The sequence below is a fragment of the Lingula anatina genome, chromosome 7 (genome assembly GCF_051362555.1).
Source record: "Lingula anatina isolate TDL-2025a chromosome 7, LinAna3.0, whole genome shotgun sequence".
Classification (NCBI taxonomy): domain Eukaryota; kingdom Metazoa; phylum Brachiopoda; class Lingulata; order Lingulida; family Lingulidae; genus Lingula; species Lingula anatina.
In genome coordinates this window covers 10,451,805-10,740,162 of record NC_141773.1, presented here as the reverse complement: position 1 = coordinate 10,740,162, position 288,358 = coordinate 10,451,805, and the positions used below count along the sequence as shown (strand labels likewise).

General features: G+C 34.3%; 13 protein-coding genes and 1 long non-coding RNA gene across 50 annotated transcripts; 10 read left to right on the top strand and 4 right to left on the bottom strand.

Moving 5' to 3' along the window:
* Positions 1–90,910: 90,910 nt before the first annotated feature.
* LOC147760729 (uncharacterized) lies at positions 90,911–93,984 on the bottom strand. Its single transcript, XR_015335406.1, has 4 exons — positions 93,145–93,984; positions 92,140–92,226; positions 91,669–91,750; positions 90,911–91,416 (listed from the first exon to the last, which is right to left on the bottom strand). It is a non-coding gene; the product is annotated as an uncharacterized LOC147760729 (long non-coding RNA).
* Positions 93,985–94,153: 169 nt separating this feature from the next.
* Positions 94,154–101,985, bottom strand: LOC106154391 (uncharacterized). 4 transcript variants are annotated; one of them, XM_013528725.2, is made up of 11 exons: positions 101,795–101,985; positions 100,671–100,810; positions 100,073–100,193; positions 99,527–99,737; positions 99,108–99,290; positions 98,383–98,487; positions 97,334–97,471; positions 96,372–96,719; positions 95,649–95,795; positions 95,191–95,326; positions 94,154–94,816 (listed from the first exon to the last, which is right to left on the bottom strand). In XM_013528725.2, the coding sequence occupies exons 1-10, from the start codon at positions 101,801–101,803 to the stop codon at positions 95,232–95,234; spliced, it is 1,497 nt and encodes a 498-aa protein (XP_013384179.1). In that variant the 5' UTR covers positions 101,804–101,985; the 3' UTR covers positions 94,154–94,816; positions 95,191–95,231. The 4 variants fall into 4 exon arrangements, with proteins under 4 accessions (XP_013384179.1, XP_013384178.1, XP_013384180.1 ...); XM_013528724.2 differs by having other exon boundaries at positions 100,671–100,813; positions 101,795–101,984; XM_013528726.2 differs by having other exon boundaries at positions 96,438–96,719; positions 100,671–100,813; positions 101,795–101,984.
* A 17-nt stretch (positions 101,986–102,002) lies between these two features.
* LOC106154492 (chromobox protein homolog 1-like) lies at positions 102,003–107,360 on the top strand. 2 transcript variants are annotated; one of them, XM_013528848.2, is made up of 7 exons: positions 102,003–102,134; positions 102,411–102,559; positions 103,661–103,696; positions 104,257–104,406; positions 105,120–105,297; positions 105,959–106,059; positions 106,441–107,360. In XM_013528848.2, exons 3-7 carry the CDS (start codon positions 103,665–103,667, stop codon positions 106,568–106,570), a joined length of 591 nt encoding a protein of 196 aa, XP_013384302.1. In that variant the 5' UTR covers positions 102,003–102,134; positions 102,411–102,559; positions 103,661–103,664; the 3' UTR covers positions 106,571–107,360. The 2 variants fall into 2 exon arrangements, with proteins under 2 accessions (XP_013384302.1, XP_013384303.1); XM_013528849.2 differs by lacking the exon at positions 103,661–103,696 and having other exon boundaries at positions 102,005–102,134.
* Positions 107,361–112,132: 4,772 nt separating this feature from the next.
* On the bottom strand, positions 112,133–138,792 carry LOC106154484 (nuclear factor erythroid 2-related factor 2). 3 transcript variants are annotated; one of them, XM_013528838.3, is made up of 9 exons: positions 138,545–138,792; positions 131,298–131,429; positions 130,602–130,695; positions 130,281–130,372; positions 129,985–130,113; positions 128,285–128,501; positions 127,895–128,098; positions 114,822–114,898; positions 112,133–114,540 (listed from the first exon to the last, which is right to left on the bottom strand). In XM_013528838.3, the coding sequence occupies exons 1-9, from the start codon at positions 138,596–138,598 to the stop codon at positions 113,725–113,727; spliced, it is 1,815 nt and encodes a 604-aa protein (XP_013384292.2). In that variant the 5' UTR covers positions 138,599–138,792; the 3' UTR covers positions 112,133–113,724. The 3 variants fall into 3 exon arrangements, with proteins under 3 accessions (XP_013384292.2, XP_013384290.2, XP_013384291.2); XM_013528836.3 differs by lacking the exon at positions 138,545–138,792 and adding an exon at positions 137,078–138,148; XM_013528837.2 differs by lacking the exon at positions 138,545–138,792 and adding an exon at positions 131,884–133,025.
* A 90-nt stretch (positions 138,793–138,882) lies between these two features.
* On the top strand, positions 138,883–151,142 carry LOC106160213 (methionine--tRNA ligase, cytoplasmic). Its single transcript, XM_024074705.2, has 24 exons — positions 138,883–139,109; positions 139,821–139,911; positions 140,341–140,422; positions 140,659–140,787; positions 141,016–141,091; positions 141,426–141,541; positions 141,714–141,812; positions 142,344–142,453; positions 143,251–143,367; positions 143,867–144,070; positions 144,298–144,387; positions 144,635–144,821; positions 145,132–145,302; positions 145,503–145,598; positions 145,774–145,891; positions 146,045–146,178; positions 146,603–146,682; positions 147,160–147,291; positions 147,682–147,786; positions 148,119–148,302; positions 148,555–148,641; positions 149,369–149,461; positions 149,797–149,979; positions 150,496–151,142. Exons 1-24 carry the CDS (start codon positions 139,007–139,009, stop codon positions 150,655–150,657), a joined length of 2,949 nt encoding a protein of 982 aa, XP_023930473.2. The 5' UTR covers positions 138,883–139,006; the 3' UTR covers positions 150,658–151,142.
* A 9,987-nt stretch (positions 151,143–161,129) lies between these two features.
* LOC106154487 (uncharacterized) lies at positions 161,130–165,587 on the top strand. The gene is made up of 7 exons (XM_013528840.2): positions 161,130–161,320; positions 161,800–161,968; positions 162,168–162,348; positions 162,779–162,932; positions 163,247–163,399; positions 163,821–163,921; positions 165,011–165,587. The coding sequence occupies exons 1-7, from the start codon at positions 161,230–161,232 to the stop codon at positions 165,200–165,202; spliced, it is 1,041 nt and encodes a 346-aa protein (XP_013384294.2). The 5' UTR covers positions 161,130–161,229; the 3' UTR covers positions 165,203–165,587.
* Positions 165,588–172,024: 6,437 nt separating this feature from the next.
* LOC106154486 (uncharacterized) lies at positions 172,025–176,713 on the top strand. The gene is made up of 7 exons (XM_013528839.2): positions 172,025–172,316; positions 172,834–173,002; positions 173,219–173,399; positions 173,634–173,787; positions 174,106–174,258; positions 174,626–174,726; positions 176,140–176,713. The coding sequence occupies exons 1-7, from the start codon at positions 172,226–172,228 to the stop codon at positions 176,329–176,331; spliced, it is 1,041 nt and encodes a 346-aa protein (XP_013384293.2). The 5' UTR covers positions 172,025–172,225; the 3' UTR covers positions 176,332–176,713.
* Positions 176,714–178,376: 1,663 nt separating this feature from the next.
* On the top strand, positions 178,377–183,797 carry LOC106160233 (uncharacterized). The gene is made up of 3 exons (XM_013536770.3): positions 178,377–178,542; positions 179,747–179,982; positions 181,947–183,797. The coding sequence occupies exons 1-3, from the start codon at positions 178,537–178,539 to the stop codon at positions 182,662–182,664; spliced, it is 960 nt and encodes a 319-aa protein (XP_013392224.2). The 5' UTR covers positions 178,377–178,536; the 3' UTR covers positions 182,665–183,797.
* A 280-nt stretch (positions 183,798–184,077) lies between these two features.
* On the bottom strand, positions 184,078–198,809 carry LOC106154490 (nascent polypeptide-associated complex subunit alpha). Its single transcript, XM_087018639.1, has 7 exons — positions 198,643–198,809; positions 186,750–186,882; positions 186,348–186,441; positions 185,691–185,821; positions 185,331–185,465; positions 184,947–185,069; positions 184,078–184,548 (listed from the first exon to the last, which is right to left on the bottom strand). Exons 2-7 carry the CDS (start codon positions 186,879–186,881, stop codon positions 184,534–184,536), a joined length of 630 nt encoding a protein of 209 aa, XP_086874765.1. The 5' UTR covers position 186,882; positions 198,643–198,809; the 3' UTR covers positions 184,078–184,533.
* On the top strand, positions 187,415–198,316 carry LOC147760728 (uncharacterized). Its single transcript, XM_087018638.1, has 2 exons — positions 187,415–187,674; positions 194,959–198,316. Exon 2 carries the CDS (start codon positions 194,961–194,963, stop codon positions 197,250–197,252), a length of 2,292 nt encoding a protein of 763 aa, XP_086874764.1. The 5' UTR covers positions 187,415–187,674; positions 194,959–194,960; the 3' UTR covers positions 197,253–198,316.
* On the top strand, positions 198,692–210,167 carry LOC106154488 (uncharacterized). The gene is made up of 17 exons (XM_087018637.1): positions 198,692–198,778; positions 200,387–200,539; positions 200,836–200,986; positions 201,905–202,076; positions 202,478–202,577; positions 202,704–202,903; positions 203,243–203,420; positions 203,728–203,831; positions 204,268–204,597; positions 205,024–205,105; positions 205,555–205,649; positions 205,989–206,102; positions 206,374–206,464; positions 206,937–207,073; positions 207,233–207,422; positions 208,107–208,288; positions 208,563–210,167. The coding sequence occupies exons 2-17, from the start codon at positions 200,428–200,430 to the stop codon at positions 208,632–208,634; spliced, it is 2,310 nt and encodes a 769-aa protein (XP_086874763.1). The 5' UTR covers positions 198,692–198,778; positions 200,387–200,427; the 3' UTR covers positions 208,635–210,167.
* A 486-nt stretch (positions 210,168–210,653) lies between these two features.
* Positions 210,654–219,434, top strand: LOC106154480 (speckle targeted PIP5K1A-regulated poly(A) polymerase). The gene is made up of 10 exons (XM_013528832.2): positions 210,654–210,794; positions 211,560–211,756; positions 212,718–212,963; positions 213,512–213,626; positions 215,087–215,217; positions 215,427–215,653; positions 216,052–216,281; positions 216,516–216,608; positions 216,820–216,962; positions 217,140–219,434. Exons 1-10 carry the CDS (start codon positions 210,737–210,739, stop codon positions 218,691–218,693), a joined length of 2,994 nt encoding a protein of 997 aa, XP_013384286.2. The 5' UTR covers positions 210,654–210,736; the 3' UTR covers positions 218,694–219,434.
* A 4,478-nt stretch (positions 219,435–223,912) lies between these two features.
* On the top strand, positions 223,913–275,363 carry LOC106160217 (poly(A) RNA polymerase, mitochondrial-like). 4 transcript variants are annotated; one of them, XM_087016689.1, is made up of 13 exons: positions 223,923–224,115; positions 228,173–228,354; positions 231,231–231,325; positions 243,067–243,196; positions 243,688–243,909; positions 248,810–248,911; positions 253,288–253,385; positions 253,957–254,186; positions 270,355–270,809; positions 271,598–271,774; positions 272,525–272,613; positions 273,118–273,233; positions 273,562–275,363. In XM_087016689.1, exons 1-13 carry the CDS (start codon positions 223,965–223,967, stop codon positions 273,624–273,626), a joined length of 2,112 nt encoding a protein of 703 aa, XP_086872815.1. In that variant the 5' UTR covers positions 223,923–223,964; the 3' UTR covers positions 273,627–275,363. The 4 variants fall into 4 exon arrangements, 3 of the variants coding, with proteins under 3 accessions (XP_086872817.1, XP_086872816.1, XP_086872815.1); XR_015335365.1 differs by lacking the exon at positions 272,525–272,613 and having other exon boundaries at positions 223,921–224,115; positions 273,562–273,625; XM_087016690.1 differs by lacking the exon at positions 248,810–248,911 and having other exon boundaries at positions 223,922–224,115.
* Positions 275,364–277,349: 1,986 nt separating this feature from the next.
* On the top strand, positions 277,350–285,086 carry LOC147760727 (uncharacterized). Of its 28 annotated transcripts, none has more exons than XM_087017652.1 (10): positions 277,350–278,358; positions 278,439–278,490; positions 278,571–278,619; positions 278,832–278,883; positions 278,964–280,374; positions 280,785–280,967; positions 281,195–281,340; positions 281,642–282,105; positions 282,718–282,817; positions 283,288–285,086. In XM_087017652.1, exon 5 carries the CDS (start codon positions 279,795–279,797, stop codon positions 280,308–280,310), a length of 516 nt encoding a protein of 171 aa, XP_086873778.1. In that variant the 5' UTR covers positions 277,350–278,358; positions 278,439–278,490; positions 278,571–278,619; positions 278,832–278,883; positions 278,964–279,794; the 3' UTR covers positions 280,311–280,374; positions 280,785–280,967; positions 281,195–281,340; positions 281,642–282,105; positions 282,718–282,817; positions 283,288–285,086. The 28 variants fall into 27 exon arrangements, with proteins under 28 accessions (XP_086873778.1, XP_086873777.1, XP_086873779.1 ...); XM_087017651.1 differs by having other exon boundaries at positions 278,439–278,619; positions 278,964–279,015; positions 279,096–280,374; XM_087017653.1 differs by adding an exon at positions 278,700–278,751 and having other exon boundaries at positions 278,439–278,619; positions 279,096–280,374.
* The last annotated feature ends 3,272 nt before the right edge of the window (positions 285,087–288,358 follow it).

The window sequence follows — 288,358 nt, the reverse complement described above, 5'->3', positions numbered from 1 at the left end:
CTTCTTTGGAAAATATATTTAGAAAAACTCAAAATTACAACGAAAAGACAGGCAAATTCCATGGCTTAAAATAGTTAAATGTTAATAATTTTGACAAATCTTGTCCAATAATTCTGATATTCGTACAAATCATGCTTAACAACAATAAAAATCTGTGATAAGCTGATCAGTTGACTGTGTCTAATGAGAAGTATTTTCTTTGGACAATATATTTAGGAAAATTTAAAGTTACATTGAAAAGACTGGCAAATCCCAGGACAAAATAGTTAAACGTTAATAATTTTGTCAAATCTTGTCCAATATTTCTGAAATTTGTACAAAAGATGCTTAACAACAACAAAAATCTGTGATAAGTTGATCAGTTGACTGTGTCTAATGAAAAGTATTTTCTTTGGACAATATATTTGGGAAAACTGAAAATGACATTAAAAAGACTGTCAAATCCCTAGACTTAAAATAGTTAAACGTTAATAATTTTGTCAAATCTTGTCCAATATTTCTGAAATTGGTATAAAAGATGCTTAACAACAATAAAAATCTGTGATAAGCTGATCAGTTGACTGTGTCTAATAGAAAGTGTCTTCTTTGGAAAATATATTTAGGAAAACTCAAAATAACAACAAAAAGACAGGTAAATTCCATGGCTTAAAATAGTTAAACGTTAATAATTTTGTCAAATCTTGTCCAATATTTCTGAAATTTGTACAAATGATGCTTAACAACAATAAAAATCTGTGATAAGCTGATCAGTTGACTGTGTCTAATGAAAAGTATTTTCTTTGGAAAATATATTTGAAAAATCTCAAAATTAAAACGAAAAGACAGGCAAATCCCAAGACTTAAAATAGTTAAACAATAATAATTTTGTCAAATCTTGTCCAGCGTTTCTGAAATTTTCACAAATGATGCTTAACAGCAATAAAAATCAGTAATAAGCTGATCAGTTATCTGTGTTTTTTTTAATGTCAAGTTTATTGAAAATTGATAATCAGAAAAGTGAGAATTAACCAAAAAATATTTCAATATTATAATGTATTGTTTACCAATAAAGAAAACAGCAAATTTGGTGATTTGAGTTTGTTTGTGTACGAGGTTGCAAATTACCTAGAACTGTCATCTGGAAAACAATATATACCCATACAAGACTTCTCCTTACTATCAATGCCAGATGCAGATTCCTCCTTACAATGGGTTTCTGGAATGGGTTGCTGTTAGCACAATAGTACTTTACAATGCCCTAAATCTTGCTTCATATCATGTATTGTACACATGGACAAGACATGGTGCTGCTCTTGATCCCTTCTTTCACTGTCTGTTTTTTCATGGTAAGGGAACTCTGAAAAAGAACAATATAACTGAAAAAAGAATGAAAATCACATTGAAAAGACTGGAAAATCCCAAAACTTAAAAAAGTTAAACGTTAATAATTTTGTCAAATCTTTTTCCAACATTTTTGAAATTGGTACAAAAGATGCTTAACAACAATAAAAATCTGTGATAAGTTGATCAGTTGACTGTGTCTAATGAAAAGTATTTTCTTTGGACAATATATTTGGGAAAACTGAAAATGACATTAAAAAGACTGTCAAATCCCTAGACTTAAAATAGTTAAACGTTAATAATTTTGTCAAATCTTGTCCAGTAATTCTGATATTCGTACAATTCAAATTAACATGCTTAACAACAATAAAAATCTGTGATGAGCTGATCAGTTGACTGTGTCTAATGAAAAGTATTTTCTTTGGACAATATATTTGGGATAACTGAAAATTACATTAAAAAGACTGGCAAATCCCTAGACTTAAAATAGTTAAACGTTAATAATTTTGTCAAATCTTGTCCAATACTTCTGAAATTGGTACAAAAGATGCTTAATAACAATAAAAATCTGTGATAGGCTGATCAGTTGACTGTGTCTAATAGAAAGTGTCTTCTTTGGAAAATATATTTGAAAAATCTCAAAATTAAAACGAAAAGACAGGCAAATCCCAAGACTTAAAATAGTTAAACGTTAATAATTTTGTCAAATCTTGTCCAATATTTCTGAAATTTGTACAAATCATGCTTAACAACAATAAAAATCTGTGATAAGCTGATCAGTTGACTGTGTCTAATAGAAAGTTTCTTCTTCGGACAATATATTGAGAAAAACTGAAAATTACATTAAAAAGTCTGACAAGTACCATGACTTAAAATAGTTAAACGTTAATAATTTTGTCAAATCTTGTCCAGCATTTCTGAAATTTTCACAAATGATGCTTAACAGCAATAAAAATCAGTGATAAGCTGATCAGTTATCTGTGTTTTTTTTAATGTCAAATTTATTGAAATTTGATAATCAGAAGAGTGAGAATTAACCAAAAAATATTTCAATATTGCAATGTATTGTTTACCAATAAAGAAAACAGCAAATGTGGTGATTTGAGTTTGTTTGTGTACGAGGTTGCAAATTACCTAGAACTGTCATCTGGAAAACAATATATACCCATACAGGACTTCTCCTTACTATCAATGCCAGATGCAGATTCCTCCTTACAATGGGTTTCTGGAATGGGTTGCTGCTACCACAATACTTGACAATGCACTAAATCTTGCTTCATATCATGTATTGTACACATGGACAAGACATGGTGCTGCTCTTGATCCCGTCTTTCACTGTCTGCTTTTTCATGATAAGGGTACTCTGGAAAAAGAACAATATAACTGAAAAAAGAATGAAAATCACATTGAAAAGACTGGCAAATCCCAAAACTTAAAAAAGTTAAACGTTAATAATTTTGTCAAATCTTGTCCAATACTTCTGAAATTGGTACAAAAGATGCTTAACAACAATAAAAATCTGTGATAAGCTGATCAGTTGACTGTGTCTAATAGAAAGTGTCTTCTTTGGAAAATATATTTGAAAAATCTCAAAATTAAAACGAAAAGACAGGCAAATCCCAAGACTTAAAATAGTTAAACGTTAATACTTTTGTCAAATCTTGTCCAATATTTCTGAAATTTGTACAAATGATGCTTAACAACAATAAAAATCTGTGATAAGTTGATCAGTTGACTGTGTCTAATGAAAAGTATTTTCTTTGGACAATATATTTGGGAAAACTGAAAATCACATTGAAAAGACTGGCAAATCCCAAAACTTAAAAAAGTTAAACGTTAATAATTTTGTCAAATCTTGTCCAACATTTTTGAAATTGGTACAAAAAATGCTTAACAACAATAAAAATCTGTGATAAGCTGATCAGTTGACTGTGTCTAATGAGAAGTATTTTCTTTGGAAAATATATTTGGGAAAACTGAAAATTATATTAAAAAGACTGGCAAATCCCTAGACTTAAAATAGTTAAATGTTAATAAATTTGTCAAATCTTGTCCAATATTTCTGAAATTGGTAGAAAAGATGCTGAACAATAATAAAAATCTGTGATAAGCTGATCAGTTGACTGTGCCAAAAAAAAAGTGTCTTCTTTGGAAAATATATTTGAAAAAAACTGAAAATGACATTAAAAAGACTGGCAAATCCCTAGACTTAAAATAGTTAAACGTTAATAATTTTGTCAAATCTTGTCCAACATTTTTGAAATTGGTACAAAAAATGCTTAACAACAATAAAAATCTGTGATAAGCTGATCAGTTGACTGTGTCTAATGAAAAGTATTTTCTTTGGACAATATATTTGGGAAAACTGAAAATCACATTGAAAAGACTGGCAAATCCCAAAACTTAAAAAAGTTAAACGTTAATAATTTTGTCAAATCTTGTCCAACATTTTTGAAATTGGTACAAAAAATGCTTAACAACAATAAAAATCTGTGATAAGCTGATCAGTTGACTGTGTATAATAAAAAGTGTCTTCTTTGGAAAATATATTTAGAAAAACTCAAAATTACAACGAAAAGACAGGCAAATTCCATGGCTTAAAATAGTTAAATGTTAATAATTTTGACAAATCTTGTCCAATAATTCTGATATTCGTACAAATCATGCTTAACAACAATAAAAATCTGTGATAAGCTGATCAGTTGACTGTGTCTAATGAGAAGTATTTTCTTTGGACAATATATTTAGGAAAATTTAAAGTTACATTGAAAAGAGTGGCAAATTCCATGGCTTAAAATAGTTAAATGTTAATAATTTTGACAAATCTTGTCCAATAATTCTGATATTCGTACAAATCATGCTTAACAACAATAAAAATCTGTGATAAGCTGATCAGTTGACTGTGTCTAATGAGAAGTATTTTCTTTGGACAATATATTTAAGAAAATTTAAAGTTACATTGAAAAGACTGGCAAATCCCAGGACAAAATAGTTAAACGTTAATAATTTTGTCAAATCTTGTCCAATATTTCTGAAATTTGTACAAAAGATGCTTAACAACAACAAAAATCTGTGATAAGTTGATCAGTTGACTGTGTCTAATGAAAAGTATTTTCTTTGGACAATATATTTGGGAAAACTGAAAATGACATTAAAAAGACTGTCAAATCCCTAGACTTAAAATAGTTAAACGTTAATAATTTTGTCAAATCTTGTCCAATATTTCTGAAATTGGTATAAAAGATGCTTAACAACAATAAAAATCTGTGATAAGCTGATCAGTTGACTGTGTCTAATAGAAAGTGTCTTCTTTGGAAAATATATTTAGGAAAACTCAAAATAACAACAAAAAGACAGGTAAATTCCATGGCTTAAAATAGTTAAACGTTAATAATTTTGTCAAATCTTGTCCAATATTTCTGAAATTTGTACAAATGATGCTTAACAACAATAAAAATCTGTGATAAGCTGATCAGTTGACTGTGTCTAATGAAAAGTATTTTCTTTGGAAAATATATTTGAAAAATCTCAAAATTAAAACGAAAAGACAGGCAAATCCCAAGACTTAAAATAGTTAAACAATAATAATTTTGTCAAATCTTGTCCAGCGTTTCTGAAATTTTCACAAATGATGCTTAACAGCAATAAAAATCAGTAATAAGCTGATCAGTTATCTGTGTTTTTTTTAATGTCAAGTTTATTGAAAATTGATAATCAGAAAAGTGAGAATTAACCAAAAAATATTTCAATATTATAATGTATTGTTTACCAATAAAGAAAACAGCAAATTTGGTGATTTGAGTTTGTTTGTGTACGAGGTTGCAAATTACCTAGAACTGTCATCTGGAAAACAATATATACCCATACAAAACTTCTCCTTACTATCAATGCCAGATGCAGATTCCTCCTTAAAATGGGTTTCTGGAATGGGTTGCTGTTAGCACAATAGTACTTGACAATGCCCTAAATCTTGCTTCATATCATGTATTGTACACATGGAAAAGACATGGTGCTGCTCTTGATCTCATCTTTCACTGTCTGCTTTTTCATGGTAAGGGTAGTCTAGAAAAAGAACAATATAACTGAAAAAAGAATGAAAATCACATTGAAAAGACTGGAAAATCCCAAAACTAAAAATAGTTAAACATTAATAATTTTGTCAAATCTTATCCAACATTTTTGAAATTGGTACAAAAGATGCTTAACAACAATAAAAATCTGTGATAAGCTGATCAGTTGACTGTGTCTAATGAAAAGTATTTTCTTTGGACAATATATTTGGGAAAACTGAAAATCACATTGAAAAGACTGGCAAATCCCAAAACTTAAAAAAGTTAAACGTTAATAATTTTGTCAAATCTTGTCCAACATTTTTGAAATTGGTACAAAAAATGCTTAACAACAATAAAAATCTGTGATAAGCTGATCAGTTGACTGTGTATAATAAAAAGTGTCTTCTTTGGAAAATATATTTAGAAAAACTCAAAATTACAACGAAAAGACAGGCAAATTCCATGGCTTAAAATAGTTAAATGTTAATAATTTTGACAAATCTTGTCCAATAATTCTGATATTTGTACAAATCATGCTTAACAACAATAAAAATCTGTGATAAGCTGATCAGTTGACTGTGTCTAATGAGAAGTATTTTCTTTGGACAATATATTTAGGAAAATTTAAAGTTACATTGAAAAGACTGGCAAATACCATGACTTAAAATAGTTAAACAATAATAATTTTGTCAAATCTTGTCCAGCGTTTCTGAAATTTTCACAAATGATGCTTAACAGCAATAAAAATCAGTAATAAGCTGATCAGTTATCTGTGTTTTTTTTAATGTCAAGTTTATTGCAAATTGATAATCAAAAAAGTGAGAATTAACCAAAAAATATTTCAATATTGCAATGTATTGTTTACCAATAAAGAAAACAGCAAATTTGGTGATTTGAGTTTGTTTGTGTACGAGGTTGCAAATTACCTAGAACTGTCATCTGGAAAACAATATATACCCATACAAAACTTCTCCTTACTATCAATGCCAGATGCAGATTCCTCCTTACAATGGGTTTCTGGAATGGGTTGCTGTTAGCACAATAGTACTTGACAATGCCCTAAATCTTGCTTCATATCATGTATTGTACACATGGAAAAGACATGGTGCTGCTCTTGATCTCATCTTTCACTGTCTGCTTTTTCATGGTAAGGGTAGTCTAGAAAAAGAACAATATAACTGAAAAAAGAATGAAAATCACATTGAAAAGACTGGAAAATCCCAAAACTAAAAATAGTTAAACATTAATAATTTTGTCAAATCTTATCCAACATTTTTGAAATTGGTACAAAAGATGCTTAACAACAATAAAAATCTGTGATAAGCTGATCAGTTGACTGTGTCTAATGAAAAGTATTTTCTTTGGACAATATATTTGGGAAAACTGAAAATCACATTGAAAAGACTGGCAAATCCCAAAACTTAAAAAAGTTAAACGTTAATAATTTTGTCAAATCTTGTCCAACATTTTTGAAATTGGTACAAAAAATGCTTAACAACAATAAAAATCTGTGATAAGCTGATCAGTTGACTGTGTATAATAAAAAGTGTCTTCTTTGGAAAATATATTTAGAAAAACTCAAAATTACAACGAAAAGATAGGCAAATTCCATGGCTTAAAATAGTTAAATGTTAATAATTTTGACAAATCTTGTCCAATAATTCTGATATTCGTACAAATCATGCTTAACAACAATAAAAATCTGTGATAAGCTGATCAGTTGACTGTGTCTAATGAGAAGTATTTTCTTTGGACAATATATTTGGGAAAACTCAAAATTACAACGAAAAGATAGGCAAATCCCAGGACAAAATAGTTAAACGTTAATAATTTTGTCAAATCTTCTCCAATATTTCTGAAATCGGTACAAAAGATGCTTAACAACAATAAAAATCTGTGATAAGCTGATCAGTTGACTGTGCCAAAAAAAAAGTGTCTTCTTTGGAAAATATATTTGAAAAAAACTGAAAATGACATTAAAAAGACTGGCAAATCCCTAGACTTAAAATAGTTAAACGTTAATAATTTTGTCAAATCTTGTCCAACATTTTTGAAATTGGTACAAAAAACGCTTAACAACAATAAAAATCTGTGATAAGCTGATCAGTTGACTGTGTCTAATGAAAAGTATTTTCTTTGGACAATATATTTGGGAAAACTGAAAATCACATTGAAAAGACTGGCAAATCCCAAAACTTAAAAAAGTTAAACGTTAATAATTTTGTCAAATCTTGTCCAACATTTTTGAAATTGGTACAAAAAATGCTTAACAACAATAAAAATCTGTGATAAGCTGATCAGTTGACTGTGTATAATAAAAAGTGTCTTCTTTGGAAAATATATTTAGAAAAACTCAAAATTACAACGAAAAGACAGGCAAATTCCATGGCTTAAAATAGTTAAATGTTAATAATTTTGACAAATCTTGTCCAATAATTCTGATATTTGTACAAATCATGCTTAACAACAATAAAAATCTGTGATAAGCTGATCAGTTGACTGTGTCTAATGAGAAGTATTTTCTTTGGACAATATATTTAGGAAAATTTAAAGTTACATTGAAAAGACTGGCAAATACCATGACTTAAAATAGTTAAACAATAATAATTTTGTCAAATCTTGTCCAGCGTTTCTGAAATTTTCACAAATGATGCTTAACAGCAATAAAAATCAGTAATAAGCTGATCAGTTATCTGTGTTTTTTTTAATGTCAAGTTTATTGAAAATTGATAATCAAAAAAGTGAGAATTAACCAAAAAATATTTCAATATTGCAATGTATTGTTTACCAATAAAGAAAACAGCAAATTTGGTGATTTGAGTTTGTTTGTGTACGAGGTTGCAAATTACCTAGAACTGTCATCTGGAAAACAATATATACCCATACAAAACTTCTCCTTACTATCAATGCCAGATGCAGATTCCTCCTTAAAATGGGTTTCTGGAATGGGTTGCTGTTAGCACAATAGTACTTGACAATGCCCTAAATCTTGCTTCATATCATGTATTGTACACATGGAAAAGACATGGTGCTGCTCTTGATCTCATCTTTCACTGTCTGCTTTTTCATGGTAAGGGTAGTCTAGAAAAAGAACAATATAACTGAAAAAAGAATGAAAATCACATTGAAAAGACTGGAAAATCCCAAAACTAAAAATAGTTAAACATTAATAATTTTGTCAAATCTTATCCAACATTTTTGAAATTGGTACAAAAGATGCTTAACAACAATAAAAATCTGTGATAAGCTGATCAGTTGACTGTGTCTAATGAAAAGTATTTTCTTTGGACAATATATTTGGGAAAACTGAAAATCACATTGAAAAGACTGGCAAATCCCAAAACTTAAAAAAGTTAAACGTTAATAATTTTGTCAAATCTTGTCCAACATTTTTGAAATTGGTACAAAAAATGCTTAACAACAATAAAAATCTGTGATAAGCTGATCAGTTGACTGTGTATAATAAAAAGTGTCTTCTTTGGAAAATATATTTAGAAAAACTCAAAATTACAACGAAAAGACAGGCAAATTCCATGGCTTAAAATAGTTAAATGTTAATAATTTTGACAAATCTTGTCCAATAATTCTGATATTTGTACAAATCATGCTTAACAACAATAAAAATCTGTGATAAGCTGATCAGTTGACTGTGTCTAATGAGAAGTATTTTCTTTGGACAATATATTTAGGAAAATTTAAAGTTACATTGAAAAGACTGGCAAATACCATGACTTAAAATAGTTAAACAATAATAATTTTGTCAAATCTTGTCCAGCGTTTCTGAAATTTTCACAAATGATGCTTAACAGCAATAAAAATCAGTAATAAGCTGATCAGTTATCTGTGTTTTTTTTAATGTCAAGTTTATTGAAAATTGATAATCAAAAAAGTGAGAATTAACCAAAAAATATTTCAATATTGCAATGTATTGTTTACCAATAAAGAAAACAGCAAATTTGGTGATTTGAGTTTGTTTGTGTACGAGGTTGCAAATTACCTAGAACTGTCATCTGGAAAACAATATATACCCATACAAAACTTCTCCTTACTATCAATGCCAGATGCAGATTCCTCCTTACAATGGGTTTCTGGAATGGGTTGCTGTTAGCACAATAGTACTTGACAATGCCCTAAATCTTGCTTCATATCATGTATTGTACACATGGAAAAGACATGGTGCTGCTCTTGATCTCATCTTTCACTGTCTGCTTTTTCATGGTAAGGGTAGTCTAGAAAAAGAACAATATAACTGAAAAAAGAATGAAAATCACATTGAAAAGACTGGAAAATCCCAAAACTAAAAATAGTTAAACATTAATAATTTTGTCAAATCTTATCCAACATTTTTGAAATTGGTACAAAAGATGCTTAACAACAATAAAAATCTGTGATAAGCTGATCAGTTGACTGTGTCTAATGAAAAGTATTTTCTTTGGACAATATATTTGGGAAAACTGAAAATCACATTGAAAAGACTGGCAAATCCCAAAACTTAAAAAAGTTAAACGTTAATAATTTTGTCAAATCTTGTCCAACATTTTTGAAATTGGTACAAAAAATGCTTAACAACAATAAAAATCTGTGATAAGCTGATCAGTTGACTGTGTATAATAAAAAGTGTCTTCTTTGGAAAATATATTTAGAAAAACTCAAAATTACAACGAAAAGACAGGCAAATTCCATGGCTTAAAATAGTTAAATGTTAATAATTTTGACAAATCTTGTCCAATAATTCTGATATTTGTACAAATCATGCTTAACAACAATAAAAATCTGTGATAAGCTGATCAGTTGACTGTGTCTAATGAGAAGTATTTTCTTTGGACAATATATTTAGGAAAATTTAAAATTACATTGAAAAGACTGGCAAATACCATGACTTAAAATAGTTAAACAATAATAATTTTGTCAAATCTTGTCCAGCGTTTCTGAAATTTTCACAAATGATGCTTAACAGCAATAAAAATCAGTAATAAGCTGATCAGTTATCTGTGTTTTTTTTAATGTCAAGTTTATTGAAAATTGATAATCAAAAAAGTGAGAATTAACCAAAAAATATTTCAATATTGCAATGTATTGTTTACCAATAAAGAAAACAGCAAATTTGGTGATTTGAGTTTGTTTGTGTACGAGGTTGCAAATTACCTAGAACTGTCATCTGGAAAACAATATATACCCATACAAAACTTCTCCTTACTATCAATGCCAGATGCAGATTCCTCCTTACAATGGGTTTCTGGAATGGGTTGCTGTTAGCACAATAGTACTTGACAATGCCCTAAATCTTGCTTCATATCATGCATTGTACACATGGAAAAGACATGGTGCTGCTCTTGATCTCATCTTTCACTGTCTGCTTTTTCATGGTAAGGGTAGTCTAGAAAAAGAACAATATAACTGAAAAAAGAATGAAAATCACATTGAAAAGACTGGAAAATCCCAAAACTAAAAATAGTTAAACATTAATAATTTTGTCAAATCTTATCCAACATTTTTGAAATTGGTACAAAAGATGCTTAACAACAATAAAAATCTGTGATAAGCTGATCAGTTGACTGTGTCTAATGAAAAGTATTTTCTTTGGACAATATATTTGGGAAAACTGAAAATCACATTGAAAAGACTGGCAAATCCCAAAACTTAAAAAAGTTAAACGTTAATAATTTTGTCAAATCTTGTCCAACATTTTTGAAATTGGTACAAAAAATGCTTAACAACAATAAAAATCTGTGATAAGCTGATCAGTTGACTGTGTATAATAAAAAGTGTCTTCTTTGGAAAATATATTTAGAAAAACTCAAAATTACAACGAAAAGACAGGCAAATTCCATGGCTTAAAATAGTTAAATGTTAATAATTTTGACAAATCTTGTCCAATAATTCTGATATTCGTACAAATCATGCTTAACAACAATAAAAATCTGTGATAAGCTGATCAGTTGACTGTGTCTAATGAGAAGTATTTTCTTTGGACAATATATTTGGGAAAACTCAAAATTACAACGAAAAGATAGGCAAATCCCTAGACTTAAAATAGTTAAACGTTAATAATTTTGTCAAATCTTGTCCAATATTTCTGAAATTGGTAGAAAAGATGCTTAACAACAATAAAAATCTGTGATAAGCTGATCAGTTGACTGTGCCAAAAAAAAAGTGTCTTCTTTGGAAAATATATTTGGGAAAACTCAAAATGACATTAAAAAGACTGGCAAATCCCTAGACTTAAAATAGTTAAACATTAATAATTTTGTCTAATCTTGTCCAATATTTCTGAAATTGGAACAAAAGATGCTTAACAACAATAAAAATCTGTGATAAGCTGATCGGTTGACTTTGTCTAACAGAAAGTTTCTTCTTTGGAAAATATATTTGGGAAAACTCAAAATTACAACGAAAAGATAGGCAAATCCCAGGACAAAATAGTTAAACGCTAATAATTTTGTCAAATCTTGTCCAATATTTCTGAAATTGGTACAAAAGATGCTTAACAACAATAAAAATCTGTGATAAGCTGATCAGTTGACTGTGTCTAATGAGAAGTATTTTCTTTGGACAATATATTTGGGAAAACTAAAATTATATTAAAAAGACTGGCAAATCCCTAGACTTAAAATAGTTAAACGTTAATAATTTTGTCAAATCTTGTCCAATATTTCTGAAATTGGTAGAAAAGATGCTTAACAACAATAAAAATCTGTGATAAGCTGATCAGTTGACTATGCCAAAAAAAAAGTGTCTTCTTTGGAAAATATATTTGGGAAAACTGAAAATGACATTAAAAAGACTGGCAAATCCCTAGACTTAAAATAGTTAAACGTTAATAATTTTGTCAAATCTTGTCCAATATTTCTGAAATTGGTACAAAAGATGCTTAACAACAATAAAAATCTGTGATAAGCTGATCAGTTGACTGTGTCTAATAGAAAGTTTCTTCTTTGGAAAATATATTTGGGAAAACTCAAAATGACATTAAAAAGACTGGCAAATCCCTAGACTTAAAATAGTTAAACATTAATAATTTTGTCAAATCTTGTCCAATATTTCTGAAATTTGTACAAATGATGCTTAACAACAATAAAAATCTGTGATAAGCTGATCACTTGACTGTGCCAAAAAAAAAGTGTCTTCTTTGGAAAATATATTTGGGAAAACTCAAAATGACATTAAAAAGACTGGCAAATGCCTAGACTTAAAATAGTTAAACGTTAATAATTTTGTCAAATCTTGTCCAATATTTCTGAAATTTGTACAAATGATGCTTAACAACAATAAAAATCTGTGATAAGCTGATCAGTTGACTGTGTCTAATGAAAAGTATTTTCTTCGGATAATATATTGAGAAAACTGAAAATTACATTAAAAAGAATGGCAAATTCCATGACTTAAAAAAGTTAAACGTTAATAATTTTTTTAAATCTTGTCCAGCGTTTGTGAAATTTTCACAAATGATGCTTAACAACAACAAAAATCTGTGATAAGCTGATCAGTTATCTGTGTTTTTTTTTAGTGTCAAGTTTATTGAAAATTGATAATCATAAGAGTGAGAATTAACCAAAAAATATTTCAATATTGCAATGTATTGTTTACCAATAAAGAAAACAGCAAATGTGGTGATTTGAGATTGTTTGTGTACGAGGTTGCAAATTACCTAGAACTGTCATCTGGAAAACAATATATACCCATACAGGACTTCTCCTTACTATCAATGCCAGATGCAGATTCCTCCTTACAATGGGTTTCTGGAATGGGTTGCTGCTACCACAATACTTGACAATGCACTAAATCTTGCTTCATATCATGTATTGTACACATGGACAAGACATGGTGCTGCTCTTGATCCCGTCTTTCACTGTCTGCTTTTTCATGATAAGGGTACTCTGGAAAAAGAACAATATAACTGAAAAAAGAATGAAAATCACATTGAAAAGACTGGCAAATCCCAAAACTTAAAAAAGTTAAATGTTAATAATTTTGTCAAATCTTGTCCAACATTTTTGAAATTGGTACAAAAAATGCTTAACAACAATAAAAATCTGTGATAAGCTGATCAGTTGACTGTGTATAATAAAAAGTGTCTTCTTTGGAAAATATATTTAGAAAAACTCAAAATTACAACGAAAAAACAGGCAAATTCCATAGCTTAAAATAGTTAAATGTTAATAATTTTGACAAATCTTGTCCAATAATTCTGATATTCGTACAAATCATGCTTAACAACAATAAAAATCTGTGATGAGCTGATCAGTTGACTGTGTCTAATGAAAAGTATTTTCTTAGGACAATATATTTGGGAAAACTGAAAATTACATTAAAAAGACTGGCAAATCCCTAGACTTAAAATAGTTAAACGTTAATAATTTTGTCAAATCTTGTCCAATACTTCTGAAATTGGTACAAAAGATGCTTAACAACAATAAAAATCTGTGATAAGCTGATCAGTTGACTGTGTCTAATAGAAAGTGTCTTCTTTGGAAAATATATTTGAAAAATCTCAAAATTAAAACGAAAAGACAGGCAAATCCCAAGACTTAAAATAGTTAAACGTTAATAATTTTGTCAAATCTTGTACAATATTTCTGAAATTTGTACAAATGATGCTTAACAACAATAAAAATCTGTGATAAGCTGATCAGTTGACTGTGTCCAATGAAAAGTATTTTCTTCGGACAATATATTGAGAAAAACTGAAAATTACATTAAAAAGTCTGACAAGTACCATGACTTAAAATAGTTAAACGTTAATAATTTTGTCAAATCTTGTCCAGCATTTCTGAAATTTTCACAAATGATGCTTAACAGCAATAAAAATCAGTGATAAGCTGATCAGTTATCTGTGTTTTTTTTAATGTCAAGTTTATTGAAATTTGATAATCAGAAGGGTGAGAATTAACCAAAAAATATTTCAATATTGCAATGTATTGTTTACCAATAAAGAAAACAGCAAATGTGGTGATTTGAGTTTGTTTGTGTACGAGGTTGCAAATTACCTAGAACTGTCATCTGGAAAACAATATATACCCATACAGGACTTCTCCTTACTATCAATGCCAGATGCAGATTCCTCCTTACAATGGGTTTCTGGAATGGGTTGCTGCTACCACAATACTTGACAATGCACTAAATCTTGCTTCATATCATGTATTGTACACATGGACAAGACATGGTGCTGCTCTTGATCCCGTCTTTCACTGTCTGCTTTTTCATGATAAGGGTACTCTGGAAAAAGAACAATATAACTGAAAAAAGAATGAAAATCACATTGAAAAGACTGGCAAATCCCAAAACTTAAAAAAGTTAAATGTTAATAATTTTGTCAAATCTTGTCCAACATTTTTGAAATTGGTACAAAAAATGCTAAACAACAATAAAAATCTGTGATAAGCTGATCAGTTGACTGTGTATAATAAAAAGTGTCTTCTTTGGAAAATATATTTAGAAAAACTCAAAATTACAACGAAAAGACAGGCAAATTCCATGGCTTAAAATAGTTAAATGTTAATAATTTTGACAAATCTTGTCCAATAATTCTGATATTCGTACAAATCATGCTTAACAACAATAAAAATCTGTGATAAGCTGATCAGTTGACTGTGTCTAATGAGAAGTATTTTCTTTGGACAATATATTTAGGAAAATTTAAAGTTACATTGAAAAGACTGGCAAATCCCAGGACAAAATAGTTAAACGTTAATAATTTTGTCAAATCTTGTCCAATATTTCTGAAATTTGTACAAAAGATGCTTAACAACAACAAAAATCTGTGATAAGCTGATCAGTTGACTGTGTCTAATGAGAAGTATTTTCTTTGGAAAATATATTTGGGAAAACTGAAAATTATATTAAAAAGACTGGCAAATCCCTAGACTTAAAATAGTTAAACGTTAATAAATTTGTCAAATCTTGTCCAATATTTCTGAAATTGGTACAAAAGATGCTTAACAGCAATAAAAATCTGTGATAAGCTGATCAGTTGACTGTGTTTAATAGAAAGTTTCTTCTTTGGAAAATATATTTGGGAAAACTCAAAATGACATTAAAAAGACTGGCAAATCCCTAGACTTAAAATAGTTAAACATTAATAATTTTGTCAAATCTTGTCCAATATTTCTGAAATTTGTACAAATGATGCTTAACAACAATAAAAATCTGTGATAAGCTGATCAGTTGACTGTGTATAATAAAAAGTGTCTTCTTTGGAAAATATATTTAGAAAAACTCAAAATTACAACGAAAAGACAGGCAAATTCCATGGCTTAAAATAGTTAAATGTTAATAATTTTGACAAATCTTGTCCAATAATTCTGATATTCGTACAAATCATGCTTAACAACAATAAAAATCTGTGATAAGCTGATCAGTTGACTGTGTCCAATGAAAAGTATTTTCTTCGGACAATATATTGAGAAAAACTGAAAATTACATTAAAAAGTCTGACAAGTACCATGACTTAAAATAGTTAAACGTTAATAATTTTGTCAAATCTTGTCCAGCATTTCTGAAATTTTCACAAATGATGCTTAACAGCAATAAAAATCAGTGATAAGCTGATCAGTTATCTGTGTTTTTTTTAATGTCAAGTTTATTGAAATTTGATAATCAGAAGGGTGAGAATTAACCAAAAAATATTTCAATATTGCAATGTATTGTTTACCAATAAAGAAAACAGCAAATGTGGTGATTTGAGTTTGTTTGTGTACGAGGTTGCAAATTACCTAGAACTGTCATCTGGAAAACAATATATACCCATACAGGACTTCTCCTTACTATCAATGCCAGATGCAGATTCCTCCTTACAATGGGTTTCTGGAATGGGTTGCTGCTACCACAATACTTGACAATGCACTAAATCTTGCTTCATATCATGTATTGTACACATGGACAAGACATGGTGCTGCTCTTGATCCCGTCTTTCACTGTCTGCTTTTTCATGATAAGGGTACTCTGGAAAAAGAACAATATAACTGAAAAAAGAATGAAAATCACATTGAAAAGACTGGCAAATCCCAAAACTTAAAAAAGTTAAATGTTAATAATTTTGTCAAATCTTGTCCAACATTTTTGAAATTGGTACAAAAAATGCTAAACAACAATAAAAATCTGTGATAAGCTGATCAGTTGACTGTGTATAATAAAAAGTGTCTTCTTTGGAAAATATATTTAGAAAAACTCAAAATTACAACGAAAAGACAGGCAAATTCCATGGCTTAAAATAGTTAAATGTTAATAATTTTGACAAATCTTGTCCAATAATTCTGATATTCGTACAAATCATGCTTAACAACAATAAAAATCTGTGATAAGCTGATCAGTTGACTGTGTCTAATGAGAAGTATTTTCTTTGGACAATATATTTAGGAAAATTTAAAGTTACATTGAAAAGACTGGCAAATCCCAGGACAAAATAGTTAAACGTTAATAATTTTGTCAAATCTTGTCCAATATTTCTGAAATTTGTACAAAAGATGCTTAACAACAACAAAAATCTGTGATAAGCTGATCAGTTGACTGTGTCTAATGAGAAGTATTTTCTTTGGAAAATATATTTGGGAAAACTGAAAATTATATTAAAAAGACTGGCAAATCCCTAGACTTAAAATAGTTAAACGTTAATAAATTTGTCAAATCTTGTCCAATATTTCTGAAATTGGTACAAAAGATGCTTAACAGCAATAAAAATCTGTGATAAGCTGATCAGTTGACTGTGTCTAATAGAAAGTTTCTTCTTTGGAAAATATATTTGGGAAAACTCAAAATGACATTAAAAAGACTGGCAAATCCCTAGACTTAAAATAGTTAAACATTAATAATTTTGTCAAATCTTGTCCAATATTTCTGAAATTTGTACAAATGATGCTTAACAACAATAAAAATCTGTGATAAGCTGATCAGTTGACTGTGTATAATAAAAAGTGTCTTCTTTGGAAAATATATTTAGAAAAACTCAAAATTACAACGAAAAGACAGGCAAATTCCATGGCTTAAAATAGTTAAATGTTAATAATTTTGACAAATCTTGTCCAATAATTCTGATATTCGTACAAATCATGCTTAACAACAATAAAAATCTGTGATAAGCTGATCAGTTGACTGTGTCCAATGAAAAGTATTTTCTTCGGACAATATATTGAGAAAAACTGAAAATTACATTAAAAAGTCTGACAAGTACCATGACTTAAAATAGTTAAACGTTAATAATTTTGTCAAATCTTGTCCAGCATTTCTGAGATTTTCACAAATGATGCTTAACAGCAATAAAAATCAGTGATAAGCTGATCAGTTATCTGTGTTTTTTTTAATGTCAAGTTTATTGAAATTTGATAATCAGAAGGGTGAGAATTAACCAAAAAATATTTCAATATTGCAATGTATTGTTTACCAATAAAGAAAACAGCAAATGTGGTGATTTGAGTTTGTTTGTGTACGAGGTTGCAAATTACCTAGAACTGTCATCTGGAAAACAATATATACCCATACAGGACTTCTCCTTACTATCAATGCCAGATGCAGATTCCTCCTTACAATGGGTTTCTGGAATGGGTTGCTGCTACCACAATACTTGACAATGCACTAAATCTTGCTTCATATCATGTATTGTACACATGGACAAGACATGGTGCTGCTCTTGATCCCGTCTTTCACTGTCTGCTTTTTCATGATAAGGGTACTCTGGAAAAAGAACAATATAACTGAAAAAAGAATGAAAATCACATTGAAAAGACTGGCAAATCCCAAAACTTAAAAAAGTTAAATGTTAATAATTTTGTCAAATCTTGTCCAACATTTTTGAAATTGGTACAAAAAATGCTAAACAACAATAAAAATCTGTGATAAGCTGATCAGTTGACTGTGTATAATAAAAAGTGTCTTCTTTGGAAAATATATTTAGAAAAACTCAAAATTACAACGAAAAGACAGGCAAATTCCATGGCTTAAAATAGTTAAATGTTAATAATTTTGACAAATCTTGTCCAATAATTCTGATATTCGTACAAATCATGCTTAACAACAATAAAAATCTGTGATAAGCTGATCAGTTGACTGTGTCTAATGAGAAGTATTTTCTTTGGACAATATATTTAGGAAAATTTAAAGTTACATTGAAAAGACTGGCAAATCCCAGGACAAAATAGTTAAACGTTAATAATTTTGTCAAATCTTGTCCAATATTTCTGAAATTTGTACAAAAGATGCTTAACAACAATAAAAATCTGTGATAAGCTGATCAGTTGACTGTGTCTAATGAGAAGTATTTTCTTTGGAAAATATATTTGGGAAAACTGAAAATTATATTAAAAAGACTGGCAAATCCCTAGACTTAAAATAGTTAAACGTTAATAAATTTGTCAAATCTTGTCCAATATTTCTGAAATTGGTACAAAAGATGCTTAACAGCAATAAAAATCTGTGATAAGCTGATCAGTTGACTGTGTTTAATAGAAAGTTTCTTCTTTGGAAAATATATTTGGGAAAACTCAAAATGACATTAAAAAGACTGGCAAATCCCTAGACTTAAAATAGTTAAACATTAATAATTTTGTCAAATCTTGTCCAATATTTCTGAAATTTGTACAAATGATGCTTAACAACAATAAAAATCTGTGATAAGCTGATCAGTTGACTGTGTATAATAAAAAGTGTCTTCTTTGGAAAATATATTTAGAAAAACTCAAAATTACAACGAAAAGACAGGCAAATTCCATGGCTTAAAATAGTTAAATGTTAATAATTTTGACAAATCTTGTCCAATAATTCTGATATTCGTACAAATCATGCTTAACAACAATAAAAATCTGTGATAAGCTGATCAGTTGACTGTGTCTAATGAGAAGTATTTTCTTTGGACAATATATTTAGGAAAATTTAAAGTTACATTGAAAAGACTGGCAAATCCCAGGACAAAATAGTTAAACGTTAATAATTTTGTCAAATCTTGTCCAATATTTCTGAAATTTGTACAAAAGATGCTTAACAACAACAAAAATCTGTGATAAGCTGATCAGTTGACTGTGTCTAATGAGAAGTATTTTCTTTGGAAAATATATTTGGGAAAACTGAAAATTATATTAAAAAGACTGGCAAATCCCTAGACTTAAAATAGTTAAACGTTAATAAATTTGTCAAATCTTGTCCAATATTTCTGAAATTGGTACAAAAGATGCTTAACAACAATAAAAATCTGTGATAAGCTGATCAGTTGACTGTGCCAAAAAAAAGTGTCTTCTTTGGAAAATATATTTGGGAAAACTCAAAATGACATTAAAAAGACTGGCAAATGCCTAGACTTAAAATAGTTAAACGTTAATAATTTTGTCAAATCTTGTCCAATATTTCTGAAATTTGTACAAATGATGCTTAACAACAATAAAAATCTGTGATAAGCTGATCAGTTGACTGTGTCTAATGAAAAGTATTTTCTTCGGACAATATATTGAGAAAACTGAAAATTACATTAAAAAGACTGACAAATACCATGACTTAAAATAGTTAAACAATAATAATTTTGTCAAATCTTGTCCAGCGTTTCTGAAATTTTCACAAATGATGCTTAACAGCAATAAAAATCAGTAATAAGCTGATCAGTTATCTGTGTTTTTTTTAATGTCAAGTTTATTGAAAATTGATAATCAAAAAAGTGAGAATTAACCAAAAAATATTTCAATATTGCAATGTATTGTTTACCAATAAAGAAAACAGCAAATTTGGTGATTTGAGTTTGTTTGTGTACGAGGTTGCAAATTACCTAGAACTGTCATCTGGAAAACAATATATACCCATACAAGACTTCTCCTTACTATCAATGCCAGATGCAGATTCCTCCTTACAATGGGTTTCTGGAATGGGTTGCTGTTAGCACAATAGTACTTGACAATGCCCTAAATCTTGCTTCATATCATGTATTGTATACATGGAAAAGACATGGTGCTGCTCTTGATCTCATCTTTCACTGTCTGCTTTTTCATGGTAAGGGTAGTCTGGAAAAAGAACAATATAACTGAAAAAAGAATGAAAATCACATTGAAAAGACTGGAAAATCCCAAAACTAAAAATAGTTAAACATTAATAATTTTGTCAAATCTTATCCAACATTTTTGAAATTGGTACAAAAGATGCTTAACAACAATAAAAATCTGTGATAAGTTGATCAGTTGACTGTGTCTAATGAAAAGTATTTTCTTTGGACAATATATTTGGGAAAACTGAAAATCACATTGAAAAGACTGGCAAATCCCAAAACTTAAAAAAGTTAAACGTTAATAATTTTGTCAAATCTTGTCCAACATTTTTGAAATTGGTACAAAAAATGCTTAACAACAATAAAAATCTGTGATAAGCTGATCAGTTGACTGTGTATAATAAAAAGTGTCTTCTTTGGAAAATATATTTAGAAAAACTCAAAATTACAACGAAAAGACAGGCAAATTCCATGGCTTAAAATAGTTAAATGTTAATAATTTTGACAAATCTTGTCCAATAATTCTGATATTTGTACAAATCATGCTTAACAACAATAAAAATCTGTGATAAGCTGATCAGTTGACTGTGTCTAATGAGAAGTATTTTCTTTGGACAATATATTTAGGAAAATTTAAAGTTACATTGAAAAGACTGGCAAATACCATGACTTAAAATAGTTAAACAATAATAATTTTGTCAAATCTTGTCCAGTGTTTCTGAAATTTTCACAAATGATGCTTAACAGCAATAAAAATCAGTAATAAGCTGATCAGTTATCTGTGTTTTTTTTTAATGTCAAGTTTATTGAAAATTGATAATCAAAAAAGTGAGAATTAACCAAAAAATATTTCAATATTGCAATGTATTGTTTACCAATAAAGAAAACAGCAAATTTGGTGATTTGAGTTTGTTTGTGTACGAGGTTGCAAATTACCTAGAACTGTCATCTGGAAAACAATATATACCCATACAAAACTTCTCCTTACTATCAATGCCAGATGCAGATTCCTCCTTACAATGGGTTTCTGGAATGGGTTGCTGTTAGCACAATAGTACTTGACAATGCCCTAAATCTTGCTTCATATCATGTATTGTACACATGGAAAAGACATGGTGCTGCTCTTGATCTCATCTTTCACTGTCTGCTTTTTCATGGTAAGGGTAGTCTAGAAAAAGAACAATATAACTGAAAAAAGAATGAAAATCACATTGAAAAGACTGGAAAATCCCAAAACTAAAAATAGTTAAACATTAATAATTTTGTCAAATCTTATCCAACATTTTTGAAATTGGTACAAAAGATGCTTAACAACAATAAAAATCTGTGATAAGCTGATCAGTTGACTGTGTCTAATGAAAAGTATTTTCTTTGGACAATATATTTGGGAAAACTGAAAATCACATTGAAAAGACTGGCAAATCCCAAAACTTAAAAAAGTTAAACGTTAATAATTTTGTCAAATCTTGTCCAACATTTTTGAAATTGGTACAAAAATGCTTAACAACAATAAAAATCTGTGATAAGCTGATCAGTTGACTGTGTATAATAAAAAGTGTCTTCTTTGGAAAATATATTTAGAAAAACTCAAAATTACAACGAAAAGACAGGCAAATTCCATGGCTTAAAATAGTTAAATGTTAATAATTTTGACAAATCTTGTCCAATAATTCTGATATTCGTACAAATCATGCTTAACAACAATAAAAATCTGTGATAAGCTGATCAGTTGACTGTGTCTAATGAGAAGTATTTTCTTTGGACAATATATTTGGGAAAATTGAAAGTTACATTGAAAAGACTGGCAAATCCCAGGACAAAATAGTTAAACGTTAATAATTTTGTCAAATCTTGTCCAATATTTCTGAAATTTGTACAAATGATGCTTAACAACAATAAAAATCTGTGATAAGCTGATCAGTTGACTGTGCCAAAAAAAGTGTCTTATTTGGAAAATATATTTGGGAAAACTCAAAATGACATTAAAAAGACTGGCAAATGCCTAGACTTAAAATAGTTAAACGTTAATAATTTTGTCAAATCTTGTCCAATATTTCTGAAATTTGTACAAATGATGCTTAACAACAATAAAAATCTGTGATAAGCTGATCAGTTATCTGTGTTTTTTTTAATGTCAAGTTTATTGAAAATTGATAATCAGAAAAGTGAGAATTAACCAAAAAATATTTCAATATTGCAATGTATTGTTTACCAATACAATACAGCAAATTTGGTGATTGGAGTTTGTTTGTGTACGAGGTTGCAAATTACCTAGAACTGTCATCTGGAAAACAATATATACCCATACAAGACTTCTCCTTACTATCAATGCCAGATGCAGATTCCTCCTTACAATGGGTTTCTGGAATGGGTTGCTGTTAGCACAATAGTACTTGACAATGCCCTAAATCTTGCTTCATATCATGTATTGTACACATGGACAAGACATGGTGCTGCTCTTCATCTCATCTTTCACTGTCTGCTTTTTCATGGTAAGGGTACTCTGGAAAAAGAACAATATAACTGAAAAAAGAATGAAAATCACATTGAAAAGACTGGAAAATCCCAAAACTAAAAATAGTTAAACGTTAATAATTTTGTCAAATCTTGTCCAACATTTTTGAAATTGGTACAAAAGATGCTTAACAACAACAAAAATCTGTGATAAGCTGATCAGTTGACTGTGTCTAATGAAAAGTATTTTCTTTGGACAATATATTTGAGAAAACTGAAAATTACATTAAAAAGACTGTCAAATCCCTAGACTTAAAAAAGTTAAACGTTAATAATTTTGTCAAATCTTGTCCAATATTTCCGAAATTGGTATAAAAGATGCTTAACAACAATTAAAATCTGTGATAAGCTGATCAGTTGACTGTGTATAATAAAAAGTGTCTTCTTTGGAAAATATATTTAGGAAAACTCAAAATTACAACAAAAAGACAGGCAAATTCCATGGCTTAAAATAGTTAAATGTTAATAATTTTGACAAATCTTGTCCAATAATTCTGATATTCGTATAAATCATGCTTAACAACAATAAAAATCTGTGATAAGCTGATCAGTTGACTGTGTCTAATGAGAAGTATTTTCTTTGGACAATATATTTGGGAAAATTGAAAGTTACATTGAAAAGACTGGCAAATCCCAGGACAAAATAGTTAAACGTTAATAATTTTGTCAAATCTTGTCCAATATTTCTGAAATTCGTACAAATCATGCTTAACAACAATAAAAATCTGTGATAAGCTGATCAGTTGACTGTGTCCAATGAAAAGTATTTTCTTCGGACAATATATTGAGAAAAACTGAAAATTACATTAAAAAGTCTGACAAGTACCATGACTTAAAATAGTTAAACGTTAATAATTTTGTCAAATCTTGTCCAGCATTTCTGAAATTTTCACAAATGATGCTTAACAGCAATAAAAATCAGTGATAAGCTGATCAGTTATCTGTGTTTTTTTTAATGTCAAGTTTATTGAAATTTGATAATCAGAAGGGTGAGAATTAACCAAAAAATATTTCAATATTGCAATGTATTGTTTACCAATAAAGAAAACAGCAAATGTGGTGATTTGAGTTTGTTTGTGTACGAGGTTGCAAATTACCTAGAACTGTCATCTGGAAAACAATATATACCCATACAGGACTTCTCCTTACTATCAATGCCAGATGCAGATTCCTCCTTACAATGGGTTTCTGGAATGGGTTGCTGCTACCACAATACTTGACAATGCACTAAATCTTGCTTCATATCATGTATTGTACACATGGACAAGACATGGTGCTGCTCTTGATCCCGTCTTTCACTGTCTGCTTTTTCATGATAAGGGTACTCTGGAAAAAGAACAATATAACTGAAAAAAGAATGAAAATCACATTGAAAAGACTGGCAAATCCCAAAACTTAAAAAAGTTAAATGTTAATAATTTTGTCAAATCTTGTCCAACATTTTTGAAATTGGTACAAAAAATGCTAAACAACAATAAAAATCTGTGATAAGCTGATCAGTTGACTGTGTATAATAAAAAGTGTCTTCTTTGGAAAATATATTTAGAAAAACTCAAAATTACAACGAAAAGACAGGCAAATTCCATGGCTTAAAATAGTTAAATGTTAATAATTTTGACAAATCTTGTCCAATAATTCTGATATTCGTACAAATCATGCTTAACAACAATAAAAATCTGTGATAAGCTGATCAGTTGACTGTGTCTAATGAGAAGTATTTTCTTTGGACAATATATTTAGGAAAATTTAAAGTTACATTGAAAAGACTGGCAAATCCCAGGACAAAATAGTTAAACGTTAATAATTTTGTCAAATCTTGTCCAATATTTCTGAAATTTGTACAAAAGATGCTTAACAACAACAAAAATCTGTGATAAGCTGATCAGTTGACTGTGTCTAATGAGAAGTATTTTCTTTGGAAAATATATTTGGGAAAACTGAAAATTATATTAAAAAGACTGGCAAATCCCTAGACTTAAAATAGTTAAACGTTAATAAATTTGTCAAATCTTGTCCAATATTTCTGAAATTGGTACAAAAGATGCTTAACAGCAATAAAAATCTGTGATAAGCTGATCAGTTGACTGTGTCTAATAGAAAGTTTCTTCTTTGGAAAATATATTTGGGAAAACTCAAAATGACATTAAAAAGACTGGCAAATCCCTAGACTTAAAATAGTTAAACATTAATAATTTTGTCAAATCTTGTCCAATATTTCTGAAATTTGTACAAATGATGCTTAACAACAATAAAAATCTGTGATAAGCTGATCAGTTGACTGTGTATAATAAAAAGTGTCTTCTTTGGAAAATATATTTAGAAAAACTCAAAATTACAACGAAAAGACAGGCAAATTCCATGGCTTAAAATAGTTAAATGTTAATAATTTTGACAAATCTTGTCCAATAATTCTGATATTCGTACAAATCATGCTTAACAACAATAAAAATCTGTGATAAGCTGATCAGTTGACTGTGTCCAATGAAAAGTATTTTCTTCGGACAATATATTGAGAAAAACTGAAAATTACATTAAAAAGTCTGACAAGTACCATGACTTAAAATAGTTAAACGTTAATAATTTTGTCAAATCTTGTCCAGCATTTCTGAAATTTTCACAAATGATGCTTAACAGCAATAAAAATCAGTGATAAGCTGATCAGTTATCTGTGTTTTTTTTAATGTCAAGTTTATTGAAATTTGATAATCAGAAGGGTGAGAATTAACCAAAAAATATTTCAATATTGCAATGTATTGTTTACCAATAAAGAAAACAGCAAATGTGGTGATTTGAGTTTGTTTGTGTACGAGGTTGCAAATTACCTAGAACTGTCATCTGGAAAACAATATATACCCATACAGGACTTCTCCTTACTATCAATGCCAGATGCAGATTCCTCCTTACAATGGGTTTCTGGAATGGGTTGCTGCTACCACAATACTTGACAATGCACTAAATCTTGCTTCATATCATGTATTGTACACATGGACAAGACATGGTGCTGCTCTTGATCCCGTCTTTCACTGTCTGCTTTTTCATGATAAGGGTACTCTGGAAAAAGAACAATATAACTGAAAAAAGAATGAAAATCACATTGAAAAGACTGGCAAATCCCAAAACTTAAAAAAGTTAAATGTTAATAATTTTGTCAAATCTTGTCCAACATTTTTGAAATTGGTACAAAAAATGCTAAACAACAATAAAAATCTGTGATAAGCTGATCAGTTGACTGTGTATAATAAAAAGTGTCTTCTTTGGAAAATATATTTAGAAAAACTCAAAATTACAACGAAAAGACAGGCAAATTCCATGGCTTAAAATAGTTAAATGTTAATAATTTTGACAAATCTTGTCCAGTAATTCTGATATTCGTACAAATCATGCTTAACAACAATAAAAATCTGTGATAAGCTGATCAGTTGACTGTGTCTAATGAGAAGTATTTTCTTTGGACAATATATTTAGGAAAATTTAAAGTTACATTGAAAAGACTGGCAAATCCCAGGACAAAATAGTTAAACGTTAATAATTTTGTCAAATCTTGTCCAATATTTCTGAAATTTGTACAAAAGATGCTTAACAACAACAAAAATCTGTGATAAGCTGATCAGTTGACTGTGTCTAATGAGAAGTATTTTCTTTGGAAAATATATTTGGGAAAACTGAAAATTATATTAAAAAGACTGGCAAATCCCTAGACTTAAAATAGTTAAACGTTAATAAATTTGTCAAATCTTGTCCAATATTTCTGAAATTGGTACAAAAGATGCTTAACAGCAATAAAAATCTGTGATAAGCTGATCAGTTGACTGTGTCTAATAGAAAGTTTCTTCTTTGGAAAATATATTTGGGAAAACTCAAAATGACATTAAAAAGACTGGCAAATCCCTAGACTTAAAATAGTTAAACATTAATAATTTTGTCAAATCTTGTCCAATATTTCTGAAATTTGTACAAATGATGCTTAACAACAATAAAAATCTGTGATAAGCTGATCAGTTGACTGTGTATAATAAAAAGTGTCTTCTTTGGAAAATATATTTAGAAAAACTCAAAATTACAACGAAAAGACAGGCAAATTCCATGGCTTAAAATAGTTAAATGTTAATAATTTTGACAAATCTTGTCCAATAATTCTGATATTCGTACAAATCATGCTTAACAACAATAAAAATCTGTGATAAGCTGATCAGTTGACTGTGTCTAATGAGAAGTATTTTCTTTGGACAATATATTTAGGAAAATTTAAAGTTACATTGAAAAGACTGGCAAATCCCAGGACAAAATAGTTAAACGTTAATAATTTTGTCAAATCTTGTCCAATATTTCTGAAATTTGTACAAAAGATGCTTAACAACAACAAAAATCTGTGATAAGCTGATCAGTTGACTGTGTCTAATGAGAAGTATTTTCTTTGGAAAATATATTTGGGAAAACTGAAAATTATATTAAAAAGACTGGCAAATCCCTAGACTTAAAATAGTTAAACGTTAATAAATTTGTCAAATCTTGTCCAATATTTCTGAAATTGGTACAAAAGATGCTTAACAACAACAAAAATCTGTGATAAGCTGATCAGTTGACTGTGTCTAATGAAAAGTATTTTCTTCGGACAATATATTGAGAAAACTGAAAATTACATTAAAAAGACTGACAAATACCATGACTTAAAATAGTTAAACAATAATAATTTTGTCAAATCTTGTCCAGCGTTTCTGAAATTTTCACAAATGATGCTTAACAGCAATAAAAATCAGTAATAAGCTGATCAGTTATCTGTGTTTTTTTTAATGTCAAGTTTATTGAAAATTGATAATCAAAAAAGTGAGAATTAACCAAAAAATATTTCAATATTGCAATGTATTGTTTACCAATAAAGAAAACAGCAAATTTGGTGATTTGAGTTTGTTTGTGTACGAGGTTGCAAATTACCTAGAACTGTCATCTGGAAAACAATATATACCCATACAAGACTTCTCCTTACTATCAATGCCAGATGCAGATTCCTCCTTACAATGGGTTTCTGGAATGGGTTGCTGTTAGCACAATAGTACTTGACAATGCCCTAAATCTTGCTTCATATCATGTATTGTATACATGGAAAAGACATGGTGCTGCTCTTGATCTCATCTTTCACTGTCTGCTTTTTCATGGTAAGGGTAGTCTGGAAAAAGAACAAAATAACATTGAGAAAGAATGAAAATCACATTGAAAAGACTGGAAAATCCCAAAACTAAAAATAGTTAAACATTAATAATTTTGTCAAATCTTATCCAACATTTTTGAAATTGGTACAAAAGATGCTTAACAACAATAAAAATCTGTGATAAGTTGATCAGTTGACTGTGTCTAATGAAAAGTATTTTCTTTGGACAATATATTTGGGAAAACTGAAAATCACATTGAAAAGACTGGCAAATCCCAAAACTTAAAAAAGTTAAACGTTAATAATTTTGTCAAATCTTGTCCAACATTTTTGAAATTGGTACAAAAAATGCTTAACAACAATAAAAATCTGTGATAAGCTGATCAGTTGACTGTGTATAATAAAAAGTGTCTTCTTTGGAAAATATATTTAGAAAAACTCAAAATTACAACGAAAAGACAGGCAAATTCCATGGCTTAAAATAGTTAAATGTTAATAATTTTGACAAATCTTGTCCAATAATTCTGATATTTGTACAAATCATGCTTAACAACAATAAAAATCTGTGATAAGCTGATCAGTTGACTGTGTCTAATGAGAAGTATTTTCTTTGGACAATATATTTAGGAAAATTTAAAGTTACATTGAAAAGACTGGCAAATACCATGACTTAAAATAGTTAAACAATAATAATTTTGTCAAATCTTGTCCAGCGTTTCTGAAATTTTCACAAATGATGCTTAACAGCAATAAAAATCAGTAATAAGCTGATCAGTTATCTGTGTTTTTTTTAATGTCAAGTTTATTGAAAATTGATAATCAAAAAAGTGAGAATTAACCAAAAAATATTTCAATATTGCAATGTATTGTTTACCAATAAAGAAAACAGCAAATTTGGTGATTTGAGTTTGTTTGTGTACGAGGTTGCAAATTACCTAGAACTGTCATCTGGAAAACAATATATACCCATACAAAACTTCTCCTTACTATCAATGCCAGATGCAGATTCCTCCTTACAATGGGTTTCTGGAATGGGTTGCTGTTAGCACAATAGTACTTGACAATGCCCTAAATCTTGCTTCATATCATGTATTGTACACATGGAAAAGACATGGTGCTGCTCTTGATCTCATCTTTCACTGTCTGCTTTTTCATGGTAAGGGTAGTCTAGAAAAAGAACAATATAACTGAAAAAAGAATGAAAATCACATTGAAAAGACTGGAAAATCCCAAAACTAAAAATAGTTAAACATTAATAATTTTGTCAAATCTTATCCAACATTTTTGAAATTGGTACAAAAGATGCTTAACAACAATAAAAATCTGTGATAAGCTGATCAGTTGACTGTGTCTAATGAAAAGTATTTTCTTTGGACAATATATTTGGGAAAACTGAAAATCACATTGAAAAGACTGGCAAATCCCAAAACTTAAAAAAGTTAAACGTTAATAATTTTGTCAAATCTTGTCCAACATTTTTGAAATTGGTACAAAAATGCTTAACAACAATAAAAATCTGTGATAAGCTGATCAGTTGACTGTGTATAATAAAAAGTGTCTTCTTTGGAAAATATATTTAGAAAAACTCAAAATTACAACGAAAAGACAGGCAAATTCCATGGCTTAAAATAGTTAAATGTTAATAATTTTGACAAATCTTGTCCAATAATTCTGATATTCGTACAAATCATGCTTAACAACAATAAAAATCTGTGATAAGCTGATCAGTTGACTGTGTCTAATGAGAAGTATTTTCTTTGGACAATATATTTGGGAAAATTGAAAGTTACATTGAAAAGACTGGCAAATCCCAGGACAAAATAGTTAAACGTTAATAATTTTGTCAAATCTTGTCCAATATTTCTGAAATTTGTACAAATGATGCTTAACAACAATAAAAATCTGTGATAAGCTGATCAGTTGACTGTGCCAAAAAAAGTGTCTTATTTGGAAAATATATTTGGGAAAACTCAAAATGACATTAAAAAGACTGGCAAATGCCTAGACTTAAAATAGTTAAACGTTAATAATTTTGTCAAATCTTGTCCAATATTTCTGAAATTTGTACAAATGATGCTTAACAACAATAAAAATCTGTGATAAGCTGATCAGTTATCTGTGTTTTTTTTAATGTCAAGTTTATTGAAAATTGATAATCAGAAAAGTGAGAATTAACCAAAAAATATTTCAATATTGCAATGTATTGTTTACCAATACAATACAGCAAATTTGGTGATTGGAGTTTGTTTGTGTACGAGGTTGCAAATTACCTAGAACTGTCATCTGGAAAACAATATATACCCATACAAGACTTCTCCTTACTATCAATGCCAGATGCAGATTCCTCCTTACAATGGGTTTCTGGAATGGGTTGCTGTTAGCACAATAGTACTTGACAATGCCCTAAATCTTGCTTCATATCATGTATTGTACACATGGACAAGACATGGTGCTGCTCTTCATCTCATCTTTCACTGTCTGCTTTTTCATGGTAAGGGTAGTCTGGAAAAAGAACAATATAACTGAAAAAAGAATGAAAATCACATTGAAAAGACTGGAAAATCCCAAAACTAAAAATAGTTAAACATTAATAATTTTGTCAAATCTTGTCCAACATTTTTGAAATTGGTACAAAAGATGCTTAACAACAACAAAAATCTGTGATAAGCTGATCAGTTGACTGTGTCTAATGAAAAGTATTTTCTTTGGACAATATATTTGAGAAAACTGAAAATTACATTAAAAAGACTGTCAAATCCCTAGACTTAAAAAAGTTAAACGTTAATAATTTTGTCAAATCTTGTCCAATATTTCCGAAATTGGTATAAAAGATGCTTAACAACAATTAAAATCTGTGATAAGCTGATCAGTTGACTGTGTATAATAAAAAGTGTCTTCTTTGGAAAATATATTTAGGAAAACTCAAAATTACAACAAAAAGACAGGCAAATTCCATGGCTTAAAATAGTTAAATGTTAATAATTTTGACAAATCTTGTCCAATAATTCTGATATTCGTACAAATCATGCTTAACAACAATAAAAATCTGTGATAAGCTGATCAGTTGACTGTGTCTAATGAGAAGTATTTTCTTTGGACAATATATTTGGGAAAATTGAAAGTTACATTGAAAAGACTGGCAAATCCCAGGACAAAATAGTTAAACGTTAATAATTTTGTCAAATCTTGTCCAATATTTCTGAAATTTGTACAAATGATGCTTAACAACAATAAAAATCTGTGATAAGCTGATCAGTTGACTGTGCCAAAAAAAGTGTCTTATTTGGAAAATATATTTGGGAAAACTCAAAATGACATTAAAAAGACTGGCAAATGCCTAGACTTAAAATAGTTAAACGTTAATAATTTTGTCAAATCTTGTCCAATATTTCTGAAATTTGTACAAATGATGCTTAACAACAATAAAAATCTGTGATAAGCTGATCAGTTATCTGTGTTTTTTTTAATGTCAAGTTTATTGAAAATTGATAATCAGAAAAGTGAGAATTAACCAAAAAATATTTCAATATTGCAATGTATTGTTTACCAATACAATACAGCAAATTTGGTGATTGGAGTTTGTTTGTGTACGAGGTTGCAAATTACCTAGAACTGTCATCTGGAAAACAATATATACCCATACAAGACTTCTCCTTACTATCAATGCCAGATGCAGATTCCTCCTTACAATGGGTTTCTGGAATGGGTTGCTGCTACCACAATACTTGACAATGCACTAAATCTTGCTTCATATCATGTATTGTACACATGGACAAGACATGGTGCTGCTCTTCATCTCATCTTTCACTGTCTGCTTTTTCATGGTAAGGGTACTCTGGAAAAAGAACAATATAACTGAAAAAAGAATGAAAATCACATTGAAAAGACTGGAAAATCCCAAAACTAAAAATAGTTAAACGTTAATAATTTTGTCAAATCTTGTCCAACATTTTTGAAATTGGTACAAAAGATGCTTAACAACAACAAAAATCTGTGATAAGCTGATCAGTTGACTGTGTCTAATGAAAAGTATTTTCTTTGGACAATATATTTGAGAAAACTGAAAATTACATTAAAAAAACTGTCAAATCCCTAGACTTAAAAAAGTTAAACGTTAATAATTTTGTCAAATCTTGTCCAATATTTCCGAAATTGGTATAAAAGATGCTTAACAACAATTAAAATCTGTGATAAGCTGATCAGTTGACTGTGTATAATAGAAAGTGTCTTCTTTGGAAAATATATTTAGGAAAACTCAAAATTACAACAAAAAGACAGGCAAATTCCATGGCTTAAAATAGTTAAATGTTAATAATTTTGACAAATCTTGTCCAATAATTCTGATATTCGTACAAATCATGCTTAACAACAATAAAAATCTGTGATAAGCTGATCAGTTGACTGTGTCTAATGAGAAGTATTTTCTTTGGACAATATATTTGGGAAAATTGAAAGTTACATTGAAAAGACTGGCAAATCCCAGGACAAAATAGTTAAACGTTAATAATTTTGTCAAATCTTGTCCAATAATTCTGATATTCGTACAAATCATGCTTAACAACAATAAAAATCTGTGATAAGCTGATCAGTTGACTGTGTCCAATGAAAAGTATTTTCTTCGGACAATATATTGAGAAAAACTGAAAATTACATTAAAAAGTCTGACAAGTACCATGACTTAAAATAGTTAAACGTTAATAATTTTGTCAAATCTTGTCCAGCATTTCTGAAATTTTCACAAATGATGCTTAACAGCAATAAAAATCAGTGATAAGCTGATCAGTTATCTGTGTTTTTTTTAATGTCAAGTTTATTGAAATTTGATAATCAGAAGGGTGAGAATTAACCAAAAAATATTTCAATATTGCAATGTATTGTTTACCAATAAAGAAAACAGCAAATGTGGTGATTTGAGTTTGTTTGTGTACGAGGTTGCAAATTACCTAGAACTGTCATCTGGAAAACAATATATACCCATACAGGACTTCTCCTTACTATCAATGCCAGATGCAGATTCCTCCTTACAATGGGTTTCTGGAATGGGTTGCTGCTACCACAATACTTGACAATGCACTAAATCTTGCTTCATATCATGTATTGTACACATGGACAAGACATGGTGCTGCTCTTGATCCCGTCTTTCACTGTCTGCTTTTTCATGATAAGGGTACTCTGGAAAAAGAACAATATAACTGAAAAAAGAATGAAAATCACATTGAAAAGACTGGCAAATCCCAAAACTTAAAAAAGTTAAATGTTAATAATTTTGTCAAATCTTGTCCAACATTTTTGAAATTGGTACAAAAAATGCTAAACAACAATAAAAATCTGTGATAAGCTGATCAGTTGACTGTGTATAATAAAAAGTGTCTTCTTTGGAAAATATATTTAGAAAAACTCAAAATTACAACGAAAAGACAGGCAAATTCCATGGCTTAAAATAGTTAAATGTTAATAATTTTGACAAATCTTGTCCAGTAATTCTGATATTCGTACAAATCATGCTTAACAACAATAAAAATCTGTGATAAGCTGATCAGTTGACTGTGTCTAATGAGAAGTATTTTCTTTGGACAATATGTTTAGGAAAATTTAAAGTTACATTGAAAAGACTGGCAAATCCCAGGACAAAATAGTTAAACGTTAATAATTTTGTCAAATCTTGTCCAATATTTCTGAAATTTGTACAAAAGATGCTTAACAACAACAAAAATCTGTGATAAGCTGATCAGTTGACTGTGTCTAATGAGAAGTATTTTCTTTGGAAAATATATTTGGGAAAACTGAAAATTATATTAAAAAGACTGGCAAATCCCTAGACTTAAAATAGTTAAACGTTAATAAATTTGTCAAATCTTGTCCAATATTTCTGAAATTGGTACAAAAGATGCTTAACAGCAATAAAAATCTGTGATAAGCTGATCAGTTGACTGTGTCTAATAGAAAGTTTCTTCTTTGGAAAATATATTTGGGAAAACTCAAAATGACATTAAAAAGACTGGCAAATCCCTAGACTTAAAATAGTTAAACATTAATAATTTTGTCAAATCTTGTCCAATATTTCTGAAATTTGTACAAATGATGCTTAACAACAATAAAAATCTGTGATAAGCTGATCAGTTGACTGTGTATAATAAAAAGTGTCTTCTTTGGAAAATATATTTAGAAAAACTCAAAATTACAACGAAAAGACAGGCAAATTCCATGGCTTAAAATAGTTAAATGTTAATAATTTTGACAAATCTTGTCCAATAATTCTGATATTCGTACAAATCATGCTTAACAACAATAAAAATCTGTGATAAGCTGATCAGTTGACTGTGTCTAATGAGAAGTATTTTCTTTGGACAATATATTTAGGAAAATTTAAAGTTACATTGAAAAGACTGGCAAATCCCAGGACAAAATAGTTAAACGTTAATAATTTTGTCAAATCTTGTCCAATATTTCTGAAATTTGTACAAAAGATGCTTAACAACAACAAAAATCTGTGATAAGCTGATCAGTTGACTGTGTCTAATGAGAAGTATTTTCTTTGGAAAATATATTTGGGAAAACTGAAAATTATATTAAAAAGACTGGCAAATCCCTAGACTTAAAATAGTTAAACGTTAATAAATTTGTCAAATCTTGTCCAATATTTCTGAAATTGGTACAAAAGATGCTTAACAACAATAAAAATCTGTGATAAGCTGATCAGTTGAGTGCCAAAAAAAAGTGTCTTCTTTGGAAAATATATTTGGGAAAACTCAAAATGACATTAAAAAGACTGGCAAATGCCTAGACTTAAAATAGTTAAACGTTAATAATTTTGTCAAATCTTGTCCAATATTTCTGAAATTTGTACAAATGATGCTTAACAACAATAAAAATCTGTGATAAGCTGATCAGTTGACTGTGTCTAATGAAAAGTATTTTCTTCAGACAATATATTGAGAAAACTGAAAATTACATTAAAAAGACTGACAAATACCATGACTTAAAATAGTTAAACAATAATAATTTTGTCAAATCTTGTCCAGCGTTTCTGAAATTTTCACAAATGATGCTTAACAGCAATAAAAATCAGTAATAAGCTGATCAGTTATCTGTGTTTTTTTTAATGTCAAGTTTATTGAAAATTGATAATCAAAAAAGTGAGAATTAACCAAAAAATATTTCAATATTGCAATGTATTGTTTACCAATAAAGAAAACAGCAAATTTGGTGATTTGAGTTTGTTTGTGTACGAGGTTGCAAATTACCTAGAACTGTCATCTGGAAAACAATATATACCCATACAAGACTTCTCCTTACTATCAATGCCAGATGCAGATTCCTCCTTACAATGGGTTTCTGGAATGGGTTGCTGTTAGCACAATAGTACTTGACAATGCCCTAAATCTTGCTTCATATCATGTATTGTATACATGGAAAAGACATGGTGCTGCTCTTGATCTCATCTTTCACTGTCTGCTTTTTCATGGTAAGGGTAGTCTGGAAAAAGAACAATATAACTGAAAAAAGAATGAAAATCACATTGAAAAGACTGGAAAATCCCAAAACTAAAAATAGTTAAACATTAATAATTTTGTCAAATCTTATCCAACATTTTTGAAATTGGTACAAAAGATGCTTAACAACAATAAAAATCTGTGATAAGTTGATCAGTTGACTGTGTCTAATGAAAAGTATTTTCTTTGGACAATATATTTGGGAAAACTGAAAATCACATTGAAAAGACTGGCAAATCCCAAAACTTAAAAAAGTTAAACGTTAATAATTTTGTCAAATCTTGTCCAACATTTTTGAAATTGGTACAAAAAATGCTTAACAACAATAAAAATCTGTGATAAGCTGATCAGTTGACTGTGTATAATAAAAAGTGTCTTCTTTGGAAAATATATTTAGAAAAACTCAAAATTACAACGAAAAGACAAGCAAATTCCATGGCTTAAAATAGTTAAATGTTAATAATTTTGACAAATCTTGTCCAATAATTCTGATATTTGTACAAATCATGCTTAACAACAATAAAAATCTGTGATAAGCTGATCAGTTGACTGTGTCTAATGAGAAGTATTTTCTTTGGACAATATATTTAGGAAAATTTAAAGTTACATTGAAAAGACTGGCAAATACCATGACTTAAAATAGTTAAACAATAATAATTTTGTCAAATCTTGTCCAGCGTTTCTGAAATTTTCACAAATGATGCTTAACAGCAATAAAAATCAGTAATAAGCTGATCAGTTATCTGTGTTTTTTTTAATGTCAAGTTTATTGAAAATTGATAATCAAAAAAGTGAGAATTAACCAAAAAATATTTCAATATTGCAATGTATTGTTTACCAATAAAGAAAACAGCAAATTTGGTGATTTGAGTTTGTTTGTGTACGAGGTTGCAAATTACCTAGAACTGTCATCTGGAAAACAATATATACCCATACAAAACTTCTCCTTACTATCAATGCCAGATGCAGATTCCTCCTTACAATGGGTTTCTGGAATGGGTTGCTGTTAGCACAATAGTACTTGACAATGCCCTAAATCTTGCTTCATATCATGTATTGTACACATGGAAAAGACATGGTGCTGCTCTTGATCTCATCTTTCACTGTCTGCTTTTTCATGGTAAGGGTAGTCTAGAAAAAGAACAATATAACTGAAAAAAGAATGAAAATCACATTGAAAAGACTGGAAAATCCCAAAACTAAAAATAGTTAAACATTAATAATTTTGTCAAATCTTATCCAACATTTTTGAAATTGGTACAAAAGATGCTTAACAACAATAAAAATCTGTGATAAGCTGATCAGTTGACTGTGTCTAATGAAAAGTATTTTCTTTGGACAATATATTTGGGAAAACTGAAAATCACATTGAAAAGACTGGCAAATCCCAAAACTTAAAAAAGTTAAACGTTAATAATTTTGTCAAATCTTGTCCAACATTTTTGAAATTGGTACAAAAATGCTTAACAACAATAAAAATCTGTGATAAGCTGATCAGTTGACTGTGTATAATAAAAAGTGTCTTCTTTGGAAAATATATTTAGAAAAACTCAAAATTACAACGAAAAGACAGGCAAATTCCATGGCTTAAAATAGTTAAATGTTAATAATTTTGACAAATCTTGTCCAATAATTCTGATATTCGTACAAATCATGCTTAACAACAATAAAAATCTGTGATAAGCTGATCAGTTGACTGTGTCTAATGAGAAGTATTTTCTTTGGACAATATATTTGGGAAAATTGAAAGTTACATTGAAAAGACTGGCAAATCCCAGGACAAAATAGTTAAACGTTAATAATTTTGTCAAATCTTGTCCAATATTTCTGAAATTTGTACAAATGATGCTTAACAACAATAAAAATCTGTGATAAGCTGATCAGTTGACTGTGCCAAAAAAAGTGTCTTATTTGGAAAATATATTTGGGAAAACTCAAAATGACATTAAAAAGACTGGCAAATGCCTAGACTTAAAATAGTTAAACGTTAATAATTTTGTCAAATCTTGTCCAATATTTCTGAAATTTGTACAAATGATGCTTAACAACAATAAAAATCTGTGATAAGCTGATCAGTTGACTGTGTCTAATGAAAAGTATTTTCTTCGGACAATATATTGAGAAAACTGAAAATTACATTAAAAAGACTGACAAATACCATGACTTAAAATAGTTAAACAATAATAATTTTGTCAAATCTTGTCCAGCGTTTCTGAAATTTTCACAAATGATGCTTAACAGCAATAAAAATCAGTAATAAGCTGATCAGTTATCTGTGTTTTTTTTAATGTCAAGTTTATTGAAAATTGATAATCAGAAAAGTGAGAATTAACCAAAAAATATTTCAATATTGCAATGTATTGTTTACCAATACAATACAGCAAATTTGGTGATTGGAGTTTGTTTGTGTACGAGGTTGCAAATTACCTAGAACTGTCATCTGGAAAACAATATATACCCATACAAGACTTCTCCTTACTATCAATGCCAGATGCAGATTCCTCCTTACAATGGGTTTCTAGAATGGGTTGCTGTTAGCACAATAGTACTTGACAATGCCCTAAATCTTGCTTCATATCATGTATTGTACACATGGACAAGACATGGTGCTGCTCTTCATCTCATCTTTCACTGTCTGCTTTTTCATGGTAAGGGTACTCTGGAAAAAGAACAATATAACTGAAAAAAGAATGAAAATCACATTGAAAAGACTGGAAAATCCCAAAACTAAAAATAGTTAAACGTTAATAATTTTGTCAAATCTTGTCCAACATTTTTGAAATTGGTACAAAAGATGCTTAACAACAACAAAAATCTGTGATAAGCTGATCAGTTGACTGTGTCTAATGAAAAGTATTTTCTTTGGACAATATATTTGAGAAAACTGAAAATTACATTAAAAAGACTGTCAAATCCCTAGACTTAAAAAAGTTAAACGTTAATAATTTTGTCAAATCTTGTCCAATATTTCCGAAATTGGTATAAAAGATGCTTAACAACAATTAAAATCTGTGATAAGCTGATCAGTTGACTGTGTATAATAGAAAGTGTCTTCTTTGGAAAATATATTTAGGAAAACTCAAAATTACAACAAAAAGACAGGCAAATTCCATGGCTTAAAATAGTTAAACGTTAATAATTTTGACAAATCTTGTCCAATAATTCTGATATTCGTACAAATCATGCTTAACAACAATAAAAATCTGTGATAAGCTGATCAGTTGACTGTGTCTAATGAGAAGTATTTTCTTTGGACAATATATTTGGGAAAACTGAAAATTACATTAAAAAGACTGGCAAATTCCATGACTTAAAATAGTTAAACGTTAATAATTTTGTCAAATCTTGTCCAATATTTCTGAAATTTGTACAAATGATGCTTAACAACAATAAAAATCTGTGATAAGCTGATCGGTTGACTTTGTCTAATAGAAAGTTTCTTCTTTGGAAAATATATTTGGGAAAACTCAAAATTACAACGAAAAGATAGGCAAATCCCAGGACAAAATAGTTAAACGCTAATAATTTTGTCAAATCTTGTCCAATATTTCTGAAATTGGTACAAAAGATGCTTAACAACAATAATAATCTGTGATAAGCTGATCAGTTGACTGTGTCTAATGAGAAGTATTTTCTTTGGACAATATATTTGGGAAAACTAAAATTATATTAAAAAGACTGGCAAATCCCTAGACTTAAAATAGTTAAACGTTAATAATTTTGTCAAATCTTGTCCAATATTTCTGAAATTGGTAGAAAAGATGCTTAACAACAATAAAAATCTGTGATAAGCTGATCAGTTGACTGTGTCAAAAAAAAAAAGTGTCTTCTTTGGAAAATATATTTGGGAAAACTGAAAATGACATTAAAAAGACTGGCAAATCCCTAGACTTAAAATAGTTAAACGTTAATAATTTTGTCAAATCTTGTCCAATATTTCTGAAATTGGTACAAAAGATGCTTAACAACAATAAAAATCTGTGATAAGCTGATCAGTTGACTGTGCCAAAAAAAAGTGTCTTCTTTGGAAAATATATTTGGGAAAACTCAAAATGACATTAAAAAGACTGGCAAATCCCTAGACTTAAAATAGTTAAACATTAGGCCACACTTTTTTATTTTTATGGATGACATCCTCTGGGTACCCCAAAATCGGTGCGAGAGGGCGAAAAAAAAAAAAAAATGGTCCAAAAAAAAAAAAAAATACTGCTTAAGTAAAGGAATGCTGTCAGTACACAGCTGGAAACACAAATTTTACCACAGAAACACGTATCAAACTAACAATATGTCTTTATCCATGCTCTCAAAATATTAAAGCATTGTGAATACTTCGTAGAAATGTAAAAAAAAGTCATGAATAGATATACTTTTTATTACAAAATCTATTAAGGTTATTTCATGCATTTTGTTGGTGTAGCAATCAATAAAACAAATATCAAACAAACAGTGTGTCTTTATTCGTATTCTCAAAATATTAAAGCATTTTAAACACTTCACAGAAATGTTTAAAAAAATGATGCAAAGATATGCTTAATACTACCAAATCTATCAAAGGTCATTTCGGACGATGCCATTTTGTCTACTTTGACTCACACGGCCAAACTGTCAGGTGGCCTGTCCGACCTTCAGCCCACCAAATACCTCGACGCCCTTGTCGACCCTTTTTTCGCTACAGAAAACCTGGTAGACTATGTGCTGCTTTGTACAGAATGTCACTGAAATTTTTCGGGCGATAATCGCTGGCGGCCGCCAGCCTTTCGCACAATTGTAAAAAGGTGATATCTCCATGTCCAATATCAATGGCATACCAATCCAAAACGACGGCACCCGTTCTCTTTATGACTTTAATTGTCGTGTAATTTGAAAGTTATCCTAGAGATGAATTTGACGGCAAAGCGGCCACATTTCCACATGGCAATAATACGCATGCGCAGAAAGCTAATTTCCTGGCAAATTCAATAACGACGTTTGCGGCAACCGACTTCGTTGGGGGCTGGGGGGGGGGGATTTTTTTTTTTTTTTCGGAGAACGGGCGAAAATCGGTGCGCGCGCAGGATGTCATCCATAAAATTAAAAAAGTGTGGCCTTAACAACAATAAAAATCTGTGATAAGCTGATCAGTTGACTGTGTCTAATAGAAAGTGTCTTCTTTGGAAAATATATTTGGGAAAACTCAAAATGACATTAAAAAGACTGGCAAATCCCTAGACTTAAAATAGTTAAACATTAATAATTTTGTCAAATCTTGTCCAATATTTCTGAAATTTGTACAAATGATGCTTAACAACAATAAAAATCTGTGATAAGCTGATCAGTTGACTGTGTCTAATGAAAAGTATTTTCTTCGGACAATATATTGAGAAAACTGAAAATTACATTAAAAAGAATGGCAAATTCCATGACTTAAAAAAGTTAAATGTTAATAATTTTTTTAAATCTTGTCCAGCGTTTGTGAAATTTTCACAAATGATGCTTAACAACAACAAAAATCTGTGATAAGCTGATCAGTTATCTGTGTTTTTTTTTAGTGTCAAGTTTATTGAAAATTGATAATCATAAGAGTGAGAATTAACCAAAAAATATTTCAATATTGCAATGTATTGTTTACCAATAAAGAAAACAGCAAATGTGGTGATTTGAGATTGTTTGTGTACGAGGTTGCAAATGACCTAGAACTGTCATCTGGAAAACAATATATACCCATACAGGACTTCTCCTTACTATCAATGCCAGATGCAGATTCCTCCTTACAATGGGTTTCTGGAATGGGTTGCTGCTACCACAATACTTGACAATGCACTAAATCTTGCTTCATATCATGTATTGTACACATGGACAAGACATGGTGCTGCTCTTGATCCCGGCTTTCACTGTCTGCTTTTTCATGATAAGGGTACTCTGGAAAAAGAACAATATAACTGAAAAAAGAATGAAAATCACATTGAAAAGACTGGCAAATCCCAAAACTTAAAAAAGTTAAACGTTAATAATTTTGTCAAATCTTGTCCAACATTTTTGAAATTGGTACAAAAAATGCTTAACAACAATAAAAATCTGTGATAAGCTGATCAGTTGACTGTGTATAATAAAAAGTGTCTTCTTTGGAAAATATATTTAGAAAAACGCAAAATTACAACGAAAAGACAGGCAAATTCCATAGCTTAAAATAGTTAAATGTTAATAATTTTGACAAATCTTGTCCAATAATTCTGATATTCGTACAAATCATGCTTAACAACAATAAAAATCTGTGATGAGCTGATCAGTTGACTGTGTCTAATGAAAAGTATTTTCTTAGGACAATATATTTGGGAAAACTGAAAATTACATTAAAAAGACTGGCAAATCCCTAGACTTAAAATAGTTAAACGTTAATAATTTTGTCAAATCTTGTCCAATACTTCTGAAATTGGTACAAAAGATGCTTAACAACAATAAAAATCTGTGATAAGCTGATCAGTTGACTGTGTCTAATGAGAAGTATTTTCTTTGGACAATATATTTGGGAAAATTGAAAGTTACATTGAAAAGACTGGCAAATCCCAGGACAAAATAGTTAAACGTTAATAATTTTGTCAAATCTTGTCCAATATTTCTGAAATTGGTACAAAAGATGCTTAACAGCAATAAAAATCTGTGATAAGCTGATCAGTTGACTGTGTCTAATAGAAAGTTTCTTCTTTGGAAAATATATTTGGGAAAACTCAAAATGACATTAAAAAGACTGGCAAATCCCTAGACTTAAAATAGTTAAACATTAATAATTTTGTCAAATCTTGTCCAATATTTCTGAAATTTGTACAAATGATGCTTAACAACAATAAAAATCTGTGATAAGCTGATCAGTTGACTGTGTATAATAAAAAGTGTCTTCTTTGGAAAATATATTTAGAAAAACTCAAAATTACAACGAAAAGACAGGCAAATTCCATGGCTTAAAATAGTTAAATGTTAATAATTTTGACAAATCTTGTCCAATAATTCTGATATTCGTACAAATCATGCTTAACAACAATAAAAATCTGTGATAAGCTGATCAGTTGACTGTGTCTAATGAGAAGTATTTTCTTTGGACAATATATTTAGGAAAATTTAAAGTTACATTGAAAAGACTGGCAAATCCCAGGACAAAATAGTTAAACGTTAATAATTTTGTCAAATCTTGTCCAATATTTCTGAAATTTGTACAAAAGATGCTTAACAACAACAAAAATCTGTGATAAGCTGATCAGTTGACTGTGTCTAATGAGAAGTATTTTCTTTGGAAAATATATTTGGGAAAACTGAAAATTATATTAAAAAGACTGGCAAATCCCTAGACTTAAAATAGTTAAACGTTAATAAATTTGTCAAATCTTGTCCAATATTTCTGAAATTGGTACAAAAGATGCTTAACAACAATAAAAATCTGTGATAAGCTGATCAGTTGAGTGCCAAAAAAAAGTGTCTTCTTTGGAAAATATATTTGGGAAAACTCAAAATGACATTAAAAAGACTGGCAAATGCCTAGACTTAAAATAGTTAAACGTTAATAATTTTGTCAAATCTTGTCCAATATTTCTGAAATTTGTACAAATGATGCTTAACAACAATAAAAATCTGTGATAAGCTGATCAGTTGACTGTGTCTAATGAAAAGTATTTTCTTCAGACAATATATTGAGAAAACTGAAAATTACATTAAAAAGACTGACAAATACCATGACTTAAAATAGTTAAACAATAATAATTTTGTCAAATCTTGTCCAGCGTTTCTGAAATTTTCACAAATGATGCTTAACAGCAATAAAAATCAGTAATAAGCTGATCAGTTATCTGTGTTTTTTTTAATGTCAAGTTTATTGAAAATTGATAATCAAAAAAGTGAGAATTAACCAAAAAATATTTCAATATTGCAATGTATTGTTTACCAATAAAGAAAACAGCAAATTTGGTGATTTGAGTTTGTTTGTGTACGAGGTTGCAAATTACCTAGAACTGTCATCTGGAAAACAATATATACCCATACAAGACTTCTCCTTACTATCAATGCCAGATGCAGATTCCTCCTTACAATGGGTTTCTGGAATGGGTTGCTGTTAGCACAATAGTACTTGACAATGCCCTAAATCTTGCTTCATATCATGTATTGTATACATGGAAAAGACATGGTGCTGCTCTTGATCTCATCTTTCACTGTCTGCTTTTTCATGGTAAGGGTAGTCTGGAAAAAGAACAATATAACTGAAAAAAGAATGAAAATCACATTGAAAAGACTGGAAAATCCCAAAACTAAAAATAGTTAAACATTAATAATTTTGTCAAATCTTATCCAACATTTTTGAAATTGGTACAAAAGATGCTTAACAACAATAAAAATCTGTGATAAGTTGATCAGTTGACTGTGTCTAATGAAAAGTATTTTCTTTGGACAATATATTTGGGAAAACTGAAAATCACATTGAAAAGACTGGCAAATCCCAAAACTTAAAAAAGTTAAACGTTAATAATTTTGTCAAATCTTGTCCAACATTTTTGAAATTGGTACAAAAAATGCTTAACAACAATAAAAATCTGTGATAAGCTGATCAGTTGACTGTGTATAATAAAAAGTGTCTTCTTTGGAAAATATATTTAGAAAAACTCAAAATTACAACGAAAAGACAAGCAAATTCCATGGCTTAAAATAGTTAAATGTTAATAATTTTGACAAATCTTGTCCAATAATTCTGATATTTGTACAAATCATGCTTAACAACAATAAAAATCTGTGATAAGCTGATCAGTTGACTGTGTCTAATGAGAAGTATTTTCTTTGGACAATATATTTAGGAAAATTTAAAGTTACATTGAAAAGACTGGCAAATACCATGACTTAAAATAGTTAAACAATAATAATTTTGTCAAATCTTGTCCAGCGTTTCTGAAATTTTCACAAATGATGCTTAACAGCAATAAAAATCAGTAATAAGCTGATCAGTTATCTGTGTTTTTTTTAATGTCAAGTTTATTGAAAATTGATAATCAAAAAAGTGAGAATTAACCAAAAAATATTTCAATATTGCAATGTATTGTTTACCAATAAAGAAAACAGCAAATTTGGTGATTTGAGTTTGTTTGTGTACGAGGTTGCAAATTACCTAGAACTGTCATCTGGAAAACAATATATACCCATACAAAACTTCTCCTTACTATCAATGCCAGATGCAGATTCCTCCTTACAATGGGTTTCTGGAATGGGTTGCTGTTAGCACAATAGTACTTGACAATGCCCTAAATCTTGCTTCATATCATGTATTGTACACATGGAAAAGACATGGTGCTGCTCTTGATCTCATCTTTCACTGTCTGCTTTTTCATGGTAAGGGTAGTCTAGAAAAAGAACAATATAACTGAAAAAAGAATGAAAATCACATTGAAAAGACTGGAAAATCCCAAAACTAAAAATAGTTAAACATTAATAATTTTGTCAAATCTTATCCAACATTTTTGAAATTGGTACAAAAGATGCTTAACAACAATAAAAATCTGTGATAAGCTGATCAGTTGACTGTGTCTAATGAAAAGTATTTTCTTTGGACAATATATTTGGGAAAACTGAAAATCACATTGAAAAGACTGGCAAATCCCAAAACTTAAAAAAGTTAAACGTTAATAATTTTGTCAAATCTTGTCCAACATTTTTGAAATTGGTACAAAAATGCTTAACAACAATAAAAATCTGTGATAAGCTGATCAGTTGACTGTGTATAATAAAAAGTGTCTTCTTTGGAAAATATATTTAGAAAAACTCAAAATTACAACGAAAAGACAGGCAAATTCCATGGCTTAAAATAGTTAAATGTTAATAATTTTGACAAATCTTGTCCAATAATTCTGATATTCGTACAAATCATGCTTAACAACAATAAAAATCTGTGATAAGCTGATCAGTTGACTGTGTCTAATGAGAAGTATTTTCTTTGGACAATATATTTGGGAAAATTGAAAGTTACATTGAAAAGACTGGCAAATCCCAGGACAAAATAGTTAAACGTTAATAATTTTGTCAAATCTTGTCCAATATTTCTGAAATTTGTACAAATGATGCTTAACAACAATAAAAATCTGTGATAAGCTGATCAGTTGACTGTGCCAAAAAAAGTGTCTTATTTGGAAAATATATTTGGGAAAACTCAAAATGACATTAAAAAGACTGGCAAATGCCTAGACTTAAAATAGTTAAACGTTAATAATTTTGTCAAATCTTGTCCAATATTTCTGAAATTTGTACAAATGATGCTTAACAACAATAAAAATCTGTGATAAGCTGATCAGTTGACTGTGTCTAATGAAAAGTATTTTCTTCGGACAATATATTGAGAAAACTGAAAATTACATTAAAAAGACTGACAAATACCATGACTTAAAATAGTTAAACAATAATAATTTTGTCAAATCTTGTCCAGCGTTTCTGAAATTTTCACAAATGATGCTTAACAGCAATAAAAATCAGTAATAAGCTGATCAGTTATCTGTGTTTTTTTTAATGTCAAGTTTATTGAAAATTGATAATCAGAAAAGTGAGAATTAACCAAAAAATATTTCAATATTGCAATGTATTGTTTACCAATACAATACAGCAAATTTGGTGATTGGAGTTTGTTTGTGTACGAGGTTGCAAATTACCTAGAACTGTCATCTGGAAAACAATATATACCCATACAAGACTTCTCCTTACTATCAATGCCAGATGCAGATTCCTCCTTACAATGGGTTTCTAGAATGGGTTGCTGTTAGCACAATAGTACTTGACAATGCCCTAAATCTTGCTTCATATCATGTATTGTACACATGGACAAGACATGGTGCTGCTCTTCATCTCATCTTTCACTGTCTGCTTTTTCATGGTAAGGGTACTCTGGAAAAAGAACAATATAACTGAAAAAAGAATGAAAATCACATTGAAAAGACTGGAAAATCCCAAAACTAAAAATAGTTAAACGTTAATAATTTTGTCAAATCTTGTCCAACATTTTTGAAATTGGTACAAAAGATGCTTAACAACAACAAAAATCTGTGATAAGCTGATCAGTTGACTGTGTCTAATGAAAAGTATTTTCTTTGGACAATATATTTGAGAAAACTGAAAATTACATTAAAAAGACTGTCAAATCCCTAGACTTAAAAAAGTTAAACGTTAATAATTTTGTCAAATCTTGTCCAATATTTCCGAAATTGGTATAAAAGATGCTTAACAACAATTAAAATCTGTGATAAGCTGATCAGTTGACTGTGTATAATAGAAAGTGTCTTCTTTGGAAAATATATTTAGGAAAACTCAAAATTACAACAAAAAGACAGGCAAATTCCATGGCTTAAAATAGTTAAACGTTAATAATTTTGACAAATCTTGTCCAATAATTCTGATATTCGTACAAATCATGCTTAACAACAATAAAAATCTGTGATAAGCTGATCAGTTGACTGTGTCTAATGAGAAGTATTTTCTTTGGACAATATATTTGGGAAAACTGAAAATTACATTAAAAAGACTGGCAAATTCCATGACTTAAAATAGTTAAACGTTAATAATTTTGTCAAATCTTGTCCAATATTTCTGAAATTTGTACAAATGATGCTTAACAACAATAAAAATCTGTGATAAGCTGATCGGTTGACTTTGTCTAATAGAAAGTTTCTTCTTTGGAAAATATATTTGGGAAAACTCAAAATTACAACGAAAAGATAGGCAAATCCCAGGACAAAATAGTTAAACGCTAATAATTTTGTCAAATCTTGTCCAATATTTCTGAAATTGGTACAAAAGATGCTTAACAACAATAAAAATCTGTGATAAGCTGATCAGTTGACTGTGTCTAATGAGAAGTATTTTCTTTGGACAATATATTTGGGAAAACTAAAATTATATTAAAAAGACTGGCAAATCCCTAGACTTAAAATAGTTAAACGTTAATAATTTTGTCAAATCTTGTCCAATATTTCTGAAATTGGTAGAAAAGATGCTTAACAACAATAAAAATCTGTGATAAGCTGATCAGTTGACTGTGTCAAAAAAAAAAAGTGTCTTCTTTGGAAAATATATTTGGGAAAACTGAAAATGACATTAAAAAGACTGGCAAATCCCTAGACTTAAAATAGTTAAACGTTAATAATTTTGTCAAATCTTGTCCAATATTTCTGAAATTGGTACAAAAGATGCTTAACAACAATAAAAATCTGTGATAAGCTGATCAGTTGACTGTGCCAAAAAAAAGTGTCTTCTTTGGAAAATATATTTGGGAAAACTCAAAATGACATTAAAAAGACTGGCAAATCCCTAGACTTAAAATAGTTAAACATTAGGCCACACTTTTTTATTTTTATGGATGACATCCTCTGGGTACCCCAAAATCGGTGCGAGAGGGCGAAAAAAAAAAAAAAAATGGTCCAAAAAAAAAAAAAATACTGCTTAAGTAAAGGAATGCTGTCAGTACACAGCTGGAAACACAAATTTTACCACAGAAACACGTATCAAACTAACAATATGTCTTTATCCATGCTCTCAAAATATTAAAGCATTGTGAATACTTCGTAGAAATGTAAAAAAAAGTCATGAATAGATATACTTTTTATTACAAAATCTATTAAGGTTATTTCATGCATTTTGTTGGTGTAGCAATCAATAAAACAAATATCAAACAAACAGTGTGTCTTTATTCGTATTCTCAAAATATTAAAGCATTTTAAACACTTCACAGAAATGTTTAAAAAAATGATGCAAAGATATGCTTAATACTACCAAATCTATCAAAGGTCATTTCGGACGATGCCATTTTGTCTACTTTGACTCACACGGCCAAACTGTCAGGTGGCCTGTCCGACCTTCAGCCCACCAAATACCTCGACGCCCTTGTCGACCCTTTTTTCGCTACAGAAAACCTGGTAGACTATGTGCTGCTTTGTACAGAATGTCACTGAAATTTTTCGGGCGATAATCGCTGGCGGCCGCCAGCCTTTCGCACAATTGTAAAAAGGTGATATCTCCATGTCCAATATCAATGGCATACCAATCCAAAACGACGGCACCCGTTCTCTTTATGACTTTAATTGTCGTGTAATTTGAAAGTTATCCTAGAGATGAATTTGACGGCAAAGCGGCCACATTTCCACATGGCAATAATACGCATGCGCAGAAAGCTAATTTCCTGGCAAATTCAATAACGACGTTTGCGGCAACCGACTTCGTTGGGGGCTGGGGGGGGGGGATTTTTTTTTTTTTTTCGGAGAACGGGCGAAAATCGGTGCGCGCGCAGGATGTCATCCATAAAATTAAAAAAGTGTGGCCTTAACAACAATAAAAATCTGTGATAAGCTGATCAGTTGACTGTGTCTAATAGAAAGTGTCTTCTTTGGAAAATATATTTGGGAAAACTCAAAATGACATTAAAAAGACTGGCAAATCCCTAGACTTAAAATAGTTAAACATTAATAATTTTGTCAAATCTTGTCCAATATTTCTGAAATTTGTACAAATGATGCTTAACAACAATAAAAATCTGTGATAAGCTGATCAGTTGACTGTGTCTAATGAAAAGTATTTTCTTCGGACAATATATTGAGAAAACTGAAAAATTACATTAAAAAGAATGGCAAATTCCATGACTTAAAAAAGTTAAATGTTAATAATTTTTTTAAATCTTGTCCAGCGTTTGTGAAATTTTCACAAATGATGCTTAACAACAACAAAAATCTGTGATAAGCTGATCAGTTATCTGTGTTTTTTTTTAGTGTCAAGTTTATTGAAAATTGATAATCATAAGAGTGAGAATTAACCAAAAAATATTTCAATATTGCAATGTATTGTTTACCAATAAAGAAAACAGCAAATGTGGTGATTTGAGATTGTTTGTGTACGAGGTTGCAAATGACCTAGAACTGTCATCTGGAAAACAATATATACCCATACAGGACTTCTCCTTACTATCAATGCCAGATGCAGATTCCTCCTTACAATGGGTTTCTGGAATGGGTTGCTGCTACCACAATACTTGACAATGCACTAAATCTTGCTTCATATCATGTATTGTACACATGGACAAGACATGGTGCTGCTCTTGATCCCGGCTTTCACTGTCTGCTTTTTCATGATAAGGGTACTCTGGAAAAAGAACAATATAACTGAAAAAAGAATGAAAATCACATTGAAAAGACTGGCAAATCCCAAAACTTAAAAAAGTTAAACGTTAATAATTTTGTCAAATCTTGTCCAACATTTTTGAAATTGGTACAAAAAATGCTTAACAACAATAAAAATCTGTGATAAGCTGATCAGTTGACTGTGTATAATAAAAAGTGTCTTCTTTGGAAAATATATTTAGAAAAACGCAAAATTACAACGAAAAGACAGGCAAATTCCATAGCTTAAAATAGTTAAATGTTAATAATTTTGACAAATCTTGTCCAATAATTCTGATATTCGTACAAATCATGCTTAACAACAATAAAAATCTGTGATGAGCTGATCAGTTGACTGTGTCTAATGAAAAGTATTTTCTTAGGACAATATATTTGGGAAAACTGAAAATTACATTAAAAAGACTGGCAAATCCCTAGACTTAAAATAGTTAAACGTTAATAATTTTGTCAAATCTTGTCCAATACTTCTGAAATTGGTACAAAAGATGCTTAACAACAATAAAAATCTGTGATAAGCTGATCAGTTGACTGTGTCTAATAGAAAGTGTCTTCTTTGGAAAATATATTTGAAAAATCTCAAAATTAAAACGAAAAGACAGGCAAATCCCAAGACTTAAAATAGTTAAACGTTAATAATTTTGTCAAATCTTGTCCAATATTTCTGAAATTTGTACAAATGATGCTTAACAACAATAAAAATCTGTGATAAGCTGATCAGTTGACTGTGTCCAATGAAAAGTATTTTCTTCGGACAATATATTGAGAAAAACTGAAAATTACATTAAAAAGTCTAACAAGTACCATGACTTAAAATAGTTAAACGTTAATAATTTTGTCAAATCTTGTCCAGCATTTCTGAAATTTTCACAAATGATGCTTAACAGCAATAAAAATCAGTGATAAGCTGATCAGTTATCTGTGTTTTTTTTTAATGTCAAGTTTATTGAAATTTGATAATCAGAAGAGTGAGAATTAACCAAAAAATATTTCAATATTGCAATGTATTGTTTACCAATAAAGAAAACAGCAAATGTGGTGATTTGAGTTTGTTTGTGTACGAGGTTGCAAATTACCTAGAACTGTCATCTGGAAAACAATATATACCCATACAGGACTTCTCCTTACTATCAATGCCAGATGCAGATTCCTCCTTACAATGGGTTTCTGGAATGGGTTGCTGCTACCACAATACTTGACAATGCACTAAATCTTGCTTCATATCATGTATTGTACACATGGACAAGACATGGTGCTGCTCTTGATCCCGTCTTTCACTGTCTGCTTTTTCATGATAAGGGTACTCTGGAAAAAGAACAATATAACTGAAAAAAGAATGAAAATCACATTGAAAAGACTGGCAAATCCCAAAACTTAAAAAAGTTAAATGTTAATAATTTTGTCAAATCTTGTCCAACATTTTTGAAATTGGTACAAAAAATGCTAAACAACAATAAAAATCTGTGATAAGCTGATCAGTCGACTGTGTATAATAAAAAGTGTCTTCTTTGGAAAATATATTTAGAAAAACTCAAAATTACAACGAAAAGACAGGCAAATTCCATGGCTTAAAATAGTTAAATGTTAATAATTTTGACAAATCTTGTCCAATAATTCTGATATTCGTACAAATCATGCTTAACAACAATAAAAATCTGTGATAAGCTGATCAGTTGACTGTGTCTAATGAGAAGTATTTTCTTTGGACAATATATTTAGGAAAATTTAAAGTTACATTGAAAAGACTGGCAAATCCCAGGACAAAATAGTTAAACGTTAATAATTTTGTCAAATCTTGTCCAATATTTCTGAAATTTGTACAAAAGATGCTTAACAACAACAAAAATCTGTGATAAGCTGATCAGTTGACTGTGTCTAATGAGAAGTATTTTCTTTGGAAAATATATTTGGGAAAACTGAAAATTATATTAAAAAGAATGGCAAATCCCTAGACTTAAAATAGTTAAACGTTAATAAATTTGTCAAATCTTGTCCAATATTTCTGAAATTGGTACAAAAGATGCTTAACAGCAATAAAAATCTGTGATAAGCTGATCAGTTGACTGTGTCTAATAGAAAGTTTCTTCTTTGGAAAATATATTTGGGAAAACTCAAAATGACATTAAAAAGACTGGCAAATCCCTAGACTTAAAATAGTTAAACATTAATAATTTTGTCAAATCTTGTCCAATATTTCTGAAATTTGTACAAATGATGCTTAACAACAATAAAAATCTGTGATAAGCTGATCAGTTGACTGTGTCAAAAAAAAAGTGTCTTCTTTGGAAAATATATTTGGGAAAACTCAAAATGACATTAAAAAGACTGGCAAATGCCTAGACTTAAAATAGTTAAACGTTAATAATTTTGTCAAATCTTGTCCAAGACTTGCCTAGACTTAAAATAGTTAAACGTTAATAATTTTGTCAAATCTTGTCCAACATTTTTGAAATTGGTACAAAAAATGCTAAACAACAATAAAAATCTGTGATAAGCTGATCAGTTGACTGTGCCAAAAAAAAGTGTCTTCTTTGGAAAATATATTTGGGAAAACTCAAAATGACATTAAAAAGACTGGCAAATCCCTAGACTTAAAATAGTTAAACATTAGGCCACACTTTTTTATTTTTATGGATGACATCCTCTGGGTACCCCAAAATCGGTGCGAGAGGGCGAAAAAAAAAAAAATGGTCCAAAAAAAAAAAAAAAATACTGCTTAAGTAAAGGAATGCTGTCAGTACACAGCTGGAAACACAAATTTTACCACAGAAACACGTATCAAACTAACAATATGTCTTTATCCATGCTCTCAAAATATTAAAGCATTGTGAATACTTCGTAGAAATGTAAAAAAAAGTCATGAATAGATATACTTTTTATTACAAAATCTATTAAGGTTATTTCATGCATTTTGTTGGTGTAGCAATCAATAAAACAAATATCAAACAAACAGTGTGTCTTTATTCGTATTCTCAGAATATTAAAGCATTTTAAACACTTCACAGAAATGTTTAAAAAAATGATGCAAAGATATGCTTAATACTACCAAATCTATCAAAGGTCATTTCGGACGATGCCATTTTGTCTACTTTGACTCACACGGCCAAACTGTCAGGTGGCCTGTCCGACCTTCAGCCCACCAAATACCTCGACGCCCTTGTCGACCCTTTTTTCGCTACAGAAAACCTGGTAGACTATGTGCTGCTTTGTACAGAATGTCACTGAAATTTTTCGGGCGATAATCGCTGGCGGCCGCCAGCCTTTCGCACAATTGTAAAAAGGTGATATCTCCATGTCCAATATCAATGGCATACCAATCCAAAACGACGGCACCCGTTCTCTTTATGACTTTAATTGTCGTGTAATTTGAAAGTTATCCTAGAGATGAATTTGACGGCAAAGCGGCCACATTTCCACATGGCGATAATACGCATGCGCAGAAAGCTAATTTCCTGGCAAATTCAATAACGACGTTTGCGCCAACCGACTTCGTTGGGGGCTGGGGGGGGGGGATTTTTTTTTTTTTTCGGATAACGGGCGAAAATCGGTGCGCGCGCAGGATGTCATCCATAAAATTAAAAAAGTGTGGCCTTAACAACAATAAAAATCTGTGATAAGCTGATCAGTTGACTGTGTCTAATAGAAAGTTTCTTCTTTGGAAAATATATTTGGGAAAACTCAAAATGACATTAAAAAGACTGCCAAACCCTAGACTTAAAATAGTTAAACATTAATAATTTTGTCAAATCTTGTCCAATATTTCTGAAATTTGTACAAATGATGCTTAACAACAATAAAAATCTGTGATAAGCTGATCAGTTGACTGTGTCTAATGAAAAGTATTTTCTTCGGACAATATATTGAGAAAACTGAAAATTACATTAAAAAGAATGGCAAATTCCATGACTTAAAAAAGTTAAACGTTAATAATTTTTTTAAATCTTGTCCAGCGTTTGTGAAATTTTCACAAATGATGCTTAACAACAACAAAAATCTGTGATAAGCTGATCAGTTATCTGTGTTTTTTTTAGTGTCAAGTTTATTGAAAATTGATAATCATAAGAGTGAGAATTAACCAAAAAATATTTCAATATTGCAATGTATTGTTTACCAATAAAGAAAACAGCAAATGTGGTGATTTGAGATTGTTTGTGTACGAGGTTGCAAATTACCTAGAACTGTCATCTGGAAAACAATATATACCCATACAGGACTTCTCCTTACTATCAATGCCAGATGCAGATTCCTCCTTACAATGGGTTTCTGGAATGGGTTGCTGCTACCACAATACTTGACAATGCACTAAATCTTGCTTCATATCATGTATTGTACACATGGACAAGACATGGTGCTGCTCTTGATCCCGTCTTTCACTGTCTGCTTTTTCATGATAAGGGTACTCTGGAAAAAGAACAATATAACTGAAAAAAGAATGAAAATCACATTGAAAAGACTGGCAAATCCCAAAACTTAAAAAAGTTAAACGTTAATAATTTTGTCAAATCTTGTCCAACATTTTTGAAATTGGTACAAAAAATGCTTAACAACAATAAAAATCTGTGATAAGCTGATCAGTTGACTGTGTATAATAAAAAGTGTCTTCTTTGGAAAATATATTTAGAAAAACTCAAAATTACAACGAAAAGACAGGCAAATTCCATAGCTTAAAATAGTTAAATGTTAATAATTTTGACAAATCTTGTCCAATAATTCTGATATTCGTACAAATCATGCTTAACAACAATAAAAATCTGTGATGAGCTGATCAGTTGACTGTGTCTAATGAAAAGTATTTTCTTAGGACAATATATTTGGGAAAACTGAAAATTACATTAAAAAGACTGGCAAATCCCTAGACTTAAAATAGTTAAACGTTAATAATTTTGTCAAATCTTGTCAAATACTTCTGAAATTGGTACAAAAGATGCTTAACAACAATAAAAATCTGTGATAAGCTGATCAGTTGACTGTGTCTAATAGAAAGTGTCTTCTTTGGAAAATATATTTGAAAAATCTCAAAATTAAAACGAAAAGACAGGCAAATCCCAAGACTTAAAATAGTTAAACGTTAATAATTTTGTCAAATCTTGTCCAATATTTCTGAAATTTGTACAAATGATGCTTAACAACAATAAAAATCTGTGATAAGCTGATCAGTTGACTGTGTCCAATGAAAAGTATTTTCTTCGGACAATATATTGAGAAAAACTGAAAATTACATTAAAAAGTCTAACAAGTACCATGACTTAAAATAGTTAAACGTTAATAATTTTGTCAAATCTTGTCCAGCATTTCTGAAATTTTCACAAATGATGCTTAACAGCAATAAAAATCAGTGATAAGCTGATCAGTTATCTGTGTTTTTTTTTAATGTCAAGTTTATTGAAATTTGATAATCAGAAGAGTGAGAATTAACCAAAAAATATTTCAATATTGCAATGTATTGTTTACCAATAAAGAAAACAGCAAATGTGGTGATTTGAGTTTGTTTGTGTACGAGGTTGCAAATTACCTAGAACTGTCATCTGGAAAACAATATATACCCATACAGGACTTCTCCTTACTATCAATGCCAGATGCAGATTCCTCCTTACAATGGGTTTCTGGAATGGGTTGCTGCTACCACAATACTTGACAATGCACTAAATCTTGCTTCATATCATGTATTGTACACATGGACAAGACATGGTGCTGCTCTTGATCCCGTCTTTCACTGTCTGCTTTTTCATGATAAGGGTACTCTGGAAAAAGAACAATATAACTGAAAAAAGAATGAAAATCACATTGAAAAGACTGGCAAATCCCAAAACTTAAAAAAGTTAAATGTTAATAATTTTGTCAAATCTTGTCCAACATTTTTGAAATTGGTACAAAAAATGCTAAACAACAATAAAAATCTGTGATAAGCTGATCAGTCGACTGTGTATAATAAAAAGTGTCTTCTTTGGAAAATATATTTAGAAAAACTCAAAATTACAACGAAAAGACAGGCAAATTCCATGGCTTAAAATAGTTAAATGTTAATAATTTTGACAAATCTTGTCCAATAATTCTGATATTCGTACAAATCATGCTTAACAACAATAAAAATCTGTGATAAGCTGATCAGTTGACTGTGTCTAATGAGAAGTATTTTCTTTGGACAATATATTTAGGAAAATTTAAAGTTACATTGAAAAGACTGGCAAATCCCAGGACAAAATAGTTAAACGTTAATAATTTTGTCAAATCTTGTCCAATATTTCTGAAATTTGTACAAAAGATGCTTAACAACAACAAAAATCTGTGATAAGCTGATCAGTTGACTGTGTCTAATGAGAAGTATTTTCTTTGGAAAATATATTTGGGAAAACTGAAAATTATATTAAAAAGAATGGCAAATCCCTAGACTTAAAATAGTTAAACGTTAATAAATTTGTCAAATCTTGTCCAATATTTCTGAAATTGGTACAAAAGATGCTTAACAGCAATAAAAATCTGTGATAAGCTGATCAGTTGACTGTGTCTAATAGAAATTTTCTTCTTTGGAAAATATATTTGGGAAAACTCAAAATGACATTAAAAAGACTGGCAAATCCCTAGACTTAAAATAGTTAAACATTAATAATTTTGTCAAATCTTGTCCAATATTTCTGATATTCGTACAAGTCATGCTTAACAACAATAAAAATCTGTGATGAGCTGATCAGTTGACTGTGTCTAATGAAAAGTATTTTCTTTGGACAATATATTTGGGAAAACTGAAAATTACATTAAAAAGACTGGCAAATTCCATGACTTTAAATAGTTAAACGTTAATAATTTTGTCAAATCTTGTCCAATATTTCTGAAATTTGTACAAATGATGCTTAACAACAATAAAAATCTGTGATAAGCTGATCAGTTGACTGTGTCTAATGAAAAGTATTTTCTTCGGACAATATATTGAGAAAACTGAAAATTACATTAAAAAGACTGACAAATACCATGACTTAAAATAGTTAAACAATAATAATTTTGTCAAATCCTGTCCAGCGTTTCTGAAATTTTCACAAATGATGCTTAACAGCAATAAAAATCAGTAATAAGCTGATCAGTTATCTGTGTTTTTTTTTAATGTCAAGTTTATTGAAAATTGATAATCAGAAAAGTGAGAATTAACCAAAAAATATTTCAATATTGCAATGTATTGTTTACCAATAAAGAAAACAGCACATTTGGTGATTGGAGTTTGTTTGTGTACGAGGTTGCAAATTACCTAGAACTGTCATCTGGAAAACAATATATACCCATACAAGACTTCTCCTTACTATCAATGCCAGATGCAGATTCCTCCTTACAATGGGTTTCTGGAATGGGTTGCTGTTAGCACAATAGTACTTGACAATGCCCTAAATCTTGCTTCATATCATGTATTGTACACATGGACAAGACATGGTGCTGCTCTTGATCTCATCTTTCACTGTCTGCTTTTTCATGGTAAGGGTACTCTGGAAAAAGAACAATATAACTGAAAAAAGGATGAAAATCACATTGAAAAGACTGGAAAATCCCAAAACTAAAAATAGTTTAACGTTAATAATTTTGTCAAATCTTGTCCAACATTTTTGAAATTGGTACAAAAGATGCTTAACAACAATAAAAATCTGTGATAAGCTGATCAGTTGACTGTGTCTAATGAAAAGTATTTTCTTTGGACAATATATTTGAGAAAACTGAAAATTACATTAAAAAGACTGTCAAATCCCTAGACTTAAAAAAGTTAAACGTTAATAATTTTGTCAAATCTTGTCCAATATTTCCGAAATTGGTATAAAAGATGCTTAACAACAATTAAAATCTGTGATAAGCTGATCAGTTGACTGTGTATAATAGAAAGTGTCTTCTTTGGAAAATATATTTAGGAAAACTCAAAATTACAACAAAAAGACAGGCAAATTCCATGGCTTAAAATAGTTAAATGTTAATAATTTTGACAAATCTTGTCCAATAATTCTGATATTCGTACAAATCATGCTTAACAACAATAAAAATCTGTGATAAGCTGATCAGTTGACTGTGTCTAATGAGAAGTATTTTCTTTGGACAATATATTTGGGAAAATTGAAAGTTACATTGAAAAGACTGGCAAATCCCAGGACAAAATAGTTAAACGTTAATAATTTTGTCAAATCTTGTCCAATATTTCTGAAATTTGTACAAATGATGCTTAACAACAATAAAAATCTGTGATAAGCTGATCAGTTGACTGTGTCTAATGAGAAGTATTTTCTTTGGACAATATATTTGGGAAAATTGAAAGTTACATTGAAAAGACTGGCAAATCCCAGGACAAAATAGTTAAACGTTAATAATTTTGTCAAATCTTGTCCAATATTTCTGAAATTGGTACAAAAGATGCTTAACAGCAATAAAAATCTGTGATAAGCTGATCAGTTGACTGTGTCTAATAGAAAGTTTCTTCTTTGGAAAATATATTTGGGAAAACTCAAAATGACATTAAAAAGACTGGCAAATCCCTAGACTTAAAATAGTTAAACATTAATAATTTTGTCAAATCTTGTCCAATATTTCTGAAATTTGTACAAATGATGCTTAACAACAATAAAAATCTGTGATAAGCTGATCAGTTGACTGTGTCAAAAAAAAAGTGTCTTCTTTGGAAAATATATTTGGGAAAACTCAAAATGACATTAAAAAGACTGGCAAATGCCTAGACTTAAAATAGTTAAACGTTAATAATTTTGTCAAATCTTGTCCAAGACTTGCCTAGACTTAAAATAGTTAAACGTTAATAATTTTGTCAAATCTTGTCCAACATTTTTGAAATTGGTACAAAAAATGCTAAACAACAATAAAAATCTGTGATAAGCTGATCAGTTGACTGTGCCAAAAAAAAGTGTCTTCTTTGGAAAATATATTTGGGAAAACTCAAAATGACATTAAAAAGACTGGCAAATCCCTAGACTTAAAATAGTTAAACATTAGGCCACACTTTTTTATTTTTATGGATGACATCCTCTGGGTACCCCAAAATCGGTGCGAGAGGGCGAAAAAAAAAAAATGGTCCAAAAAAAAAAAAAAATACTGCTTAAGTAAAGGAATGCTGTCAGTACACAGCTGGAAACACAAATTTTACCACAGAAACACGTATCAAACTAACAATATGTCTTTATCCATGCTCTCAAAATATTAAAGCATTGTGAATACTTCGTAGAAATGTAAAAAAAAGTCATGAATAGATATACTTTTTATTACAAAATCTATTAAGGTTATTTCATGCATTTTGTTGGTGTAGCAATCAATAAAACAAATATCAAACAAACAGTGTGTCTTTATTCGTATTCTCAGAATATTAAAGCATTTTAAACACTTCACAGAAATGTTTAAAAAAATGATGCAAAGATATGCTTAATACTACCAAATCTATCAAAGGTCATTTCGGACGATGCCATTTTGTCTACTTTGACTCACACGGCCAAACTGTCAGGTGGCCTGTCCGACCTTCAGCCCACCAAATACCTCGACGCCCTTGTCGACCCTTTTTTCGCTACAGAAAACCTGGTAGACTATGTGCTGCTTTGTACAGAATGTCACTGAAATTTTTCGGGCGATAATCGCTGGCGGCCGCCAGCCTTTCGCACAATTGTAAAAAGGTGATATCTCCATGTCCAATATCAATGGCATACCAATCCAAAACGACGGCACCCGTTCTCTTTATGACTTTAATTGTCGTGTAATTTGAAAGTTATCCTAGAGATGAATTTGACGGCAAAGCGGCCACATTTCCACATGGCGATAATACGCATGCGCAGAAAGCTAATTTCCTGGCAAATTCAATAACGACGTTTGCGCCAACCGACTTCGTTGGGGGCTGGGGGGGGGGGATTTTTTTTTTTTTTCGGATAACGGGCGAAAATCGGTGCGCGCGCAGGATGTCATCCATAAAATTAAAAAAGTGTGGCCTTAACAACAATAAAAATCTGTGATAAGCTGATCAGTTGACTGTGTCTAATAGAAAGTTTCTTCTTTGGAAAATATATTTGGGAAAACTCAAAATGACATTAAAAAGACTGCCAAACCCTAGACTTAAAATAGTTAAACATTAATAATTTTGTCAAATCTTGTCCAATATTTCTGAAATTTGTACAAATGATGCTTAACAACAATAAAAATCTGTGATAAGCTGATCAGTTGACTGTGTCCAATGAAAAGTATTTTCTTCGGACAATATATTGAGAAAAACTGAAAATTACATTAAAAAGTCTAACAAGTACCATGACTTAAAATAGTTAAACGTTAATAATTTTGTCAAATCTTGTCCAGCATTTCTGAAATTTTCACAAATGATGCTTAACAGCAATAAAAATCAGTGATAAGCTGATCAGTTATCTGTGTTTTTTTTTAATGTCAAGTTTATTGAAATTTGATAATCAGAAGAGTGAGAATTAACCAAAAAATATTTCAATATTGCAATGTATTGTTTACCAATAAAGAAAACAGCAAATGTGGTGATTTGAGTTTGTTTGTGTACGAGGTTGCAAATTACCTAGAACTGTCATCTGGAAAACAATATATACCCATACAGGACTTCTCCTTACTATCAATGCCAGATGCAGATTCCTCCTTACAATGGGTTTCTGGAATGGGTTGCTGCTACCACAATACTTGACAATGCACTAAATCTTGCTTCATATCATGTATTGTACACATGGACAAGACATGGTGCTGCTCTTGATCCCGTCTTTCACTGTCTGCTTTTTCATGATAAGGGTACTCTGGAAAAAGAACAATATAACTGAAAAAAGAATGAAAATCACATTGAAAAGACTGGCAAATCCCAAAACTTAAAAAAGTTAAATGTTAATAATTTTGTCAAATCTTGTCCAACATTTTTGAAATTGGTACAAAAAATGCTAAACAACAATAAAAATCTGTGATAAGCTGATCAGTCGACTGTGTATAATAAAAAGTGTCTTCTTTGGAAAATATATTTAGAAAAACTCAAAATTACAACGAAAAGACAGGCAAATTCCATGGCTTAAAATAGTTAAATGTTAATAATTTTGACAAATCTTGTCCAATAATTCTGATATTTGTACAAATCATGCTTAACAACAATAAAAATCTGTGATAAGCTGATCAGTTGACTGTGTCTAATGAGAAGTATTTTCTTTGGACAATATATTTAGGAAAATTTAAAGTTACATTGAAAAGACTGGCAAATCCCAGGACAAAATAGTTAAACGTTAATAATTTTGTCAAATCTTGTCCAATATTTCTGAAATTTGTACAAAAGATGCTTAACAACAACAAAAATCTGTGATAAGCTGATCAGTTGACTGTGTCTAATGAGAAGTATTTTCTTTGGAAAATATATTTGGGAAAACTGAAAATTATATTAAAAAGAATGGCAAATCCCTAGACTTAAAATAGTTAAACGTTAATAAATTTGTCAAATCTTGTCCAATATTTCTGAAATTGGTACAAAAGATGCTGAACAGCAATAAAAATCTGTGATAAGCTGATCAGTTGACTGTGTCTAATAGAAAGTTTCTTCTTTGGAAAATATATTTGGGAAAACTCAAAATGACATTAAAAAGACTGGCAAATCCCTAGACTTAAAATAGTTAAACATTAATAATTTTGTCAAATCTTGTCCAATATTTCTGATATTCGTACAAGTCATGCTTAACAACAATAAAAATCTGTGATGAGCTGATCAGTTGACTGTGTCTAATGAAAAGTATTTTCTTTGGACAATATATTTGGGAAAACTGAAAATTACATTAAAAAGACTGGCAAATTCCATGACTTTAAATAGTTAAACGTTAATAATTTTGTCAAATCTTGTCCAATATTTCTGAAATTTGTACAAATGATGCTTAACAACAATAAAAATCTGTGATAAGCTGATCAGTTGACTGTGTCTAATGAAAAGTATTTTCTTCGGACAATATATTGAGAAAACTGAAAATTACATTAAAAAGACTGACAAATACCATGACTTAAAATAGTTAAACAATAATAATTTTGTCAAATCTTGTCCAGCGTTTCTGAAATTTTCACAAATGATGCTTAACAGCAATAAAAATCAGTAATAAGCTGATCAGTTATCTGTGTTTTTTTTTAATGTCAAGTTTATTGAAAATTGATAATCAGAAAAGTGAGAATTAACCAAAAAATATTTCAATATTGCAATGTATTGTTTACCAATAAAGAAAACAGCACATTTGGTGATTGGAGTTTGTTTGTGTACGAGGTTGCAAATTACCTAGAACTGTCATCTGGAAAACAATATATACCCATACAAGACTTCTCCTTACTATCAATGCCAGATGCAGATTCCTCCTTACAATGGGTTTCTGGAATGGGTTGCTGTTAGCACAATAGTACTTGACAATGCCCTAAATCTTGCTTCATATCATGTATTGTACACATGGACAAGACATGGTGCTGCTCTTGATCTCATCTTTCACTGTCTGCTTTTTCATGGTAAGGGTACTCTGGAAAAAGAACAATATAACTGAAAAAAGGATGAAAATCACATTGAAAAGACTGGAAAATCCCAAAACTAAAAATAGTTTAACGTTAATAATTTTGTCAAATCTTGTCCAACATTTTTGAAATTGGTACAAAAGATGCTTAACAACAATAAAAATCTGTGATAAGCTGATCAGTTGACTGTGTCTAATGAAAAGTATTTTCTTTGGACAATATATTTGAGAAAACTGAAAATTACATTAAAAAGACTGTCAAATCCCTAGACTTAAAAAAGTTAAACGTTAATAATTTTGTCAAATCTTGTCCAATATTTCTGAAATTGGTACAAAAGATGCTTAACAACAATAAAAATCTGTGATAAGCTGATCAGTTGACTGTGCCAAAAAAAAGTGTCTTCTTTGGAAAATATATTTGGGAAAACTCAAAATGACATTAAAAAGACTGGCAAATCCCTAGACTTAAAATAGTTAAACATTAATAATTATGTCAAACCTTGTCCAATAATTCTGATATTCGTACAAATCATGCTTAACAACAATAAAAATCTGTGATAAGGTGATCAGTTGACTGTGTCTAATGAGAAGTATTTTCTTTGGACAATATATTTGGGAAAATTGAAAGTTACATTGAAAAGACTGGCAAATCCCAGGACAAAATAGTTAAACGCTAATAATTTTGTCAAATCTTGTCCAGTGTTTCTGAAATTTTCACAAATGATGCTTAACAGCAATAAAAATCAGTGATAAGCTGATCAGTTATCTGTGTTTTTTTTAATGTCAAGTTTATTGAAATTTGATAATCAGAAGAGTGAGAATTAACCAAAAAATATTTCAATATTGCAATGTATTGTTTACCAATAAAGAAAACAGCAAATGTGGTGATTTGAGTTTGTTTGTGTGCGAGGTTGCAAATTACCTAGAACTGTCATCTGGAAAACAATATATACCCATACAGGACTTCTCCTTACTATCAATGCCAGATGCAGATTCCCCCTTACAATGGGTTTCTGGAATGGGTTGCTGCTACCACAATACTTGACAATGCACTAAATCTTGCTTCATATCATGTATTGTACACATGGACAAGACATGGTGCTGCTCTTGATTCCGTCTTTCACTGTCTGCTTTTTCATGATAAGGGTACTCTGGAAAAAGAACAATATAACTGAAAAAAGAATGAAAATCACATTGAAAAGACTGGCAAATCCCAAAACTTAAAAAAGGTAAACGTTAATAATTTTGTCAAATCTTGTCCAACATTTTTGAAATTGGTACAAAAAATGCTTAACAACAATAAAAATCTGTGATAAGCTGATCAGTTGACTGTGTATAATAAAAAGTGTCTTCTTTGGAAAATATATTTAGAAAAACTCAAAATTACAACGAAAAGACAGGCAAATTCCATAGCTTAAAATAGTTAAATGTTAATAATTTTGACAAATCTTGTCCAATAATTCTGATATTCGTACAAATCATGCTTAACAACAATAAAAATCTGTGATGAGCTGATCAGTTGACTGTGTCTAATGAAAAGTATTTTCTTAGGACAATATATTTGGGAAAACTGAAAATTACATTAAAAAGACTGGCAAATCCCTAGACTTAAAATAGTTAAACGTTAATAATTTTGTCAAATCTTGTCCAATACTTCTGAAATTGGTACAAAAGATGCTTAACAACAATAAAAATCTGTGATAAGCTGATCAGTTGACTGTGTCCAATAGAAAGTGTCTTCTTTGGAAAATATATTTGAAAAATCTCAAAATTAAAATGAAAAGACAGGCAAATCCCAAGACTTAAAATAGTTAAACGTTAATAATTTTGTCAAATCTTGTCCAATATTTCTGAAATTTGTACAAATCATGCTTAACAACAATAAAAATCTGTGATAAGCTGATCAGTTGACTGTGTCTAATAGAAAGTTTCTTCTTCGGACAATATATTGAGAAAAACTGAAAATTACATTAAAAAGTCTGACAAGTACCATGACTTAAAATAGTTAAACGTTAATAATTTTGTCAAATCTTGTCCAGCATTTCTGAAATTTTCACAAATGATGCTTAACAGCAATAAAAATCAGTGATAAGCTGATCAGTTATCTGTGTTTTTTTTAATGTCAAGTTTATTGAAATTTGATAATCAGAAGAGTGAGAATTAACCAAAAAATATTTCAATATTGCAATGTATTGTTTACCAATAAAGAAAACAGCAAATGTGGTGATTTGAGTTTGTTTGTGTACGAGGTTGCAAATTACCTAGAACTGTCATCTGGAAAACAATATATACCCATACAGGACTTCTCCTTACTATCAATGCCAGATGCAGATTCCTCCTTACAATGGGTTTCTGGAATGGGTTGCTGCTACCACAATACTTGACAATGCACTAAATCTTGCTTCATATCATGTATTGTACACATGGACAAGACATGGTGCTGCTCTTGATCCCGTCTTTCACTGTCTGCTTTTTCATGATAAGGGTACTCTGGAAAAAGAACAATATAACTGAAAAAAGAATGAAAATCACATTGAAAAGACTGGCAAATCCCAAAACTTAAAAAAGTTAAATGTTAATAATTTTGTCAAATCTTGTCCAACATTTTTGAAATTGGTACAAAAAATGCTAAACAACAATAAAAATCTGTGATAAGCTGATCAGTCGACTGTGTATAATAAAAAGTGTCTTCTTTGGAAAATATATTTAGAAAAACTCAAAATTACAACGAAAAGACAGGCAAATTCCATGGCTTAAAATAGTTAAATGTTAATAATTTTGACAAATCTTGTCCAATAATTCTGATATTTGTACAAATCATGCTTAACAACAATAAAAATCTGTGATAAGCTGATCAGTTGACTGTGTCTAATGAGAAGTATTTTCTTTGGACAATATATTGAGAAAACTGAAAATTACATTAAAAAGACTGGCAAATTCCATGACTTAAAATAGTTAAACATTAATAATTTTGTCAAATATAGTCCAATATTTCTGAAATTGGTACAAAAGATGCTTAACAACAATAAAAATCTGTGATAAGCTGATCAGTTGACTGTGTCTAATAGAAAGTGTCTTCTTTGGAAAATATATTTGGGAAAACTTAAAATTACAACGAAAAGACAGGCAAATTCCATGGCTTAAAATAGTTAAACGTTAATGATTTTGTCAAATCTTGTCCAATATTTCTGAAATTTGTACAAAAGATGCTTAACAACAAATAAAATCTGTGATAAGCTGATCAGTTGACTGTATCTAATGAAAAGTATTTTCTTTGGACAATATATTGAGAAAACTGAAAATTACATTAAAAAGACTGTCAAATCCCTAGACTTAAAAAAGTTAAACGTTAATAATTTTGTCAAATCTTGTCCAATATTTCAGAAATTGGTATAAAAGATGCTTAACAACAATTAAAATCTGTGATAAGCTGATCAGTTGACTGTGTCTAATAAAAAGTGTCTTCTTTGGAAAATATATTTAGAAAAACTCAAAATTACAACAAAAAGACAGGCAAATGCCTAGACTTAAAATAGTTAAACGTTAATAATTTTGTCAAATCTTCTCCAATATTTCTGATATTCGTACAAATCATGCTTAACAACAATAAAAATCTGTGATGAGCTGATCAGTTGACTGTGTCTAATGAAAAGTATTTTCTTAGGACAATATATTTGGGAAAACTGAAAATTACATTAAAAAGACTGGCAAATCCCTAGACTTAAAATAGTTAAACGTTAATAATTTTGTCAAATCTTGTCCAATACTTCTGAAATTGGTACAAAAGATGCTTAACAACAATAAAAATCTGTGATAAGCTGATCAGTTGACTGTGTCCAATAGAAAGTGTCTTCTTTGGAAAATATATTTGAAAAATCTCAAAATTAAAATGAAAAGACAGGCAAATCCCAAGACTTAAAATAGTTAAACGTTAATAATTTTGTCAAATCTTGTCCAATATTTCTGAAATTTGTACAAATCATGCTTAACAACAATAAAAATCTGTGATAAGCTGATCAGTTGACTGTGTCTAATAGAAAGTTTCTTCTTCGGACAATATATTGAGAAAAACTGAAAATTACATTAAAAAGTCTGACAAGTACCATGACTTAAAATAGTTAAACGTTAATAATTTTGTCAAATCTTGTCCAGCATTTCTGAAATTTTCACAAATGATGCTTAACAGCAATAAAAATCAGTGATAAGCTGATCAGTTATCTGTGTTTTTTTTAATGTCAAGTTTATTGAAATTTGATAATCAGAAGAGTGAGAATTAACCAAAAAATATTTCAATATTGCAATGTATTGTTTACCAATAAAGAAAACAGCAAATGTGGTGATTTGAGTTTGTTTGTGTACGAGGTTGCAAATTACCTAGAACTGTCATCTGGAAAACAATATATACCCATACAGGACTTCTCCTTACTATCAATGCCAGATGCAGATTCCTCCTTACAATGGGTTTCTGGAATGGGTTGCTGCTACCACAATACTTGACAATGCACTAAATCTTGCTTCATATCATGTATTGTACACATGGACAAGACATGGTGCTGCTCTTGATCCCGTCTTTCACTGTCTGCTTTTTCATGATAAGGGTACTCTGGAAAAAGAACAATATAACTGAAAAAAGAATGAAAATCACATTGAAAAGACTGGCAAATCCCAAAACTTAAAAAAGTTAAATGTTAATAATTTTGTCAAATCTTGTCCAACATTTTTGAAATTGGTACAAAAAATGCTAAACAACAATAAAAATCTGTGATAAGCTGATCAGTTGACTGTGTATAATAAAAAGTGTCTTCTTTGGAAAATATATTTAGAAAAACTCAAAATTACAACGAAAAGACAGGCAAATTCCATGGCTTAAAATAGTTAAATGTTAATAATTTTGACAAATCTTGTCCAATAATTCTGATATTCGTACAAATCATGCTTAACAACAATAAAAATCTGTGATAAGCTGATCAGTTGACTGTGTCTAATGAGAAGTATTTTCTTTGGACAATATATTTAGGAAAATTTAAAGTTACATTGAAAAGACTGGCAAATCCCAGGACAAAATAGTTAAACGTTAATAATTTTGTCAAATCTTGTCCAATATTTCTGAAATTTGTACAAAAGATGCTTAACAACAACAAAAATCTGTGATAAGCTGATCAGTTGACTGTGTCTAATGAGAAGTATTTTCTTTGGAAAATATATTTGGGAAAACTGAAAATTATATTAAAAAGACTGGCAAATCCCTAGACTTAAAATAGTTAAACGTTAATAAATTTGTCAAATCTTGTCCAATATTTCTGAAATTGGTACAAAAGATGCTTAACAGCAATAAAAATCTGTGATAAGCTGATCAGTTGACTGAGTCTAATAGAAAGTTTCTTCTTTGGAAAATATATTTGGGAAAACTCAAAATGACATTAAAAAGACTGGCAAATTCCATGACTTAAAATAGTTAAACGTTAATAATTTTGTCAAATCTTGTCCAATATTTCTGAAATTTGTACAAATGATGCTTAACAACAATAAAAATCTGTGATAAGCTGATCAGTTGACTGTGTCTAATGAAAAGTATTTTCTTCGGACAATATATTGAGAAAACTGAAAATTACATTAAAAAGACTGACAAATACCATGACTTAAAATAGTTAAACAATAATAATTTTGTCAAATCTTGTCCAGCGTTTCTGAAATTTTCACAAATGATGCTTAACAGCAATAAAAATCAGTAATAAGCTGATCAGTTATCTGTGTTTTTTTTTAATGTCAAGTTTATTGAAAATTGATAATCAGAAAAGTGAGAATTAACCAAAAAATATTTCAATATTGCAATGTATTGTTTACCAATAAAGAAAACAGCACATTTGGTGATTGGAGTTTGTTTGTGTACGAGGTTGCAAATTACCTAGAACTGTCATCTGGAAAACAATATATACCCATACAAGACTTCTCCTTACTATCAATGCCAGATGCAGATTCCTCCTTACAATGGGTTTCTGGAATGGGTTGCTGTTAGCACAATAGTACTTGACAATGCCCTAAATCTTGCTTCATATCATGTATTGTACACATGGACAAGACATGGTGCTGCTCTTGATCTCATCTTTCACTGTCTGCTTTTTCATGGTAAGGGTACTCTGGAAAAAGAACAATATAACTGAAAAAAGAATGAAAATCACATTGAAAAGACTGGAAAATCCCAAAACTAAAAATAGTTTAACGTTAATAATTTTGTCAAATCTTGTCCAACATTTTTGAAATTGGTACAAAAGATGCTTAACAACAATAAAAATCTGTGATAAGCTGATCAGTTGACTGTGTCTAATGAAAAGTATTTTCTTTGGACAATATATTTGAGAAAACTGAAAATTACATTAAAAAGACTGTCAAATCCCTAGACTTAAAAAAGTTAAACGTTAATAATTTTGTCAAATCTTGTCCAATATTTCAGAAATTGGTATAAAAGATGCTTAACAACAATTAAAATCTGTGATAAGCTGATCAGTTGACTGTGTCTAATAGAAAGTGTCTTCTTTGGAAAATATATTTAGGAAAACTCAAAATTACAACAAAAAGACAGGCAAATGGCTAGACTTAAAATAGTTAAACGTTAATAATTTTGTCAAATCTTGTCCAATATTTCTGATATTCGTACAAGTCATGCTTAAAAACAATAAAAATCTGTGATGAGCTGATCAGTTGACTGTGTCTAATGAAAAGTATTTTCTTTGGACAATATATTTGGGAAAACTGAAAATTACATTAAAAAGACTGGCAAATCCCTAGACTTAAAAAAGTTAAACGTTAATAATTTTGTCAAATCTTGTCCAATATTTCTGAAATTGGTACAAAAGATGCTTAACAACAATAAAAATCTGTGATAAGCTGATCAGTTGACTGTGCCAAAAAAAAGTGTCTTCTTTGGAAAATATATTTGGGAAAACTCAAAATGACATTAAAAAGACTGGCAAATCCCTAGACTTAAAATAGTTAAACATTAATAATTATGTCAAATCTTGTCCAATAATTCTGATATTCGTACAAATCATGCTTAACAACAATAAAAATCTGTGATAAGGTGATCAGTTGACTGTGTCTAATGAGAAGTATTTTCTTTGGACAATATATTTGGGAAAATTGAAAGTTACATTGAAAAGACTGGCAAATCCCAGGACAAAATAGTTAAACGCTAATAATTTTGTCAAATCTTGTCCAGTGTTTCTGAAATTTTCACAAATGATGCTTAACAGCAATAAAAATCAGTGATAAGCTGATCAGTTATCTGTGTTTTTTTTAATGTCAAGTTTATTGAAATTTGATAATCAGAAGAGTGAGAATTAACCAAAAAATATTTCAATATTGCAATGTATTGTTTACCAATAAAGAAAACAGCAAATGTGGTGATTTGAGTTTGTTTGTGTGCGAGGTTGCAAATTACCTAGAACTGTCATCTGGAAAACAATATATACCCATACAGGACTTCTCCTTACTATCAATGCCAGATGCAGATTCCCCCTTACAATGGGTTTCTGGAATGGGTTGCTGCTACCACAATACTTGACAATGCACTAAATCTTGCTTCATATCATGTATTGTACACATGGACAAGACATGGTGCTGCTCTTGATCCCGTCTTTCACTGTCTGCTTTTTCATGATAAGGGTACTCTGGAAAAAGAACAATATAACTGAAAAAAGAATGAAAATCACATTGAAAAGACTGGCAAATCCCAAAAGTTAAAAAAGTTAAACGTTAATAATTTTGTCAAATCTTGTCCAACATTTTTGAAATTGGTACAAAAAATGCTTAACAACAATAAAAATCTGTGATAAGCTGATCAGTTGACTGTGTATAATAAAAAGTGTCTTCTTTGGAAAATATATTTAGAAAAACTCAAAATTACAACGAAAAGACAGGCAAATTCCATAGCTTAAAATAGTTAAATGTTAATAATTTTGACAAATCTTGTCCAATAATTCTGATATTCGTACAAATCATGCTTAACAACAATAAAAATCTGTGATGAGCTGATCAGTTGACTGTGTCTAATGAAAACTATTTTCTTTGGACAATATATTTGGGAAAACTGAAAATTACATTAAAAAGACTGGCAAATCCCTAGACTTAAAATAGTTAAACGTTAATAATTTTGTCAAATCTTTTCCAATACTTCTGAAATTGGTACAAAAGATGCTTAACAACAATAAAAATCTGTGATAAGCTGATCAGTTGACTGTGTCTAATAGAAAGTGTCTTCTTTGGAAAATATATTTGAAAAATCTCAAAATTAAAACGAAAAGACAGGCAAATCCCAAGACTTAAAATAGTTAAACGTTAATAATTTTGTCAAATCTTGTCCAATATTTCTGAAATTTGTACAAATGATGCTTAACAACAATAAAAATCTGTGATAAGCTGATCAGTTGACTGTGTCCAATGAAAAGTATTTTCTTCGGACAATATATTGAGAAAAACTGAAAATTACATTAAAAAGTCTGACAAGTACCATGACTGAAAATAGTTAAACGTTAATAATTTTGTCAAATCTTGTCCAGCATTTCTGAAATTTTCACAAATGATGCTTAACAGCAATAAAAATCAGTAATAAGCTGATCAGTTATCTGTGTTTTTTTTAATGTCAAGTTTATTGAAAATTGATAATCAGAAAAGTGAGAATTAACCAAAAAATATTTCAATATTGCAATGTATTGTTTACCAATAAAGAAAACAGCAAATTTGGTGATTTGAGTTTGTTTGTGTTCGAGGTTGCAAATTACCTAGAACTGTCATCTGGAAAACAATATATACCCATACAAGACTTCTCCTTACTATCAATGCCAGATGCAGATTCCTCCTTACAATGGGTTTCTGGAATGGGTTGCTGTTAGCACAATAGTACTTGACAATGCCCTAAATCTTGCTTCATATCATGTATTGTACACATGGACAAGACATGGTGCTGCTCTTGATCTCATCTTTCACTGTCTGCTTTTTCATGGTAAGGGTACTCTGGAAAAAGAACAATATAACTGAAAAAAGAATGAAAATCACATTGAAAAGACTGACATATCCCAAGACTTAAAATAGTTAAACGTTAATAATTTTGTCAAATCTTGTCCAACATTTTTGAAATTGGTACAAAAGATGCTTAACAACAATAAAAATCTGTGATAAGCTGATCAGTTGACTGTGTCTAATGAAAAGTATTTTCTTTGGACAATATATTTGGGAAAAATGAAAATTACAACAAAAAGACTGGCAAATTCCATGGCTTAAAATAGTTAAACGTTAATAATTTTGTCAAATCTTGTCCAATATTTCTGAAATTTGAACAAAAGATGCTTAACAACAATTAAAATCTGTGATAATCTAATCAGTTGACTGTGTCTAATGAAAAGTATTTTCTTTGGACAATATATTTGGGAAAACTGAAAATTACATTGAAAAGACTGGCAAATCCCATGACTTAAAATAGTTAAACGTTAATAATTTTGTCAAATCTTGTCCAGCGTTTCTGAAATTTGAACAAAAGATGCTTAACATCAATAAAAATCAGTGATATGCTGATCAGTTATCTGTGTTTTTTTTAATGTCAAGTTTATTGAAAATTGATAATCAGAAGAGTGAGAATTAACCAAAAAATATTTCAATATTGCAATATATTGTTTACCAATAAAGAAAACAGCAAATGTGGTGATTTGAGATTGTTTGTGTACGAGGTTGCAAATTACCTATAACTGTCCTCTGGAAAACAATATATACCCATACAAGACTTCTCCTTACTATCAATGCCAGATGCAGATTCCTCCTTACAATGGGTTTCTGGAATGGGTTCCTGTTAGCACAATACTTGACAATGCCCTAAATCTTGCTTCACATAATGTATTGTACACATGGACAAGACATGGTGCTGCTCTTGATCCCATCTTTCACTGTCTGCTTTTTCATGGTAAGGGTACTCTGGAAAAAGAACAATATAACTGAAAAAATAATGAAAATCACATTGAAAAGACTGGCAAATCCCAAAACTTAAAATAGTTAAACGTTAATAATTTTGTCAAATCTTGTCCAACATTTTTCAAATTGGTACAAAAGATGCTTAACAACATTAAAAATCTGTGATAAGCTGATCAGTTGACTGTCTAATAGAAAGTGTCTTCTTTGGAAAATATATTTAGGAAAACTCAAAATTACAACGAAATGACAGGCAAATTCCATGGCTTAAAATAGTTAAACGTTAATGATTTTGTCAAATCTTGTCCAATATTTCTGAAATTTGTACAAAAGATGCTTAACAACAAATAAAATCTGTGATAAGCTGATCAGTTGACTGTATCTAATGAAAAGTATTTTCTTTGGACAATATATTGAGAAAACTGAAAATTACATTAAAAAGACTGGCAAATTCCATGACTTAAAATAGTTAAACATTAATAATTTTGTCAAATATAGTCCAATATTTCTGAAATTGGTACAAAAGATGCTTAACAACAATAAAAATCTGTGATAAGCTGATCAGTTGACTGTGTCTAATAGAAAGTGTCTTCTTTGGAAAATATATTTGGGAAAACTTAAAATTACAACGAAAAGACAGGCAAATTCCATGGCTTAAAATAGTTAAATGTTAATAATTTTGACAAATCTTGTCCAATGTTTCTGAAATTTATACAAATGATGCTTAACAACAATAAAAATCTGTGATAAGCTGATCAATTGACTGTGTCTAATGAAAAGTATTTTCTTTGGACAATATATTTGGGAAAACTGAAAATTACATTAAAAAGACTGGCAAATTCCATGACTTAAAATAGTTAAACGTTAATAATTTTGTCAAATCTTGTCCAATATTTCTGAAATTGGTAAAAAAGATGTTTAACAAAAATAAAAATCTGTGATAATCTGATCAGTTGACTGTGTCTAATGAAAAGTATTTTCTTTTGACAATATATTTGGGAAAACTGAAAATGACATTGAAAAGACTGGCAAATCCCATGACTTAAAATAGTTAAACGTTAATAATTTTGTCCAGCATTTCTGAAATTTTCACAAATAATGCTTAACAATGATAAAAATCAGTGATAAGCTGATCAGTTATCTGTGTTTTTTTTTTAATGTCAAGTTTATTGAAAATTGATAATCAGAAGAGTGAGAATTAACCAAAAAATATTTCAATATTGCAATGTATTGTTTACCAATAAAGAAAACAGCAAATGTGCTGATTTGAGTTTGTTTGTGTGAGAGGTTGCAAATTACCTATAACTGTCATCTGGAAAACAATATATACCCATACAAGACTTCTCTTTACTATCAATGCCAGATGCAGATTCCTCCTTACAATGGGTTTCTGGAATGGGTTGCTGTTAGCACAATACTACTTGACAATGCACTAAATCTTGCTTCATATTATGTATTGTACACATGGACAAGACATGGTGCTGCTCTTGATCCCGTCTTTCACTGTCTGCTTTTTCATGGTAAGGGAACTCTGGAAAAAGAACAATATAACTGAAAAAAGAATGAAAATTACATTGAAAAGACTGGCAAATCCCAAAACTTAAAATAGTTAAACGTTAATAATTTTGTCAAATCTTGTCCAACATTTTTGAAATTGGTACAAAAGATGCTTAACAACAATAAAAATCTGTGATAAGCTGATCAGTTGACTGTGTCTAATAAAAATTGTTTTCTTTGGACAATATATTTGGGAAAACTCAAAATTACATTAAAAAGACTGGCAAATCCCTAGACTTAAAATAGTTAAACGTTAATAATTTTGTCAAATCTTGTACAATATTTCTGAAATTGGTACAAAAGATGCTTAACAACAATAAAAATCTGTGATAAGCTGATCAGTTGACTGTGTCTAATAAAAATTGTTTTCTTTGGACAATATATTTGGGAAAACTGAAAATTACATTAAAAAGACTGGCAAATCCCTAGACTTAAAATAGTTAAACGTTAATAATTTTGTCAAATCTTGTACAATATTTCTGAAATTGGTACAGAAGATGCTTAACAACAATAAAAATCTGTCATAAGCTGATCAATTGACTGTGTCTAATAGAAAGTGTCTTCTTTGGAAGTTATTGAAAATTGATAATCAGAAGAGTGAGAATTAACCGAAAAATATTTCAATATTGCAATGTATTGTCTACCAATAAAGAAAACAGCAAATGTGGTGATTTGAGTTTGTTTGTGTGAGAGGTTGCAAATTACCTATAACTGTCTTCTGGAAAACAATATATACCCATACAAGACTTCTCCTTACTATCAATGCCAGATGCAGATTCCTCCTTACAATGGGTTTCTGGAATGGGTTCCTGTTAGCACAATACTTGACAATGCCCTAAATCTTGCTTCACATAATGTATTGTACACATGGACAAGACATGGTGCTGCTCTTGATCCCATCTTTCACTGTCTGCTTTTTCATGGTAAGGGTACTCTGGAAAAAGAACAATATAACTGAAAAAATAATGAAAATCACATTGAAAAGACTGGCAAATTGCAAAACTTAAAATAGTTAAACGTTAATAATTTTGTCAAATCTTGTCCAACCTTTTTCAAATTGGTACAAAAGATGCTTAACAACATTAAAAATCTGTGATAAGCTGATCAGTTGACTGTCTAATAGAAAGTGTCTTCTTTGGAAAATATATTTAGGAAAACTCAAAATTACAACGAAATGACAGGCAAATTCCATGGCTTAAAATAGTTAAACGTTAATGATTTTGTCAAATCTTGTCCAATATTTCTGAAATTTGTACAAAAGATGCTTAACAACAAATAAAATCTGTGATAAGCTGATCAGTTGACTGTATCTAATGAAAAGTATTTTCTTTGGACAATATATTGAGAAAACTGAAAATTACATTAAAAAGACTGGCAAATTCCATGACTTAAAATAGTTAAACATTAATAATTTTGTCAAATATAGTCCAATATTTCTGAAATTGGTACAAAAGATGCTTAACAACAATAAAAATCTGTGATAAGCTGATCAGTTGACTGTGTCTAATAGAAAGTGTCTTCTTTGGAAAATATATTTGGGAAAACTTAAAATTAAAACGAAAAGACAGGCAAATTCCATGGCTTAAAATAGTTAAATGTTAATAATTTTGACAAATCTTGTCCAATGTTTCTGAAATTTATACAAATGATGCTTAACAACAATAAAAATCTGTGATAAGCTGATCAATTGACTGTGTCTAATGAAAAGTATTTTCTTTGGACAATATATTTGGGAAAACTGAAAATTACATTAAAAAGACTGGCAAATTCCATGACTTAAAATAGTTAAACGTTAATAATTTTGTCAAATCTTGTCCAATATTTCTGAAATTGGTAAAAAAGATGTTTAACAAAAATAAAAATCTGTGATAATCTGATCAGTTGACTGTGTCTAATGAAAAGTATTTTCTTTTGACAATATATTTGGGAAAACTGAAAATGACATTGAAAAGACTGGCAAATCCCATGACTTAAAATAGTTAAACGTTAATAATTTTGTCCAGCATTTCTGAAATTTTCACAAATAATGCTTAACAATGATAAAAATCAGTGATAAGCTGATCAGTTATCTGTGTTTTTTTTTTTAATGTCAAGTTTATTGAAAATTGATAATCAGAAGAGTGAGAATTAACCAAAAAATATTTCAATATTGCAATGTATTGTTTACCAATAAAGAAAACAGCAAATGTGCTGATTTGAGTTTGTTTGTGTGAGAGGTTGCAAATTACCTATAACTATCATCTGGAAACCAATATATACCCATACAAGACTTCTCCCTACTATCAATGCCAGATGCAGATTCCTCCTTACAATGGGTTTCTGGAATGGGTTGCTGTTAGCACAATACTACTTGACAATGCCCTAAATCTTGCTTCATATTATGTATTGTACACATGGACAAGACATGGTGCTGCTCTTGATCCCGTCTTTCACTGTCTGCTTTTTCATGGTAAGGGAACTCTGGAAAAAGAACAATATAACTGAAAAAAGAATGAAAATTACATTGAAAAGACTGGCAAATCCCAAAACTTAAAATAGTTAAACGTTAATAATTTTGTCAAATCTTGTCCAACATTTTTGAAATTGGTACAAAAGATGCTTAACAACAATAAAAATCTGTGATAAGCTGATCAGTTGACTGTGTCTAATAAAAATTGTTTTCTTTGGACAATATATTTGGGAAAACTGAAAATTACATTAAAAAGACTGGCAAATCCCTAGACTTAAAATAGTTAAACGTTAATAATTTTGTCAAATCTTGTACAATATTTCTGAAATTGGTACAGAAGATGCTTAACAACAATAAAAATCTGTCATAAGCTGATCAATTGACTGTGTCTAATAGAAAGTGTCTTCTTTGGAAGTTATTGAAAATTGATAATCAGAAGAGTGAGAATTAACCGAAAAATATTTCAATATTGCAATGTATTGTCTACCAATAAAGAAAACAGCAAATGTGGTGATTTGAGTTTGTTTGTGTGAGAGGTTGCAAATTACCTATAACTGTCTTCTGGAAAACAATATATACCCATACAAGACTTCTCCTTACTATCAATGCCAGATGCAGATTCCTCCTTACAATGGGTTTCTGGAATGGGTTGCTGTTAGCACAATACTTGACAATGCACAAAATCTTGCTTCATATAAGTTATTGTACACATGGATAAGACATGGTGCTGCTCTTTATCCTGTCTTTCAGTGCCTGCTTTTTCATGGTAAGGGAACTCTGGAAAAAGAACAATATAACTAAAAAAAGAATGAAAATTACATTGAAAAGACTGGTAAATTCCAAGACTTAAAATAGTTAAACGTTAATAATTTTGACAAATCTTGTCCAAAATTTTTGATATTTTTACAAATGATGCTTAAGAACAATAAAAATCTGATAAGCTGATCACTTGACTGTGTCTAATGAATAGTGTTTTCTTCGGACGATATATTTGAGAAAACTGAAAATTACACTGAAAACACTGGCAAATTCCACGACTTAAAATAGTTAAACATTTATAATTTTGACAAACCTTGTCCAATATTTATGAAATTTTTTACAAGTGATGATTAACAAGAATAAAAATTTGTGATAAGCTGATTAGTTTTTGTGTCCTTTTTAAGTGTCAAGTTTATTGGAAATTGATAATCAGAAATGTAAGAATTAACCCAAAATAATATTTCAATATTGCAATGTATTCTTTACTCACAAAGAATACATTTGGGGAGGGGGGGGGGGGGGCAGTGCTGCAGCAGGACATGATTTACTGTGGCACCTCAAAAGCATTCTGATATATACCTACCAACAGAATTGCTACAACAAAGTGCTCACCCTTCTGTCATCAAGAATGTCTTTGTATACATTAAAAGGGATGCAGGGATCGTGGAATATCCTACTGCTTCAGATCAAACTTTGATGATTACTCGCAAACATATCTTGTCCTTATTTCATAACGTGTAAGATATTCCCGCCAAATTATGTAGACTAAGTAGGTCAAAGAAAACCCGCAGTGAATACTCGGTCACATCTCGGTACATCCGGTCACATTTCCGTTTCACTCTGCATCCCAAGTTATTATATCTTTAGATTTTTCGTTTAGATATTAATTTATTATATAAGTTTTACACAAAAAGGTAATTTTATATTCTTTTTTGGCCATTTTTATTATTTATTAATTTTATTTTATTTATTTGTTTATTATTTGCTTCAACTTTTGCTGGATCTAAGCTCTGCCAACACAACACTCAATTTCAAGTTATAAGCAAATGAAGCTTCACATTACTTTCAAAGTATACTAAACTTGCTTGAAATACCCTAAAGTCGTTTTTGCCTACATTACTTATAGACTGCGCCAAAGACTGTGCTACAGACAGCGAGTGCTAGTAGTAGTAGGCTAATATGAGATGCGCATTTATTTTTTCAAAAAGCCTACATTTTGACCCCAATTTCAAGTATATTTTGCACAATGCCTGGCAACGAAGGTCTTGCATATGGCCTTCTAATCAAGAGATTGAAGTTTTGTCGTGTAAAACATTTGACTGTTCCCAGGGGGAGGGGGGAGTGACCAAAGTTCACAACAGCGGAAAATAAAATCATAAAATCACAAAACACATAAATTATTTCAAAAGCTCATTCATATGTCCTTGAAAATGCGAGCCCTCGAAGCTGAAAATAACTATCACCGAGTATAATGACTTCGTTTCACTAGGGACGAGTGATAAAAACCCGCATTCACGAGTCACCGGAAAGGGATTCTTCACGGATGACGCTTATTAATAAGAACGTTGCGACCATCTCGTGAAATGGTAACTGGTTTTCACGGGTAAGGAAAATACCCTATGGGACTTACAATCATTGTTTTTAAATAAATTGAAGATTTTTATTAATGGCTAAAAAATTTCATAGGCATCAAACAACTACAATTAATGATTTGCAGCAAAAAGACGCCACGAAGGATTTGCCAGTTTTTAAAAGCCAGGCATCACGCAAAAGTAGCTGCAAGTTATTTATTGCCTTATTTAAGATATTTTTGAGATGTTTGTTTCTAATTGAAAATAAGGCGAACGTGATGTGGTGTTACGAGCGACAGTAACGCAGGTTTAAAATTGAGTCCGCATTTTCAAAATATGATTAGCACAGGTGCTGAGCTAACTTATGCAACGATTTTCGTGTGCATCGAAAGATTCAAGAAAGAGCAAAAGAGACATTGTGTTATTATTATTATTATTATTATTATTATTGATCTACCCAAAGTACCTCCGTGTTGGAAGTTCGACTCCCTTGAGGACTCAGATGATAGCTTTTATATAACGTAACTAACGCGGTCGTCCTTTGCGTTCAAATCATAAACAATAATCTTTCTTTAAAAATTACTAAAGACATCTTTACATTTTATCTGTGAATATTCAATGAAAAATCTGTCTGTGACTCTGGTAGAGTGTAGTATCTCTCTCTCTCTCTCTCTCTCTCTCTCTGCAGCTCTTCTCCTCTCTCTCATTCTCTCTCTCTCTCTCTCTCTTTGAGGTTGTCTCTGGCCTCATTCACAACCAATTGGTCATCGAACCAGAATCAAATAACAGACCTCTTTTATGATAATTAACTGTTATGGCTGATAAATAAAACTACATATTTTGCATACGCCTCTTCCGTATCTTTACGTAAAAAAATTACACTAAAAACGCATCTATACAGGTTAACTATGAAAGGTGAAAAATGCTCGAGCTTTCGGCTTGTGAGCCTTCTTCAGGGACCAAAATAAAAATAAACAATTAAGCAGACTACTAGGATACGTGACGTATACTGCAAAAGGGACGGGAAATTAAAAGTGCGCAATAAAGGTTAACGTCTTGAAGATTCCGTAACAATAAAACAAGGATAATATTTTTTAAAGCCTTTGATATTTTTATGAACTTCTGCTCGACAATCCGTCTTTGTCTTGTGTCGCATACTTGTATGTGTCCTTTTAAAACGGTGACTGTTTGTGATGCGGTGGTGCTTTAAGTTTCGAACAGGACGTAAGACAGTTTTCTATCGTTTTCGTTTCTTCTTCTTTTTCTTATTATTATTTCTATTACCGTACATAGCTATCAGTTATCTACACTTGTATTTTTATTACAGATACAAGCAAGACAAGCACAAAGTCTCTGGCAGTGAATCGTGAACAGCTGCTGTTGCCACTCGGACATAAAGTAGATGTTGTAACCCATATATCGGCTCATGAATCAATAAGATATCGGACAACTTTCATGGAAAATAAACTGAACTTTAATTAAATCTGAAAATTATTTTGTCTATTATCATTTCGAATATACGCTAAATCTCGGCACGTTCATCTTCATCACCATCATAGCGTAGACCGGGGCTAGTTGGACCGCAGGGTATGTTGGCCCCCCGTCAATTTATGAAAAAGTAACTACGATTTTTAAAAAATTGGCCACATACTCTTGTAAAGTGGCCGTAGCCTTCAATGCTAAGGAAGTGTCGGACGTTAAAAATTTTACTTAAGCGGTGAGTCCAAATAAACGATTTTTGCACCTAAAAGTTATTTTGTTTGAGAGAATTAAAAATCTATTTTCATATGCAATTGATCGAGTAAAGTATACGTATAGGGCATCAAACTAAAACTAATTGTTTGAAATTTTAGAAAAATGTTTTCACGCAGTCCATTCTTGCACCATAAACAGCTGCAATCCTTTAATATAGCAAGGCAGCAAAGCTGTCAAATGTACAGACAAAAAGAAGAAAATAACAATGTACAAAATAGGCTGCTGTCAATTCTGATGCAAAAGTACATTATGCTTAACTGCAAATTCAACATCAAATTTTAATTATGCTCAACAGGTAATACCAATGTAAGTAAAATGTGTAACAAGCATAAGGCTTCAGGCCCATGGGAGTTCAAGTTCACACTTTGAAAATGCCAGATTGATAAAAATGTAAATTTCACACAAAATTGCATAAATTCAATAATAAATGATAACCCAATTGAGCTGGCTTTCTAATTTGAACTGCAAGCCAATCCTAAAAATGTAAGTTAAAAATAATAATAAGTAACACGGTTTTCCCATAATGGTCATCATGGCAGCAGCACCCAAAATTGTGTTTTCTTCTATTTTTATGCAATATTACATGATGTTTAACAGCATAATGACCATCTATTTTAAATAATGAAATATTAGTATCATGGATATTCAGAAAATGTGACTAGCAAAGGTCTTCATGGCCACCGAACTTCAAAGTCACACCTTGAAAATGCCAAAATGTAAACAAGACAGCACTGTTCTGAATGTTTTTCCCAATTTTTAACAATTTTTTAACATAAAACAAAATTAACAGTTTACTGCCATTTTTATATGATCAACTAAGAAAATTGATGAGATGGGGAAAATATCAATAGATCAGTGTTAAATGTCCAATTTCCTCCATTCTGAGATTCTGAACCTAGTGAATGATTGAATCTGACAAACTGCAATGATATGAGTTTATTTCCATTTTTGAAACTTTATTACACAATACACGATAACAAGTTTACCATCATTTTTACATAATCAACTAACAATGTTGTAAAGATGCAGGAAATGTCAAACAAACACTTTTACGTATCTTATTAGTTAAATAATGAGACTGTTAACATGCCTGAGAATTGAATCTGAGGAAATGAGAAAAAAAAAAACAGCATAACTTCTCAAATAATGGCCCGATTATGCTGATTTTCGAACTCAACCTGCGTGTTAGTAAGATTGACCACTCCTGTGAGTTTAATGACAATTGGCCAATCTGTTTTTCTTATATTGTGTTTACAGTGTTGCATATATGCTGAAAAGTGAAAAAACAGCATAACTACTAAAATACTGGCCCGATCAAGCCGATTTTCGAACTTGACTTGCGTGTTAGTAAGATTGACCACTCCTGTGAGTTTAATGACAATTGGTCAATCTGTTTTTCTTATATTGTGTTTACAGTGTTGCATATATGCTGAAAAGTGAAAAAACAGCATAACTACTAAAATACTGGCCCGATCATGCCCATTTTCGAACTTGACCTGCATTTTAGTAAGATTGATTACTCCTGTGAGTTTCATGACAACAGGCCTATCGGTTTTTCTTGAAATGTGTTTACAGTGTTGCATATATGCTGAAAAGTGAAAAAAAAAAAACAAAAAAACATTATAACTTCTACAATAATGGCCCGATCATGCTGATTTTCGAACTTGACCTGCGTTTTATGAATATTCATCAGCTCTGTAAATATAAAGCCAAAAAGTAAAACTGCCTTCCACTTAGCGTGTTTACGCTGAAAGTGCACGGCGCCGGCGACGACGGCGACGACAGACGCAGGTGATGGCAATATGTACAGACACATCTGTGTCTGTCCATAAAAATTGTGCACCTGGGGCTAGTTGGCCCCTTGGCTCTGGGCAAGTTGGACCCTCATATAGACCACAATCCACAGAGCTATAGACCAATGTTAAGGCAAAGTTAGTGGTTTGTTAAATAATTACCAGTTTAAGACTGAATTTGTTAGTTTCTTTTAAAACGAAAATTTATTATTCGTTTTTAAAAACCATTAAAAACCTGCTTTTAAAATACCATTATTAGCTTATTCTTAATTAAAACAAGTTTAATTAATAGATATTTTGGTTCTTACAACACATACAACGTAACGTATAGAAACCTCAATATATCTGCCTCAAGTTGACCCCCCCCCCTCCCCCCCCCCCCCCCCAACCTGAATAGCGTTTTTCGTCAAATTGTGAGCCGTCCGGCATTATATTTGAAAAATAGTGAAGTTGCATACGTAGCTTACTTTATGGTACTTACTTCAAAACCACTTTCGTTACTCTCACTCGTGCCCAGTTGACTCTACAAGACCAAAAGTGTCTAACTGGGCCAACTAACCCCGGTCTCCCCTACTTCAGTCCTTTAAACAGTGCATATTAAAACCGTAAATAGGAGTGTATTAAACGTAGAAAATATCGCGCTAGAGAAAGCTACAGAACGGATTCAAAACATTCTTGTTAGCAGTAGCCTATTGCCACTAATTTAGAGAATCATTAACAAATCCTATCTATAACAAAGCAGTTGTTACCTGAAAATCACAAATTTTACTATTCAGTATTAAAGAAAAAAAATGGAAGGATAATTTTAAGTTAAAAATGAAATCTGAACGACAATTGCAGCTTCAAGCAAATACAAACCCGTGATTTTGAAGCCAATATGAAAAACGCGTTACAATTATTTTTTTAATGATATCGGTACCTTGTCAAGGCATGGCAAGACTACGTGAAAACTACATACACTCTCCCCTACACATACATTAGACACACATACACACGCGCGCGCACACACACACACACAGAGAGAGAGAGAGAGAGAGAGAGGGGGGAGGGAGAGACAAAGAGAGAGGGAGGGAAGGGGAGGGGGCGGCCAAATCCAATGCTTGAAGTTAAATATTGTACGTCGGTTCACTGTTTGTCCTAACTAAATCATCGCAAAAGAAAACGAACCAGATCAAAATTATAATTAAATGAAGTACGGAATGTGCAGACCAGCATAATCAACAACTGTGGGCTTGGATAAAAAACTTCTCTTCCCTGTTGACAACGCCCTCAATTCAGGTCTATCTTTTAAAATAAAATGTTTTATTGTATAAAATAAAACATGTAAAAAAAACATATACTTAGGTCGAATAATCTACCTGTGTGTAATACTGTTCATGAGCCAAAAAATTATGCTATAGTATAAATTCGCTCCCCCCCCCCCCCCCACCCACCCCTCGCCCCGCTTTCTACCACACAAACTCAGCGTGTACAGGAGTGCGAAAGCCATTAGAAAGTAGGTCAAAAGCTCGCGGATAGGATATGCCTTGGAATGGTTCTGAGGGGAGATAGGTTATCTCCATTTGCATTTTTTTTATTCTGTCAATTTTGAGTAGAAATACCAGTATCTTTGATCAATATAAATTCAAATAAGTCATATTTCTTTCCTTTATCACGTTATTCCCGGATGTAATTAAATACATTTTCCTACAAAACCTTTACCCCCTCTTGTGAATGCATGTGCCGTCTGCAGAGCACCTGCGTCTGCCACCACGCTGGATGCTCCGCGCTTCCCGGGAGCTGAACAGTTAACGCGGTCCATAAAATTTTAGGGAGAGTCAGATGAAATAGAGGGGGACCGTGGCATCTATAAAGTCCTCCATGGTATTGCCAGTGGTAAAGCTGGAGGTGTAGGCTACTTTTACTCTCTTTGCAATATAATCTTTGCAATATAATCTGCTTTCAGTAACCCCATGCGACACAAACATTTTGCTAGCACCTTAATACATCTCCCACTACGGTCTTCCCCCTAAAACGGTCCACACTAAAAAATCAATAATCGTATGGCAATTTTATACAGGCAATTGACCTACTTTTATACCCATGCAGCTAACGAGTTTTATGGCTGTAGAGTGAAAACGTGATACACGTCTGTGATATAAAAGTTATTTCTAATTACATGATTTTCAAACAGTGCATTGGGATCAAAAGTATTCCAATTTTTGAGCAAAAGAGGACATTAGTTTCTGAAAATAATGAAAAAATCGGAGACGAGCCAGAATCAGAAAAAAATGCATTTATTCTCTTATATGCAAATTAAGTCCCCTAAAGTAATATAAGACCGGGCCGGAAGTGATGTTCATATCAGAGATCTGTAATGGTGATGGTCTTGATGACTTGATGATCTTGAAGGTGATTAAAAAAATCTTATCAAAGTTTTCACTCGTCATCTGGCGAGAAAGAAATTTTCTGCACTAACGCAATCATTGCATGAATGAGGAACAAATAGTAAATGTGCCTCAGGGTTGCGCTGACCCCGCACTTTGCAGACGACACGACTTTTGGGTGAAAATCGCACGCCTAAGATATACGATTATAATTATTATATATAGGTTGAAAAAATGCGTGTCTAAGGTTTTCAAGTGAGTGAAAATGGATATCGGCAAACCATTAAAATTTTGACTGCATTTCTATTTATTTGTGTTCTATAAGGTTGAATTTTATTGGGACATTTTCTCTCTCTCTTTTGTCTTTGAAGCGAAAAATAAGGCGAAGACCGAGAAAAAAATGGTTACCATAACAGTCAAAATCTTCAGAAGTTAAAGGGTTTCAGAAATGAAAATCTTGTTGGCCACTACAGTTCCTTTTCGTAGAGGTTCACAGTGAAAATTTTAAGACAACTTGTAATTGTGTAAATTGATAATCATCCGATTGCGTGCTTAATAACGTTTGTGATACACAACTACATTAAACTTAATACCGCCTTGACCTGTGTCAAAATTACATTTTTCATTAAACAATTAAATTTTTTGATCGTGTCATAATGCGTTTTTTAGACTTCTCTCAATGTTTAAGTGCGGAAATAGGCCTGTTCTTAGGTTGTATAGGCCTATAAACTCAAGTTTGTTTGTAAACATCAACAAGTGAGGTTGGAAGCTAACAACTTCCTTGCACCACATTTTATATATGAGTAAATACACATTTCCTTAGATAGCCTTCACCTCCATTTGTGAATGTAATGTGTCGTTTGCAGCGCATCGCTCCCTGGCGCCCTCCTGACGCACTGCGGTGTTTTGTGTTTGTCATCAGCTATTACAGTGTGCTGTAGGAAAACAGTGGCGGATTTAGGGGGCGGGGGAATTTAAGGGGGGGTCTTGCCCCCCCCCCCCCCCCCTCCCTTCGATTTTTGATAAAAATCACAACATTGGTCCCCTCTTGAATTAGAATTTTGACCAGCTGATTCATTGTTCTAAGCCGTACCAAATGACACCGTTCGCCCTCTCTAAATACCAAAAATAGTATAGGAAAAGATCTGTATCTAGCAATAGAATATGTCAAAGATTATAATTTTTCAGAATCGAAAAGAATTAAATTGGAAATGTGCCTTTGTTTGACAGGGTCTAGGTGAGATTTTTGGTGATTGTAAGGAAGTGAATTTCTGTGGTATAAAATCAACCTTACATGATGAACACAGCATTGTCTTGTGGTCACCTAGAGAGGATCAAAATCTATGTGTGAAGATCGATTTGTGGTCAGAACTCTTTTATCAGCACTATTTTTATATTGTGCACCCCACCCCCCCTCCGCCCAGGCACCCACTATGGACTCATTAGACAAAAAAAAAACAAAAAAAAAAAAAAACAAAAAAAAACAGGTGATACGAATTTCTACCGGTTGTCGCCATGATTCTCTTACTTGTGCAGGCTATTTCAACGTCCTGGGGAGAACGACAGCCAACATTTGAATTTTAACTAAAAAAACGAAAAAGTATTTATTCTTATTTTACATGGATTTTATGCCTTTCACGCGCATTTTTGTAAACAGTCCATCGTCAGCTGAAAGCCTCCTAATCTTTAATTCTATCGAGAAAGTGATCTGTTGATTGTTTGGATATTTTTATACAAATGAATTTTACCCATTAGAGTAAATGACATGGAATTTAATAAATATGTGGTTGATGGTTTGATAACTTATCTGTTCTAGTCAACACGGGAGAGAGAGACCTTGTTTCAACCAAAACAAGTGCTTCAGATATAGGTAAATTATTTTATAAATTAATAAATAAATAAATAAATAAATAAATAAATGAGCTAGTGAATAATTGTAATGATTATGACATTTATTACCTCGGCCAAGGTTATGTTTTCACCCCTGTTTGTCTGTCTGTTTGTCTGCCATCAACATAACTCAAAAAGTTATGGACCGATTTTGATGAAATTTTCAGGAACTGTCAGAAGTGGGCCAAGGAAGAGATGATGATCCAGATGGTGATCCAGATCAATAATCAATCAATAATCAATCATAATCAAAAATTGCTGCCTTGGCGGAGGTCTGCGCTCTCGGAGTGCTTTTTTTGGTCAATAGAACGGCATATATTAATTCAATGACTGCATATTTCTAAGGTAAAACTTATTTTTCCATATCTTGATAGACACTTTTTCTTTTATCATTTATTTTATTCCATTTGATTATTTTATTACATGACTTTCAACTGTTTATAGTTACATATGCCAGCAAATCCAGACTCCTCTGAGGCCATCAATGGAATACTTTAAAGAATTTGGTTGCTGTTACTCAAAGACGGAATAAATATAAAACATTGATGTATGTATCAGACTATCTCGAAAATAAAGTACTTTATCAAAACTTTTATGAAGCCCAGGTTTTGGGAGAGGGGCAACTTCCGCAATTAAGTCCCCATAATCCCCTAATTAATTTCATTTACAGGCACGTTTACCACATCATCACCATAATCACATATAAGCTTCTTCTTCTTCTTCTTCAAAAAAAAAAAAAAAAATAAATAAATACATAAAATAAAAATAAAAATAAATAAATAAATAAATAAATAAATAAATAAATAAATAAATAAACCGTATCAAATGGCACCTCTAAAATAGAGGGGGGGGGGCGGCGGCTTTGCATCCGCGTCTTGTCCTTTCTAATAACCCTTCAAGTAATGCTGGATCCGTCCCTGCTATTAATGTTGAGTCCATACTGCTCTCTTAGTTGTCATTCGGCATTCAAGCAGAACATGCCTTTTTGTTTGTACAGATATCCCGCAAGCACTGAAAGAATCTTTAAACGACAAACAAAACAACAATATAAAGCAGCTGTATGTGTATACTATTTATCATTTTCTTGATAATTAATAAACTCATCAAAGTGAATAATGAACCTGTAACGTTGCAATACATGTCTGAATGAAGGGCAGGAAAAACGACAACCAATAGAGCGAGAATATTTCCTATTGCAGCTCTTGAACTAATAAAACTTAAGGACTGGAACATACGTACTGGATAATATTGTCAAGTAGTTTTCACAAACAGGTGTCAGGACTGTAGGTTGTAGGGGTTGGGAAAGGGCCTTGTGATCGATTCTGGCTGTATTCAGCAAGACCGTTCTTCAAGTCCCGTGCAACTCTAAATTGCCCGTTGGTTACTGATGCAAAGTTAAAGGGTTTGCTTCATGCCGTCAGAATGGCCTGAACGGAACATATTCTTCAGAAAACATGCCCAACTAACGATATCTTTATCCAAATACACAAATTAAAGGCTCATTTTGTAAATTTTTGGCTTTAAAAAACGTCCTATTTGCTCGGCCTGTGAGTTAATGAGCTACGTGGTCACGTGGTCCGATGACGACAATCGAGCCACTGGAGAACAGAGCGTGCTTAGCTGTCAAACTGAGCTGCATTGTCTACCTGTAAGATGACTTCTCTGGCTTCTGATAAAAGTTTATACTCATTCAAATCTCTTACCCGAGGGGTCTAAATCCTCGTGAAGCTGTGTAAAACCATTTCCCGTCTAGTCATTTCTTTAACACGCATTTCATTATGGTTATCCCAAGTTGTATAAAACACTGCATTTGAATGAGTTAAGGGAAATGTTGATTATTGCATATGAGGTCCATGTTATTTGTGAAATTCAATTTATTTTATTAAACCGCTGACACTCCGTCTTGCATACTTTTATTAAACTGAGGTAAACAATGCCCGTTACCTTTACAAGTCCTATCTTAATCATCCATCTAACTGGAACTTCCTTTACCTCTTAATTAGAGGGTTAAATGGCATTCAATTTGTCTTGCTTGTATCGAACGCACTCTCTATCTAAGCTTTTTTTTAGGTACTCCAATATGTCAACAGTGGTTGCCACCTCCACCTACCACAAATGTTATACTTTCTATGGTTATATGCCTATGTCAAGGTGATTCGGCAATAAACTATACCTATACCTATACTCCAGTTATCTCAGGTAAAAATCTACCTGTGCGTTAGTTACAAAGCGCAGCTCCCGTAGACCTGGGGGCACTAGATAAAATCTGAACACCAGGTTTATCGAGGAGCTAGAGAAAGAAAGGAAGAATTTTTCCTGCACAACTTCATAGGAATTTTAACACGGACTTGATCCAGCTTAGACCTCCAAACTAACAGGGTGACATGGGCAATTTTCACAAACAAATCATAAAACTATATTTCAGTTAACCGCCTTTAAAATAAATATACCGTTCTGGGTAAATTAAAATAGTTATTTAATCGCGAGAATATTTTTGACTTAAATGATGATTTTATTATTAATGGAAATTAAGCTACTATATAAGGTACATTTGCTGTGATTACGCTGTCCTTCATGTTTTGCGTAAGTCTACATTTTGCTGTATGTGCTTGTAATCTTTTTAAATATGTGCGTACAATTTTTGCAGGTCTGGATACCCCCTGTTATGTGATGAGGGTATTAATTTGGCAATTAGTTCCTTAGCTTATTTGAATAGAATTGCAGTGTAAAATTTTCAACAAGATGTTGGCGAAATAGCCCATTACTCTTTGTAGGTATTTCCCCCGTCAAAGTTTTTCTAAAATTATCTTTCAATCTTTACTCTTTCAAAGACAGTATAAAGTTACCTGACATATTTTCGTGTAAACTTAATGACAAGCCAAGTGTCTCCAGTTCATTCCGTACTCAATTTTACCCAAGCAAATTTTTTTTCTTGAGTAGATCTTTATAGCACGGTGTTATAAGCTTACAAATTTGCAAAAAAAAAAAAAAAAAAAAAAAAAAAAAAAAAAAATTGCGTACTGACGCAGAATTTGCGTTTCAAGTTATAAAATAATCAATCTTTTAAATTATTTAATATTTCAGATGAAATAATCTTCAGAAACAAATCCTCAAAGCATAAACGAATTAGGATAACGAACCATTTTATTATAGCAGTTCCCATTTTTTCTTTAATATAACGCTCTTTTTCCTGTTTTTCCTCAACACGTTTTCTTCCACGGAAGCTTCAAGATACCCTGAGAGCAATTTCTTTTATTAATGTTCGCGACCGTGTTTGAACTTAATTGTTAAGTATTGATATTTAACGTCATTTACAAATACCAATAAAATAACCCCATGAAATAAATGAGATATATTGAAAAATATGAAAGCCCACCAAGACGAGTTTCATACCTGTTATTACCTGGCTTGGGAATTGCAGCGGTGCATAATTAACAGGTTTGTTGTAAACGAGCTTTTGGTCAACTACAATGCATTTAAAATGCATCAGCAATCAGTAAGTTTGCCAACTGATGACAGTTAATCTGAAAGACTACCAGCTCTTGATATGATCTAAACCACCTGAGGTGACCATGATCTAGAGCATCGCAACTATTGTCACCGAAGTTAGTAAGTAAGTCACGGAAGACCGTCACAGACAAAGAACGAGAGCTGGAATTTTGGTGAATCCCACGGCAACACACCGAGGCATAACGAAAATTCCTCAACTCCGTTCAACACAACTTTCCTTAACTTCTCCGTCTGTATGCACCATGCAGCTCAGTTGAGTCTCATAGACCTTTATCGTGATTGTCGTCACAGTACCACGTGACCCAGATCTGTTGCTTCATTTTTGCATATTTAGGTGAGGTTTACTAAAACGCTTTTTTTTCTACTAATAGATTGTTTTTATAATTTTTAAATGGAGGGGATCGATTAAAACATACCTCTAGTGTATAGATTGAGTGCTGTATCTTCAAAATTCGAGAAATGGATTTTAACATGAACATTGTCCTTTAAGGGAAATGGGTCAACTTTTGACATAGGAAAACACTTATTCACCTCAATTCTTCAGTCTTTTTAAAAATCTTACTATTATCATTTCATTATCTTCAAAAGTGTTCAAATAACTTTATGTGACGATCTCATCAAGTAGATCATTAACAAATTTGAAAAAATTTAATTTTTGCTTGAAATGTCCACCTTTGGTTCCTATTGTGTTAAGCAACCGTTAACACGGATCACTCTTGCCACCTGAAGGAATGTAAGAGATGGACATCATAGCCTAAGATTAATTAAATTCTTGGTTAAAAATGTGTAAGATTGTCAAATTAGATTCATAACACTCCTGACAAATCAGGGCTTTCATGCTGGAAAGGTACGTTAAGCGAAAGTTAACTTAGAATCCGTCACAATTCAACGTGTAAATACGAGACATTTTGCAAAATAATATTGATTTTCGTATCTAAGTAATTTTTATATCTATTATGTAACAACCACTTTGCTTTTAGATAAGTTACAATGCGCTTCATAGCGTATTTCACGTTTTCTTTCCCCCGGTTAGTTTTGTTTGATTGCGCCAAAAAAAATGCATTCGTAAAAACCCGACACAGAATGAAAACCATTTCATGTTAGTGTGTGTCTAACGAGTAACGTACAGGTATCACAAGTTGGTTTTTACGAACCTGTTCTTAATAATCTCACAGATTTAGCAAAACTGGCAACACCCATTCACAACGATTCTTTATTTATACACCTACTGATAAAAAATTCCACACCTGAGCATTTCTTTGCACATATTTCAGATAATATCAGGACTGTCCCATCTCTTTGTAAGACAAAGGAAATGTTTCATTGTTTGTTTATATCACCTTCTCTCAAGTCTTCTTCACTTTCAAATTTCTTAGTGTGACTCATGACTCCAATTACACAATAATTTGTCCCTAAGTCTTGCCAGGCTCATCGTTTGTACTTCAGTCTTGTCAGGCGTGTCACTGAGGATTTCAGATAATTTGAATGACAGTGAAATCGATACATTAGACATGAAACCCGACACTGTGACACGTGAATATTGAGCGTGTCCGGAATCAAACGTCATGCCTGGCCAGCTAAATCATTCTACATGTTGTCACCATAATTCATGACAGGGATACGGTCTTGAGACGCTGAATTCAATTCCTGTGCCACCCCGCTGCTGCCGCGAGGAATCATGCATCACGGCCAGTTTTCAAGTGACCTGCAAATAGAGACAAGAACGAGTGACTTTCATGTTTGAAAGGTACGTTGGGCAAAAAGGTAACTTTTGAATCCGTCACAATTCAACGTACAAACATCGAAGAGCAACATTGATGACTGCCTGTGCGTTTTTCAGGAATTAGTTAAAAGTGTTTATGTGCAACTTTTCTACTGAATAGCCGTTTCCACCATGGGCCATCATTAGTTATAATTATCCCTAATGCACGAGGATTATCGAGGGGGAAAAGGGTACCTGATATGTAGGTTCTGAGGTGATCCCAACAGGTAACCCCAACTCCTCACTGGATACACCCAGTTTTCTAAGCACAGCCAACCTGGAATTTTACTGCATCAATGTATTAAATAGATTCCAAAGCCATTTTAAGTTCCAATTTGTAGTTATGACAATTACTAATCAATTTAACAATAGGTAATATGTCCAGTCAGACCTAATTCCTATTCTGATGGAAATTCATCTGTGTAATCTGTTGATACGAGTCTCATGGTAGCAGACACTGATGAAGGTCACAGAGTGACAGAAAGCTTTTCAAGGTATAACTTTAATTTAGTTCAATAAGTAAAAAGATTAAGCCTATAACAAGCAAGAGCTCATTCCTGTTAACAAGTTCGATCTTTTCCACATATAACCAAACAGTTAACTTACACATCGCACATACACAATGATATAACTGCACATCAGTTCTATCAAAATGGTGGTACTAACCCATCTGCTTCTGCCTTGCACGTTCCCTCCAGCCATATTGGAGCTGGCTTGTGGTTGGAACATTCTTTTCCTCAGTGCTACCAGTACCTAATGTTCAGAAAAAATGTGCACTAGTTTACCACTGTCCACATTAGTGAGACATTTTGGTCCCTAAATTAAATGGTGTACAAATTATGTATATTTAAACTTCAGCCATGCTAATTCTAGTTCATTTGGAAAGTCTCATCAATGACAATTTATCATCATTTGCACTTGCGAGAAATTTTGAAAATCTACATCAAAAATGTAAGAGAAAAAAATGGAATAAATTTCAAGTCAACTTATGAATGTTTTAATAAAATTTTCAATAGTTTTCTTTTAGTTTTGATCTAAGTGGTACACATTTTGACAGCCTAATGAATTACATTTCAGCAAAAAATGGTGAAAAAGGTTAAAAGACAATTTCTTTTGTTGTTGCTGTGATCTAAAAACTTAAATATTTATAAACAATTTAATATTTTCTGCAACACATTTCCATTTCATCCTACAAGCGTCCAAGCTGAAGAGTACCCAAAAGAACAATTTGTGAACATAAAAGTCTGAAAATAAATTTCAAACACATTTTTAATTAGTAAAATGATTCAATTTTTTTAAAGCTGGAAGTGAAGCCACTGTAAAACTGATCATTTATGTGATATTTTGGTTACCACTAAAACTGGATTTTAATTTGTGAGACTTAGCTAGAAAATACGTAGAAAGTAGTTTTGGTCAGCAATGAAAACTAATATGGAGGAGAAATTGGAACTGGATATCTAGCTACTAAAAGAAAGTTTTACTACTAGATATCTATTCTACATCTCAAAATATCTTGAAATATTATAATTGGATAAACATTTTTTTATTCTTCCACACTACTTACAGTGACCCACAATCATCATACTAGCAGGGTTTCATACTTGATATTCATCTTACAAAGCTCTCCCCTCATTGACTACTGTACCACTACATATTTCTCCCTCATCTTACCCTCAATGGCGTCCATCGATGCTAACCACTAACATCTTCAGTAATGCTGAGGAGAGCTGATAGCTGGCTAACTGGCCTGTTCTTCATCATCTATATGGCTAACTTGCATCTTCAACATGTACATAACTGTCTACCTGGCTGCCTTCTTCATCATGTATACACAAGGCTAACTGGCTAAGCTGTCATCGAACCATGCTAGCTAGCCTCTGCTGACTTCACTTTGCTACTTAAATTTCAACTGGTATTCCAAGCAATACAATTCACTATGTAACTTTTGATTTTTATCACAAGATTTGAGTTTGTGCAATACAAGTAATTAATACTCGCTCATTCTCTTTGCTTTGTAAAGGTACCATGAAAAGTGACCCCATTTCTTCAATGGCAAAAACCATCAGTTATATAAACTGCTGCTTCATGGGAGACAAAAATTAGTTGACTTATTTTGTAAAAAAAAAAAAAAAAAAAAAAAAAAAAAAAAAAAAAAAAAAAAAAAAAAATCACCCAATTAATGTTAAACCCAGAAAAAAAAATTAAAAAATAATAAAAAATTAATCTTCCTGCCCCCTGAAACTGCAGGTAATACACACCTTCCACCTCATATCATCTAAACATAAAACAGGTAAAGACAGACAGTTGAAAGGTTGTGCAGTTCTCCATAAGGCCTCTCTTCTCTGATCTTTTCATGTTTTGAGCACATCTACTTTTAATATAAAAGAGACTGTTCAACAACCAATAAATATATTTAAATAACTTCAAAATGACTCAAAAGTGAGATTAAGACTGTAATGTTCCAAGTGATTCTCTTTTCCAATTTAAAAGTTGTCTATCTTAATTTTGCAACTTCTAAATTTTGGCAGACTAAAGCAATTCCAATCTCAGCTGCATCTTTTTTCAACCTGCACATCCCCCAGAAAGAGGAAGAATAAAGAGAACAAGCAATTTGCCCAACAAGTTACAGCATACACAAAACTTTCAAAGACAACAAACTACGGACCTAACTAACACAGGCTTTTTTTTTTTTTTTTACATATTTACACATTTATTTATTTTTTTCTTATACAATCAGGAGTCCACAATAGTGAAACAAGTAAAAAGTAAATTCACAAAACGGATTTTAAAATTGAACCCACGTTCAGTCACTATGATTAAAATTCACAGGTGCAAGAGAATTGTTTTTGAAACTTTTTCTGCGGCATCATTTTATGATAGGGCAGTGTCACATCTACTTATCAGTTTATTTTAAAAAATTACCAAAATAATCCTATTTCTATTCATATTGTCTCCTCTTTTGCAAACAACCAGGCAGGGCAGTTCAACAAACCTTTACACCACAAGTTAGCTTTCACTGCTTATTCTATGTACACATCTTATAATATGGTCCCGATGAGAATACTTTTCCAAATCAATCTGGGATCTGGTAGTAGCTATTGTAATCTCTTGAAGTGTGCTATCTTGCCTTCTCTGTGGGAACTTATGTTGTCTCTAGGGTTTGGGTCATTATCTACAACCCTTGCTGATAATCAATAGCTTCCTTATTTTGATGAGTTGCGCTGAGGTTAAAAATGGGTCACTTTTTTCCACCCTGCTGTTTCTCTATACTTAGTTCCTTCTCTTAAAAGTCTACAATGCTGGACATAACCAGGAGTTTACTTTGTTATTTACACTTTGCTGCCTAAAATTCAAGGTAATAAAAACATGTACATTAAATAAACATTCCCAAAGGGCAAAGTTACTCATAAACTCACACCTGCAATATCTGATGACATACAAGAGTTGGTCTTAAAATTCTGAATCTTCCTCTCAACAAGTCACTATTCAAAGAAATGCTTCAGTCTATCTTGAGATTGGAAAATCTACCATATCTAGAGATTTGCAGGATAAAAAGAAATCTTACTCTTAATTTAGCCAATTGTCAACTGAGAAGTTTACTTTCATTTCAAATCTAAATAACTTAGCAAGTTCTGAAGTCCTTTCACACAAATGCCATCTTCCATGAGATAAAAAGTCCTTCCCAATCTTTGAAGGTATCACTGAGCCCCCACTCACCTCTTTCCAACAAAACCAGTCAGAGAGAGCTAGTTGAGGGCTTAGCGGCGGAAGTTCCCCCCACCGCCATAGCCACCTCCACCACTCTGGTATCCGCCGCCCATTTGACCGCCACCTCCACCTGGGCCATAGCCACCTGAAAGTTTTAAGATCAGACCTTCAAATCAAGGAGATATTACTTGACTAGCATTCCTTACACTTTATTTTACATCAAATCAAATTAAAAAAAAAACTGAAAATGAAATGCATTTCATTTCGCCTAAGTTAATAATTTACATGAACTATGAAATGTGTGCTTTTATAACAGGTTTCCCTGGCTGTCATTTAACAATAATTACCTTTGGAAAACCAAACTTAAAACTGAAAGTAACACTGCTTTCTTTACCACTTGCATTGGAAACAAAGAGAGACTATTTTATCCCAATCTTTCCTAACAAGAAACAGATATTATGCCATACCGCCATAGGGACCTGATCCTCTCTGTGTGTAGTTCTGAGATTTCATGGCGCCGCCCCCTTGACTGTAGTTGTCGTAGCCACCGCCGCCACTACCTCCGCCATTGCCGTAATCTCCACCCCAGCCACCTTGGGGCCCGCCTCCTCCACCTGAAGCAGTCATCAACAAAGGAGTAGTAGAAACAAAGAGGAATTACACATCAAAACAGGTCCTAGTTAAAGTGGGTCTCTCTGGCTTTATATAAGCCAGCAACTCAAATTCTGCCAATTCTAGAATTGTGATGTAAAATCAAGGGCAATACTGAATTAAGATTATTTCAAAGGTCAGCATCCTATTCATTATCAGTTACCACTAAAATCTGATTGCATCTACAAGCTGACCAACAATTTTCTTAGCAACCTGTACAGAACTTTGGAAAAGTTAAAAGAAAACATGCCAACACAAACGTCATAGTCCAAATGAACATAACACTGTCTTGATTACATTTTAAAAAAAACTTATTAGTTTTGTTTCCTCTACCTGTAATCCAAACAATAAACTAATTGTCAAGTAAGTTCTTAAACAGCAGGTAAATGAAAATTGATCTGGCTTACAAATACTGTAGGCAAGGAAGGCATGCAGTATCAGCACCATGTTGGCTATAGCAAACCAACGCTGTCAATCAAAATGTAATTCGTAACTACCAACCCACTAACTACAGCTAACCACTGTTTTCTTTCACCTACCTCCAAAATTGCCCTGCCCTCCACTGCTGCCAAAGTTGCCACCTCCATAACTGCCTGAGCCCCCACCTTGGTTGCTGTAGCCGCCACCTGGACCGCCATAGTTGTTGGCACCACCGCCTCCACCAAATCCTCCGCTCTGGCCACCGCCACCATAGCCCCCTGGCCCGCCGCCATAGTTGCCACCCTGACTACCTCCTTGGTAGCCACCTTGGTTGCCCCCGCCATAGCCACCTCCTTGGTTGCCGCCATAACTTCCAGAGCCACCTCCGTAACCACCACCGCCGCCTCCATAGCCGCCGCCACCTCCGCCGTAGCCACCACCTCCACTGCCGTAGTTGCCACCTCCACCTGTAAAATATAAATATATGAAATTGCAAATTGCACGCTATACCTTTAATCGAAAATACTTTGAGAGTCAAAAATTCAAAATATCAGAATTTGTTTTTCACCTCTCCATAACAACACATGCTTCTACGCTAACCAGAATTGACTAAATAATCCTGAATAATTCCTGTACATGGACAACTAAGATTTTAAAGCCAACAGTTTAATCAAAGAAAGTCTTCACATCTAAGTCAACCTCCTGAAACTTAATGCCTCTACTGCCTAAATAACCAATTTCACATGCTAGGTTCAGCCTGCAGCATGATGATGACTAACAAGAAATGGTCCACTTCACACCTATACCCTCCAACAATTGGGAAATATCCTGACCACATTCTGAAGCATTTTGATATAATTAAATTTGATATACGATGAATAGAAAAAAAAATGTAAAAATCACACAACAAACTTTGTCAAAGTTGATACTGTGTCCTATTCTAATAAGAGCTCTTTCTACCAGTATGCTGACTAATATAACACCTAGGTGTAGTGACCTGACCATGGAGGCCAAAAAGAAGATGTGCACCAAAGAAATCACACTACGCTAACACACACACAAAGAGAAACAGCATACTGACCTGAGCCTCCTCCTCCGAAGCCACCGCCCATGTTTCCTCCACCCATCATTCCTCCTCCGCCTCCTCCCATCATTCCTCCGCCACTTCCGCCCCCAAAGTTCCGGCCGCTGCCCCCTTGCCAATTGCCCCTATCAGACCCTGCAAGAATCCGGAGGGAATGTCTATACACGGCAAAACTTTGTGTGAAAAGGACATTGAAAGAGTCAGGTCAGATACTGGAAACAACTACAAGCTGTTGCAGGAGTGGTTACTATTTCTTATCAAACCAGGCTACAATGTGAGAAAGGACCACCAAAATTGCTGGATAACTTACTGAACTTTTTGCACTTCCAACTGGTCTGGACTTAATGTTAGAAATCTATTCTACAGTCACTAAATCTAGATAGATTCTGCCATGAAAGCAAAGATCACATACAATTCCATCCACTCTTGTTACTGGTAAGGCTGACACATTTATAAAAGAAAGCCCCACAGACTACAGTTGCTACAGAAAACTTAAAGCAAGAGTTGAAAACTACAATAAAAAAAAATACATCCTGAGTAAAGAGACAAGTGAAATACCCACAAATGAAAACCATATCACTCTAGACAAAGCCTGTCAAAGATGCCCCAGTTTGGTTGACCACAGCAGATCAAAACTAAACTTAGGATATCAGCAAAGTTCCCCAGCATTGGCAACCTGATGTTAACCCAATGCTATCTCTAAATAGCAGCTGTGAGCATCCAGACCTTCCACACCACAGAATGTTAACAAATATTCCACAACAGTGAGTAAGAGCAACCCCATATATACCAAGACATGCAAAGAAATATCCACTTTGTGAAAGCACTAATTTGTTAGAAGAAGAACCAAGTTTTAAATAGTAATAGAAAAGTCCCAAGCCAGATTAATAATAGGGTTAGACCAATGAATCTAATCTATTGGCAAAACAAACTATACTGTATATTAAAAACCATTTGCCTACTCAATTACAGATCTAGCGCACACACAAACACATATAAATGCACTGAAAATCTTGTGCAACCCTATGAACTAGTGCAATACATACCTCCTCCATAACCACCTCCGCCACCACCATATCCTCCACCGCCACCTCCGTAGCCACCACTGTTGAAGTTTCCACCGCCGCCGCCACCACCAAAGTTGCGGCCACCTGGGGAAAAATTGTGAAAAGTGTCATTTTTCATAAAAACACTTGTCAAGGCACTTGTTTTTAATTTTACAATTTTTTTTTTAGTTTGACAGATACTGAAATTTCCATTTAATTGATCAACAGTATCACTTTAACCACACAAAAACATTAAAAAAATTAATGAAAAGCTTATAGACATATTAGAGGCTACATGTTCAATCAAAAATTGATCACATTTTCATAAGTCAGCTAGTACTATTTCCACTTAATTACTCAAAAGATAAATGGACAAATCTGACAGCATATTACGTATTTCAAGCATAATCTTGTTCTGGCAAAACCAGCTTAATTGTAAAATTTAAAAACATTAACATCTATGCATAATCTACAATATTGCATTGATATTTCATTGGGGATACATCATCAGAGAAAAAAGTAGATGTCATCAACAGCTTTTCAACTGAAGTATGATGATTACGTCCCAAGTCTCTTCATCATATGGTGCTCCCAAATAAAAACAACAAGTCAAATAATGGATTGTCATTATAAATAAAGTTACTTTGGCAAGTACCAAAGGCACATAAGTATAAAAATGCCCTGCATTCACTTGTTTGGAAAGATTTTTACGTATAATTTATTACCTCCTCTGTCAAACCTTCCTCCACCCTGACGGAAATCTCCACGTCCCCCATGACGCCCCATGCCACCGCCTCCGCCGCCCATGTTGCGTTCCATTGCACGCTCCTTGGCAGCCTGTAGTTCTTGTTTAGACAGAGCTTTCTTCACCTCACAGCTCTTGCCACAGATAGTGTGATTACGCTTCACTGAAAGATAAACAAGTGCAGCAGGATAAAAAATGAACTCTACAATAAATGCTATTCCTTGTTTCAGGCATCTCTACAAACTGAACTTAGTTTTCAAACATGTTTTTTATCAGTCATCCAAACACATCAACTCAATTCTGTGACACTTCAACAAGCACTTATTAATTTATTTGAAAGTTTGCGTTTGTGTGAAGCTTTTTCTTCATTTCAAAGAAATAAAAATATGTCCCACTTACACACTATCTTATCCACGGGGTCATAGTCATTGAAACTGACAAAGGCAAACCCTCGCTTCTTTTTGGTGTCCTTGTCTGTAATGATGTCCACAGATTCAACATTCCCAAACTCTGAGAAATGATCTCTGAGATGTTTCTCTTCCACCTCTTCTTTCAAACCTCCAATGAAGATCTTTTTGGAGGCTGCCTGGGCCTCTGGCTTGCCTGAATCCTAAGAAAACCATACACTTTAAACATACACACTTAAGATACGTAGCAATTCAATTATAAATATATGAATGGCATACTGCCTTTATCCTTCTTGATATTTATAACTCCAAGCATACACTTGCTATCTTTCAAGATAACACAGGTAAAACAAAAACTGATATTTTTCCACAAGCACTTTCTCACCAATAATTACATACACAGTTCACCCATGGCATGAATGTATTATCCAAACTGTAAATAGACAATGCTGAAGCTCAAAGGGCAGTTTGAGTATGGAACTGTATTATGCAATTAAATAATAAATCATAAATAAGTTCAAATTAGTGCTGTTTGTACCTCTCTGGGTGTAGCTCTCTTGGTCTCCACTTCCCTGCCATCTATTTTATGTGGTCTGGCTTCTTGGGCTTCATCCACCTGCTCTGCCTTCTCATACGTAATGAAACCGAAACCTCGTGACCTGGTACAACAATATTGAATGTTATTGAAAAATGAAATGTGAAATTTCAGCACCTTACCCCCCCCCCCCCATTTTTTTTTTTTTTTTTTTTGATTAACAGTTAATGAATAGTAAAATTTAAGCTTAACATTCATATATTGAACAAGCTTTGGGCATATTTCACATAACAACAATAGATGAATTTAAACCCATGAACAAGCACACATAACATTTTTATCACTTGCCTTTGAGCATGATTTTACACGAAAAATTAATTGCCCAATAGTTTAAAAGAATGACATGATATCAGAGTGCACTAAACCATCCCTTTTTTTACACTGGAAAGTAAGAGTTATACCAATCAGCAATTCCCTTCTTATCGGAATTTTTCATTAATACCAACATTGGTAGAAAGAGTTGCATACATACAGGATCATGCTGTTAGCTAATTTGCATTGGATAAAAATATATTTTTTTTTAATGCTACAAGCACCTCACCTTTTAGATCGCGGGTCTTTCATGACCACCACATCTACAACTCTGCCCCATTTTTCAAAATGTTTCTTTAAACCATCTTCATTGGTTTCGTATGACAAACCACCAATGAAAATTTTTCTGAACTGTTCTGGTTCGCTATCCTTCTGGAACAATGGGTAACAATTTAGACAAGTTTTTAGACATAAACATATAAAAATTCATTTTACATCTTTTGTGTATTTTATGGACCTTAGATGGGATTTGTTGTAACTCTTTTCATTAGTTCAACCTGTTTTCAAAACAACGAAAAAACTCCTGCTCAAATCTGCAATCCTAGGAAATACAAAAACAAAGGAATTGATGTTACAACATTTGGGCCTCAGTTAAGAAAAGACAGAAATGGTAATAGGGTCCTTTTGAGTCTGGCCAATAAGCATTACTGTTATTTAGTCCTGAGAACAACATTAATATGCATAAAAAAAGTTTTCTAAAAAGCTGATGTGTAAGGAAAATATGTGGCTATTCTGAAAAGTGCAATAAAGCACAACAGGGGTCCAAAAATAAGGATTATTACCAACCCATTGGATTGTACAATAAAAAAAATCGGAATGTGCTATTCCTGTAGAAATAAATTCAACCCCATGACTGGCGCATCTTATAATTAGATAAGAAGGCATCTAAAACTTATTAGCTGAGTCACGGTTTTTACTTTCTATGCTTGCCCATTGCATGGTGCTTTTTTCAAACGAGAATATCCAGTAAACGAATCACAAATCCTTACAGTAAGTGAATGTTTGAAATAATTAACTGATATCCCTATTTGTGCAAAAGCATTATTTATAATTTTTTAATCAAAACAAATTTTTCGATTCCAGCTTGAGTATATTTACGAACAACGTCAAAACCCAAAAGAACTGGTCAAAAAATTAAAATTATAGAAAACGCACTTGCTTAGACAAAGAACAAATAAGGAACAAGATGCCGGTCGCAATATAAACCCTATTTATCAAATAAATACTTTATTTGCAGACTTTAAGTGGAATGTATTATGCATTGAGTCACAAATCAACTTCTTTAACATAAATATTACTAAGATCATAGCTTTATATAGCAGAGATTTGAACGTAAAAAATCCTTTCACTTACCTCCGGCATTTTGCACGCTTTGGATTTTTACAAATGTCACGTGACTCAAATGGCTCGGTAATCTCCGGGGTAATATATGAAAATATAATAATGGTAATTATCCCCTTATAATAATCTTGAGCTTGTTAAGAATAAATGGTCTTTTGTGGTGAATGAAATTTGGTACATGTTAGACCACATTTGTTACATTTTTTAAAATAAAACTGTTACGGAAAGACCCGAGTGCACAGATTACCATGTGAAGTGCCCGTATGCTCAGTGCACGCAAGCGCGAAGGGTTCCACTTTGGCGGGTGTTTCATTGTATGCTGTATGCAATAAGAAAGAACCGCCGAAATCAGGTACATTGCATGTTTAATATATTGTTCTAGTTTAACATTTAGGTTTATATTAACTAAGAACAATATATGCGTTATTTAAATGATTTTTTCCTTTTTTTGAAAAGTCGTTTTCACGAGTTAAATGGTGATGCACATGTGTACAAGTTGTAACTTGACGATCCATTGTTGCCTTTTGGCGCAGGTGGTCTTCAGCAATGTTGTCAGTTTCATATTTTGAAAGCACATAAGATTAAGCAGCTCTTCTGCTTTTGACATGTTTTCACCTTACATTTACAGAGCACAGATTGAGCAACGTGTCACTGGGAGTCAAAATTGGACGTACTGGATTTTAAAAACTAGAACAGACTTGCTCTCTATTCACGAGCGCCACTGCCTTTGATCAGGTTCATAGTTTGATCTGAATAGCAATAATATTGGAAAGGAAGGTATATATAAAGTTTATCATCAATTTGAACTTACCCCTATCCCATTTACCTTCCACCCTATCTGTTTCTGATATCAGGAATTCAGAATCTGTCAGTGGGGATCATTCGAGATATCTAGTTCATATGATTTCACGACTTCATCAAAAGTTACCTGTGAAGCTAGTGTAAATTCCCAGAAACCCACATAAAACGCTTCTACTAGTTTCTTATACAACTCATACATAGTTGGCATTCCAAAAGATAAGCCAAATTAATCACTTGGTCAGTCAAAAAAAAAAAAAAGCTTTACAACTTCCCTTTCAAATTTTTGTTTGGAAACTAGACCTTTATATATGTCCCTCCAGTTTGTAAAAGTTCCCCCAAGTGATATAGCAATATATAATAGTATAATATATAAATGCTGTGTGTGCCAATGTACAGATATTTAAATGAGTGTCAAAAACCAAGGATTATATATGGCTCAGAATGAAAAAAGAAAATGTTTGCTCAAATATCAATATTTGAAGTGTGATTTCACAGGATTTGGATAAGAGTGGGGTCAAAAGTAACAGCAGACAAGTGAGTGTAGTGCAGCAACAACTAGAATCTGCCAGTTATTCATGGATCCTTGCCCTTTGTTAGGTTACATACAATCTACCGCAGAACAGTTCTAATTCACCACCTTTTGCATGTCACTGTTGTACTGCTTTCTAAGATGATGTTCCCAATGCACAAAGTTTCAACCTTACCACCAAAAAACTACATCTCGCTATGATTCTTATTAATTTTGTAGTTTTGTATGATATTATGCAGTGCTGATAATTCCTTAGTTATTCGGATGATCCCCATTGAACTCTCCTAGCTTTAGTTGGTTCCTTGAGTGATCTAACCACATCACATTCAAACTCGACTTATCAGGGTGTTTGACCATAGTAGAAAGAATGTAGCTTTCGTGGCACTAACATGTCAAAATTAATCGGTTCAAAAATTAAATATTTCATGTAAAATCACACCAATCATGTTTTGTGGGAGCACTATTTGATACCTTACTGTGCGTCTTTTCTGCTTCTCTTTACCACATGCTATGATTAGCTAACTTTTCTAACCTTCTTCTCGTTTTAGAAACATGGAAAAGGAACCTACAGCGAGTAGATCAAAGTAGATATACTTTTAGTCGATTTGGTGTTTTGATTTTATTAAATACTCCTAGTAAGCTTGCTATTCTTGTACCAAGTGACCTCTATCTTAAAATGGTAACATGGCCCAAATTGGTTGTTTACAAGATTGATTGTTATTAAAATTTCAGGGTGGTACTTTTCAAAAACATTGTCCTTAGTACAAAAGCCCAAAGTTGAATTTGTAGATAAAGACATCTCGTTAGTTTGTTAGCATGTGCCCAGTAACTGGTGGATTTCATTTCTAAACTAAACCAGTAATATGTAAAAACTAATTTTTCCCCTAAATCACATTTCACTGTTAATTATTTCAATGTTCAATTACAGAATACAAAGCAGCTCATCCTGAATTCTTCATATAATGATGATGCACATACTAGTATATATGCTTCAGTTTTGAATATTTATGCCTAGACATTCCCTGCAAACTTTTCCTTTAAAATCAAAGATGAATTTAGTCATGCTAAACTAGAAATAATACCTTTACTTTCTGTCTCTCATGGACTCTCCAGTTTAGTCCAATCATGGTTTATTTTTTTCCAGAGCTATGGGAAAGAAAGACAAAAAAGAGGACCCACCTACCCCTGAAGTTGAAGAAGAGGAAGAAGAAGAATATGAAGTAGAGAGGGTGGTGGATGTACGGGTACGAGGAGGACAGAGAGAGTACTTGATTAAGTGGAAAAATTATCCTGAGTAAGTTGTGAAGTGTTATTAAATTATAATATGTAAGTATTTGAAAGAGTGGAATTATGTCCCCATTTTCACTTACACAATGACTCTGAATGAAAAAGCCAAATTGCTTAAGTTCTGCTATTGTGAAGCAGTAACACAAGGGCTTATACTGGTTAGTGCTTATTTTAGTTTTCACACATCTTTCATAGGGTGCCAGCCTATGACAGGCAGTTTCTTGATATATCAAGGTAGTGCCTATTTCCACAACTGGGCAACAGGAGGCATTAGGGGTCTACTGTCTTGCCTAAAGACATTTGGTAGTAGGCACAGTGCCAAACTCATCTGCCTTACCTTAGGTTTTTCATTTCACCATGTGACCATCTAGCAAGGCATCCTGGGTTTATTCTTGTAGCTGAAAATTTCATCATTATCAGCATGTTGAAATCCTGAACTTATAAATTGTCAAAATTGTTGTTTTCTTTTAGCATTTGGCTAACCTATTTTACAGGTTGGCATGTTTTATAATGGCACAATTTGGCATTATATTGTTTCCTAGTGAAGCTATAGACTTTGATTTTTTAAATTGAGGAAAGTAGCAAGTAGCTCCACACATTTTAAGTTTTGTTTTTGAATTTTTTTGTCTTTCCAAACTTGCCATGCAGAATTAGATTGCGCTGATTGAATTATACAGTCAATGATTGGTTTCTGAAAAAAAGCAATTTCACATTTTACAGTTCAGAGAACACCTGGGAGCCAGAAAATAACTTGGACTGTCCAGATCTTATAGCAGACTACGAGGAAAAAAGAAAGAAAGAAAAGGACGATAAAAAGAAAAAGCAAGCCACAAAGAAAAAAGCAGAGGACAGAGATGACGATGAAGGCACAAGTAAAAAGAAGAAGAAAGTGGCAGAAGTATGTGTGATATCCCAGTGTGTTGTGGTATAACAATTAACAGAGTGGTTAATGGATTTAGTTTTGCATTATTAGGGCTCACAATCTCTTTTAGCTGGTAAAGCAGAGAGTTTGCATAAAATAGTACAAGTTGTAATAAATCATAAGTAGTATGTAGAAAGTGAATGTTGTAAGCTCAAACGAAGGACTTTAAAACAGAAGTATGTACCATCAGTTGACCCTAGACAACTTTTTAAATTATGTAATTTCTTTCAACCAACCAGTTGATTTTGCTTGATACAGGACAATCAAAAGTTAAGCGGAATGTCTTTGGTGTTTTTAGCTATATCAGTCATAGATTTACTAGTAGTTGCTGTTCTTGAAATATTATACATTTTTTTAGCCAAAAGAATATTAAGAAATTTATATTTTTGTCCATTATTTTTTTTCTTGAAACAGATATGGGCTTACTTGGCATGGATAACTGAAAAGTGAAATTAATATTTTTCATTGTTTTTATTTATTTGAAATATCTGAAATGATTTAATTTGTAGAGAAGTGAAATTAAAACTAGTTCAGTGTTGGAATTTGTGAGCAGTTACCATATGTTGCAAGTGACAGGATAACTATGGACATAAGGTCAGAGATAAATTGCAATTTTTTTATTGCTTTTTGATCACAGGAAGAAGAACACAAGCCGCGAGGATTTGATCGAGGTCTGCAGCCTGAGAGGATCATAGGTGCCACAGACAGCAGTGGGGAACTCATGTTTTTAATGAAATGGTAGGATAGTGTCTTCAGTGATATATCTTTTGTTATGTTAAGTTGTTTAAAGAAAAGGGGGAAGTAAGTTTTAAAGATTTTTTTGTAAGTCAGACTGGACAGCGTTGCTTTTTTTTTTTTTTTTTGGGGGGGGGGGAATGCTTGCATGTATATGCATGTTTTGGTTTGATTTGAGATTTTGCATCTTCTTTCATACACAGTGGCAGATCTAAATCTTTTGCATACTGCCTATATTTTTTTTAGCAACTTCGTACTTTTTCTTCTTTTATTGTAATTTCCCTCCAATTTTACTCTGAAAATCTTAACGAAGCAAGTATCCCCAAAATACCTTATGAAATTTTATTTGGATGAAGAAAAACACATTTTGGTTATAAATTCCAGGAAAGACTGTGACGAGGCAGATCTGGTTCCAGCAAGACAAGCCAATGTGAAGTGCCCACAGATTGTAATTCAGTTCTATGAGGAGCGACTCACGTGGCACAATCAAAATGATGAGGATAAAGATGATTGATGCACCCTTGAATGGAAAATAAAAGACTAGACAATACTGTGCAAAAACTATGTCGCACACTGAACATTTCCTTTTAAGCACTATGGAACCTTCTATGGAAGTATCACTGAATTTTGTATTTTACAAGGTTTTCAACAACCTTCCATGATCTGGGGAGTTTTTGAAATATAGAAAAAATCCCAGGTGACCAGCTCACTCATAACATGCCTAGTAATTTGCTTGTTTCCTTGTCATACATGTGAAGGGATTGTCAAAATGGTACAGATAAATTTGGAAAATGTGCAAGACTTTCTCTTGGAACCTTGTGAACAAATACTGGTTGAAGTTTAGATTGTGTTGTATCTCAAATGTTTTTTTTTTTTTTTTTTTTTTTTTTTTTTTTTCAAAATATTCTCCATGTTATTTTGAGATTGACATGTAAGTATGTTGGATAAGGAAAACAATACTGTTCTGCAATTATTGTTTTTACCCAAGTAAGAAGGTTGCTGTATTGCAGATTTTAGAATACAACGTCTATCTTGAATTCTGGTCTCTTAAAATTTGATGTGAACATGATTTCTTTGGAAATACAAAGTATGGAATTGATGATGTCAACAACTAATGTACCAGGAATATTTTTTCTCTGTGAGCTGAGTGATTATATTTCCAGTCTGAGATCTTATGGTCTTTTTAACATAATAGTATAGAAATATTTATCAGTTATATTGTAGACCAATTTTATGTCAGGTGCAGTTAGATCCAATAGCTGTCTGAAAATTTGAGAAGTCAATAAAATTATTTTATTATCTGATTATTAATTTTGTTTTTGCTGAATGGTAGTTAATGGGCTATGTTAGTACTTGTATGAAAAAGTTGTGTAATAACAAAATGTATGGTATTTCTTAAAATTTAATGAGAGCTTTGTTTGGTTAAAAGTACCTGGAATCAAAACTGATTATTATTATTATTATTTTGCTCTGTCACCATAAAAAAACCCCACAAACTGTAAAGAATGATTCTCGGATTAAATACAGCTTGAGTTTACAAGCCAGTCGGATTGGATTACCTTTCTTGTAATTTTCCTGCTTTAGTTTCATCAATTTTATTTTATACAAACACTGCATGCAGCAAAACCTATCGTAGTTACCTCTGGAAATGTGTTCTTGTTTTTTAAAGTAGTCATATTTCGTGGGTATTCTCAACACATGTCCAACTGTTTATTACAATTCCAAATCCCGCAATTTTATACTAATACACACGTATGGTTAGGAAAGTCCTCTACGTTCAATAAAACTCACATGACAAACGAACAGCTGTATGGTGAGCTACCTGCAGTCAGCGATAAGACTGTGCCAAAGAAACTGCACAGCTCGCAGGCCACTGCCACCCTGAGTTGAGCACGCACAAGCTCGTATTGAGGAAACCGCGCCATGGGAACCGCGGGAGATGACGTCCCAGACCTAGCTGCGTTGATATGCTGAAGAGGGACATGGGTGCAGCAGGTGTCAGGGAGCTGGCCACTCCGATGTCAGACAAGGATGTATGGAAGGGACATATGAAATGACGCCTGCGGCCGCCATAAGCCAACAAGTAATGAAGCAAGACTTTCTTCTTTGTCTGAAAACTTGATCAAGGACGATTAATTGGCTGGGGTTGGTTTTTAAATACAACTTACGTCAGTGCGGTATCGAATGTGCTTTACTTGGTGTCAGTAACGTACGTGCCTTCTACTGAAGATCTTAAATAGAATGTACATTCGACCAAAAAAGTTCGGAAACATTGTTATAATTATAAAATAATCAAATGAGCTAAGATAAATTTTTAAACCATTGACGGACAATACACCCACTATACGTTACATTTTTGTATACAATGAATTTTCCCCACTACATTACATAGCATTTCAATTATTGAAAAACAATTTCATGTTTCCCGACTTCTTTAGTTGAGTGAAGCTAAAACTTTACATACTTAAGTTATGCATACAGCCCATTGATTAGCCCAAGTTCAGAGTGAGACAAAGCATTCCATGTTAAAACATGACAATGTTAATAGGTATCAAACTAACTATTTCGGTCTAAACAACCAATTAGAGATCTATTCTATAGTGCAATTAGCTCACAAATAAATTTGATTTGATCAGTTATCTGTAAGACCATAGGGCCTATGGATTCGCCTCTCTTTCCAAATGATCCCAAAGGCAATTCCTCAAACAAAATGAGACATGTCTGTTGTAATTTACGTAATAATAATTCGCCCGGCCCAGCGCAGTGCTTGAAGAGCCAACTAGGAATGAGTTAGAGTAACAAAACCTGTTTCAAAGTAAGCCCCATGAACTAAACTAAGTATGCAATGTCATTATTTTTCAAATATAATGCCAGATATCTCACAATATGGCAAAAAACGCAGTTGACGTCAGGGGCAAGTTGGCACCCTATACGAAAATGAAGTAAGTATCCCATGTAAACGCCATGAAATATATTTTTACACATTTTTAATTTATTAAATTAATTTTTGAGAATCTTTGATGAATAAATAGTTCAAATGAGGCAGATTTATTAAGGTTTCCGTACGTCACGTTGTATGTGTTGCAAGTACTAAAATATCTATCAATAAAATTTGTTTTGTTTTAATAAGGAATATATTAATAATGATATAAAGCAGTTTTTAATGAATGAAAACGAATAATACATTCTCATTTTAAAAGAAAGTAACGAATTCAGTTTAAACCAATGAGTTTGTTTCAACAATGGTCTCTAGCTCGTGTGCTGTGCTTCTCTATCTCTGTTGCGCGCAAAGGTTTGTGGGTAATATGAGGGTCCAACTTGCCCCGAGTCAAGAGGGCCAACTAACCCCAGTTGTACATTTTTTATTTTAAAGGATGGCAGCCATTTATGGTGCTAGAATTAGCAACGATGATACATCTCTGTGAATCTTGGAACAATGAGCGTCAGTTTGATGCCCTGTACATATATTATATTCGATCAAAAGCCTATGAAAATAGATTTTTAAATCTCTTAAACAAAATTACTTTTAGGTGCCAAAATCGTTTAATTTATTTCGACTCACCGCTTAAGTAAAACTTTTTAACGTTCGACACTTCCTTAGCATTGTAGGCTACGGTTGCTTTACAAGATTACGTGGCCAATCTTTTTACCTTTTATATTATTACCTTTTATATTATTTGTAAAGTCCTATTTTTTTAAATAAGACTTTGCAGAACAAAACTTAAATCTACTGTACTTTCTTGTTCAACAGGCATCAGGCATGTAGCAACGATGCCCCGTTAAACCGACTTACCTCTAAATCCACATACCTTTAAATCCAAATACCGATAGACACATTTAAGTTGCGATAAAATCATAGGGTGTGATAGCTGTCAAAAAGAGTTTTAAAAAGCACTGCTCTAGTTGAACCCCCGGGCGAATCCTACAGGTGCGCCCTGGTCTAGAAAGTAATTTAAAATCAAGGAATGATTTTTCTAAATTTCTATCTTAGATTCCAGGGTCGTAGGCCAAGAAAATATTTGTCAGAGAGGAATGGGCGAAGGGGAGAGGGGGGGGGGGGCTGGTTATCTGGTTATTTGTAGGAAAGAAGGGTTCCTTTCTAAAATTCTGGTCACTAACGTTGTTATCCTGACAGAAGTTTTCTGCGGCTCTCACAAAAAAGTGAACAAGTTTTTTAAAAAAAATACCTTTCGTTCTAAATATTATTTAGTTCTATAAAGACGTTCGATGAGTATTATATTCAATTAGTATGTGAAATTTCGTTTTTTTTTAGCTCCAAGAGAGCAATTCTGGACCATCAAATTTAGAAAACAACGATTATATGGACATTTCCTGAAAATACTGTATTGTATACCAAAGCCAACAATAAAACCCATAACCATACTACTTCAATGCAATGTTGTCAATTTCCTTGTGCTCTCTTTCTTCAGCTTTCCCCTTATTATTGGATCTAACGGTGTATGGTTTATAGCAGACATGAGCCTAGAATTAAAAAAAAGCCTTATTTATCATGGGACCCAAAACCTAACTGGCCGGGGGTCCGAGGCCGCCTTAAAATTGAATTAAAAGACGCGGAATTCCGCGGAAAAAGCTCATGTCTGTAATATGCATTTATAGCTGCGTACACTGTTGTTCCCTCGATATATTGCTTTCAGCCCAAGCGGCTTAGATGTCTGGGACGCCCACTAAAGCTGTTAAAGCCCCGTTCACTTTTGACGGCGCCCTCTCCGCGTCCCTTAGCACGGCCCCGTTTGAGATTTAAAAAAATAATAATGCTTTACTTGTCGACAACTGGCAAGTCATTGAGCATTCATTCTGCAACCAAAGCGATGCTTGTGCCTCCTTACTATGACCACAGCGATGCCAGTTTCATGGCCGCACAAAAAATTCATGGCCGTCCAGTGTAAAGGGGGCTTAAACGATAGTTAATTACCCTCATCGGCCTCAGCAGGCGTGGCAGACATCTAATTATAAGCCGCCTAATGCCCCTATTTCACATAGACCATGAATCCCACGAATGGCCATGAATTTACAAATTTCACGATTCGTGGTTGAATCGTAATCAGTACGTGAAGTTCTTAACAGATTCGTATATATTCGTAGTCAGTTCTTGCACTTCTTGACCAACAGGAATTGGTGGTAAAAACTTTGATGCCCCTATTTCACACAGACCACGAATCCCACGAATCGCCAGGAATTGAAAATTTCAGGTTTCGTGGTTGAATCGTTATCAGGTCGTGAAGTTCTTAACAGTTTCGTATATAATCGTAGTTAGTTCTTGCAATTCTTGATCAATCGGGAATTCGTGGCAAAAAGTTTGAGCTGTTCAAAGTCCTGGCCACGAACTCCCGATTCCAAAAAATCGTAGTGAATTTCTGGACAATGTTCGTGCGATTCCAGCCGAATCCCACGAATATTCGTAACACTATCGCACCTGTTTCGTAACTGAATCGTATAGCGTGTCGAATTAGACCAGAAAATTGGCAAAATCTCACGATTCCAGCCGAATCCCACGAATATTCATAACACTATCGTACCTGTATCGTAACTGAATCGTGAGCGTGTCGAATTAGACCAGAAAATTGGCAAAATCTCGATTCCAGCCGAATCCCACGAATATTCATAACACTATCGTACCTGTATCGTAACTGAATCGTGAGCGTGTCGAATTAGACCAGAAAATTGGCAAAATCTCACGAAACCTGAAATTTGTCAATTCCTGGCGATTCGTGGGATTCGTGGTCTGTGTGAAATAGGGGCCTAAGCGAGAATCCCCTCGGAGATAGTTCGATCCAAAGTTAGTACGAATGGTCTCTAAGCCCCCTTGAACAAATTGTAAAGTGTGCATTATTATTATTATTATTGAAACCTCTTAACATTATGGCATGGGGTTGCAATTAGTAGAATCTCCCAATCCTATACATACAATATCATCTCTGAAATTTAAGGTTAACACTTTCGCAAAAACCTGTTTACTTTCCTCCATTGTTTTCCCTTCAATAAGGTACTTTTCATCCACATTGTACAGCTGTAGGTAAATCATATTTACTATCATATTTAAAAACAAACATACGAATAGTTTTAATAATTTTTTATTGAAAATATTTTATCAGCAATACAAATAACACCTTATTTACACTTTGAAAATGTTGTAAAGAACAATTCATGACGATACTCTCTCTCAATTTCAACTTCTTTGCAAAGTTCCTCAATGTTAAAGGAAAGTTAAGCCAGTGACATTTTTTTCATAACTCCTCCACTTGAAATTAACATAAGAACCTAGTAGTGCCACAAAAAAGATAAGAGGAATACTTTTCTTTCAAACAAATGTAAAACAAGCAAACAATTCTAATTCTTACTTATTCTTAACAACTGCCTGAAAAGATCCATGCACGTACAAACCAGCAGTAACTTGCTGGCCACATGAAAAACATCTGAACTGACCTTAGAAAACTAGGCAAAACTGAATGGAGAATTATCATTCCAATTGATATAGATTCGTGATTTACACTTATCGTAGCAATATTACATCAGTTTAAGTCTCTGAATGCAACTTATTAATAAATGAAACACTTAGTACCATATCAGTAAAAGGCATCCATTCAAAGCTATGTTTCTGAATACAGCAATATAGCCAAATATCTAATACATCAGTGCATTTACCATGAAATGAAAAAGAGAAAACAAATAAAATGTAAATACAACAACAGATACAAATGTACTCACTTATATAGATCCCATTATATGAAATCTCTACAATAATAATAACTAACCCTTATTCTTGGAATACATATCTGCAATATAACAAAAATCAAAAGAGGTTATTAAAGAACAAACCCCCTATATTAAAGCCTAAACAAATTGGACAGGTTGTAATACCATATAGTATAGCATGTTACTACTTGACAATAACTTGTATATAAGGCACATGGCCTGTACCTCTTTATTACATATTTTTTTTTCAAATTATGTGACACTTTGCAAAAGCATAAGTGATAACTGCAGTCTATGTATTGGGTAAAAGAGACAGCAAATACAGTAAATATCAGTGTCATGGATGCTTTAACTGTACACAACTAATCTAACCAAGTCAGCTGCCAAAAATACTTGGTGTTTCAAAAACCAATTAATGATGTTGTTAGTCCATTTTGTTTCTAACTAGTCGGTAATATTTTTCTTCAGTATCCAGAGATAACAGACTGTCATTTTTAAGGGATGACCTCCATTTCAACAAAAAGCAGTGTTATTTTAATTAGGACCTACAGAAGCAAAATTGCATTTTTGTTTCTTTAAAGTAGCAATAAATCTGCACAGCAGAATCAATACATAAACATTTACAACAATTGAATAACCTGTCACTGAAGACAATAAGAAGTATCTTTTTTTCTGGTGGGCACAGCAAAAGTGGGTTGTAATTTAAATAGCAGTTATTCGTGGATTAACATATTGTTCTTCTAAAATCTGTATTACAAGAAAATGTGAATCCAGTACAGTAGCAATTGCTTAATATTGAACCTCAAGTAGGAAGTCACATCCACACCAAAGTGATACTCAATGTGAAGTCAATTCTTATTGGTGGGTAGTTTTACTGCCCTTTCTTTTCTAAGATGAAGCACAGGTCAATTTTCAATCTGCATCCCTGTTCATCTGTCAATACATTCATACAGTTCATTGCTTCTTGGATTTTCTTTTCTTTTGTGCCTTCTCTGTGTGGTCGCTGCTGGTGGAATTCCGCGGGATCAAGAAGACATTCCCATCGGCAGTTTGCTGAAGCGAGTATTCTTGTGGGTTGTACGGCCGGCCGTTTTCATCCCTCAGAGACCTGAAAACCTCCATGTAAAGGTGGCTGAACTTGTTCTTGAATTCCAGGTGTTCTTTTTCCATCTCTTGTCTCTCCTTCTGCAATCTGTCCCTCTCTTGTTGCATGGCTTTGACTTCATCGTCTAAGGTAAAAATGATCTCCATCTTGCGTTTGCGACAATTCTGTGCAGCCACCTTGTTTTTGCCTCTGCGTCTGATGTCACGGACAAGCTGGAGCTGTGCTTCAGTCAGAGCATACTTCTGCAGCATCTCGTTGAAATCTTCCACGGCAGAGTTAACAATATCAGACACGGAGAATGGAATGCGCATTGCCTTGGCCCGCTTCTCATCACGGCTGAACATGGTGCGTGTGCCCTTGTCGCGGTCTGGCTTCTTCTGTTCTTTGGGTTGCTGGCCTGGCTGGAGGGGATATGTGTGGTTATGATGAATGTGTTTCTTGCTGGCAGGAGTGAACTGAGGGTAGCTTGTCCCATTGTCTGAGCCAGAGTAGTTGGTATGGAGGGAATCCTGATAGCCTGGGTCTATGCTGTAGGTGCAGCTGTTATCATAGTACTCAAACTTTGGTTTGGTGAAGCCTGTGGCACCTCCTTGATGCATGCCACCAGTGGCGCCCTCCAGTGTGTCGAATGGAGAGGTGGAACCAATAGAGCTGTCAGTCCACTCCTGCAATACAAAGAAATAATATTCAAATTATTAGCCATTTCTATTTTAAAGCTATCTAACTGGGCTTGATGAAAGTTTTTTAGATGTCCTTTAAAATCTTCATTTCTTTTAAATTTTACCACATCCAAATATGCTGCTAAATCAATACTTACACCTGACAAAATGTTCTGTTTCTTCAAATAAAATGTGTACTGGAAATAAGTTCATTTTGGGGAAAAAAGACTTGTCTATTGAGAAGTACTCTCTTAATGTGTGCATCTGACCAAACTAGTACAACATACCTGGTATGGGGAACTTCCCATGGAAGACACTGCAGAGTCACTGCTGGCATCATCCATCATCTGCATAGTGGGCAGGTCTGAAATAAATAAACATTTATCAAATTAAAAAAATAATAATAACAAATGGATTACAGATTAACCAGCAGGTTTTACGTTACAAAGTTTTGCTTATCACAAAGAATGAAATAGTGACTGTCACTTACATAGCTCTGTGTGCAGTTCTACAGAAACCAAATAGAAGTAACACTCAAACATCAATAAGCTGTCCTCATTTGTAGTAAAACTAGTTGATCACTATACAACATATCTAAGGGATTTAACAATGTCAAAATAATGGCACTTCATGGTGTCCATGTTGGGAAACACTAAATTTTACTTAAAACATGACAGTTGTAGAAACAGTATATGATTTGAATAAATGGGTATTTCAAGATATAATGTTATTAAATCTTATTAGAACTATGATCCAAATATGACAGCAATTTTTTGTCTGTGCAAAGAGGTTGAAAAACAACCCCTGGTCTCTGCTGTCATATCTATCATGCTGCTGTGCATGAGTATATATGTCACATTATGACAGTGTATGAGAGGCTGCTTATTTCCACTGACAAATCACTGGACCACAGTCTGACACCGAGTCTTGAGGACACGCAAGATATATGGCATTTGTGAGGGTGGGGGGAGGGGGGAGAGGGGGATATTTTGCATGACTTGGGCTGTTAAAATAATTTGGAGAGATAGATTAACAGTCCACTGCACAGAGGGATCATCTATCTTTTCAGGCATATGTTCAACCTATACTGCCTAACTTTCTCACGCATTATCAAACGTCATACAACATCTATTGTGTTTCATCCATCAACTGTCTCGAAGGTTTCTTTTGAGCTTTAAGTTCTATTTCACATGCTGACTAACATTTACCAGACTAAAAAACTACAAAAGTGAGAGGAGTATGACCTTGAGTGACCATTTAAATGACCCCTTACATGAACTGTTGACCAATGCCTTTTGTGTTAAAACGAACATAGATGCATTTAGTAAAATTTGATTATGAAATGAAGTCCTTCAGTTCGTTAGATCAGATGGTTTCTCTGAGTTTCAGGCCTAAGAACTGACCCTTGATCCTTGCTCCCATTACCAAATGAAATGTCACAAATTTACTCACAGGATGACAATGACATATGACTGGCCAAAACTAAAAGAACAATTTATAATAGTGAGATCTTAAAAAAAAAAAGCCACAAAATTGGGAAAAAACTAAGACTTTGAAGGTAATAATTTTCTGGGAACCTGACATGGGAACCAATCTCTGAAGGGTCATAATAATTCTTTATATATATTTAAGACAATGGAAAGGAGGTTTCATTTGTCAGCCCACAGATGTTATCTTAACTGCCGTGACAATATGGTGGCGTGTACTAAAAAGTTGAGCTTTCTGTCCATAGAATAAAAAGTTATTCTAATTTGTACTCCCCAAGGACTACAGAACTGCTGCAACACATAGATAACACTTTGAAGATTGACCCCTAGGAAAAAGACGTTGCTCTGAAATAAATCCTTAACACAGAGAAGAAGTAAAAATTGAAAAACTGCCCAAAGGGAACAAAACATATACTTAAATGAATAAAACAATTAAAGTCTGTTCTTGCTCCTACCCCTTTTTCAAGGTCATATTACCTTGAGCTCAATGTTGCCAAACAAGTTGTCTTGTAATGGTACACCTACCACTATGCATACAAATACTCAATAAAAATGTGTCTTGTTAAAAATACAGAGATAAATACGTACCTGTAAAATAATAGCTATCTTAATCAATTACAACCACTTGAAACAGAAATTACTGAAACTCATTATTTTCTCATTATGCTCAATCCCCCTTCCACCAAAGGTCATGCAACACCTATCAGTTATATGCTTGGTCACTTAGAGAATTTATGACAAAAAGGTTTAATTTCAGTGGAGAAGATGAAATGTGCTTACCTAGGAAGCAGACAGCAGTACCAGGCTGTACCAACTTACACGCCAGAGATATATATATTAATTTTACTACCTACATATTCATGCGAGCATGTGTGAATGTGAGAATGCAAGTGAACGTGAGCAAATATGTTTTTCTATATTCACACAATCCTCCATACCCTTTATTCCTTCTTGTTACCCTTAAAAACTGTATATCGTAACATAGGAATTTAACTATAACAGGTAAATCTGAAGTACAAATGAAGTGTGTGCAAGAGAAATACAGTGTACAAACTAACAGGCAAATTAACTGCAGCTTTAGGGCCCCATACAGAAAACATAAGAAGAAGCTCATTAATTTGTTTAACTTGTTAAGTGTCTGAGGTATTTGTATACAATAGCAGTGGGATAATCTTGATGTGTTTTAGAGTATGGGAACAAAATAAGTAAGATGTGTATCACACCACTGCACAATTGAATTCAACCTTGACATGAAAAAGTGAAGTTCTTCATCAATCTCTTTTCTTTCTTTCTTTTCTTTCTTTCTTTTTTTCATTTTTTTTTTTTTTTACAAATCTGAACATAAGGTGATGAACATGACCTTTGAAAATATGACAAGGCTCAAATTTATTTATTCTTAAGTGAAAATCATCTTGGCATGCAAATAACTCATATTCAATATAAAAATTGCTTACATACAATTGGCTTCTGTAAATGTTTTAGGCACCAAGTTTTGTTGATTTTTTCTTTGCTGATGCTTAAACTAAAATTTAAAACCCACATTATGACGAAAGATTGAAGTGCACATTTCTAAACTTCAAAACATACTTAATGAAAACTTGCAGAATACAGAAGTAGTATGTGTGAGAATTTCGCAACCCTGGTAGTTTATCATTTAAGTAATAACACTTCCAAGGTCAGTACAATTTATCTTTTACTTTTTCTCAAATTCAGCAAACGGAAGTGAACATTTTTTTTTCTTTTTATGACAAACCCTGTATAAGTTTCATACCTGGTGAAAACTATTTGTCATTCTACAAAAATCCCTCTAAAAGATAGCACTTTTCCCAAACTCATCACATTTTTAAATGATTTCTCATGTTAATGAGTATGATTAGCATAAGCCAAATATACAGAATCTTTTTAGGAAGTTTTTGTACAAGAGTTTTAGCATGCACAATACAAACCCAAGAAAAAATATAAAATAACTATTAAATCATATACCCTTTTATTAATTTTTTTTTATCTAACCATGTAAAAATCTAAGCCTCTCTGTGCAGGAATGCACAATGCACATGAAAACTCACTTCAAAAGGTTTGCTTGAAATTGGTGCTACTTCCAAAACCTTTCTGAAGAGTGTTTTCTTTTGGCATTTTTAAAACAAAGCAAATCCAATTTTTCCCACATCAATAAAAAGGCAAAGTTCATTTGAAAACAACAGGATAGTAAATGAGAAGGCTCATGCAACTCCAACTTCACAAGCATACCAGAACTACACCTGGGGAATGAAATATTCCTGTTATGAAGACAGCTACTGGTGCCCCCACCTTTGAACAACCCGAGAGCAACAAATCAAGTCACAGACTCCAAGTGACCAGAATACAAATTGCTCAGTTTCACTTCCACAACAGACTCACTTCCTGCTTTTTTACCCAGGTACAAAGACAATAGGGAGGAAACAAATATATAAAGTAAAATTCTTCCCTCCCAAATCTGCATATTCTTAAGTACAAACACACACTTACATTTGATTTAGAAAAATTTTATCAGAATACAAATTGTTGAGTTTAACTACTGCATAGTCACTTCCTGCTTTTTTACACAAATAAAAAGGCAATCAAGAGAGAACAAAACTTGACAATAATTATTCCTTTCCATAAAATGTGCATACTCTATAGAACACATACAAACCAAAGTTAGAAATATGAAGTTATGTCATTTACTGATTTCATAAGTTAATAATCAGGTTAAAAAATATCTAGCCATTATGATGTGTGAAGCAAAATTGGAGAGTTAGTTTACTTAAAAAACAGACAACTGATGGTTTTGAGTGACAGACATTCTTTGAATGGTCTACTGCTTTTTCCTTTTTTTTTTTTTAAGATTAAGAACACAACAAGTCACTTCATACTTTAGGTCAGTGTATTATTTATAAATATACTAATGTTTTGTTGAAATATTTTAATTTATTTAAACTGTTGCTCAAGTTTATCCATCTAGGGAAGTAACATTGTGGTAAGATTAATTTCAATATTTCCATTACCTTTAATTTTTTTTTTCAAACTCAATATTGTGATAAAATTTCAGATAAATCAAATGTGATCAATGAACATTAAAAGGATAAGGTGAGTGTTGGACCTTCAAATAATAATAATAATAATAATAATAATAATAATAATAATAATAATAATAAACTAATTGCATTGGAAATTTTAATTATTTAAAAATCTATCATATAGGTCAGGGAATATACCATCTAAATTGTTGAGAAAATTAAATTACGCAGTTATTAGAAGAAACCACCAGTCTCAATTTCCATAACTAGTTCTCACAGACTAGAAACTTACAGAGAAGAGAAGTTTATATATATATTAATTTTGACCAAGGTTTGGACATCATGTCACCTGGTGATGAATGGCAATGTGTTGTTATTTCCAAGAAAACTTTTTTTCTGGATACATGAAAGTATAACATTAGATTGTATTTGTACTAAAAATTCTCACATTTCATTAAGCAATTTGAAAATCCCTGCTCAATCAAAGAAGTAAATATTGTTTGTCTTTCATAAATGTTCAACTAATGAGTATTAACATTTTCTAACTTGGCACACAAAGGGAATATTACTACATGTAGGAAACTTTCCATTTTAAAACCATAAGTATCAGATTGGCTGAAACTGGCATCCAGGCATGTGATGTAACAGCATGTGATGAGTCCCATTTGACCTTTTAACAATTATTACATTGAAATATATAACTGTGAATTCTGCTAATCATCCTACCTTGTACAACCTATTACAGAGAGTGTGGATACCAGTTTGCACAAAGGCCCCAAGAATGTTGCTCACAGAGAGGGACTGCTACAAAGCGTCAAGAACTTGTCTGAGCACAGAGGTAATAACCCTACCCCCCTTACCTCCATTCATCTTAATGAGGATGTCTGCTCTCTCCCAACCATCTTTTAGAGATTAAAAGAACTGATGTATTACTTGCCCTACAGCATACAGGTTAGAAAGAATGAAAAAGAGAGAGGAGGAGGTGACTGCAGATAATAAAACAAACGAAGAAAACACCTTCAGATAAACCCATCATGATGGAATGAGTCTACCTTCCACATGACAATACAAAAATAGCACAATGGGTAAACACCACCTAACTTTCACTAACCACACAATGTGACTCATGATCATATCAACTTCCTCTTTTCTGTGCTGCAAGCTATTTGTGTACTTTTTCAGAGAATTCCTATTGCGCCATTAGCCACTGGTCCTACGCCCAAGGCCAGTAAAATTTTGTTTGTAACAGTAGATTTTTCAGAATGTGTGAATTTTAGTTGTTTGGCATGGTCATTAAATTTATGTTTCTTTAGGTTTTCAGAAGAGCTTTTGATTTATTATTTTTTTTATCTGAAATTGATTGTAAAAAAAGTTTGACAAAATCAAGGTGTTGTTATAACTAATATTAATGCAAGTGGAAGAAATGTTCAGTCTTATTGAAATTTCTATTCAGACCAGAGAATCCTGATTTGGACTAGTAGATTTCAGGAAAGTGATGGTTCTAATTGCCAGTAAGCTAAAAAGTTTATTGCACAGACTTAAATAAACAATGACATAGGGTTTTTTTTTTTTGTGGTTTTTCACCACAAGTACTTAAGTTTCATATTATTAAGAAATAAAGTATCAGGCAACCAAATGCTGTGCCTTTCTGTTTATTTATATATTAATCTGCAATTTTTTAAAAATCTATAACTTTTTCTTATTTATTTATAAATAATTGCCAATTTCTGTTTTAAGTCTGTTTTATTAATTTTATTGAAGCCTGTAGTGTAGCTATGAAAACATTCATTGGTATGATGTCACATTGCTACATATTCATGAGGGTAAACAAATTGAAATAAAAAAAATCTTTCATCAACATATTTTCAAAGTTTTGTGATAATTATTTTTTTTGCAACATTAATTGCATTCAAATAAAATTCAACTTCAACAATAATTCATTTTTATCACAAAATTAATTTATAAAATTATTGCCAACATGAAAATATTTTGTTTTAAACTTCACACAACATTAGGCATAAGATTTTCTATCTGAGAAAATAACCTATTACTTTTTATTTTGAAATTATTAAACAAGAAAACTGGCTTTAAGCTATTTCAGAGATACATACGTCAAGGAAACTTTTTCGATTTAATCAGATATTTATAATTCTTACTTATTCTTATGTACTTTTACCTTAACTTATAAAATTACAAAATAATAAAAATAATAAAAAAAATGATAACAATTACAACAAAAAACATTATTTATAAATCTCAATTATAACATTTAGCTCAAAGTTGATACCTTCTGGATACAGTGGTCTTAACTGTTGCAGCATGCTAAACCAAACTTGACCTTGCAGCTCATGTTGTTGTTGTTGTTGTTGCTGCTGATGATGTTGCAGTGGTATCTGTTGTTGATACTGCTGTTGATACTGCTGCATAGGATACACAGGCTGCTGCTGCTGCTGCACGTGTGCATACATACACGAGGCCATTGGGACGGAATAGAGTAGGAAAAACTTCACAGTAGTGTGATCTGCACAGGTCCTTTCAAGGTACCACGATCATTGTACTATGTGTGCCTCTGTGGTGGAAGGACATGTTATATAGGATGACTAGGATTAATGTTATTGGGACATCCCTATAAATCCACAGTCAACTTCTGACAAGAGGGGAACCTTCGAGAAGATCCATATTCAGGGCCATGATACATGTACAAGGATATACTACCATGCTTAGTATACACTAGCTAGCATTCATATCTGCTATTAGTGCTTTTCCTATTGGGGCCCTGTGACATGAATAACATATACCTCCCATGTTCATGTGGTTCTGAGGATGATTCAGCAAATTGGTACATAATCACCTTTCCGTGGACTCATGCTACAACAGAAAGTCAGGACACTGATCTCTATTTACTGAAGCCAAGATCAACCTGCATTCTTACGTCAAATAGCCCACTACTACCTGCGATGTACACCATGACAAATGAACATACCTCTCCTCTGAAGAAATATTTACAAGCCACTGGATTGAACAAACATCTACATCACAAACATGCAATGAAAAAAAAATTAAATCTCACCACACTTTGTAATGGACATAAAAATATAAGTTTATTTCATTATCAATTGAAAATAAAATGCACATCTGTAAGGATCCCCCCATCCCACCTTGAAGAAGTATAATAAACAACACCTTTACAAATAAGAGCAAAACAATAAATAAAGGTTTAAAGGAAGATCTACGCAAAAAGTGTAATTGTCACAAAATCGGACCATTAAGACGGTCATGCTGGGCCATGCTGCAGATCAAAAAGACCCAGAATTGCTCTTAGAAGTTTTTTTTCTTTTTTTATAATGGTCTGACCAACTGACCTTTGGTTAAGTGGATAGTATGGTCATTCATGCTGATGCTGCAGTCAGATCACTTCTCAAGTAAATTCTCACTAAGTTTATCTACTACAATTCTCTCATTATGACAGTTTTATTCTTTCTTATACCCATTTCAGCTTCGTCAGTTAAGGAAAAATCCCCCCCCCCCCCCACTTTGGCATGCACTGCTACCATCAAATATTTTTGATAGCAAAATAGATGTTTTATTGATAATCATTATTTTTTTACTTAACAACTGACTGCTGGAAATGAAAATTCAATTCCAAAACAATCATTCCTGTATAGCAATGCCCCTTAGTGTACTAGTGATACACAAGTCAAACTGATTTTCACATTCCTATAACTAGTCACAGTGTACAAGTACAGAACTTATAATGAAACTGTGAACACCCTAAATTATATTTTCTTTTTATTTTACATTTCACACAAAAGATAACGTCAAAGTTGGACACTCATTTCTTATGACTAACTGCTTTGGGAAAGTATCACAGTCTCTGTTCACTACACTGGCCTACTAGTGACCACCCTTCATCAACTATACAATTCTAATGTATATGCACACCCTATGGAGCCAAATCAGTCAATTTTTGGACTAAATGGCGTCTTCTGCAGGAGTGCTTCTCAGATATATCACCCTCTCAACCAAGTAACATTTGTTCCACCTACTCTACAAGACAAAATTGCAAAACGTTGACAACCTGACCTCTATTTGCCCATCTTGCTGTCACCAATGGTCAGACTTAGTACAGATGACCAACAATTACTTGTAAACAAACTGGTCATCTCACTGACCTTCAAATCCTTTCTTCACTTATTTTGATTGTTGCAGATAAAAGAAATATCTGGATATTTTACAATCATTTTCTTTGATAAACTTCTGTGAAATGCTATTTCACAAAACATTAAAAAATGCACATTTACATCTTATATTAGGATGACTCTGACTGTAATACTCTGGGGCATTGTATAATTTTTATTAACTGAAAGTGAGAAGCCTTTTATGTTTTTTTCCCATATTCTCAAGTGTATACCTATGCCCTTTGTTAAACTTACCTAAACTTCACTAAAATATAATTGGCAGAAATCAAAAAAATGTTATGAAAAAGTTTTCCAATCACATACCTTCCACCCTCTATCCTGTTCTGTACATCCATCATGACACGAGAAAGCTTTCCATAACATTAGATGTGCTGTTCAGCAAACAAAGTCTCCCCCACCTCCATTCCCCCTTTTATCCAAATACTATACATGTGCTGCTCATGTGAAGTTCACACAACCTTATTTCAGTTCAAAAAAGAGGACACTTGCTAAGCTAAGCTAAGCTTATCAGTACTACCTGTGATCATTTATGGATATGGTGATCAATAGAAACTTGTATTGCAATTAACGGCAAACACATGACACAGCTGCTGTAACAAAGCAAAGCAAGTTAATGATAGAATAATTTCATCTATACCTTAAAATGTTTCTAAACACCAACTGCATAACTAAGGTTTATTTATTTTCTTAGAATATTATTTTCCTATTTGAACTTTAATGAAAGAAAGAAAGAAACAAAAAATACTATTAGTGCTTTTTTTCTACACCAATTTTCTACGCCTAAATTGTGTGTTTGCACTCGTATATCTTGTTATCTTGTCACGGATATCATCATTATTTCGGATAAGACTAGCCTAAAGCTACAATGCATCTGGTTCAATTATGTCAATATTTAAAAATTTCCGCCAAATGCATGCACAACTGTCATTTAGCAGGTGCAATGAAGTCATCCCAGGATGCTCTCACTGTTTTGTAGTGGTTTAAGGTAATCAAGTTGGTGATGGCCAGTAAGTTGTTATGAGAACACTTGGGGGCACACAATTGCACATAGCTGACCCTATCTCTCACCACAGAGGTAAACCACACTTGTTAAGCTACCAGGTACAGCATACGCGACACCTCACTAAACACTATTCCTCCCTCTTTTACAGCTTTAATATCTTGATCATGATCTTGTCCCCAAGGTAAAATACATTCCTCAGTGTGGTAACAAATTTTGCATAAACTTAAGACTAGTGAACCAAAATTGACCATTCCTACATCACTACATATAAACAAACTATTCTACTTCAGCTGTACTTCATCTCTAACCTGCTCAAGGAAGCAAGTCAAACTCATTAGTATTAGGAGGCATTTAAACTATCTCCTACCAAAAAGCCATCACTCTGGTGGCATGGTGCTATTTATAAAAACTAAATAAACACGATCTACTTTTAAGGTCAATCTAAGATATTAGTTTCAGTGAGGACAGCAGAGACACAAGGTTCAAGAGTTCTCTATCAGTCAACCATCAGGGTTCAGATGTCCAGAGAGAAAGGGAATGGCAGATGATATTTCTTTTGATCCCATGCCCACCAGGTTAATTATTTTCACAAAATGTTCACTTTTTGTCTTTCAGTTTTAGTTTCTGTTTTCTACAGTTATCTTGTGGCAGTGGCTGTCTAGTCACCCAAGATTTAAGTAACTATTCATATGTTTTCTTGCATATAAGATGACGTAATTAAGAAATGTTAACCCTGATAGTTTCTATTTCCTTTAATTCTCGATGTGTCCTCACCACAAAGGGTACATGTCCCAACTGGTTTACTAAACTCAAATTATCACTGGTATCTAAGTGATTATAGTAAAAATAATTTGAAAGTTTCAGAAGGAATTTAAACAATATTTTCCCTCTTTCTTCATAGGTTGGTGTAATCCTACAAGCATTCAATACTGTGTATCAGAGAGCATCCACGATTGCAGTAAGCTGGGAGCACAGATCATATGACCATTTAATTGGTCCTCTCTACTGCAATATGGCTGTGCAAACACAATGCACTAATATGCAGCACTATCTGTCAGCTGATTCCATTTTGATATCACTTTCCTTCACCAACTTACACAATAAAATCTATGGACATGATAACATGTACACATGGTATTACAGCTGATTGCTAATGACAATGACAATTGTGTGAGAATATTGTCAAATGATTAGATTCAGGTAATTCTCTGTTATATAAGGACTAAAACAGTTTACTGCAATATCTATACTGGCATGTATGATGATAAATATATAAATACAAAAAATTGGTTTGAAAACTACAGCAAGTGTCAATTCTATAAAAACTTGCCATTCTCCCTTCTCATGCTATCAATAAACGTATCACGGGGGTCATTTTAAAATCTTTAGAATCATAAAATATGCTATTTCTTTTGCATGCATCATTGATCACAATTTACATGTGTTTTACATTGGGTAAATTTGTATTCTATATGTTCTCATGTTCAAATTATGCGCCAACCAGTCTACCTCCAGTGACAGTCTACATGGTTCTTTTCACCCTGATACTAATGTCTACAGACTCTACGGCAGACGAGACAGTCACCACACACTTCCAGGTATCCCGACTGGCTAACATACACAACAAAAGTGGAGACGCTAATCTGCAGAACAGAAGACACACTAAACATACAGCAAAGAAAGTGAAGTTGATAAACTGTGAGAGATACTGGATCAAAAATGAAGTTGTACTGCCAACAAAAAAAAGGGTACAACTCCACAATATACAGAATGCAATGGGTTTTCTGCAGCTTATTCAATCACATCCTAATTGAATTATTCAACTTTTTACCTGTATAAATATGCACTGTACATTAGGTTAAGGAAAAAGAAAAGCTTAGATTGTGGCTGGTAGTTAAATACCGTCTATACTGTATTACAGTGGCAGGGTACGTAAGCACTAGTGGTATCAAACTGTTTCTCACCCACATCAACTCCCCTTTGATAAACTAGCTATGGTATGAGGTATTGTATAGTGGTTGCAGAAAATAAAACCAGTAACAAGTACCAAGAAGTTAACCACAACATAAACTAATACATAGATTTGTTACTAATTTGGTCTTCTTTAAACTGTGAGTCATTGTGGTTTTTTCATTTCATAAAACATGTCACAATCAATGGCATGAAGTCACATTTCATGCCAAGATGAGGTCACTTTTCATGTCTTGCCATTCAATGATCGCCCACATGCTCCTTTGTTCTGCTGAAATTAACCCCCACACAATTTTGTAATTTCTAAAGCACCTTGCCTTTACCATAACTCCATCATATATCCGAGTCACTTGCTTTCCTATCTACATCCTAGCCAGAGCTTAACGGATGCTCTTGCCAAATTTAGGTCTTGTCTGCTTATTTTTAGTATGGCCTGTTCAGGAAGTTTATCAATCTTAGCAATGTGATTCATCCCAAATATCTTTTAAAATGACAGAAAAAAAATTTAAGGAAAAGATAAAAAAATATAAATAAGAAAATTTAATGTATTGTTGAATGTTCTGCCTTGCCCAATGCTTGTGCTTAGCCTTAATGCCACAATTCACATTAAACTTGACATTTCAAATGACTATTGTATCTTATTTATTGCTTTATGAAACAAATCTGTCTATCTGAGGTTTAATGTTTAATTATTGCCATGTTTAAGTTTTTTAATCAGATCTTCAGGAGAACAAACTTGTTTTGGCAGAGTAATATAAAGATATATAAATCTTCAGTGCTTAAATCAAAATTCAAGTCAGAAACTAAAATTCTGAAACTCCCAAGCATGTAAAAGCCCACAAATAATGTTACCTGAGAGTTGTTTATGCAAAAATTGACAAGTTTTCCTTCCTTCCGCATGCAATTAAAGGGCATAAACCTTGGTTTCATTTTTGCTGCAGGCAGTCTACATATTTTTTACATATATCATGATAAGTTGCTCTTAAACAAGTAAAAAAATATATTTGCTTCAGCATACTTATTGGTATGCATTATGTAAGTCTGGGGTCCCCCTTTTTTTTCTTCAATTACAATGACTTCTGGAGTAAAAACAGGGACATTTACTCTTACAGGTGGGTTTATCCTGTAATCTTTACAGGTTTTGTAAAGAGAAATGTGACACTTTTCAAATTGATGTCCAATTTTCAGTTGAGTACAATAAAAGAACTATGTTTATAGCTATCCTATTCAAATCCCTACCGGACCTTTTTCTTTACACACCCTGCCTCAGAACCATTGAAATCAATTCACTCAGTGTTTTTGCTTTACAACATTTTTCTTTTGATCAAATGTACAGGATGCATGTATAACTTATGAAAGAAAGATCATATACAGTCAAACACCTTGTTTTGTTTTTGAATACAGAAAGACAAAAACACAGACCTACTGTATATAGAATTATAAACTTGTAGAATCATATATTTCAACTGCTATATCTCAGATGATTCTTAATAGCCACCTGTAAGTCCAGGCATATAATTTCTACACTGATTAATTGGTATATATTTAGTTAGATTCTATAGAATGTCCACTTTATAGAGCCATGTCAGTGAACTAAAAAAGACAACTGGCCTTTCAAAATTAGGGACACAATCTGAGGGGATTAAGCACATCTATACCACTCACCTGCAGTGTTCTCAATCTCCATATCAGAGAGCTCGTCTTCCAACAGGTCATCCAAGAAGTCGCTGGAAGTGTTCATGGTGATAGGCACAGTGGCACTTATGTTGGGAAACAGTAGGTCACTGTTCTCCAGACCAAAGGTGGTGTTAGCAGGATTCTGGGTCAAACTCTCATTGACAAAACTGTGGTTGGTTGATGTTGTGAGATCTGAAATCATTCATCATGAAAAAGTTATAAACTAATATCAATTGATAAGATTTCTGAAGGGTGGTGTCGACATAACATATATGATTGAAAATATCAATGCTCTGATAACCTACCTCACAAACATATTAGAAGCACAAATAAGTATTGTACATATATAAAAGTGCATGTTGCAAAATATGTACTTACCAATAGAGGGCACAGCCTGTGCTGGGCTCATCTGAGGAGCGAAAGTAGTATTCTGGATGAGACCACTGGTGGTGGGTGTGGTACTGTAGTTCTGGGTGACATTTTCCTCTGCTGCCAGTCCAGGCAACTCCAACAGACTTGCCACATCACGCCAGCGCATCTCCAGACTGTTCTGGCGACTGTAACTGACATTGGTGTCCCCAAGGGCCGAGAGGTTCTGGACAGAAAACAGAAGTAGTAAGCTAGGTATAAGAGATGGTACAGGAATGCTATGCTTACTGTACATTTTACTTATCACAATTGATCAACAATATGTATTGGTCAGTCTGGCCAGTCAAAGCTGACTCCCAGATTTAAAATCCATTAACTTCCTGATTTACATTTAACTGGACAAAGTGAAATATCTACAGTGTCAGTATGCAATCTGAATATGAGTGCAACAAATTATAAATGATAAATGAAGCACAAACGAGGATAAACAATGGCTGGCAGTTTTGTTGAAAAGATATTGAATAAAATCTGTTGCAAGTGAATTGCAGTGCTTTTTTTCTTGATTTTTTTTATCTATCTTACACAGATGGAAAATGTATGAATAGTCACATGTTTAGTAACTACAACTGCAAACAGGTGAGAGAGACAGGTGGTGCCGACAGAAAGTCAACTGCTGCTTATACATACCAGGTAAGGTATTCTTTTACAACTGCCAGGTTTTTACTTTTGAAAAAAACTTTAACGGTCTTTTCATAATAAACTTTTCAATTCTGTTTGATTTCATATTCAGATTAAGAACAGTTGCGAAATACAGTATTTTAATTTCTTTGAGACTTATGTGAGTAACTAACTTAAAATCAAGAAATCTGTTATCTGAAATTTAAATCTTCACTCCATAAAAAGAAGTCAACACATCTACATTCACCCTTCTGTTTCATCCAGGCACCAACACAGTGAGTAACCAACTTCGGTGCTGATTGTGATCTATCCTGACATTGTTTTAACTACTTCCTCATAGCTAACACCTGGTTAAGAACACATGTGAGAAGTAAGCATCCCATGGTCATTACTCATTGTTCAGTCAATCTATGACCAGTATGTCCAAGTTTGGTCACTTTATTTTTAACATTTGCTGTGTTTCTCTTTTTCTCTCTCTCTTTCCCCCCCCCCTCCCTCTCTCTCTCTCTCTCTCTCTCTCTCTCTCTCTCTCTCTCTCTCTCTCTCTCTCTCTCTCTGTGTGTGTGTGTGTGTGTGTATGTGTGTGGGTGTGTGTTGGGGATGGGGCAGAATGCATCAGAAGACCAAGTTAAAAAGTGGCTCTTACCATTCCACAAAATTAATCTTCCCTACACCAGGACATCTCTCTCTCTCTCTCTCTCTCTCTCTCTCTCTCTCTCTCTCTACTTTATATATAATCACTACTAAACAACATGAAGGCCACAGAGTTTGTCACCAGGGATTTTTAAGATATATGCATAAAAGCATAGTTTCGCAGAAAGTTATATACATCAAGCAATCTATATAAACAAATGACAAACTTTTCCAATGCTAAAAAAAAGTCTCAATACATGGAAACAAGGAAATAAAAAATTCCATGAAAAAACGGGATAACAGCATTCTTTTCCCCCTCTAAAACAATTTCATTTCAGTGTTTTAAAACATGCATGAAATAATACTGTTGTGTTCGAGCTATCATTTTTAAAACATACCGGTTGTTTTTCTAAAATGACTTTTTCCAGTTCATCTTGAATGGTACTGTTTTCCATCCAGCTGTTCATGGACAAGTTATTAGTCCCATCATTCTGAAGCAAACTCATGGCATCCTCCAGGAAGAGAGGCTACAGACAAAAGCAATTCAACATATGTAATTAAAAAGAACTATACTGTTTCATTACTTAGCTAACATTTTTTTGTCAAATATATGACATAAAAATGATTACAAGGAATTTTGAGTAGCACTTGTTCATTTGCAATAACAAGAATACATAAAAGTGTATCTGCTTACAGTCTCAGTGGTGTTTTCATTGGTCTGTGTTTCTGTGGTGCTAGGTCCAGGACTTTCAGTCTGCTCTGCAGGGGGCAGAGGCAATAACTCCCCTAGGTGATGAAAAAACACCCCAATTAGGTAAGCATTACATATTGAACCCAATTATCTTATTCCATACATAAAATGGTGCATTTACTTATTTTACTCAGTGTAACACAAAGTGACAAGATGCTGTGGATAATACTGTAGCTTTTGCTTTACAGTTCAATCCTTCTGTGCAATCCTGAATATTTCTACTTACACAAAAGAATACACTGAAATAAATCCCCTTTTCTTTACCTGTTTCTCCATCAATGATATAATTTGTGAGATCTTCCCATGCGTCTTTCTCCTCTTTTTCTTGCTTCACTGTCTCCTCATCTAGTTCTCGTTCCTAAACAATACATCATTACTGTGTCATAGTGAAATATTTCAAAGTGATTGCAAGATCAGATCCATACAGTTTATCCAGTATCTAATTTGTGAGTGTGCTGATTCTATGTTATAACACAATAATAACAAGCAAACCATTTGCATTTTGATCACTAGCAGATACAAAATATTGAAAATAAACAATGCCACGGATAATCTTTTTTATGCTTAACAGGATACAAACAGAACCATATATCTTGAAAGATAATTACAGGCGGTTTTAAAAGCCTTCAGAGACAGGATGTCCTGTTTCTTTTTTTTTTTAAATTCTATAATTCATTTCCATTTACTCTGGCTCATAACATAAATTTTCAATTTAATGCACCATAACTTTTCACTGACTTACGTTTTTTCTTAATTTCCTTTGCACTGAATAAACTTTCTATCTGACATTTAGAAAATCCCTTTTTACTTTTTATCCTTTTACTTAAGTTATCTTCCCAATTTTTTTGACAATATATGTAATGTCAGGTAACAAAAAGCCACTGATACAAAAAATCTTACAACTGCTAAAAAAAGTATGAGCAAATCAATTGGCCAAACACCTCAGACGCACTGCAGTACCTTTTGCTGCTGCTTCTGTAGTTCCACTTCCCTTTCTTTCTCTAGTTCCAGTCTCTGGTTAGGATCAAACATCTCTCTGGCAACTCCCATGTCCAGGTCCTGCCGCCACAGTATGTCTATGAGATCCATATCCTGAAATCACACAAAAAATGAAAAAAAATAAATAAAATGGAAAAAAATATATCCTGACAAATATCAGAGATAATGCAAATTAAATTTTGTTACAACATCTTGTGGTTTTCCTTACCAACATGGTTCCAAGAAACTGACAAATAAAAACAATGCAGAAATCCTGAGAGATATGGACAGGTCACGACTGTATAAATTACATGCACAGGCATGAATACACACATTACCCATGTAGCAATGTAAATGTAGACATTGTATAATTCATAATTTTTTAATAACTCAGTTTCTGGCAAATGGCATTGTGAGATCCAGTTTAAACATTTCCTTATCATTTTTCCTTATACACACGTTCACTGACTTGCCTCAACCAAAGTCAGGTCAAAATAAGCAAGTAACAATTGTTGAGATCCAAAAGCCCCACATATCTTTAAACCATAACATCAATAAAAAGACAAACCTGAAGTTTAAAACCAATATCTTTTTTGTATTCTTCAGTATAACTGGTTGTTTTCTTTCTCATAGACGTCTGGCTGTAAAGACTGCTGACATACCCAAACTGGTCAATGTTTTCAGGGTAGCGAGGATCAAAGATACAGTCATACATTGTGAAAAAAACTTTTTTTAACTTTAACTGAACAGACTTGGAATTTTCAAAACCAAATGAAAACTTCAGTTTTCAGTCCAGTCCTCTTCTGAGTTCTATGTTCTTGACTCATAACAAACAAAAACAAAACAAATCTCTTGTAAGTGCCTCCTTTAAAAATAAGAGTGCCAGCATGGCAATAATTAAAACCTTCCTACAGTATAAACTTCCAAAATCCTGTTTCAACAACTTCCCACTTAAATTTGCATAGGAAAGTTGGTCAAGTGTGGCTGTGGTAAGTCATGCAGCAGTGTTATGGCCATAAGCACCAAAAACTGTCCGCCTTAATGTGTCTTATATCCCAGGTAGTATAAGGAATGTCCCATTATCTCTTGTCAGCAGCTTTTAAGTTAGATCACATGAGATGTTGACACAGTTAAATGACCCAGTCCTCCAGCATCAATAGACCCTATACACATTCAATTTTCCACAGCAATCTTTATCACGAACTAAGGGTTGAATATCACATAAGTCTTGAGAGGGCACATGTACCACTACCAATGTGTTCCTGGTTCAGGATCCTTTTACTTCCCAATATGGAAAAAGAACACTGACCAATTCTTCAAATCCCCTGGACTAAGACATCTGACTCACACTAACCACACGCACCTTCCTGTTACAGGGGTTAGTTAATCACTATAAAACCACCTTCTCCCAGTTTCAATAATCAGTGAGTTATGCTTTCGGTGTGTAAATATAGAGAAGGCAGACCAATAAACCATGAAATTATATTCTGAAATTATAGATATTATCAATGTCCATTTTATCATGTACCCTTGATGTCTAAAGGCAGAACATTGGGCATAATGCTCCTATTGACCGATTATCTCCAAACAGCCACCCAATGAAGTTCATGAACAGTAAAGGGACAATTGAATTTTATCATTTGGATTACACATGACAGCTGGTAGCATATGTTTGCAGATATGATATCAGAATCCACATGATCATTTATCAAGAACCGTTTACAGAAACAAAAACTAGATACTGAATTGTTTCAAGTTGGACCTGTTGCCCCAAAATAGTCTTTTACACTCAAATTTAAATTGATGGTGGTCTAACTAACATGAGAGGCAAGGCTTATGCTTCAGACCTATTTACAGACTACCAAAAGTATATATCTTGACCTGAAGGGGTTTGGGGTCTTAAAGCCTCCAAAGACCCCTTTGGTGCTTTAATAAATTTATGAAGCCAACCTTTGGTGCCTAACTAAATGTGAAGATTCTAGGTGCTCTGTTGTCTAGTTTTGTCCAGCTCAATACAGTTATTTATGATGCTAGCAGGTGCTGCCTCCTGAGTCCTGACACAACCACACTACTACAAATGTTCAATTTCATAAACATTGGCTTAATCAAAACTTAATTCTGTTCATTAATAAATTTGTTTCTTTCGTATCTTATACAAAAGTTCAACAGAGCATATGGCTTATAACCATGTACATTGTAAATAACTTAAAAGTGATATCAAATAACACCTGATACACATACTGAATATGTGGAATTGCTGAAAAGGGGAGGGGTGTCAAATACCAGGTGCAAATAATCAGCTACCTGATCTTGGACAGCAAGTATGACGTCTTGAGCCAAGTACTATGTGACACACATTTTTTTCTTTACATAACTGACTTATACAGCGAAGCTGAAAGCAGCTACAACTTTTTAGTCACCTTAGACAAATTGCAACAATTGTCAGCTACGATTGAATGCTTTCAAATACTATTTAATATACATATACAGTGTACTGAGTATATAATTGCAGCTTCTTCTTATTAGTTGGCAGTGCATACACTTTTGTCATCTTCCAAATGAAAACAAATGATCATATGGATTATGCTGTATCCATTAATTATATTGATTTGTACTTTTATCAACTAATGTGAACATATAAAATTTAATTTTGCAATGGGCACAGTATATCATTATTTTATTTGTCTATGCCAAATACTTTTTAACTAAGAGGTCATCTGGGCCACCCAACCTGGGTATCAACTGGCATGAAAATTCACTGACCCAAATTCAATTTTCTAAAAAAAGTAATTCCAGTTCCTTTCCAAAGGGAAATGTTGATTTTGTGCCCACAAAACCTGATTCACTTCCAAATAAACATTTACATTAAATCATGTAAACTGTTAAAATAACAATATGATTTCACTACACATAAAGGGTAGTACGTCATGGTTAAAATTGTATTGAATAGTAGTCACATTGGGAAATCAAGTGGAAGTAAATGATTCATATTCTGCATTGTGATCAGTTTTGAAAACGCTATTTACCAGCAGGGACATCATCACGATTCCTTGCAGGAAATGACACTTCTTTAAACGACAATTAAATTTCTATAATAATGAAACACGTAAAGAGACAAATAAGTTAACATATAACTTTTCTAAACAGTCACCCTCATCCTGTGTGGTAACATTGTTGTGCTGGAAGAGTTGAGATTGAAGAAAATTTAAAATCTGGGAGCACTACGTGCTCTCTAACACAATCAGATGAAAGACAACAAACACAATAATCAGCACTGCTTCCTATCCATAGTAGACCATACTGTATGAATGCATTTAGGCTGTGTTCAGAAAAGAGATGTTATGGTACTAGCAGGATTGATATATCTCAACAGGGATTCTCAATAAGACACAGTCAATGTAATCAGCTTAGTGAGCTTAATTATCTAGCATACCCCCTTGTAACTTAAAAGACTTGGATAAAGTCTGGAAAAGTTTGTGGTCCATGATGTAGTTTATCTTGCTTTGTGAGGGGTGTGTCAGATAATAAAACTGATTACAATGACTGTGCCTAGGGAGAATCCCCACTGATTCTGATCAATCTTGCCAGTACAATAATTTCTATTCTGAGTCTAGATCTAGTATTTTCCCTAACAGCATTAAATTCAAATCAAATGTGAAAAAGTGACTATTTGAAGCTTCTGCTTCTAACAAAGCAAAGTAGTATCAGTTGCTAGTGTATGAGCATCATATTACTGTAAGTTCAATATTACTGTGAGCTGAGAAATAATAAGCCCCATGTCACCAGTTTTTCTTTGTGTAAAACTAAGACTGGGTTCCCATACCTAGATCGATCCATCTGGATCGGTCTAACTCCCTGGGGAGTCTCACTAAATTGCTATCAACTTACCATCTTAAATGTCTGTCAGGCCTACGGAATCAGCTAGGATGTAAAGAGAATTACCCCATAATAGCTTCGCTAGGTGTGACAGACATTTAAGCCAGTTAAGATGATAGCAATTTAGTGAGACTCCTTGGGGAGATAGATCGATCCAAATATCTGTGGGAATGGTCCCTTAGCCTCTATTTCTTTTTAAAGAAACACTGCCCTTATCTAATGTAAGAGATACAAGGATAAACGTCCTTGCGTTAAGATCACATGACAACCAATGGTGGGTTATACCAAGTGCAAAGAACACAAGGTTGTGCAACTGATGTCAAATTAACCCTTCACATTAACAAAAGGTGATAGTTTATCATACTGAGCTATGAATTCGAAGGACCTCGACACCTGGTTCAGACTGATGTTTGTGTGACAACTCACCACAACTTACTATTAATTTATTTCATGAACAGTTAGCAATGTTCGCACTATATTCTCCTGCTTTTAGTAAATTTATAATAATAATAATAAAGTGCATATGTTGATTTTTCCTAAGTTAAAAGTAAAGGGTCAGACAAAAGTGTACCCAATAAATTCACCATGAAGGACAGTATTATTAGTATCTTCCTATTCCTGCTAAAAGGTTATTTCAGGATTATAATTATTCTTTATTCCATGTTAATTCAAAGCTTCAGAAGAATGATGTAATCTTTTTTAAGTCAGTGGTTGCATAGCTTGAACATCCATCAAACAACAAAAGGTCCACACAACAATTTCAGAGGGCAGCACCATACAGACAGAAAGGCAAACCTCTGAATCAGGATCTAAAAATAACATATGACATATCAGGGATTTCCCAAGGTAGGGCTTCTCAGCAGAAATCAAAAATGGTCAATTATTTTTGGCATTTAGTTGTTTTTTTTAAAGATAATATTAAAAACACTGTGAAACAACTGTTGAACTCTACAGTAACCAAGTTGGTTTTATGTTCTCAAATTATTATGCTAAATCAAAGTGTTTTACTTACAGATATTCATTATGTTTTGATCCAATAATTTACTTAGAATCACCCTTTAAGATATCGACAAAAAGGAGCCTACTTGTATTTTCAAATTTGTATGGGCTAGCAGACAACCAATGGCAGCTTAAGCTCTCAAATTTTGCACATAGATATAATATCATATACTAGTAAAGAATTAACATACTAAATTTCAGTTGCAAACTGTTGCTTAGAATTTGAAATACAACATTTTGCATTTGATGCAATTTGTAACCCTGACGCCTACAAGATCTTGACAAAATACTGAAGTGAATTGTGGCATTATTCATTGTAGAAAAGGTGGATAATTTTCTAATGAGGACTTGACAGCTTATGCAAATGCTTGGAACCCTGCAGATTATAGCAGAATTAAAACTTAAACTGCATAATTAGAAGAATGAAATTGTGCACTTCTGAATTTGAATTATCAGTGAAAACAAAGTATGCTGCAGACCTACTTTACATTGAAATACTTTGCCCACTGGTATAAGGCACCTATGTATCGTAAACAAGCAGATGAATTCTGGATTTAATACTTAATATCAGACACTGATTTACTTGACAATACAGTGTTTACACTAGGCTTGCCAGGAAAGATATCAAAAAAGCTCATACTTTGTGCTTTTGCCAATTACTTGAAGGATGAATCTACACACCATCTTAAATAATCTAAGAGCACCCTGTTGGAAAATGCTTTTCCTGAAAAAAAAGAATGTAATTCTTCACAGGTACTAAAAGGAAAATGAAAGCAAAACAGAAAATAAAACAAAAGTAATACTTTTTCAAAAAAAAAAAAAAAAAAAAAAAAAAAAAATTCCTGCACCATTTTTTAAATTTTATTACATATGCCAGATATCTGTACCTCTTTGGAAAGTTCATCTCCTGTTGTTCCTACTAGGTCTAACTGCACAGCACCTCCCTCCTGAAGTTCTCCATGTGTTGTTGCTTGTGCTGTTTCGATAATATCAATGTTAGGGGATGTCTGATTTTGTGTATTTGAACCATTAATTTGTAACCCTTGTGCACTACCCTGTTGTGGAACATTTTGCAGAGATTGTTCTTCTCCTAAATTTGGCTGCTGTACATCAACCAAGTAAGCGGATATTATTGTGTTATATGTATTATAAATGTCATTGCCTGAATAGAGATCACTGAGAATAGAATTTAATAAATTATCATTATCATTTGATAAACCTTTAGGGTGGAATTGTCCCACTGTATATCCTTGCTGCCAAGGTATGTTGTGAAACTGAGTTTGTGTATATGCCAGGCTATTCCCAAGAATGATTTCCTGGACTTCAGGATAATTACCATAGTCCGAGTTCAGGTAACTATCCAAATCAATCCTCAATAAACTGAGCAATATAGCTATCTGCACCAAACTGTCTGTAAACACTTTTTTCAACATATTGATGATGTTATTGTCAAGTCTGTATGTTTATACAAAAATGCTAGGTCCACTTAGCCTGGGAATGTTCCACCTCAAAAATGTAAACAAAGGAAGAAGGTCCGTCCTGTCCCTTAGAGACAAAGGCAACACTCAAACAAAGGAAAATCTCATTGTCAACCTTACTCCATTTCGACTTATTCGTATGTAATAATCAACTGTAAATGAATGCCTTCCGATCAAAACAAACCCTTAAAGGCGGAGGCGATTATTAGAACATTCTTCATTGTTCTATGTTACTAGTCATCACGTTTTCGGAGCCAAGTCTTGCAGACGAGAATGAGACCCTCTCTCTCTTTCAATCGTCTCGTGGGCTGTCAGTCCAAAAATTACGCTGATATAACCAACCGTAGCAAATGATTGTATAATAAGACTTAAACACTATTGATCAGATGTAACTGTGTCCTTTTTTCTTGATTTTTTTCAAAACAAACAAAAAGAGTGATTCAGCAGATCTCCAGTCCCAGGAAGTGATGTGACGTCACACGCATGTGCACCTCGTGTGGTATGTCACAACTGCGATTGCGCAATGTGAACTTCCTGTGACCCAAATAGTTCGAGGTGGCCTGAGTCGCCCCAGTTTCTGACCCCGATTTCTGATACTCTGGCAAACATTACTAATTTATGTAACCAACTGACCAGAAATATTGCCCTGTCCATACATTACAACAAAGAAAATCAACAGACACGCTTTCACTGTTACGTTTAGATATATTAATAATCGGAAAAGCAAATAACGTTAGCATTTCGCAATAACGTTGGGTTTCATTCCCACAGTCACAGCTAGGTGCGTTAACTTTCTCAAACTTCCGCGCCCACATCATTAGCCGTCATGTGCTCATTTAAAACCACAAATGACATACGAAATATAAATCTACTCACCACGTCTATTTTGTGGTTTAGATTGATGCAATTTTCTAACTTGACCAATACCATTTCGAAGTCTTGTCTTTGATGTAACTCCTCACGGTTTTTCTGGATGTCACGTTGCGGTTTTATCGTATTCCCTTAGTTCAGAAAGCCTTGAAGTTTTTAGCACCAATGTCAACTGTCCTGTTCTTCTGTTGATGTTTTTATTTCCACTTTATTCGGTCCGGATGAGCCCTACTGCCCCTTCACTTGGGCGCCTTCTTATTTTCCCACTGGGCTTATTGTTTACTAATATTCAATAGAGCGCCGTCTTTTGGTACACCATGAAACTAATTCCCTACACCAGCCCCATCTATATCAGTAGAACTCTTTCCAAGGTAAAGGACATTGAGCCACGCACACTTTCACCTTATGCCATCCGGACTGATGAAATACAGCTGATTGTTGTAATATTGTGAGAGATCAGGAGAGAAAATGAAGCTTATAAGTGATGCAGGGAATATCCACACGCTGAAAATAGCGATCGCTTCGGAATTGACTGGGACCCATCTGCAGTATGAGGAAGTGAAACACGATGGTGAGAATGATTGAGATGGTTTGTCCTTTTTTCTGTTACCGGTAATATTTAATTCTGTATTGTCTCTTTCACCTACTTTATTACTAGCAGTTATCTTACTGAAATGGTGAAAATTAACTATATTCGATCCAACAAATTCTCATTACCAGTAGTTTATTTTTTATTATGGAGATATATCTAACTGAATGGCATATTTAATTATATTATTAAGTCATGCAATTTAAAAATAAGATTTAAGATTGAATGAAAAATCCCAGTTGTTTTGATCAGCCACTGTTCTTGTAATTGCAACTGCTAGTTATTATTTGATTTATTGAATGATGCTACAGCTATAATTAAGGCATTTATCTTAGGTTAAGATATGATTAAATATAGGTTTATAGTTTCCAAGAACACCAGCACATGTTGTTGTTATAATTATAAGTGCTCAATTAACATAACTGTGAAGCTTAATAGTAGTTCTCATTCTGAGTCTCTTATTTTTTTTGGCACCTTACTAGTAAGTATATTAACTTATGTATATCCTATATGTACCAGTGATTGGAGGCTAGCAATATGCAGCCCTTGTTTCTTATTTAGAATAAACCAGACAGTATCATATAAATTTTTAAAATGCCTTTTAATGATAATCCAACTGTCTTTAAGTTCAACTTGCTGGTTCATCTGGCTTGCAAACCTTCTTGATCTTGATATGTTTCTTTATAACTGCAGAGAAAGTGACAGGAGCTTTGACCCAGAATAAGCTGCCAATACTGGAGGTAGATACAGGATTGACATTGTTCTCAGCTAATGCGGCATGCAGGTTTGTTGTCCAGAATCTACAGTAATAACTCAATCTTTTCAAAGGGGAAAATTGTGAATTTTATGAAAAATGTATTTTTTAAGTCATAAATTCATAAAATTAGAACTTTCCTGTTAAGTGACAGCAACAAAACTGAAAAGCAGACCACCTTATCATTCTAATCTATCTTGTAAAAGCACCACAAATGCTACATGCGCATAAAATAAATATATTATTAATGATTCCACAATTATGTACTTGCATTGATCATTTGTCCCCATTGAAAAGATTACCACTAACCGCATATAACAATGGTAATACATGCAGCTTGGTAATCTTTATTCGTTTATTCACTAAATTCCTTTAAAAAGTTGAGAGTACACAAACAGGCAATTATATGTGTTAACCAAATATTAAAAAATCCAAATAATTATTTGGTCTGCCTTTTAGATATATACTGTGTAAGGCTGGTCAAGATGTGGACAGCCTGATGGTTGACCAGTGGCTGGAGTGGGAGGCAGCAGAATTACAGGTATAATTATTAGCCCAAGCTCTGACCATTTATGCACATACTCATGCATGCATATACTAATATAGATTTTCAATTTTGTTATTCTTCTTCAATAGACATAGTCTACAAATTGTGGGGAAAACATTCAGTGATTTGGTTTTAAAAAAGATAATTTACCCATGATTATATAATTAACAAAAACATATGTTAACCCAGATCTATCTCACTGATAATTGTTTTTTTTTTCATCATCCCAGCCTGTACTTTGGCCATACTTGGTAAGCTCAGTGGGCCAAGGCAAGGTGGAGTCTAAGCAGGTCCAGGCTGTGAAAGGGCTCTTAGCTCATCTGGATGATGCACTGCATTTAAAGGAACTAATAGTGAGGGTAAGCTCCTTACAGTGGACAGTCTCTGTGATGTCCAGTCTTGTCCAATTGGACTAGTTTCATTATTCAGGCATGTAATATTTTCTTGACGTCTTAATGAGTAGAGGGTATTTCAAATATGAAATTTACTTTATTTTGTGAAGGCAATGAGATTTTTTTTGCAACATTTACACAATGAGTAAAAATCAAGCAGTAGAAATATCAAATGTGGACTTGATGTATTTTCAGGACCAAATCAGTGCTGCAGACATTGTCTTATGGTCTGCACTCTTTCCAGCTTTCTTTGACATTGCAGCTCTCCAGGGTGAGGACACAGTATATACATACACAAAATATTTGCCAGGAAATTGTTTCAGTTTAAATAGTCATATTAAAATGCCACATATTTGTGTAGTTGAGTTAGAAAATCAGCTTGATTGGTTCAAACAAGTTTCTGTTAAGTATCTTTATATTAAGCAGCTTTGCTGTCTTCTTACCTCTTCATAAACTTTCATATACTTCATCCATGTTTTTTATCTTTCTAATTAATTTACATTTTAGATAACATTCATTTAATTGCACTGCAAATATATAATATTATTGTAAGTTGTTGTTTTTAAAGATGTGAAAATGTTTTTTTTCCCCAAATTTGACCACAGATTGGTCTTCCCAGTACCTGAATATCTCCCGGTGGTTCAACAAGTTATCTCAGCACCCAGCTTTTCAGAAGGGGTTCACCATGGTCACCAGTGGAAAAGGGGTCTCCGCCTTCAAAGTGAGTGATGTGACCTATTTTAATTGAAGAGGATTGAATGACTTTTTTTTTTTTGGATGAGGGGCTGAAGATAAATAATGTTAGCATTTTGGTTGAATGAAGTACTCTAGCCTTTCTTTAAAAAAAGACGATAGCTGAGATGAGCAGAATGTATGCTGTTGTATTTTCTCAGGCATCCCTGCTAGCTCAGCCCGTACCACCACCTGCCATATGGGACACCAAGAAACTGAAGATGACATTGACAGGCTCTGGAGACAAGGAGAAGACAGAGGTATGGTTTAACTCTTCAACCATAATGATGAATACCTTTAATTATTGACATTACCCTTACTTTTAAGATGCAATCATTGCAGTCATGTATAACTTAAAGCTAAAAACTAGAGACAAACACAAATAAGACAGAAAACACTGGCATGTGTTCGTTTAGTTGATACATATGTTGAATTACATGACAACCTCGGACATTCTCTCTGTATAGTCAGCCAAGTTGTCTATTGAAATGTTGTTAATTCTAGTAAGATTTGACATTAAAATGATAAAATTGGATGGTATAAGAGAATTGATTGATGAGAATTTGAACTAGTCTGAGAAAAGTGAGATTTTCCTGGTTGATTATTATTATTTAAGGATTTTGGAAGTAGGTTAAAGTAATCTAATTCCACTTGTTGAAAGTTCAGTAAAGTTTAACATGAGATATGAAATAGCAAGGGTTAAGCCAAATTATATGTGTACAGTGATGATTGTTTGGAAACTTTTGTATATAATTAGAGTGATTTTTGCATTGTGATACTGTATGCTTCAGACTCCAAGTGAGGAGAAGGCAGTATCTGTCACAGCAGAGGAGACAAAAGCTGCAGTGGCAGCATGGAAACAAATGACAACGCCCACTCCAGTGCAGAGAACACATCCTATGTAAGTACAATAATAAATCCCCATAGATTTAAAATACCTTCCAGTAATTTATTTCAGCAAGGTCTTTTTTTTTCAGTTACTACAAAAATCATACCTTCTGAAATGAATGCTGCATTGCAATTTTTTCTGTAGAATTTTTATTAATCTTTTCCATGTATTGTTTGCATATCACACAAAGAAATATTTCGAATTAATTTTAAAATGAATAAAGTTGGGAATAATCATATTGAATTTGTGTGTAATACTATGTTAACCTTTTAGGAAATAATTAGGTATGACGACATCCGCACTTGTTTTATAGTTTAGGGCAACATTTTTTTTGCAACCAATTTTTATAGGATAATCTTATTTTTTACTTGAATATTTAAGTTAAGTTTTGAAAATTACTTAATGTTTTATTATTTTTTATACATGCCATCTTATGCAGGCATAAAAGGGAAAATTTTGCCCATGGAATTTTAAAAATAATCTTTATAAATATGAAAGACATTCAGTATGTAGAGATTATTTGAATACTTAAAACTGGTTGGTTGCCATTGACATATGCCCATAATTTTTAGACAGCTGGTCCTTCAGACTATTAGACTGTAAGAAGCCACTAGCACAAATTAAGCAGAAACAGTGGCCAGCTGTATCAGAAACAAGATAACAGTTTACTGGCCCAAGTTTGAGTTTACTGGCATTTGGCAAAGGACCTGCAGACCACAACATGGTTAAAATGTTGTTTTGAAGTGCACCCAATGCCTGTAACATGTCCAAATGAACCTGTAACTTAAGATAACATTATTTACTTCTAGATTACCTCAGGAAGGCAAACGTAATATCCTTATCACGAGTGCACTGCCATATGTGAACAATGTCCCCCATCTTGGAAACATCATTGGCTGTGTGCTGAGTGCAGATGTCTATGCCAGGTATGGTCACCATACAGTAGATACTGTATAAAGTATAGGAGAATAGCAGCTTTCCCAAATTACCCTTTAATAAGAAGTAGTTAAATGCTTGCTTTTACATTTTGCGTTTAGTGGCCAGGTTGGATAATCAATTATTTTAAGAATAAGAATGCTCAGTTCTCATGTGCAGTCACCATTTACGCTATTGAAGTTGAATAATCTTATAGTAAGTCAGAGTTTATCAGTTAAGTTTAAATACATACAAAATTATTAACTTTCGGGTCAAATAAGCTTCTGCAAAGGATTGTCCCAGTAGACAGTATATGTGCTGTTTGCCTTGACCTTGAATGCTTATTATCCAAAATCTACCAGCCTGAAAAATCTAACTAAAATAAATGAAAATTATTAAGAGTACCACTGAATTATTATTATTATGGTTAGATATCATAATAACATAATAACAGTTGAAGTTGTACTTTTTCAAATAGGCATTTAAATTGACCCTTCTATTTTAATGCAGATTCTGTCGTTTGAGAAACTACAACACCTTATATATCTGTGGCACTGATGAATATGGAACAGCCACCGAAACTAAGGCTCTAGAGGAAGGGCTAACTCCCCAGCAGATATGTGACAAATACAACAAGCTTCACTCCGAGATCTATGAATGGTTCAATATAGACTTTGATTATTTTGGGAGGACATCCACTACCCAGCAGACAGAGTAAGTGAGAAAAAGATAAAACAATTATTATTATTATTATTATTATTATTATTATTATTATTATTATTATTATTATAAAGATTCAGACATGGAAATTTAAAATTGTCCCAATTATGTACAAAACACCTAAAACACACTTGTTTACTTATATGCTCTCAAAAAGAAGGCTTAAATTTAATAGAAGTTTTGATGATCAAAATGATTTTATACTTTGTCTTTTGTTTCAGAATTTCTCAGGACATCTTCTGGAAGCTGTATGAGAAGGGTTTTGTGATAACTGATACTGTAGAGCAGCTCCATTGTGCTAAATGTGATAGGTAAGATTTATCACTGGTTACAAAAAATATTGGCTAGATAGGTAGAACTAGGGGCTTCATAGAAAAATTGCTGCAGCGAAGGATAATGGATTGTACTGAGGCATTGCAAATGTTAGTTTTGGATACATGGTTGTTTAATTTTTCAGTTCTCAGTCACTCTAAGTTCTCAGGCTATTTGCCAAAGAGACATTTGATCTGACCCTTATAACTAAAAGGTGTTATATAATAAATGATGTCCTGCTTTCAGATTTTTAGCAGACAGGTTCGTTGAAGGCACGTGCCCATTGTGTGCGTACGAGGATGCACGTGGGGACCAGTGTGACAAATGTGGTAAGCTTATTAATGCCACTGAACTCAAGAATCCAAAGTGTAAAGTATGCAAGACCACACCAGAGATCAAGACATCAGAGCATCTGTTTTTAGACTTACCTAAGGTAGGAAGAAGTTAATGCTGCAGTTTCTATAAAATATTTTAAAATGAAAATTTTGTCATATTTTAGATTGTATAATTATTAACTTAAATGTAGATTAATCTTGTATTAAAATGTTCTTTTATATATTTATGCAATGTATATTGTTTGTATTAAGAAATAGTTATCAATATTATTATTTCTAAAACTAGGAAAATTTAATATGTGGTCTCAATTTTATGTTTCGTTTTTTCTGGCAAAAGTGAAATGCTGTTTAATACAGAAAATGATGGGATAATACTTATTCTATCACAGCTGTTTATTTTTTCCGCAGCTTGAACCAACACTGTCCAGTTATCTAGACAAGCAGTTTGAGGACGGTATCTGGACACAGAATGCCAAAGTAATTACCAAGTCCTGGATACGTGATGGTCTAAAGCCACGCTGTATCACACGGGACCTCAAATGGGGAACACCAGTTCCACTGGAAGGTTTCACAGATAAGGTATAATAGGAAAATGGCAATTTCAAATTGGAGTTTTGTGAACTAAAGGCATCTTATTTTATTTTTGGGTGTCCTGTAGCTAACTTAGCTAACTTATTTTTGATAGATAAGCTGAGATTTATAGAGTTGCCTTGAAAAGATCATTGATTGACTCACTTGTAAAATGACATACAATGTAATAGTTAATTTTTATTTTTTAGGTGTTTTATGTGTGGTTTGATGCCCCTATAGGCTATATATCCATCATGGCTAACTACACTGACAAGTGGAAACAATGGTGGAAAAATCCACAACAGGTATTGATATTTTTATTTTTAAAAAAAGGAAAAAATACATTATTTTTAAATTGTAAATCTATCAGTGTTAATGGCTTAGTTTATGCATTAAGTTAGCAAAAATAGTGTTAAGCTTTTTTCTACAGCTGTTCAATTTAGAAAAAGATGATATAATACTAGTTCTACCACTCTTCAGGTCCAGCTGTATAATTTCATGGCCAAGGACAATGTCCCCTTCCACAGTGTAATCTTCCCCTGCACTTTACTAGGTGCTGACGACAACTTCACAATAGTCAACCATCTAAGTGCTTGTGGTAGGTAGTGCAATTATTACAGTATCCCTCAGAGCTTGTGGTAGACATAACAGTCAGTTTGCTTGTATATAATATATCAGGTTCACCTTAAAGTTTTCTAAAAAAAAATGACATTTAGTATATTTCAGTAATTTTGTCTTTGTTCACTTTCAGAATACCTGAATTATGAAGATGGCAAATTTTCAAAGAGTCGCGGTGTTGGTGTATTTGGCAATAATGCCCAGGAGACGGGTGTGCCTGCAGATATCTGGAGGTTTTACCTGCTGTTTATAAGACCAGAGTCACAGGTAACACAAATATGTGTGCTGATATTGATACACAGATACTGGATGAAAATTCAGACCAAATGTTTTGTTATGTATGAAAATTTGTATTTAAATTAAATTGTTAAAGTATGATTCTAGATATGAAATTGAGTGTTCAATACCGGATTGTAGAAGATATTGCTGATTGTAAAATCCATTTCTTGGTGATGATGAGGAAGTCCATATTAGTTTCTATTTAAATTTTGATAGTCTGTTTGTATGTTCTATAATATTTATAGTATAAAATTTTAATTTATCTTTATTTAGGAATTTTAAGCACCATACTTTCTCTGGCGATGTAACCATATTTTAACAATTTAATTTCATAAAAATAAAAAAGATTAAAAGCAATCAAAATATTTCTTAACATTTTTGTTTGTTTAATGTGTTTATTACATAATTATAGGACAGCACTTTCGCTTGGGAGGATTTTGTTTTGAAGAACAACAGTGAATTGCTCAATAATTTAGGGAATTTCATTAACAGGTGAGATAGATTTTTTTTTAAATTGATAATAAAATAATTGTAAATGATATAGACAAGATAGTGAGTCTGTTGAATTGAATATAAAACAGGTTATGAGTGGGTGGGTGATATGTGAATGGATGGGTTGTGGAGCAGAATCAATTATTGTACCACCAGCGTAGGCGCTGGCGGTACACATGGTTTTAGTCCCGACCCGCATGTTCCGCCGGCTCCTCTGGCTCCTCTGGCTCCGCTGCCATCTCATCGCTACCGCTTCTCCTCCTAGACGGTAAGGGCCTCCGTACCCATCTCTTGTTCAATATGGGGAGTAAACAGAGAGCTATGAAAGGACGGGGTAAAATGCATGTTTGCGTGTGTTTGATGGACAGCAAGAGAGAGAGAGATGTGAAGTAGTATGTGAACTAAATGTAATGATTGTAGGAATTGTAACTCTTAAGATTTACTAACATCTCAATCTTCGCTGTGTTTCTCTTGCAGAGCTCTGATGTTTGTAGCCAACTCATTCGGAGGCCAGGTTCAGGAAATAACCCTAACATCTGAAGATGAAGAATTACTGGCGTTAATCACACGGGATCTCAAAGCCTATGTGGACTGCTTGGAGAAAATTAAGTAAGTCTTGGTACAGTTGGTGGCGCGAAGGTTGCTCAATTTAATCATTACTTGATAAGTATATCCATTGGTCAGATTTGGGTAAATTCTCGATAGTATATTATTATTATTATTATTAGGTTATCATGACTTAATGCCAATGATATATTTGCACCATTTTCCAAAAATGTCAGTTAATTTCTTACTGAAAATGAATATCCCACTCCTGCAGTCCTTCAAAGGTTTATTGTTAGATTAAGATAGAGTTTTTTAATATAAACTAATATTTCAAGCATTTTCCAACAGAGTCAGTCAATTAATTTGCTGAAAAAAATGAATACCCCTTTCCTTGGGCTCTTGATACATAGATTGCTAGATTTGAATTGAGGTGAATTTCATTTTTCTTTGTAGACTGCGTGAAGGCATCACCCATATCTTAAATATCTCCAGACTGGGGAACCAGTACATGCAAGCCAACAAACCATGGGAACTAGTCAAGGGAGACGCAGCACAGAAGTGAGCAGAAGTGATAGAGCTTCTAAAATGACAAATCCATGTACAACATTAATTGGTTTTATAAATGAAAAGATATTTTTCCTCATTGACACCTAATTTCTTATTAATTTTTGCTTGTTATGTTGTATTTTGGGAGGAAGAAAGAATACCTCCAAAGCTTGGGGTTTGGGGGTCTTCCAAACCTAAAAACAAGGGTACTTTGCCCATTGTGTACCCTCCTCCCCCCCCAACGCCATATCCACCATTTCTTTCCATTTTTTTTTTTTTTTTTCAGAATAATATTGATAAGATTACTCAAAACAATTTCACATGATAAGACTTTCTGTCCCTAGGTCTAGAGCAGGAACAGTTGTCAGTCTGTCAGCCAACATTGCGTGCCTGCTGTCAGTACTGCTGCAGCCCTATATGCCTCAGGTTAGTGCCACCATACAGACGCAAGTGAATGCCCCCAAGAAGTGCAACGTCATCACGGAGAAATTTGTGTGCCTCCTCAAACCCGGACACAAGATTGGAACTGTGAGTAGCTTGTGGTGTGGAATTGTGTGTAAATTGCTAATTTTAAAAAAAGTTTTCTGTGTTGTTTTGATATAAACATTATACTTTGTGGAGGTGATAATTGCTGAAATTTTTAGGAATTTATTTCAACTCTGTCATGTCTATTTTATGTTGACGTAATCTGTTCCTTTGTTTGTGCCATCTTACATGTTTAGTTTTTTTATTATGTAACAGTGTGTTATGAATGATCTGATTAACTCTATATATTTGCAGCCACAACCTCTGTTCAAAAAGATGGACCCCAAGGAAGCTGAGGCACACAAGAAAAAGTTTGCAGGGCAAGGAGATGAGTCTAAAAAGGTAAATATATATGTATAGAGAGAGATATTTTTTCCAATGTTGGCAAGCCAAGCAGTCAAGATATTGGAGAGATAAGTATATTTTCAAACATTGCTGGAGCAGAAAATTACACAGAACATGTTCTACTATCATCACACTCACATATCCTTAAAGTTTATCCTAAAAGTACTTCATAGTTTGAGTATTTCCAGGTTTACTTTAAAAGGTCCAACAGTATATGTATGGATTGTTTGACATTGTCTTCTTTTTGTTTAGCATATTTGTGAGAAATTTACACTGAATGTCCTTTACATGGGCCTCTACACTACTGTAAAATTCCAAGATGTAAAAAACACAGTTACTCTGACATCTGGTTATTCATCTGTAGTGAACTTCAGTGACTTGATTATTGTTATCTGCACAGATCACACATGATTATAGGGTATGCTCCATCAGTTTTCTCTTTAGGGCAAAAGGCACATCTCAATTTTTTTTCCAAATACATGTCAAATTTCAAAATGTTTGACTCTTTTATACATGAAAGTTTGGACAATCTCTGATATTTTTCATTTCAGTTTTTACCGTTATGTTCAACAGTTTCATATCTGTCATGAGAGTAACTCAGAAATTAGAAAGCCTTGTGCCCAATGTCAGTTGTAGCCATCATTTTCACTTATTATCTCACATCAAACAAGGTCTTCATTTTCACATATCAGTATGCTGTAATGTCACTGTCCATATATTGTAGGCTACTTCTGGTGGTAAGGGTAAAGGTCCAGCAGCAGCTGTAGCAGCTAATCCTGCTGAGGCAGAGCGACTGACAGCAGAGGTAGCAAAGCAGGTAAATGTGGCACAGACCTTACTTTTGCAAATCATCCAAATTGAATCCAGTAAATTCACAAAAAGTTAATATCTTTAACTGTTCAGAATTCAAGGCAGGGAGTTATGAAATTAAGCAGTTAGTTTGGCATAGATATACCTTTTTAGATTACTGATACAGCTTTGAACTATTGCATTATTTCTGTCTGTTCTTCAAAGTATTTCATTGGTATTAACATTACTTATGAAGTACACACAATTCGCGGCAATAGGGTTTTAATGTTTTTTACCTCAAAACTTTAACTTAAATACTTGCTGACATCAGAAACAAACTTGAATACCTTATTTTCTCTGCAGGGTGATGCTGTTCGTCAGTTGAAGGCCAGCAAGGCAGACAAGACCACCATAGATGCTGCAGTTGCTGTGTTGCTGGATTTGAAAAAACAGTTGTCTGCAGCTCAGGGGCAGAATTCCCATGGTCACAGTAATACTGCTGACCCGGCGGCGGCAGAGAGGTTGACAGCAGAGGTGACAAAACAGGTCAGTGTCTGCCATCAAGACTGTGTCTTGTTTGTGCTTTCCCTGTTTAAATCTGTTTTGTGTAAGTGTCATTAATTGCACGTGGGTTAGTTGCTGGTGAAACAAAGTGAAGATTATCCATACAATCATTTGTTGCCTCAAATGACAGAAATTGGCATTTCTCCTGGGATCATTTAGCTAAAGATCTCCAAAATTGGTTCATAGGTAATAAAAGTGTCAAAAAATTGTTGTTGCTGTGTAAAGGTCTAGGGCACGTAATATGCCATCAACCCAAGATCAATTATAGGCTGCCAAGGCCAATTTTCTTTGGGCCAAACTTTCTCAAGATGCACATATAATAGTTATTAATATATGATAAACTTTATTGATTCTATCAGTTATTACAAAGTCTGTGGCCTAATAATTTACACAATACCATTATGACATATGCTAATCTTAAAAGAAGATCTATTTTCATACGTGTACTTGTTACCCAGCAAATGTCAAAGTTTTCTCTTATTTGTTCAATTAATCTAGGGTGACGTTGTCCGTCAACTGAAGGCCAGCAAGGCAGACAAATCCTCCATTGATGAAGCAGTAGCAGTATTGCTGGATTTGAAAAAGCAATTAGCGCTAGCACAGGGGCAAAACCCAACGGATGTGCAAGGAAGTGGCAAGAAAAAGGGCAAGAAGAAGTGAAAGAGAGGTGGCAGCAGTGGGAACGAGGCAAGGCGAGATGCATGGAACTGACATGACGAGCAAAAGAGTCTGCTGTGCAAATTGCAGACCGTAGGAAAAATTTGCGTTTAAAAATAATCGAGTTCCAACACGAGGTGGAAGAAAATTTCGTATATTTTAGCGATAATTAGTTTCAAGAATTGAAACGACAAAGAATTTTTTATACATTAATGTTTATTCATTTTGCCTATGGTGGTGTTTTTGGTGTCTTTTAACCAGCATTGTTTTTTCCCTTACTTTTGTGCATGTTCAACTATGTACATCTGTATAAACATAATCCAAATTATAAGAACCCACCGATGGAGACGATTCTTGAGTCATGTTCTCTGACGTTTTGCTAGAACTGGAAAACTGTCGAGTTCCTCATAAAGATTTTTGATAATTCCAAATGCTGTCTCTTTAACTAATTTAAAGACAGTTTGAGAAATAAATCGCCAGTGAAGGAATGTGGTTTGTTTCGTTTATTGCCTCAGCCGTCAAAAAAAAAAAAAAAAATTGGTTTGAAAACGAATGCAGCACACAATAAGTGAACCCCTAGTGCACGTCTTATTTTCACGATTTTACTGAGGTATCGTGGCTGGTCATGGTGCTCTTGGTTTCCTCCTTTCTGTTTAATTTAGAAACGAATCCGTGACTTTCCATAGCGACACACTTAAGTCATCCCCGTTGTGACGTGGTTGAGGGTCCGCTGAGATAGTCGTTAGTCAACGTTGCAATATGGGCAAAAACAGACAAAATGTAATTCCTTATCAAAAAACTTTTCATCGCACAACTTAAAATTTAATTTTAATTTTTTTCCTCAATTATGACTTCATGGTATGATATTCTTAGATTACATATGCGCAGAAGCGGTTGACCCCCCCCCCCCCCCCCCCCCCCCCCCCCCCCACAGTAGCAGTATGAACACACACACCAATGAACAGGGATGGAAGTAGGGGATATCGACCTGATATCTATACCAGAGTTTTGAACTCTTTGCCACTTACTTGTACCAGTCAATTAGGGCCCACGAGGGGGATTAATTTTAGATTTTCAGCGAACTTCATTGTCTTTGTTCAGTGATCGGTATATGTAAAGGTTGCACGAACTGTTTTCCACAAAAGAGCATTGAGCCGAAAATAACTTTTTGACCAAACGTTTTAGTCTTCTTTAAATTTCTCGCTTGTTTAACAAGAGAATAGAAATGACTGCAATTGTTACTTTATTTGGTGGTTATAGCACGCAGGGACTATATAGGTGTATTAAAAGTCAAAGAAAAGGCATGTGATTTTTCACTGGATCTTGGTTTATTCACATGGATTCACAAGACACGTAAAAACTAAAAAAGAAGAAAAGAAAAAGAAAATTACAACAATGTACTTACTAACGGTTATTTACGTGTTCAAATTTACTTACTCAAAAAACTTATACATTTCAATAGTCACCAATAATAAATAACTAATCATCAATAATCAATAATAATCAATAAACTGTATTAAAACTCACCATTTCTGCCATTCCTTTAAACTATAAATTTCAAGTAGAAATAACGGATTCAAAAGTAAGAGTACTATGTGTTCCTCCAACGGAGACACTGTGATGAATGAAATAAAGTGCAAAACTCAAGGGGCACCACCCTGAATGAAAAGTCGTCATTTATGCAAATGGCTGCATTAGATGAGCCGGACACCAGGCTCCTCAGTCACAATAAACGTAAAGTAAACCTTACAGTGGTCATCCGTGGGTTTATCGTGAAAAGAACACGACTTTTAAGTTTTTAATTTCATATTTGAGATCAGCTTATGGTGTCAGCACGCAAAGACGGACGCGTAAAGGATGTTCACCTTTTTGGTACAATATGATAAGAGCTGCCAGTCCGATAACATATCTCTATGAAGGACGTGGCTATTTGAGACATTGACCCACCAAATAATTCGAGTATTTTGGCTACTCGTATAATTTCTGTCTCAGGGGAGGGAGAAGAAAAACCACATTGCCCCGGGCGACAGCGTAACGTGCAATTGTAGATGCTAAATTATAGTTTTCATGCTTGTCATATTTTCGACACTTGTTAACAAAACCATGATAATGACAAGGTACAAAAATAATGGGTTGTACATAACACTTTCACCCGTTTTCTTAACTGACTTGGGTCCCAAGGCACGACATAGCACCGATTGTTCCTTTTACAACAAACACTCAGTGACTACTGAAAGCTTTAAATTTATTATTTTTTCTGGTTGCGTCGTGTCTCTTAATAAATAGGTTTATCCTACTTTTAAACCACTAATAAAGCTGTTTAAAATGTCCTGACAATAACTAATGGATATATGCATGCGCGTTTTTATTTTTGTTGCAAATATATAGACATAAGTTTAGAGCGTATTTCTAAATATTTATGAAGCTTCATATTAAGTTGTGCAGTCCGTTTATTGTGAACATGCAGCTGGGGCATTTCACAGAAGACCGAGAGTTGGGCCTCTTACTTTGAAATAACGTTAACGTGAAGTGTTCAATGCGCATTTTTCCAAATCGATTCACAATGATTTTGGCGTATAGTTCCATTATCCATAACATATGAAACGAAATGTTCGTGTATTTATCAGAATCGCAATCTTAACAACCGTTTGAATCGTGACCAATTTTTAGGGAGCATCGTGACACGGATTTACAGGTCGGTTAACAGTTAGGGTGAGTGGGAGTTCCTTTCCTGGCAAACCACACACACTTTGTTATGAGCCTGTGTTATGAGTGACATGAACATTCCATTGGATCTGAGTCCCAACAACCGGTCACAGAGAGTGTCCAGGGATTACAGAGGATTATAAAACATACTGACCTTGTCCTCGACGCCCTAGTGTCACCACGACCTTTTTTATAGTACATGTGCACGATAGTGTGTGAGTGTGTGCGTGTGTGTGTGTGTGTGTGTGTGTGTTTGTTACAAATTCAATAGCATGATATTTCAATGGTATACCTGTCGCTCCTCCATGATCATTGATAAAGAAGAAAAAGGTACTTTAGATACGTATGTCAGATTTTAATGTGATGCAGTACATTGTAAAAGAAATGACTTTTAGAAAAGAATGAAATTACTTACTTTGCAATTGTATTGCCTCCAATCAAACTAAAATTACAATTTAAAATTTTGTCTCTTTAGAAATATATGATCAAAGGACCAACAATGACAGTGATAATTCGGGGTATAATTACGAGGCTAAACTTGCAAAAATCTGAACTCTCGGTTAGAACTGGGGCAATATTTGACTTCGCACTGTAGGAAATGCTTCGGTGCGTTTACGAAGCCAAGAAGTTACGTCCAAGACATGCGACCGTTGATCACCCAAGATAGTCGCTGGTGATCACCATTCATTACCATTTTGAGATATTTAAGGCAACTGAGCACAGAAATGTCTGGTTGAGTAGCGTATTGGTCATGAAGTTGAACTTTGAATATTGGTCGTCTCAGTTTTTGATAAGATCATTAAAAATGAAGCCACCATCAACCTACAGTAATTGGAACAAAATGACAAAAATAACGGCTTCTTTTTTATGTTTCATGTTCCTTCTTTTTAGCAATCTGAAGTACGGAAAAAAGTTAAGGTAATTCAATCATCTCTTCAAAACATCAAATTTGCACAAATTGTAAACGAAGTAAACGCGGATTCGAACACTTTTCTGAAGTCGCCCATGAAACTGATATCCCTTGTGTTGCATTTTTATGTACAGACACAGATGTGTCTGTACATATTGCCATCACCTGCGTCTGTCGTCGCCGATGGCGATGGCGATGGCGATGGCGATGCCGATGCCGATGCCGATGCCGGCGCCGTGCACTTTCCTTGTAAACACGATAAGTGGAGGGCAGTTTTACTTTTTGGCTTTATATTTACAGAGCTGATGAATATTCATAAAACGCAGGTCAAGTTCGAAAATCAGCATGATCGGGCCATTATTGTAGAGGTTATGCTGTTTTTTCACTTTTCTGCATATTTTTCACATTTCTTCAGATTCAATTCTTAGGCATGTTAACAGTCTCATTATTAAACTAATAAGATACGTAAAAGTTTTTGTTTGACATTTCCTGCATCTTTACAACATTGTTAGTTGATTTTGTGAAAATGATGGTAAACTTGTTATCGTGTATTGTGTAATAAAGTGTCAAAAATGGAAATAAACACATATCATTGCAGTTTGTCAGATTCAATCATCCACTATGTTCAGAATCTCATAATAGAAGAAATTGGACATTTAACACTGCTCTGTTGATATTTTTCCCATCTCATCAATTTTCTTAGTTGATCATGTAAAAATGGCAGTAAACTGTTAATTTTATTTTATGTTAAAAATTGTTAAAAATTGAAAAAAAAAAACATTTCAGAACAGTGCTGTCTTGTTTACATTTTGGCATTTTCAAGTTGTGACTTTGAAATTCCATGGGCCTGAAGACCTTTGCTAGTCACATTTTCTGAATATCAATGATACTAATATTTTATTATTAAAAATTGATGGTCATCATGCTGTTAAACATTATGTAATATTGCATCAAAATTTGAAAAAAACCTATTTTGGCCACTGCTCCCATGATGACCATTTAAGAAAAACCATGTCACTTACTGTTCTCAAACAGTACAGTAAATATATATAGATGTGTCTGTACATACAGTATTGCCATCACCTGCGTCTGTTGTCCCCGTCATTGCCGTTGCTGGTGCCGTGCACTTTCATTGTAAACACGATAAGTGGAAGGCAGTTTTACTTTTTGGCTTTATATTTACACAGCTGATGAATATTCATAAAACGCAGGTCAAGTTCGAAAATCAGCATGATCGGGCCATTATTGTAGAAGTTATGCTTTATTTTTCACTTTTCAGCATATATGCAACACTGTAAACACATTCCAAGGAAAACCGATAGGCCAATTGTCATTAAACTCACAGGAGTGGTCAATCCTGCTAAAACGCAGGTTGAGTTAAATGATCAGCATAATCGGACCATTATTTTAGAAGATATGTTCTTTTTTCACATTTCCTCAGATTCAATTCTTAGGCATGTTAACAGTCTCATTATTGAACTAATAAGATACGTAAAAGTGTTTGTTTGACATTTCCTGCATCTTTACAACATTGTTAGTTGGTTATGTAAAAATGATGGTAAACTTGTTATCATGTATTGTGTAATAAAGTGTCAAAAATGGAAATAAACTCATATCATTGCAGTTTGTCAGATTCAATCATTCACTATGTTCAGAATCTCAGAATGGAGAAAATTGGACATTTAACACTATTCTATTGATATTTTTTCCATCTCATCAATTTTCTTAGTTGATCATTATGTACAGACACAGATGTGTCTGTACATATTGCCATCACCTGCGTCTGTCGTCGCCGTCGCCGTCGCCGATGCCGATGCCGGCGCCGTGCACTTTCCTTGTAAACACAATAAGTGGAGGGCAGTTTTACTTTTTGGCTTAATATTTACAAAGCTGATGAATATTCATAAAACGCAGGTCAAGTTCGAAAACCAGCATGATCAGGCCATTATTGTAGAAATTATGCTGTTCTTTCACTTTTCAGCATATATGCAACCCTGTAAACACATTTTAAGGAAAACCGTTAGGCCTGTTGTCATGAAACTCACAGGAGTAATCAATCTTACTAAAACGCAGGTCAAGATCGAAAATCGGCATGATCGGGCCACTATTTTAGTTGTTATGCTGTTTTTTCATTTTTCAGCATATATGCAACACTGTAAACACAATATAAGAAAAACAGATAGGCCAATTGTCATTTAACTCACAGGAGTGGTCAATCTTACTAAAACACAGGTTGAGTTCGAAAATCAGCATAATCGGGCCATTATTTTAGAAGTTATGCTGTTTTTTCAAATTTCCTCAGATTCAACTCTTAGGCATGTTAACAGTCTCATTATTGAACTAATAAGATACGTAAAAGTGTTTGTTTGACATTTCCTGCATCTTTACAACATTGTTAGTTGATTATGTAAAAATAATGGTAAACTTTTTAGCGTGTATTGTGTAATAAAGTTTCAAAAATGGAAATAAACTCATATCATTGCAGTTTGTCAGATTCAATCATTCACTATGTTCAGAATCTCAGAATGGAGGAAATTGGACATTTAACACTGTTGTATTGATATTTTTCCCATCTCATCAATTTTCTTAGTTGATCGTGTAAAAATGGCAGTAACCTGTTAATTTTGTTTTATGTTAAAAAAAGTGTTAAAAATGAAAAAAAAAAAAACATTTCAGAACAGTGCTGTCTTGTTTACATTTTGGCATTTTCAAGTTGTGACTTGGAAGTTCCATGGGCCTGAAGACCTTTGCTAGTCACATTTTCTGAATATCCATGATACTAATATTTTATTATTAAAAATTGATGGTCATTATGCTGTTAAACATTATGTAATATTGCATCAAAATTTGAAAAAAACCTATTTTGGGCACTGCTCCCATGATGACCATTTAAGAAAAACCATGTCACTTACTGTTCTCAAACAGTACAGTAAATATGTACAGATGTGTCTGTACATATTGCCATCACCTGCGTCTGTCGTCGCCGTTGTCGCCGGTGCCGATGCCGTGCACTTTCATTGTAAACATGATAAGTGGAAGGCAGTTTTACTTTTTGGCTGTATATTTACAGAGCTGATGAATATTCATAAAACGCAGGTCAAGTTAAAAAATCAGCATGATCGGGCCATTATTGTAGAAGTTATGCTGTTTTTTCACTTTTCAGCATATATGCAACACTGTAAACACATTTTAAGGAAAACCGATAGGCCTGTTGTCATGAAAATCACAGGAGTAATTGATCTTACTATAACACAGGTCAAGTTCGAAAATCGGCATGTTCCACGGGCTTGAAGACCCATGCTAGTAACATTTTCTGAAAATCCATGATATGTGTATTTAATTATTAAAAATTAACGGTCATTTTGCTGTTAACCATTATGTAATATTGCATCAGAATAGAAGAAAACACAATTTTGGGTGCTGCTGCTAAGATGACCATTATGGGAAAACCATGTTACTTATGATTGTCAAACTTTCAAAAAAGAAATACAGGACTAAAATGCAGAGTAATTGATCTTACTAAAACGCAGGTCAAGTTCAAAAATCGGCATGATCGGGCCACTATTTTAGTAGTTATGCTTTTTTTTTTTCACTTTTCAGCATATATGCAACACTGTAAACACAATATAAGAAAAACAGATAGGCCAATTGTCATTAAACTCACAGGAGTGGTCATTCCTGCTAAATCGCAGGTTGAGTTCAAAAATCAGCATAATCGGGCCATTATTTTAAAGAAATGCCGTTTTTATGTACAGACACAGATGTATTTTACCTGTTGAGCATAATTAAAATTTGATGTTGAATTTGCAGTTTAACATAATGTACTTTTGCATCAGAATTGACAGTAGCCTTTTTTTGTTATTTCCTGCTTTTTGTCTGTACATTTGACAGCTTTGCTGCCTTGTTTAAACAAAAAATAAATGAAAGCATCTAATATACAAAACAAATTCGCTGAAAATAGGAGTTGGCATTGGAAACTCGCTAGCGACAAGGGTCTCGAGCATCAGCACTATGTATTTTAATGTATCCCTCTTATTCGGGGGAGTAAAAACCCTTCATGAGGCTTGTGACCAATAACAATAGTTATAATTGTAAAATTTATGATCACGATCTTGTACGATTGGCGCAATTTTTCTTTTTACACTACGTTTGACCAAGGAATTAAAGAAAGGTAAGTAATGCATGTCATATCAAACTCCAAGAGGAAGACAGAAACCTTGATAGGGAGCCCCCCCCCCCCCCCTTCTCAACTCCCGGAACAGACCTCGGACAGTAGAGAGGACGCCGTTACAATATTCCCTGATAGAGAGAGAGAGAGGAAGAGAGAGAGAACGAGAGAGAGAAATCACTGGCCTGCATAACTCTTGGTGGGTTGACCTTTTAAACCGGAATTTACTTTCTATTTAAAAATAGTAAATAGTTTCAAAATGAAATAGATCCAGCATGCTTGTAACACGCATCCTTACAGGTGTGGCCGTTTATGTTTACGGACAGTATCTTTTCTAGCAAGGATCAACAGGATTCTCGATTTGGACGAAAACAACAAAACTTACCAAAGCAGGTTGTTTTGAGAAGGATAAATATAAAACCTTGTCTGCGTAGGAGGTAAACCAGATACAAAATTAATTTTAGCGTTTCCGGCTATGAGTACTTGGGTATCCGCATTTGATTTTAATGGGCTTACGCGTTGTCCAAAAATATTTTTTTACAACAGATATTTGCCGTGGCCATTCAAATTAAAAGACAAATATGTTTGAGACATGCACAGTTTGCTGCAGCCAGTCGCTTTCTTATTATGTTTTTTTCACTTCAACCCATATGAGGCGGATGATTGGCACGTCCTGAATCCTCCAAGAAGATTGCTACTGCGCCTCTGATAATTTTCCGAAATGCCGCATATCGCCGTTAACCTTTTTTAAAAACTCTTTCTGCATGAATATTTCCCAGTCTAATAACTAACACAGTAAGGTATCACAAAAATACCCTCCCGAGAACATACAACATTTAAACTTGATTCTGAAAAAGGAAAAAATATATTTTGATATCAAGTAAACTTAACCAGAATTCCTTCGTCCAGTTTTGTATAGCTAGAAGGGTCTGAAGTATAGAGTACATGTAGATATGATCCAAGCAAGAGAAATATCCTGACAAGATTTCGAACCAGCAGTCACAATTTAGAGAAAAGAAACAGTTCCAATCCATCATGGATGATTACTCTCTTCACTGTTCATTACCAATTTGTATAATTTTTAGAGTTGTTCAACTGATACGGTTTATGTATGTATGTATGTATGTATGTTTATATGTATGTATTATTACTGTAATAATAATTATTAAATTTATTCACTGTGCTTTTTCACCAGATCAATTTAGCGTAAAAAAGAATAAAAGTCCATGTAACATGTCTTAATTAAGTCAAAAATTGAATCTAGGGTCGAGGAACGACTGAGAAGTAGGATATTCGTTTTAATTTGGTTGTGGAAGCCTTCCTTCGCACCTTGCTTAGTGTTTATCAGTCTTTTAGTGTATTTTTTCTGCGTAGTGTGTTTAGTTTAGGTATCCAGAGAACTAGCGTTTAACTTTTCATGATCACCCATCTAATTGCCAATGACAGTCACTTTTGAACCGCTTCTTTGTCGGCCCCTCAGTCGTCGTGACTTAAGTAAATCATTACACCTTTTTTAGGATGATGTCGACCACACGCTTTCCAAAAATAAAATCAGCTCTTTCTTCGGTGTCAAAGGTTCTGATCCTTTCGACAAAGATACGTCAGTCTGCGGTAAACGCACCTCGACATATTTTGTACGCTGCTAATGCCGTCGAGGTGCGTTTTGCTATACGTCAACAAAAGAAAACAACAAGTTCCGACGTGTACCTGATACGAAGATTGTCTGACACCCAAGGGTACTATGATAACATATTATTAACCTGTCCGTCTGTAGAATTTTCATGTTTTGAAGTGACTATTGAAAACAGTTGTCTTTATATAACTAATGCTCTTTTAATTACTTTTCATGCTATACCAGTCGTAAAATTTTACTCCTATGATTCCATAATATGTATAATAAGATAGGAGAAGCCCATCTTTAGTCTCGTTAATCTCGATTGCAGTAAAAACCCGTACTATGAAATCGCGTACAAACAATCCATTAACTCTCTGACAACGTCAACAAAGTGTCAAATCCATGCAGTGACCACCATTTTACAGCTTTTGACGACGATTTACGACCGTAGTTTGCAAGTAAATGCCATGCAGGGGGAGGCATTCGCAGCTGAAAACAATAGCGTCGCTGAGCGGCAAAATTCCAAGCAATGTACCTCTTTTAGTATTCACTTATAAAGTATATATGTGTGTTATATATCAATAAATCAATCAATAAATCTCAGAGCCATATGCGGCCCTTGGACGGGTACTTTTCTAGTGCTACATATATGTGACAAATTATTATGTGTTTCTCGTCCATATTAAGTTTTTAGATCACAGGTATTATCAAAGCAAGTAAAGATCGATAAAAATCATCAATAAAAACAACGTATAAAAATTTTGTTCATTCATGTACGTCCGTAAATAGTGAAATAGATAAACGCCTCAAAATTTGTCAATACCATGGACATTTTCCACTAGACGACGCGAAGGTCATTGACCTGTTTACATGGACATAAAAATCAACTGGACGTCAACTTGGCATGATAATAATGATTATTATACTAATTTCACCTATGCGTGAGAGGAGACGTTACCCTAGGCTGGGGCTGGACGCATGAGATGCGGATGCTGTCCGGACAGCATGCTATCGTAAACAAAAATTGACCATAGGTGTGACTGTGTGGGCTTCGTGAAAAGTATAAAAGGCGCTGCTTCTCGGCATTATAAACATAACTCAGCAAGAGACACAGAGACAACAGACAGAGAGAGAGAGAAATAGATAAGGCATACAGAAATATAAGAAGGTGTTATAATGGGAAAAGTTATATTTTTATTTGCTGTTTTGGCGGTAGTTTTCGCGCCATCTTACAGTCGCGAGGTGGTACCATCAGGCCTCTATCCAGGTAGGCAGTATGAAATCGTTAGAATTTAACGTGGTGTTTTATACTTGTACTTTCTTTGATAAATCTGTCCAGACCTCAGAAGCAGATTATTATTATTAATATTATCATTATTATAGATATGTTTTCGAAGAACACAATCGTTTAACTGGGGCTTAAATTCTAATCCATCTGAAAATTAACTTTTTTCCTTTAAAAAGAACAAACTGTTCCTTAGATCTGTGCTCAATAATTTTATTTATTTATTTATTAAATTTTATTAAGTTAATTTTTTGTCTAACAATGTTTGTTACCATAAGCCATAGACAGAGTACTCCTCATTTTCCATCTCCTGTTTCTAAGAGCTTCAATACAACAAGCGATGGGCGATAACGGATATATTTTCCTGACATTTGAACTGTGGACAAAACAGAACAGAATGAAATTGATTAATGACTCTGTGCAATATAGAATGCTTGTAAGTTTTTTCCCCTTGGTTTCAGCTTATGTCAGTAACGGTGTTCAAATACTGGTGTTGCAAATAGAAGCCGACCAAGTAGCATACAATGTCTCCCTCGAGCAGTTTCAAGTAGTAAACGCTTCTTGTAATAAAGTAGTAGAAACGAAGACACAACTTTGTGTTGACTGCGTTAAAGCGAAGTGCGAAGCACGGTAAGTAGACAGTAACAGAATGTTCATGACAATATACTGTTTATTACGATTTTATGGAAGAAAAAAATCAAAAAATAATTCTTGGAGTGTAGTTCTTTTAGCTACATTTATGCTTGAGAGGTGGTGAACTGGCATAATAATTTTTTTTCCTTTACGATGTTGTCCGCTTTACTTAACCCGGGTTTTCGTTCTATTACAGCGCAGAGGATGTCTGCTCACCAACGGGCTTTAATAAGTTTTTGTACGATTCAAAAGTTTTCTTCGAGAGCGGTCTTCCCAACTTCTTCACTTCATCACTTCCAAATTTCGTAGTAGGAGACGCTAAACAACCTTTTGTTTACCTTGGAACAGAAACTGACAAATTCTTCACTGATGGCGGTGTAAGTATCTCATTAGAATGGTAGACATCAGAAGCGGAGATTTTGGCAGCCTATCATATCAGAAAAAGCAACATGATATTCTGCACTACTTTATTCTCCTTATGTAAAGGGAATAAATCTACTATTTTGCTCTCCTGTGGACACAATGAAAATCCAATTAACGGGTATCGCAACTGGCAAATGACTTTTTAATCCCAAATTCGTAGTGATATGTCACCAAATCACTATTATGATGCCATTATAAATCATGATTTTGTAATGTTTTGGGCAGTGACAATATTTAATTTAATTATATTTTTATTTAACCAACAAATAACTGAGCACAATTGAATTGAATTTCTCAAACATGACATAGTTCATTGCCAAAGTCATTATATAATTCAAAATAGAAATTACCCACATATATTTCATTACCTTAATTATTCTTTAGTTTCAGATAGGACTGCATGAAACTGGTGACTTCTTCAAAAATATCGGATCAGGCTTTGAGAATATTGGGAATATTAATTTTGGAAACTTAATGAGTAGCATTGGGAGCAGTTTGGGGAACTTATTTGGGAAGCTTGATTTTGGTTTAGGCAAAAGTGAGTTTTTTAAAATTATTCTTTTACCAATTGAACGAGTAATATCTTAAAAGTAAAAAGTGGTGTTGTTGGTTAATAATAATAATAATGGCATCTTCCATATTTCCAATAAATTTTTGATTAACGTTTTTTAAGTAACATATATCAATGCAAAGTTCCTATGTTAAAAATTAATAGAATAATTATTTACAATATCAATTATAATCAGCGGCACTGTTCTCCCCAACATACATGTACATGGGAGAATGACTGTAATCTGACAATAACTATTTTGAGCAATTTTGAGAGTAGGGGTCTGTCTTTCTATATTATAGGGCGACGTCGAGACTTGTACGAGATTCTCACCAATGCACACAGAATCCGTCGTTCAGGAGAACCGACCTGCAACGCTCTTCAGAGTAATGCCTCCGCCGCGTGCTCTTATTACATCACTCAGTGCCCTGATTGCGACATCGTGAAAACCAGAGGTAACATGGAACAACTGTTCTTAGTAACAAAAAAAAAAAAAAAAAAAAAAAAAAAAAAATCGTGGAAAAAACACTTAATAATTAAAACAATGGCAGAAAATAGACAAGAAGAAGAGGAAATCACTAAAAAAAGAAAAATTTAGGGAAAAGGGACAACATTAGCAAGGAGACGTTGGAATTATTTCATTCAAAATAATTCGTGTCTGCCACGGACAATCGCTGCCCAAAACAGGATAATTAAGAATTTCTGACTGTCAGGAGAATAGTTATAATTCGAGAAATATAAATACCACCAAGAACATGCTTGGTTTTATATACATAGGCACGAAAATTAGGAATAGTTTTTTTAAACCTCGTATATATGTAGTATAGCATGGTATATAGAGCAATACTGTATATGTAGATATTTGACTTATTTCAGACTGCGATGGATACGAAGTCGCCCTCAAAGACGTGCTTCAGGCCTTGAGTAACTTGAGATGGCTCTCACTGTACAAAGAAGACAAGTACGAAATTCATGAGGTGAGATAAATATTTACACTGCCAAAATAGTTTTTTACCCTCCCCTCCTCTCTTTTCGACTGTCTGTCCTAACATGCTTCGCGGAAAAGGTAGTCTTTTGGCCATTCCATACCGTTTCGAGACTGTACAAACGTGCTGTATATTCCTCGCATAGTTTGTAAATTGTCTGTCTTGCACCTGTTGTCAAACTAACCTGCATGTATGTAAAACATACATATATATATGCATCATAGTTTGTAATTTTTCGTTTCTTATGCTTATTTTTAAAGTAGCCTAAATACATGTAAAGGGTATCTAACTCGATACTTACTGGTAAGATAAAAAGCAATGTATTTCGCATCTCCGTTGGAAACTTTGTCAAATCATTATCTATGTGACCACATATTCCCTTATGCTGCTTACCAAATTCAGATCAAACTCTCAAATAAAGTATCAAGTATTTCCTCTTGAAATGTGAAGGAAGACGCGTACTTAACATTACCGGGATCATTTAGAGCTCAATTATTTGATTTAAAGTGGTATGAAATATCGGGCTCCAGTGCAGGGACGAGTCGAGCAATGATCCGAGAGTAAGAGAAGTTATTCCAGGGCATTGTCGATTGTTGAAAAAATCCCCGGATAAGATGCTTTAAATTTTTTTTTTCAACATTTTTGAAAACCATTGTTACTTGTACTGTTTATCATTATTTTGTCTCATTGACTAAGAATACACGTTTCTAAATTTGGAGGGAAGGGGTGCGAGACGATGTTCCCAGTCGATTAAAGGCACTATAAACGGTATTATACCCGCCAAAATTTTCCTTTGCACGAATTATTGCTGGACCTGTCTCTGCACTTGAATTCGATGTTTTGTTCCTTTAAATTAAATGATTTAGTTCTGCATGACCCGTGAACTACTTAAAAACGTTAAATCGCCAGGTAGATTTTATTTAATAGTTTTATAGTTTTTACGGTCTAAATTGGGAGCTTTGCAGGATATGTAGACAAAATATACACAGAAAATATCACTTTGGCAATTTTTTATACTTTTAGCTGTCCTTGCAGAACCTTGGATGACACAATTTCATAATTTTTATCATTTTATTTTAGATTTCCTACGGCCAGGCAGTGTCCTACGGTCAACCTATACCCATTGCCAGGGTCAAGGCTAATCTTTTTGGCAATCTCATCACGTACGAGGTGGAGAATATGAATATGTTTGACTTAAAAGGGACCGGTGTAGCCATTGCTGAGGGAGCCATCGCCGCCCTTAAAGCCGAGGCCGCTAAGAATGCCGCTTAGGCCTCCTTATTCCCAAAAGTTCATAGGAGCTTGTACCAAAGTACCAATGATATTTAGAAAATATTGACTCTATAATCCTGATATATACCTGATTTCTATTTACTATCTGTAAACTACCGTGCTTTCATAAATGCAAACATTTTGAGATTTCCCAAGTAAAAAGTCTGGAAACGTGGACTTTTTTGAGCCACCGATTTCCTTTTTCTTATTAATACACATTTGTTTGGAAATTTTAGCTACTATGTAATTTCAAGTGCATTTAGTTTAGTGAGATGCCGTGCTGCATTCGAATATTTGAACTTTTGAAAGTGAAATTCACGCAGGGCGCAACAACTGACCTAACAAAACAATCCTATGCTTAATAAAATTACATATGTGCATCAAACTGGTCTTGAACAGTGTTTTTTTTTAATTATCATTGAAGCATCTTCAAAGCCTAGAGTCAGCCTCAATGAAATTGTAACAACCTGTGCCATTAAAGTAAATGACTGAAACGTCCTTTTTCAAAAGGCGTTTCCTAGTAAAAAACCCTCGTGCAAAATCATTAAATTTTTAATTTGGCAGAGAAACAAACCCAAAGAAAAGTACGTGCCACATTAGCCAATAGCATGAATGCAACCAACGATCCCAATACCTACAATGTCTATAGCATGCGTGGGGCGTAGCATAGCAGTTACCCTGCACCATGGCTAAAGACTGCATTTTCTCTGGAAACTCACAGATATGAATTTAGCAATGGGCGCACCATTAACCAAAGTTGATCCACGGACTAACAGATCCACAGATCAAATATGGCCGACCCACTTGAAAGCTTACCGTGTAATTACCGTGGGGAATCTATTCAGTACCCATAAGGGGTTAATTCGTCAAACTTTCGAGTTGGTAGGCCATATTTGATCCGCATCCGCGGATTAAGTTGTTTTGATGTTGCATTCAGAACAGGTGATATGCGGACTAAATATGGCTGATCCCACTTAAAAGCAAACTCGCCTAATCACCTGATGATCACCCCTCCTCCACTCGCAACATTAAACGGATTAAATCTCGGTTCTGAGGTTTAATTGCAAGGCCCCAGCAGGAATGGCGCGTGTTGAGGCGGGGAGACCGTCAGAGGATAAGTCGGCATTAATTTTAAGTGGCTCGGCCATATTTGATCCGTGGATCTTTTAGTCCACAGATCAAATTGTTCTGAGTGCGCCCTAATTCTTTACACTTGTACTGTGCCCAGCAAGGCTTTATGTTTGGATTTGTCATCCTAAATTTGTCATCCCTTTGCTCATCCCAAATCAGATCAATAAGGGATACCTCCTTGACCATAAAAACAAAAACAATGATGGGGAGCTGATCAAGATTAGGCCGGTGGAGAATGGTGAAAACCAGAATAAAAAAATCAGACACCAGAGCTGATGACCTGCAAATACAGAACTTATATAACGATACCATAACGCTTATATAACCAATAAACGTTACGGTAACGTTCAAAGCATTCTGTAAAATGGGAAAGTGATGTGCAATAGATAGGTTTGGCAAAATTTCATGAAATATGCCCTTAAAAGAAATGATTTACAAAAATGTATTCATACGTAGCCAAATGAGGCGCTCTGCAGTTAATATAATCTACACTCTCTTATCAAATGAATGTCAACCTATACGCATTGTGTGAAATGATACAGAAAATCAAGCCATAAACCGATGTTTTTATTCAACTTATAGAAGTACTTTTCACAAACTTTTACTGTGCAACCAATAAATAAGCTTACCATAGTAAAAAAATCAAACTCATATTTTAGTATTTTGTACAGTATCTTCTGGATTGAAGAACACGCCTGACGCGTGTGCTCGTCCTAAAAAAGTTCTGTATCGTTTGTGGAGTGATGTCGTTGCACAAACGTGTGCAAGGATAGTATGAGTTTTACGAACGAAAAGTGCAGCTGAATTTTGAATAGACTGAACTTTTTCAATTTGATAGTTGGTTTTTCAAACAAGAGGCCATTTCAATATTCCAAACAAGAGGCGTAGACTCCGACTTTTTGAAGGCCTCAGGTATTCTTCTCTAATCCTAAAGTATGACGTTCTTTTCATAATTCAAAAACTCTACTAAGAATCAAATTTGAGCAACTTATAGTCTAAAACTACTTGGTAAAAACTGAAGAGTTTGTTTGCTTTTTCTCATCTAAGTTGCATGTTACAATGATATCCTGTGTGCTGTAAAATCAGAATGAACAACAAATGAAATCGTCATTCTCGTTTTAACGTAGGTCGATCTAATCTATGTGAATGGGGTGTAACATACACCCCATTTCCATAGATTAGATCGACCTACTTTAGATCGACCTAACTCCCTGGGGGTTCACGCTAAATAGCTGTCAGCCGGGCGGACACGAAAGTTAATTACCCCCTTAAAGCTTGTAGTAGGCGGGACGGACATTTAAGTCGGATTATCTGAAAATAATCTGGTGAGACTCCCCGCGGGGATAGATCGATCTAAAATCTATGGGAATAGAGCCATAATGTCAAGATGGCACAAATATGCACACCGATCTAAAAGAGAGAGAGAGAGAGAGAGAGAGAGAGAGAGAGAGAGAGAGAGAGATCAGTGACCCCTCGTAAGTTGACCCGTTTAACCGGACTTTATTTTCTATTTACAACAGTCCTCTATATACTAATATGAAAACGATCCAACATGCATGTAATACGCCTCCATACAGGTCCGGTCTTAACATATTTACATACATTATCACTTTAAAAAAAGACCAACATAATCCTCGATATTGATAAAAAAAAAAAAAAAAAAAAACACAAAAAGCCTTTTGTTTTGATAAAGTTAAAAGTAAAACCCTGTCTACGTAAGAGGTGAACCAAATGCAGAATATTTCCGGTTATGAGGGTGGTAGTGGGCTTACGCGCTGGCCCAAAATATACTATGCAGTAGCCCTGTCCTGTCCCAGTATAGTATCTCATGTCGTGCCCATTCAAATTAAACACATGATGGGTTTGCGACATGTATCACAGTTTGCTGCAGTCTGCCGTTTTCTGCCGGAATACTGAACTTAACAGATTTGATTGCACTTTTGAAGATTTTCAGGGCCGGGTCCAGGATTATTTGAAGGGGGTCCTTTTTTTTTTAGGAATGACAGGCCTCGGATTGGTATTTAAGAGGGCGAACGGTGCCACGGTGAACGGTTTGCTACGGTGTAGAACTATAATTAAGCTAGTCAAAATTTTAATATCATGATAGGAGTATTGGTGTGATTTTATTTTCAGAAATCCCTAAACCCGCCCCTGCTTAGGCTGCAGTGTTTTGCCCTTACTTCGGTCTCGGCCTCATTGTGACGGCTAGCACAAAATTCATGCGTTTTACTGGTTGTGCTTATGCACGGCAGGAAAGGTCTCAAAAATGTTAACTTTCGACCAGTTTGCCCTCCCACAAAAAAGAAAAAAGGGGGGGGGGAGGGATAAGTTGAAAAAAATCACCAAGAGAAAAAGCTTAACTTTTAGTGTCATTTGCGGTATGAAACATTAATATACTGCACGTAGAATATCTTAAAACTGCAAAAAGCATGCCAGGTAATCTATTACATTATAATATGCGCCTTCGGACAAAAAATCATAGAATATGCTAATGCTAGATGAGGCAAAGCAAAGATGCATGCTGATGATGCTGAATTAATTTTGTTTTTACTTAAAAACAAAATAAGATAAATTAGATTAAAAAAGTATGCTTTCAAGTAAATATTCTTCGATCAAATATTAATTCTTATACGGCGTAGCATTCATTATATATATATATATATATATATATATATATATATATATATATATATATATATATATATATATATACTTATTCCACTATTAGTTTATTAATTTCCACACGTTATCGAAACTTGGAGTTTTTTAAATACTTGTATGAAGTACTAACAATAGATCATAGATTAAAGCTCGAAAGATTGTTAACGCATTGCATTTTTCAATTTTAATTGGCAGTTTTAATCGTGCAGTTTATCTAAAAACAACGGTTTTCACGCACCCTCTTGTCAATATACAGCGACGGGCTACTTATTGCCCCGGCCCTCTATAAAGAAGATACAAACCCGGTACTTTTTAATTTTACCTGGCCAATAACACCATTATCTCGGCATTTTTTCTCTCTGTAGCTCACGAAAAAATGACAAGGTTAATTTTATTTTTTTACATGAGTATGATTAAAGTAATATGTTCAGTTCGTATATGAAGTTCCGATTTCGTACGAGCACCAAAGAAAGAATTATGGAGCAACAAACATCGGCAACAACGTTATTTCATGAATAGTCATTTTACATCATATCCAGAAAAAGAATGACAACTGATTTTAAGAACAATTAAAAACGCACGTGAAAGAACCCGTGTCTATTAACGTTGTTAAATTTCAGTCTCTCGGTTGAAATAAAGAACCGGACGTTTTTTTTTTAAGAAAGAAAATTAAATGCCCCCTACCTCCAGAATGTTACGACATGTATTGTTATTGACAAGTATGAATCAAACAGGCTAATTCAACTTTGATGGAAGCTGTCAAGCGCACACGACAATGAATGACAGTTTTTTTCTCTACTTCTATGTTTTTAACAAACGTCAAACAAAATTACTACACTCTTCTCTCCGAACATGTAAAACTCCAATATCCTTTGATTGACAAGATGCCAATCAAATTCATTAGTTTTGATAGTTCCTGTCAAGTTACAACAGCTTGATTGGCAGGTTATATAAACAAACGTCAATTACACTCATTACACAGTGGATCACTATAGTCGTCGAACACGTTTAGTTCAAGCTTCCTACATCCTTTGATTGACAAGGTGCCAATCAAATTCAGTTAGTTTTGATAGTTGCTGTCAAATAATAACAGCTTGATTGGCAGGTTATATAAACAAACGTCAGTCATCGAGCACTGTAATTCTTCTCGGTGTGAAACAGTGAGTACGCCGAAAGAGAGCGCTAAAAACTGAAGTTACTTGCAAAATATTTCAAGAGAATATATACGCCGTGTTTCCAAAACAAGTTTTCTTTCTGAATCCTTCAGCGTGTCTAATACGAACTACTTTTTACAAACTATTTTGTAAAAAGAAGAATTTAGCTAAAGAAACCAATTTCAGAACAGATTCAAGAAAAGAAATATGACATTTGACGGTTATCCTGGAGGCAGCGTCAAAATTAGTACAACTATTTACAGGTACCCCTGTATGTGCGCGGAAGAAGAAAGAATAAATGTATTTGCATTATGTGTGGAATATTGGCAGATTCTCTTATTGTCAAAATCTCCTTTATGCATAATAAATAAATAAATAAATAAATAAATAAATAAATAAAACGATACTTATTCATTATCATTAAAGGTGACATTCGTGTTGTGGTTGAGGTAAGTGGTTTAATTTTTTCTTGGTTAAATGTTAGCAAGGACCTTTGATAATAAGTGGATGGGAAACAAAGATATGACTGTAAACAAAAACATTACTATCCTATTTAACAAACAAACCGCTACTTCGCTCTTGGATAAAATATCGCTCGTGGATAAAATAGTTCAAAACGCCATCACAGTGCCGTTGTTTGTGCGACTTCAGCTGCTGGGGTTAGGTGAAGGGGCGAGTAGCGGATCCAGGATTATTAGAAGGGGAGGGGGTCCGGAACGATCTGCCTCGGATACAAAGCCGACCATCGCCCCCTTGGTGTGGGATTTGGGGCCTGCTCAATGGCCCCGACAAAAATGGTGTTTTGGAGAGCAAACAGTGCCCTTTGGTACGGTTTAGAACTATGATTTAGGTAGTCAAAACTCTAATTTCAAGATGGGAATATTGGTGTAATATATTTTTAAGGGGGGGGGGGGGGTCAGGCCGTTGATGTAAGATGTCGCAAGAAAATCTCAAGTTGAGAACATATAAAACATTTCAACGTTAACTTAAATCTGAGAGAGAGAAAATCCTTGCCATGACATACTCAGCAAAAATCTTTTTACCTGTACTTGTAACAAAATTGGACGAAAGTTGTTACCATAACAGTTTAGTGTAAAAAAAAAAGAAGTAAGGTCCACATACATTATTCAAAAGCTTAAATAAGGGCCACGGAACGATTGAGAAGCAAGATCTTCTTTTTATTTAAGTTACAGAAGCTTTCCTTGCGCCTTGAGTTGAGTTAATCAAATTTTAAGTTGTTTTCCCTGCTAAGTGCATTCAGCATCCGGGGAACTTTACATAATCGCCCACTCTTGTTAGGTCGATCACGGCCACCTTTGAACCATTTTATGTTGGCACTTCATTCGTCGTGACTTGAGTACAATTTTTAGACAATGTCGACCACACGCTTTCCAAAAATAAACATCAACTCTGTCTTTGGTGTCAAAGCTTCTGATCCTTTCGACAAAGAGACGTCAGTCTGCGGTAAACGCACCTCCATATTTTGCACGCTGCTTATGCCGTCCAGGTGCGTTCTTACGCATAAATGATACCAAGATTGTCAGACACCCAAGGGCACTATGAAAGCCTATTATTAACCTGTCTGTGTATACAATTTTAAACTGAATTATGAAGAAAAAATAACATTTATGTAAGTTGTGTGCTTTTAACAACTTTTTATGCTGTCAGTTGTTAAAAGTGGGACAAGAATTACTTGATCCAATAAAAAAAGGTCTGGTGATAATTTTCCACCGATATGTTGGCACAAAAAACTCGCTGTCAACCCTACATGACAATGATGGTTATCTACTAATTTCACCTATGCGTGTAAAAAGAAGTTACCCTAGGCAAGGACGGGACACATGAAATCCGGAAAGCACGAAATTCGGGGTCGTAAACAAAACTCGACCGTAAGGTGCCGTCTGTGCGTAGGTGTGACTAAACATCTTGAAACGTATAAAAAGCGCTACTTCTCTGCATTATAAACATAACTCGGCAAGAGACACAGAGACAGATACAACCCAACGGTGAACGAAACAACAGAGAGAGAGAGAGAGAGAAATAGATAAGGCATACAGAAATATAAAAAGGTGTTATAATGGGAAAAGTTATATTTTTATTTGCTTTTTTGGCGGTAGCTTTCGCGCCATCTTACAGTCGCGAGGTGGTACCATCAGGCCTCTATCCAGGTAGGCAGTATGAAATCGTTAGAATTTAACGTGGTGTTTTATACTTGTACTTTCTTTGATAAATCTGCCCAGGCCTCAGAAGCAGATTATTATCATTATTATTATTATTATATATATATTTGAAAAGCGTTAACTTTTTAGAATAGGTCATAACTATGTCTTGCAATTCTAATCAATCTGCAGTGTTTGGTATTTCGTCTTTTTCTATTTTATTTAATTAATTGATTTGTTTACTTATCTTGCCTACCAAAGTGTTGTATCCATAGAACCACGGACTATTGTACTCATTCTCGCGTAACGTATCTCCTGCGTCAACACAATAAGCGATGAACAATAAGCGATGTGCATTGCCGTAAACAGAATAAATTTTATAAATGACACGATGCAATGGACATGTTTTTGCTTTCGACCTTCTTTTCTTGACATTTGAACTGTGGACAAAACAGAACAGAATGAAATTGATAAATGACTCTATGCAATATAGAATGCTTGTAAGTTTTTTTCCCCTTGGTTTCAGCCTATGTCAGTAACGGAGTTCAAATATTGGTGTTGCAAATAGAAGCCGACCAAGTAGCATACAATGTCTCCCTCGAGAGGTTTAAAGTCGTAAACGCTTCTTGTAATAAAGTAGTAGAAACGAAGACACAACTCTGTGTTGACTGCGTTAAAGAGAAGTGCGAAGCACGGTAAGTAACAAAGACTGCATCAAAATTTTCATGTCAATGTACTATTAATGACAAGTTTTATTACAAGGAAAATGGGAGAAAATGATGGAAAAAAGAGAGTCCTCGGAGAGTAACTACATTTGCGTTTGAAAAGTGGTGGACAACTCTTGTAATAAAATCTTTTTCCTTTAAGATAATGTTCGGTTTACTTCAGCCTTGTTTTTCTTGATATTACAGCGCGCAGGATGTCTGCTCACCAACGGGCTTCAACAAGTTTTTGTACGATTCGAAAGTTTTCTTTGAAAGTGGTCTTCCCAACTTCTTCACTTCATCTCTTCCAAATTTCGTAGTGGGAGACGCTAAACGTCCTTTTGTTTATCTTGGAACAGAAACTGACAAATTCTTCACAAATGGCGGTGTAAGTATCCTACTAGCATGGCAGATATCAGTAAAGGAGAATTTGGCAGCCTATCATAAAAAATAAATAATATATATATTTATCTTTTATTTTATATGATTTTTATTCAATCAGTAGAGAACTGAGCACAATTGAACTGAATTATGCAACCATGATATGTTTTATTGCCAAAGTCGTTATCTAATTTAAGATGAAAATTACCAAAAATATATTATTACCTCAATTATTCTTTAGTTTCAGACGGGACTGCATGCAACTGGCGACTTCTTCAAAAATATCGGATCAGGCCTTGCGAATATAAAGAATATTGATTTTGGAAACTTAATGAGTAACATTGGAAGCAGTTTGGGGAACTTGTTTGGGAAGCTTGATTTTGGTTTAGGCAAAAGTGAGTTTTACTTATTGTTTAATCAAATGAACTAGTAATGTAAAACATACTTGTAATGGAAAATGAAATAGTGGTGTTGTTGGTTAATAATGATAATGGCATCTTCCATATTTTCATTGGAATTTTGATTTACGTTTCTTAAAGTGACGTATATCAGTGCAAAGATACTATGTTAAAGGAATAATAGAATAATTATTTACAATAATAATTTTAATCAAGTAATGGCAGCGGTACTGTTCTCCCCAACAGACATGGGAAACTGACGGTGAACTGACAATAACTATTTTGAGAGTGGGGGCCTGCCTTTCTATATTCTAGGGCGACGTCGAGACTTGTACGAGATTCTCACCAATGCACACAGAGTCCGTCGTTCCGGACAACCGACCTGCAACGCTCTTCAGAGTAATGCCTCCGCCGCGTGCTCTTATTACATCCCTGAATGCCCCGATTGCGACATCGTGAAAACCAGAGGTAACATGGAACAAATGTTCTTAAAAAAGAAAAAACGTTTCGTGAAAAAAAACCCAATTAATAATTAAAACATGGTTTTATGGAAGAAAATAGACAAGAAGGGGAAATCATTATAAAAAGAAAAGTTCAGGGAAAAGGGGGCAGCACTTATATAATGATGTTGGAATTATTTGATTTAAAATAATTCGTGTCTGCCACGAACAATCGCTGTTCAAAACAGAATAATGAAGAATCTCTGACTGTCAGCAAAGTTAAATTCAAGAAATGTACATACATGTACCATCCAGACTGCATTTCTCGACCTCGTACACATATAGTATAGTATAGTATAGTATATAGAGCAATGTAGATATCTGACTTATTTCAGACTGCGATGGATACGAAGTCGCCCTAAAAGACGTGCTTCAGGCCTTGAGTGACTTGAGGTGGCTCTCACTGTACAAAGAAAACAAGTATGAAATTTATGAGGTGAGATAAATATGTATTCTGCCAAAATAAAAATTTTGACCTCCCCCTCCTTTCTCGACTCTCTCCTAATATGCTTTGCGGAAAAGGTAGTCTTTTGGCCATTCCGTTCCTTTTTAGCCGGTACGCAAACGGTGTACTCGAGCTCCTCGCATAGTTTGTAATTTGTCTGTCTTGCGCTTATTGTCAAACTAACCTCCAAAATGTAAAACATGCATATATATGTAGCATAGTTTGTAAATTTTCGTTTCTTATGCTTATTTTTATCTTGCCTGCATACACGTAAAGGGCATCTAACTGGATACTTACTGGTTTGATAAAAGACGATGCATTTCGCATAACTAACGCGAATTAATCAGTGGCGGATTTATGGGGGGGGGGAGGTCAGGGGTTCTAACCCTCCCCTTTCGATTTCTGAAAAAAAAAAAATTACACGAATGGCCCCCTCTTGAAATAAGAATTTTGACTAGTTGAATCATAGTTCTAAATCGTAGCAAATGGTAACGTTCGCCCTTTAAAATACCAAAATTTTTGACAGCCAATTCCCCCCTCCCCTTGGCCTGAATCCCACGCCAAAGGGAGGGGGGGGGGCGAGTTGGCTGTCATTCCTAAAAATCGGACCCCCCTTCAAATAATCCTGGATCCGTCTCTGTTTATTATACCATTTGGGTTGGAAACTGTGTCAAAAGTATTATTTATTTGACCACATATTCCTCCCAGCTACTTTCCAAATTCGGATAAAACTTCAAATAAAAATAAGAAAAACTCCTTTCTGAGATGTTACGAGCTCAATTATTTAATTAAAAGTGGTATGAGATATGGGGTCCAAGTGCAGGGAGGGATTGAGAAATAATCCAAAAGTAAGAGAAGTTATTCCAGGGCATGTTCGATTTGGCGGGAAAATTCCACGATAGGGTACTATAAGTTTTTTTTCCCTACATTGTTGAAAATCATTGTTCCTTGGTCTTGTTATCATAAATCTGTCTCATTGATTGAGAATGTACGTTTCTAAAATTTGGAGGGAAGGGGTGATCGAGAGATGATGTAGGCCTAAGCCTACACCGTTCATTCAAAGGCACTATAAATGGAATTTTACCCCCCCCCCTCCAATTTATTTTCACAAATCATTGCTTGACTCATCTCTGCACTTGAATTCGATACTTATTTAATGATTTAGTTCTGCATGGCCAGCTTATCTTTTAAAACGCCATGCCCTCCTGTACATTTTAGAAGGAACGATCAACGCCAGATACTTTTATTTGAGGAGTTTTATGGTAGCTTTGCAGGATATGTAGACAAAGTATACACAGAAAATATCGCTTTGGCAATTTTTTAAACGTGTGCAATATATGCTTGTAACTGTCCTTGCAGAACTTTGGATGGTTCAATTTCATAATTTTCGTCAATCTCTTTCAGATTTCCTACGGCCAGGCAGTGCCCTACGGTCAACCTATACCTATTGCCAGTGTCAAGGCTAATCTTTTTGGCAATGTCGTCATCTACGATGTGGAGAATATGAATATGTTTGACTTAAGTGGGACCGGAATAGCCATTGCTGAGGGAGCCATCGCCGCCCTTAAAGCCGAGGCCGCTAAGAATACCGCTTAGGCCTCCTTATTCCCAAAATTTCCATTGGAGCTTGTCCCAATGTGCTTGTACCAAAATATTGACTTTACATTCCATATATACTTTACAATATACTTTATATATGTGGTTGTCTATTTACTATCGGTTAACTATCGTGCTTTCATGAATGCAAACAAGCTACTCTTATCCAAGTGTAAGTCTGGAAACGTACGTGGTCGTTTTAGAGCCACCGATTTCCTTTTCTTATTTTTACACGTTTTTGACATTTCCATGTTATATAGTTTCGACTGCATTTAGTTTTTTTATAAGTGAGATTCCGTTTTTTATCCGAATATTTGAATTTGGCGGAATTGGAGCAAAATAAAACCATCGCATGCTTAATAAAATACATTAATGCATCAAAGTAGCCTTGAATAGTTTTTTAAAGAAACATCTTCAAAGCCTAGAGTCAGACTCAATGAAGCTGTAACAACCCCTGTCATTCAAATAAATGACTTAAAATAACGTGTGATCCAGGATTTTTGAAGGGGGGTCCGAGGATGCGAAACCGACCCTTCCCCCCGCCCCCTTTTTGGTATTTTAGAGGCGAACGGTGCCATTTGTTACGGTTTAGAACTACGATTCAGCTAGTCAAAATTCTCTTTTCAAGAGGGGACCATTGGTGTGATTTTTTTTTCAGAAATTGGATGAGGGATCAGGACCCCCCTGACCCCACCCCCCAAATCCGCCATTGCTAAAAGACTAATGCAATGTCAAAATGGGAACTCCTTTCTAAAGAACCTCTCACAGCTGAAGAGTGGAAAATCTTGAATAACATTCCTTTCCAATGTACTTTAGATACTAAACTGCGCTGGTTTCAATTTAGAGTATCAAAAAGAATTTTAGCTACAAATAATTTTTTACGAAAAATTGGGATAAAATACAAAAATACAAGACTGGATCCATTTAAAGACTGGACTTGTATTACAATTAACAGCATCTGATATACATGTAATTCTAGGAATTCCAAATTTGAAATGCAATGCGCTCAACAGTTTGCTGATCATAACAAAATTTATTATATATAAATTTAAAATGAAAAACATTACCCCGAACATAGAAAATATTAAAATAGAATGGAGACAGGCCTAATCGCAGAGAGAAATATAAGTCTGAGAAACATGACAATAGATAAATTTAATGAAAAATGGAAAAGCTGCAGCCTCTCTTCCTGGACTGATATCTTCTATCTGCGTATGTTCCCCTGCCGATATTTGATAGTAAAACACATATTTGTTTTTATCTGTATTAGATCATATTACGTATTAAGTATTATAAAGTATTTTACTATTAGGTTATCAATATATCGTTGTTGACATATATTTTAAATGACACAGTACCTATATATATATATTGCAAATGACTGAGTGTCTCTTTGTGAGTGAGTGAGTGAGAGAGTGAGTGTAATTTTTATTTAGTTATTTACCAATTTTGTATTTTTTGTTGAGATCTGTACTTATTTGAGATAGGCCCCTATGCAATAAAAAAAAATCCGCCATTGCTAATGAGAACACTGTCAACATCTTTTCTGAGTAACAAATAGAGGGACATTGCATGTGTGTCAGTGACAAATACAGCGAAATGAAGTCACCTGTTTCTGTGACAAATAAAGTCACCATAAAATAATTTTTCTGCGACAAATAAAGTCAGTATTCAAAGATCTTCATTTACAATTTGCACCTGTTGGTTCAGTAAGATATAAAGGCACTATTCAAAACATTACCATTTGCAATGCATTTGTCTCAGAAAAAAAATAAGGTCACTTGCTTCTGTGACAATAAAGTCACTATTCAAATGTTTTCCTTGCCGGTACAATGCACCTGCTGGTTCAGTAATAAATTAATTAAGTCACTATTAGAATAAACGTGACAAATAAAGTCACTTGTTTCCTTACAAATGCAGTTCATTACTTTTTAATGTCTTTTTTATTCAAAACTTGCTGTTGTATATTCCAAATTAAAGTTTAAAAAAGAACTTAATTGCAATAAATTAAGGGTGTACAGAATTAAGATTCCACCTGTTATCTAAAATTCGCAGAGTTATCTGCGTGGCGCAGGCGCAGACGTATTAGACTGTGACCTTGACACCATTAGTTACGCTTTGGCTGTGCTAAACGCAGCGATAGAATATAATATAGTCACGTATATTTATACGTATGAGTTAAACACTTCAGTATAATCCAGGAAGATGGAGGTGAGCTGCACATCTGATAAAAAAGTTTAAGTTTAACAATTTATATAAGTTAGTTTAAATTAACGGGAACCGAACGATCGATGTCCCTAGAGCACGGATAACCGTAGCACGAAAATTCATGCGTTAGCACTCCCGGTTCTGATATGTACTGGCGGAGTTAGATCTCTTCGTTTATTAGCCTTAACACTTTTTAAAGTTCAGCTCTGCATGTCTCGTATGCTTGTATGATAATGGGCAGCTTTTTCATAAGATAATTCTCTCTCTCTCTCTCTCCATATATCCTAGAGTTCATCACAATAACTTTGAACAAAATTTTGGACAAAATTTACCTTTTGGGTACTTTTGTAGTATACCCCCCCACCCTGTAACTTTCTGTAACTTTCACTTTTCAAACAGTTTTTTACATTTTCTTGTTCATCTATGTCAAAGCTGTTGAAATAAAATGCTTTTGTAATTACCTGTGGACTTTTCATTAGTTTTAATCACGTTTAATCCAGCCCATTGAAATACAATGTTAGAATCTTCAATTTACACCCGCAGTCAATAACTTGTCGCGTTTTCGTTGGCTAACTCTAAGGTAATTTTATGTGGACAAGTAGCTCATAATAATTTCACAGAGGAAGTCCAAGTATACAATGTATCAATCTTATGTTCACATGAAATAAGTTAGAGTTAGCCAACGAAAACGCTGCAAGTTATTGACTGCAGATACATTGTAAATTTTCACATTGTATTTCAATGGGGTGGATTAAACGTGATTAAAACTAATAAAAAGACCACAGGTAATTACAAAAACATTTTATTTCAACAGCTTTGACATAGGTGAAAAAGACAAAGTAAAAAAATGTTTGAAAAATGAAAGTTTCAGGAAGTTACAGGGTGGGGGGGTATACTACAAAAGAATTTTACAGTGATTCAAACTGGAGTGCTAGTTTTAACTTTTACTAAAACTAAGGCAAGGACACAAATTCAGCATGTGCAATATTTTCACATCAAGTTACTGGTAGACTTGCAATTGCAATTTGTATTGAGAACTGCATTTCATAGTATTAACATAATATAGTAACTATAGCTTTATTACTGTAGAATTGTAATCATGATATATATATGTAATTTTTTTTTCTTTAGGTGGATAGCTGCAAAACTTATGTTTAAATTTCTGTTGTATTCAAAATGAAATGAATTTTGTTGTATTGTATTGTAGGCACTGTGGATAAAACTACAAGCAACAGGCATGATTCCAAAAGCAAGAAGCAGCCATAGTTTGACAGTGGTAGGTAAGAAGGCCTTTATGTTTGGTGGGGAGCATGAACCTCGAAAGCCAATTGATAACAAACTTCATGCCTACGATTTGGAGAAGAATGAGTGGTCAGAAGTGCATACGCATGGTGCCGCCCCCTGTCCACGAATTGCTTGTGCTACAGCTGCAGTGCAAGGGTGGTAAGCACATTTAAGCATATGCATATGATAAGCTGTCCCCGTCCCCTACCTTTCATGTCTTGTTTGAACAAGTAGATAAAATGAGGGATTCTGCATACTCTCCTTTGCTTATTTATTTATTTTGATAAGACTTGTCTCTCAGGGTCTGTGGTGCTTTCTACCAAATCTTGTGCTAGACTGAATCACCTTGAACTGAACATCCATTTATCTTCTTATTTTTCACTCTCACTATACAATACCTTTCATATACTGGATCTTCTCTCTTACTTGTGTTGTCACTGAAGAGTCTTGGGAGAGATAGAGTCACACTCTCAGATCTTGTTTTAAAATACAGAGATATATACTCCCCTACCAAAAGTCACCCTTACTGCATTTATGTGCATTCCTCCAAGATTACCATAGATTTAATTTTACTATCACATAACAACTATGTAACCAAGCATCGTGGAAATTGGAGATGTGAGTAGTAGAGCATTGACCTACCTAGTGTGATACCAAGCAGTTGACTTAGGAGGGTGAATGCAGGATCACTGGAAGGTAGGGTTGTTCCATGAGAACCATTCAGAGGATTAGACGACATCATAACCAAACTGGCACATGGGCAAGATTGGCAAAGGAAACCATGCCCAGAAAGAGAGAATGCTTGCACGCCTTCCTCGTAGAAAACATTTTGTGACATTAAGGAACTTTATTGCAAAGAAAAGGGCAAACCATGTTTCTGAATTCACTGCACGAAGCCATCTGCACAACTGATGTTATTTTGGCAAAGTTTCTGAGGAGGAGAGTGATCACTGCCAGGAACTGTCTACAATGAGTCAGATGGTGTACCAGAACTCTGGCATGGACACCAGCCAACAACTGAGCAATTATACTGCATATTCTCAGAAGAAAGCAGGTTCAGGGTTGTCAGAAATGACAGACATGTAAGAGTTTGGAGAACAGCTGGTGACAAGTATCTTCCCAATTTTCTACCTCCGGTCAACAGGACAGGACACAGCCCTCATGTCAAGCCATGGTATGGAATGCATTGGCTGCCCTGGTGTAGGTGAACAGGTAGAGGTCAGCTGGAACTTAAACGCAGAACATTGCATACAAGTACTGGAAAGGAACGTAAACTTGATAATACCAGTCCACATACAGGCACTGTAACAGTAGGCTGGTTATATGTGGACCAGATCCAGACCCCCCCAATGGCCAGCTCAATCCCTAGATCAGAACATCATTGAGAATGTGTGGGATAATATCCTTCAAAATGGGTTACTGGTTGATAAACCTACAAACAAAAATTTCTCATACTATCTAAGCTGCACGATTTGAGGAATCCCATCACTACACATATGTTACATAACTGTTTTAGTCTACGCACAGAGGTGTCATGTGCATCATCCAATCCAGAGGATACTGTACAAAATACTCAAGTGTGACTTTTATTTATTTTACTGTGCTTATTCATTGGTTGTACAATCAGTTATTTTTTTGAAAAAATCCTTTTGGAAGTTAAATAACACTGGTTTATGACATGATTTTCTGTATCACTTTACACATTAGGGGTGACACTTTTTGGGAGGGGAGTATACTGTGCAGCAAGGAGAATAATATTATCTGTATATATTTTGATTGTACCCATCCCATGGCTTTGACGAGAGTCATATTTGTGGGCGCTCACTTACACCCCACAGCTCTTACATTGTTGAGCAGGGGGAGTTGACTTTTGAAAACACTGGCATTTAAAAAATAATGGAGCTTCACTTTATCTGCATTAATCATTTCCTAGTAATAGGCATTTTGGGGGATATGTTTTTAAAGTTTAGCATGTGTAAATGATAATTTTTAGAGTTATGCTTTACAGTTTTAAGTTTAGTCTTAGTTTTCAACTTTGTATTGTGGGCCTTTGTCAGTATCAGTCAACTAAAGCAACATGTTGACTTCATCCAAGGTCTGTTATGGTAAATTTTTCTTTTCAGTGTACTGGTATTTGGTGGAAGGACTGGTATAACCATGGGTGAGGGGGCCCTGAATGACCTTCACAGCTTTGACCTAGAATCATCAACTTGGTCACAACTAAACACAAAATGCCCTCCTGCTCCACGCAGCTTTCACACGACTACTTCTGTTGGGACAAAATTTTTCGTCTTCGGTGGCTGTTCGGATAAAGGCAGACTGAATGACCTCCATTGCTACGACACCAAGTTAGGAGAGTGGGAAGAGATGCCATGCAGTGAGGCCATCTTGGGACGTGGAGGCTCTTGTATTACAGCCCTTGGTGGTGCCATCTATGTTACTGCAGGCTTCAGTGGGAAGGAGATGAATGACATGCATCGGTTTGATATTGCAACAAGAACATGGAGTCAGCTTTCCATGGCAAGGCCCATACCTCCACGCAGTGTTTTTGGCTGTGTACCAGTAGGCGAGCATCACTTGATTGCATTTGGGGGAGAAGTGGATCCATCGGACCAGGGACATGAAGGTGCGGGAGAGTTTTCCAATGAAACCTTTGTTTTCAATACCCAGAACCCCACAGAGGGTTGGACGAAGGTTTCAGTGAAAGGACAGGTGCCGCCCCCTAGGGGCTGGTTTGCTGCTGCTGGTTTACCCAATGGAATGCTGGTGTTTGGAGGGAATTCCCCTAGTAATGCCAGACTAGCTGATCTGTACAGACTTGAAATTGAGGGATTGGCATAGATCTGTTTCAGACAGACAAAATTGAATTTTTAGGAACCTGCGTCCCATATCTACTTTAGTGACATATCCCGTCTTTGTGCTTTTTCAGTGATAAACTGACCAGACAGTAAGCAGGACATAAAACTTGTCTCTCTTTCAACCAACCAAAAAGTATTATCCTAGAGTGCCGGAATAAACACAGGTTGTGCTGTTGCTTTGGCTTAATCAGGATTCTGATTAATGCTGCTTGTGCCATACACTTTGATTCCATTACCCATTGAATGTAAAGGCGAAGTATACCACATCACAAAGTTGCCTTCAATATAAACATATTATTATATAACATGTCTTTTTTGCATACCAAATTTAGTCAGCAAACTGTATATCATCTACGTGTTTGATTTGAATTGTAATTAATGGAACCGATTGACATTCCAGATTATGTATTATTCTTGAGGTTTTTGGGTAAAAAGAACCACAGAATGTATTGTTGGTTCCTTTAGTTTTAACATAAACAGTTTACTTGGTGCAAGTAATCATCACTGCATATTTTAATTTGCTTAATGCTATTTGTTCACTGGCTGGGGTAATTTTGCTAAGCTGTGCTGGTGTTGGCTTCACAGAAGAAGTTGAGATTGGAAGTTGGTCTTACCTGTGGCCCCAAGTTTGATCATCTTCTATTTCAAGATAAGCTGTTTTAAAATAACTGTAGTGATTAAGCAATCGTTCACGGTCCAAAACTTCTTTTCATTATATGAGGAGAGTGCAATACTATTGGGCCACGTTCGACTTTTATTGGGTCTTAGTAGACAAAAAGTTGTGGTCTCTTCTGACTTCAGTCATTGGGACTTTCTTAAAACTTTTCCCTAATGTATCAAGTGGAGGCAAAATGTGTGCTTCCCTTTGTAATTCCAGAAACTGAGCCGTGTGAGGTCCCAAATTATTGCTTTTTTTTCTGTTAATTTTCTAGCATATTTAGACAAAATGCTGTATGAGAAAGGGATTGCTTGAATTCTTAGGCATTTATGGCAAGCTTCAAGGCAGCCCATTAGTGTAAGAAATTGTTGGTTATTTCTTGTAGATCTAAATTGTTAATTTGAAACATACATTCAGAAGAATCACATTTTAATAAATTTATCAATTTTTAATCTAAATGACCTCGACTTATTTTTGGTTCGCAACACATTTAAATGTAATTCAATGAATTTAAGTAATTTTGCCTGAATTCATTGAGCTTTAAATTTTCCATTTCTCCTGAACAAATGTGAACAGCCAAATAAAATATAAATTATGTGCAAGTACACGATTTTTTAAAAATCAATACCAAGTCGTGGTTTAAAACTAGCATCAGTTTATATTTTCCTTGCAATGTTTAACTTCCTAACCTGTAACCTAGAGATTTTATCATTAAAAGCAACAACAGGGAAGACAAGCTGTTTAATAAATGATTGTATTTTATGATTACACTATTCATCATGAATATCCATTAAAAAGTCTTGTGCACGCGAAGACCGTGGACAGAATCATATCAAGAACGAAAGAATCCTGAACAATGCCAGAATTCGTGCACGATTGTGCCAGTAGAGATCTTGTCTCAACTACTGCAATGTTGCCATCCAGCCACACTAGTCTTGCCAAGTCTGGTGTCGTGCCTGTCCCAAAGAGGTCGTCTTATTTCCCCACAAAGAAAACAAAACGGTTTTTTATCATTTCCACCACAATAAATAAATGGATGAATAAAATAAAACCCCCCTTTTTCATGCACAATAGCCTTTTTCCATGCACAATATTTAGTTTGAGAACCATTAGTCTTGCGATGCAAATGCATCAGGTAATGCAGTCTCTCCAAGTCGCAAACACACCACACCATTTGTTCGTCTGGGCCCACTATCACATTGTCAATTCCTGAAATTGTAAAAAAATTTTTAAAGATTGAACACAATGCTGGCCTCATTAAATTGTTGTTCACAATAATATACAGAATTTGAATCACTAAGGGGTTTTGAATGTGTTTAAGTATTATCATGTATATTTTTGAAATTTGTTACAATACAAACAAAAAGACCATCTACTGCCTATTTTCTTTTCTTTAATCTCGAACATCCTCCCCAAAAAACACATTCTAGTAGCTATAATGGCAGGTCAGAAGTAACATGGTAGAATCATAATATTCATAGCCCAATGCTTACTGTCATCATACCTTCTGCTGATGCAACATCCAGTAATACTGTCTTGAATTATTTGTTTAATTTTGTTGCATATTTATCTAAATAGATTTCTATACACCTGACATAACCACTCACCATTATAGCATTAACAATATCATTCGAATTATTTTTCAAAGCCCGTACTGCCTTCGACCGAGACACGTTGGCTTGGGACATGACCAGCTCAACGTCTTTGGCTTCCACGCCCGTGTCATCAACCTGAAACACAAAGAAAACGTCTTAGACTTCGAAAATGAAAAAGTTTTTTCAATAATTAAATTTTACATTTAAAGAATAAACATTTCGACATTTCTTTTAAGTCAATCATAACTTAGACAAAAGATGTTTCAGTATTAGACTGTAAGACACGATGACAGATGATTATAGTGGCTTGTGTCATTTTTTTTTTTCTTTTTGACTGTGCTTGTTTCGCAAATATTTAAGGAGAGAAATGTAGGTCTCCTAATATCACATTCCTACCTCCTCTTCATCTGATTCTTCCTGGATGGGTTGTGATACAGGAACTCCAGGCACCCCTTCTCCAGCAGGTGTTGCCTCTGCTGCCTTGAATTTTTCTGCAGCAGCTACTTGTGCCTGCTGACTCAAATCTTCAATCTAAGAGGAAAATTTGGATGGAAACGATGATGAGGTTGTTGTTGATGAAAAATATATGCATGTATTGTAATATTAAAGAAATTCATGGACTTTGGTAACTAAAATCATACCTCATCATTCAAATCATAAAAAAAAAATGTTGCTGCCAATAATTCAACTTTTTTTTTTTTAATATTTCACCAGAACATTTCGGGGAGGGAACAGAAAGCAAGACCATCTCTTTACCTTAGCCTCTCCAAACACAATGTATGTGTCAGACGCTGGACTCTTGTACACATCAGGCCTGTTGATGACAAACAAAATGTTTTTGGACTTGCGAATGGTCACTCTGGTCACTCCAGCCACATGCTTCAGCCCTGGCAGGGAAAAAGTACACTAAGGTAAATACACGATTGGTGCAAATATCAATGGCATTTCACTGGAGAATTTTCAAATTGACGTATCACAGGAAGCAAACTAGCTGTAAAGGTGTTAAAATTGTAAGACAACACAAAGCTTTCCTTCATCAATATAAGCAGCTCTGCAACCAATGACACCCTCAGTTCTGCTATCAATTATATTCAGCCACTGCTATGTCAGAAGTAACATGGTAGAATCATATTGTTCATAGCCCAATGCTTACTGTCATCATATCATAAGAGTGCTCACATAATCAATGGCAGATAAAAAAATAATAATAAACAGCAGCTTGCAAATTAACAGTAGACAGTGTACATAAAACCCATGGCCATACCATTGTTCGTTTTACCAATCTTGAAAAATCTAAACAACTTCTTAATAATCATTGAGACAAGTTCTTGCTTCATTTTTTACCCATTTTCATAACAGACAATCGTTGGTGGGAATATCATGTGAAATATCTGATAAAAAAAGTTTCCTCACCAAGCTTGGCCATAGCTTTTCTTGCTTTCTTTTCACTCCTGCTCTGTTTGGCTTTGCTGACTAGTTCCTCTTTGATACCAGCTGCTTGTGCCATCTGGTGGGGGAAATGTGCATTTGTTTTGAAAACTATACTATATGAACTGTAACATTGAAAATTAACTATGGGATCTTGGTCATTTTGATTAAATATGCATACACTTTCTATCCTCAAAGTTGCATTATTTCTCCAAAATGACCAAATTATTTCTTAGGGCAATCAGAATGAAGCTTTGAAATAAATGTTATGTTTGTAATTTTCATCAAAATAACGTATATTGAAAAAATAATAAGAACAACTGATACACAACAGTTTTCTTTATCATAACATGCTGATGATCAAATGTACAAACAATTTCCTCCTACCTGACTCTGTTGCTGCAGAGTGGCTGGGTCGGCTTCTTCCAAATCAGGAACATCATCGTCACTGTCTGACTCTGTCCCGGAGCCTGACGCCTCCACGTCATCTACTGGCTTCTCAACTGCTTCAGATGGCATTCTACAATAGCAACAATTTTAAATTGTGGGTACATTATTTCTGTACAAAACTATAAAATTGGATCATTTCTTGTTGACTGGAGAAGTGCATTTATCCCTATTTTCCATAGACTGATAGCTAATGCTTACACACTGTCCAAAAAGAATAAGGTTTACTAAAAATGACTGATAAATTCTCTAAAACTTTACGAGTCTAGATCCTCAAACAGTATTAGAAACAATGTACTCTCAGCCAGGACGACAGATATATGGAACAATCTGTCCATAGCAGTAGTAACAGCACTGTCAATCAATAGTTTTAAAACAGACTAGGCAAGTTAGGGAAGGGCCTACCAACTCTACATTATACGTAATTATGACAAAACCCTCACACTGCAGAGAGATAGCAAAGACAACGTTCCACAGAACCAGGGTAGCAGAAGCGGCAACAGAGGAGGCAATTGGATGGACCTTCAGTCGTGAAACAGCATGGTTGCATAGGTAGCCATTATTACCATGATTACATTAGACATTACCAAATCTGGGCATGGGCTTGTATTTGTTGTGATCGGAGTTTTTTCCTTCCTCCACCTGGTCTGCTCTTCATGTGCCAAGATAGGCCACCTCAGGTGAGTGAGCTAGGCCAGGTGGGGACAGCACGCCCCCTGCAGGAGATCGTCACTATTGTGACATCACAACGGTCACAGATCATTGTCTAATATTCTGCACTCCGTACCGGACGTGTCTAGATTGACGATCCATCTACAATTCTATCAAAGAGCATAACAATAGACAGCGATCACTCACCAATTCAGTAAGTAGACACAGTGAATACTTTATTGGCGACAAGGCATTCGTAACTTGTATATTTGCGGGCCTAAAGCTTAGTTTTCGCTGCGATCTAGCTGAAAGTAGTTTGCGCGGGAAATTCCTTTGTCTAACATCCATTTGAATAATTGGGTGGAGCGGCGGTCAAAATTGTTGTTTCAATTTTGGATCGTAAAGGTCACCGCATCAGGAGACACTGATTTTCCTGCACATCTACGTTATTTTTCAGTACTTACGTGAAAAGGTCGGTGATATAAAGGAGACGTTGGTCTCATTATCCTGTGCATTGTTACGATCTCTACCGAAATTTTCCAAGACTGAGGTGCACACGTAATACTTTGGTTTCTTTGTTTATTTAAAGAATAAAATACTGACTTCTGTTTTGTTGTTATTTATTCTTTTGTATTTTAGGCGGAATTCTGAATAGAATTTCTGTCTGATTTCAATTTATTGCGTTGTGTACCAAAGTCTTTGTTTTCCAAATTTGAACTTATTGTACGTTTTAGGAATCTATTTATAGCGAATTTCACTATAAGCTTGGTAGTGTATTGTGCTTTGATAAGTGAAATTATTTTGAATCAATTTATTTTTCGCTTTCAAATGTACAATGGCGAGTGCATCAAGGTTGCCAGTCAATCGTGCTACTTACGATGAGCTCGTTACGCTGCCAGGTATAGGTCCTAAACGTGCAGAAAGGATAATATATGCTAGAGAACATGGGATCCCCGTGACCAGATCCAACATTTTGGAGATTTGTGGATCCAATCTTGGATCAAATGTAATTGAAAATCTCTCTTTTGGCAGTTCTCACAGAAGTGAATTCGAATCTGAAGTCGACGTGGGTGACCTCGATACTAGCACATTATCCACCGAAAAAAGTCAAAAACCCAAAATGAAAACTTCTAAAGTGACTTCCTACATTCATAATGAAGGAAGAGCGGCTGCTGAAAGCTATAGGGCAGAATTTGAAAGAATTCTCAAAGTGGGTGAGGAAATTAATCAACAAGAAAAAATTGCACGCAGTAAAAACATTCAAAAAGCTGCAACTTATTCTCCACCAACATATTTAAAATTAAAAGCTCGTTCAAAATCAACAACTGAGCAGCAATTTATCAAACCAAAAACAAAATTACGTTCTCACTCAGCTTTGGACCCCAGAACTTTCACTTCGCAGCCAGCCACTTTAGACCCTGAATACGATCTTTTTGCTCTGCCTATTGAGAGGCTGCGTGTCGATAACAAAGATCATACAACTTCTTCCGCGCATATAAAGCCTCCAGGCCGTGTCATAAATTCCGAGACTGTTACTTCTTTACCGACTGGTAGGGAAAGTAGTCGGCGACCAGCTCCGTCTGTCCATCGGGTTGTTTCGAATTATGATCTGCCACAGATTCATGTTCCTACGCCCGGACGGCGGCAACTTAACGTTGAGCATAGTGTTGCTGATACAGTCGAACGTAAACATGATTACCGGCCGAGTTCAATAGAAAAACATCATACGCGCCATAGAATTTCGTCTCCCGTTTTCCGCGACGAACCACTTCTTCCCGAAAGCGATGAAAGTGAAAATGAATATTTTAGAGTACCAAAAACAGTACGTCCTAAAAATAAAAAGGACAGAGGGGACCCCAGTGATTTACCCAAAAAATTGTCTTTTGACGGAAATTGTGAAAACTGGGAGTCTTTTAAAAACAGATTTGACAGTTATCGCCAAGTGAAAGAGTGGTCGGAAAATGAGTGTCTAGATTACCTTTTATGGAGTCTGGAAGGCGAGGCTTTGGCTTTGTATAACACCAATCTCAGAGCAAATAAAAACATGACGTATTCAGCCTTAATGAGTGAAATGGATTCAGTATTCGGAATTAAAAAACATCCCGATTCAGCTCGTTTGGCATTTCATACAGCAGTTCAATCTCCCAACGAAACCTTGAATAAATGGCTGTGCCGTGTTTTGTTATTGGCCAAAGACGCTTATCCTGATGAATCAGAATCCTTTAGAACAAAAGAAACAATATCCAAATTTTGTCAGGGCTGCATTGATCAGGATGCCGGGCGTTATACTCGTTTAAAACACCCAGCAAGCATCAGCGAGGCAATGACTTACATGGTGGATTATCAGCAAGTCTACAAATCATCACATATTCAAAAACCAACACGAAAAAATCGTGATGAATTACAAATTAGTTCTCTAAATTTAACAGCTGATGAAAATCGGCAATTTCCAACTGAAAATGTAGAACAACTTGTTGAATCCATCGTGGAAAAACGCGTTAGCCAGTCACCTAAATTGAATACAATTCAGTTTAATTCAATGGCAGAGTTGGAATCTATGGTTGAACGCTTGGTCCGGAAATTCACACCTAAAACAACACCTGTGTGCTTTTTCTGTAAAGGAAAGGGCCATTTTAAACGAAATTGCCTAAAATATAAAAAATTCTTACAAAGAAAAAATGCTGAAAAACAACAAGCACGGGCTGATATAACGAATCCAACTCATTTAAACTAGAAGGGTCCAAGGGAAATGACCGTAACCTTGGAAACCCGACTGAAACCGGTCACAAAACGGGTGAAACCATCGCGACTTCATTGTCTCAAACACGAACCGTTGACAATACTATCCCCGTAATGGAAACATTGCATCGTCCTCATCATTCCGAGTTAGAATGTGGTCAAAATCCTGTAATTGATGAACTTGGGGTTTTTCGATCTTCATTCGTTCCTTTGGTAGTGGCGGGTGTACATGTAATGGCCAAAGTTGACACCGGTGCGCAAGTTTCTGTCATGGCTGAAAAAATATTCGAGCAAATAAAAAATAAACCATCGCTCAAGAAATATTACAGTCTTACTCTTGCGGCAGGGGATATACAAATCGAAACTCGTGTTTGTGAGCCAATTTCCATCGAACTAGATCGTTTCAAAATCAAAGAATCTGTTCTAGTAGCGCCGATACATGACGATTTTTTGTTAGGCCACGATCTAATTGCCCAGTTTAATGCAAGCGTGCATTGTAATTTGGGTTACATCCAAATAGAAGGGCGCGACATACCTATGCAGCAAACGGAGTCGCGTGCACAAGACATTAAAATAGCTCGGGTTAGCGTTTCACGAAATGTAGTAGTACCCCCAAATTCAGCACTAAGAATAACGTGCGAGATCGACGAAAAGTTAGAAAAATACGTCGTCGAGGGTAAAGAAGAAGAGGGACTACTAATACCGAGAACTGTCTTGTCCGAAAAATCAAAACCAGTCGTGTGCCTCTTAAATCCATCAGATCAATTTAAAAAATTAAAAAGGGGTCATGTGGTCGCTACGGCTTGCGAAGTTTCGGAAATTTTAGAAAACCCTGTTTCGCACTTCGGTTTACATCGAGTGGGAGGGGGGTCTACTAAAATTGACCAATCCAGCGCTCGTGTTGTCAGTACCACTGATGAGACAATGACTACCGATCTACTGGTGGGATTACCTGAAATTACTCGTGTAAAATCAGCCGTCCCTAGAACCGGTAGGGATTCTACAAACACACTTGTGGGATTCAATTTACCAGTGGAGCATTCAATTTACACTCCTAGAACTAGTAAAATCCCTAGAACAGGTGTGCACCCAAATAAGACAAAGCTTGTGGGATTAAATTCTACTGGGGTTTCTGGTGTTAATTCCCCTAATTTTGAGAACATCCCTAAAACAAGTGCCCGATTTAAAAATGACACAAAAAGTAAACAACTTCTGAAGGTGGGTGGAAGTACTCAGGGCCCTTTAAGTGCCCCATCTGCCGGAAAGGGGTTCGTTGAAGAAAAAATTAACACCGAAATTTTCAAGTCACCTGTAAAGGGGTCACCTCAGGTGCGGAATTTTAAACAAATCGCTGGTGACGTTCACGCAGGACAAGATTTTTCTGGACGCGTCGCTAGCAAATCATCAGAAATTCCTGACCATGTTAATGTGGTTTACGAAACATCAAAGAGGAATTTAAACAAAATTCAGAGTGAAAAATTAAAGAATGTTCTATCTGAATTTCAGGATGTTTTTGCTAGAGACGAGTATGACCTTGGTCGGTTTAGTGCCATTGAGCATGGTATCGATACCGGGAATGCCAAACCTCTTAAAACGCGTATGCGGCGAACTCCCGCGTGTTTTATTCAAGAAGAGGAGGCATTATTAACAAAAATGTTAAAAGCCGGGGTCATCCAAGAGTCTACGTCAGAGTGGGCATCAGCACCAGTTTTAATAAGAAAACGTGACGGTTCCGTCCGATGGTGCATCGATTATCGCGCCTTGAACAATGTCACGGTCAAAGACACGTATCCATTACCATTAATGGAAGATTGCAAAGATACTCTGTCGGGAAACATCTGGTTTTCGAAGTTAGATGCCAATTCTGCGTATTGGCAAGTCAAAATTAAACCCGAAGATAGGCATAAAACAGCTTTTATCACGAAATACGGATTATTCGAACATGTCCGTATGGGTTTCGGCTTGACCAATGCTCCTGCGACTTTCTCCCGAGTAGTCAATTTACTTATGAAGGGGTTGACATGGAAAACAGTTTTGGCATTTTTGGACGACATTTTGGTAATGGGGAAGTCCTTTGAAAATCATTTAGAAAATTTGAAAGAGGCTTTGGGAAGATTTCGCCAGTTCGGTATCAAATTAAAGCCAAAAAAGTGCGTTTTGTTTCAAAAAGAAGTTGAATTCCTGGGGCGGATTGTTTCTAATAACACCATGAAAATGAGCCCTAAGGATATTGAAGTTGTAACTTCTTGGCCACAACCCACTTGTTCTAAGGACGTTGAAAGGTTCTTAGGATTGGCAAATTATCACCGGACTTTTATAAAAAATTTTGCGGAAATATCCCATCCTCTGAGCAAAATTAAAGGTAAACATGCCTTTGAATGGGGACCAGATCAAGCTCAATCTTTCGAAGCGCTCAAAACGGCATTGACTACACCACCAGTCTTATCGTTACCAAACGCAAACGATCCGTTTATTTTAGATACCGACGCTTCAAATCACTCGATTGGTGCAGAGTTAATACAAGTGCAAAACGGCGAGGAGAAAGTAATTGCGTACGGCAGCTACGCGTTAACTCCCGAACAAAAGAATTATTGCACCACGCGAAAAGAGCTTTTGGCTATCGTGAGATTTACCAGACAATTCAGGTATTATCTTTTGGGCCGAATATTTACCGTTCGAACCGATCATTCAAGTCTGACGTGGTTACTGAGGTTTAAGGAGCCTCAAGGTCAACTCGCGAGGTGGATAGAAGAGCTTTCGCAATTCAATATGATCGTACAACATCGTGCCGGAGCTAAGCATAGCAATGCTGATTCGTTGTCTAGAATACCCGACAATTTGGCACCGTGTAACGAGTATATAGCGGGAATAAAGCCGGAAAATTTACCTTGCGGAGGATGTAGTTATTGCGTCAGAGCCCATGAAAACTGGGGGAGTTTTTTCGGTGACGTCGACGAAGCGGTCAATTTAACAGAAAAGAAAAAATTGTCATCCAAATTTACTGGTAAATCTACAAAAAGTCAACGCGATCTAACATCCTCATTAAATACAGTCAATCTGGGACGAGAAACGGGTCCGGAACATCTTTTCTACTGTCTCCTAGAAAAAATTGTAGCCCTCTCTACCGATGTCGCTCTGCAACCTGAGGAATCTCATGTAGAAATTAATGCGTGTGGTCCGGAGGCGAGGTCAAATCCAAACCCGGATATTCCTCAGTGTTGGGGTTTTTCTATGGAAAAATTAAAAACTGAACAAGCAAAAGACCCTGAGCTTAACATTTTACGAGAGTGGTTATACAATGGGAATACCCCAGAACAGGGTGTACTCTTCCGATCAAGCCCAATCTCCAAAACTTACTGGCTGAATAAAGAATTATTCAAATTACATCATGGAGTCATTTTCAAAACTGAAGAGGAAAGCAAAGATTTAAAATTAGTCATTCCAGAATCATTAAAAAATTCTGTTTTCAAATTACATCATGATATCCCTTCAGCTGGTCACCAAGGAGTGGCTAGAACAAAAACAAAAATCAAAGAAAAATTTTACTGGCCCCATATGAGCAAAGAAATAGCCAATTATGTCCTGAGTTGTGACATCTGTAATAAAAATAAGAAAAAAGGGTGTTACGGAAGAGTCCCCCTGACTGAATATGTTGCAGGTGCTCCGATGGAACGGGTTCATATTGATTTCTTGGGACCGCTACCTAAAACAGCAAAAGGTAATGAGCTTTGTTTGGTCATGGTTGATCAATTCACAAAGTGGGTAGAGTGCGTACCGTTGCCTTCTCAAACGGCCGAAGTGACCGCGAAAGCAGCAATTGACTGTTTCTTTTCTAGGTTCGGTTATCCCTATCAACTTTTTTCTGATCAGGGACGGAATTTTGAAAGTCAATTGTTTGGAGATTTGTGTAGAGCTTTACATATACACAAATCACGCACTACTCCGTACCGACCGTCTGCAAATGGACAGGTTGAAAGGTTCAATCGTACCCTGATGGATGCCGTACGGTGTTTTTTGGGTAAAAATCAGGGTGAATGGGATAAATATGTCCAGCAAATTGCAGGCGCGTTGCGTGCTTCTGTAAACAGAAGTACGGGGTATACCCCTAATATGCTCATGCTTGGGAGGGAGGTCAGTACTCCAGCCCAAATTATGTTCCCAAATCTGAAATCAAAAGAAACTGACTATGGTGAATACATTTCAAAGTTAGTACAAAAAATGAAATTAGCTCATATTACAGCAAGAGCCAATTTAAAAACAACTTCAAAACGCATGAAACGTGACTATGACCTTAAAATCCTGCTTAGACCTTATGCTGAAAAGGATTTGGTTTATGTTTTGGATACAGCAACAACTAAAGGCAAATCACGAAAATTGTGTTCACCATGGAAAGGACCCGCCATCATTGTAAAGAAATTATCTGGCTATCTGTATCGAGTGAAGCTAAAAAATGCAATCTTTGTAATTAACCATGACAGGCTCATGCCCTGTAGGGACAGAAATGTACCCTCATGGATTACAGAATATTTAGCTTCTGATGAACAATTTCAGCACTCGAGTAACATTGAGGAAGAAGATTTGACACCATACTGTATTTGCAGGGAGCCTTATCAGGGCAGATTCATGATTCAATGTGATTACTGTCATGAATGGTATCATGGATCCTGCGTCAATGTCACTTCTACCGAAGCGATAAACATTGATAAATACAAGTGTGTAAAATGTCAAATCTAATAATTATTTTTCATTGTTATTACAGATATGGCCAATACTATCACGGAAGTAGCACCTGTTGTGAAGGAGACTTCACTCAGATTACAGCATTGTTCACCTATAGATGTCCCTGGAACCCAGTTTGTCCAGGATTTGGCCCAGGCTCTGCCTGGGGAAGATCACAGCAGCTACTTCAAAACACTGGTGGCTGGGATGGCTACCATTTATAAAAAGGAGCTTCGTGCTCCCGGTAGGTATGCCATGTCTCTGGCATGGTTGCAGCAAGTGGCCTACCAACTACAATCTAGTGGGCTTGCGTCTAAAAACTGGATTGAGAAGAATGTTTGGCGCCTTCCCAAAAATTTCACCCCTCCTGCACGGGTTTTGAAATCTGCTCCCTCCGTGGAGTACGATGGACAAAAAACTCGTGATTTCAGGCTTGGGAAGGACCCAAACATAACACTCATTTCCCAGGTGGTCGATGGGAGTGGCTCGGTCCAGCCTATGGAGGTGGAATCGCAATTGGTTGAGGCTGAACTTGGTGTGGGGTCAAGTAACATCGACCCCAACTCCAGTCTGGACTCCATTGAGGAGGACAGACTTCTTGGAGTCCCAAGGGATGCCGAAACCAGCGTGAAACCTCCAGCTGCTCCGGAAGCTTCTAAGCCAGGCGCATCACTGCTGCAAAATACCGCCATCCCTTTCAACTTTTCTATCTCCTCTTCTTCAGGTTCACACCTCCCTGAAGCTGCTGCTCCAACAGGGATCCAAGTTCCTGTTCCTGGGCCTGTACCATCTGAGCCCATGGGGGGCAGTAAGCGTAAGGGGAAGAAGAGAGCTCCTTGGTGGAGGCGTGGTAAGAAACCTGGCAAGGGGTTGGTTGCTGCAAAGTCTGGGGTGGATGGGCATGTTGAGTCAGCGGAGCTGTCTCATCCTACAATCAGGGAACCGAAAAGGTCTAGCCAAACACCATCCGGAGTGGTTGGACCTGACCCCAAAAGGGCCAGGAAAGATCACTCCGAGATGCAATGTGTGGTCCCTGGGTGTGGGGTGAAACTTAATGAGCAGATGCTCAGGCAGCATTCGCTGGGGCTGCATGTCCCGTCTATCTTTGATGAGCGCGCCAATCCTGAGCCCAACATCTTGGGTGTAATGGTTAAAGCACTGGAGATGCTTACTTTCTTCATTTTTGGTTTTAAAAAAGAACTGGACACTTTATACCAGTTCATTTCGGCTCTTCCAGATAAATTAAATTTAGCCCATGGCACTTTTTCTTCAATCCAAATTACTGCCATGGAAAATTTCTGTAAATTTCTCAATAAACCGGTCCCAGTGCGTTTCACCTTATACCCAGCTAACTCTGTCGGGGTCCTGGTGGATTGGAGAGTCCTGACACAGCTGTCTGCTTCTATAACGGAGCAGCAGAGGTCGTTGTGGATTCAAGGGTTCACCAGGCCAGAAACTTGTCTGGAGGCGGGGGAACAAAGTAAGTCAGGGAGGCAAGCTTTCGATAGTCACTATCATCTAGATAGAACCCTGGCTGCCTTTGGTCTTCCATACTCTGGCAAGTTAGAGGGTCTTAAGGGTTTGCTTCCTGTTTGCTCTGGGAAAGAGGTAGAGTTGGTGGGAACTGTAGCTATTTACTGCGATCCCAAGACATATCCTACTAAGGGGTATCTTTCCACTCTGTCTGGGATCGAGTGTGTAGCTATTGGTTTTCACCCGAGGCTAGCCGGCAAGCTTTCTCAGGGCAATCTGGACCAGGCAATTAAGGCTTTCTCAGAGTTGGTTAAGATGCCGCTAGTAACAGCTTTTGGCGAGGTAGGTTTCGACCACACTGAAGCCATGTCTAAATGGCAGGATCAGGTTGAGTTGCTCCACAGACTTCTGCCTTTTCTAGAGGCCAGGCATGTCCTGGTTGTGCACTGTAGGGGAGTGAGGGGAGACTCTGGAGACTGTGAGTTCGCCATAAGATCTCTTTTGTTTCATCTGAAACTGTGTGGCGTTCCGCAGTCCCAGAGGATCCATTTTCACTGCTTTACAGGCACTAAGGCCCTTCTCGAAATTTGGGGAAGGCAGCAACCAAATACCTTTTTCGGTTTCACCCGGGTTGCTGCCACCTTTAACAAAAATCAACTAGCAGCACTTAGGGCGGTGCCTGACTCCAAACTTCTTTTGGAGTCAGATGCCCCCTATTTTGCTCGCAAAAAGGGGGGCCATTCAACACCCTTTATTCTCTATGAAACGGCAGAGATATTGGCGGGGCACAGAGGGGTGGATGTCTCTCATATTTTAAAAATCACTACACAAAATGGTACTTCCTTGTATAAAAGGGAGTAACCAGGAATTTGGAAAACAAAAATTGAAAATATGACAAAATTACTTCTTTTTTGAACAATTTAAAAATTTCTAGAAAATTATGAAAACTATTTCTTCTTAGTACTTACTAAATTCAAATTTCACTGAAGCCCCTCTCCTCTTCCTGATCCGGGAGATCATCGGAGCTATGAAAGTTACCATCAGTGGGCCCATTTTCACCTTATTCATTTCTTTATTTGATTATCATTCATTATTTATTTATATATCATTTACAGATACAATGATGCACAAGAGCACAATGGCACCTGTAGCACTTATATATATCTATCACTTGTCAAGTTATGTACACAAATATGTGTATTTCAGAAGCACTATATTGCAGGACGCAATACAGCACCGCAGCACAGTTTATTACTCTGTACTAGGTACAGTGCACCAGCACAAGTGTTTATTTATTTCCATTTTATTATTTATTTAGTATTCTGATCTTCCGCCAAATCCTAGGAATGTCCCCAAATTTTTGATTTCATTTTTTGGCTTTCCAGTATTTATTTTTGTGGATAGACTATCACTGTATCAGTGATGTGACTAACTGCTGAATCAACAGTTGTCACAGTTTAATCCTATATTTTTTCTCGTCAGACTATCACTTCGGTGATGTCGTTAACATTAACGTCAGTCTGATCGAGGCTGGAAGCCATTGTTATTGAAAAATATTTTTACATGTTTAAACATGTATTGCTATTACTGGGAAAAAAACTTTACCTTTTTCGGCTCTTTTTAATAAAAGTGGGGGGAATGTTGTGATCGGAGTTTTTTCCTTCCTCCACCTGGTCTGCTCTTCATGTGCCAAGATAGGCCACCTCAGGTGAGTGAGCTAGGCCAGGTGGGGACAGCACGCCCCCTGCAGGAGATCGTCACTATTGTGACATCACAACGGTCACAGATCATTGTCTAATATTCTGCACTCCGTACCGGACGTGTCTAGATTGACGATCCATCTACAATTCTATCAAAGAGCATAACAATAGACAGCGATCACTCACCAATTCAGTAAGTAGACACAGTGAATACTTTATATTAGATATGTTATGTGATCTAGCGTAAAATCAGTATTAAAACACCAATCATAAAATAACTACAGCTTTAAGCTTAAAGGAATGCCAAGGCAAATACGTATCATGGGCTCTTCGTGATTAAAGCTCAAGTTGCCGCTCAAAACTATTAGTAAACATGTACCTGCATGTTTAGATGTCATGCCTTCAATTTGGAGACATTTTTTACACATAAAACACCCTAATCTTGTATGAAAACTTCGAAAAATACAATCACATGTCTTCTATCGACATAACTGTTACGTTGAAATCAATCCTGGCAATGAAACAGATACGATGATGACAGATGTACTTACTTGTGTGATTTAAGTCTTTCTTGCCTTTCTCAACGATGGCGACCGATAGGATGTGACGTCATGCAGGTTCCTGTAGTTCTTCACAACAGAAGTCCCGAATTATACGTGGTGACCGTCCCAAACAAAACGTAAACAGGTAAGAATTTGTTAAATGAAACGAAAATTATTAGGTTTTTGTGAAGAATTACACTTGCACGTCTTAAAAGATACTATTTTGAGTCTAACTGATTAAGTGTTCCCCAATTTATTTTCAAAAACGTGACATTTGAACATACTAAACTTTTCTCTTGTCCTGCTAGTGCTACAATGTAGTATTTTAATCCCACGCGCCAAGCACACGGTAATTTACCGGTACCTGTAAAAAAAGGCTCATTTCTATTATTTCAGCAAGCACAGAGTAACTTTTTGCACACGTGCAGGACAAATGAGAAAACAAGTAATGACGTTTTTCCTTATTTAGATTACGAACACTTGTTGTGTCTAAGATTACCAGACAACGAGGGTGAGGATTGCCTCACTTTTTGGCCTTAAAGTACATGCTATGCAGGTGATTAAGGCCTCATAACACCATGTGTTACAAACTCTTGTGGCTACAAATATCTACATCCTGGGTTAACTGTGTGTCCTCTGTCACAGTTTGAAGCATATCACTCACAAGTAAATTCATGTTCTGGGGTAGCGCTAGCAATTTTTTTGGCTTAGCCAAATCACCACTTTTTTGTCAATTTGTAATAAAAATGGTTATAATTTGACTAAAACAAGTCAAATCAGGCCCTTTTTCTTTAGCCAATTTAAATCAGTTTTAGCATTTGGCTAAATTGGCGAGTGTTAGCGCTACCCCAGCATGTTGTATTGGTTCACGAACCAGAATGATATTGTTTTATTCTTTTTATTCCAGCTATGCAGTAGTGTTTGCGCTTATTGGTTCCATTTATAAGTGAAATAGTCATGAGAGTTTCTAACACAGGGTGTTATGAGGCCTTACCTGTGTAGCATGTAAGGCTGAAACCCGAGGCAAGGGGTAGCAATGATGGAAAAGATCATTTATCTGTCTGAGCCCAGGTCTTCCTTCCCAGTAATGATTGAAAAACTTGAAATGTGCTACCTTAGGGATGATTTTCTTCCTGAGGGGTTGTTCCGTCTCCTTTTAGATCTGTCTCTAGATGTAAATCAGACAATGGTTTCGTATGCAGCTGTCATACAGTGCGTTGCCCACTTAAATGTAATTCATATATTAATTCAGATCTTCTTTCTCTCTACACATTTTCTGATAGATCCAGTAATATGACATCTTTTGCGTATTGAAGCCCCTTCTGTTAGGAATGTAGTATAAGCAACTTTGAGAGAATCCTGTTTGACATCTAGCAAAATTATAAATACATTATAAAACACAAGGGTAAGTACAAATCAAAGAACTTATATAGGAGTGCTAACACATGAATATGTATGGCATGCTACAATTGTAGTATTTGGCTTGAGTGTATATTTGGATATACAAGATAAACAGCAAAACAAGAGAGTACATGTACTGCTGTTCATGGCTATATTAACTGGTTAAACAGGAGTGCTGAGGCATGAATTTTCATGCCAGTAAACTTGAATACTTACTTACTGAATACTCACCATTTTCGATTCTACACGGCACATTCTTCCTTTAATATCTAGGACCTGCCAGTGAATACTGTTCCTTTAATGCACTGTCATCACATAAGTTTTCCAATTAATTTTCAACATTTTCCCCTAGGTATTGCCATGTCCAGGTAACAAACGTGTTTATCAGTCAAGATGCCAAGTGCAGGTGCTATAGGGATTCCATCCATCATCCCACTGAGGGACCCCATTCCAGGGAAACCAAGCAACCATATAGATATTGCAACTTGTATAGAGCTTAATTGCTGTAAGTACACACACACACACACACACACACACACACACACACACACACACACACACACACACACACACACACACACACACACGTTTGACACCTAATAGTCATAATGACTATGTATAGTCTGATATGTATAGTCTGATATGTATAGTCTTTCAGAATTGGCACTTGGAATTATAAATCTTTCATAATGTCATTTCTATGAGTTCTTTAAACTTATTTTAGTGCTACACCTGTTGTTACAAACCAGATAATGATCTTTCAAAATATCATTACCAAGGGTTTTCTTTCTTTCTTTTCAGCCACCTCTGGTTGCAAACTTTATTTCACAACAGATGGCAGCCGTCCAGACCCATTTCAGAGGAAGTCATCGGTGGGACAAACATTCAAGTACAGGGGACCATTTACTCTCAAACCAGGAAAGAGACTTTTGAAAGTCATAGCCATTGCTAGGTAGGTCCAATTTGTATTCTGAATGCATATTGCATAGAAAAACTCATTACTTGATTTGTAGCTGTGTCTTAGTACTTATGCTTACCACTGTTTTGTGAATAATAAAATGACAAGATGAAAGGAATGTTTAAAAAGAAAGGAAGAAAAAAGAAAATTGTTTATTTGCCAAGATGAATTAATATATTTTGAACTGATTAGTACGAATAGTAATTTAACCAATGGTAAAACCAAAATATATAAATTCATGTGGTACTAGTCTTGTGCCCCCCTTTCCCTTCCATTCAACAGAAAACACACAGACATACAGGTACTTCCTAATACATTTATAAGCTGGACCACTATCAAAGTGTAGACTGTTTGACAGAGAGATAACACAAGTATGAATTGTTGTCAAGTGTTTTTTTTTTTTTTTTTTTGGGGGGGTGTGGGGGGGATGGGGGGTGTGGGGAGGATTATTACTACACAGATTTTGTTTGGACTTTTCTAAATGCAGCTTTTATTATTATTTATTAAGCCAAAAGACCAGTTTTAAAAAAGAATTTTAGACAAATTTTGTTTTCACTTTTAATACCAAAATTTTAGTCTTACTCTTCTTAAATTCAGGATAAATCTGTAGTGGTTCACTACTGTATAGTAAACTGACATTTGGCCTTAAAACATTAGTCATTTATTTTTGTTATAATACAGGTGATTGAAGTATTTCTAGACCACTTCTGGTTTATGTTGAATGAAATTATGCAACCTTTGACGCAGACAACACTAGCCATTTACTGTGCATTTATTTGCAATTGGGGTAAAAAGAAAGTGCCCCCTAACACCAGAGCCATTTTCTGGGTGTGTTTTCCAAACTGTAAAGGCTGATTTGTTACAGAAATTCTATTTTGAAGAAATGAAAAAATGTTGTTTTCTTGTTCTCAGGGATGGACTTCATGAAAGTGCAGTAGTAACCAAGACATTCCAAGTGGACGACTTTGACTCATCTGATTACAGCGATTTTGATGACAGCAGCACCATTATCAGTACCAGCACCGACACTTCCAGATTTACAAATAGGACAACAGATACTGAGAGATCTGTACCAAAGAAAAAGGTATAACTTAGTCTAGAAGGTTTAGTTTTTCATTTAGCTAGCAATAATGCAATCTTTTTGTATCTTGACAAAAAGGAAACAAGAAGGGTATATTATACATGTTTATTGACATTTATTTTTATCTTTAAAGAGGGTAAAGAATAAACTGATACTTATGGTGATTCCTAGAAACTACAGACAGTGACTATGGCAATATTTATTTTTATGTTGACTTAAATTTGAATTATACAGCCTGAACCAATCTATTTTTTTTATGAATAATATTTTCAGTCAAAACAAAATTTACTGTATATCAGCCTGCCGTATTGCTTATTATAATTAAAAGATGTTTCAGCTGTAATTTTTTGTTTGTTTAAAAAATTTATAATATATAATGATTTCATATGATCATGAATTTTCAGAAAAAAGATAAAAAAGACAAGAAGGACAAGGAAAAGAAGGATAAAAAGCCAACCACTCCAAGAAAAGCATGGGAAAATGGAGACATGAGACCAGTGTCAGGTACATACTAACACCAGAGCTTATGAAGTATTCAAGTTATATATCAGAAATCTTGAATTAAGTGCCTCACTCAGTCAATTTATTTCTTTTTTGTTTGTGTTACATAAGTCCTGTTTTTCTATACAGCCCCGCCAGACATGGACGGCCCATTCAACCCAGTCAACTACTCCGGAACGCAGGTCAATGTATGGGGAGTGCCCCCAGACCAGGCCTCCAATATTGCAGCCAATCCACGGCCCTGGGTGCCAGGACCCAACCCCTCACCACCCCCCTGGGCCTCATCCACTGGGAACCAGTACGGCTACTACACCAATCAGATGATGGGGGTAAGTATAGAAATTAGAGATAGTTTGACTCTCAGCTTTTTATTTTTTATGTATATTATTATTAGTATGATTATAATAATAATTATTATTATTATTTTGAGTTAATTTTTAAACAGAACTTTATGATAGTCAAATTATTTCCAGAAATATACATTTATTTATTTTTTTTTTTGGGGGGGGGGGGGAGCAAAGATTTAACAGTCCACAATTTTGATATAATAGATAATTGGATTGCAGCCTGCCCTCCTCCCCCCTTCCCACATTTGCTTTCAACTTCCTGCATACACCAAAAATACAGTTATCAATCTTGTTGATAACATCTTTAAAATCTTTTTCCAGAATTTGTATCCAAACCGTGGTCCTATGGTAGCTGAGATGTTAACCCAGAAATTGGATGAAACTCGTCAGAAGACAGTAGCAGAAGTGAGGCAGGCATTGCAGACCACCCCTCCAAAGCCAGCCATTGAGTACCCTGTGAAGACAGTGCCTGATGCTAATCCTTGCAGCCCAGGAAATGGTTAGTGTGACTGTGTGGTTGTGTGTGTGTGTGTGTGTGTGTGTAAGTGTGTGTGTGTGTGTGTGTGCACATGTGTGTGTGCATACGTGTGTGTGTGAGAAAGAGCTAGTCTAACGATAAATATTTCAAATTTTGTACGTTTTAATTAATACACTGTAACAAATTATATTATTTCACAGAGACATGTTATAAGATACCTTTTTGCATTTATCTAATAATATTTAGCATATCAATGGATAAGTCTATCATGTCCACTAAAGAAAATCTGTAAGATATTTTATATGTATTGATATTTTACTTATTCCAGGAAACTGGCGTGAGCAGATTGAGCATATTTATGCCCATCTCCTAGAATTAGCCAAAAACAATCCAGATTTCAAGGAAACTATAGCAGAACCTAAGATGGGCAGGGTATGGACCTCTTTGTGTTTTATTTCTACATTTTAATGACATTGATTGCTCTTAAGAAAACTGTTTTGGTCATGGTTTTCGTTAATTGTTGTATTGTTTAAACTAAAAAAGTGACTGGATAGCCTTTTAGGGATGAAAATGGTGATTTCTTTGTTAATTACAGTTTTCCCCTATTACAAGGTTACTGAAGTGGCCAAATATATTACCAAAATTGAATGTGAGAGTTAGGTTCAATGCTTTGTGTATTTTTTTAAATATCAGTTGGTAAGTTCATGCAACAATTTAATGTGTCAGTCATAAATGACAGGTAATGTGTAATATCTCATTTAAGTTGAATGTCAAATTTCCAGGTGCACTTTCAGGTGAAAATTGTACATTTCTGAGGGATAAGGCAAATAATTAGTGCTAAATACCCTTTTCCTCTTTGTACATATAGGTGATAGGCGCAGACTTTGAAGAAGATGATGACAGCTACATTCTGACAGTAAGCTTAGCGAAATATGGTGTTCCAAAGAAAAAGAAAACGGCTCCAGTTCCAAAAACCCAACAGCCAAAAACCCAACAGCCTCAGAAACCTCCACCTCAGAAAACTGCTCCTGCCAAGAAACCGGCAGAGGCTGCCAAGACAGTAGCTGCAGCAACTAAGTGGGCCAGTAAGAAAGGAGAAGGAGCACCACCCCCAATGAAGCTTAAACCCAAGCCAGAACCTGAGGCAGAACCTGAGCCTAAAGGTCCAGAGCCTTATTTTGAGACAGAGGAGTATGAGGTACAACTCTCATAGTATCTGACACTGTTGATTTCCTGCTCAGCAAACACATTGATATAAGCACTATATTCAGACAATTGTGTTGTGTTGTCACAAACACTCTCTCACACACACACACACACACACACACACACATGCCCGCGCAAATTGTGATATATATAGAAGTTCAGAATATAGATGTATTGTAGTGGAAGAGGGAAGCATAATATGTATGTCACCTTTCCCAAAAAAGTTAACAATGGTCAATATCGTAATCTTATGGCGTGCTGAAATATGTCAGAAGTAAGATAGAGCCAACTGGCCTAAGAAATGCCAATATAAGAGAAAAGTGGATCCAAATTTATGTATGGTATATAATATGTAACTATATTATATTTTAGCACATAAGTTAAAATTATTATTGTTTCTATATATTTGTTTTTGTAGCAAGAGGGCACTCTGAAGCCATATGAAGGTTTCAATGTTCAGCAGGACTGTGAAGTGCTCAGGAAAGCTATGAAAGGACTAGGTAAGGGTGTAGAGCACAATAAGCAGCAGATGATAGCACTGGAGAGAGAAAATAAAACACTAAATTTAGTTCAATTTCCTGAAATGTCTTACTTATAAATCTTATACACTTAGCAACCTTTTCTATGTTTGGCTGACAATTTACTGGATATAGATACTTTTGAACCCATTTTGTTCCTTTTATTAGCCAAAATAGCCCTTTCATTCTTGATTTCACTTTTAGCATAATGTATCTAATTTACCATTCAGAAGTATTTTTTCTTAAAGAAACATGTGAGTGGACTTTCTTTCTAATAAACGCTGACATATGGGGCTGGGGAGGAGGGTTGTCTGAAGTAAAAGATAATTAATCAGATAATATTATGGGATTTATATTTGAATAAGCCCTTGTTTACACTTCATTTATAATATAAATATCATGATAATCATTATAATTAAATGGTGTTTCAGGCACAGATGAGAAAGCCATCATCCAGGTGATGGGGTACAGGACCAGCACTCAGCGCCAGGATATTGTCAGACAGTTCAAGACCATGTTTGGGAAGGTAGGCAAGGCCTGTAGGTGGGGGAAGGGGGGGGGGAGGGGCAGCTTAAAATAACCATCCTTTTGGCCAAGGAAAATTCTCCTCTGCATCTAAATTAAATCTTGATTTTTTGTGATTTCTCACTATGCAATAAAAAGGTCCACTTCTTCAGCAAAAGAACCTCTCTCCCCATTGAATTAAATGATAAATGCTAAAACTTCAAAGATGATTAGTAAACTTACTGGTACAACATATGCATGCTAACTTGATTCCTCCTTAGTTCAATGGGTAGAAATTTTAAAGTTCAAAACAAAGTATGATGTATACATGGAGTGAGCATATTTTATCTCAACTTTCCAGGACTTGATCAGCGAATTCAAAGGAGAGCTGAGCGGCAATTTCTACAAGGCCATTCATGCTCTATGTTTGGCCCCGGCTGATTATGATGCATATGAACTCCAGAGAGCAGTGAAAGTGAGTGTTTTCTGTGTACACCCATGTTACCGTGTGTTTTAGAGGTCATATGTGTCAGGGTTTGTTTCAAGGATTAAAAAAGTGGGGGATGGGGTGGATAGCAAGTAACATAAGGCATATTTTCATGAAGTACCTTTTTCATTAATTAGTACTTTTACACTTAATGGTGACCTGGGGGACTGGGAGGGGAAATCATACTTTTTACAGTCCTTCATCAGAATTAGTTTGTGTTTTTTTGTTGATTTATATACAATGTGCATTATTTTTACAGGGCTTGGGCACAGATGATGACTGCCTTATAGAGATTATTTGTACCAGGACCAATGCACAGATTGCAGCCATCAAAGAGGCCTACAAGAGATGTGAGTATGAGATGATATGTTGCAAAGTGTGGTTATTTTCATCCTTTGGATACACCTTCTTCGCCCTGAGATACATTTTCACTGATCGCTGCAGAGGCATGCTGATTTAAGCAAACTTCAGTTAAGTTTCCAGTGAAACTCAGGGTGATCTCCCCTTTTTTTTTTTGATGACTTTACACATCTTATGATGAAAGAGAAATCATTAGTTGTAAAACATCTAAAATATCTTGAACTGAATTATAAGAAAAAGAAATGCACCCCCCCCCCAAAAAAAAATGCTTAAATTGAGGAAATAGTACATACAGAGAAGAAAAGATGCTATGACAGAGAGAGTGGATCTTTATTTATTATAAAATTTGTTATCGATACAATTTGAAGGTCTATCCTAAATTCATAGCAAAATGCAATAGCAATATACTCATACTAGCAGGTTATTATTATTTAACTGCCTTTATTCCTAATATTTTGTAAGTGTTCAACAAGGAGTTGGAGAAGGCCATAATGGATGACACATCTGGCCATTTCAAGCGTCTACTGGTATCACTGCTACAAGGGAACAGAGATGAGAGTTCAACATTTGACAGGACTCAAGCCCAGCAGGATGCACAGGTACTTGTTATATAATTATCAATAGAAACATAACAGAAAATGTTAACATGTAGGTTGATGAGAGACTAACTATAAGCCTGAATGTAAGATTGAATTAATTTTAAATGATTAAAAGTTTAAATGATTGGGTAATTTACTTGAGAATTTTACTTTTAATAGGAATTATATCAAGCAGGAGAAAAGAAATGGGGCACGGATGAATCCAGATTTAATGTCATCATTGTATCACGCAGTTTCGCACACCTCCGTGCTGTATTTGAGGAGTATGAAACATTGGCTGGGAAGGACATTGAGGCATCAATCAGCAGTGAAATGTCAGGAGATATCAAAAATGGCATGCTGACAGTTGGTATGGGGCCTTTTATTTTATTACTGATTATGTTATGAAATGAATCTTCATCAAGCTTCATATAGGCATTCCATGAAATTGTTATTACATGGTAATGGTTAATTGCTAGATTTTGTATCAATTTGATATATTACCTTTAAGTTAAAGGTATACAGGTACAGTGTGTTAGACCCTTGCATTTTTTTTTTCAACAATTTTCTTTAGACATCAAGGTATGATATGCCTTATCCAGAATGTTGAGAAAATTACAATCTATTTGACTTGTTCTTGAGTTCTCAGTTTCTGATTATAGATTTAGCTCAATAATTCACCAGTTTCATCTCCATTATGAGGGTGTCAACAATTTCAAACAATAAATATGAACTTAAAGATGGTGATATAGATCGTGATTTTCTCAAGTTTTTACTAGGACATTGAAGGCAATTGAAGAAAAATGTTGAAATTTCTAGTGTTTTTTTCTTTTTTTGTTATATCAGGGTCTAATGTTCAATATACATTAAAGTGTGATGAAAATTTGAGATTGATTTATGTTTTCTTTTTTTTTTATTCAATATAAAGAAGGGGGACTGATGTCCTTTGATATGTCCTCCAAGTAATAACCTTATTTTTTGTTTAAAAAAAGTCTCATTTATGAATCACTTTATTTTAATGAAAATTAGGATAATATTTCTTATTTGTCCACAGTCAAAAGCATCAAGAACAAGCCAGCCATGTTTGCGCTGAAGCTCCACAAAGCAATGAAAGGTCTGGGCACAGATGATGATGCCTTGGTCCGCATAGTGGTCACTCGCTGTGAGGTGGACATGGTCCAGATTAAGGAAGCTTTCATGGCAATGTACAACCAGTCACTTGGGAAATGGATTGCTGTGAGTAGAAAAAATATAAATAATAATTTTCTTTAATGGCCAGTTTTTGTTAAATTAAATCATTATGTATGGTACACAATGATACTTTATCATTTAATGAGATATTTTTATTATCTTTATCTATATCTATCTTTCTATCTATCTATCTATCTATCTATCTATCTATCTATCTATCTATCTATCTGTCTATCTCTTTAACTCAAAAAAGCTTTTAGTCTGATAAAAAAATACCATTTGTTTGTAGAAAAATAGAAAACTATTTTTTTTTTTGTAGGATGACATCTCAGGAGACTACCGTCAGCTTATCTTGGCCCTTGTGAACGAAGAGGGTGCTGCAAGAAAATAAAACCAAGACAAGCTGAATAATATAACATTACATTTTAAAAGGAGTGAAGGAAAAATGACTGGATTAGATACTTTGCACATAGTAAATGCTTTTGTGCAGTCTGAATTATGAATTTTTTTTTTCATCGGAGAAGGTAAAATACATGTATTGCTTTTACTTTGAAGAAATTATGAGATATAATATGTAAAAAAATATTTTAAAATATGTTTTTTATAAATGATAGCAAAGTTTTTGTTGTTGTAATTATTCCATGTGGGTGAAGGGAGCTATGTGCACATATAGTACATGTACATGTAGATGCTTAAAATATATATTATTAAGATATACTGTTTTTTTTATAATATCATTCTGTGAAGGTATAGATATATTACTGAAGTAACTATTTTACTAGACTAAGTTTTTATTTAATATAATGTTCTTATTTTTTCATTGTAAGTGTATAAATCTATTTATAGAGCAAATGACCTTATACCAGGCTGATTATGTCTATTATAGCTTGCACACTAGAAATGCAAGCTCTGATGTAACTGCAACTTTTACTTTTTGCTTTCTACTTACTATATTTACTGGATCTGTGCAATAGGAAAGGGATATCTTTTTTATTCTTGAAATCTTCTTTTCTCTGTTTTTTTAAACAAAATTTTATATTAGGATTTATCACCAAAATGAAAGTGTGGTCAATATTTCAGTCCAGTTGATGATATTCATAGTAAACACTATGAGATGATGTCTAGAGCTGTCTCAGAAATATCTTTATTAAATAATGCAAATTTATGATTTTTATAATAATTACATACTTAAATTGTTAGCTGGCTAACAAAATATTTGATAACAAAAGACAAATATTTGACAATCTTGACTTTTGATCAGATATAAATTTAGAAAGAATGCTAGAAAAGTGACTTCATTTTGAATTTCATGAAGTGTGAATTATACTGTACACTGTGTTGTGATAAAACAGTTAACTGTTGCATATGTCCAGAATTTTTTTTTCTGTGGATCCAGTTTATTCTGAAACATTATTTATTGTTTTATAATGTAGTTTTCCAGTAATGATGTAGTAATGCAAAATTTTTGTCCCAAGAGTAGAAGGTTACAATAACAAAAAAGAAATAAATGAGTTTATATGGATAAATTTGTTTGACATCCAGGGTTTCCAAGTCGTTATTGTGAAGGTTTGTTTTTATTTTGCCTTTTTTCTTTATAATTTTTTTGTGAATTATATTCTGTAATAGACTTTTTCCATCTGTGTGTAGACATATCAGGTATCTAAAAGTATTTCAAAATAAGGGACATCATCATGTCTTGAATTCTTAGTATTGAGGTTTCAGAAATACCAGTCAATCCCTTGCACACACAGACTTTGTTGTGAATGATTGCTATGCTTTATATTTGCAGCAATTCCATGTTGAATTTTGAATAGATACAAAATTAGAAAAATAATTATGTAACTTATTGAAATAAACTTATTTGGATATTTTTTGTAGAATAAAGTTGATGTACACTTTATTTGTAATAAATTTTTTCAAAGTATTGCTGTTTTTTTATTCTTTCTAAAAAGACACAATTATGATTAATAAGAATGATACTGTGTTAAACATTACACTAAGGGGAAAACCCAACAGCTTGGAGAGAGAATGATAAAATAATATTATTTGCTGGCTTTACATGTACATTAGATAACTGGCTCAACAAGATTTAATTTACAGTTCTGATAAAATGTAAAATACAGTGATGAATCAATTTCATCTATGCACGAGATAATGGTAAAATGTAATACATCTTTAGGCTGCAGATAGGTTTTAAGAAATGACCTAACATATTTTACCTCGTGTTTCTGAATTGAATACATTCAAAACCAGCTATTCAAAATCATTTAACCAAACTGTACTCAAGGGTTACAGCACCTGGTACATACTGTTTATTATGCTCAATTAGGCCTTTTTTTAAATCAACCCTCCGACCCGAGATGACAGCAAATGTCTGGTCTATAATGGCATTGAGCGGCCATATTGAAACCTGACATAGTATGTCTTTTGCATCCAGCTAGTTTCATATAGGAAGACCCATTTGAGAATGAACGGAAGCGTTTGCTACTACCGATGGAGGTTCATTGCGATGTTTGCGATGCTGTCGTGTGTGTTGGAAGAGATCAGTCTGGTTAGTATTTTTTTGCCATTTTAAGAACTTATCTTAAGTGCTAAAAACATTGAGGTAGCAACATTTCTGTTCAGTTTGTAGTATCCGTCAAAAATCAGTTATTTTATCCATCAAAAACGATTTTTACTTCATGCTGGTAGTGATCGGAGGATGTACCAGGCTCGTACAAGGGCGGAGAGTGGGGTGGAGGGGTTTTTTAGAGGTTAGAAGGTACCGTCCAGACTCCTATTGCTTTTAAAACGTCCTCTCTGATTAAAATTTGATCTAGGACTAAGGTCCTGCTCAATTTCTCAGTTAAGATCAAATAAGGGTTGTAAACTGTAAGGTCCACTTCTTCAGAAAAGACCCCCCCCCCTTGAAACTGTTGGCTGGAAGCCCATGTACAGTACTGAAGCCTTGAAGGGGGCAATAACATCCCTCAGTTTATACCTTTCATGGTGCATAGGACTTGTGTAGTAGATGCTTGGCAACTGACATGTTCTGTATATGAGTGAATACAGAAAGCAGTTTTAGACAAAAGATATATATAGTATGAGTAAATGCCACCTTGATCAGTTCATGAATCTAAAAATGGCTTTATTCTACCACATTGTTTTACCATAACATTGTTAAAAATGAGTTAAAAAAAAGAAGGTTAAAATCAATTTAGTCTTTTAAAATAATTTTGGCATGAGTGAAACAGTAAAGCACATATATTCAGTTTGGTGATTTCAATTTATATGTGATGTGGATAAAATGCTACACGAGAAATGTTTTTTGTCTCAGATGGCAGTATGGCTAGGCACATCCAGGGCAAGCGTCATCAGCGTCTCTTACAGATGAAGAACAAGGCGGCAGAGAAGGCCAGTTGCAGTGTATTTGTGAGGGGTGTCCATGGGAACACTAAACTCAGCGCAGCTCAATTGAAGGAACACTTCCAGAAATTTGGAAATATAAAGAAAGTTGTGATGGACAAAGTTAAGGTAGTGTCTTACTCTAAAAGTACAGTAGATGATCCCTCTGAGATAAAAAATTTTTCATGTCATTAAACCATTATAACCCAAAATGATTTTTGTTAAGTCTGTGTATTAGATATTAAAGTCATAATAACTCTTCGTTTTGGCCAAAAATTGGATTTTCCTGGAGTAAACGGCAATTTTCCCGTACTTACCAATGGCCAACGACCCCATTCCTGCATTCAAAGTTAATCCAGGGTTTTTTTCCTAAACGTACGGTTTTTTGTTAAAATCTCTTAAGAGATTTTAACTGACGGAGCTCTCTCTGACATTGCAAAGTCACTGGTGACCTACTTAAAACCGCGGGAAAAGCAGACAACAACAACACTATATAAGATTCATGAGATATATTCGTCTTTTTTGTTAAAAACGCTTTTATATCCACAATGTGTGCCATTCTGGGCTTTTCGTTATCCGACGCACTGTACAAAAACTCGCAACTTACGTCTGAGGGTTTCCCGCCATGTTATTTTGGTCTCGAATGAACGCGAGAATCCGCGTGACACCATTACGTCATTAGCAACGAATGCACTTGTCGAGCGGAAAAAAGGGATCGAAAGCCATATTGACAAGCACAGATTTTAGTTTTCCTACAATAACGGCCGTTTTAGTGGTAAAATACAATAGAATATATTTCCATGCGTTGTTTACAATGTATTTCATGCGGATTTTTGAATCTCAAAGGAAGAGTTATTATTGCTTTAAAATATGTGTAGTTTTTAAAGTTATTTTGCTTAATATATAATGAATAAATATTGTCAGCTTAAAATCAGTGATCAAATATCAAAATTGATATTATAACAGTCTCTGTATAACGTCACATGCTTTTAATTAAATTAAAAAAGCACTGCTATTCAACACTGCCCAAGCAGTGAAACAAGAGTGATATTGGTAACACTTAAAGTTAAACAACCATATTGATTTTCAGTCTTTGTATGCCATCATTGAATTTGACTGTAAGGATGCAGCCCAGCAGGTGCTTGGTCAGTCTGACCACAGGCTACCCGGTGACCACAAGTTGGTGGTCAAGCCCAGGGAAGTCAAAATGGACAATTTCAAGCCGGCACGATTGGGAAATAGACATGACACAACAAAGAAAACTCAAAACAAAGATTCTGAAGTTCCTGTGGTTGACAGAAAAACAGTGCTAGAGGAATTGAGGAAAATACAATCTGTAAGGGGATGTTTTTGGTTTCACTTTTTCAACTTTTACAAGTGACACCTTATTTAAACACTTACTAGTACGTAAAGCTTTTTTTCAATACATATTTATGATGCAGACAATGTCACTATGATGCAGACAATGTCAGACACTGTGCTGATAGGTTTACTATCACAGTATCACTTGAACTAAGTCACTGTTTTGCTCCAGAGTTGTCTTGTTTCTTGTAAGCTATTCTATGCAAAAAAGGCAACGGTTACCATAATATGTTAGATGGGGCATTGCTGTCTCTCTCTATATGCATGTTCTATCCTTAGACTATTGTATTGCATTTTCAGTATCCGTAATATATTGTACTCAATCACTGCAGCACTGGTGTATTCGATTGCAGTAAGTCAGTAGTAAGATTTTTCCAACAATCACCGCATTCCATTTCTTTTGGGAGCCAAAATATAATTTTAGAGATTGATGTGGGTCCCCTCGGACCCTATGCCATATTTTCAGACTTTTTCAGTAAATGGCTGTCTCATCCCTGAACCCAGTATCTCTATGTGTTTCAGCTTGATGGCCAGATGGTCAGGCTGATGTCCCTTCTCCAGCTGACCCAAGAGGATGACCAGCAGAGACAGCAGCTGTGTCAGTCACTGCAGAAACAGCTGGCAGTTTTCTTCCCAGGTAAACAGGGGGCCCTGAACTCATGTGATCATTGCAAGCTTATTGTGTGCTTTGTGAGAGAATTACCACAGTCATGAAGGTTATCTCTTAACCCTCAGTTGACTATCTTTTGGTTATTATTATTGTCTGTCTGTTTTTCTCTTTGTCACCAGTCTGAGTTGCCCAACTTAAAGAGTTATGAATGGAATTTGAAGAGATTTTCGGGATAGGATGGAATTTGGCTTTTTTGACTTGGTATGAATAATCTTTTATCATGGGGAAATTGAAATTATTGTTGAAATTTACAACAGGATGTAACGTATCTTGTCTCAAAAGCAGTTTGAGTTTGCATTTCATGCGACAAATTATTAGATAAATGTTTGTGGAGTAAAGTAAAATTGTAATTTAGTATGCCATAGCATATTCACTGCAGCTCTTTTACCTGTGTCATTTTTTCTTAAAATCCATTTTAAAAATTATATTTACAATATTTCAAATATACATTAACAAAAAAGTATTTGGTTCATTATTTTTATGATATGTCTGTACATATATTTGGTTCATTATTTTCATGATGTGTCATGCACTTTAATTGATAACACGATAAGTGGAAAACCATTTTATCTTTTGGCTTTGAACGTACAGAACTGATGCACATTCAAAAAATACAGGTTGAGTTAAAAAATCGGCATGATCAGGCAATTTTTAAAAAAGTTATGCTGTTTTTTCTTGCTTTTTTCAAAATATATGCAGCTTTGATGACACATTAAAAAATGATTGGCCTATTGTCTTGAAACTCACAGGAATGATCAGTCTTACTTAAAAACGGGTTGAGTACAAAGATCAGCTTGATTGGGCCATTTTTACAAAAGTTATGCTGTTTTTTTCACTTTTCAGCATATTTTATCCACCATTATACAGATAACATGAAAACCGTGTAATATTTTACTTTAAAACTTGTAGGGCATAGGACTAATATACAGATCAAGTTTGAAAATAAGCTTGATCGGTTTAGTTTTGATGAAGTTATGCCTTTTTTGTATATTAGTGTTTTTTCCTCAGATTCAATTCTTAGGCATGTTTACAGTGTCATTATTGAACTAATTAGATACATAAAAGTTCTTTTGACCTTTTCTGCATTTTAACAATATTGTAAGTTGATTATATAATAATGATGGTGAATCTGTTATCGTGTATTGTGTTATAAAGTGTCAAAAGTGGAAATAAGCTCATGTCATTGCAGTTTGTCAAATTTAGACATTCACTATGTTCAGAATCTCATAATGGAACAAATTGGACAATGTAAAATTGTTCTATTGTTATTTTTCCATCTCAACAATTTTCTTAGTTGATCATATAAAAATGAAAGTAAATGGGTTACTTTGTTTTATGTAAAAAGCGTTGACAATGGAAATAAACTCATTTCAGTTCAGTTATCTCTTGTTTTAAAATGTATTTGATTGTTTATTTATTTTTGATAGGCTGTACCATACACCAGTTTGGATCCTCTGTGAACAAGTTTGGTGTCAAGGGGTGCGACATGGACATCTTTCTTGACCTTCACATAGATGAAGATGACCTTAAAAGTGAAAGATTTTTATCCGAGTCGGAAGTGAGAGTTTAATTTGAATGATTATGTTTAATCCACATGTAATATCTGTTGAAAAATGTTTTAGTCAGAAGTGAGAACTAACGTGTAATAGATTGGAATTAAAAAGGTCAGCTAATATTCAGGTTGCAAAGAAATTGATCCTTTATGGATGAACATTTTTTTTTTACATCAAATAAAATGAAAATGACACTCATCACTTTACGCTTCAGAGCCCTAGTAATTTAGACACCAGAGACAGGCGCCAAATCAAAGTTTATACGCGTGAGGAATTGAGAGAAATGACAAGCTTTGACCAGGTTAAGGCAATCAGCAGAACAATCCAGAGACATATCCCAGAATGCCAGAATGTAGTATTTGTTCCCAGTCAGAGGTGTCCAGTGTGTAGATTTACCTTCAGGTCCTCGGGGATTAAATGTGATGTATCTGTCAGTAACAGGTTAGTGTACTACAATAATTACTGTTAGTCTCACTTTCAGTGACAGTAACAACAAATATGTATTGGTACCACTCAAGTATATATACAGTGAACAAGTATATTAAAAGATTGAAAGGCAATTATTGGTATTGATTGAAGATAAAAAAGGACACTTTTTTGCTGAGTTGGCTCACAACAGCTCTGATGTTTATCAACTGGAAAAAATTTTATGCATATAAATAAGACAAAATTGTTACCTCTCTTAATTTGTCAATAAAAATAAACTGTCAGAAAAGCAATTTTTAGTATTGATTGCAGATAATGTCTTAAAAAAGGGCACTTTTTTTCTTTTTCAATAGCTTTGGTTACTTTCCTAACCTTTTAACTTTATTTATGTGGCCAATGTGTTCCTCTTTCAGATTAGCTCTCAGAAACACCAAGTTCCTCAGACTCTGCACAGAGCTGGATGTGAGGTTATCTCCTCTGGTTTATGCTATACGTTACTGGGCCAAGTGCAGAGACATTGCAGGCAACATCCAATCAGGAACCAAGCTGAACAATTATGCACTGTGTTTGCTTGTAGTTTTCTACCTCCAGAACTTAGAGAAGCCTATCCTTCCCAGTATTCAGCAGTTGGCCGATTATTGTGGTGGGTTTCATGTGATTGATTATTTTAATGTAGTTTTTGATTTGTTGCTGTTGAATAAAATATTGCTACAACAGTAACTACTTTTATACATGCCGAAAGAAGTGTGTAGAAACTGATTATCTGTTTCTGGTGAGATGGAAATTTTAACTGAAAAATAATGAGATATTGAAAATTTAAGTCATGTCATTGTGATCATGTGACCAAAGTGATTGAAATGATTATTGCCCTTTTCAGGTCCAGAAGAGAAAGTTGTCATTGAGGGCTGGGACTGCTCATTTGTAGAAGATAAGTCATGCATACCTTGTACTGCTAACACAATGACAGTTGGTAAGTTTTTTTTTCTTTTTTTGTGCACTCATGCACACGCCCACACACACACATGCACACACACATTCTCCCATAGATTGAAATATCCTTGTTCAGTACATATGAAAAATATCCTAACTGTAATATTTGATAAGTCAAATATATTAAGGCAGCAGATGAATATTAACCTTTATTTAATATTTATTACTTATTATATCTTTCCTTTCTTCAGGTGAGCTCTTGCTTGGTTTCTATCAGTTCTATGCCAAGTTTGACTTCAGTACAAGCATCATCTGCCCCAGAACGGGCAAGACCATGAATTTGGTGACTGTCCTCAACCCAGATACAATGCCAGCTAAGATGGAAGGTTATAAGGTAAACTTTGCTATATGCTATCTTGACCTGTGTTTTTATCCCTTTAAAATATTAAGCATCAAAAATTGATGATAATAAGTTGACTTAAAATGTACACTTCAAGTATCAATATCACAGCAACGTTGACATTTGAAAAGACTTGAAGGCATAACAAACATTTATTTCTTTCTCCCCTAGGTGGAAACAGTTGCTATTCAGGATCCTTTTGTCTTGAATCATAACCCAGCATTTAACATCAACGAAAAGATGAAAGAAAGAATCATTTCAGAATTCCAGACAGCAGCCAAGATGGCTGATTTTCTAAGGGACAACCCAGACCATGAGTTTTCACTTCAGGGATTAGTTATGTTTTTATCTAATGAGATACCAGCACAGTTCACTTCTGTTCCACCCAATCAGAGTGATCATCTTATCTCAAAATTAAAACTGGCTGAAAACAAACATCCTTCAAAGCATGGGACAAGAAAACATATGAAAAGTTGCCTGGAAACTTCCTTCGAAATTGTTCTCTGTCCTGCACACCTTTCCCAAAAATGTTTACTTCGACTCAATGAAACCCCTGATTTCAAACATGCATGGCAGCAGGAGATTTGTCAGTTTATTTATAAACTCCTTGCAGAATGTTTACTCATCCCAACTCTGTTATTCAAAGACAATATTTCACAAAAAGGCAGCGAGCAAAATTCTGTACTGCCACCTGGTGAAGAAGACGAAGTAGATGGCAGAAGTAGATGGCAGAAAAAAACACCTGATGTCACTGAAAGGACGGAACTTTCTTTCAGTGCAGTGGACAGTAAACCCAATAAAATTGTGGATGACACTGATAAAGTGACTGAAATGGAGGAGTTTCATTTGAATGATGTTACGAAGAAACAAAAAGATGCAGATGATAAAGATCAATCTGGCAAAATTGAGAAGACTGCCGTTGAAAATTTAGTTAATGAACCGTTGTCCCTTTTTCCAACTGAGGGTCATGCCATTGGGGCCGCTATTGGTAGTGGGAGTGGAACACCAAAGAGACAAAACAGTGGTTCTGAATACCTCTCTGATCATCAGATTTTAAAGAAAACAAAAAGTGATGCAAATCTGAACACAGATTGTGAAGTTTTACAGAATGAGGCATGTGCGGAAAACAATTTCGATGATTATTCTCAGCTGGAAAGGGAAGTATTTCAGTCTGAAAGTATTAAGGTGACTGAAAATAATTCCATTGATGGCAACAAAGTCTCAGCAGAGGACTGTTTAAAGAACTTAAACCCAAAGAAATTTGATTCAGAGCTAGTGAAGAGTCAGTTAAAGACTAGTCTAAAGCCAGAGGAAAGAGACCTTTTTCCTCAGCATAGTGCTATAAGAGAGCAATCTCCTGATAGTAGAATAACAAGTTCTCCTAAAAAACCAAACAACTTGTTCATGCATTTACAATGCTCCATACAGCATGCTGTGTGGCTGCGTCGCAAAGCAGTACGCAAAAATCTTTTACATGCTGGTCATAAAGATGACCTTGACCTAGAGATCAAGGTCACCCAGGATGTTATAGAACATGAAAGGGACAGAGGCGAAAAGATTAAGCCATTTACTATTGATGTGCTGTTGATGGATGATGACAAACAGGCATGTAGTAGTCAGACTGCTGTCCACGTTGTTTTGAGAGCACAAACAGATGTAGCAAGTCACTCTTTCAGTTTCTTCAGTTCATATATATCAAAGGGAATTCAGAAGTATTATTCATGATAACCAGCATGATATTTAAGGACATTTATGCATTGTTATTTTTTCCTATTTTGGACCATTGATGAAAATGGTAGAGTTAACCATTTAAGATGCTGTGTGCCTTAGTTTTTCATGCCTGATGTCTGTAATACAGAGCATTTAGACAGTAAATATTTGATCATTAGAATTATATAAAGAAAGAAATATTACTTTTAGAGTTTTACAGAATTATAGGCATGTTTACTACTCTGTGTTTTGGCATTTGAATTTCATTACCAAAAAACTACACAAGATTTATAAAACATACCTGCAACATGTTTCAGGTATATGGATGTTTTTTTTTTAAATTAGTATTGCCCTCCAAAACCTCTCTATTTCTTATTTGTACTTCCATTGAATTGTACTGAATGAACTCTTGAGAATAACATTAATGGTATTCTCTTCGATTTTTTTACAGTTAATTAAGTTGTCAAAGGGTTATTATAAGTTGATATCAAAGCACTCTGCCTTCATTGATTGATATATAACTTTAAACTAGAAAAGCACTCCGAGAGCGCAGACCTCCGCCAAGGCAGCGATTTTTGATTATTATTGATTATTGATCACCACCAAAAACTAATCATCTCTTCCTTGGCCCACTTCTGACAGTTAATGATCAAAATCGGCCCATAACTTTTTGAGTTATGTTGATGACAAACAAACAAACAGACAGACAAACAGGGGTGAAAACATAACCTCCTTGGCAGAGGTAAAAAAAAACAAGGCAGCAAAGCTGTCAAATGTACAGACAAAAAACAGAAAATAAAGATGCAAAATAGGTCATTTTGTCAATTTTGATTCAATAATAAATAATGCTTATAATAGCACAGTCAGTTAACACTGATTTTTAATCATGCACAACAGATAACATGCTCAATAACAGGAGCAGATCCAGAGATATTTTCTGACAGTAATCCAAAGTATCTTTGTTGATCCATCCTCCACTTTTGATGGTCTTCCAACAGAAAAAAATTGATACCAGTCAATGTAAACTTTAAAATCTGACCGTCATCTGAAAGACCCAGAAGACGGCCTCAATCCACCCCTGCAATAAGATTACAGTTTCTGGACCATGAGAGTTCAAATTCAGATAATGAAAATCCCAATATTTGAAAAATGTTGACAGTGCATAAAATAATATTAATACATAATGTTTAAAGACATAAAAACCTATGCAACTGCTTATGTGGAAATATAGAAAATCTAAAGACCTTCAGGTGGATGGGAGTTATAAATGCCAGTGTTTAGGAAAAGAAATTAAAAGAAAACACACACACAAAAAAAAAAAAAAAAAAAAAAAAAAACAATAAAAAAATTCCAATAAAGCTGCTATTCAATCAAAATCTTGCTGTATTACATGATATGAATAACCCCAATGTGTTTGAGGAAAATAAGGCGCTGTTATTCATCTATAGCATTAATGTTGGCATTACACAAATTTTTTCTTTTGTAAACTTATTTGCAATATTAAACAACATTTACCTGCATAATTATCACCAATTCCTAAATATGTGACCCAGTTAAGAGAGCTTAACCTATATAAAATACAGAAAGTGTGCAGAGCCTTACACGGATGAGAGTTAAAAATCACAAATTATAAAGGAAAACATAACAAAACCAGAAAAGCACTCCGAGAGTGCAGACCTCTGCCAAGGCAGCAATTGTTGATTATTATTGATTATTGTCCTCTTTGGCCCACTTCTGACAGTTCCTGAAAATTTCAGCAAAATCGTTCCATAACTTTTTGAGTTATGTTGATGACAGACAAACAGGGGTGAAAATATAACCTCCTTGGCAGAGGTAAATATAATTCCAATGAAGCTGCTATTCAAACTTTTAATCTTTGAGTTTGAGATATATATATATATATATATATATATATATATATATATATATATATATATATATATATATATAAACTTATTTGCGCTATTAAACAAAATTTACCTGCATAATTATCACCGCTTCCTTATCATAAATCTAGCAGAGAGCTTAACCTTTGGGAGTTTACAGGGAAATATCAACAAGTGTGCTTTATGTTATCTCATTTTATGGCCTTTAAATTAGGCAAATCACTTTATAACTCTGAAATTAGCTAAGTGATACCCAAGGGAAATTTACAGACTGACCCTCTCAAAGGTCTTTCAGGCCCATAAGTCACATCTTAAGAAAAGCACAAAACAATAATGTACAAAATAGGAGACTACCAATTCTGATGCAATAATACATTATGTTTAACTGCGCACAGTCAATATCAAATTTTAATTATGCAGAACAGGTAACACCGACGAAAGTAAAAGCATAAGGCTTCAGGCCCATCAGAGTTCAAGTTTATACTTTGAAAGTGCCAGAATGAGAAAAATGATAATTTCACACAAAATTGCATAAATTCAATAATAAATGATAACCCAATTGAGCTGGCTTTCTAATTTGAACTGCATGCCAATCCTAAAAATCATACTTGTAAGTTAAACATAATAATAAGTAACACAGTTTTCTTTTCATAATGTTTGCAGAAGCAGTACAAAAAGATTTTTGTCAATTTTGATGTAACATTACATAATAAATTATAGAATAATTAGCACCAATTTTTGATTATTGACAATAAATAGCATGGACATGTAGAAAATTTGATTACCATTCGACTTCATGTCCATGGGAGCTCCGAGTCCCACAGTGAATATGCCAAAAATGAATATTTCACTAAAAAGTATAACTTTCAGAAAAAGAAGCAAATTAAACTGCTTTTCCAACTCAGGCTGCATTTTAGTCCTGTGTTTCTTTTTTGAAAGTTTGACAATCATAAGTAACATGGTTTTCCCATAATGGTCATCATGGCAGAAGCACCAAAAATTGTGTTTTCTTCTATTTTGATGCAACATTACATAATGCTTAACGGCATAATGACCATCAATTTTTAATAATAAAATATATGTGTCATGGATTTTCAGAAAATGTGACTAGCATGGGTCTTCAAGCCCGTGGAGGTTCTAAGTCGCACTTTGAAAATGCCAATATGTGAAAAATTAAATTTTCACAAAAAACTGTTAAATTGCCAGAAAAATTTACCAAACAGACTGCATTGCCTACTGAAGCTGTATTTTAGGCCCATGTTTCTTTCCTGTAAGTTTGAGAACAGTAAGTGACATGATTTTCCTTAAATGGTCATCATAGGAGCAGTGCACAAAATAGGGGTTTCTTCAAATTTTGATGCAATATTACATAATGTTTAACAGCATAATGACCATCAATTTTTAATAATAAATTATTAGTATCATGGATATTCAGAAAATGTGACTAGCAAAGGTCTTCAGGACCATGGAACTTCAAAGTCACATCTTGAAAATGCCAAAATGTAAACAAGACAGCACTTTTCTGAAATGGGTTCATTTCCATTTTTAACACTTTTTTAACATAAAACAAAATTAACAATTTACTGCCATTTTTAAATGACCAACTAAGAAAATTGATGAGATGGGAAATATACCAATAGAACAGTGTTAAATGTCCAATTTCCTCCATTCTAAGATTCTGAACATAGTGGATGATTGAATCTGACAAACTGCAATGATATGTGTTTATTTCCATTTTTGATACTTCATTACACAATACACGATAACAAATTTACCATCATTTTTACATAATCAACTGACAATGTTGTAAAGATGCAGGTAATGTCAAACAAACACTTTTACGTATCTTATTAGTTCAATAATGAGACTATTAACATACCTAAGAATTGAATCTGAGGAAATGTGAAAAAAAGCATAACTTATAAAATAATGGCCCGATTATGCTGATTTTCATACTCAACCTATGTTTTAGTAAGATTGACCACTCCTGTGAGTACAATGACAATTGGCATATCTGTTTTTCTTATATTGTGTTATCAGTGTTGCATATATATGCTGAAAAAAATAAAAAAACAGCATAACTTACATAAAAGTGGCTCTATCATGCTGATTTTCGAACTTGACCGACATATTATGAATATTCATCAGTTCTGTAACTTTCAAGCCAAAAGGTAAAAGGGTTTTTCACTAATCGTGTTTATGGTGTTGCATATATGCTGAAAAAATTGAAAAAACAGCATAACTTCCCTAAATATACCCCGATTATGCTGATTTTCGAACTTGACCAGCGTATTATGAATATTCATCATTTCTGTAACTTTCAAGCCAAAAAGTAAAACGGTTTTCCACTTATTGTGTTTACGGTGTTGCATATATGCTGAAAAAATTGAAAAACAGCATAACTTCCCTTAAAATAGCCCGATCATGCTGATTTTCGAACTTGACCAGCGTATTATGAATATTCATCAGTTCTGTAACTTTCAAGCCAAAAAGTACAACGGTTTTCCACTTATCGTGTTTACGGTGTTGCATATATGCTGAAAAAATTGAAAAAACAGCATAACTTCCCTTAAAATAGCCCCATCATGCTGATTTTCGAACTTGACCAGCATATTATGAATATTCATCAGTTCTGTAACTTTCAAGCCAAAAAGTAAAACGGTTTTCCACTTATCGTATTTACGGTGTTGCATATATGCTGAAAAAATTGAAAAAACAGCATAACTTCCCTTAAAATAGCCCCATCATGCTGATTTTCGAACTTGACCAGCATATTATGAATATTCATCAGTTCTGTAACTTTCAAGCCAAAAAGTAAAACGGTTTTCCACTTATCGTATTTACGGTGTTGCATATATGCTGAAAAAATTGAAAAAACAGCATAACTTCCCTAAAAATAGCCCGATCATGCTGATTTTCGAACTTGACCAGCGTATTATGAATATTCATCAGTTCTGTAACTTTCCAGCCAAAAGGTAAAACGGTTTTTCACTTATCGTGTTTACGGTTAAAGTGCACGCCAACGGCGACGGCGACAGCGACGGCGACGACAGACGCAGATGATGGCAATATATATGTACAGACACGTCTGTGTCTGTACATAAAAAACACCAAGAACGATATACACAGCTCTGATCACAGGTGTCGCTTTTAGTCTGTTACAAAATATCGGAGAAAAGATACCTGTGAGATTAAAAATCAAAATCTAGTGTGGTGTTTTCTGTGGTGTTAAGGGTCATTAATCAATCAAGGTGCTAGGTGAACGTGGGCGAGGGGGAGAGAAAATCGACGGTAAAGACAGGGAAAAAGAGGAGTCCAACTGTGGCACTGGTCTGTCTTGGCGTGTACTGCCACCTATAGCATCTTTGGTTCATCCGCATGGCAAATTCACTGACCGAACATGGTGAACATGGTATCGATAATGCGGTCAGCCATCATTCGGTCTCCAAAGTTGTGGACAATAAACTTTCGCCGATTCTTAAATGAAGGTCCCAGAATAGAGGCGACTTCTTCTGTACTGGATTCAGTACCAAAACTAGAAGAAGATGCAGGTTTGAGCAATTTGATTCCTGCAAATTTGCAGTAACCCACACTAATATTCATTTTTATGTACAGACACAGATGTGTCTGTACATATTGCCATCACCTGCGTCTGTCGTCGCCGTCGCCGTCGCCGATGCCGATGCCGGCGCCGTGCACTTTCCTTGTAAACACGATAAGTGGAGGGCAGTTTTACTTTTTGGCTTAATATTTACAGAGCTGATGAATATTCATAAAACGCAGGTCAAGTTCGAAAACCAGCATGATCGGGCCATTATTGTAGAAGTTATGCTGTTTTTTCACTTTTCAGCATATATGCAACCTTGTAAACACATTTTAAGGAAAACCGTTAGGCCTGTTGTCATGAAACTCACAGGAGTAATCAATCTTACTAAAACGCAGGTCAAGTTCGAAAATCGGCATGATCGGGCCACTATTTTAGTAGTTATGCTGTTTTTTCATTTTTCAGCATATATACAACACTGTAAACACAATATAAGAAAAACAGATAGGCCAATTGTCATTTAACTCACAGGAGTGGTCAATCTTACTAAAACGCAGGTTGAGTTTTGAAAATCAGCATAATCGGGCCATTATTTTAGAAGTTATGCTGTTTTTTCAAATTTCCTCAGATTCAACTGTTAGGCATGTCAACAGTCTCATTAATGAACTAATAAGATACGTAAAAGTGTTTGTTTGACATTTCCTGCATCTTTACAACATTGTTAGTTGATTATGTAAAAATGATGGTAAACTTGTTATCGTGTATTGTGTAATAAAGTTTCCAAAATGGAAATAAACTCATATCATTGCAGTTTGTCAGATTCAATCATTCACTATGTTCAGAATCTCAGAATGGAGGAAATTGGACATTTAACACTGTTGTATTGATATTTTTCCCATCTCATCAATTTTCTTAGTTGATCGTATAAAAATGGCAGTAACCTGTTAATTTTGTTTTATGTTAAAAAAAGTGTTAAAAATGGAAAAAAAACATTTCAGAACAGTGCTGTCTTGTTTACATTCTGGCATTTTCAAGTTGTGACTTTGAAGTTCCATGGGCCTGAAGACCTTTGCTAGTCACATTTTCTGAATATCCATGATACTAATATTTTATTATTAAAAATTGATGGTCATTATGCTGTTAAACATTATGTAATATTGCATCAAAATTTGAAAAAAAAAACTATTTTGGGCACTGCTCCCATGATGACCATTTAAGAAAAACCATGTCACTTACTGTTCTCAAACAGTACAGTAAATATGTACAGATGTGTCTGTACATATTGCCATCACCTGCGTCTGTCGTCGCCGTCGTTGCCGGTACCGTGCACTTTCATTGTAAACATGATAAGTGGAAGGCAGTTTTACTTTTTGGCTGTATATTTACAGAGCTGATGAATATTCATAAAACGCAGGTCAAGTTAAAAAATCAGCATGATCGGGCCATTATTGTAGAAGTTATGCTGTTTTTTCACTTTTCAGCATATATGCAACACTGTAAACACATTTTAAGGAAAACCGATAGGCCTGTTGTCATGAAAATCACAGGAGTAATTGATCTTACTATAACACAGGTCAAGTTCGAAAATCAGCATGTTCCACGGGCTTGCTAGTCCCATGCTAGTCACATTTTCTGAAAATCCATGATACATGTATTTTATTATTAAAAATTAACGGTCATTTTGCTGTTAACCATTATGTAATATTGCATCAGAATAGAAGAAAACACAATTTTGGGTGCTGCTGCCAAGATGACCATTATGGGAAAACCATGTTACTTATGATTGTCAAACTTTCAAAAAAGAAATACAGGACTAAAATGCAGAGTAATTGATCTTACTAAAACACAGGTCAAGTTCAAAAATCGGCATGATCGGGCCACTATTTTAGTAGTTATGCTTTTTTTTTTCACTTTAGGCCAATTGTCATTAAACTCACAGGAGTGGTCATTCCTGCTTAATCGCAGGTTGAGTTCAAAAATCAGCATAATCGGGCCATTATTTTAAAGAAATGCCGTTTTTATGTACAGACACAGATGTATTTTACCTGTTGAGCATAATTAAAATTTGATGTTGAATTTGCAGTTTAACAAAATGTACTTTTGCATCAGAATTGACAGTAGCCTTTTTTTGTTATTTCCTGCTTTTTGTCTGTACATTTGACAGCTTTGCTGCCTTGTTGATTTTCAAAATCTTTTCATTATGAAATTATTTGGTCACTTCGAGCAGTGTCTCTGCTATTTAGATAAATGAGTTTTGGTTATCATTTGGAAATTGTTCTATGTTTTGACATGAAATGTACGTAATGCTCATTCAAAACTCTATTGACAAGTATTGAAAACCAAGGCCTGCATGGGTCGCTCGGTAATTCCGAAAATTTAGTCGTTAACATTTCCTGATACAGTATTTCATGTGTACTTTAAACAGTTGTGCTAACGTTTGAAAGAAATGCATGCCAAATACTGTAAAAGAAACAGCGTAGCCACAGGGCTAGACACTAACTTTTCTGACCACCTGCCCTTTCTGTTTTATTCAAAAGCCTTAATGTTGTTTGAATATAAGGGAAACACTTCAATCCGATGCAGCAAGAATGTATTAGGAGGCATTTGAACTATGTGACCTGGATATTTGACCTTTTTTGCTTCCAGCAGAAGCTGGTAACATGTAAACTGTACTATACCAAGGAGACAAGATAAAACATAGGCAGAGAGATTCATTGAAGTAGTAAGCACTAATCGAGAACATTATAACAAAATATGATATCAGAATTGCTAGAAATTGCTGTAAATAAAAATACTTTTGTTACTTTGCAGTGGTTTAAATTGATCAGAATTCCAATGCAAAAGCGTGGTTAGTGTCATATTGTACAATAACATATCAGTTGTATAACTTTTTCTTTTTCCTGTCATTTTTGAATGATATGGGACCTATGCTGCATGTACTTTTTCCTACTGCCATTACCCTCCTTGTAATTTTAATGTAGTACATGTAATAACTATGTTGCAGAAGCCTGACAACATATACTTGGTGCATATACCAGTCTGGTGTAACATGAAAATCTGACTTCCCCAGTCGAAATTTCATAATGTTCCTCATCTGTTCCTTGGCCCACTTCTGACAGTTCCTGAAAATTTCATCAAAATCGGTCCATAACTTAGTTTTTTGATTTTTTATTATTGAATGATTATTGATCCAGATCACCACCAAGTTAACCCATTTCTGACCTACCCTGAAAATTCCATCGAAATACATCCATTACTTTTTGAGGTATGTTGATGACAAACAGACAGACAGACAGGGGTGAAAACATAACCTCCTTGCATTGGCGGAGGTAAATATGACTACCCCCATGAAATTTTGATTCCCATCACACAAAGCTTTATAAATTTTATTTCATTTGAGTGTGTGACTTTGTAGTATACATAATGGAGGATACATTGGCACTTTTTGTTAGTTTGCAGGTGAAAAATTTTCATGAGAAAATAAGAAAATTAAAAATGTGTATTTTACCACCCAATGACTCCCCCCCTAAAAAAGCTATTTATTTGATATTTGGTGATCATTTTAACATATATACTTTTAGTATAATTTATGAAGAATATATTGAAAATATTTGAAAGTTTGATGGTTAATTGTTGGGTTAAAAAAATGAAAAAAAATTGAATATTCAACCAGTTTTCCCAGCATACATGTGTTAGCACAACAGTATATATCACATACAGTTTCTGTAATTAGGAGTGCTTATGGATGAATTTCTGTGCAGTTAGCTGGGGTGAACATTTGCTGTTATTTCATATGTCAAAGACATTGAAAAGTTAAATGAAAAACTAATTTTAAAAATTGGTATATTTATACACCTGCAAATTAAGTGTTAAGCAGATTTTTCCATCTCTAGCACTAGCATCTAGAACTAACATTTGTACAGAAAACTGATCACTGACTCAACAGTAATGGCCCAGTACCTGAAAAGGAAGTGAAGGGATGGTTGAAAAACTGGGGTGCTTTATTCACAATGAGTACAGATTGGGATTAAGTGTTTAATAAATCCTTTATTTGGAACTTTCAGATGTCAAGCCAGAAATTGGTACCACAGGCCTTGATTATGAAGGACAACTTGGACAGTGGGATGAAATTGCACGCAGAAGCCTTCTATTTTCTTTTAATTTGGATAAAGAAACACATTCTAAGCTCTATTACCATCTACAGACATTTGGGGAACTGGCCCATTATATCCCCATTAATAAAAAGGTAAAAAAAAAAAACAAAAAAACTTCTAATCTAAAAGAGTGCCCTTTTATTTTATTTTGGAATGCAAAAATGATAATACATAAAAAGATGTCCATTTCTCTCATTGAGAGTTCTTGCAGTATTATTATTAGTACCACCAGTGTTTACGCTGGCGATACTCATGGTTTTAGTCCCGATCCGTCTCGTGCAGCTCCGTTTGCTCTGCTGGCTGGATACAAGTCACCGTTACTGTTTCTCCTCTTAGACAACAAGAACTCGTGTCCCCATCTCTTGGATTTAGGTCACATATAATCTCAACTTAAAGCCCCTGGTTTTTTTATCTCAGTCGGTGCATTTGCCTGGGCGTGATGCTCGTTGAAACGCACCCTTGTCAAAATTTTTGAAAATTCAATGCCAAATATCTCCCAAACCGAGGGAATTATGGGAAAAATTACTATAGAAGTCTGACCGAAAGTCATATGTGAAGATTCCAAATATGCCCTTGGATTTGACCTTTGACCTTTATTTCAAGGTCAAACAGGCCAAAATTTTCGAAAAAATGGGAATTTTTTGCAAAAAAAAAAAAAAAAATTTGTTTGTGCCAATTTTCAGAAACTACACAGACCGAGGCTCTCATATTACGGGGGGGGGGGGGGGGGGGGGGGGGGGGAGGGGGGGGGGAAGTTTACAATTAGGGACTCCTTTCATTTTTGGGGTCAGTCAGTGCATTTTCACTGGAGAAGCAGCCATTAGATACCAAAACTGAAAACTCTCCCTAATTCTTGAACCGTAAATGCTGTAGACCTCTGAATTTTTGCATTTTGTAGAATTTTTCAAGTGCAATACTGGGGGTGGTGTCCGTTTTTTGTTTTCAATATGGTTTAGGAGTTGTGCTGTATCAAAATGTATGATGTTGCAATATTCATTGGTGAAAATAAAATGTGAAATATTCTAAAATTAGCAGAGATAGGCCCATAGTTACTATTGAACTTGAATAGGAAGTCGTATACTGGCAACCTAACTGTGACCTTGATATTGGCTTTTGACCTGCTATTCACTGTGAACTGAACTTTGCAAATTTTCCGTCCCTTATATCTCCAAAACTGGCAGAGATACCCCCATTGTTACTATTGAACTTGAATAGGAAGTCATATACTGATAATCTAACCTTGACCTTGAAATTGATCTTTGACCTAATTTTCATCATGAACTGAACTTTGCAACATTTAAGTCCCTTATATCTTCAAAACTGGCCCTTAGTTACTATTGAGGTTGGATAGGAAGTCAAATACCGGTAATCTAAATGTGACCTTGAAATTGACCTTTGGCCTACTTATATCTCCAAAACTGAGAGAGATACTTCCATAGTTACTAATGAACTTGAATAGGAAGATATATACTGGCAATCCAACCTTAAAATTGACCTTTGACCTACTTTTCACCAGGAACTGAACTTTGCAAGGTGTCCATCCCTTTTATCTCCAAAACTGGCAGTGAAAAGCCTATGGGCCGGTTTCACGAAGCAGTAGTTAGTTATAGATCGGTAGTTAGCCTCTCGCTAGTTATGAGTGCCGTTTCACGAAGCTATCGCTAGTTCTCTCGCTCTTTATTGTGTCGTTACTATGGATATTTAGCGACTGGTGAGACCAGTCGCTAACTCGAGAGTTTCATCGTACGCATGTGTAATGAATGAAATAGAAAGGTTGCTTAGTTACCGTTGTCTGTCGTTTGTCTTTGTATCCAATATGGCAACGACCTTTCTTGCTATCCGTACCACCAGACGGCAACGTAGACTACGACATACCTCCTGATATAGGAGAAGGATCAAGATAAGCCTAATTGCAACCTTGCATCATAAACTTGACGCGACATATAAAAAAAATTACACACTTGGCAATGTTTGTCGCATGCAGGGCTTTTCCCAGAATTGAGTGTCAGGCCTTCTAAAACTACCATCTGTAACTTCCTTAAAAATTTACAGGGAGTCCAACTTTTCCAAGTGCCGTGAGCGGGGGAGAGGGGGGGGGGTTAAAATAATGATCTCCCGCTGACGATCTTCCGCAAACTAAGTTCCTTGAACTAATATGAAAAGTACATTTTATTATTGCTTATTGCTTAACAATCTCCCGATGAAGATATGAAAATTTCCTTTTCGTCTAGCTAGGATCGCAAACGATCCCCCTCTGATGATCTTACGCCAACAAAGTCCTGAGGATATTACGCGAACGATTCTCGTGAGTAGCCGCTTGCATGGGCGCACTATTGTTCCTATCTCCCATTGAGAGTGTTATCGTCAATGATATCCTGAGCGTATTATTGTCTTGAATCAACTGATGCATTAACTACATGTTTGAGCTTTACAACGCGGCCATATTAGGTGACGAGCTTTTCAAATATTATCGATAGGCTCATTTTCAGGTTCGACGAAATTTTCAAAGAGAAAAAAAATTACGTCGGCGGAAAATCGCCTCTCGATGAAATTATCAAGAACGTCGAAATTTTCAAGACTTTACCGTATCCATTATATCCCCAAACCTAGCGTGATATGCCCATAGTTACTATTGAACTTGAATAGGCAGTCATATACTGGCAATATAACTGTGATCTTGAAATTGACCTTTGACCTACTTTTCGGCATGAACCGCACTTCACAAATTTGGAATAAAACATTTTACCCATGATTTTGTTTTAAATGGTTATTTTCAACAAAAAAATTGAGAACATTTGTTTACTGCATTTTGTAGAGCTTGTCAAGCACAACACTGGAGGTGATGTCCCTATTTTTGCTATTCCTTACGAATGCGCTTACTCCAGCTGGTGGTACAATACCCGGAGGCAGTACTGCCTCTCTGATCCTCTAGTAACTTCTATTATTATTTTTTTTCTTTTCATAAAAGGACAGTCAGTATGCTTTGGTTGTGTTCCAACAAGATGAAGCAGTGCACTCGTTCCAGGAGACAGCGCTGCACCCTGCCAAAATGCCTATATCAAGGTAATCCTGTTAATGTGAGTTTGACAATGTATGTTTTAACAATAACCCAATTTACCATCCTTAACTGATGTAAATAAAAACGAGTAACATAGAATCACTTGTACTCTTCATTGGTTTCTGGGAGGTGTAGTCTTGTGCCTCCATCTCGTACAGGAAACAAACACCTTGACAACACTTGTAAACCCAAGTAAGATTAGTAACATACTTAAGATAGGATTCTCAGTCACATGTGAAAGGGCGCTCTTGTTATAAAGGGTGCATTCCCAGAGATTTAGATTGATCCAGAGATTAAGATTTAGATTGACCTAACTCCCTGGGGTTCACACTAAATTGCAGTCAGCCGAGCGCGCACCATAGTTAATTACCCCCTTACAGCTTTCAGTAGGCGGGACAGACACTTAAGCCGGCTAAGCTGACAGTAATCTAGTGAGACACCCCACAGGAATCGATTGATCTAAAATCTATGGGAATGGGGTCAAAGATGAGACTGTGGAGAGACATTACTGGCTTATTTTCCAAGCAAACATAAAGACGCACTTTCAAAAAGATGAGACTGTGGAGAGGCATTACAGTTTATCTCCCAAGCAACATAATATTCAATTGACATCGATACATAAGTAAGTGTTTACATAACATAAGTAAGAGTTACTACTACAGTGACCTTTGCACTCTAAATGGTTCTGGAATACCAGATGATCTGTTGAAAACCATTGTCTGAATTGATACTGCAGCCTTAGTTTGAAAAATGATCTAATTATAATTAGTAATAGTTAACCTCTGTCTAGCAACCTGCCAGCAAGGCAGATAACATTGGTAGAGTCACAAATAAACAAGAAGAAATGTATGAATCGGAACTCATGCTAAACATTGTACATGTATAAGGAGAATTAAACAGTGTCATTACTGCAGGGTGTCTGGTGTTCCTAAAGTTTTAACTTGGTTCATAAAATTCCTATATTTTCTTCAAATTCCTTTTAATTCCTAAAATTCCTAAGATATTTTAAAATATGTCGTGAATTTTGAAGAATGTTGAGATTTTAATGAGAAAATATGTATAAATGCAAGTTTATAGCCCAATAATTGGGATTCATATCCATCATGCATTGCCATCATAAGTTACATTTAGAATTTTCTTCTATTTTCATGTAAAATGGTGATATAATGGAGATGGATTCTTTTTGTTGTCCTGAAATTTAAAAGGTACCTCTCCTCATTTTCATCATGGATAGTAGTGAAGTATTAACAGCCACAATGTCATTTAACACCAAGTGCTGAAATATGGTATTTGTTAGTTAAGTGTGAAAAATTCCAGCTGAATATGAGTACAACTTTTCCATATAAATGCACCACCAGTGTAGGCGTAAAGATTTCAAATGTGCCCTTGGATTTGACCTTTTATTCAAGGTCAAATAGGCCAAAATTTTCTAAAAATGGGAATTTTTTGTAAAAAAAAAAAATGTTTATTTCTGCCGATTTTCAGAAAATACACAGACCTTCCCCATAATATTATTGGCATGTGTTACCCTTAGGGTCATCTTTCATATTCGTGAGTTTGGGGTCAATTGGTGCATTTTCACGGGTGTAGCGGCCATTAGATGCCGAAACTAAGAACTCTCTAGAGCTAATTCTGGAACCATAAATGCTAGAGACCTTTTGTTTTTTTTGCATTTTGTATAGCTTGTCAACACTGGAGGAGATGTCCGTGTTTTGTTTTCCATATGGTATAGAGTTGTGCTTTATCAAAAAGTACAATATGGTAGTGAAAATAAAATATGAAATACGGTAATTTGCCATGTAATTTTGAATGTCGGGGAATATAAAAAAATAAGGCTAAGCTAGGGACAGACAACTTCCAGTCATAAAATGACAGAATTTCATGAAATTTGAACATTTGGAATTTCTGATCACCTCCCATTTCATGAACTTCGACCAAAATGATCTGTTCTTTATTTCAATTAATTTCTTCTGTATAGAATTCATGGTGCATTACTGCAACTCCAAAATTAGTAAAGATACACCCATTTTAGTCACTTGTATCTTCAAAACTGGCCGAGATATGCCCATTATTGAGCTTGAATAAGAAGTCATATACTTGCAATCTAACACCCCATTTCCATAGATTAGATCGACCTACTTTAGATCGCCCTAACTCCCTGGGGGTTCACGCTAAATAGCTGTCAGCCGGGCGGACACGAAAGTTAATTAACCCTTACAGCTTGTAGTAGGCAGGGACGGACACTTAAGGGGGATTATCTGACAGTAATCTAGTGAGACTCCCCGCGGTGATAGATCGATCTAAAGTTGTGGGAATAGACCCTAACTATGATATTGAAATTGACCTTAGACCTACTTTTTGCCATGAACCACACTTTTCCCCATGATTTTGTTTTAAATGTTAATTTCAGCAAAAAAATTGAAAATCTTGTTTATTGCATTTTGTAGACCTTGCCAAGCACAACATTTGGGGGGGGGGTCCTTTTTATGTACAGACACAGATGTGTCTGTACATATAGCCATCATCTGCGTCTGTCGTCGCCGTCGTCGCCGTCGGCACCGTCGTCGCCGTCGTGCACTTTTACCGATAACACGATAAGTGGAACACTGTTTTTGCTTTTGGCTTGAAACTTACAGAACTGGTGAATATTCCTAATTCGCAGGTCAAGTTCGAAAATCAGCATGATCTGGCCATTTTTAGGGAAGTTATGCTGTTTTTTCACTTTTTTCAGCATATATGCAGCACCGATAACACGATAAGTGGAAAACCATTTTACTTTTTGGCTTGAAACTTACAAAACTGATGAATATTCATAATCCGCAGGTCAAGTTCGAAAATCAGCATGATCGGGTCATTTTTAGGGAAGTTACGCTGTTTTTTCACTTTTCTCAGCATTTATGCAACACCGATATCATGATAAGTGAAAAAAAATTTTACCTTTTGGCTTGAAACTAACAGAACTGATGGATATTCATAATACGCAGGTCAAGTTCGAATATCATCATGATCGGGCCTTTATTTTAGAAGTTATGCTGTTTTTTCACATTTCCTCAGATTCAATTATTAGGCATGTTAACAGTCTCATTATTTAACTAATAAGATACGTAAAAGTGTTTGTTTGATATTTCCTGCATCTTTACAACATTGTTAATTGATTGTGTAAAAATGATGGTAAACTTGTTATCGTGTATTGTGTAATAAAGTGTCAGAAATGGTAATAAACTCATCATTGCAGTTTGTCAGATTCAATCATCCACTATGTTCAGAATCTCAGAATGGAGGAAATTGGACATAAAACACTGTTCTATTGATATTTTTCCCATCTCATCAATTTTCTTAGTTGGTCATATAAAAATGGCAACAAACTGTTTATTTTGTTTTATGTTAAAAAAATGTTAAAAATGGAAATAAACCCATTTCAGAACAGTGCTGTCTTGTTTACATTTTGGCATTTTTAAGATGTGACTTTGAAGTTTCATGAGCCTGCAGACCTTTGCTAATGACATTTTCTGAATATCCATGATACTAATATTTTATAATTAAAAATTGATGGTCATTATGCTGTTAAACATTATGTAATATTGCATCAAAATTTGAAGAAACCCCTATTTTGGGCACTGCTCCCATGATGACCATTTAAGAAAAGCCATGTCACTTACTGTTTTCAAACTTACAGGAAAGAAACATGGGGCTAAAATACAGCTTCAGTTGGCAATGCAGTCTGTTTGGTAATTTTTTTCTGGCAGTTAAACAGTTTTTTTGTGAAAATTTAATTTTTCACATATTGGCATTTTCAAGGTGTGACTTTGAAGTTCCATGAGCCTGAAGACCTTTGCTAGTCACGTTTTCTGAATGTTCATGTGACTAATATTCCATTATTAAAAATTGATGGTCATTATGCTGTTAAACATTATGTAATATTGCATCAAAATTTGAAGAAACCCCTATTTTGGGCACTGCTCTCATAATGACCATTTAACAAAAATCATGTCAATTACCGTTCTCAAACTTACAGGAAAGAAACATGGGTCTAAAATACAGCTTCAGTTGGCAATGCAGTCTGTTTGGTAATTTTTTCTGGCAGTTAAACAGTTTTTTGTGAAAATTTAATTTTTCACTTATTGGCATTTTCAAGGTGTGACTTTGAAGTTCCATGATCCTGAAGACCTTTGCTTGTCACGTTTTCTGAATGTCCATGTTACTAATATTCTATTATTAAAAATTGATGGTCATTATGCTGTTAAGCATTATGTAATATTGCATCAAAATAGAAGAAAACACAATTTTTGGTGCTACTGCTATGATGAGCATTATGGGAAAACCGTATTATGACTGTCAAACCTTTAAAAAAGAAACACAGGACTAAAATGCAGAATGAGTTGGAAAAGCAGTCTAATTGGCTTCTTTTTCTGGAAGTTATACATTTGAGTGAAATATTCATTATCTTTTTGGCATATTCATTGTGGGACTCGGAGCTCCCATGGACATGAAGCCGAATGGTAATCAAATTTTCTACATGTCCATGCTATTTATTGTCAATAATCAAAGATTGGTGATAATTATTCTATAATTTATTATGTAATGTTACATCAAAATTGACAACAATATTTTTGCATTGCTACTGCAAACATTATGAAAAGAAAACTGTGTTACTTATTATTATTTTTAACTTACAAGTATGATTTTTAGGATTGGCATGCAGTTCAAATTAGAAAGCCAGGTCAATTGGGTTATCATTTATTATTGAATTTATGCAATTTTGTGTGAAATTTTCATTTTTCTCATTCTGGCACTTTCTAAGTATAAACTTGAACTCTGATGGGCCTGAAGCCTTATGCTTTTACTTTTGTCGTTGTTACCTGTTGTGCATAATTAAAATTTGATGTTGACTGTGCAGTAAATTAACATAATGTATTATTGCATCAGAATTGGTAGTCTCCTATTTTGTGCATTATTGTTTTGTGCTTTTCTTAAGATGTGACTTATGGGCCTGAAAGACCTTTGAGAGGGTCAGTCTGTTAATATCCCTTGGGTATCACTTAGCTAATTTCTGAGTTATAAAGTCATTTGCCTAATTGATAGGCCATTAAAGGAGATTACATAAAGCACACTTGTTGATATTTCCTTGTAAACTCCCAAAAGTTAAGCTCTCTGCTAGATTAATAATAAGGAAGCAGTGATAATTATGCAGGTTATTATATATATATATATATATATATATATATATATATATATAAAAGATTAAAAGTTTGAATAGCAGCTTCATTGAAATTATATTTACCTCAGGCTCTGCCTAGGAGGTTATATTTTCACCCCTGTTTGTCTGTCATCAACATAACTCAAAAAGTTATGGACTGATTTTGCTGAAATTTTCAGGAACTGTCAGAATTGGGCCAAAGAGGACAATGATTAGTTTTTAGTGGTGGTCTGGCTCAATAATCAATCAATCAATAATCAACAATAATTAACAATTGCTGCCTTGGCAGAGGTCTGCACTCTCGGTGGTTTTCTAGTTTTGTTATGTTTTCCTTTACAATTTTTCTCAAACACTTGCATTTGTGACTTTTAACTCTCATCCGCTCGAGGCTCTGCACATTTTCTGTATTTCCACATAAGCAATTGTATTGTTTTTTATGTCTTTAAACATTATATAAAATTATTTTATGCACTGTCATCATTTTTATGTACAGACACAGATGTGTCTGTACATATAGCCATCATCTGCGTCTGTCGTCGCCGTCGCCGCCGTCGCCGCCGTCGCCGTCGTCGCCGTCGTCGCCGTCGCCGTGCACTTTTACCGATAACACGATAAGTGGAAAACCATTTTGCCTTTTGATTTGAAACTAGCAGAACTGATTAATATTCATAATACGCAGGTCAAGTTCGAAAATCAGCATGATCGGGTCACTCTTAGGGAATTTATGCTGTTTTTTCACTTTTTTCAACATATATGCAGCACCGATAACACGATAAGTGGAAAACCATTGTACCTTTTGGCTTGAAACCTACAGTACTGATGAATATTCATAAAACGCTGGTCGAGTTCGAAAATCAGCATGATCGGGTCACTTATAGGGAATTTATGCTGTTTTTTCACTTTTTTCAGCATATATGCAGCACCGATAACACGATAAGTGGAAAACCATTTTACCTTTTGGCTTGAAACTTACAGAACTGATGAATATACATAATACGCAGGTCAAGTTCGAAAATCAGCGTGATTGGGTCATTTTTAGTGAATTTAGGCTATTTTTTCTCTTTTTTCAGCATATATGCAGCACCGATAACACCATAAATGGAAAACCATTTGACCTTTTGGCTTGAAACCTATAGAACTGATGAATATTCATAATACGCAGGTCAAGTTCGAAAATCAGCATGATTGGGTAATTTTTAGTGAATTTAGGCTATTTTTTCACTTTTTTTCAGCATTTTTGCAACACTGATAACACAATAAATGAAGAGCTGTTTTACCCTTTGGCTTGAAACTTACAGAACTGATAAATATTCATAATACGCAGGTCAAGTTCGAAAATCAGCACGATCGGGTCACTTATAGGGAATTTATGCTGTTTTTTTTCACTTTTTTCAGTATATATGCAACACTGATAACACAATATAAGAAAAACAGATTGGCCAATTGTCATTATACTCACAGGAGGGGCCAATCTTACTAAAACGCAGGTTGAGTTTGAAAATCAGCATAATCAGTCCATTATTTTAAAAGGTAATGCTGTTTTTTCACATTTCCTCACATTCAATTCTTAGGCATGTTAACAGTCTCATTATTGAACTAATAAGATACGTAAATGTGTTTGTTTGGCATTTCCTGCATCTTTACAACATTGTTAGTTGATTTTGTAAAAATGATGGTAAACTTGTTATCATGTATTGTGTAATAAAGTGTCAAAAATGGAAATAAACTCATATCATTGCAGTTTGTCAGATGCATTCATCCACTATGTTCAGAATCTCAGAATGGAGGAAGTTGGGCATTTAACACTGTTCTATTGATACTTTTCCCATCTCATCAATTTTCTTCATTGGTCATATAAAAATGGCAGTAAACTGTTTATTTTGTTTTATGTTTAAAAAGTGTTAAAAATGGAAATAAACCCATTTCAGAACAGTGCTGTATTGTTTACATTTTGGCATTTTCAATATGTGACTTTGAAGTTCCATGGGCCTGAAGGCTTTTGCTAGTCACATTTTCTGAATAACCATGATACTAATATTTTATAATTAAAAATTGATGGTCATTATGCTGTAAAACATTATGTAATATTGCATGAAAATTTGAAGAAACCCCTATTTTGGGCACTGCTCCCATGATGACCATTTAAGGAAAATCATGTCACTTACTGTTCTCAAACTTACAGGAAAGAAACATGGGACTAAAATACAGCTCCAGTAGGCAATGCAGTCTGTTTGGTAAATTTTTCTGGCAATTAAACAGTTTTTTGTGAAAATTTAATTTTTCACTTATTGGCATTTTCAAGGTGTGACTTTGAAGTTCCATGATCCTGAAGACCTTTGCTTGTCACATTTCCTGAATATCCGTGATACTAATATTTTATAATTAAAAATTGATGGTCATTATGCTGTTAAACATTATGTAATGTTGCATCAAAATTTGAAGAAACCCCTATTTTGGGCACTGCTCCCATGATGACCATTTAACAAAAATCATGTCAATTACTGTTCTCAAACTTACAGGAAAGAAACATGGGTCTAAAATACAGCTTCAGTATGCAATGCAGTCTGTTTGGTAAATTTTTCTGGCAATTAAACATTTTTTTGTGAAAATTTAATTTTTCACATATTGGCATTTCCAAGGTGCGACTTAGAACCTCCACGGGCTTGAAGACCCGTGCTAGTCACATTTTGTGAAAATCCATGACACTTATATTTTATTATTAAAAATCGATGGTCATTATGCTGTTAAGCATTATGTAATGTTGCATCAAAATAGAAGAAAACACAATTTTTGGTGCTGCTGCCTTGATGACCATTATGGAAAAACCGTGTTACTTATGACTGTCAAATTTTCAAAAAAGAAACACAGGACTAAAATGCAGCCTGAGTTAGAAAAGCAGTCTAATTGGCTTCTTTTTCTGGAAGTTATACATTTTAGTGTTATATTCATTATCTTTTTTGGCATATTCATTGTGGGACTCGGAGCTCCCATGGACATGAAGCCAAATGGTAATCATATTTTCTACATGTCCATCCTATTTATAGTCAATAAACAAAAATTGGTGATAATTATTCTGTAATTTATTATGTATTGTTACATCAAAATTGACAATCTTTTTGCACTGCTACTGCAAACATTATGAAAAGAAAACTGTGCTACTTATTATAATTTTAAACTTACAAGTACGATTTTTAGGATTGGCCTTCAGCTCATGAGAAAACCAGCTCTATTGGATTATCATGTTTATTGTATTTATGCATTTTTTGTGAAATTTTCATTTTTCTCATTCTGGCACTTTCTAAGTATAAACTTGAACTCTGATGGGCCTGAAGCCTTATGCTTTTACTTTCGTCTGTGTTACCTGTTGTGCATAAGTTGATGTTGACTGTGCAGTTAAACATAATGTATTATTGCATCAGGATTGGTAGTCTCCTATTTTGGGCATTATGGTTTTGTGCTTTTCTTAAGGTGTGACTTATGGGCCTGAAGACCTTTGAGTGGGTCAGTCTGTAAATTACCCTTGGGTATCACTAGATTAATTTCAGAGTTATAAAGTCATTTGCTTTAATAGGCCATTAAATGAGATTACGTAAAGCACACTTGTTGATATTTCCCTGTAAACTCCCAAAGGTAAAGCTCTCTGCTAGATTAATAATAAGGAAGCAGTGATAATTATGCAGGTAAATTTTGTTTAATATTGCAAATAAGTTTTAAATATATATATATATATCAAACTGGAAGATTAAAAGTTTGAATAGCAGCTTCATTGGAATTATATTTACCTCAAGCTCTGCCAAGGAGGTTATATTTTCACCCCTGTTTGTCTGTCATCCACATAACACAAAAAGTTATGGACTGATTTTGCAGAAATTTTCAGGAACTGTCGGAAGTGGACCAAAGAGGACAATGATTAATTTTTGGTGGTGGTCCGGATCAATAATCAATCAATTATCACTAATAATCAACAATTGCTGCCTTGGCAGAGGTCTGCACTCTCAAAGTGCTTTTCTAGTTTTGTTGTTTTCCTTTATAATTTTTTCTCAAACACTTGCATTTGTGACTTTTAGCCCCAGGCAGGCTGTCATCTGCCTGGGGCTCTGCACATTTTCTGTATTTCTACATAAGCAGTTATATTGTTTTTTATGTCTTTAAACATTATGTAATATTATTTTATGCACTGTCATCATTTTTCAAATATTGAGACTTTCATAATGTGAATTTGAACTCTCATGGTCCTGAAACTGTAATCTTATTGAAGGGGTGGATTGAGACCATCTTCTGGGTCTTCCGGAAGACAGTCAGGTTATTAGTTTATATTGACTGGTATCTATTTTTTTCTGTTGGAACACCATCAAAATGGAGGATGGATCAACATAGATACTTTGTAATACTGTCAGAAAATATCTCTGGGTCCGCTCCTGTTATTGACCATGTTACCTGTTGTGCAAGATTAAAATTCAGTGTTGACTGACAGTGCTATTATAAGCATTATTTATTATTGCATCAAAATTGACAAAATGACCTTTTTTGCATCTTTATTTTCTGTTTTTTGTCTGTACATTTGACAGCTTTGCTGCCTTGTTCAAATATTGAGACTTTCATCATGTGACTATAGTCTCTCATGGTCCTGAAACTGTAATCTTATTGAAGGGGTGGATTGAGACCATTTTCTGGGTCTTCTTGAAGACAGGTTATTAAGTTTATATTGATTGGTATCTATTTTTTTCTGTTGGAAGACCATCAAAATGGAGGAGGGATCAACATAGATACTTTGGAATACTGTCAGAAAATATCTCAGGGTCCGCTCCTGTTATTGACCATGTTACCTGTTGTGCATGATTAAAATTCAGTGTTGACTGACAGTGCTATTTTAAGCATTATTTATTATTGCATCAAAATTGACAAAATGACCTTTTTTTGCATCTTTATTTTCTGTTTTTTGTCTGTACATTTGACAGCTTTGCTGCCTTGTTTGGTTTTCCATACAAATGCGCTTTCTCCAGCTGGTAGTACAATACCTGAAGGCGGTATCGCCTCTCTGATCCTCTAGTTTAAGAAGAGACCTGTATGCATCACATTTTGTTCTTAAAATCACCTCGAACCTAATTCATAAGTCAAATACACCCATTATAGCACTTTTTGATTGCTAAAAAATCCTTATTTTTCTTGAAAATTCCTAAAAAAATTCCTAAAATTTCCAGAATGGCTGCCAGACACCCTGTTACTGATCAGAAAATACTGATATTTTTTTAGATTTGTGACACGTGAATTTAACTGATATGGTTCATATGTTATTATTAAATAAACAATTACATAGATACCAAAGTGAGTAACTGGAAAAACCACATGCTAGGCAACATTCTCAAGGTTTATTATCACACTGATATGTTGTATTTTTAATGTTATATTAGGAGGTGACTTAATAGGTGGACAAAAAATGTAAAGAAAAATATCACGTTTTGCTGTACGTGAATGCAAAGGTACACTGTGAGCCTACCATAGTTAACTGATTCAATACATAAAGGCATTAGGTGTGCCACATTCATTTAATTAAAACATGAAAATCATTTATTAGATTGTCATATCCATTTATTATACCACCAGCATGACGCTGGTTTTAGTACCAACCTGTCTTGTCTGCTGGCTCCGCCGTATCTGCCGCCATTTCACCATGTTCGTTTCTCCTCCTAGACTACAAGGGCCTGTGTACCCATCTCTTGGATTAAGTTCACACATAATCTCATCTTGTTCCATGTAAATTTTGGGCTCTGTCAGTGCACAGATCTAGGTGTGGCCGTTGGACCCTTGTCCAAAATTTGCAAAATTTGATGCTTCATATCTCCCAAACCGAAGGAATTATGTGAAAAGTTACTTTAGATGGCTGACCGAAAGTCATATGTGGAGATTTCAAATATGCCCTTAGATTTGACCTTTATTTCAAGATCATACAGGCCAAAATTTTCCAAAAATGGGATTTTTTTTCCAAAAATTTCCAGAAATTACACAGACCTAACCTATAATATCATGGGCAGGAGTCATACTTCGGATCTTCGTCTTTCATCTTCTTGAGTTTGGGGTCAATTGGTGCATTATCATGGGAAAAGCAGTCATTTAATGCCGAAAATGAAAACTCTTTCTAATTCTGGAACCATAAGTGCTAGAGACCTTTTGTTTCTTGCATTGGAAGTGGTTTCCTTTTTTTTTTTCGTATGGTTTACGAGTTGTGGTATATCAAAGAGTACAACATCGCAATATTTAGAACTGAAAATGAAATGTGAAATAACTATTAATAGTTACTATTGAATTTGAATAGGAAGTCATATGCTGGCAACCTAACTGTGACCTTGAAATTGACCTTTGACCTACTTTTTACCACTAATGAACTTTTCCAGCTGGTGGTACAATTGCACAATACCCTGAGGCGGTATCACCAGTGATTCTTTAGTGTCTAGGTAAATATGGTGTGAGTGTGTTTGTTTGTGATTGTATATTGTGTAAAGGGACTGTAGGTCTAGAAATACTGATTTTACCTTTTTTTTGTCAATTTAGACAACAAATTTTCCTACCTGAAAAATATCTTAGTGGGTTGCCAGTGGGAGAAGTGCATGAAGAACTAAGACCACAAAAGAAGAAACCTATGGAGAAAGTCTATAATGACTTACATTTTGCCAAAGATGGGGTATGTGAACAAATATATATGTTATAAGCCAACTTGGAAAAAAGAGATAAGTTTGAAAGATGAGAAGAGAGAGAGAGGCTTCAGTGAGATTTTATTTGAACCTAAAGGTCATTGCAAAGTGAGACATGCACTAATAATACATGCACATTAGCACATGTAGCCCTGAGCGTGTGAATGAACAGGCCATTGTGTTATGGAGCATGTCTGAATCCTCAACTTTAACCACAAGAAAAGTCTTAAATGTATAAACAGAAATTAGAATCCCAATAATTGATCTTTCAGGCCGTTGTGGCAGATGTGCTGTTCTAAAACTTATCAAGTTTCAATTATGTGTGGTGAAATATACACGTATTCACAAAGAACTCTTTGGTGTCTTATTGAGCACATTGGATGGTCAGTCATATTACATAAATTAATGCTGACATCGTCAGTCTCAACATTGTTTTCAGTGTAGACATGTTTAAGCTTGATTCTGATCCCACCTCTTCCAGATCACAGGGCAGATAGATTTACTTTACAACTCCTTGAAGGTTCAGGACACTGACATATTGAAAAGGTGCTTTGTGAGAGGCCAGATACAACACTTGTTAGAGAAGTTCTTTCCACACCTGGCTGTACAGCCATTTGGATCCACAATGTGTGGACTGTCCAGTGCCTACAGCTCTGACCTGGACCTATATTTGGTTGACCTTAAAAACGGAAGTGGTGATGATGTAAGTGTAATGTGCAGTATTTAATTCTTGGATTGCTAATTAGACCAGACTGTAATTCTAGTGAAAATATTTTTCCTTGTTTGTTATTGATTTGGTTCATTTTGATATTGGTTGTCTTGAAAAAAAAAATTTACTGTGATGTATCTTTGGCATTTTGAGAAAATCCAGGATGGATGTCATTTTCCATAACATTTTTGGCTTTCAACCACAAGATTTTTTTTCTCAAAATGCTCAAGGACATACACTAAATTGTTACCCACTAGATATGTATAATAGGAGTTATAGGGATTCAAAAACCCCACTTTAAAAAACTCAACTATAAGGGACCATTCCCACAGAAATTTGGATCGATATATCTTCCTGGGGAGTCTTACTAAATTGCTGTCAACTTGATCAACTTAAATGTCTGTCAAGCCTAGTAAAGCTGTTTGGGGGTAATTAGTACCACCAGCGTTACCCTGACGGTACTCATGGTTTTAGTCCCGACCCGTCTCGTACGGCTCTGTGAGCTCCGCCAGCTCCGTGTGCTCTGCCGGCTCCGTTGGCTCCGCAGGGTGTCGTGGAATACAAGTCGCCATTACTGCTTCTCCTCCTAGACCGCAAGGACCTGTGTCCCCATCTCTTGGATTTAGGTCACATATAATCTCAACTTGAATCCCCTGGTATTTTTGTCTCAGTCGGTGCTTTGGCCTGGGTGTGACACTCGTTTGAAACGCACCCTTGTCAAAATTTTGGAAAATTCAATGCTAAATATCTCCCAAACCGAAGGAATTATGGGAAAAATTACTACAGAAGTCTGTCCGAAAGCCATATGTGGAGATTCCAAATATACCCTGAGATTTGACTTTTGATCTTTATTTCAAGGTCAAATGGGCCAAAATTTTCTAAAAATGGGACTTTTCTGCAAAAAAATATTTGTTTGTACCAATTTTCAGAAACTACACAGACCTAAGCTCTCATGTTATGGTGAGGGGTTACAGTCAGGGACTCCTTTCATCTTTGAGAGTTTGGGGTCAATCGGTGCATTTTCATGGGAGAAGCATGAACTGCACTTTGCAATTTTTCTGATCTTTATATCTCCAAATCTGGCAAAGATACGATCACTTTTACTATTGAACTTGAATAGGAAGTCATATACTTGCAAATCTAACTATGACCCTGAAATTGACCTTTGACCTAATTTTCACCTTGAACTGAACTTTGCAAATTTTGTATCCTTTATATCTGGAAAACTGGCAGAGATATGCCCAAAGTTACTATAGTTGTCTGCATATATATATATATATATGCTTATGTCCATATGTCCAAAGTTACTGTTGAACTTGAATAGGAAGTCATATACTGGCAATCTAACTATGACCTTGAAATTGAGCTTTGACCTACTTTTTATGATGAACTGCACCTTGCATGTTTACCCCTCCAAAATTGACAAAGAAATTCCGATGGTTACCATTGAACTTGAATAGGAAGTCATATACTGTGACCTTGAAATTGACCTTTGACCTACTTTTTCACCAAGAACTGAACTTGCATATTTTCTCGCCCCTCATATCTTCAAAACTAGCAGAGATATGCCCATAGTGTTGCCCCAAGGTTTCTTTTTTTGTCAGCATACTACAGATTCAACAATGATAACACATTTCAAGGAAAACCAATAGGTCTATTGTCAAGAAAATCACAGGAGTGATCAATGTTAGGAAAATACAGGTTAATTCCAAAATCTGCATGATTGGACCATTTTTAGTTAATTGTACCACCAGCGTTAGCGCTGGCGGTACACATGGTTTTAGTCCCGTCCGGATCGTTCCGCCGGCTCCGCCGGACGGCTACCGTTACCGCTTCTCCTCCTAGACAGTAAGGGCCCCCGTACCCATCTCTTGGATTTAGGTCACCTATAATCTCAACTCGTTCCACATAAAATTTGGGCTTTGTCGGTATTGGGGTCTAGGTGTGGCACTCATTGCAATGCACCCTTGTCTAAAAATGGCAAAATTAAATGCTAATTATCTACCCTACGGAAGGAATTATGGGAAAAATTTCTACAGACGGCTTTCCAAAAGTCTTATGTGTAGATTTCAAATATGCCATTGGATTTGACCTTTGACCTTTATTTCAAGGTCAAACGGGCCAAAATTTTCAAAAAAATGAATTTTTTTACGAAAAAAAAATTATTTGCCCTGTTATTCAGACACCACACAGACTTAACCAATAATATTATTGGAAAGTGTTACCCTTCAGGTCATCCTTCATCTCCGTGAATTTGGGGTCAATCAGTGCATTTTCACCGGAGTAGCGGCCATAAGATGGCGAAACTGAAAACTGTCTCTAATTCGGGAACTGTTAATGCTAGAGACCCATTCTTTTTTGCATTTTGTAGAGCATGTAAAGCCCAACACTGGAGGTGGTCTCCGTTTTTTGTATTCCGTACGGTTTTCAAGTTATGCTGTATCAGAAAGTACATATTGGTGGTGAAAGCAAAATGTGCAGTACGGTAAAGGATAATAAATTTTGAACTCTGGAAAAATAAAACATAAGGCTTGGCAAAGCAGACAACTTGTGGTCAAAAATGACATTATTTCATCAAATTTGAACTTCTGGAACTTCAGAGCACCTCCCATTTCAAGAATTTTGAAATGACCTTTTCTTTATTTTGATTAATTTTTTCTGTAGGAAATTTATGGCACATTATGGTAACTGCAAAATTATATCATTTAGTCCCTTATATCTCCAAAACTGGCAGAGATAGGTCCATAGTTACTATTGAAGTTGAATAGGAAGTCATATACTGGCAATCTTACTGTGACCTTGAAATTGACCTTTGACCTACTTTTCACCATGAACTGAACTTTGCAAATTTTGCTTCCCTTTTATCTCCAAAACTGGCAGAGATAGGTCCATAGTTACTATTGAAGTTGAATAGGAAGTCATATACTGGCAATCTAAATGTGACCTTGAAATTGACCTTTGACCTACTTTTCACCATGAACTGAACTTTGCAAATTTTGGTTCCCTTTTATCTCCAAAACTGGCAGAGATAGGTCCATAATTACTATTGAACTTGAATAGGAAGTCATATACTGGCAATCTTACTGTGACCTTGAAATTGACCTTTGACCTACTTTTCATCACATGAACTTTGCAAATTTTGCTTCCCTTTTATCTCCAAAACTGGCAGAGATAGGTCCATAGTTACTATTGAAGTTGAATAGGAAGTCATATACTGGCAATCTTACTGTGACCTTGAAATTGACCTACTTTTCACCATGAACTGAACTTTGCAAATTTTGCTTCCCTTTTATCTCCAAAACTGGCAGAGATAGGTCCATAGTTACTGTTGTATTGAATAGGAAGTCATACTGGCAATCTGAATGTGACCTTGAAATTGACCTTTGACCTACTTTTCACCATGAACTGAACTTTGCAAATTTTGCTTCCCTTTCATCTCCAAATTTACGCTGTATCAAAAAGTACATATTGGTGGTGAAAGCAAAATGTGCAGTACGGTAATGGATAATTAATTTTGAACTCCAGAAAAATAAAACATAAGGCTTGGCAAAGCAGGCAACTTGTGGTCAAAAATGACATTATTTCATCAAATTAGAACATCTGGAACTTCAGAGCACCTCCCATTTCAAGAATTTTGAAATGACCTTTTCTTTATTTTGATTAATTTTTTCTGTAGGAAATTTATGGCACATTATGGTAACTGCAAAATTATATCATTTAGTCCCTTATATCTCCAAAACTGGCAGAGATAGGTCCATAGTTACTATTGAAGTTGAATAGAAAGTCATATACTGACCTTTTTTTTTAATTATATTTTTTTGTATATTTTGAGAACTCCTGTTGATTGCATTTTATAGAGCTTGTCAAGCACAAGACTGGTGATGGTGTCCCTTTTTGGAGGGGGGGGGGTCCATACGAATGCGCTTACTCCAGCTGGTGGTACAATATCCGGAGGCGGTATCGCCTCTCTGATCCTCTAGTTTCTTTCTCTTTTAACTCCAAACCTGGCAGAGATAGGTCCATAGTTACTATTGAACTTAAATAGGAAGTCATATACTGGCAATTTACTGTGACCTTGAAATTGACCTTTGACCTACCTTACGATGAACTTAAATTTGATTGTACCATTTTTAGTTATATGTATTTTTTGCATATTTTGAAAATTCTTGTTGATTGCATTTTTACAGCTTGTCAAGCACAAGACTGGTGGCTGTGTCCCTTATTTTGTATATGTGGGGGTCTATACAAATGCGCTTGCTCCAGCTGGTGGTACAATATTCGGAGGCGGTATCGCCTCTCTGATCCTCTAGTTATGTTTTTTTTTATTTTTACATATTTTGAGAACTTTTGTTGATTGCATTTAAAGAGCTTGTTAAGCACAAGACTGTTATCTAGTTATCTTTACCCTCTAGCTGATTCGGTAGATGTTACAGATATTTAAGCTGGTTAGTTGACAGCAATTTAGTGAGACTCCCCAGGGAGTTGGATCGATCCAGATGGATTGATCTAAGCATGGGAACCCAGTCTTAGGATATTACTGGTGCCTTAACCATAATGCAAATAAGCATAATTATACCGTAATGTAACTAATTAAAACACTTAAGTTAAGGTATGTGTATGACTGACATTACACTAAACAGGTCATATATGCTCTTGCCCTAAGTAGCCACAAGGCCACCATACATGTATTTATTTACGTCTTTATTATTTTCATTAGGCCTGCATTGCAGCTATGAAAAATTTAGATGCTCTGAAAAATTAAACAGTAGTCCTGTTAAATATAAGTCCCTTAGCTCCTATCTTGATCTCTTTCTGCAGAAAAGAATGATTCTGGCTTCCAAAGTGATTCAGAAATAATTTGCAAATATTGATTGATTAATTGATGTGATTGCAGCTGTCATCAACCGTCTTACCCCAAAATAGGGCCTTGATCGACATGCCTTCTGAATTAGCCATAATTGGAAAACTTTTGCCAGCATGGTCCTCACACCTTAAGGTATGTATGACAATTATATTTTTCAGCCAGATGTTTTCAGACTTGAAGGCTTCACAATTTTACTCCTGCAAATCACTGTTAATATGGAATAGGGTAATGTTCCATGAATTTGAATGGCTCTAAAATTTCGAACGATCTTAAAATTGGCCTTCTGGAGTTTTTTTATGGACCATGAACTTCGTGTGGAATAGGGTAATGTTCCATGAATTTTGAAAGGCTTATAAATTTCAAATGATCTTAAAATCGGCTGTCTGGAGTTTTTTATGGACCATGAATTTCGACCAACAAGCAATTTTGCATTATCTTGTGAATTTCTCACACCTTAAAATCCGCCATCAGGCGTTTTTTTCAACTAATTAAGATCTAACAGTCACCAGTGTTGCCCTAGCATACCTTTACCTGAGTACTACGTGTGCGGTGCAAGGTGCAAGATAAGGATCAGTGCAGTTACATTAGGATGCTAAACATCATCATCACCATCCATTAAAATAACAGGAGAATCAATTAAGAGTTGCGCTGTCGAGCTATTATTTCTTTACTGGAGTACTTGGTGTGAGATACTGATCAGTAGTTTTGCTGAGGCGCACAATAGCATTGTCAACAGTAGGGACTTCAGCAAAAGAACAAAAGAAGCAATGTAAGAGCTGCAATAAAGATTACCATTTTTTCTTTCTTGTCTTGCTCAGATCGTCCACGATCTCCCATTGACGATCTTTCATTAATGAACAAATATGAAAATGGCCTTTCTGTCTTGCTGGGATTGCTAACAAATATGAAAATTGCCTTTTTGGTTTCATCTAGATTACCTTTCACTCGCGTGTTTGTTTGGTTTAAATGACAAAACGTATACACTTTTCAAATGTGCACATTGGCGCAACTATGTGCCAGGAAATCACTTGTGTTGTCAGACAGCTGCAGGTCAAGATTTGGTTGCCTGAGCGATTGTAAACAACAATCAGTGGTCATCTTGGTCGCAGCGCACAATGGTGAGAGGCCGTAATACACAGTTTGGCTGCCATGGTTGAGGCTACATGTGCTCCCTATATACCGATTTGCAGTATTAGTAACCTCCCTGCATGGTGGAGAGAGGCCATAATGCCGAGGCCAGCATCTGCGGTGAAGGCTACGTATTCGTTGAAGACACCGCCCGGAGCATGGCGAGGTGAAGATGCTGTTACGTCCTATATTGAGTTCTTTAGTAACAAAAAAATAAAGCATAAACATAAATACGAATGAAAACAAACACCTCAAATTAAAATGATAATATTTTACTAATTGAACTAAAACCTAACTTAACATACAATAACATTGAACTAAATAACTTAACTAATATGGGCTTTATAATGTTCAAACAAAGTTAGTGTTCACAGGATAAGAGAATCATTCCACGCACTTCCATTTCATTGTCATTGTTCATTTGTGTAGGCCTACGTACCTTCCTTGCATTGTTCGTAATAGTCAGTGCTTTTTCTCAACGTTACTTATCTTTTGTCAATCATAGTTCCCTCTCTGTTTTCCGTCAACTTGTGTACTGATGCATGTACAATCACTCGTTTTTTTCAGCTTCCATATTTTCCATCAACTTGTATACTAGTGCACGTACAGTCACTCACTTTCCTTTACCTCCATGTATAGTACTATACATCCACGATCAGTTAAGACGTAGTCCATCTATCCTAGCTCCTTGCTCTCCATGCCTACATGTCTCTCTTCTCCTTCCTATCTCAGTGGGTGTGTCCAAAAACCTCCACATCCGGGCTCCTTTATTTTTGTCCACAGTTGTCACCAAAGGTGACCATGAGTTATACTCGCTATAGTTATAATGCCCATTGATAGGATACAATTGACAGGAGTACTAGTGCAACGTAACAATGCACTCGCGCGTAAAGCTCTACCCGACTTCAACGGTAAAGGCAACGAACCTGATCGCAGAAGACACTTATCGCCGATGAAGACTACCTGTACGTGCGCCATAGACAAAGATCGGCTTCCACACTGAAGGTTATCTGGCCAGGGTAGAAGCTAATTGCTGGTTGTCTCTCCCTCTGTCCACTCCCATTTTGAGCGCCAGGATCATTTTCGAGAAACAACACTACGGTAGTTTCTGATGGCCAGCAATGCTTTTGAAAAACAACACTACTGATAACGATGCTGATTTGTGTTCCTAGCCAACAGTACTGCTCGTTATCTTGGGTTGGATAGTTTAGGGAAGGTTATGTTGAACGGATTTGGGCAGTTTTCGTTATGCCCCAGTGTGTTGCGGTGGGATTCACAAAAAAAAAAAAAAAATGCAGTAAAGGATTTGGCATTTGTTGATGATTTTCTTACTTAGTCATTTACAGTCTTACGTGACTTTCTTACTAACTTACTGACAATAGATGTGATGAGACTATGGCTCTATTCCCATAGATTTAAGATCGATCTATCCCCGCGGGGAGTCTCACTAGATTACATTCAGATAATCCGACTTAAATGTCCGTCCCGCCTACTACAAGCTGTAAGGGGGTAATTAACTTTCGTGTCCGCCCGGCTGACCGCTGTTTAGCGTGAACCCCCAGGGAGTTAGGTCTATCTAAAGTAGGTCGATCTAATCTATGGAAATGGGGTGTATGGTTGCCTCATGTGGTTTAGATCACATCAAAAGCTGACAGTCTTTCAAATTAACTGTTATCAGTTGACAAGCTTCTTATTGCAAATTAAATGCCTGGTACTTGACCAAGAGCTCATTAACAATTAAACTTGTTAATTACACAACACCACACTTCCCATGCCAGGTAGTAACAGGTAACTCAACCTGTCAGATTCTAGGTAGACTAATATTTTTTCAATATATCTCTTTTATTTTATGAGGTTATGTCATTGGTATTTTAAAATGACATTTAAAATTGATATTTAAACAAATGAGTTTAAACATGGCTGCAAATGTACATGACAAAGATAGCTCCCAGGGTGTCTTGAAGCATGCACATGCCCAGGCATTACTTCGGTGGTTGAGGAATAACTCAAAAAAGAGTGATAATATGAAAGAAATAAAAGAATGGGAACAGTTGTAATAAAATGGTTTGTAATCCTAATTTGTAATGCGAAATAAAGTGTTGTTTGTTTTGAGAATGTATTTATTTGTTTTTAAAGGGTATTTCAACTGAAATATTTAATAATATTATTATAAAACATTTATAATTAATTTTGAAACCCAAGTATTGCAATTTAAGCAAAAATTTTTGCAAAACATAATGCCAAAAACCATGGACTTTATATCGAATGATTAAAATACACTCAAGTTATTCAACTGCAGTATACATAATGGTAGCTAGTGGGGGTAACCGTAATTAAATGCCAGTTAAAAAATTGAATAGACCGGCACCTGGCTTTGTAAGGATATAGACCCCACAGGTAAGAGAGGTGAATGGCTATGAATTGTTATCAGAGTTTGAAAAGTAATTTTACAGGTACCTGTAGATCATGGCAGCTCTTTTTGGATATTTTTCACGGGACAGCATATAGTGAAAAATGATTGTCTTTGCATTACGTCACAAGCATGTGACAGTGCTGAATCGTAGTCACAGGTATGACTATTAGGTGTACTTTATAGTAGCACTTCAGTTCTAGGTCAACAACTTATAGCAGTCAGGACACACTAAAATTTTAATTTATAAAAATGTATATGGGTTTGTGAATTCAGAGTGAGGTCTGTCACTGTAGAGCCTTGAATATCATGCATCTATATTTTATAGGGCGATGATTTGTACAAGTTAGCATCGTGGCTACAGACAAAGTTTTCCATAGTGACTTTACTGTTTTGCATGCACAGTTTTATCTATGGTTTTTACTGGGCGGTATGTTATTCTTAAGGAGATCTGTTTTATGTACAATTTATTCAGTATTGAATGATAATAATAATAATGGAGTCCAAAGTTAAGTTATTGGTAGAAGATTAATTACATTCAATTTGTCATATTTGTGTTTGATACTTAAAGGGTATATCCTTTCTATCGCACAACACAGCACAAATAAATATTACAACAAATGTATTATATTATTTGTTATTGAATTCCAATTCAAAGAAATAAAACTGACTCTCTCCTCCTATCGGCCGGGCTAGTCAGCAAATTAGTATTTGCCTTTGTTTTGTGTATGCTATATAGAATACTAAAGACTGACAGCTAAGCAAGCAGGCTCTCTCCTCTGGTGGCTTGTATGTTGTTATTGGACCACATGATCACTTAGCTCATAAACTCCAAGACCTAGCGAATTCTAATTTGTTTATTTTGATTATTAAAAGATATACTTAGTTGGGCATGTTTTCTGACGATAATTCTAACGGTCAGTCGCAAACCCTTTAATCTCCATTTTCTATTATACATTTTTTCAAACAGGCAGTTCAATTTGTGTTGGGTGCAAGTATTCCACTTTTGAAGCTGAGACACAATGTGTTGAACCTTGACATAGACCTCTGTGGACAAAAAGCCCAAAGGTAAGGGACCATTCCTGCAGATATATGGATCGATCTATCTCCCTGGGGAGTCTCACTAAATTGCTATCAACTTAACCAGCTTAAATGTCTGTCACACCTAGTAAAACTGTTAGGGTGTAATTATCTTTACCCTCTAGCTGATTCGGTAGGAGTGACAGACATTTAAGCCGGTTAAGTTGATGGCAGTTTACTGAGACTCTACAGAGAGTTGGACCAATCCAAATGGATTGACCTAGGGATGGGAACCCAGTCTAACCGTATGTTGTTACTGTAATTTTTGGTGATGGTTCAACTCCTTATTTGGGGATGGGTAACAACTAGATCATTCGGCCTTAGCCACAAGATCTCTTTCTTGGAGGGGGATGTGGGGGGGGGGGGGGGGCTACTTACCTCTGCAAGCCACTTTTTTATCTCAGACTTTGTTACTTCCCACTCTTGTGTAAATGTTTTGGTGTCCTTCAGCTGCAGCAGTGCTTAAGATAATTGTTAGTTTTCCAACGTAAGATATTGAAGCTAATTTGCATAAATGATCATCTGAAGAAAACTATAATACTAAACTCCTTCATTACAGCAATGGCAAACATATATCCAAACTGTTACACACGTTTGCTGGACTGGATGTACGGGTGAAACCCCTTGTTTTAGCAATCAAAGAGGTTGCACAGCAACTAAAAATTGTAAGGTATCCTCAACCAAACCCCACAATGACAAACTTTATGGTCACAGCTCTGGTTGTGAGTTTTCTACAAACAAGGACACCCAGTATATTGCCTTCTGCTGAATATGCTGACTCATTGCACAGTAAGTTTTGTTTTTGTTTGTTTGTTTGTTTACATTTAAATCTGTTCAGTGAAATGCTATTTTTTAATAAATTTGTCGTAAGGAGACATTTGTAGAAAATTAAACATATTCATTTGTTATTTCCCATTTTATACACAGACACTGTAGGTGTCTATATGTATTCTGAGTGGCCTGTCTTTTTACTTTGTCACTGTCTGACATATGACGTTTGCCTCATAACTGCCAAACCATATTTTGTTTTACTTAAAATTTAGTGAGTGACTTTGTTTAGAAAAGAGGCAGGTTTGATAATCGGCATGATCGGATTACATTTATCAGGTCCATAGCCAGCAATTTCAAGGGTGGGGGTCTATTTCCAAAAAAAGTGGACCTTTTTACCTTGAGACATACATGTGATATATTTTTATGTTTTCATAAAAGACAAATAAAAACAAGCCTTGGCAGATTTTAAATCATGTTTAGTATATAGAAAAGATAATAAAATTACAACCCTTGATGAAAAGGGGTTACCCAGAAAAAAGGCCTATATATATTTAAAAATATATAATCAGGAAAACAATTCTTGTTCTAATAAACAACATTTACACATTAGTAAAATTTGTTATAAAATGTTGCCATTTGCAGTCTCATTTCCTTCAATTCTGAAAGAACATGTTAATGATACAGAGCATCACATAACAGCACCCATTATAAAAAAACTGCTTAATTGTAATGGAAAGTGAATGAGAATAAGTGTTTCATTAAATCTACAAAATACAAAATGTACGGTAATGTGCCAAGCATTTCGACGGGTCCAGTCAATCCGACCAAAAAAAATTATAGTATAAAATTAATTTTTCTGGGCTCAAACATTTAGTCCATACTTCAAAATCATGCGACAGAATTTTTTTCTTGTTCCGATTGTTCGACCACATCGTGAAATAGATGTTGCCTGCCTCGTCCCTTTGTCAATTGTTGTCCTTTCAATAGTTCTCGTCAGTGAGGAAGAAACAATTAGTTGAAGATCTGATCTGGAAACATAACGTACCTGTCATTTCTTTATCCCCGATCACAATAATAGTGGTTATAGACATACAATTTGTGCTAATTAAGCAGACTTGCCCTCGCTGACTGATTCGTCACGCCTGTAACGCGGGGGGGGGGGGGGGGGGGGGGCATTTTGAAGAATAAAAAAAAAAGGTTCTGAATGAAACCAAATAACGACAGTGGTGCTAGCAATAAAAAGTTTGGGAAGAATAAGCAATTTATTTTAAGTTCGACTGTCACCTCGGAGTGGCCTCGATGTCGGCTATTTCCAGCCTTCCTCCAAACGAGTGGTTTTCACAGGTGAGAACCTGTGCATTCAATGCGTTATAAATAGGTCACTAGTGTACATATTGAAGTCGTGCTTTCAGCAAGTTGTATTTAAGAAAATACACTATCGGACTACATAAAAAAATGTTTCCACTTCTGTCCTGCTTTAAGAGTAACGTCTTATTGAATATTTGACATATTTTTTTTCCGTAAGGTCATATGATTTAATACAGCCAACAATTTCTTTCATTGTTTAAATAATTAGGATAGTGTAATTATATTACAAAAGTGGCCTTGTTTGCCCAAATCTGGAACAACCCATAAACTGCGTTGCCTTACTTCTTGGTATGAATTAGACTTTGAAGGTTTGTGGTAAGCTAAGATGGAGGAGACAAAAAGTTATGGTTCTTAATGACCATGATTTTACATTATTTTCACATATTTGAAATACTGTATCATAGTTTCCCTGGATTACGTACAACTTTAGTTGTAGTACTAAAAGTCACACCCAATATCTTTATGTTATGTTCAGGAAGAAATTTCCATTTTTCTGTATCTGTATATATTCTCTTGATCACTGTATGTCCATTTCATTTTCATTGCTAACACATTTGTTCACCTTATAACTGCCAAACCCTTTTTGGCTGTTTGGTGTCTATTCAATATTAAAAGCTGGGCTGCTTAGGTTTTGTTTTTATTTTAGATGAAAGAAATCAGTCTTCATTATTTGTATCACAGAACAGCAACACCACAGGCAAGTATTAATCTATTTTAATTACAGAAGACTTCCTAGAGATATTACAACTTATTAACAATATCTAATGCAGGGTGAAGATTTTTTTCACTTTGTAATAGGCATGGCAGTGTAGTCTAAGTAGAAATTAAATGATAAGCAAAAAGCATTGACAGTGTGAAGTGACCTTCATTAGCATTTCTGCTTCTCGTGTAAGTGAGAAAGTAAGCTGCAGTTCAACTGTAAGATTGCTGTCACGAAAAAAAAATTGGTCATATTACCAGATGGGATGATATATATTTCAACACTGCCATATGAAACTTTACATAAATTTTTTTTTTTTTTTTTTTTTTTTAGCTGATTGCAACACAAAAAAATCTTGACGCCTTGTTATTACATTGCTTTAACTGATTTCTTTCTTTTTTTTCTTTTTAGGAGATCTGTTGTTGGAGTTTTTCCAGCATTATCACAAGTTTAATTTTCTTCGCCAAGGTCTATCTATAGATCTGGGGCAAACTGTTAAACTCGCACCTCCCAGCATTAAGCCGGGCATAAGCTGCACTCTCTATGGCAATAATCTATGTAGAAATAAAAACAAGATGGATTACCTCAAATTCTTTAGAATGTCATGTGAACATGCCCTGAGAGTGCTTGAGAAACCTTTTGATAATTCAATGGAACCTTGGGGACTGGAAGCACTTTTGAAGACTAAGAATCCTTTGAGGACACAACAAAAGAAGAGACTGCCACAGGTGATCTTGATTTAAGGGTTGTCCATTTTTATGTACAGACACATCATTATTTTGCATCAAAATTGAAGAAGACCTCATAAACAATGTTTGACATTTTTCTAACACGAGGAAAACCAGTTTGATTAGATGATTTTTCTTGAAATTATTATGTACAGATGCATGTACTTTCTGAAGGGGGAAAGTCTGCTCTTTGTAATCTTGTGAATGTTTTTTGTCTGTACATTTGACAGCTTTGGTGACTTGTCTTTCATTAAACAACAGCCCCTTTAAACGTGTCTAGGTTCCTGTTCACATGATATAAAATGTTTATGTAATAGGTAATGGGTACAGTGACTACAGGAGAACAGTGCAAGTAACGGTATAGATACAAGCAGACTTGGTCCATCAGTACTGACCTTGAAATTGCTTCATTTTCAGGGTAAGAAAAAGCTTGCAAGAAGGACAGATGCCATTACCGATGGTGAAAAAGTGCCCAGCATTACTGTAATTCCCCTTAGTGATTTGCCGCTAGGGAATTTGACAGAAGACCCTGGTAAGGAAGAACCTGCAGTAACTGCCCAGAAATTAGGAGCATCCACAGATGTTAAACAAAAGCAAAATGAACAGAAAAAGTCAGATGTTCTTCAAGTCAAAACCACATTTCAGTTTGGTACACTAGACAAAGATACACCTGTAAAGAAGAAAGCAGCCAGTGCTGCTGAATAGTTTGATGGAAAAAGATGAGTGAAAAAGAAAAAGGAACTATAGCCAAATTTGGACCTATGATGGGAGAAATTAAGATAGGGTACAGTAACTTTTGTGAGCTTTGATCAGACATGTTCTTCAAAAGATCAAAAGATCTCACAGAATTCATGTTGGTAACAAATGTTGGAATGAGGATATATATAATTTTTGAACGGACGTCTGTTGTGAGACATCTGTGTAACCATGGCAGTGATTAACACAAGTACCGTTTGCTTCCACATCTGGCTGCACTCACTTTATATTAGGTGAAACTGGTAACTGTGAAATGAACATTTGGAATTTTGTCTTTTAATACCTTTTTTGATGCATGTGCACACACATGTACACAGCTACTGATTTGAAAATTGATTCATTTCCACACAGTGCATAATGTCTTGATGTTCGATCACCTCATCTACAGGTTGTTGACTTATTCATCTTAATATTTATAAAATGTCGAGTCCTTTATATATTACATGGAATATAACGGAGAAATCTCCGTGAGAGATTGTCAAAAAGGAATACCTTCAAAGGACTTGCACTCTTATTCAAAAACTTTGGGATTCTAGAAATGAATTTTTTGTAGATTCTCCAGCTGAAAAGAGGAAGAGAGAAATAAAATTCAAAAAGAAAGAAGCATGAATACTTCTATTTAGAAAATGGCTTACAAGTATTCTCACATGTAGATGACAAGTTGGGATTATGGAAAAATTATGAATGGAAAAAGATATTCAGTGAGAAAATGAAAATAATTTGATTGTAACGTTGAAGAACAAACGGGTCAATTTTCTGCAAACATCTAAGTAGAAAGTTGGTTTGAAAGTTGGTAAAAATCTAGTTTTGAACAAATTGTTACCTTGTGATTGAGTTTTATATATTAATGTTATTGATAAGCAAATCTTGTACAGAACCTTTTCAAGGTGTTATGAAAGTATGATCCTATTTGTTGTTTTTATTTCTGCTGCTGGGGTAAACCAGATACCCGGCACATTGGGTATTTCTTAACTGTTGTAGAATTTTTTTTAAAAGATTGTCTTTTTATGTACAGACACAGATGTGTCTGTACATATAGCCATCACCTGCGTCTGTCGTCGTCGCCGTGCACTTTCACCGATAACACGATAAGTGAAAAACCGTTTTACCTTTTGGCTTGAAACTTACAGAACTGATGAATTTTCATAATACGCAGGTCAAGTTCAAAAATCAGCATGATCAGGCCATTTTGATGGAAGTTATGTTGTTTTTTCACTTTTTTCAGCATATTTATAACACAGATAACAAGATAAATGTAAAACCATTTTACCTTTTGGCTTGAAACTTACAGAACTGATGAATATTCATAATACGCAGGTCAAGTTCGAAAATCAGCATGATTGGGTCATTTTTAGGGAAGTTATGCTGTTTTTTCACTATTTTCAGCATATATGCAACACCGATAACACAATAGGTGAAATACTGTTTTACTTTTTGGCTTGAAACTTACAGAACTGATGAATATTCATAATATACAGGTCAAGTTCGAAAATCAGCATGATCAGGCCATTTTTAGGGAAGTTATGATGTTTTTTTCACTTTTTTCAGCATATATGCAGCACCGATAACACGATAGGTGGAAAACCATTTTACCTTTTGGCTTGAAACTTACAAAACTGATGAAAATTCATAATATGCAGGTCAAGTTCGAAAATCAGCATGATTGGGCAATTTTTATGGAAGTTATTCTTTTTTTTTTCAGCATTTTTATAACACAGATAACAAGATAAATGTTAAAATGATTTTCCTTTTGGATTGAAACTTACAGAACTGATGAATATTTATAATACGCAGATCAAGTTCGAAAATTGGCATGATTGGACTATTTTTACAAAAGTTATGCTGTTTTTTTCCCTTATTCAGCATATATGCAACACTGATAACGCATTTTAAGGAAAACCAATCAGCCTTTTGTCTTGCAACTCACAGGAGTGATCAGTCTGACTAATATACAGATCAAGTTTGAAAATAAGCTTGATCAGTTAAGTTTTGATGAAGTTATTAGCCTTTTTGTATATAAGTGGTTTTTTTACAGATTTAATTCTTAGGCATGTTAACTGTCTCATTATGGAACTAATTAGATATGTAAATGTGTTGTTTTGACATTTTCTGCTTCTTAACAATATTGTTAGTTGATTATATAAAAATGACTGTATAAAAATGACAGTAAACCTGTTATCGTGCATTGTGTAATAAAGTATCAAAAATGGAAAGGAACTCATCATTGCAGTTTGTCAGATTCAATCGTTCACTATGTTCAGAATCTCAGAATGGAGCAAATCGGACATTTAAAATTGTTCTATTGATATTTTTCCTGTGTTAACAATTTTCCTAGTTGATCATTTAAAAATGACAGTAAATTGATTATTTTATGTAAAAAAGGTGTTGAAAATGGAAAGAAAATCATTTCAGTACAGTTATCTCTTGTTTACATTTTGGCATTTTGAAAGTGTGACTCTGAACTTCCATGGCCTTGAAGACCTTCCCATATCACATTTTCTGAATATCCATGATACTTTTTTTTTAATTGATGGTCATTATGCTGTTAAGTATTATGTTATATTGCATGAAAGTTCAAGAAAACCCTATTTTGGACACTACTGCCAGGATAGCGATTAAGAGAAAACCATATTACTTATGATACTCAAACTTACTGAAAAGTTTAATAAGACTGAAGTGCAGCTTGTGTTGGAAAACCAGTGTGATTGTTTTCTGTTTTGGAAGCAATGCAGTTCTACAGAGTGCTATATGGTGCAATAAATGTATATGGATAGCCAGCAGGGTTATAAACTAATTTGCTTAATTAATTTTCAAGTAATTTTAGGGTTATAAAGTACTTTGCTTAATTTATTTTCAAGTGGCCATTAAATGAGATTACATAAACACACGTTGAGATTTCATTGTAAAGTCCCATAGGTTTAGCTCTCTTAACTGTGTCACATAATTAGTAATTGATGATTATTATGCAGGTAAATGTTATTTAATATTGAAAATAATTTTACAAAAGAAAAACTTTGTATAAGGCTTACATTAATGCTAAAGATGAATAACAGTGCATTATTAAATTCTCAAACTCAATAGGGTTATTCATATCATGTCAGTAATTATACAGCTAGATCAAAAGTATGAATAGTAGCTTTATTTATTTATTTATTACATTTTCTTTTAATTATTTTTCAAACACTAGCATCTTCAAGATGTCACTTTCAACTCCCATCTACCAGAAGCACTGTGTATTTTCTGTTTTTCCACATTAGCAGTTGTGTTGGTTTTTATGTCTTTAAACATTGTGTGATATATATTATTTTATGCACTGTCATCATTTTTCACATATTCGGATTTTCATTATGTGAATTTGAACTCTGACATATGGTCCTGAAACTGTAATCTTATTGACCATGTTATTCTGTTGTACATTTTGTGAGATTTTTATCCTTCACATACTGGCATTTTCAATGTGGGACTTATAACTCCCAAGGGCATGTAACAGTTCACTTTTATTGATAATACCTGTTGTGCAATATTTGCAACTTGACTTTGCAGTTAAAGGGATAATAACTGTTCTTTTTGGCAAATAATTAATTTTTTTTCTTAAAAGTGTTTTTTTTTTTTTTTTTTTTTTTTTTTTTGTTATAATCTCTTAAGAAATTATTACAAAGTATAGCCATCTATGGAGGTCACATGGTCTGATGACAAGTTCAGATATCAGAATAATAGCTATGACTGCCCTTTTTGTGGTAAAACAAAATATATTATATTTCTGTGAGTTGTTTACACTGTTTAAACTCAAGTTGGATGATTCATATCATGGTAATGCAGCTAGACTGAATGGCAGCTTTAGTGGAATATTTTTGTAAGTTTTTCTTTTTTAATTTTTCATTTTTCAAACTGGCATTTTCAATATGTGACTTATCACTCCCATCCACCAGGAGCCCTGTACTGTTACTTTGTAACATTTTCTATACAAGAATGATTCTTAGGATTGACATACAGCCCAAATTAGAAAAACAGCTCTATTAAATTATATATATATATATATATATATATATATATATATTTTTTTTTTTTTAAATTGAGTTTAAGCAATTTTTTATGTTTGTGAAATTTTCACTTTATCTCATTCTGGCATTTCCAAAGTTTAACTCTTATCAGCCTGAAGCCTTAGGGACTATTTCCAGACCCTATCACGCTAACTGTGGATCGATCTATCTCCAAGGGAATTTTCGCTAAATTGCAATCAATGTAAGTGGCTTAGCTGTCTGTCATGCCTACTGAAACTGGCATGCCAGAGTCCTAAGCCACTTAAGCTGAAAGCAAATTAGTGAGAAACCCCTTGGAGTTGGATTGATCCTGTTAGAATGATCTAGGTATGGGAACTCAGTCAAATGCTTGTTACACATTTTACTTTCATCCTAATCCACTGATATGGAGAATTATATTTTAAGTTGGCTATGCAGTTACAGTAAGCATAATACATTAGTGCATCAGAATTGACAGTATCCTATTTTCTGCATTTTTATTTTCTGGCTTTTGTCTGTACATTTGACAGCGTTGCTGCCTTGTTTATATAAATGTTACATATTTAGTATAATGAATATAACAAATCTGAATAAAATTGAAAGTTTTGATTTATTTGATAATTGTTGTCAGTAAACAGACTTCTTTTTTTTGTTAACAAGGGTGGTAGTAATTTAGTTTATGAATAACTTATTTAGGACATTTGATGAATGATCTACGTCCTACAAAATTTCTGTTACATACGACAGAATATTCAAATGTGGTATCAGACTAAAACGGATGTGATTAGTCTGATACGATACAGTACGTAATGTGTATGACATTAGCAGCTGGCCCGTATAAAAAAATTGTAAATTCCGCGTCACTGACAAGACGAGCTCGCAGGTGGGGAAGACGAAGGTGAATTTTGTTTGTACCAAATAAATTTGCAAAAGTTAAAGAAATGAACTTTTTAATGTTGTTTTGAATGAACAAGGTAATGTTGGTAGCATGTCGGACCCATCGTTTGACTAGTCCAAGGCAAAGGCAACAAAGGATAGGACAGAAATCAATTATTTATTTGCCTTTATTTGAAGGCGCATCAAAGTATATTGGGGGAAATCTCGGGTTTTCAACCTCTTTTGCTGAATATGAAAAATGTAAAAATGCAAGACCAATTATCCCTTTAAGTGCTATATTAATATATAAAACTAAAGAGTTTTATATATTAATGTTATTGGTAAGCAAATCTTGTACAGAACCTTCTCAAGGTGTTATGAAAGTATGCTCCTATTTGTTGTTTTTATTTCTGCTGAATATGAAAAATGTAAAATGCAAGACCAATTATCCCTTTAAGTGCTAAAGAGTTTTATATATTAATGTTATTGGTAAGCAAATCTTGTACAGAACCTTCTCAAGGTGTTATGAAAGTATGCTCCTATTTGTTGTTTTTATTTCTGCTGCTGGGGTAAACCAGATACCCGGCACATTGGGTATTTCTCAACTGTTGTAGAATTTTTTTAAAAGATTGTCTTTTTATGTACAGACACAGATGTGTCTGAACATATAGCCATCATCTGCGTCTGTCGTCACTGTCGCCTTCGTCGCTGCCGTCGCCTTGCACTTTTACCGATAACACGATAAGTGGAAAACTTTTTATGTACAGACACAGATGTGTCTGTACATATAGCCATCATCTGCGTCTGTCGTCGCCGTCGTCGCTGTGCACTCAGCGATAACACGATAAGTGGAATACCGTTTTACATTTTGTATTCAAATTTATAAAACTGATGAATATTCATAATATGCAGGTCAAGTTCGAAAATCAGCATGATCAGGCCATTTTTAGGGAAGTTATGCTGTTTTTTCACTTTTTTCAACATATATGCAACACTGATAACACAATATAAGAAAAACAGATAGGCCAATTGTCATTATACTCACAGGATTGGTCAAACTAACTAAATTGCAGGTTGAGTTCGAAAATCAGCATAATCGGGTCTTTATTTTAGAAGTTATGCTGTTTTTTCACATTTCCTCAGATTCAATTCTTAGGCATGTTAACAGTCTCATTATTTAACTAATAAGATACGTAGAAGTGTTTGTTTGATATTTCCTGCATCTTTACAACATTGTTAATTGATTATGTAAAAATGATGGTAAACTTGTTATCATGTATTGTGTAATATAGTGTCAAAAATGGAAATAAACTCACATCATTGCAGTTTGTCAGAATCAATCATCCACTATGTTCAGAATCTCATAATGGAGGAAATTGGACATTTAACACTGTTCTATTGATATTTTTCCCATCTCATCAATTTTCTCAGTTGGTCATATAAAAATGGCAACAAACTGTTTATTTTGTTTTATGTTAAAAAAATGTTAAAAATGGAAATAAACCCATTTCAGAACAGTGCTGTCTTGTTTACATTTTGGCATTTTCAAGATGTGACTTTGAAGTTCCATGAGCCTGCAGACCTTTGCTAGTCACGTTTTCTGAATGTTCATGTTACTAATATCCCATTATTAAAAATTGATGGTCATTATGCTGTTAAACATTATGTAATATTGCATCAAAATTTGAAGAAACCCCTATTTTGGGCACTGCTCCCATGATGACCATTTAAGGAAAACCATGTCACTTACTGTTTTCAAACTTACAGGAAAGAAACATGGGGCTAAAATACAGCTTCAGTAGGCAATGCAGTCTGTTTGGTAATTTTTTCTGGCAGTTAAACAGTTTTTTGTGAAAATTTAATTTTTCACATATTGGCATTTTCAAGGTGTGACTTTGAAGTTCCACGAGCCTGCAGACCTTTGCTAGTCACGTTTTCTGAATGTTCATGTGACTAATATCCCATAATTAAAAATTGATGGTCATTATGCTGTTAAACATTATGTAAAATTGCATCAAAATTTGAAGAAACCCCTATTTTGGGCACTGCTCTCATGATGACCATTTAACAAAAATCATGTCAATTACTGTTCTCAAACTTACAGGAAAGAAACATGGGTCTAAAATACAGCTTCAGTAGGCAATGCAGTCTGTTTGTTAATTTTTTCTGGCAGTTAAACAGTTTTTTGTGAAAATTTAATTTTTCACTTATTGGCATTTTCAAGGTGTGACTTTGAAGTTCCAAGATCCTGAGACCTTTGCTTGTCACGTTTTCTGAATGTCCATGTTACTAATATTCTATTATTAAAAATTGATGGTCATTATACTGTTAAGCATTATGTAATGTTGCATCAAAATAGAAGAAAACACAATTTTTGGTGGTGCTGCCATGATGACCATTATGGGAAAACTGTGTTATGACTGTCAAACCTTTAAAAAAGAAACACTGGACTAAAATGCAGAATGAGTTGGAAAAGCAGTCTAATTGGCTTCTTTTTCTGGAAGTTATACATTTGAGTGAAATATTCATTATCTTTTTGGCATATTCATTGTGGGACTCGGAGCTCCCATGGACATGAAGCCGAATGGTGATCAAATTTTCTACATGTCCATGCTATTTATTGTCAATAATCAAAAATTGGTGCTAATTATTCTATAATTTATTATGTAATGTTACATCAAAATTGACAACAATATTTTTGCATTGCTACTGCAAAACATTCTGAAAAGAAAACTGTGTTACTTATTATTATTTTTAACTTACAAGTATGATTTTTAGGATTGGCATGCAGTTCAAATTAGAAAGCCAGGTCAATTGGGTTATCATTTATTATTGAATTTATGCAATTTTGTGTAAAATTTTCATTTTTCTCATTCTGGCACTTTCTAAGTAAAAACTTGAACTCTGATGAGCCTGAAGCCTTATGCTTTTCCTTTCGTTGGTGTTACCTGTTGTGCATAATTAAAATTTGATGTTGACTGTGCAGTAAAACATAATGTATTATTGCATCAGAATTGGTAGTCTCCTATTTTGTGCATTATTGTTTTGTGCTTTTCTTAAGATGTGACTTATGGGCCTGAAAGACCTTTGAGATGGTCAGTCTGTTAATATCCCTTGGGTATCACTTAGCTAATTTCTGAGTTATAAAGTCATTTGCCTAATTGATAGGCCATTAAAGGAGATTACATAAAGCACACTTGTTGATATTTCCTTGTAAACTCCCAAAAGTTAAGCTCTCTGCTAGATTAATAATAAGGAAGCAGTGATAATTATGCAGGTTATTATATATATATATATATATTCACCCCTGTTTGTCTGTCATCAACATAACTCAAAAAGTTATGGACCGATTTTGCTGAAATTTTCAGGAACTGTCAGAATTGGGCCAAAGAGGACAATGATTAGTTTTTAGTGGTGGTCTGGCTCAATAATCAATCAATAATCAATAATAATCAACAATTGCTGCCTTGGCAGAGGTTTGCACTCTCGGTGGTTTTCTAGTTTTGTTATGTTTTCCTTTACAATTTTTTCTCAAACACTTGCATTTGTGACTTTTAACTCTCATCCGCTCGAGGCTCTGCACATTTTCTGTATTTCCACATAAGCAATTATATTGTTTTTTATGTCTTTAAACATTATATAATATTATTTTATGCACTGTCATCATATTTCAAATATTGAGACTTTCATCATGTGATATTGGTCTCTCATGGTCCTGAAACTGTAATCTTATTGAAGGGGTGGATTGAGACCATCTTCTGGGTCTTTCGGAAGACAGGTTATTAAGTTTATATTGACTGGTATCTATTTTTTTCTGTTGGAAGACCATCAAAATGGAGGATGGATCAACATAGATACTTTGGAATACTGTCAGAAAATATCTCAGGGTCTGCTCCTGTTATTGACCATGTTACCTGTTGTGCATGATTAAAATTCAGTGTTGACTGACAGTGCTATTATAAGCATTATTTATTATTGCATCAAAATTGACAAAATGACCTTTTTTGCATCTTTATTTTCTGTTTTTTTGTCTGTACATTTGACAGCTTTGCTGCCTTGTTTCTTTTGGCTTGAAACTTACAGAACTGATGAATATTCGTAATACGCAGGTCAAGTTTGAAAATCAGCATGATCGGGTCATTTTTAGGGAAGTAATGCTGTTTTTTCACTTTTTTCAGCATGTATGCAACACCTTTGTGCTATATGATGGTACTGTATGGATGGCAGTCTATAAAATTGTCCCTTGGGTGATCACTAATTAAATTAAGTCTATAAAGTCATTTGCCTACTCATTGATTTTCAATTGGCCATTAAATGAGATTACATAAAACACTCCTTGAGATTTCCCTGTAAAGTCCCATAGGTTTATCTCTTTTAACTGTGTCACAAAATTAGGATTTGGTGATAATTGTGCAGATAAATGGTGTTAAACATTGCAAATAAATTTACAACAAAAAGAATGTGTTATGCCAACATGCTATAGATGAATAACAGTGCTTTATTTTTCTCAAACTTGGTGGGGTTATTAATATCAAGTTAATACAGCTAGATTAAAAGTTTGAATAGCAGCTTTATTGGAATTTTTTACGTTTTATTTAAAATTTTTTTAAAATTATTTTTCAAACACTAGCATCTTCAAGGTGTGATTTTTTACTCCCATCCACCAGAAGTGCTGTGCATTTTCTGTATTTTTATGTACAGACACAGATGTGTCTGTACATATAGCCATCACCTGCGTCTGTCGTCGTCGCCGTGCACTTTGACCACCGATAACATGATAAGTGAAAAACCGTTTTACCTTTTGGCTTGAAACTTACAGAACTGATGAGCTTTCATAATATGCAGGTCAAGTTCGAAAATCAGCATGATATGGCCATCTATATGGAAGTTATGCTGTTTTTTCACTTTTTTCAGCATATATGCAACACCGATAACACGATAAGTGAAAAACCGTTTTTACCTTTTGGCTTGAAACTTATGGAACTAATGAATATACATAATACGCAGGTCAAGTTCGAAAATCAGCATGATCGGGCCATTTTTATGGAAGTTATGCTCTTTTTTCATTTTTTAAAGCATATATGCAACACTGATAACACGATAAGTGAAAAACCGTTTTACCTTTTGGCTTGAAACTTACAGAACTGATGACTATTCATAATACACAGGTCAAGTTTGAAAATCAGCGTGATTGGACCAATTTTATGGAAGTTTTGCTGTTTTTTCACTTTTTTTAGCATGTATGCAATACCGATAACGCATTTCAAGGAAAATCAATTGGCCAATTGTCTTGAAATTTACAGGGGTGATCAGTCTTACTGAAATACAGATGGAGTTTGAAAATAAGCTCCATTGGTTCAGTTCTGGTGAAGTTATGCCTTTTTTGTATATAAGTGTTTTTTCCTTTGATTTAATTCTTAGGCATGTTAACAATCTCATCTGTGAACTAATTAGATATGTAAAGGTGTTCTTTTGACATTTTCTGCATCTTTACAATATTGTTAGTTGATTATATAAAAAAGATGGTAAACCTGTAATTGTGTAATAAAGTGTCAAAAAATGGAAATAATAATAAACTCATATCTTTACAGTTTGTCAGATTCAATCATTCACCATGTTCAGAATCTCAGAATGGTGCAAACTGGACATTTAAAATTGTTCTATTGATATTTTTCCTATGTCAACAATTTTCTCAGTTGTTCATTTAAAAATGACAGTAAATTGATTACTTTGTTATATGAAAAAAGGTGTTGAAAATGGAAGAAAATCAATTCAATACAGTTATCTCTTGTATACAGGTACATTTTGGCATTTTGAAAGTGTGACTCTGAACTTCCATGGCCTTGAAGACCTTTCCATGTCACATTTTCTGTATATCCATGATACTTTTATTTTATTATTAAAAATTGATGGTCATTATGTTATATTGCATAAAAGTTGAAGAAAACCCTATTTTGGAAATGGCTGCCGGAATGACCATTAAGGAAAAACCATGTTACTTATGATACTCAAACTTACTGAAAAGTTTTGTAAGACTGACGTGCAGTTTGTGTTGGAAAATCAGAGTGATTGTTTTCTGAAGCAATGCAGCTCTATAGAGTGCTATATGGGACTACTGTTTATGGATGGTGGTAATTGTCCCTTGGGGTAGTCACAAGCTAAATTCAGAGCTATAAAATCATTTGCCTAATTAATTTCCAAGTGCCCATTAAATAAGATTACATAAAACACACGTTGAGATTTCCCAGTAGGATGGATCAACAGATAATTTGGAATACTGTCAGAAAATATCTCTGGATCCGCTCCTGTTATTGACGATGTCACCTGTTGTGCATGATTAAAATTCAGTGTTGATTGACAGTGCTATTGTAGGCATGATTTATTATTGCATCAAAATTAACAAAATGAACCATTTTCTGCATTTTCTCAGCATATATGCAGCACTGATAACACGATAAGTAGAAAACCATTTTACCTTTTGGCTTGAAACTTACAGAACTGATGAACATTCATAATACACAGGTCAAGTTCGAAAATTGGCTTGATTGGACTATTTTTACAAATTTAAAGTTATGCTGTTTTTTTTTTCATTATTCAGCATATATGCAACACTGATAACACATTTTAAGGAAAACCAATCAGCCTTTTGTCTTGAAACTTACAGGAGTGATCAGTCTGACTAATATACAGATCAAGTTTGAAAATAAGCTTGATCAGTTAAGTTTTGATGAAGTTATTAGCCTTTTTGCATATAAGTGGCTTTTCTTCAGATTTAATTCTTAGGCATGTTAACAGTCTCAATATGGAACAAATTAGATATGCTAAGTTATAAAGTTATAAAGTCATTTGCCTAATTAATAGGCCATTAAATGAGATTACATAAAGCACACTTGTTGATATTTCCCTGTAAACTCCCAAAGGTTAAGCTCTCTGCTGGATTAATAATAAGGAAGCAGTGATAATTATGCAGGTAAATTTTGTTTTATATTGCAAATAAGTTTTTAATATATATAATTATAATTATAATAGTTTTTAATATATTTAATTATAATAATATGCCCCCAACAGCCATTATAATAAAAATGATAATATGAGTAGTAGTAAAGTTTTAATCTGCCAGTGTGTGTGAGTGTATGTGTTATGAAGTGCATTAAAAGGGGAAGTTACATTACTACCTCGGGCTTAAATAAAAATGAAATAAGACTATGACTAAAAGAAAAGTGAAGTTGAAAATTGTGGACAAAAGTACTATGATTAACTATAATATTTACAAAGGTGTTTGAGAGTCTGGTAAAATCATATACATGTAGGACTTATTCTAAAAGCTTTTTATTGACCAGTGATTTCTGCTTCTAAGATTTAAGTAAAATAAAAGGTAATGCAATTAATGAAACATTTTTACTGCTATGGATGTGCCCAGAATTATTCCTTCAATAATTTTAAATTTGACAAAAGAAAGTCTTTCTTTTGACTAGGACTAGGTTTTGACAAGGATCAGTTTTTTTTGGTAGTTCTATAAGCTCTGGTAAAATTGCAAACACTGAAATACTTTTACATGTGGTAGTAGAGATTTTGTACTTAAGCATTGACAAAATGTCTCTTTCATCTCTTTTGTACATATAATGGTGAAATTAAAACCTTTTGAACCTCATAGTTATTTAGTTTCTTTGATAAAGAATAACTTCATTTATATATTTATACATGTATATGAAATGTCTCATCATTTTAATGTCTTACAGGACTCTCACTCTTAGAAAGATACATGACCTACTGTGATGTGTACAAGAAGAGGGGTGGTTCGAGTCCTGGCTCAGATGACGACGATCAAGATGTACTGTACCAACGTCAAGGCCATTACAACCCATTCCTCCTTACAAAACTCCTCAAAAACTACAGATCACGTCCTGCTATCCTCAAGCTTCCAAACGAACAGTTCTACGACAACAAGCTAGAAGCCTGTGCTGACCGACTTGCCAGGGAGTCCCGCTGCAACTGGGAAGATTTACCAAAAATGGGGTGTCCCTTTGTATTCCATGGAGTGGTTGGGGAGGACATGAGGGAGGAAAGGAGTCCATCATTCTTCAATCCAGAAGAAGCAACTATTGTGTTGGGATATGTGGAGAAGCTACTGGAGGCCAGAGGCATCCGAGTCTTGCAGAATGAAATTGGAATTATTTCCCCCTACAGAAAACAAGTGAGGGAAATATGACAGAGCTTATTCCATGATGAATACAGGCAACCCCTCCCCAGTCCCTCTCCCTTTTCAAGTTACTAACAACAGTTTGCAATATCAAATCGGGCTTCATGCCAAATGCCAATTAATTGAAGCTGCCTAGTAAAACTTTGCAAATTTGTTTACAATTATTAACTGGGCCTTTTTGTTGAGTTAGGGCAATAGATTCTAAGAATGTGGCGTAGCTCTAAAGAGCCAGTAGTCAACATTCTTTAAAGGTCCAACATTCCATTTACCTTAAAGTACAGCCACAATACATCTGAGTTAATAGTATGTTATAGATATGGTACTGTTAGGCTTATGAAAAGTCCTACTTTAACTACAGAAGTGTACATGTGATAAAGTATAAAGAAAAATTAAAAAAATTAAAATTAAAATTGTGGTGAATTTGCTCACTCCCATCTCACATGGCAAATTCAATTACTAATCCACCTGAGCTTGGTTATAATGTAATGTACTAACAATATGCTGCCTGTTCAGAGTTATGGCTAACTACTAGTAAAATAAGATAAAGTAAATGCTGAATGTAATGGATGAGTATTAAATCAGGCACGTAGCCAGGGGGGGTTCGGGGGTTTTAAAGAACTGCCACTTTTGCTGGGAAAAGGTCCACTGTGGGTAAAATTTGATCTAGGTACATGAAGTTTTTATGGAAAAAGGTCCACTTTTTCAGAAAAAGAACCCCCCTTTTGAAATTGCTGGTTACGGGCCTGTAAATGCACAGACATCCCTTTTTATTCTCTCCACAGGTTCAAAAACTGAGGCAACTGCTGTTCAAGAAAAACTTTCGGGACATAAAGGTGGGCAGTGTGGAGGAATTTCAGGGTCAGGAGAGACGGGTCATCATGGTGTCCACCGTGAGGAGTAACCCCGATTACCTGGCTCCGGACGCAGAGTTCAAGCTGGGCTTTTTAAAGAACCCAAAGGTCAGTCATTTGTACACTTATGCATGTGGACACACAAACTGGGGTAGAGTTAACACTGCCCAGTTAAGCCAAATGCTAAAACTGACTTCAATTGGCTAAACAAAATAGGGTTGATTTGACTTATTTTAGTCAAATTTAAACCATTTTGGAGAAAAGAGTGATGAAAAAGTAGTAATTTGGCTTTAGAAAAAATTGCTAGTGCCACCTCAGCATATGGTAATAACTTGATTTTTTTCAGTGGGGGGGAAATCATGAATTTTACAGATGCGGTATTTTTTAGGCCATTAATTTTTAAAATTTTGATACTCCTACCCAATTCCTATTGGATGGTCACAACAGAATAAAAAAGTAAGCTACTCTATAGTTCTAATCTGTGCAGTAAGAGTACCACTAATACTATATATTTTATGTGTTTATAAAGGTATACATTTGAAAGTTTGATAATTTTTGCCCATTGAAAAGATAGTGTCATTACCATGATTGTGCTGTGGCATGTGTACATGCGTGAATACATAATTCATAAGACTTTGTACATGTGGATGTGCACACACATATTTTGAAATGTAAGGTTATTTAAACAGCTATAGTCCATACTATTTTCATCACCATTTCTTTCCACTATGGCACTGCAGAGACTATGCCATGTGATGCGGAATTCACAGAAGAGATATGAACAGTTAGTCTCAGACTATACTGTCTTCAGTGTTCACCCGCACATACAGTTACATGTGGGATTAATTTTTTTTTCAGAGGTTTAATGTGTCGATCACAAGAGCAAAGGCCCTATTGATTGTTGTAAGGAATCCGTTTCTTCTTTCGCAATATGAACATTGGAACAGGTGAAGTGAATTATTTTAATTTATTTGATCAGTAAGCAAAAAAAGTTCAATCAAATTATAAGACTTTTTCAAACCAAACACAAATCAGCCATGTTAGGTTCAAAATTTTTTTCCTTTATTTAATCTTTATTTAATCTCATTGTTTCTAAGAACTCTTGTTCAGACAGACAGACATACCAACAAAAAAAGAAATGTTAAGGATTTAATAAAGTTCATAAATTAAATTTTTAATGTTTGTTCAGACAGACTGACAAAAAAAAAAAAACAGAGGATAGAAAGATTAAAAAGAGAAAGCTATCATATTTTAGTTCAGACAGACTGTTAAATGAAAAAAAAAATAGAAAAAAAAAGGAAAGTTAAAAAACATGTAAATTAAACTCCAAACTGACAGACAAAATAGTGTCTACTAGGCAATTCTTTCTTTTATTGTGAATGAAAGTCCATACAGAAAGACAAAAGAAAGTAGGCAATTCTTTCTTTATTTTCAACTTCTCTTTGGTGTAGTTTCCTTAAGTACTGCCTCGAGAAAAAAGCGTACACAGGATGTGATTACGATGACCCTACTGATCAGCTCGACGATGTCGTAGAGAGGTTTGCTGCAGTGAATATTAAGCAGTCAGGTACGAGCAGGATTTATTGCAATCAATTTCTCTGTTGAATATTTTATTTTCTCAGATTATTGGCTATAAATAATCTAAATCATTAGGACTGAAAAGTCAGAATTTCAAATAAATTGCATGCACATGTACTATCTACTAGCTGTCATCTTGCATTTTCATTACTTAAAGTCCATTTTCAAGAGCAACTATTTTCTTCTTGTCTGTCATGTTATTCAGACGTACGACAAGTAATGTGTCCAAGATTTATTGATTTTAATTATTATTATTATTATTATTATTATTATTACTGCACCATTTAAACTTTTTTGGGAATATATTATTTTTCAAGATGTAACCATGGATGTCAGCCAGGTTCAGTTGCAAGAGGACCCCGAGTGGAGAGGAGAGGCCTAATTTTAACTCTGTATTCTCAACTGTATTCTCAACTCAGATTCTTCTGTGATCAAGAGGAAATGCAAGATCTTTTACTAGGGGACCCTGAATTTGAAAATCAAAATATTATGACGAATAAGACATGGAGGCTAGAGAAACTGATATAATATAATATAATATTGTTGACCACGATATAAAGCTGCCTCATGTATATTAAACTATGACATCTACCTGTAAACGCAGACTTATCAAACCTTGCAAGTTCATCTTTTTTTCTGGAGAATGGTACATTCAAGTGACATGACGTTTATTATGAAACAATTGAGGATATTACTTACTTAAGCCATATTTTATGGTGCTTGAAACTGTGGGCATTTTTTGTCACTTGATTTTAGAGAGATTTTGATAGATATCATGTAGTCAGATTAGGTACAACTCTGTTAAAGAACTTGTGAATCACTAATTGTATGAAAATAATCAAAATTGGGGTTTGAATAATGCTTCAATAATTGTCTTAATCATTTTGACTTGAGCCTATTTTATCTGTGAATATCAAATTTTAATATTTTTAATAACATTTTATCAGTGTATTTCAGATATGCTTTATGAAAAAGTTTTAAATTGACAGGAGTATTTTTATAATAAGTCAGTTTTAGAAATCAAATTGATTCTATACTAGTGAAAATGTAAAATTCCAGAGTATATTTTTAACCAATGTTTTCTGTAATGTATCATACAGTGTGACTGTGTTTGTTCTCACCCTATGGGGAGGCAGAGCCTTCAAACTAACTATTCCTTGCACTTGCTTTACTAAATGTTTGAAGCTGGTTTGTAGTCTAAAATCTGAGCCTATAAAGACTTAGCTGGCTAAGTTGCACTTCACAGTTGTAAGAATCTTACAGATAGCCTAGGCCAGAAATAACTGATAAGTTGCAATGACTCACTGTAAAAAAGGTTGGTAGATTGCATGAATCTATTTGTGGTCTAAATTTTGTCTTTTATGCATATGTTTAATGAGAATAGCATCCAAAGGTTAAGGTTGGGCTTTCACTACACCAATCCCCTATTCCCCAAGAAAAGGTGCAAGAAAAGTTCTGATTTAATCAAAACTAGAGTATTGTTCGCTCATTAACCAAGTTATCAATTTTGCCTCATTTTTTCCAGTCTTTTTACTTTCTTTTTACTTTCCTTTGATTTACATTTTGATTGTCTTGGCAAGTATTTTACTTGCAGTGGTGTCAGTAGCCCATTTATGTATATTCTACTCATCAACTGTGGACCAATCATTCTTAAAAAATTGTAGTTGTAAGACAATATCGCAAAGTTGACTTTGTATAGTTGGCTATCCAGATTTAGCAGTCTAAGCTTAATTTTTTTGTGAAACGGTTCCCTTTTTTTCAATGAGCCAGTATACAGTACCTAATCAGTATTGAATTTACATATTTTATCTTTATCAGCACAATAAGAATCTTGCCATCTACTTTGAATTTTCATTGTTATTAACATTTTAGAATTGTTATGGAATTAAGCTGATTATGTTATCAGTAAGAACAAGATGTTATTATAATGATACATTTATGTACTGTGTAGATGCCAGTGCACTACTAAATTATGAGGAGAAATTTTTAACATTTTTTGGGATGGAGGAAACACAATTAATGAGGTTTTGGGGATTATCTTAATTTTGTGCAAAATTGGGCAACAGACAATGGTTATTTATGTACTGAAAATATATCAATAAAGCAAAAAAGAATGATAGTGCTAAGCTTTGTGGTGGAACCAAAATTTTAAGAAACAGATTTTGTGGGGTTGCCAAATATCGTGTGTATCACGTCTATAGACCTAGCAGTATAAAAAACCTTATAATTCTTGCAAGTGGTTTCTTCTTAGTAATTTGGACATTTAAGGTAAATTGAGGACAACACCGCTTCACTAAGAAATGACGTAAAGTCACAAACTACAACGAAGATGGACTGTGAATTATACAAAAGTAATGTCTGATCGGAGAGTGGGGGTGCATTCGAAACACATGACCTATTGCCACTCTTACGTAGTTTTTTTTTTTAATTACACATACACCATAATAATAACTTTAGCTAGAAGACACATTTTGTACGCCTAGTTCTAAGGACATAAGCCTACGGATGTATCAAATATATATTAGATGGGGTTGGGGTTTTTTACCCCTCCTAAAATAAATTTTAAAACTCGGTCAGAACTTATAATTTGATATTAAATAACTTAATTATAAATTTATAATTGTATATATATGCATTTAAAAAAGTCATCAAATCACGTTCCAAGACCTAAATATTTTCGTAATGTACGCCTTATGACACTTGATAACGTTCACGTGATTCAGATGGAGACAAAATGTGTCAAAAATATCTGAAATCGATATTGGGAAAGGGTTTAAGGGAATGATGTAAGGCACATGAGTAAACTGTGGTCACATAAAGAGATAATTCTAGTTTTTTATGTAATTATGCAAACATTTTCCGACTCATGCATGCCTCAAAGTATGGGAAGTTTAAATATTTTAAATATCGAAGGCTTTAAAAATATCCTATGTGGATAATATTTACACGTTTTTAATACTAAAAAAAATTAGACTGCTTTAAATAGGTATTACGACATGCACGTTTATTTTTGACACATTTTGTCTTCAACTTCGGTTGAATTTTTCACAGTAATGAATGTTTGCTAATTGCTTTCTAAGAGAATGCAGTTTTTGCCGTTTAAAAAATTTGACTTTTCCCTGTCACCATTTCGTCTAGCTAATCGTGGATGTAACTATATGTAACTATAAATTATAGATTCTATCAATGGCTAAAATATTACAAAAAAACATCAAACAACTGAAAATAATGACCAGCGACAAAAGACGCCCCGAAAAGTTTCTTTTTTCAATTTTTAAAAACCGGGCGACACCTCGAAGGTGGCCGCATTATTGAGTTATTCAAAAAATTCTAGTTATTTTCGGAGACGTTTAAACGTCAGATTTAGTTGCTAGGCTGATGTAAGTAAAGTTTCACTTGGACAAACAATTCTTACGTTTAGTAATATAAAAAAAGGTAAATGGGCCTACACATATACTTGTATTATCTTTATAAAAAATCTTTTTCTGTTTCTGCTCAACTCATAACTCATGTTACTGGTGTGGGAGTACTGATAACCCGACGCCATGAAGGGAGACGTCAGTTGTTAATTATTACCTAAATCAGTAGACGTTTTGAATATAGACATATACATTCACTCGTTTCTTCTGCCTTGCATATTTTCCAGGCTATTAATTATTACCTAAATCAGTAGACGTTTTGAATATAAAAATATACATTCACTCGTTTCTTCTGCCTTGCATTAGTAATATGATCCACTGCTGCTATCTTCCAGGCTATTAATTATTACCTAAATCAGTAGACGTTTTGAATATAAAAATATACATTCAGTCGTTTCTTCTGCCTGGCATAAGTAATATGATCCACTGCTTCTATCTTCCAGTTTTGTAAATCAATATAATTTGTTTTTTCATTTTTCAGAGTAACAAGTCAGCTGATTACAAAATGTGTTTCAGAGTACTTGGGTGACTGAACATGCTAAGTCCAGTGTACTTCCAATTGTCTCTCTACAATTCACTACAATCAGAACAACCATACTCCCTCAGGCTGCCTCAAAAATGCAGTCACGTACCCTACGCCAAATTACATTATCCACATTTTGGATCAGTGTTCAAATACCCGCACACTAAAGTAGCCTGCGAGAAGTTCACAGCTACCAGCTTAACGGACATCGTACCTATAAAAATTTTAGGGAGAAGGTATGTTGCTCAGAAATTTTCATCAAATTTGCCTGCACATTTCACAGACATTGCTTAGAACTTATTACTCTTATTATAAACAAACTGACAGGCAGAATAATCAAAATATAAAATATAAAAGAAAATGTATATGTTGATAAGATATTATTACCAACTTTGCGCATCACTATCAAAGGCCATCCCCTTTGAACAAGTTGACCATTGGTGACAACAAGAACGCCATCATGTGACTATACGTCAACAAAGGTATAAAAGCGCAAAATTTTAAAAGTGCGTTCACTCAACAGCGGACAGATCTAGAGCAACAGGACGGATGCCATGTGCTGCGCCCTGTATCAAGCACAAAGGACACGGGAGTCGACTCCCATTTCTCCGAATCTTCTACTCATCCTACGTCAACGCATCGCTCTTCGACATATTGTTCCCTGCACACGCAGACGTCTAGACGGTGGATTCGGCGTTTCTCTTAGCTGGCCAGCTAAAATCTTCGCTTCTCCCCACGAGGAATCGTCGCTCGGTCATCAGGATACTTCACCTTTTTGCTGTCGTGGGCTGGAGTCGTAGTGTCATTGCATATTCCCATGCTTTCCAGGTTTCTTTTTATTACAGGTCCAGGAAGAAGACTGCAAACTGGTGGGCGCCACCTGTGGGACTTCGACTACACTCCTTAAGGTATGTAATCTTTTTTTTCTTTTTGGAAGGGGGGTTTGAGAAATGAAAGAAATCTAATCTCGTTTTTATTTCTGTTTACAGGACATAGAAGATGATGGGCGCCACCTGTGGGACTTGGACTACACTCCTTAAGGTATGTAATCTTTTTTCTTTTTGGAAGGGGAGTTTGAGAAATGAAAGAAATCTAATCTCGTTTTTATTTCTGTTTACAGGACATAGAAGATGATGGGCGCCACCTGTGGGACTTCGACTACACTCCTTAAGGTATGTAATCTTTTTTTCTTTTTGGAAGGGGGGTTCGAGAAATGAAAGAAATCTAATCTCGTTTTTATTTCTGTTTACAGGACATAGAAGATGATGGGCGCCACCTGTGGGACTTCGACTACACTCCTTAAGGTATGTAATCTTTTTTTCTTTTTGGAAGGGGAGTTTGAGAAATGAAAGAAATCCAATCTCGTTTTTATTTCTGTTTACAGGACATAGATGATGGGCGCCACCTGTGGGACTTCGACTACACTCCTTAAGGTATGTAATATTTTTTTCTTTTTGGAAGGGGAGTTTGAGAAATGAAAGAAATCTAATCTCGTTTTTATTTCTGTTTACAGGACATAGAAGATGATGGACGCCACCTGTGGGACTTCGACTACACTCCTTAAGGTATGTAATCTTTTTTTCTTTTTGGAAGGGGAGTTTGAGAAATGAAAGAAATCTAATCTCGTTTTTATTTCTGTTTACAGGACATAGAAGATGATGGGCGCCACCTGTGGGACTTCGACTACACTCCTTAAGGTATGTAATCTATTTTTCTTTTTGGAAGGGGAGTTTGAGAAATGAAAGAAATCTAATCTCGTTTTTATTTCTGTTTACAGGACATAGAAGATGATGGGCGCCACCTGTGGGACTTCGACTACATTCCTTAAGGTATGTAATCTTTTTTTCTTTTTGGAAGGGGAGTTTGAGAAGTGAAAGAAATCTAATCTCGTTTTTATTTCTGTTTACAGGACATAGAAGATGATGGGCGCCACCTGTGGGACTTCGACTACACTCCTTAAGGTATGTAATATTTTTTTCTTTTTGGAAGGGAAGTTTGAGAAATGAAAGAAATCTAATCTCGTTTTTATTTCTGTTTACAGGACACAACTGCAAGGAGACACCCCACATCTACACTTAAGCTACTTCGACCATCCCTTGGAGCCAGCGAGTCCTGCCATGGTCTCTCTACGAGGTGGCTTCACTGGGGAAGCGTCCAGCGAGTCCTGCCATGGCCTGTCTACGAGGTGGCTGCACTGGGGAAGCGTCCAGCGAGTCCTGCCATGGCCTGTCTACGAGGTGGCTTCACTGGGGAAGCGTCCAGCGAGTCCTGCCATGGCCTGTCTACGAGGTGGCTTCACTGGGGAAGCGTCCAGCGAGTCCTGCCATGGTCTCTCTACGAGGTGGCTTCACTGGGGAAGCGTCCAGCGAGTCCTGCCATGGTCTGTCTACGAGGTGGCTGCACTGGGGAAGCGTCCAGCGAGTCTTGTCATATGGTGTTTCAATGAGATGGAAACCACTTAAAGGTAAGCCTGACTGCAGAGTGCTGACATAGTATGAAAAGTCATTAATTCATTTTTCTTTCTGTTGACAGAACACAACTGCAAGGAGACGTCCCACATCTACACTTAAGCTACTTTGACCATTCCTTGGTGCCAGCGAGTCCTGCAATGGTCTGTCTCTTTGATGTGGCTGCACTGGGGAAGCGTCCAGCGAGTCCTGTCATGGCCTGTCTACAAGGTGGCTGCATTAAGGAAGCGTCCGGCGAGTCGTGCCATGGTCTATCTGCGAGGTGGCTGCACTGGGGAAGCGTCCAGCGAGTCCTGCCATGGTCTATCTGCGAGGTGGCTGCACTGGGGAAGCGTCCAGCGAGTCCTGCCATGGTCTATCTGCGAGGTGGCTGCACTGGGGAAGCGTCCAGCGAGTCCTGCCATGGTCCGTCTACGAGGTGGCTGCACTGGGGAAGCGTCCAGCGAGTCCTGCCATGGTCCGTCTACGAGGTGGCTGCACTGGGGAAGCGTCCAGCGAGTCCTGCCATGGTCTGTCTACGAGGTGGCTGCACTAGGAAGCGTCCAGCGAGTCCTGTCCAACGTTTCATGGCAACTGCAAGGAGAAGAGGGACACGTGCACACTTCCGATACATCCCTCAATCCTTGGTGCCAGTGAGTCCTGCCACGGTCTGTTGAAGAGGCTGCATTGGAGAAGCGTCTGAAGCATATGGTGTTTCACTGAGGCAGAAAAACCTGCAAGGTAACCCGTGTTACTGGCGAGAACAATACACTAAAATTAATTTTTCAGCAGCAGTCTGTGCCATAAACTTTTCACCCTACTGGCCATTCAGTCCACCTTCTTTCCTAAAAACTAGATATAGATGTCTGAATCTTGATTCACTGGTTCGAATACAAAGTTCAATAGGACTAGACTGGATTGCATTAATATTTGTATTAACAAGACCTGGACATTTTTCTCGAATCATGATGTAACAGTTACATTTAAAATAAATCAAAAGCTCTTCTTCATACTTATAGAAAAAATCTAACAGCCATGTCACCAAATTGACACATTCTGGAAATCTACCGATTCCAACAATTTTTCTGGCTGCAGACTGCTTTTGATATACAATTTTTGAAAACTAATCAAATTTTCCTTTCTATTTACAGAACTCAATTAGGGCAATTCCTGATAAAGTCCCGCTTTTTTGAAAGAGGTGCAAGAAGAGGGTCACATTCAATCCTTGGTGCATGGTTGAGTCCTTCCATGGTCTGTATGTTAGGGGGCTGCATGGGGGAGCATCAGAAGCATATGGCGTTTCACAGAGATGGAAACCTATCAAGCCTTAAAAGGTACATATCACTCATGTTTTTTGGGGGAAACAAAACACTTAAGTGATTTTTCATACCTTGAAAAACTAAAAACCGTTAGCCACATTAATTTGACAGCTCACATTTAGAAGGCAATGTCTTTTACCCATGACCCACTCCTAGGATTAAGATATTTATGGTTAGTAGATTGGATTTGGGTGGGAGAAGTAAAGAGGGAAACTTTTGACTTAAAATTTTTTATTTTGTAGTTGAGGCAGATAGCATTGGCGAGCGCCTGTCCTGATGACGGTCCATTTTAACAAGGTTAACAAGGCTAAAATGGAGAAAGCCATGTCAGCTATATCGTATAGTGTTTCAAGAGCCCTTCAGTAGTTGTGATTAGAGAGCATTCAAGGTAAGTTATGGGACAGGATAAGGGTAAATGAACTAGATTGTCATTCATTGTATAGATAATACAAATCTTTTATCAGTGCAACTCCAACAAACTGAGCATTTTGTGCAAGGTCTTAGACAATTGTTTTAAGAATGTTTGGGACCTGTCACTCGGTGCAGGCATTTGTTTTCTATTTACAATTTACTCTAGCAAATTCAATGCTCATTTTTCACAGGTAAAAAGCTCTTTTAATTTGTCACAGATGTGGAAAAACCTTATCATTCATGCAAAATATTTTGACATGCCATTCGTCAACTTTCAGATCCTCAACAGTCTCAATATTCTGCAGGACGTTGTCACTGGTCCAGATAACTTGGAGCTACCGCCCCCACCACCCACCACCACCAATGTGACTCCGAGGTGTGGTCACTGGTCCAGATTACTTGGAGCTACCGCCCCCACCACCCACCGCCACCAATGTGACTCCGGGGCGTGGTCACTGGTCCAGATTACTTGGAGCTACAGCCCCCACCACCCACCACCAACAATGTGACTCCGAGGCGTGGTCAGTGGACCAGATTACTTGGAGCTACCGCCCCCACCACCCACCACCAACAATGTGACTCCGAGGCGTGGTCAGTGGTCCAGATTACTTGGAGCTACCGCCCCCACCACCCACCACCAATGTGACTCCGGGACGTTGTCACTGGTCCAGAAATTGTATACTAGCAGCTACCACCCCCACCTCCAGTGCTGTGGTTGTGGTAATAAAAGGCCACCGTAGAAGTGAGTATTTATTTCCATCTCTCTATATTGTTCAGATTGTTAGGCATTTTCCTGGTTTATATGCCTCCCTTTAAGCCTCTTGTTCTCCAGTCACTTTCTTTTTGTAGAATCTTGGCACTCTCCCAATCAATGTTTTTTTGTGATGGTTCGTTGTAGCAGAAGGCTACCTTGGGCTGTAGTGTATTTTTCCCTCTTCGGGTACCCTTTCTTATTCCTTCCCGTGTTCTTTAACTCTAACGTTCAACTTTCTCTTTGTCTCTCCCATATAAATCCTTCACAAATTAAACACTTGATGGAATACTAGTACACTCCTCCCGCTGGATCTAGATTGTTCAGGCTTTACTTAAACTTGTCTTTGAGTAGAGTCGTTTAAATGCTGTTAGTGTTCCTTTTCCTTCGTTAAAACTAATTTGTGCAATACCCCATTGTGACATTAAGTCTGAAGGTCGCCAGTGGCATGTCAAAATATTTCGCTTGAATGTTTTTTCCAAGTTTGTGACAAAAGTGCTTTTTATATTTATTTCCCATCAAACTGCTGAAACTTTACAAACACATTTCATATACAAATGGTTGACTTTTATTACATTTTGAAGTAATAATTTAAATTTGCAGGCTACCAAAAGTGGTGGATTCTAAAAATGAAGATTGCAACTACCAAACCTCCAGATGAAACACTTCTTCAGGACTGAGGGATCTTTATACAGATAACTTTGTAAGTTATTGGGGATCAACAACTTAAGAAAAGTGGTTCTGAATTTTTTAAGTATTATTATTGGTGTATTATGGCATTTCTTATTATTGACAGTGATCAAAAACTACATCCTATGTAAACAAACAGTAGAATTAGAAGTAGCACAGACAGTCAACAATTTAACATGTAGGCTAACATTACAATATTCAATATAGCAACATCTTTTCTTACTTTTTTGTCAAATGTTTGAAATAATTTATTTTTTGAAGACTGCTGTCTACTTACTCTAAAAAGTTGATATATATATTTCAATAAAGGAAGCATATTTCACTGTACATTTGGAAATAACGCTCTGATCATTTTAAGAACCAAGCTTTTCATTAATGTTAACGGTGTGTAAATATCAGTGATATACTTTCTTTGTTGCAGTTACTGCAAGCTTTCGATATAGCTTTTCATACTTTTGAGTAAAAGTTGGATTTCATTTGTAGGCTACGAATTGGGAGTTTTCCAATAATTACGCCTGCATGATGTCAGATAACGTCGACCCAAGACCAAATGTCCAAGATGTTGAACACTGTACAGCGTTAGCAAGGAGCCCTGTGGACACTTTCATGGATGCTCGGACATCCCACGAGTTTTGGTGTTGAAGGACACGGCTTGTTCTGCAAACAAATATAAAGAATGTGGAATGGTAATGAAGGCAATATACAGTACTGAATGTAGTGGGAATACAGTCTAATAATGTATCAGTCTTTTGGATGCTGAGAATATTTGGGGTTCATGGGTCACAAACATGTCAAGGTGAAATTGCATCAAATTTCATTTGTATTTTATGCCTTATGCAGTGAACCATTTTATTTCAATAACAGAAGAGAAAACTGAGGTTCAAGATAATTCTTCATTCCATACAAGATCAATTGTATAAGATGTGTGCTTCTGTAGGAAAAGTCTACCTCTACAGTTGCTATAATTATTATATTAATAAATTTGAATATAGAGTTGCTTTATCCACATTCTGAATGCAGATAGTTTTTTGCTCACAAAAACATTCCCACCACTTGTGGTCGTCTGTGTTTTGTTTCAATCTGAGATGGTCATTTTTCAAATTTGTGCTTTTGATGATGTGGAGTTGTTTGTCAGTATGGCATTTGAAAAGGTCTTAACCTGCACACTAACCTTACTAACAAACCTCACATCTTTGTAAAATCTGACTTCATGTAAACGCTTTTACATGAAGAGATTTTACATTGTAATGAAATATTTTACGTGTGAGAAAATATTTCATTATATTTTTTGTACAGTCTGCTCTTCTTGAGAGATGCTGTCATCTCTCAAGATAGAGATCACATTACTAATATTCAGATTTTCTCAAGTGTTATACTTGACAAATACATCCACTTCATCACATATGCACCTTTTCTCCGGATCAAAAAAATTCAGATTGAAATTTACATGGGCGGTCATACAGTGTAATGTGAGATCCGAAATATTTTGAAGCAAGCTTGCTTTATTCTGTACTTGTATCATGCAGGTAGTTGCGATTTCAGTGCAAAGTTACATTTTAGAAACCTGGTATTTTTAGTCGAATTATATATCAAAGTTTAGTTGAAATCATTGATATTCCCGAGTTATAATCATATTACTTGAATCTGTTTGCATTTTATCATAAAGAGAACTATAATCAAGTTTTGAAAGATGCTTGCAGTTGTAAAATGATTAACTTTATTTATGGTTTTAATTCTCCAAGATAAAGTCAAAATGATTCTGTTTAATTGTTATGTCTCTTGTTAGTTTTTTATTGGCTTCAGTGCCTTTTTCTGTAAGAATTACTTTAATAAGTTTTTATGCTTCACCTCGTGTATAGTATATATATAGAATAGTTAGTCAACACAAAGGTTATTCCGTCACACAATGCTGTCTAAAACGGGACGATTCTTGAACTGTACGCAGCGCCGTGCCAATAGAAACCGATTTTGTCATGTTATAAGGACCGAATTATCCGGGCGTGGGCACTTTCCCGGCATTCCCCACAAAGGGTTTAGACGGGTTTTTCCCCACGGCCCGAGAGCATCTGGTACCAGTTTTCGACCACAAGACCTGCATTATCGGACTGTGTGCGTTCCGACGCTGGATGAAGACGATGGAAAATCTTGCAACTTTTGATAATACTGCTATGTATTAATTCATTGCGTTTACGTAGTTCATTACTGATTATTAGTCCTTTTTAAATCAACTGTAAATATTCAAAATTGTACATAATAGTTGAATAAAAAATATTCTATAATTTTCTTTCTTTCTTTTTTTTTTGTAAAAAAAGTGGTCGTGTACAGATCGCTAAAAAAAAGCGAGACTTGCAAATAAATTTAAATGGACTCGCATGTATGCTCGTTTAATCATTAGTAGAAATTATCCTCTTTCGCCTCTCACTTAAACTTTTACAATCTCGTCACTATTTCTGTCACTCCAATTTCTACCATGAAACTAGCCGATGTCCAGGTAATGAGTTGAATTTTGGTTTTTGGATACAAAGCTGTGGTGCTGCGTTACTTTGCTCTCCCGGGCCCCGTAACTCGAAAGCAGCGCGCATTGCGACCGAGCGCAAGCGTCTCGATTCCATTACTTGCCCATGCTCGCCCCATGTAATACACTGTAGCCTCTATGTGATATAGCCGTTCGCAATACGCGATGCTTTTAAGTTACGGAGCCCCAGGAATACCTTGAGCCGTTACCTAGACTTTCCTGAGTCAAATTAGAGAAGTAACTATCTTACTTAAATAAATCCCACTGTAGATTTAAGAACCCAACACCTCTTAATGTTAACGAAGGGGTACATTGTGTATAAATGTATATGTTCTTGACTATAACACAAGTAAAACGAGAAAAAAACTAGTTTTTCCCATTCCTGTGCCATTGTTATCCTTATCTACTGGCACTATTTTTTTTTTTTTTTTTTTTTTTGCTGTGGGAATTGAGGCCCAATTTTTTATATAAATGCATATAGCAAGCAAAACTAGACAAAACCAAGATTTTTTCCATCCTTGTGCCATTATTGTCCTTATCTACTGGCACTATTTTATATTTTCTGAGGGAATTAAGGCCCAATTTTTTTATTCTTAAGAACACCTCACTCCCATCCCTGTAGCAAAATACTTGCCGATTGCATTTATTTTGAGAATCAGATTTTATATATATTTATATTATGTATAATGCAAGAAAAACTAGACAAAACCAAGAATTTTCCCATTTCTGTGCCATCACCGGTGACATGTACCAGAAAGTCCCCCATGACAGAGAGTCCGCTTCCCATTCATTTGTACAAGTGAGCCTCGCCCTAGATTTTGACCTACTTAGGTCAAACTAACCCTAACTATATGGAGGACGGACTTTCTGTCACACGGACCCTCAGTTTCATGGCACCGGCCTTATCTACTGGTACTCCTTCATATTTGCTGTGGGAATTGCGGCCCAAAATTTTTATTTTTAAGACCCCCCCCCCCCATTCCCGTAGCAAATGACAAAATTTAGTTATTACAAATATGCATACATTTATCACAAATATGTGTGGTAATATTTTAATAATGTTAAGCGAAGATTAGAGGCAAATGACGAATATTAAATATGTTACAAATATACTAACAATTATTACTGATTTGTGCTAGTGAAATTGTGATGCTGCAAAATAAAATTTGCAGCTTTGCTGAGCAGGTGCAACACTTGATAATACTTCCTTTCCGTTTAAGATTTAAGCAAGCCTGTATTTAATATGTATCGTGGTTTTAATTTGGAACACTGCCATTATATTATAACTGAAGATGTTCTCAGGAGTTGCCATACCATTAACACAATTCAATTCTCTTATAGATTGTTTCATGGTTGACTTAAATGTTTTAAGGTTGAAAGTAATAATTAATACAGATTCGGTAAATGGTGATTGTAATATTGTTTGTGAGTTCCTGTTTTCATAGTTTCTAGTAATTCACACTTAAATTGTAGAAGGAAGATTGTCACGGGACCCATATCTTAGTCTGGTGTTTTTTTTTTATCATTTTCTTTTAACTTTTGTTAAAATAATAACAACTTGTATAACATCACAATAACACACTGGCATCTTTGAAAATATGCATTGGGTGTATATCTAAGGATTATTCATGACTTAAACTATTTATATTTTACGAGAATTAATTGATGATTTAAACACTTATCATAAGCAGCTGAGATAAAATAGATGGAAAATGCAAAAGCTGATGAATGATAAGTATTAAAATGAAAAAATATTTTTTGGATCCCTTTTCACTGATTTAAACTTATTCAACCATTTTGAAGACTTGCAGTTCCTACGTGTGTTAATAAAGGGAATCGGAGAAGACTGATTGTGCCCGGAAGTGACGTGTAGTGGTGTTAGAAGCGAAGCTGAGTGGTCATTTTAACCTGGAGGTGAACGGGAGAGAAGACGTGTAGTCGGAGGAAAAATAAGTTTTCTAAACAACCTGGTAAGATAACTCTCTTTTTTTACGCATTTTGGGCAGAGAATACTTGTAGAAATAAAAGATGCATGATATGAAAACGTGACACGGAACTTGAAGGTGCAAAATCGTGCTTAATTTGCGGTCAACTTGTTTTGAAATAAATGCTGCATTGACCGCCAGCGCGACAAAGAGCGTTGAGGGAAAATAATTCCCGGGAGTCTATAAATCGTTGTCATGCGGAAATTTGGCATTAATTAGTCTATCGCTCATAGACTTCCAATCTTAGATTGTCGACTGGGGGCGTTGCTGTCGCCACCATCCTGTCAGTTTGGACGCGGGGGTGTCGTGTGAGAGTGAGACACAGATTTCATTATTTGTATTGTATATACACCTACGTTTGAAATACATTCAGCGTTTTCATACCTTAACTTTTTTGTTTAAAAAGAAAAAAACCACACAATTACTTCGGAGGGAAGAATCAATGTTAGGCTATAATAGTTTTTGAAGGGAAACCACGCATGCCTCTCCCCTAATTGTAATTGACAGTGTCCTTGCATCTTGTTGACATGATATCAACTTGAAGTTTACTAACCTGCCCCAGGCCGCCATTGAACGACCTTGTCCGCGTACACTGGAACACTTATCCACAATATACACTGATCCACAATGCACTTTGAAGAAAATTTCATTTCATATCTTGTTTCACAGATGATGACAATAAAGATAAAGTGATAATACATTTTTGCTATTAATATTTATGTGGAGTTGTCCAGTTTTTTTGGTTGCTTTGATTTTGCAAGGAGAAAGGATAACGAAAAGATAATATGCTTGGTGTGATTTTTAAATTAAAATGTTTTAGTTACTATTTATAATTGCTTAAATATTTTAACATTTCTTTGATTTGCTTGAAAGAAGATGGCATGCAGCGACCCATAGTTCCCCTATTCACAGTGCAGAACTGGCATGGTTTAAAAAAACTTTCGCGTGTGTGTTTGTGTGTGTGTGCGTGGGGGGGGGGGAGGTAGGGAGGTAGGATGCCTCACATTTACCAAGAAGTTATAAAGAGTCTCATTATAACTTCTTGCATTTACCA

Bases quoted from the DNA above. Each gene is read 5' to 3' on its own strand.
- LOC106154391 (XM_013528724.2), bottom strand. The intron at 95,796-96,371 runs GTAGGTGAAAGA...TGACTGCTTCAG, and splicing joins AGGGCAGGGCAATTTTGGAG to GTGGAGGAGGCGGGCCCCAA. The intron at 95,327-95,648 runs GTATGGCATAAT...TAAAACTTTCAG, and splicing joins AGGATCAGGTCCCTATGGCG to GTGGCTATGGCCCAGGTGGA.
- LOC106154492 (XM_013528848.2), top strand. From the start codon at position 103,665: ATGGAAAAGGAACCTACAGCGAGTAGATCAAA. The intron at 103,697-104,256 runs GTAGATATACTT...ATTTTTTTCCAG, and splicing joins CCTACAGCGAGTAGATCAAA to AGCTATGGGAAAGAAAGACA. The intron at 104,407-105,119 runs GTAAGTTGTGAA...CACATTTTACAG, and splicing joins AAGTGGAAAAATTATCCTGA to TTCAGAGAACACCTGGGAGC.
- LOC106154484 (XM_013528836.3), bottom strand. From the start codon at position 137,623: ATGTTGAAAAAAGTGTTTACAGACAGTTTGGTGCAGATAGCTATATTG. The intron at 131,430-137,077 runs GTACAGATATCT...GTGTGATTTCAG, and splicing joins GAGATGAACTTTCCAAAGAG to GATATGGATCTCATAGACAT. The intron at 130,373-130,601 runs GTAAAGAAAAGG...TTCATCACCTAG, and splicing joins TATCATTGATGGAGAAACAG to GGGAGTTATTGCCTCTGCCC.
- LOC106160213 (XM_024074705.2), top strand. From the start codon at position 139,007: ATGAAGCTTATAAGTGATGCAGGGAATATCCACACGCTGAAAATAGCG. The intron at 146,179-146,602 runs GTAACACAAATA...ACATAATTATAG, and splicing joins TTATAAGACCAGAGTCACAG to GACAGCACTTTCGCTTGGGA. The intron at 146,683-147,159 runs GTGAGATAGATT...TTTCTCTTGCAG, and splicing joins TTAGGGAATTTCATTAACAG to AGCTCTGATGTTTGTAGCCA.
- LOC106154487 (XM_013528840.2), top strand. From the start codon at position 161,230: ATGGGAAAAGTTATATTTTTATTTGCTGTTTTGGCGGTAGTTTTCGCG. The intron at 161,321-161,799 runs GTAGGCAGTATG...CCTTGGTTTCAG, and splicing joins ACCATCAGGCCTCTATCCAG to CTTATGTCAGTAACGGTGTT. The intron at 162,933-163,246 runs GTGAGTTTTTTA...TCTATATTATAG, and splicing joins TGATTTTGGTTTAGGCAAAA to GGCGACGTCGAGACTTGTAC.
- LOC106154486 (XM_013528839.2), top strand. From the start codon at position 172,226: ATGGGAAAAGTTATATTTTTATTTGCTTTTTTGGCGGTAGCTTTCGCG. The intron at 172,317-172,833 runs GTAGGCAGTATG...CCTTGGTTTCAG, and splicing joins ACCATCAGGCCTCTATCCAG to CCTATGTCAGTAACGGAGTT. The intron at 173,400-173,633 runs GTAAGTATCCTA...ATTATTCTTTAG, and splicing joins AATTCTTCACAAATGGCGGT to TTTCAGACGGGACTGCATGC.
- LOC106160233 (XM_013536770.3), top strand. The intron at 179,983-181,946 runs GTAAGCACATTT...TTTTCTTTTCAG, and splicing joins ACAGCTGCAGTGCAAGGGTG to TGTACTGGTATTTGGTGGAA.
- LOC106154490 (XM_087018639.1), bottom strand. From the start codon at position 186,881: ATGCCATCTGAAGCAGTTGAGAAGCCAGTAGATGACGTGGAGGCGTCA. The intron at 185,822-186,347 runs GTGAGGAAACTT...TTTCCCTGCCAG, and splicing joins AAAAGCTATGGCCAAGCTTG to GGCTGAAGCATGTGGCTGGA. The intron at 185,070-185,330 runs GTAGGAATGTGA...TTTGTGTTTCAG, and splicing joins AAGAATCAGATGAAGAGGAG to GTTGATGACACGGGCGTGGA.
- LOC147760728 (XM_087018638.1), top strand. From the start codon at position 194,961: ATGGCCAATACTATCACGGAAGTAGCACCTGTTGTGAAGGAGACTTCA.
- LOC106154488 (XM_087018637.1), top strand. From the start codon at position 200,428: ATGCCAAGTGCAGGTGCTATAGGGATTCCATCCATCATCCCACTGAGG. The intron at 203,421-203,727 runs GTTAGTGTGACT...TACTTATTCCAG, and splicing joins TCCTTGCAGCCCAGGAAATG to GAAACTGGCGTGAGCAGATT. The intron at 206,465-206,936 runs GTGAGTATGAGA...ATATTTTGTAAG, and splicing joins CAAAGAGGCCTACAAGAGAT to TGTTCAACAAGGAGTTGGAG.
- LOC106154480 (XM_013528832.2), top strand. From the start codon at position 210,737: ATGGAGGTTCATTGCGATGTTTGCGATGCTGTCGTGTGTGTTGGAAGA. The intron at 215,218-215,426 runs GTGAGAGTTTAA...TTTACGCTTCAG, and splicing joins GATTTTTATCCGAGTCGGAA to AGCCCTAGTAATTTAGACAC. The intron at 216,282-216,515 runs GTGGGTTTCATG...TGCCCTTTTCAG, and splicing joins GCAGTTGGCCGATTATTGTG to GTCCAGAAGAGAAAGTTGTC.
- LOC106160217 (XM_087016689.1), top strand. From the start codon at position 223,965: ATGGTGAACATGGTATCGATAATGCGGTCAGCCATCATTCGGTCTCCA. The intron at 231,326-243,066 runs GTAATCCTGTTA...TTGTCAATTTAG, and splicing joins GCCAAAATGCCTATATCAAG to ACAACAAATTTTCCTACCTG. The intron at 272,614-273,117 runs GTGAAGTGAATT...TCTTTGGTGTAG, and splicing joins CAATATGAACATTGGAACAG to TTTCCTTAAGTACTGCCTCG.
- LOC147760727 (XM_087017659.1), top strand. From the start codon at position 279,795: ATGGTCTGTCTCTTTGATGTGGCTGCACTGGGGAAGCGTCCAGCGAGT.